At 42.8% G+C, this 262,315-nt stretch overlaps 6 protein-coding genes across 9 annotated transcripts in view; 2 read left to right on the forward strand and 4 right to left on the reverse strand.

Annotated features, from left to right (window-relative positions):
* Window positions 1-32,472, reverse strand: part of fancm (FA complementation group M) — an 80,101-nt gene extending 47,629 nt beyond the window's left edge. For 3 of the 4 annotated variants that reach the window (XM_045723347.2, XM_045723346.2, XM_045723345.2), the window contains exons 1-5: window positions 31,671-32,472; window positions 31,400-31,572; window positions 30,516-30,593; window positions 30,094-30,252; window positions 249-380 (exon numbers count right to left, since the gene is read on the reverse strand). In XM_045723347.2, the coding sequence (XP_045579303.2) occupies window positions 249-380; window positions 30,094-30,252; window positions 30,516-30,593; window positions 31,400-31,572; window positions 31,671-32,409 (1,281 nt within the window). In that variant the 5' untranslated portion in view covers window positions 32,410-32,472. Of the gene's footprint in view, window positions 1-248; window positions 381-26,714; window positions 27,100-30,093; window positions 30,253-30,515; window positions 30,594-31,399; window positions 31,573-31,670 lie in introns of those variants that run through there. The other variant, XM_045723349.2, reaches the window with a different exon arrangement.
* A 144-nt stretch (window positions 32,473-32,616) lies between these two features.
* On the forward strand, window positions 32,617-39,929 carry iqcc (IQ motif containing C). The gene is made up of 5 exons (XM_014210093.3): window positions 32,617-32,763; window positions 33,525-33,665; window positions 38,737-38,959; window positions 39,095-39,219; window positions 39,348-39,929. The coding sequence occupies exons 1-5, from the start codon at window positions 32,728-32,730 to the stop codon at window positions 39,381-39,383; spliced, it is 561 nt and encodes a 186-aa protein (XP_014065568.3). The 5' UTR covers window positions 32,617-32,727; the 3' UTR covers window positions 39,384-39,929.
* A 345-nt stretch (window positions 39,930-40,274) lies between these two features.
* LOC106610651 (doublecortin domain-containing protein 2) lies at window positions 40,275-45,393 on the forward strand. Its single transcript, XM_082956546.1, is given in 7 exon segments — window positions 40,275-40,790; window positions 40,793-40,886; window positions 42,388-42,537; window positions 43,296-43,430; window positions 43,592-43,631; window positions 43,744-43,809; window positions 43,942-45,393. Coding segments are annotated over 7 exon segments (912 nt in total). The 5' UTR covers window positions 40,275-40,549; the 3' UTR covers window positions 44,128-45,393.
* A 1,866-nt stretch (window positions 45,394-47,259) lies between these two features.
* Window positions 47,260-51,031, reverse strand: tmem234 (transmembrane protein 234). The gene is made up of 5 exons (XM_014210094.3): window positions 50,951-51,031; window positions 49,372-49,523; window positions 49,128-49,194; window positions 48,856-48,948; window positions 47,260-48,692 (listed from the first exon to the last, which is right to left on the reverse strand). Exons 1-5 carry the CDS (start codon window positions 50,961-50,963, stop codon window positions 48,580-48,582), a joined length of 438 nt encoding a protein of 145 aa, XP_014065569.1. The 5' UTR covers window positions 50,964-51,031; the 3' UTR covers window positions 47,260-48,579.
* A 5,066-nt stretch (window positions 51,032-56,097) lies between these two features.
* On the reverse strand, window positions 56,098-74,220 carry LOC123744584 (uncharacterized). Its single transcript, XM_045723352.2, has 4 exons — window positions 74,036-74,220; window positions 60,989-61,095; window positions 60,383-60,467; window positions 56,098-56,981 (listed from the first exon to the last, which is right to left on the reverse strand). The coding sequence occupies exons 1-4, from the start codon at window positions 74,047-74,049 to the stop codon at window positions 56,714-56,716; spliced, it is 474 nt and encodes a 157-aa protein (XP_045579308.1). The 5' UTR covers window positions 74,050-74,220; the 3' UTR covers window positions 56,098-56,713.
* A 10,402-nt stretch (window positions 74,221-84,622) lies between these two features.
* Window positions 84,623-176,132, reverse strand: rcan3 (regulator of calcineurin 3). The gene is given in 5 exon segments (XM_082955611.1): window positions 84,623-87,896; window positions 91,481-91,652; window positions 98,442-98,615; window positions 175,936-175,991; window positions 175,994-176,132. Coding segments are annotated over 5 exon segments (708 nt in total). The 3' UTR covers window positions 84,623-87,729.
* Window positions 176,133-262,315: the final 86,183 nt, after the last annotated feature.

Raw genomic sequence — 262,315 nt, forward strand, 5'->3', positions numbered from 1 at the left:
TTGACATTGGATTTCCATCGCAAAACAGCAACGTGTTGGTTGATCATAGAAGAAAATGAATAGGGGATACTGAGGACATTCCTGCTCCAAAAAAGATGAGCATTGGTTGGCTACGTGTTACAAAATGTTCATAAAGTTATTAAAAGTATAGCCTTTCTCTGTGTGTGTGTGTGTGTGTGTGTGTGTGTCGTGTGGTAGTGGTGTGTGGTGGCACTGTGTGCCTGCATGCGTCCGTGTGTATACCGCACCGTGACGTGGGGCGGAGGGTTCTTGCGGAACTGTTCCCGGGACAGGATGAGCTGGTACTTGGTGAGGGAGTGCAAGTTGCGGTGAGACATCGCCCTGTTCTGGATCAGACGGCCCATGAACCGTTCCAGTACCTGGAACAACAATGGGTGACACAGACAGGATAAGTTGAGCGCCTATTTCATTTACATTTTTTACATTTTAGTCATTTAGCAGACGCTCTTATCCAGAGTGACTTACAGTAGTGAATACATACATTTCATGCATTTTATTTTATTTCGATTTTTTTTGTACTGGCCCCCCGTGGGAATCGAACCCACAACCCTGGCGTTGCACACACCATGCTGGCGTTGCAAACACCATGCTCTACCAACTGAGCCACAGGGAAGCAGGGAACAAACGCAATACAAAACCGAAGAAGGCTCTGCAATTATCTGTTCCCCATTTCAGAGTGAGGCAGATTTATTTTATTTTTGTGGCCACAATTGTCATATCCATTCATCTTCCCAGCAGGAGATTGAAGTCTCCAACAGGAAGCCCTGGAACCAGTGTGCAATTATTCAGAATAAGATAAGTCAATTATAGGTTGGTATAGAAGAAAAATAAGAAAATAGTGCTTTGTATGGAGTCCTCGATTCACATAAGTCGGTACTCACATTATTTACAGAACCGATAATTCCAGTGACCTTTTACATCACAAAAGCATATTAGATCGATACCAATCTAAGATATTTTTGCCACACACACAAGACAAACGCATTAGGGAGGATTTCCCCCCAATCAAGGTGAGGATTTCAACCGATTGGACATAGTAGTCATAGACTGTTTTCTCTGCTACCGCACGGCAAGCGGTACAGGAGCGCCAAGTCTAGGTCCAAGAGGCTTCTAAACAGCTTCTACCCCCAAGCCATAAGACTCCTGAACATCTAATCAAATGGCTACCCAGAGTATTTGCATTACCCCCCTGCCTCTTCTACACTGCTGCTACTCTCTGCTATTATCTATGCATAGTCACTTTAATAACTTTACATACATGTACATATTACCTCAATTACCTCGACTAACCGGTGTCCCCGCACATTGACTCTGTACTGGTACCCCCTGTATATAGCCTCGCTATTGTTATTTTACTGCTGCTCTTTAATTATTTGTTACTTTTATTTCTGACATTGTTTTTGTATTTTCTTAAAACTGCATTGTTGGTTAAGGGCTTGTAAGTAAGCAATTCACTAAGGTAAATTAAAACTGTAAATTCAGCGCCTGTGACAAATTTGATTTGAGTTGTCCAATCCAGCAGGCATGAAGATGACTCTAAATTAAGTTGTTCAGTCTTTCAACGGCTGGCCTCAAAACTCGCTCTTCCCAAATCCGAAAAGCAAAAAGCCATTTTGGGGGATTGGTTTGATTTAGGTCTATTCTCTCTAACACAATCAATCTAACGCTTAGAAATAACAAATCTAAACATTCCCAGGTGCCACAATTGAACAATGACACCTGGGTCGTGTTCATTAGGGAAAGGGGGGTACCTAGTCAGTTGTACAACTGAAATGCGTCTTCCGCATTTAACCCAACCCCTCTGAATCAGGGCACCGCGACGGAATAATGAAAAATGTATTCAGTTTGGTGCCTAATGAACACTGCAGATCATAGGCCTTTATTAACAGCACATTCAAAATCACAATTGAATGAGATATTAATGTAAGTAATGGGGCACAAATGTAAATGAATGAGGTCTTATTTCTGAGGGTATCTAATGGAGCGATATGTCTGTAATCTAGCACTGGGCACTGTGGAGACGTGCGCCAGCTGGGACCGAAGCCTTTGAATGCTTCAAATAGGCTTTTCCACAAATCATTACATAAAGGGATTAGGGGATCAAATTCAAATCAACCTCGTGACAAACTGGCCCATCTACCTTTTCAACAGGGCCAGATATCAACTCAAATCAAAGTTTATTGGTCGTGTAAACAGATTTGCAGATGTTATCGCAGGTGCAGCAAAATGCTTTCTAACAGTGCAGTAATAATACCTAGAAAACCATACGCACCTACTCAAAAAGTAAAAATAACGAAATATATCAATATATAACGGTGTGTATACAGTACATGACTAGAAATGTGTGTATAGCAGTAGTTATGTAGGATGAGCTATGACTAGAATACCATATATACATATAAAGTGGGTAAAACAGTATGTAGATATTATTAAAGTGACCAGTGTTCAATGACTATGTATATAGGGCAAAGCAGTCTGAGGTGCTGGGTAGAGTACCAGGTGTAGCCGGCTAGTAACAGCGACGAAGGTTCAGAGCAGGGTACTGAGCGGAGGCCGGCTTGCGGTGACTGTCTAACAGTCTGATGGCCTGAAGCTGTTTATCAGTCTTTCTGTCCCAGCTTTGGTGCACCTGTACTGTCTCCTTCTTCCAGATGGTAGCGGGGTGAACAGGCTGCGGCTCGGGTGGCTGAGGTCCTTTATTCTTGGCTTTTCTGTGATACCGGGTGCTGTAGATGTCCTGTAGGGCAGACAGCGTGCCGTCCATGATACACTATATAGACAAAAGTATGTGGACACCTTAAAATGTGTGTATTCGGCTATTTCAGGCACACCAGTTGCTGACAGGTGTATAAAATCGAGCACACAGCCATACAATCTCCATAGACAAACATTTGCAGTAGAATGGCCTTACTGAAGAGCTCAGTGACTTTCAATGTGGCACCGTCATAGGATGGCACCCTTCCAACAACTCAGTTCATCAACTATCTGCCCTGCTAGAGCTGCCCCGGTCAACTGTAAGTGTTGTTATTGTGAAGTGGAAATGTCTAGGAGCAACAAAGGCTCAGCTGCGAAGTGGTAGGCCACACAAGCTCTCAGAATGGGACCACCGAGTGCTGAAGCGCGTAAAAACACTCACTACGAGTTCCAAATTGCCTCTGGAAGCAATGTCAGCACAACAACTGTTTGTCGGGAGCTTCATGAAATGGGTTTCCATGGCCGAGCAGACGCACACAAGCCTAAGATCACCATGCGCAATGCCTGAATCACACTTCACCATCTGTGATGAATCACGCAGTCCGACGGACTAATCTAGGTTTGAAGGATGCCAGGAGAACGCTACCTCCCCCAATGCATTGTGCCAACTATAACGTTTGGTGGAGGAGGAATAATGGTCTGGGGCTGTTTTCATGGTTTGGGCTAGGCCCCTTAAAGCTACAGCATACAATGACATTCTAGTCGATTCTGTGCTTCCAACTTTGTGGCAACAGTTTGGGGAAGGATCTTTCCTGTTCCAGCATGACAATGCCTCCGTGCACAAAGCGAGAGCCAAAGAGAAATGGTTTGTCGAGATCGGTGTGGAAGAACTTGACTGGCCTGCACAGAGCACTGACCTCAACCCCATTGAACACCTTTGGGATGAATTGGAACGCCGACTGCGAGCCAGGCCTAATCGGCCAACATCAGTGCCCTACCTCACTAATGCTCGTGGCTGAACGGAAGCAAGTCCCCACAGCAATGTTCCAACATTTAGTGGAAAGGCTTCCCAGAAGAGTGGAGGCTGTTATAGCAGCAAAGGGGGGAAAGGGGGCTATCCAGTCAATTGTACAACTGAAATGTGTCTTCCGCATTTAACCCAACCCCTCTGAATCAGAGAGGTGCGGGGGGCTGCCATAATCGACATCCACGTCTTCGGCGCCCGGGGGAACAGTTCTGCTCAGGCGCAGAACAACAGATTTTTACCTCGTCAGCTCGGGGATTCGATCCAGAAACCTTTCGGTTACTGGCCCAACGCTCTTACCACTAGGCTACCTTCCGCCCATGATTTCAGAATGAGATGTTCGACGAGCAGGTGTCCAAGTACTTTTGGTCATGTGGTGTACATTGGGCTGACAGCACCACCCCCTGGTTGTGGATGATGCAACTGCCATACTTCCACCTCCTGAGGTTGAGGTGGTGCTGCTGCGCTTTCTTCACCACACTGTCTGTGTGAAGGGACCATTTCAGGTCGTCAGTGATGTGCACACGAGGAACTTGAAGCTTGTGACCCTCGACACGAAGTCCTCGTCAATGTGGATGAGGGTGTGCTCTGTCATTATTCACAATTAATTCAGGAGTATCTGTAACCATGGTAGCGCCCACATTAATGTAGAAGTGTTTCGAAACATATTCTGTTCTTATTTACAATAAAAGTGACTCCAAAATGACGATACATTATTTACCTAGGAGCTAGGAACATAAGCATTTCACACCAGTCATAACATCTGCAAAATGTGTACGCGACCAGTAGAATTGCATTTAATTTGAATGCTGCCATCTATCCACCGTTTTTGGTTTGGATAAGTTCTAACAGTGGGAACAACATCCTCTGCGCACTTCCTGATGAACCCAGTCACGAGTCAGTGTATACGTCCTTACTATTCTCAACGATAAACCGTCCTTACTACGGGGGTTTCCTGTTCAAGTTTCTGCCTATAGGTGGGAAGGAGCAGAATGGAGGCGTGATCGGATTTGCAGAAAGGGAGGGTGGGAGAGGGCCTTGCAGCCGCTCGGAAAGGGAGATTAGCAATGATCCAGAGTATGTGATGCACGTGCAGCACAGGAGATGTGTTGATAGAATTTTGGTAGCATTTTCTTCAGATTTCCTTTATTAAAGTCCCCAGCTAAAATAAATGCGGCCTCAGGATAAGCGGCTTCCAGTTTGCACAATCCAGCGTAGTTTCTTGGGAGACGTTGTGGCATCTGCTTGCGAGAAAATATACACGGGAGAATAAAGGACTTGACGTTACTGTACGTTACCACAATCTCACCATGAAACAACATTTTGGGTTGGGTGAATTACTGGAAACTGACTACTAGTCCTAACCCCCCATGGCTCTCATCGCAGACTCACACGCTAGCTGGAAGCACGCTACACTACTCTATTGATGGCGCCGACAGACATGGCAGCTCTGCTACTAGCTCCAAAGCAACTTTGCAGTATGTCTTGTTATTTCTTACATTATTAGCACAGAACGTTTGTGTTATTACATACAGCCGGAAAAAACTTTTGGATATCAGAGCGGCGGTAACTCACAAGCATTCTGACCAGAAATACGACTTCCCAAATTGGATCCTTTGTTTGTATCCCCCTAGGCAATTGGACTTATTCCAGTGGCTGTTCCAAGACGCCGCCAGTGGAAAAGAGGTATTTGGAGAGGACTTGAAGTCCGACTCAGGAGACGTGCACACCATCCACTACTTCAGAGTATATTACTCACTAATGTTCAGTCCATGGACAATAAAGTAGACGAGCTCAGGGACTGTAACATACTCTGTTTCACAGAAACTCTCCGGATATACTGTCCCCAGCCATACAGCCAGCTGGGTTCTCAGTACATCGCGCAGACAGGAATAAACAACTGTCCAGGAAGAAGAAAAACAGAGATGTATGTTTCATGATTAACTAGTCATGGTGCGATTGTGATAATGTACAGGAACTCAAGTCCTTTACCTCACCATCAAATGCAGACTGTATTACCTCCCAAGAGAATTCTCTTCGGTTATAGTCACAGCCGTGTATATTCCCCCTCAAGCCGATACCACAACAGCCCTCAAGGAACTACGCTGGACTTTGTGGATTTGGAAACCACATATCCCTGGGGCCGCATTTATTGTAGCTGGGAACTTTTAACGCAAATTTGAGGAAAACACTACCAAAGTTCTATCAACACATCGACTGTAGTACTCTCACTGCTAAAACTCTCAACCACTGTTACTCTCCCTTCCAGGATGGCTACAAAGCCCTCCCCCGCTCCCCCTTCGGCAAATCAGATCACGACTCAATTTGGCTCCTCCCTTCCTATAGGCAAAAACTCAAACAGGAAGTTCCCGTGTTAAGGTCAATTCAGTGCTGGTCTGACCAATCAGAATCCATGTTTCAAGATTGTTTTGATCACGCGGACTGGGATATGTTCTGGGTTGCCTCTGAGATAACATTGACATATACAGTGACACGGTGACGGAGTTCATCAGGAAGTGTGTTGGGGATGTTGTTCACACCTACCCAAACCAAAAACCGTGGATGGATGGCAGCATTTGCGCAAAACTGAAAGCGCAAACCACTGCATTTAACCACAGCAAGGTCTCTGGGAACATGGTTGAATACAAACAGTGCAGTAATGCCCTCCATAAGGCAATCAAACGGGCAAAATGTCAGTACAGAGACAAAGTGAAGTCGCAATTCAACGGCTCAGATACGAGATGTAGGTGGCAGGGACTCCAGACAATCACAGATTACAAAGGGGAGAGCAGCCACGTCACAGACACCGAAGCCTTGCTCCCAAATAAACTAAAACACCTTCTTCGCCCGCTTTGAGGATAACATAATGCCACCCACGCGGCCCGCTCCCGGGGACTGTGGTCTTTCATTCTCCGTGGCCGACGTGAGTAAGACATTTAAGTGCGTTAACACTCGCAGGGCTGCCGTCCCACACGGCATCACTAGCCGTATCCTCAAAGCATGCGCAGACCAGCTGGCTAGAGTGTTTACGGACATATTCAATCTCTCCCTATCCCAGTCTGCCTTCCCCACTTGCCTCAAGATGTTCACCATTGTTCCTATACCCAAGAAAGCAAAAGGTAACTGAACTAAATGAATATTGCCCTGTAGTTTTTAGAGAGGCTAGTTAAGGATCATATCACCTTCACCTTGACACCCTAGACACACTTCAATTTGCATACCACCCCAATAGATCCAGAGATTATGTATTCGGAAAGTTTTCAGACCCCTTGACTTTTCCCACTTTTTGTTACTTTAACAGCCTTAATAAATAAAACATTTCCCTCAACAATCTACACACGATACCCCATAATTAGTTCCTCTCTGGAGATGGGAGAACCTTCCAGAAGGGCAACCATCTCTACAGCACTCCACCAATCAGGCCTTTAAGGTAGAGTGGCCAGACGGAATCTACTCCTCAGTAAAAGGCACATGACAGACCACTTAGATTTTGCCCGAAAGGCACCTAAAGGACTCTGACCATGAGAAACATGATTCTCTGGTCTGATGAAACCAAGGTTGAACTCTTTGACCTGAATGCCAAGAGTCACATCTGGAGGAAACCTGGCACCATCCCTATGGTGAAGCATGGTGGTGGCAGCATCATGCTGTGGGGCAGTTTTTCAGCAGAAGGGACTGGGAGACCAGTCAGGATCAAGGCAAAGATGAACAGAGCAAAGTACAGAGTGATCCTTGATGAAAACCTGCTCCAGAGTGCTCAGGACCTCAGACCGTGGTTAAGGTTCACCTTACAATAGGACAACGACCCTAAGCACACAGCCAAGACAATGCAGGATTGGCTTCGAGACAAGTCTCTGAATGTCCTTGAGTGGCCCAGCCAGAGCCCGGACTTAAACCCGATCGAACATCTCAGGAGAGACCTGAAAATAGCTGTGCAGCAATGCTCCCCATCCAACCTGACAGAGCTTGAGAGGATCTGCAGAGAAGAAAATGGGAGAAACTCCCCAAATACAAGTGGGCCAAGCTTGTAGCGTCATACCCAAGAAGACGAGGCTGTAATTGATGCCAAAGCTGCTTCAACAAAGTAATAAGGAAAGGGTCTGAATACTTACGTACATTGAATTTTTTTACTATGAGCAAAAAAATTCTAAAAACCTGTTTTTGGTTCGTCATTATGGGATATTGCGTGTAGATTGAGGGGGAAAATTATTTAATCTATTTTAGAATAAGGCTGTAATATAACAAAATGTGGAAAAAGTCAAGTGGTCCGAATATTTTCCAAAAGCACTGTACTGTATTCTAGTCAATGCCACCCTGACATTGCTCGTCCTAATATTTATATATTTCTTAATTCCATTATTTTACTTTGAGATGTGTGTATTGTTGTGAATTGTTAGATACTACTGCACTGTTGAAGCTAGGAACACAAGCATTTCACTACACCCACAATAACATCTGCTACATGTGTATGTGACCAATAAAATTTGATGTCTGACTTCAATCTGTGATAGTCTAGCCTTTTGTCTATCTTACCCATGCCATCTGCCTAACTGGTAACATGCTAACATAAACATGCTTGAAAAAGAAAAAAGGAGAGCCGCACACTCTAGGAGCTCAGATGCAATAATTTAACCTAATAACCAACGTTTCGACAGACAAGCGGTCTTCATCAGGGTATACTGACAAATACTGCAGGTCACTAGTGTATATAGTTTTCAAAACATAAACATGCTAACAAGGGTGAAAAGCTAACTTGGGAAAGGTGAACAAAATCACGTGTTAAGAAGGTCCTTTATTGACCAAAATTGAGAGATTAAGCCTATTCTTGTTAAAATACTCAAATGCTAAATTGAGGTGAAATGCTCTTCACAGTAAAATATATTATTATCCAGGTAAAGATATTTCATGAGGTCCAGACAAATCTGTTGACATTTTTTTAAGCACTGTGCAGAGCAACGGGCTGGGATTTCCTATTTTATTTTTCAACCTTCTTTGGATCAGCAACATGTACAGTACCAGTCAAAAGGAGGTGTGCTTTGCTGGTGACACCGTCATCAAGGCAAAGGGTGGTAACTTTGAAGAATCTCAAATATAAACAAATCAAAATATATTTTAACACTTTTTTGGTTACTACATGATTCCATGTATGTTATTTCATAGTTTTGATGTTGTCACTATTCTACAATGTAAAAAAAATGTAAAAATAGAGAAAAACCCTGTAATGAGTAGGTGTCCAAACTTTTGACTGGTACTGTATGCCTTCATATGCTATGAAAAAAAACTCTACTGTAGTACCCATCCCCAAATCAACAAACCCATCTGTACTAAATAACTATAGGCTGGAAACATTAATGTCCCTGGTTATTAAGTGTTTTGAGAAGTTTGTCAAAAACACATCCTGCAACCTACCCAGCAGCATTTTACTTCCCTTCAGTTTGCTTATGCATCTGGTAAGGGGGTTGATGATGCAATCCTTATGCTACTGAACTTTATCTACTAACACCTACAGGGAGCTAAATGCCATGCTAAGGTCTTATTTGTTGATTATTCCTCAGCATTTAATATAATCCAGACCTCCACCTTGGCTCGCAGACTGATAGACAATTTCTCATTGGATGGAGGACTAGTGCTGTGGATCCTTGATTTCCTGAGCAAAAGGAAAAAGCAGGTCAAGATGGGACAATGGATGTCGGACAAGCGCACGACTATTGCCTCTCCTAAAGGCTGTGTGCTTTCTCGGCAGTTGTACATCTTGTACGCTAATGACTGTAAAAGCTTCTTTGCAGACAACACAGTGTTAGTCAGTCTACTCCAGGATGAGGAGGAGCGCGGGCCAATTTTGGAGGACTTCGTGAAGTGATGCGATGACTCTCACTTAGTGGTCAACACAAAAAAGACCAAAGAGATGCACATTCACTTCAGCAAAAATCTAACAGCCCCCCACTGATTGTTGTCAAGGGACAAGACAGAGGTAGTGGAAGAGTATAAATACTTGACCACAAGCTATAATGTGGAAAGTGTACAGAGCAGATTTATAAGAAAGGACAGAAACTCTTAAATGTTGATCGTGTTTTACAAGTAATTTATTGAAAGTGTCTTAACATGCATCATCTGCTGGTATGGAAATTCTAATGTCTCTTAGGGAAATATGTTAAGAAATTGTTAGCTCTGCAGGTTATTTATGATAAAAGAGCCCTCATTCAAGCCCACAAGTTAATGACAGATCTCAGACATCCTCTTTACCAAGAGTTTGAGCTACTCCCCTCAGTGTGGCACTACGTGGGCACCAGGGCACAAAAGGAATAGACCTAAACAATCCTTTGTCACAGTGCCAGTAAGGCTTTTAAAGCCACAAGTAAGACCAGCGGGCTGGCTTACAGTTGACATTGTAGCTGACAGAATGTACTGATGTGTATAGTGTATATAATGTACAGATGAATCATTGACCGTTCATGAACTGTACTTTTTACCTGTATTTATTGTCTGTATATGTCCTTGTCTATGTTTGATATGTTTTTACTAAAGTCGCAACCAACATTTGCCCACAGGCATAATAAAGTCACTATCGTATCGCTTCGAAGCAAGCAACACTGATGCATACATGAGAGCACCAGCTGTTGCAGACGACTGTGTGATCACGCTCTCCGTAGCTGATTTGAGCAAGACCTTTAAGCAGTTCAACATTCACAAGGCCGCGGGGCCAGGCGGATTACCAGGGCGTGTGCTCAGAGATTGCGTGGAAAAACTGGCACGTGTCTTCCCTGAAATTTTCAACCTCTCCCTGACCGAGTCTGTAATACCTACATGTTCAAGCAGACCACCATTGTCCCTGTGCCCAAGAAAGCGAAGGTTACCTGCCTAAATGACTATCATCCAGGAGCACTCACGTCGGTAGCCATGAAGTGCTTTGAAAGGCTGGTCATGACTCAAAACACCGTCATCCCGGAAACCCTAGACCCACTCCAATTCGCATACCGCCCCAACAGATCTACAGATGACGCAGTCAAACTCCACAATGTCCTTTCCTACCTGGACAAAAGGAACACCTATCTGAGAATGCTGTTCATTGACTACAGCTCAGCTGTCAACACCATAGTGTCCACAAAGCTCATCACTAAGCAAAGGACCCTGGGACTAAAGAGTAGGCAACAACACCACGCTGATCCTCAACACTGGGGGCCGTCAGGTGTGCGTGCTCAGTCCCCTCCTGTACTCCCTGTTCACGCACGACTGCGTGGCCAAGCACGACTACAACACCATCATCATTAAGTTTGCTGACGATAACAGTGGTAGGCCTGATCACTTACAACGATGAGACAGCCTATAGGGAAGAGGTAAGAGACCAGGCAGTGTGGTGCCCCGACAATAACCTCTCCCTCAACGTGAGCAAGACAAAGGAGCTGATCGTGGGCTGCATGAAAAGAAGGGCCGAACACACCCCCATTCACATCGGCAGGGCTGTAGTGGAGCAGGTCGAGAGTTTGAAGTTCCTTGGTGTCCACATCACCAACAAACTATCGTGGTCCAAACACACCAAGACAGTCGTGAAGAGGGCACGACAACACCTTTTCCCCTTCAGGAGAATTGGCATGGGATTTGGCATGGGACCCCAGACCCTCAAAAGGATCCTCAAAATGAAATGGCTACCCAGACTATTTGTATTGACACCCCCCTCCCCTTTGTTTTTACACTGCTGCTACTCGCTGTTTATTATCTATGCAGTCACTTTACCCCTACCTACGTACAAATTACATCGACTAACCTGTACCCCCCCAACATTGACTCGGTACCCCCTGGGCCCCCGAGTGGCACAGCGGTCTAAGTCACTGCATCTCAGTGCAAGAGGGATCATTACAGACCCTGGCTCGATTCCAGGCTGTATCACAACCGGCCGTGATTGGGAGTCCCATAGGGTGGCGCACAACTGGCCCAGCGTCGTCTGGGTTTGGTCGGGGTAGGTCGTCATTGTAAATTGACATGCGTAGTTAAATAAAATAAAAAAAAGGTTACATTTAAAAATGTTAAATTGTAAAAAAATAAATAAAAAAAAGCCTTGTTATTGTAATTTGATTACTTAATAATTTAGCACATATTTTATTCACAGGCTGTAAAGTAACAAAGTGTGGAAAAAGTGAAGGGGTCTGAACACTTTCCAAATCCACAGTATAGGCAATAATCAAGGAGAAGCTGTGGAGTTCTGTGGAAAAATCCACAACACGGGGATGTATTCTGCAAAGACATGTTATACAGTTGAAGTCGGAAGTTTACATAAACTGAGTTTAAATGTATTAAGCTAAGGTGTTTCACAATTCCTGACATTTAATTCAAGTATAAATGTCCTGTCTTAGGTAAGTTAGGATCATCACTTTATTTTAAGAATGTGAAATGTCAGAATACAGTAGAGAGAATGATTCATTTACATTTTTATTTCTTTCATCACATTCCCAGTGGGTGAGAAGTTTACATACACTCAATTAGTATTTGGTAGCGTTGCCTTTAAATTGTTTAACTTGGGTCAAACGTTTTGGGTAGCCTTCCACAAGCATCCCACAATAAGTTGGGTGAATTTTGGCCCATTCCTCCTGATAGAGCTGGTGTAACTGAGTCAGGTTTGTAGGCCACCTTGCTCGCACACGGTTTTTCAGTTCTGCCCACACATTTTCTATAGGATTGAGATCAGGGCTTTGTGATGGCCACTCCAATATCTTGACTTTGTTGTCCTTAAGCCATTTTGCCACAACTTAGGAAGTATGCTTGGGGTCATTGTCCATTTGGAAGACCCATTTGCGACCAAGCTTTAACTTCCTGACTGATGTCTTGAGATGTTGCTTCAATATATCCACGTACTTTTCAATCCTCATGATGCCATCTATTTTGTGATGTGCACCAGTCCCTCGTGCAGCAAAGCACCCCCACAACATGATGCTGCCACCCCCGTGCTTCATGGTTGAGATGGTGTTCTTCAGCTTGCAAACGTCCCCCTTTTTCCTCCAAACATAACAATGGTCATTATGGCCAAACAGTTATATTTTTGTTTCATCAGACCAGAGGACATTTCTCCAAAAAGTACGATCTTTGTTCCCATGTGCAGTTGCAAACCATAGTCTGGCTTTTTTATGGCGGTTTTGGAGCAGTGGCTTCTTCCTTGCTGAGCGGCCTTTCAGGTTATGTCGATATAGGACTCGTTTTACTGTGGATATAGATACTTTTGTACCCATTTTCTCCAGCATCTTCACAAGGTCCTTTGCTGCTGTTCTGGGATTGATTTGCACTTTTCGCACCAAAGTACGTTCATCTCTAGGAGACAGAATGCGTCCCCTTCCTGAGCAGTATGACGGCTGAGTGGTCCCATGGTGTTTATACATGCGTACTATTGTTTGTACAGATTAACATGGTACCTTCAGGTGTTTGGAAATTGCTCCCAAGGATGAACCAGACTTGTGGGGGTCTACAATTTTTTATTCTCTGAGGTCTTGGCTGATTTATTTTGATTTTCCCATAATGTCAAGCAAAGAGGCACTGAGTTTGAAGGTAGGACTTGAAATACATCCACAGGTACACCTCCAATTGACTCAAATGTCAATTAGCCTATTAGAAGCTTCTGAAGCTGTGACATTTTCTGGAATTTTCCAAGCTGTTTAAAGGCACAGTCAACTTAGCGTATGTAAACTTCTGACCCACTGGAATTGTGATACAGTGAATTATAAGTGAAATAATCAGTCTGTAAACAATTGTTGGAAAAATTACTTGTGTCATGCACAATGTAGATGTCCTAACCGACTTGCCAAAACTATAGTTTGTTAACAAGAAATTTGTGGAGTGGTTGAAAAACGAGTTTTAATGACTCCAACCTAAGTGTATGTAAACTTCCGACTTCAACTGTACCTTCCTCCTGCAGATAACCATTATCTTCTGGTGTAGCCCTAAGCACTCAATATTTCAATAGGATCCCTGATATAATGTAAACGTTATAAATTACCCTCTCTCCCTCAGTGACATGACTAAGTATATATCATATTCTCAGAACCCAACAAGGCAAAGCGTGGCTATTTGAAGAATCAAATCTAAAATATATTTTGATTTGTTCAACACTGTTTTGGTTACTACATGAATCCATATGTGTTACTTCCGACTTGAACTGTAAAAGCGGTTTTGTACACTCAGTCAATGTGCAGGCTATACATGCAAGCAATTCAACGGCTCAGACACGAGAGGTATGTGGCAGGGTCTACAGTCAATCACGGACCACAAAAAGAAAACCAACCCCGTCGCGGACCCCGATGTCTTGCTCCCAGACAAACTAAACAACTTCTTTGCTCGCTTTGAGGATAATACAGTGCCACCGACACGGCCCACTACCAAAACCTGCAGGCTCTCCTTCACCGCAGCCAACGTGAGTAAAACATTTCAGCGTGATAACCCTCGCAAGGCTGCCGGCCCAGACGGCATCCCTAGCCGCGTCCTCAGAGCATGCGCAGACCAGCTGACTGGTGTGTTTACAGACATATTCAATCAATTCCTATCTGTGTCTGCTGTTCCCACATGCTTCAAGAGGGCCACCATTGTTCCTATTCCCAAGAAAGCTAAGGTAACTGAGCTAATAGACTATAGCACTCACTTCTGTCATCATGAAGTGCTTTGAGAGACTAGTCAAGGATCATATCAATTCCACCCTACCTGACACCCTAGAGGGTAGCAAAATAAATTCATTAGGCCCTAATCTATGGATTTTGCATGACTGGGAATACAGATATTCATCCGTTGGTCACAGATACAGTAGGGGGAAAAAGTATTTGATCCCCTGCTGATTTTGTACGTTTGCCCACTGACAAAGAAATGATCAGTCTATAATTTTAAAATGGTAGGTTTATTTGAACAGTGAGAGACAGAATAACAACAAAAAATCCAGAAAAACGCATGTCAAAAATGTTATATATTGATTTGCATTTTAAATGAGGGAAATAAGTATTTGACCCCCTCTCAATCAGAAAGATCTCTGGCTCCCAGGTGTCTTTTATACAGGTAACGAGTTGAGATTAGGAGCACACTCTTAAAGGGAGTGCTCCTAACCGCAGCTTGTTACCTGTAAAAAAGACACCTGTCCACAGAAGCAATCAATCAATCAGATTCCAAACTCTCCACCATGGCCAAGACTAAAGAGCTCTCCAAGGATGTCAGGGACAAGATTGTAGACCTACACAAGGCTGGAATGGGCTACAAAACCGTCGCCAAGCAGCTTGGTGATAAGGTGACAACATTTGGTGCGATTATTCGCAGATGGAAGAAACACAAAAAGAACTGTCATACATTCACAAAAACTGTACTATTGTCACTAGGCTAGTTAAGGAACACTGACATGTATTAAACATGTATAATGTACTTGAGCTACATGAAATCCTAGGCTGTGAATAATGCTAATGCCATGTGTGAAAATGAGGGGCTAGCCTAGTAAGATGAGTGCTTGTAGCAGTAACATGACGGGTATCACTTAAAGCCCTTGATCCGTTTGCCCCTCATGGCCAGTAGAGGCGCTTTTAAAATGATTTAACAAACCCTAATCCAACAGATTACCACTCTGCAAGCCATTTTGGCAGGCATCTGCATGCGGGGTCACTGTTCATATCTGGTGACAAGTCAGTGGAAAAACGAAATGGAAAAAAAAAATAAAAAGAGTTACATTTCAATAAAACTGTATTCATCCCCGAGGGACAATAATTGCTGTCCATACAAGGAGAGGGAAATGGGGCTGATCAGGGGTCAGTGAATGTTCAGGTCAACCCAAGTTGAGGCCAAAAATATTATTTTTTTATTATTGTTGGACATAAACAAAACACCTGGAAATCAGCTCCAAGTGATTTTTAGTTAAGACATCTGTTCAAGTATTCCCATGCATATTAGAAATCATATACAAATGTAAGCAAGGTTTGAAATTGTTTTTGTCAAAGATATGTTTGGTCTTCTTGAGGTCAATTTGCCATCATGTTCATGCCACCTGACCATCCTCTCAAGGAAAATAATCGGCCCGTGGCTGAATCTAGTTGATGATCCCTGCCATATAGCCTACAAAACCCCAGGTTGAAAGACACTGTTCTGGAGAATGTGAATTTCTTGTCCTGAATTTAACGCCCCTGTAAGGTTAACATGAGGCAACAACACTGAGTGACCCAATTTCCCCTGTCTGCATGTAGAGTAAAACAAAGGATAGGCCTCCTATTGCACACACACAAGCCAGGCGGCTGGCTGTACTGCGACCAGATTTGTACCCAGAACTGCTTATATTTCTGAAAGGAAACTGAGAAAAGTTGTGCCTGACCTACTAGGTCGTCTGGAATGCAGACTTGGTTTGCAGCAGGCAGCCAGCAGCACAATTACAGAGGGCTGAAAGGGTACACCCAGACTGGGCTGTCTATGCTGCTGTCACCAGAGTAAAGTCAAAACCTCTGAGCCTAAATAGTACTACTGCTGTTCAATCTACATTCTAGGTATCCTGAAACAAGAAAGGGCTTTCCCCCAAACTGTTGCCACAAAGTTGGAAGCACAGAATCATCTAGAATGTCATTGTATGCTGTAGGGTTAAGATTTCCCTTCACTGGAACTAAGGCGCCTAGCCCGAACCATCAAAAACAGCCCCAGACCATTATTCCTCTGCCACCAAACTTTACACCTGGCCTATGCATTGGGGCAGGTAGCGTACTCCTGGCATCTGCCAAACCCAGATTTGTCCGTCGTACTGCCAGATGGTGAAGCGTGATACAACGCGTTTCCACTGCTCCAGAGTCCAATGGCGGCAAGCTTTACACCACTCCAGCCGACACTTGGTATTGCGCATGGTGATCTTAGGCTTGTGGTGCGGCTGCTCGGCCATGGAAACCCATTTTATGAAGCTCCCGACTAACAGTTCTTGTGCTGACGTTGCTTCCAGAGGCAGTTAGGAACTCGGTAGTGAGTGTTGCAACCCACCACTTCAGCACTTGGTGGTCTCATTCTGTGAGCATGTGTGGCCTACCACTTCGCGGCTGAGCCATTGTTGCTCCTAGACATTTCCACTTCACAATAAACAGCACTTACAGTTGACCGGGGAAGCTCTATCAGAGCAGAAATTTGATGATTTGGCTTGATGGAAAGGTGGCATCCTATGACGGTGCCACGGTGAATGTTACTGAAGTTCTTCAGTAAGGCCATTCTGGCAATGTTTGTCTATGGAGATTGCATGGCATTGTGCTCAATTTTACTGTCAGCTGTGGCTAAAATAGTCAAATCCACTAATTTGAAGGGGTGTCCACATAATTTTGTATATATCATGAATCGCCCATAAGTTAGACATTTATTTACAAATTAAAAAAAAAAAAAAAATCAAGATATGATTATTAGGCCATATCGCCACGCCCTAAACACAACCCAGGTTGAAGTAGGCTAGTGTCAAAGCCACAGGTTAGAAATAAATGCCCTTTTGTTTGGATGTGTAGGCTGCTGAGTTACTTTAAGTAAATACCTGCAGTCAACTTATGCAATACGTTAGATAAGCCTAAAGATTGCATTCTTCATTTCACCGGTCACATAACTTCCTAATGAAAAGTTTCTGTAGTCCCCAGTCAGTGGCATTTGTTTTCAAGCACACAACGACGAGAGAACGGCGCCTTGCGTGTCACTCACTGTTGTGCAGCATGCACCAGGTGACGTAGTTAATATCGAATTCACAACTAAATGTTTGCCAGCTAGATATCTTAAACTAAGTTACCTGCCTAAAATGTTCTAAATGCCCTGCAGTTGTGCATTTGGTTTGCTAATTTAGTAGCTAGTTAGCTATCTTGCTAAGTGGTTAGCTTCTTCCCAAATCAAGCTTTTTTTGGTAACAGTAGAGAAACCCCTCCTGAATCAAGAGCCTTGATGTCTAATTGTTTTGTGCATGCAGCAAACTGAGTAGCATTTTCGTTGTTACTTGTATATTTTATGAGCTGGGATGTCTGTCCTGCAAATACTTTAGGTCAGAACTGTAAAAAGTTTCCAATGCGCTCGTTAGCATTCTCTATAGGATTTTACATGTACTTGTTAGCATTGCTAACCTTCGGATTCCAGAGGCTGTCGGGTATGAAATTAGTGCCCCTTGTGTTCAGTGCCGGTATTACAAAACATCCCGGGATGGCACAAGGTCGGTATGAAAATCTGGATACTGCCCAAGCCTACTGTAGACTGAACACTATAGGCCAGGGGTTCCCAAACTTTTTTGACCCACAACCCCAATTTGATATCTGAAAATTCTCACGACTCCAACCATGTGAAAACTAATGTAATTACCAACCAATGTTTACTTTTTGATTTGGGGTAATGGCCATCAATTGAAAAACTAACAGTATTTCTGATTGTCTTCTCAACTCACCATCACATACTTTTAAATGCGGGGCTATAACAGTCAATTGCAAATTAGTCTGATGTTACATCTAACATGGATCGATATTTGGTTTTAATGCAGACGAGCACACTGAATCCAGCTTCACACAGATATGAGCTGGCGAAGGGTACCATGAGTTTTATGGTGCTTTCAAGACAACTGGGAACTCTGAAAAACACGAGGTCAAATCATGACGTCACTGATCTTCAGGTCGGAAAGTCTGAGCTCTAAAATGAGGCCGAGTTGGATGACTGTTCAAAAGATTTTTCCCCAGAGCTAGTTTTTTTCTCCCGAGTTCCCAGTTGTCTTGAACGCTCAGAAGTCAGAGATTTCCGAGTTCCCATTAGTTCTGACCGCTGCATTAAAGCTCAGAGGGAGGCGGCAGGTATTCCCTTTGAATCAAACAAAAACTCCTCAGAGACCCGTGAATGCGTTGTCAGCAGCATTCGGCCACTCGACAGCTCGATCAGTTGTTCAATTTCACTTACCGGCATGTCAACTGAGCCAGGATCATAGTCAATCGGATTGGGAAGTAGGTACCAAAATGCTCTTTCAAGCTTGAGGCGAGCAGTCATTACTCATGTGGGAAACTTACTGATGCTGTTTTCTGTTATAAACATGCACAGCCATGGGGAGGCATGGTTCGCGTTGAAAGACTCTCCAATCAGAATTCTTTCCTCTGATCTGAATCCACTGACTCAGTCAATCTGTAGAATGTTTTTGTATTTCCCCTGCATGCTTGTGTTCAGTTGACCAAATATGTATGTTACATAGGCAAGGAGACACATTTTATTACAAAGAACATCAAGTCTGAAAAGAAAAAAGAAAAAAAGTTTAAATCCAATGTAAATGACAACAGTTCCTTTCTTAATGACAAATCTAACACTCCCCCTCGATAACCACCAAGCCTCGGTGTGAAAGAACATTGTCATGCTCTGATCCCATATCTCCACATAGTTTTACGAACAGAAGTGCATGCAGCGGATGTGGTTTGATGTAGTTTATAATCGAAGATAGTCGCCAGTTGCTCTCGGTGTATCATACAATGCGTCCATATGGCAGAGGGAGACACCTTCATAACTAGAGTGCAGAGGCCTGCACGCCGTTCCGCCATAGATGACGCCCCATCTGTGCAAAAGCCCACCATTCGATCCCATAGGATCTGTTTTCGTCAATATAGCCACGTAGCACACTGAACATCCCCTGTGCCTTTTTATGCTCGGGAATCGTGAGACAGAACAATGTTCTCATGAATAGCATCCCCTGACAGGTATAGCAAACAAAAGAAAGTCAATCCATGGGCATCTTGGCCGTCACAGCCAACGTCCATTTGGAGTGCATAAGCTGGGGAGTTTGAGTCCGAGTTCTCTTGATTGCTAGCAATAGCATAAATTCTTTAACAGTGTCATGACAAAGGTATTTGAGTTTCTGTGCCTCTGCACATTGTTTTTCACCATATCAATTGCAGCCGGTAATATCAAAGTCTCCACAATAGTGTGTGGTTTCATAGCATAACGGGGCCTAGCCATTCACCTTGGGAATGATTCAAGTGCAACAGTCAGGTGATCTAATTTTATCTTTCAAATTTGAATAATTTATTAGATTAAAGGTTAACCACATAAGATTGTCTCTCAAAATCATGTATATTTTTTCCCCTTCAGGATTTTGGAAATTCTCCTGCGACCCCCTTTTTATATCAGGCGACCCCTAGTTTGGGAACAGCGACTATAGTCTATAGACTGCAATAGGAAACCAATACTTCTTGTACTACTACTAGCTACATTCATGCCATAGGGGTCTATATTTCAGCACCTTGGCCTCTGCCTCAACTAGTTTGACTTCTATTAAGCAGGTTGGCAGGCAACACAACGTTTTTCTGAATCTATGGAGCCCAAGTCAGGATCAGAAATGTAAGAAAATGGGGTGTTTTGTTAGTAGCACTACAGCATTGTCATCAAACATACAGCTTAACTCCACATTAGTTTTTTTACTACAAAACAAACGCGCCATATTCACATATGTTGGGGTGGTGTTATAGATGATGAATATGAAGTAGAAAATTGAGTGGTGTAAAGCTCGCCACCATTGGACTCTGGAGCAGTGGAAATGCGTTCTCTGGAGTGTTGAATCACGCGTCACCATCTGGCAGTCCAACGGACGAATCTGGGTTTGGAGGATGCCAGGAGAACGCTACCTGTCCCAATGCATAGTGCCAACTGTAAAGTTTGGTGGAGGAGAAATAATGGTCTGGGGTTGTTTTTCATGGTTCGGGCTAGGCCCCTTACTTCCAGTGAAGGGAAATGTTAACGCTACAGCATACAATGACATTCTAGACAATTCTGTGCTTCCAATTTTGTGGCAACAGTTTGGGGAAGGTCCTTTCCTGTTTTAGCATGACAATGCCCCCTTGCGCAAAGCGAGGTCCATACAGAAATGATTTGTCGATCTAAAGCATAAAACAATCCCCATAACAATACGTCAGTTTAAGATATATATATATATATATATATTTTTTTTTTTTTCATTGGATGAGTCTCAATCCACCATGTCCGACTGTCACACTTCCGCATCTGTGGTGGAGGCAGTTTGCATGTTTTAAAAAAAATACACTGGTACAAAACATTAATGAACACCTTCCTAAGATTGAGTAACCCTCAGAATAGCCTAAACTTGTCGAGGCATGTTGACTCCAATGCTTCCCACAGTTGTCAAGTTGGCAGATGTCCTTTGGTGGACCATTCTTGATACACACGGGAAACTGTTGAGCGCGAAAAACCCAGCAGCTTTGCAGTTCTTGACACTCAAACCAGTGCGCCTGGCACCTACTACCATACCCCGTTAAAAGGCACTTCCATCTTTTGTCTTGCCCATTCACCCTCTGAATGGCACACATACACAAGCCATGTCTCAATTGTCTCAAGGCTTAAAAATCTTTCTTTAACCTGTCTAATTGAAGTGGATTTAACAAGTGACATTCACCTGGTCAGTCTCATGGAAAGAGCATGTTAATGTTTTGTCCACTCCATTTTTTACCTTATATTATGATGCGTGTCCAGAATTTGGAAGTTAAAACTTTTCAAACAGCTTTTTTTCTGAAATCTAGAGACATAGTCATTATGTGCAATTCTATTGAGATTTTTTTTTTTATATACAGTGGGAAAGTATTCGGACCCCTTGACTTTGTCCACATTTTGTTACATTACAGCCTTATTCTAAAATGGATTAAATATAAACATTTCCTCTATCTACACACAGTACCCAATAATTACCAAGCGAAAACAGTTTGCATTTTCTTTAATATTCAGACCCTTTGCTATGAGACTCGAAATTGAGATCAAGTGCATTCTGTTTCCATTTGTATTTATTATGGATCCCCATTAGCTACTCTTCCTGGGGTCCAGCAAAATTAAGGCAGTTTATACAATTTTAAAACATTACAATACATTCACAACACGCCCTCAGGCACCTACTCCACCACTACCACACATCTACAGTGCTAAATCCGCGTGGGTGTGTGTGTGCGCATGTGTCTGTGCCAATGTTTGTGTTGCTTCCCAGTCCATTGATCAGAGATGTTTCTATACGTTGGAGTCCACCTGTGGTAAATTCAATTGATTGGACATGATTTGGAAAGGCACACACCTGTCTATATAAGGTCCCACAGTTGACAGTGCATGTCAGAGTAAAATCCAAGCCATGAGGTCAAAAGGAATTGTCCGTAGAGCTCCGAGACAGGATTGTGTCGAGGCACAGATCTGGGGAAGGGTACAAAAACATTTCTGCAGCATTGAAGGTCCCCAAGAACACAGTGGCCTCCATTATTAAATGGAAGAAGTTTGGAAAAACCAAATCTCTTCCTAAAGCTGACCACCTGGCCAAACTGAGCAATCAGGGGATCAGTCAGTACTTGGTTGATGCACCTTTGGCAGCGATTACAGCCTGGAGTCTTCTTGGCACACCTGTATTTGGGGAGTTTCTCCCATTCTTCTCCGCAGATCCTCTCAAGCGTTGTCAGATTGGATGGGGAGCGTCGCTGCACAGCTATTTTCATGTCTCAACAGATGTTCGATCGGGTTCAAGTCCGTCTCTGGCTGGGCCACTCGAGAGGTTGTGGATGGGTTATTAGCAATTGCGGACGGGTGAACAAACCGCTGAGCCGCGCATCATTAATAGTGACCCAGCCAAATGCATGAGCCTGAGCCTTTGTGTCTGTCTATACAGTGTGGGGACGTGCTTTATGAGAAACGCCACTATGAGAAGGCCCACTGGGCGTGCATCACGGTTCATGAGGACACCTACAAGCAGAGCATCTGTTACGGTTTCATGAAGCTCATGAGATGCATCTGCCAGCAGAACTCCTCAGGTGAGTCCAAAGCAGCCTTTACAGTAGTCATTGAGTGTTTATTCTTCGAACGTCATCCTTGTTTAGCCACATCTACTGCAGACTCTTGGTTGTTCATGTCCTGTCCTTATCTGGGTATGACCATCCCTATCCTGACGGTGATCCGCACGGACGAGAACCACTCCGTCTTGTCCAGTGACGTCACTGTGGCCTACTACCTGCCCACAGAATACCAAGCCCTGCCACCCGAAGCCTTCTGACACTGAAATAAGCATTGAGGAATGGCCTGCCACTATTGTATACACAAGGTAGGAGTTTGCGATTCATTTGTGCTGCCTGATACATTTTATGACAATACAATATGGAAGTAGATACGTTAACATCAAATTGTAATCATTACTGGAGCCACTTTGTCAGCTTGAGGCATGAACAAGTTCAGTTTCTAGCAAACTGTTTAGGACCTGCAGTTAGCCAAGAAGTTAGCTTACTGGGAATCTTGGAACCAAATCTCATGTACGTAACTAGCTAGCTACTCTATTGGACACAAACATTTGTTAAGTCAGTCACAAGAGACTAACTAGCTAAAGTTATTTACATTATTTCAGTCAAATCAGCCACCACTCCAACACTTTTTGCTAGACATATGGTTGCATCATGCTTCCAAATATGACGACGCTCCAATTGTGTTTCCATTTAGCCTATTGTGACATTCACTTTCATGGCATATTGTATTGGACAATCTCATTGGAATTTATACAGCAGAATGAGTAGGGAGGTTAAAATACCTTAAACGCACAGCTCCATTACTTGAATCAAATCTCATTAGATTCCTATGTGCCCCTTTATCGCTCCAGGGCCTTCACTGGTGCTAAGAACGAGGTCACCATCATCAACGAGATTCGCACCATGGCAGAAGTGCTCGACTCCCCCGCCATATGCGTGAATGGCTCATTCATTGTCGCCGGCTACAAACACCCCGCGGCGGTAAACCGACAGAACGAGATTTGGTTCCTGGAGCAGCCTTGAGGGCCAGCCTAATCTTGACCTCTCCTCCTGAACTTGACCCACCCAACACCCCGTCCTTATCTGACCCTACCGATTCACCCCTGATGGAAACCCCTTTCCATTTTAGAGAGAGAAGAGACTTTGGGACTTTGCTGAAAAAGGTCCTTATTACCAGTTCTGTGAAAGGCTGCATCATCTGGGTCCATTAATCATCTAGAGTCTATACCTGGAAGGGGGGCAGGGGGGGGGGGGGGGGGGGGGCTCTACTAAGCTAACATATGGAATTGTTTTAAGATGGTCATACAAAGGATACAAAGCATTTAGATAATATTTTTGGGTCCTAAAATCGAATAAGTTATTTGCTGAAACATTGAATTTGCCTTACTGCTATTAGCCCATAAACACATTGAATTACAGATTCATACAAGGAAAAACATAGTAAAACAGCTACTGGAAATTTGTTTTGAAGTGTGTCTTATATCTGAGAGATGAGATCAGGAAACGGGTTATATTTTGACACATTTAACCCCTTTTTTTAGGCAATAAACTACTTCCATACACACGTGTACAAAACATTAAGAACACCTTCCTAAAATTGAGTTGCACCCCGCATTTTGCCCTCAAAATGCCTCAATTCGTCGGGACATGGACTCTACAAGGTGTCGAAAGCGTTCCACAGGGATACTGGCCCATGTTGACTCCAATGCTTCCCACAGTTGTGCCAAGTTGGCAGATGTCCTTTGGGACAACAGGAAACTGTTGAGCTTGGAAAAACCCAGCAGGTTGTAGTTCCTGACACAAACCGGTGCACCTGGCACCTACTACTATACCCCTTTCAAAGGCACTTAAATCTTTTGTCTTTCCCATTCAACCTCAATGGCACACATACACAATCCCAGTGGTGAAAAAAGTACCCAGTTGTCATACAAGTAAAAGTAAAGATACCTTAATAGAAAAAGGACTCAAGTAAATGTGAGTCACTCAGTAAAATCTTAATTGAGTAAGTCTAAAAGTATTTGGTTTTAAATATGAAAAGTAGAATGTAATTGCTAAAATATGCTTAAGTATCAAATGTATAATTTCAAATTCCTTATATTAAGCAAACCAGACGGCACCATTTGTATTTATTGATGTATAGCCAGTGGCAGGCTCCAACAATTTATAAATAAAGCATGTGTTTAGTGAGTCCACCATATCAGAGGCAGTAGGGATGACCAGCGATGTTCTCTTTAAGTGTGGGAATTAGACCATTTTCCTGTTCTGCTAAGCATTCAAAATGTAACGAGTACTTTTGGGTGTCAGGGAAAATGTATGGAGTAAAAAGTACATAATTTTCTTAAGGAATGTAGTGACGTAAAAGTCGTCAAAAATATGAATAGTAAAGTACAGATACCCCCAAAAAACTACTTAAGTAGTACTTTCAAGTATTTTTACTTAAGTACTTTACACCACTGCACAATCCATGTCTCAAGGCTTAAATCCGTCTAACCCGTCTCCTTCCCTTCATCTACACTAATAGAAGTGGATTTAACAAGTGACTTCAATAAGGGATCATAGCTTTCACCTAGATTCACTTGGTCAGTCTGTCATGGAAAGAGCAGGTGTCCTTAAATGTTTTGTACACTCAGTGTATACTATATTTATGTTGTTTGAGTCTCACCTTAGAGGGGTCATAGTTTGTAGGCCAAACACTAGACCGTGAGAAGACCGATTTTTCGGGATGTCTCGTGATCTGATAAAAACAGCTGTAGCTCTGCCACTTTTCACTGCAGCTGCGCAAGGCCGATTTTGGCGGATGCGGTGGATTGAGACGCAGCCCAAGCAAAAATATATTTCTAGCTTAATTTTTATGGGGATTTTTTTAATGCTAATTAGATTTGTGGGGCCACAGCAACTGACTCAAGGGATAACACCTTTTTGATAGACCAACTAGTGATTTTACTCTGCACCTCTGTTCTCCTCACATAGTCTTGACCTCCTCCGAAAGGTGAGGAGCCAAGTGACGTTTACTTGATATTTTGTGGAAAGTGGGTGGATATCTAATTCTTGCACCAGTCACTGTAAACCTCACAGAACTTGAATCTTTACCAAGCAATAGGTGTCATCGTTCACGATGACACCTATTCCAGTCAGCATTAGGTGGGGGGAAAAAACCTAATTGCAATCTTCACCATGATAACTACCAACTTTAGACAATGCGATAGGAGGGTGGATTTATTAGCAGTGAAGAAGTGTATGTAAAGCAGGCCATTTTATTTCTGTCAAGGAAACACTGAAGATGCAACATAATGACATATAGACAAACACAGAACTGTATAAACATGTATTGAAACGGCCAACAGTCAATGTATAAACACTAGGGTTGTGCAGTATCCAGATTTTCATATTGTCATACAGTCCTTCTCTCAGCCCGGGATTTATGGTATTACCGCTTAGTACACATGGGGGGGGCGCTAAAACAATGCCCATTGTGCGTCTATTACCAGAAGGCTAACAAAATTAGCACAAACTAATAGCGAATTTCAATAGAGGCTGCTAGCTAAATATGCTAACGAGCTCAAAGTTAAACAAGTATAGGTAGTAGCTACCGAATGTCTTTTTGTCAGTTTGGACATTTACGAGCGAATGTGAACGAGAGACATTGTGCAAATGAACAAAGTTTTGAAGCATGCTTGTTATAAGGGAGAACAGTACTGGCTCTGGAGTGGTACGAGTACAGCGGTGTCTGTGTGGAGTCGCTAGGGCAACGGGTCTGCCTGCTTCGCTCAGATAAATAGGGGGCAAGAAGGTAAAAAAATAAACGCAAGAAAATCAAGATACCCATCCAAAGCGCTTTGACTTCTCAAACACGGCAGAAAGCTAGCACTATATGATGCCCTGCCCAGTCACTTACTTAGCTAACTAACAAGATAAACTAAATGCACAGCTGGACTCACAAGCACTAGCTTTCTCCCATTGTGCTACTTACAAACAAAAATGATTAGCTCAACTGTTCTGGGGAACTACGGTAAGCTTCATAATGTGACGGGTGAAATGAAGAACACAATCTGCTTTATCTCCTAACATATTGCACAAGTTGACTGCATGTATTAACTTAAAAGATAAATATACAATAAATAGTTTTGACAGTATTGAAAAACCATTGTGGCTTTTTCCAAATACCCCACTATACCACCAAAGCACTGCGAGAAAGAGAAAACATACAAAAAAAAGCATTACTACAAACCAAAATCACTGACCTTTGCTGTATGACAATCAAGCATGCTATTTGCTGCATACTACATTTCTCTATGATCGGGGGCAACGCATTCCTCATTCTTAAAGCCGGGGTTTCTACTGCCATTAATCCTTGGGCGGGCTGCCTAAATGTTTTTTTTAGGTTGCCTAAGTCCAAACAGTGAAAAATATTATTTGGGGTGGATAACTTTTTGGGTGATGGGGAAAATGATTTCAGTGTAAACTTAAACTACTAAAACTAGATAATGGACCTATATTTTATTTTTAAGAACTAACAATCACCTATAGGAAAAAAATAAAAACTTAATTTAGCAGTATAGATTTAGTTTTCGAGCATAATAACACATGCATAGAACTGTAGGAAATTAGCTTTAAAAGGTAGACTCAGCTAAATGACATTACCACGAGCAGCAGTGCAAATATTGAGATGAGCAAGACGCAAGACTTCGCTCTCACACAGTCATACACAGTATCTGCACATGCGCACGGGTTCGCTTCACTCTTACAACGTGGGCGCCACGGAACCAAAAGAGCGGAAATGTACCCACTATGCTGTTTACTTTCTGCATCTACGTCATATCATTAAGTCTACCTTTTAAAACTGCAAAATTCTCTCAGCTACATGGCAGAATGTAGAATTGCAGGAAACGTGCTTTAAACTGCAACATTTCTCAGCTGCAAGGCAAAATGTGTAGAATTGCCGGAAATCAGCTTAAATGCAAAAAAAATCTGCTAGATGGGGGGAGGCTCTAAAATTCTCTGAAATTCAGCCACACCGACAGCCTGACCGTTCCCCTGCCATGCCCCCGGCCATGCCTACCACCTAAGCCTCTTTTTGATACAGAAAAACCCTGCTTAAAGACAAGCTGTTCAAACTACAGTACAATATTACTTATTTCTGTCTCTTTACATACTGTTCCAATCCAGACATTGCTTTGTGTCAATGTTGGTGCAAGTTACCTGGCACTGCTGATGAGAAACAAGTAACATTGAAAAGAGAGGAAAAGCATTGAGCACTTAAATAGAGCAACCTATCGTATACACACACTGATGTGTTTTGTATTTTTAGAAAAGTTAATTGTTTTTAGTTCACAGCGTTATCTATATCCAATTTAACGAAAATCCATTAACTCAATAAGATTTTAGGAGGTATTTTCTATCTTCACAAATATTTTTTTTAATAAAACCAATGACTAAGTGGATTAATTTAATGTCAAAGTGATCATCTGTATCATCTATTTTGTTGACTCAACAATACATAGATCTATCATACTTGTTTTATAGGAAAATTAGGCCTATACTGCTTAACACCGGACTGTATAGTAAAGTAGCTGTGATGACGCCAGTCACAGAAAGTACTGTACGTCAGGTACCTTGCCAAATCATCACTGAGTGAAGACTTGTTCAGGACATCATCTTTCTCATTGCCCAGTGTGGGTTAATGACCATTATTTCACCACGTACCACATTCAGCAGAATGTAAACTAATAGGATCTCAATCACTTCAAATCGCCAAGTCCAGTCTAAATGTAGTAGTTCTGAGAAATCGTCATCCCCATAATTTTATGATCAGCATAGTGATATAACACGCACCTGTTAACCAAGTTGTTCCAGGGGTGGTTATTAGGCTAAGTGTTTGGCCTTTGCAGCTTTTTACACTAAGCTAGTTGTTTTGCTGGCCGGAATCAGAGATGATGTAGACACTAAGTAGGATATAATGTTAACGTTCCTAATGTGCACAGAATTGGAACATGCTTAAAGATTTGAACTCCATGTATAACAGACTGGTCATTTGGGAACATCCAGTTGGAGTGGATGCAATTTGGTGGATTTTGCCAATTTTTTCCCTGTGATTTGTAAAAGTGTTCTGTACAGTAAACATTTTTGAGGAAGTGCAACGACGAGAGCTGTGGATTTGTTGATTGTTTTGTTAAAGAAAAGAAACCAAACATTTTAAGAAATAAAAATGGTATTAAATCTTCGTTGTGTGATTTCAGCCATGATGGTGGGGATGGATATTTCCCAATAATAACCTAGACTACCAGTATACAAAAAAAAGCTTGATTAGTCATGTTCAGACACACAGAAGCAGATCCACAGCTGTAAAGTTTAGTTTCAAACCTATCTGGCACCAGTGAGCATGGAAATGGCACCATGCTGAAGGCTATTCAAAACCTGAAGGTGAGATGGGGGCATATGAGGTTACTAAGCCCCAGCTCAGTACCTGAGGGAGCAGGAAATCTCCAGAGGGAACGTCTGACATGTCTGCCAAATTACTTAATTCACACCCAAAAACATGTTTCTTTCATGAGATCAAAATATATAACCTACAAAAGAGGGAATGGGAACAAATATTCTTTCCCATGACAAGGGAATAATTGTGGGCTCAATTACTTGTGTGAAACACAATCCCTCACAAGCGGGAACCATGCACAATATATCATGGAGCCTCAAGTAGGCTCAGGCAGTCCCTTTGATATTATGGAATGAGGCGCCCAGGGAGAGGCAAACCTACTACTGTTAGTCAATGTTGAGGGCAACTAGTCTAGACCATGAAGGAGATGCTTGCTGAGGCAAACCTACTTTGAGTTAGTCAATGTTGAGGCCATGGCAGCTTGTCCAGACCATAAACCATGAGAGTAACTTTGTAAATTCAGCACATCAGACAAGAGGTGCACCAACTACAGGCAGCACCACACGAGTCCAGTCTCCTCCTCGCCAGAGGCTGTCTGGAATGCTGGATCATGGGAAGCACCTATCTGAGCGTTCATTTATCTGATTCGCATAGCAGCCAGTCACTTCAGCTCCAGTGGCTTGACAGGTGACAGTGATTGAGGTTGGAGGTACAGTGCTGGAGGAGTAGCTGGTGGATAGGCCCTTTGCTCTACAGCCACAACATTCTACCACTCCAGCCAATTGAGACCAATTAGTCTGAAATGGGCACAACAGTACAGACGGCTCATTTGCACTGACAAACAACCACAGTGCACCCTGGTATGCAGCTTCTCACTATATCGTTAGAAATAATGAATTAAGTTGTACCACACTGAGATGGCAAAAGAGAATGTTTACTTCCATGTAGGGGACAGTTGAAAAAACATCCTGCAATAACAAATATCAGCCAGAAGATGGTGACAGTGCACCAACACAAATATCACATAACCCAGGGTCAAAAGGGAACCAGCCTCAGAGGCCACTCCTTCACCACAAAGTTCAAAAAGCGAACAAAACATAGACATCATTATTGTGTTTTGGAAGGCTCTACAGCTGTCATACAGATAGGAACACTGTTTACCTTTCTAGTTGACATAAGCTACATCACATTTCCAGGAAAACAATCTGTGCCACCAAGTCTGATATGAGAGGATCTTTGGTGCCTACCTGTAGGTAGAGGGCCTGGTGCCCGGCCAGCGACTCCCCCAAGGGAACCACCACCTTCTCCAGGCTGCGCTGGTGGGAGTGGGCCTGGATGTCAGGGCTCTCTTCAGACCGCAGCTCAATGTGGGAGATCAGCAAGTTGGATATGACTTGCTGCACTGACTGCAGAGGAAGACACAGTCAGGCGTGAGTTGATAGATTTCTAGGAAGTAGGCAATTTGGGTGATAATCCTACATAATGTGAATACTATTGAGGTGGAATATCATTTCTGTTCTCTTGTAAATGGTTGAAGTGGTACATCATTACATAATGTCAGTGCATAATGTCACGTTAGTCCATTTAATACCCTTTTGCAAGCATCATAAGGTCAAAATAATAGTGGTAAACATCCTCAGAGTGTTGTGGAAGAGGCTGTGCTGCTCACATTTGTGTCTCCACCTGGCGTGGCGCTGAGTGCCAGGATGCGAAACTGTTGAGTCTGGCTCCCCAACTGTCTCACCACCTGAGGAGAGAAGCAGTGACAACATGCAGAGAATAGCTTTAAGGTGTCACAAAAACAATATCTGAGAAACAACATGGCAGTTTGATTGGGGGTATTTTTCTCACAAGGTCTCTCAAACATGCACCTCTGCTGTTGATAATTATTGCTGCCATCTCACTGCCATCACTAGCACATTAGAGGCTGCTGCCCTGTATACATAGACTTGAAATCACTGGCCACTTTAATAAATGGAACACTAGTCACTTTAATAATGTTTACATATTTTGCATTACCCATCTCGTATGTATATACTGTATCTTAGTCTATGCCACTGACATTGCTCGCCCATATATTTATATACTCTTAATTCTATTCCTTTACTTAGATTTCTGTGTATTGGGTATATGTTGTGCAATTGTTATATATTATTTGTTAGATATTACTGCACTGTCAGAGCTAGAAACACAAGCATTTCGCTACACCCGCAATAACATCTGCTAAACACGTGTATGTGACCAATAACATAGGATTTGATTTGATTTTGAGGACAACAATGAAAATAAGCATCTGGGCTTTATTGTGTTTTCTTGTATGCATGTCATTTTGTCACCGGCTGGACAAGCCTATTACTTTTAATCATCTAAAAAATGATATCAATCAATCAATCAATTCCTCTGGTGGTAACTGGAGCCAGTATCAGTTATAGAACAGTGGTGAAATAGCTTACCTCTGGTCTGTAATGGTCATTCACATAAAATGTAAAGCTCAACACAAACTTTCTCAGTTAAAGCAGAAACATTCTCAGGTATGGTTTAAGTGTTAGATACCTGGCAATAGGCGTGATTCCCCAGTGCCTTGTGAGCCTCGTCAATCACCACACACTTGACGTTCAGCGCGGGGCAGGTGGCTCGAGACAGGTCGTTCACCAATACCTGAGGAGTGAGGAAGAAGATGCGCCTGGACCGCCACAGTTCCTGCCTCTGCTGAGCCTGCGTGCTCCCTGGTGGAAAAAGGAATGGAAATGTCAGACAAGACATGTTTTATAGCCTTGCCGTGGCCCCGTTTAAACACGTTTAAGATACATGCGTGGCAACTTACCTGTCAACTCTGCCATGTGTGTCTGTGGAATACCCATCACTTTGTAGCACGCTTCTATTTGTTGTGCCACCAGCGGTTTTGTTGGTGCCATGAAAACTATCTTTCCAGATGGATACCATCGATAAAAGTTGTACATTACCACAGCAGCAATGAAAGTCTTTCCCAGGCCAGTGGGGAGGCATACCAGCGTATTCTGAAATAAAGCTGCCTCCGATATCTTTAGTTGGTAGTCCCTTATGGGATAGTTGGTGGGGTAGATCCATACCTTTGCAGAGGAGCTGTCAAGGCCAGGGAAGTCTTTGTAATATGTTGATCCACTTGAGCTTATCTGTGTGAGACAAGTGCTCTCAACATTTGTTGTGTGTTCACTATGTTGTCCAAAGTTTCCATCAATTTGCAAAGACTTTTCCGCCTCATAAACAGCAACTACCATTAAATCATCATCATCATCATCATCATCAGCAGCAGCAGCAGCAACCTCCTCGACATCTCTCACCTCGCTGTCTGCTGTGGACCCCTGACCAAATTCACCCCATAGCGTGTTACGTGGCGCCGGGGGCGGCAAAGTTATACCAGTCGCCCTCTTCTGAGTCTTGACTGAGGCTGCGGTGCTGCCCCTGCTGTTTTGGGTTGTTTTTCGTCGTCCGGAAGACTTCTTTACATTATTCGTTTGACTAACCTTTTGCGGAACAGATGCTCCCCACGTCTGGAACAAGGTCATTTGGTTCACACCACTCATTTTCGCGTGTGGCGTTGACAGACGATTATTTTTGGACAGCGGTAACGTTACGAAGCTTGCAAAAATAAGTACTTCCGGGGTCGCTCACATATTTTTCAAAATAAACACAAATAACAACATAAAGCAGACATGATTAATAATAGCGTTGAACATATTAGAAATATAGACGAGTTTCCAACTTATAAGGAGATGTTCATATATATTTTAAATTACACATTTCACGAAGGGACTTTTCATTTTCACCTGACGTGGTTGTGACACCGGAAAAGGAACAAAAGTCGGTTTATTTCCCGCGAACTTTGCCTCGTTACCATAGCAATGGAGGGAAGCGAGTGGATTTTCATACTTTTTCAGGTAAAAGCAAGCAAGCAAGCAAGCAACTAACTAACTAACGTCTCCAAACAAAGACCACTCGTTTGCGTATCCGTGTTGTATTGCTACTATAGCGGCGTGCATTTTGCTTGAAAGCAGCTTCAAAGCTAACTTGAGCTAGTGTTGGCTGGCAGTGGGGACTGAGTGTGGGTGGGAGGCTTAAGTTACTAGCTAACGTTAACGTATACGATGCGTTCTAGCTGCTAGCTAAATACAGTATTGTAGCTTACTACAGTCTCTGTTGCACAGGGTTGTATTCACAAAATGTATGTAGTTAGCTTTTCATGATAGTGTAGATTCCCTGTATGTGAATGTACTCAGCCAAACGGTCTGGACCTTTATGGCACAGTAGGAAAGTGTACTTCAACATGCTCTGCAACATACAGTACAGTAGCCAATTGTTTGTTCATGCCCTAGCTGTACCCTTGCTCTAAAGGTGGGTAGATTATCCCAGAAGTCTCCTTCATTTGATGGAAGTGTTTCATTTGCATTGGGAATAGAGGCTTCTCCGGAGAGGTGGAATAATGTGGTCAATGCCATCCTATATACAACAGCCCCTGCCAATAGGTCTGGAGGGACCTTAATGGCAGAGGTGGTAATGTGCTCTCCCTGTTACTGAAGGGTTGTTGGTTCAAACTTAGCTCTAGTTGTCAATTGCTACACTACTACTAGCTAACAAATTTAACCTCGCCAGGTTTTGTAGCTAACACTAACACAGTGGTCACCTCATCCCTTTCCCACAGGCACACGCTCGTGGATATCTGATGAGAAAGGAGATCAACTGCGCACGTTCAGAGTTTGAGGACATTGTGAGAGATATCGATGGAGAAGTGAACCATTTTGATTGGAAGGGGAACATTATTGCCATTCCTCACTTCAAAGACGTAAGCATTTTAAGGGTTAAAATAAAATGTTATTGGATGTGTACACACATTTTGCAGATGTTATCACGGGTGTAGCGAAATGCTTACAGTGCATTCGGAAAGTATTCAGGCCCCTTTACTTTTCCCACATTTTCTTAGTTTGCTCAGTTTGGCCAAAGAGTCTTGGTAGTTCCAAACTTTTTCCATTTAAGAATGATGGAGGCCACTATGTTCTTGGGGACCTTCAATGCTGCATACATTTTTTGGTACCCTTCCCCAGATCTGTGCCTCGACACAATCCTGTCTCAGCGCTCTACGGACAATTCCTTCGACCTCATGGCTTTTTTTGCTCAGACAAAGACTGTCAACTGTGGGACCTTATATAGACAGGTGTGTGACTTTCCAAATCATGTCCAATCAATTGAATTTACCACAGGTGGACTCCAGTCAACTTGTAGAAACATCTCAAGGATGATCAATGGAAACAGAATGCACCTTTCGGGTCTCATAGCAAAGGGTCAGAATACTTATGTAAATAAGGTATTGCAGTGTTTTATTTGCAAAAATGTCTAAACCTGATTATGCTTTGTTATTGTGTGTAGATTGATGAGATTTTGTCTTTTTATATAATCTATTCCAGAATAAGGCTGTAACATAACAAAATGTGGAAAAAGTCAAGGGGTCTGAATACCTTCCGACTGCACTGTATCTTCAACAGTGCAGTAAAAACGAACAATACACAAACAAAGGCAACTTAGAAATATTAGAATGAGCAATGTCAGTCTGGAATGTAAATATATATGTACACTACCGGTCAAAAGTTTTAGAACGCCTACACATTCAAGGGCTTTTCTTTATTATTACTATTTTCTACATTGTAGAATAATAGGGAATATATCAAAACTTTGACATAACACATATGGAATCATGTAGTAAACAAAAAAAGTGTATTTGAGATTTTTCAAAGTAGCCACCCTTTGCCTTGATGACTGCTTTGCACACTCTTGGTATTAACTCAACCAGCTCATGAGGAATGCTTTTCTAACAGTCTTGAAGGAGTTCCCACATATGCTGAGCACTTGTTGGCTGCTTTTCCTTCACTCTGCGGTCCAAATCATCCCAAACTATCTCAATTGGATTGGGGTCGGGTGATTGTGGAGGCCAGGTCATCTGATGCAGCACTCCATCACTCTTCTTCTTGGTCAAATAGCCCTTACACAGCCGGAGGTGTGTTGGGTCATTCTCCAGTTTTTTTGTACGTTTTTTTTCACCTTTATTTAACCAGGTAGGCTAGTTGAGAACAAGTTCTCATTTGCAACTGCGACCTGGCCAAGATAAAGCATAGCAGTTAGACACATACAACACAGAGTTACACATGGAATGAACAAAACATACAGTCAATAATACAGAAGAAGAAGAAAAAGAAAACAAAGTCTATATACAGTGAGTGCAAATTAGGTAAAATAAGGGAATTAAGGCAATAAATAGGCCATGGTGGCAAAGTAATTACAGTATGGCAATTAAACACTGGAATGGTAGATGTGCAAAAGATGAAATGTGCAAGTAGAGATACTGGGGTGCAAAAGGAGCAGAATAAATAAATAAATACAGTATGGGGATGAGGTAGATGGGCTGTATACAGATGGGCTATGTACAGGTGCAGTGATCTGTGAGCTGCTCTGACAGCTGGTGCTTAAAGCTAGTGAGGGAGATGGGAATCTCCAGCTTCAGAGATTTTTGCAGTTCATTTCAGTCATTGGCAGCAGAGAACTGGAAGGAAAGGTGACCAAAGGAGGAATTGGCTTTGGGGGTGACCAGTGAGATATACCTGCTGGAGCGCGTGCTACGAGTGGGTGCTGCTATGGTGACCAGCGAGCTGAGATAAGGCGGGGCTTTACCTAGCAGAGACTTGTAGATAACCTGTAGCCAGTGGGTTTGGCGACGAGTATGACGTGAGGGCCAGCTAACAAGAGCATATAGGTCGCAGTGGTGGGTAGTGTATGGGGCTTTGGTGACAAAACGGATGGCACTGTGATAGACTGCATCCAGTTTGTTGAGTAGAGTGTTGGAGGCTATTTTATAGATGACATTGCCGAAGTCGAGGATCAGTAGGATGGTCAGTTTTCCGAGGGTATGTTTGGCAGCATGAGTGAAGGATGCTTTGTTGCGAAATAGGAAGCCGATTCTAGATTTAATTTTGGATTGGAGATGCTTAATATGAGTCAGGAAGGAGAGTTTACAGTCTAGCCAGACACCCAGGTATTTGTAGTTATCCACGTAGTCTAAGTCAGAGCCGTCCAGAGTAGTGATGCTGGATGGGCGGGCAGGTGCGGGCAATGATCGGTTGAATAGCATGCATTTAGTTTTATTTGCGTTTAAGAGCAGTTGGAGGCCACGGAAGGAGAGTTGTATGGCATTGAAGCTCGTCTGGAGGTTAGTTAACACAGTGTCCAAAGAAGGGCCAGAAGTATACAGAATGGTGTCGTCTGCGTAGAGGTGGATCACAGAATCACCAGCAGCAAGAGCGACATCATTGATGTATACAGAGAAGAGAGTCGGCCCAAGAATTGAACCCTGTGGCACCCCCATAGAGACTGCCAGAGGTCCGGACAACAGGCCCTTCGATTTGACACACTGAACTCTATCAGAGAAGTAGTTGGTGAACCAGGCGAGACAATCATTTGAGAAACCAAGGATAGTCCCACTTAGCTCAAACCAGATGGGATGGCGTATTGCTGCAGAATGCTGTGGTAGCCATGCTGGTTAAGTGAGCCTTGAATGATTTATTTCAGCTTTTATTTCTTTCATCACATTCCCAGTGGGTCAGAAGTTTACATACACTCAATTAGTATTTGGTAGCATTGCCTTTAAATTGTTTAACTTGGGTCAAACGTTTTGGGTAGCCTTCCACAAGCTTCCCACGATAAGTTGGGTGAATTTTGGCCCATTCCTCCTGACAGAGCTGGTATAACTGAGTCAGGTTTGTAGGCCTCCTTGCCCGCACACGCTTTTTCAGTTCTGCCCACAAATTTTCTATAGGATTGAGGTCAGGGCTTTGTGATGGCCACTCCAATACCTTGACTTTGTTGTCCTTAAGCCATTTTGCCACAACTTTAGAAGTATGCTTGGGGTCATTGTCCATTTGAAAGACCCATTTGCGACCAAGCTTTAACTTCCTGACTGATGTCTTGAGATGTTGCTTCAATATATCCACATAATTTTCCATCCTCATGATGCCATCAATTTTGTGAAGTGTACCAGTCCTTCCTGCAGCAAAGCACCCCCACAACATGATGCTTCATGGTTGAGATGGTGTTCTTCGGCTTGCAAGCCTCCCCCTTTTTCCTCTAAACATAACGATGGTCATTATGGCCAAACAGTTGTATTTTTGTTTCATCAGACCAGAGGACATTTCTCCAAAAAGTACCATCTTTGTCCCCATGTGCAGTTGCAAACTGTAGTCTGGCTTTTTTATGGCGGTTTTGGAGCAGTGGCTTCTTCCTTGCTGAGCGGCCTTTCAGGTTATGTCGATATAGGACTCGTTTTATTGTGGATATAGATACTTTTGTACCGGGTTCCTCCAGCATCTTCACAAAGTCCTTTGCTGCTGTTCTGGAATTGATTTGCACTTTTCACATCAAAGAACATTCATCTCTAGGAGACAGAACGTGTCTCCTTCCTGAGCGGTATGACGGCTGCGTGGTCCCATGGTGTTTATACTTGCGTACTATTGTATGTACAGATGGACGTGGTACCTTCAGGCGTTTAGAAATTGCTCCCAAGGATGAACCAGACTTGTGGAGGTCTACAATTTATTTTCTGAGGCCCTGGCTGATTTCTTTTGATTTTCACATGATGTCAAGCAAGAGGCACTGAGTTTGAAGGTAGGCCTTGAAATACATCCACAGGTACACCTCCAATTGACTCAAATGATGTCAATTAGCCTATCAGAAGCTTCAAAAGCCATGACGTAATTTTCTGGAATTTTCCAAGCTGTTTAAAGGCACAGTCAACTTAGTGTATGTAAACTTCTGACCCACTGGAATTGTGATACAGTGAAATAATCTGTCTGTAAACAATTGTTGGAAAATATTACTTGTGTCATGCACAAAGTAGATGTCCTAACCAACTTGCCAAAACTATAGTTTGTTAAAACAAGAAATTTGTGGAGTGGTTGAAAAACGAGTTTTAATGACTCCAACCTAAGTGTATGTAAACTTCCGACTTCAACTGTACCTTCCTCCTGCAGATAACCATTATCTTCTGGTGTAGCCCTAAGCACTCAATATTTCAATAGGATCCCTGATATAATGTAAACGTTATAAATTACCCTCTCTCCCTCAGTGACATGACTAAGTATATATCATATTCTCAGAACCCAACAAGGCAAAGCGTGGCTATTTGAAGAATCAAATCTAAAATATATTTTGATTTGTTCAACACTGTTTTGGTTACTACATGAATCCATATGTGTTATTTCATAGGTTTGATGTCTTCACTGTTATTCTACAATGTAGAAAATAGTAAAATTAAAGAAAAACCCTTGAATGAGTAGGTGTTCTAAAACTTATATGATGGTGTGTGTGTGTGTGTGTGTGTGTATAGACATTATGGAGTGACAGTATATGAATAGAAAAGCTGTGTACAGCAGTAGTTATATAGGTTGAGCCTTCACTAGAATACAGTGTATATACATGTGAAGTGGGTAAGAAAATATATAAACATTGTTAAAGTGACCAGTGTTCAATGACTATGTACATAGGGCAGCAGTCTCTAAGGTGCAGGGCTGAGTTCCGGATGGTAGCCTGACTAAAGTTCAGGGCCGGGTACTGGGTGGAGGCCGGCTAGTGGTGACTATTTAAGTCTGGTGGCCTGGAAATAGAAGCTGTTTTTCATCCTCTCGACCCCAGCTTTGATGCAGCTTTGATGCACCTGTACTGTCTCCACCTTCTGGTAGCGTGGTGAACAAACCATGGCTAGGGTGGCTGAGGTCCTTGATGAGTTTGCCATTCTCTCGAAGACTCTGAGTTCTGCTTGTCATTTTCTGCACAGTTTGTGTATCTAACAAATGTTATTGTACTCTACCATACAGGATGGCCCATCTGGTATCTTCACCAAAAAACATGCGGAAGAAGCACCAGACGGGGGAAGCCATCCTCTGGAGCAGCCAGGGGAGAGAGAAGGGGCACAGCTTATGTCTGATAGGCTAGAACCAGAGAGAGATGACCCCTACAGCCATGGACAGGCATCCATCTCCAGGGGCTCCTCCAGTCCTTCTTCTTGTCCACCTGGGGGTGAGGGGGAGACTCAGAAAGGTAAGGTGTGCGTGGGTCAAATAAAAGTTTAGTATGTGTGAATCCAAATATGCTTGTTTTTTAGAGACTTTATACTCATTGTTTTTAGGGCATGTAAGTTAATGACTTGCTCTGAACGTGTCTGCCTTTTCCCAGGTTCCCAGCAGTGGTGTAGTCTGGCCCAGGACGAGCCCCATACCCCTGAAGCCTTGCAGCTACACAGGAACACTTTGGCCATGGAGATGCTATGGCTTCAACAAGCTATTGCCAGCCGTAAAAAAGTGAAAGCCGTTTTCTCAAATGTTATGTCATTGTCACATTGTTTTCATTGATTTGTGTTGAAGAATAAGACCAATATTCAATGCAAGGTTAACAATTACATTATCTTTCTCTTCTCTCTCTCTCTCAGTACCTGTCACTGAAAGAGAGACTGAATATTTCCTAATGGCAGAGGACCAAGGAGAGGCTGTTTCTCTAAACTGGACATTGATCTGAAGGACTGAATCTTTCCCCATGTTGATAAATGAAATTATGTTACGATATATAAATAATCATATACCAAATAAATGAATCTAGCTATCCCACACTGGGAGGGGTATAATTAAATGTATACTTTTTAGGGGGGGTATTTATTCAAGATGTGTATGAGTGGCACAGAGTGAATGTTTGGGGAAAACATATTATGAATAACGTTTATGTTTGTAACTATCCAGTGATGACGTGGTCAAATATATTATAGCTATGTTTTTTTAAATAATAATACTTATGTTGTTGCTGTCAGTGCTATATGTGATGTTTCTTCACGTCACTGCTATCGTCTTCATCGTTCCATATAACTATGGTGATCTCCATTGTTTTCAAATAAGTTATGGGAGAGATTCAAGGGAATTCCTGCTGCCTTTAGTTTATCTCAGGTGATCCACACAAGCTCGTATTTCCCATTGAGACCACATACTCAATACAATCATTAAAGTGCAGTTATACAATTCAACATACTGTTCTTGTTTGTGTGGATATCGACTACACAAAAGCTGCTTTCTAGACAGCCCATAAAAGGTCAAGCAAGGGAGAATGTTTGAAATGGATGAATGGGAAAAGGTATTCCAACTCCCTCAAGTCAACTCCCAGAGCCTAACCTATTGTAGAGGGGTTATCCCTGAGCTTTAACTACTGTTTCCGTTGTACATACTACAGAACTAGCATTAGGCTTCACTTGTGAATTTGACCATGTCAGTTCAACAGGTTTTTGTATTTTTTTTTTTTTAAGATGATGCATAGGTTTATGGTTTGTCTTATTTATGCAGCTTACAACACTGTCCCCTTGCTCTCTCTCTGACTATTGCTCCTGCACTCTCCCTCTTCTTGTCATTCGTTGCTGCTGATGGTTTTGCCAACAAAGCCAGTCATTGCTGGCCCTGCTGCCATGGCAACCAGGGAATACTCACAGCCGCCAGAGGTGTGTGTGTGTGTGTGTGTGAGAGAGAGAGAGCAGAGAAAGCGGGAGAGTCCAGAGCTGTGAGAGACCACCACACAGAACACAACAACAGAAGTGGGTCTCACCTTCTAATTCAAACATTTCGACACTCTTCTAGCCTTCTAAGGTTTGAGTGTATGAGAGGTGGTGTGTTAGACCCAGAGCAGACGGGGACAAAGACAGCATCTGGTGAAATGGCTTCTAGTGTGTCAGCAACTCTCCTCCTGCCTCCGGTCAAGAGCGTGATGGTCTACAGGAACGGTGACTCCTACTCTGGCAGGAGGTTCGTGGTCAACCATCGACAGGTGGCCACCATGGAGGCATTCCTCAATGACATGACCCACTGCATCCAGGCTCTGCTAGCCGTGAGGACCCTGTACACCCCCGTCAGGGACACCGGGTCAGGGAGCTGCATGACCTCCAGACCGGGGCCAAGTACGTAGCTGCAGGCTTTGAGAGGTTCAAGAAGCTGGAGTGAGTAGTAGTCTACCAGGCAGAATTATGAATTCTCTAGAAATTGTCTTAATTCTACACCTGTATGTTCAATGGCATTGGTCAATTTATTCATGTCTACCATGACGTGTGTAAATGTCTAGATACAGTAGGTTACATTATTTTGTGAAAATGTTACGTTTCCTATGAGATGTATGCATTGTGTGCCTAATACACATGAAGCTAGTAAACCATTATGCAAATATTTTATACAGACATGGGTCAAGCGTTCTATGTCTCATTGACGTTGGTGATGACGTGTGAACCCTTAACACGTCTCTTGGTTTTTCCATACAGTTATTTGAACACAGGGCTGTAGAAGCAGTCTGTACCCAGAGAAGGAGCACAGGTTAGGTTCAATATGGTTTTCTGTGTGTGGCGGCTCTCTGTCGGGTCCATTACTCATTAATCCATGCCTAACCCATCTCGGACTCGCCACTGGAACGCTCCGAGGGGGATGGTCACACTAACACGCCCACTCAAATCAGGTGGATCTGAACCGGTCCCAAGACGAATAGGGAAATAAGCACCATAATAACATCAATGTTCTGTGCTGTATTCAAGCTGTCACCCAGTGTCTTAGGTAATTGTTGGCCCATTTCAATAGCTCTCTTTATCATCAGATGCATTCATATATCAAAGGAGGATAGATCTTGATGAGGTAATATTATGCAAAGGACTCTCGGACGTGTCACGGATGCTTGTCATACAAGGCCATTTCAAGCGTAGCATCTCAATAGCCATTCGCACAATGGAAAGTGCTTGCTTTTTATTCAGTCCAATTGGTTGGATAGCAAGATATGAATGTATTTCATTTTTAGCTGTGGAGTGTGTACTGCTTTGGAGCAATATCGTACTCCTAAAAATAATATAAATCTCCATTATCTGACTGGGACCAGAAAGGCCACCATAACATGCCCGTCAGCATTCTTTCTTTACACCACTGAGTTAATATGAAACAGTAGAAAGGGAATTGTGTGACACTTGGGTTGGCACAGATGTTGTTTTGCCACTGTGTTATCAGGGCTCTGAACATGCCCGGGCAGGCCTGATACCCAGCCTACAGATGTAGGATCTTAGTTTGAGCCAGTTTGCTGCAGCAGGTAAATAATCCTGCAGTAACAGGAAATGTGAATTAGCATGTGGGTTATAATTCATGGCCATTTTTATTGGGATTGATACATTTTTCATTAGGGCAAATCAAGTCTGAAATTTCAAAGTGGAAATGACAAACTTTTTAAAACCCAAATAAACTACAAGTTTGCATTTCCTGCTGTGCCGCAACAAAAGAGTAATCAAATTAAGATCCTACATCTGTACGCAGCCCCTCACTGGCAGCCCCCCCATGCCTACCGCTTGGTTTAAATACAACAACAATGTTGCATAGTATCAAAGTGGAAACACTGTAGAAACATTATCTGTCTGTGGCTAGGTTTAGTTTGAAGTATTGATTTATTGTTATATTATGTGGTCAGAAACAATGAGTGATACTAACAGGGCTTGCCTCCATAGCCTCTGGACCTAATAGCTTGCCATTCCGGTTCATCATTCCCAGGACCTGGCAGCGAGACCTGGATCAGATCCTCGGTCTAATCACAGAGAAGGCCAATTTACGCACTGGAGCCGTGCGCAGGTCAGACCCAAACGCGCACACACACCACACATACTCATACAGGCACACAAACGCACGCATAGAAACACACTGTGAGACTGATCACATAGGACAACACAGCTGTCACACCCTCACAGCATGTTTGACCTATTACAGGTAATGGCAGTCTAATGACCTAATGGTACACAGATAACAGTCTCTCCAGGGCAGGCTCCAGGCATAAGCGACATAGGAGGTCGCCAGGGGGCCCACAACAGCAAAAACATATATAAAAAATAGGAACGAAGTCAGGGTCTCAACTTACTGTTAAGAGTTAGAATAGTAGAATACACAAGGTGGAATTTCAAAATTTGGTTCCGCTTCAGCAGGTTTTCTCTTGTTATGTCAGTCACTGACCGTCAGTTAATTAGCCATGTCAGCTAACAATTAGCAATGTCAGCTAAGTAAAACATAAAAAATATGTCTCTCTGCCCCATGGCAAAATGAGTAGAAATGCATGAAATGTGTTATAAAAAATTGCTTAACGTCTCTCCGCCCCGATGGCAAAATGTGTAGATTTACATAAATTAAAACTGCAACATTTCTCTACTCCCCATGGCAAAATGGGTAGAATTGCAGGAAATTAAGTTTACAATCTTTCATTTTTCTCTCCGTCGTCAAGAGAGGGGACAGATTCTTTGTTGTTGCCGCCAACCAAATCTCACTTAGGGCCACCAAAAGGCTAAAGGCTCTCTGACCCCATTAGTGACCCCCTGACCGTTGACCCTGCTACCTCTTAGGCTGTGCACTCTAGAGGGTGTGACCGTGTCCAGTGCAGATGAGCTGGAGAGTGGCCAGTACTACGTGGCAGTGGGAGCAGAGAGGTTCAATAAGCTTCCCTACGTGGAGCTGTTGGTTCCTAAAGCCACTGAGAGGTATAGATGGAATTATCATGTGTACAGAAATTTTAGAGAATCTGACAATAGAACAGCTTTTAGACAGACAAGACTAAAGACTAGTGTGTGTATTTTATTCTAAATAAAATAAAATATTGAATTCTATATTATGTGAATTTAAATTTTCCATTATTTTCCAGAATTTACCCTGGAATTAGAAGGCTGTCAAGGAGATATGAGGTAAGCTACTTCGTGCGTATCATCTACTGATTCATATTTTATATTTATTTTGTCTGTAGGACAATTGAGCGTGGTAATAAAGGTACACACTGTCTCCCTTTGTCTTGCTCAGGGCAGGAAGGCAGCCAGGGGCCCTGAGGACAGATACAGTGACTCTGCTCTCTTGGACTCTCCAGAGGTACAGTCAAAACACTGTAGCAAAAATGTAGCGAAAATTTGCTTTTCTTATAAGTCCAGGTAGTCCCGCCCTGTTTGTCTGTTTTCTTCTATTTGGTGTCTAATGAACACGACTCTGATGTTGTGGTTCCAGTCGGACGGACGGAGGGTGAAGTCAACGGGGGACGAAGTAAGGAAGACGGCACTCCCAGCCATCCAAAAGAGACCAAAGAAGGAGGTGAGCGCTATCTTCTACGCCAGACCAGTGAGGAACATGCAAGAAATTGCCAAGAAACTGAAGATCTCATATAACAAGAAAAACAGTGCAAACTGGCTCTAACCAGAATAGAAAGAAGAGTGGGTTGCCCCGGTGCACAATTGAGTAAAAGGACAAGTGCTCAACTGGCAGCTTCATTAAATAGTACCCGCAAAACACCAGTCTCAACTTCAACAGTGAAGAGGCGACTCCGGGATGCTGGCCTTCTAGGCAGAGTTCCTCTGTCCAGTGTCTGTGTTCTTTTGCCCATCTTAATCTTTTATTTTTATTGGCCAGTCTGAGATATGGCTTTTTCTTTGCAACTCTGCCTAGAAGGCCAACATCCCGGAGTCGCCTCTTCGGCATTGAGACTGGGGTTTTGCGGGTACTATTTAATGAAGCTGCCAGTTGACGACTTGTGAGGCGTCTGTTTCTCAAACTAGACACTCTAATGTACTTTTCCTCTTGCTCAGTTGTGCACCGGGGCCTCTCACTCCTATTCTGATTAGAGCCAGTTTGCGCTGTTCTGTGAAGGGAGTAGTACACAGCGTTGTACGAGATCTTCAGTTTCTTGGCAATTTATCGCATGGAAGAGCCTTCATTTCTCAGATCAAGAATAGACTGACGAGTTTCAGAAGAAAGTGCTTTGTTTCTGGCCATTTTGAGCCTGTAATCGAACCCACAAATGCTGATAATCCAGATACTCAACTAGTCTTAAGAAGGCCAGTTGTATTACTTCTTTAATCAGCACTACAGTTTTCAGTTGTGCTAACATAATTGCAAAAGGATTTTCTAATGATCAATTAGCCTTTTAAAATGAAACTTGGATTAGCTAACACCATTGTAACACAGGAGTGATGGTTGCTGATAATGAGCCTTTGTACGCCTATGTAGATATTCCATAAAAAATCTGCCATTTCCAGCTACAATAGTCATTTACAACATTAACAATGTCTACACTGTATTTTTGATGAATTTGATGTTATTTTAATGAACAAAAAACGTGCTTTTCTTTCAAAAACAAGGACAATTCTAAGTGACCCCCAACTTTTGAACGGTAGTGTATGTATTTTCAACATCTTGTGCTCATAGGGATAAAAGTAAGTCTTTGTTAAATGCATGTTTATTCACGCCTGGTTGTATGGTTGTTGTTAGTGTGAAAGGATTGAGACTACAAGAGGTTCTTTGTATTTTTCTCCTCTAGATTTTGACCAAAGCTACGTGTAAGTAAGAAGTTATGTGAAAAAGATCCCCCTCCCTTCCCAAAAGACCCAGACAAGGTGTGTCTGGTCAATGAACATCACTAATGACTTGGCAAATCATTCTCAACATTGTTACCCAACTGTTACCTAATTTATTTATTTATATATATATATATATATATATATATATATATATATATATATATATATATACACACACAGTTGAAGTCGGAAGTTTACATTAAATCTTGTTTTTCAACCACTCCACAAATTTCTTGTTAACAAACTATTGTTTTGGCAGGTCGGTTAGGACGCCTACTTTGTGCATGACACAAGTCATTTTCCCAACAATTGTTACAGACCGATTATTTCACTGTATCACATTTCCAGTGGGTCAGAAGTTTACATACACTAAATTGACTGTGCCTTTAAACAGCTTGGAAAATTCCAGAAAATGATGTCATGGCTTTAGAAGCTTCTAATAGGCTAATTGACATAGTTTGAGTCAATATGAGGTGTACCTGTGGATGTACTTCACAGCCTACCTTCAAACTCAGTGCCTCTGCTTGACATCATGGGAAAATCAAAAGAAATCAGCCAAGACCTCAGAAAAAAAATTGGAGACAAGTCTGGTTCATCCTTGGGAGCAATTTCCAAACGCCTGACGGTACCACGTTCATCTGTACAAACAATAGTACGCAGGAAGGAGACTCGTTCTGTCTCCTAGAGATGAACGTACTTGGGTGTGAAAAGTGCAAATCAATCCCAGAACAACAGCAAAGGACCTTGTGAAGATGCTGGAAGAAACTGTTGCAAAAGTATCTATATCCACAGTAAAACGAGTCCTATATCGACATAACCTGAAAGGCCACTCAGCAAGGAAGAAGCCACTGCTCCAAAACCGGCATAAAAAGCCAGACTACGGTTTGCAACTGCACATGGGGACAAAAATCGTACTTTTTGGAGAAATGTCCCCCGGCTCACTCGGGATACGTCAGAGTCGGTACAGCCACCTGGTTAATTCACGCATCGCGCCGACAGAAACAAACATCTCTCTGGTAAGAAGAAGGGCGGGGGTGTATGCCTTATGATTAACGAGACGTGGTGTGATCATAACAACATACAGGAACTCAAGTCCTTTTGTTGTGCTGATTTAAAGAAGCAATAAAACTGGCCTTCTTTAGACTAGTTGAGTATCTGGAGCATCAGCATTTGTGGGTTAGATTACAGGCTCAAAATGGCAAGAAACAAAGAATTTTCTTCTGAAACTCGTCAGTCTATAACTGTTATTTGAAATGAAGGCTATTCCATGCGAGAAATTGACAAGAAACTGATGATCTCGTGCAACGCTATGTACTACTCTCTTCACAAAACAGCCAAACTGGCTCTAACCAGAATAGAAATAGGAGTGGGAGGCTCCGGTGCACAAGTACATTTAGATTGTCTAGTTTGAGAAACAGACGCCTCACAAGTCCTCAACTAGCAGCTTCAATAAATAGTACCCGCAAAACACCATTCTCAACGTCAACAGCGAAGAGGCGACTCCGGGATGCTGGCCTTCTAGGCAGAGTTGCAAATTAAAAGCCATATCTCAGACTGGCCAATAAAAAGAAAAGATTAAGATGGGCAAAAGAACACACAGCCTAGAAGGCCAGCATCCCGGAATCGCCTCTTCACTGTTGAGACTGGTGTTTTGTGGGTACTATTTAATGAAGCTGCCAGTTGAGGACTTGTGAGGCGTCTGTTTCTCAAACTAGACACACTAATGTACTTGTCCTCTTGCTCAGTTGTGCACCAAGGCCTCCCACTCTATTCTGGTTAGAGCCAGTTTGCGCTGTTCTGTGAAGAGAGTAGTACACAGCGTTGTACGAGATCTTCAGTTTCTTGGCAATTTCTCTCATGGAATAGCCTTAATTTCTCAGAACAAGAATAGACTGACGAGTTTCAGAAGAAAGTGCTTTGTTTCTGGCCATTTTGAGCCTGTAATCGAACCCACAAATGCTGATCCTCCAGATACTCAACTAACCACTTTTATTGCTTCTTTAAACAGAACAACAGTTTTCAGCTGTGCTAACAATGGTAAAAGGGTTTTCTAATGACCCATTAGCTAATCTAAATGTATCATTTTAAAAGGCTAACACAACGTGCCATTGGAACACAGGAGTGATGGTTGCTGATAATTGGCCTCTGTACGCCTATGTATATATTCCATAAAAAAAAATATTTGCCGTTTCCTGCTACAATAGTCATTTACAACATTAACAATGTATTTCTGATCAATTTGATGTTATTTTAATGGACAGAAAATGTGCTTTAAAAAAATTGTGTATAAAAAAAAATTCAAGTGACCCCAAACTTTTGAACGGTAGTGTACATTTAATGTAAAGAATTCCTCTTCATCAAAATAAACGTGGAAATATACAATATGAAATATTTTATCTTACAAAAACAGCAATGTCCTCTGATTGTACCGTATAAGCATTTTGGGTTAAATGCCATTATTTCTGAATAAAAAGTGCAATAAAACAGGAAACAGACTACAGTTTTTCCCCACTCAACATATCACCTTGCATGGAACGCCTTTGTAGTTTCATATCAAAATAAGTTACATTAAGACATTACAATGTAATAACGGTTTCTCTGACCTTGGTATACAGTAGCAGCACTGTGATTAAAACTCTAGTTAGTCTATTTTCAACACTAACACATTGACTGTGGTCTTCTATAGGCCTATAGCCTAGTGTTTCTATCGGCAGTATTCACACAACATGGCAGCAAAGTGGCAAGAATGGCTGGTTCGGCATTAACTAGATAGGCAATAAATCTGGACCCCGGCTGCAATAAACCCTACTTGAACTCTGTCACAGTTGTTATAAGGTGTGGGAGCCACAACATTGTGCTTGAGTTCCCACTATGCTCATTTGCATTCTCTTCTACATATTGTCCAATCACTCTGTTGCCTGGCTGGTATAAGTCAGGATTGTGTCCAGTAGGGAGAAAACGTTTTGAAACAGGGAATGGGGAGGTAGCTTACTACTTGAACTTGTCCAATAAGAAGCGCTCATTTTCATTACCTGTTACAAAATGTTGTGTTCTACAGCGATATGCTTTGATCTTTTTGGATAGCCTAAACACCGCTGTAGTTGAAATATGTTATGTAGCATAAAGTCACTTCTATTGAAGACATAACTAAGCCTATAGAAAGTACCCTAGACAAGAAACAATAACTTGAACTAGTTGGTATGTGATAGAACATTTTAAAATGTGTCCAGTCATCTTTTTTAGAGCGAGACCCATAGAGATATACAGTACTGTGCTGATACAGTATCTATTTCTATGGTGAGACCTTTGTGCCATTCTGCTGCCCCTTGCTCTCAGTCTCACTGATGGAGCTCACTATGCATAGAGTGATGCCCACCATGGTGAGGACCATTCCTCCAACAGCTCCTGCAACAAACAAACACACAGAGACAGCGTGTGGAAAAATTAGACAATTCTCAATGCAATGTGTGCTAAGGCTAACCAAACAGCCCAGAGAGCGATGGCAATGTTGTAGAATGTGTGCCATTATGTTTGGAGAGTGGTGACATCATAACCACACAACACTTACTTTTCCCTCCAAACTCCTCCCCGAGCAGCTTCCCAGTGAGCATGGTGAAGAGGAAGGTGAGGGAGTTGGCCACGGGCACAGCCAGAGACAGATCTGTATGAGGGGAGGAGGGGGGGAAAAAAGGGTGAGGAAGAAAAATCTGCATCTAGGGGCAACTTCAATCATGTGATTTGGAGATAAGAGAAACCTGAGGAGGATGAGATTGTGAGCAGTCGATGTGTAAAATAGTCATACTGTAGTTCAACATGTCTTAGTTGTAAGATGTAGCTAACCTGTGGTGGCAAGAGTGAAGTAGTACACCAAGGACCCACTCTGATTCAGTAGGAATGGTATCAGGTACTGCAAATGTAAAGGGACACGTTGTTATAGGCTACATCTGCTATAAATAACAGGAAAAGCATGGAAAGTGTATTTGCATCAATTAAGAATTACATACATGGTTACTATGAGCTAATGGTACGATAGGCCTAAATGGAAAAAGTTTTAGTCCCTCTCCAAATGCAAGTGTCAATTTACCTTGATGTTTAAAAACAGGAACTTAACCTCTGCCAGGAACTGAAGAAACTTGTTATCCTTTTTCACATGTTCAATCCCCTCTGTGCCTCTCTTCAGAAATGGGTTGGTGCAGCCCCACAGCACAGCTACCAGCAGGAGGCATAGTACCTCCACTAGAAATGAAATGTCTGTCAATCATCTGTCTTGATTAAATTGGATTCAAACTGTTAATTATAAGTTTATGATAAACACAATTTCAGTTGATAATCGTACTCATGTTTGACAAACAACAATGCCTATGTGCACTGCCAACAACCACTCAATTATTATATTTGTCTTGTCATCTAAAACCCTCACAAACTTTTACAGATGCACAATTGAAAGCATCCTGTCAGGCTGTATCACCGCCTGGTACGTCAACTGTACCGTCCGCAACTGCAAGGCTCGCCAGAGGGTGGTGCGTTCTGCCCAACGCATTACCAGGGGCAAACTACCCGCCTTCCAGGACACCTACAGCACCTGATGTCACAGGAAGGCCAAAAAGATCATCAAGGACATTAACCACCCGAGCCACTGCCTGTTCACCCTGCTATCATCCAGAAGGTGATGTCAGTACAGGTGCATCAAAGCTGGGGACCGAAAGACGGCTTCTATCTCAAGGGCATCAGATTGTTAAACAGCCATCACTAGCACATTAGAGGCTGCTGCCTATAGGCCGTCTAGAAATCACTGGCCACTTTAAGGAATGGAACACTAGTAACTTTAATAAGGTGTACATATCTGGCATTACTCATCTCATATGTACATACTATTCTACGGTATCTTAGTCACTTAATGTTTACATATCTGGCATTACTCATCTCATATGTCTATACTATTCTACAGTATCTCATTCACTTAATAATGTTTACATATCTTGCGTTACTCATCTCATATACTGTATTCTATACTTCTATCTTAGTCCATTCCATTCCGCTCTGACATCGCTCTTCCAAATGTATATAGTCTTAATTCATTCCTACTTAGATTTGTGTGTAGAGGGTATATGTTGTGTAATTTGTTAGATATTACTGCACTGTCGAGCTAGATGCACAAGCATTTCGCTACACCCGCAATAACATCTGCTAATCACGTGTATGTGACCAAAAACATGGATTTGATATTATGGCCAGAAAAGTGAGAGTACAAAAAGATAAAGCTCTCTAGCTTATGACATTTGCTCAAGATGTATTTTACACAACAGGTGTTACACATACATATTTCCCCACGGTCTGTTGAACTGTTCAAAACGTGTGAATTTAACGATCATGTAAATATATTCAAACTCTTTTATACATTGAAAGCTAGCTACAAGTTACTAACTTTTGACTTCCCCTTAGCTAGTTAATGCTACCCGGAAGCTGCCCAGCAAAGCCCTCGCTAACGCTAATTCGTTTTCTCTTGTAATCACAGTTATCGGCTTCAACCTTAGTAAATAATCAATCCAGCAAGCTCGGTTTCATTGTGTGACTAATACAATAAATAAGGACTGTTAGAGAGCAACGTGTAAGTATATAGCTACGCTAGTATACCCGATTTACTAGCTAGCTACTGTACTTACCCACGGACACCATTGTTAAACACGAGTACTGAGTCGCATTCAAGTCACCTACGGTAAACAGTTCTACAACGTTGGCTGGACACTCCGTCAACGTAGTAATTATATCTGATAGTTTTATTTCAGAAGCGAAATAAAAGCATAAAATGTAAATACACTGCTCAAAAAAATAAAGGGAACACTAAAATAACACATCCTAGATCTGAATGAATGAAATAATCTTATTAAATACTTTTTTCTTTACATAGTTGAATGTGCTGACAACAAAATCACACAAAAATAATTAATGGAAATCCAATTTATCAACCCATGGAGGTCTGGATTTGGAGTCACACTCAAAATTAAAGTGGAAAACCACACTACAGGCTGATCCAACTTTGATGTAATGTCCTTAAAACAAGTCAAAATGAGGCTCAGTAGTGTGTGTGGCCTCCACGTGCCTGTATCACCTCCCTACAACGCCTGGGCATGCTCCTGATGAGGTGGCGGATGGTCTGCTGAGGGATCTCCTCCCAGACCTGGACTAAAGCATCCGCCAACTCCTGGACAGTCTGTGGTGCAACGTGGCGTTGGTGGATGGAGCGAGACATGATGTCCCAGATGTGCTCAATTGGATTCAGGTCTGGGGAACGGGCGGGCCAGTCCATAGCATCAATGCCTTCCTCTTGCAGGAACTGCTGACCCACTCCAGCCACATGAGGTCTACCATTGTCTTGCATTAGGAGGAACCCAGGGCCAACGCACCAGCATATGGTCTCACAAGGGGTCTGAGGATCTCATCTCGGTACCTAATGGCAGTCAGGCTACCTCTGGCGAGCACATGGAGGGCTGTGCGGCCCCCCAAAGAAATGCCACCCCACACCATGACTGACCCACCGCCAAACCGGTCATGCTGGAGGATGTTGCAGGCAGCAGAACGTTCTCCACGGCGTCTCCAGACTCTGTCACGTCTGTCACATGTGCTCAGTGTGAACCTGCTTTCATCTGTGAAGAGCACAGGGCGCCAGTGGTGAATTTGCCAATCTTGGTGTTCTCTGGCAAATGCCAAACGTCCTGCACGGTGTTGAGCTGTAAGCACAACCCCCACCTGTGGACGTCGGGCCCTCATACCACCCTCATGGAGTCTGTTTCTGACCGTTTGAGCAGACACATGCACATTTGTGGCCTGCTGGAGGTCATTTTGCAGGGCTCTGGCAGTGCTTCTCCTGCTCCTCCTTGCACAAAGGCGGAGGTAGCGGTCCTGCTGCTGGGTTGTTGCCCTCCTACGGCCTCCTCCACGTCTCCTGATGTACTGGCCAGTCTCCTGGTAGCGCCTCCATGCTCTGGACACTACGCTGACAGACACAGCAAACCTTCTTGCCACAGCTCGCATTGATGTGCCATCCTGGATGAGCTGCACTACCTGAGCCACTTGTGTGGGTTGTAGACTCTGTCTCATGCTACCACTAGAGTGAAAGCACCGCCAGCATTCAAAAGTGACCAAAACATCAGCCAGGAAGCATAGGAACTGAGAAGTGGTCTGTGGTCACCACCTACAGAACCACTCCTTTATTGGGGGTGTCTTGCTAATTGCCTATAATTTCCACCTGTTGTCTATTCCATTTGCACAACAGCATGTGACATTTATTGTCAATCAGTGTTACTTCCTAAGTGGACAGTTTGATTTCACAGAAGTGTGATTGACCTGGAGTTACATTGTGTTGTTTAAGTGTTCCCTTTATTTTTTGGAGCAGTGTATATACTTGGTCGAGCATTATGGTCTTAATCAATTTACTGTAAAATCTTAAACTGGAACAGACAGTTTGAACTACTTTGCAGATATAAAACAAACAGACAATCATATCAGTCAAAAATATCAAATTCACAGTTTATGCTAGAACACCAACTTTATAAGAGGTTTTATAAAATAGGTTCTATTTCACTCAAAATTCCATGACATAGAGTAAGACATTAATGACCGATTTAATATGTATTTTTATTTTATTTGATTTAACCTTTATTTAACTAGGAAAGTCAGGCAAATATAACTCATTCACCAATACATTTCTTGGTATTAGGTTGTAAATCACAGCTGGCCTGGTAAGATTTGCTGCCTCTACCCCTTTTTTGCTTCCACTTATTCAGTTCCAGCCGTTACCATGAGCCCATCCTCCCCAATTAAGGTGGCACCAACCTCCTGTGCTCTTCATGGTTGTTTGATCAATAGGACTGTAAAGTTCCCAAATGTAAGAGGACTCCTGTGGTATTTACATATTTGCAGAAATCGATTTAGGTATTTGTATTTTGTGGCTTTTGGCAAATGCTTTCTAATGATCTAAAGTGCCGCTGTTGCTAGTGCCTGCAAACACACAGTCCAGTTCAAAGTGAATGATGGCTTATTTGCATATACTGTAGCTCTGCTTGACTATGATGCACAGGTCTGTGTAGAGTCCGGTGCTGAGGTCCATTCCATTCGCTTGAACGTTTGCTACGTTGCAGAACGGTTTGTACAGATTGACACTTTTCCCAAAATCTTTCTTGTATGTTCTTGAACAGCCTTTGACTTATTTTTGCTTATTTTTGTGTGGCAGGTGTGGGCTGAAGCAATGAGTGACATATTTAAAGGGCAGTGGCCATGCTGACAGTGTTCCCCAACACCTCCTAGTTTGTCAACTGGTCGTTCAGTACAGCACTGTTTCTGTTCAAGTGAACATTACAGAATGTAAAAAGTTACTGGACAAGACTGACACGTTTTTTTATTCGGTTTTATTTACTGTGGTGTCTATCAATTGTCCAACCCACGGCTGTTAAAGAATTTTCACAAATGCTTTACTCCACATCATTCCGAAACATTACATGAAAGTATGAACATGTGAAAATGACCATATCTAAGATCTCACTTTTAAAAAATGTAAATACATGTCATTCTTCCTGAGGGTGAATAGGAACAGATTTTAATCAAATTTAATGTTGCTAAAACGCTGTTAGTTCCACTTTAAATGACACCCAAACGCATTGCAACTTGAAACTGATGGGATCTGTAATGCAGCCTCAAAATTCTGCCAATGGCTACTTTCCACCAGATGAGGGCACTGAAGCTTTCAGTTGCCAGTCACTTGTGCAAAAACTATTCTCAAGCTGTTGACACCCGTTGTGCCATTCATTCAAAGTCAATACAAAACGGTCTGCCAAATACCGAGGTACATTTTTTTTTTAATATTGGATATTTGGTGGATATTTGGTTTTCTCTCGGCAATAGCTCTTAAGCAAAACGTGCCATGACTATAAAAGCGATATATTCTGAATCAGGGGAGCATGTAGAAAAATACATTTTCTTAGTTAACATATATTTATTTAAAAAGAATCTTCAGATTTCAATCTTCAATAGCGCTTAAACAAAGCGTGCCATGACCATGAAAAATTATATTTTCTGAATCAATTGTTTGAGCTATTAAAGATTGAACCCCTTCCCCATAAAAATCTAAATGGTGTGGATTTTTCTCCATCCTCCCCTGATTCAGAATATATAATTTCCATAGACATGGCATGCTTTGTTTAAAAGCTATTGAAGATTGAAATCTGAAAAATAAAAAAATCTACATTTATAAAAATAAAAAGTGTGGATTTTTCTCCATCCACCCATGATTCAGAGTATACCATTTTCATAGTCATTGCATGCTTGGTTAAATAGCTATTGATGAGAGAATAACAAATATCTACTAAATATTCAATATAAAACAAATTTTACCTCTGTCTGCTACAGTGCATTGAAGGTCCCCAAGAACACAGTGGCCTCCATCATTATTAAATGGAAGACGTTTGGAACCACTAAGATTTCATAGAGCTGTGGCCCCCCGGCCAAACTAAGCAATCGGGGGAGAAGGGCCTTGGTCAGGGAAGTGACCAAGAAACCTATGGTCCAGAGTTCCTCTGTGGAGATGGGAGAACCTTCTAGAAGGACAACCATCTCTGCAGCACTCCACCAATCAGGCTTTTATGCTACAGTGGCCAGACGGAAGCCACTCCTCAGTAAAAGGCACAAGACAGCCCGCTTGCCAAAAGGCACCTAAAGGAATCTCAGACCATGAGAAACAAGAGTCTCAGGTCTGATGAAACCAAAATTGACCTCTTTGGCCTGAATGCCAAGAGTCACGTCTAAAGGAAACCTGCCATTATCCCTAAGGTGTAGCATGGTGGTGGCAGCATCATGCCTTGGGGATGTTTTTCAGCGGCAGAGACTGGGAGACTAGTCAGGGCCAAGGGGAAATATGAACGGAGCAAAGTACAGAGAGATCCTTGATGAAAACCTGCTCCAGAGCACTCAGGACCTCAGACCGTGGTTAAGGTTCACCTTACAATAGGACAACGACCCTAAGCACACAGCCAAGACAACGCAGGATTGGCTTCGGGACAAGTCTCTGAATGTCCTTGAGTGGCCCAGCCAGAGCCTGGACTTGAACTCGATTGAACATCTCTGGAGAGACCTGAAAATAGCTGTGCAGCAACGCTCCCCATCCAACCTGACAGAGCTTGAGAGGATCTGCAGAGAAGAATGGGAGAAACTCCCCAAATACAGGTGTGCCAAGCTTGTAACGTCATACCCAAGAAGACTGGAGGCTGTAATCACTGCCAAAGATGCTTCAAACAAAGTACTGAGTAAAGGGTCTGAATACTTATGTAAATGTGATATTTCATTTTTTAAATATATTTTTTACTGGCAAAAAAGTCTAAAAACCTTTATCATTATTGTAATGCGTGCGTACTGGCGGCAGAGAAGTCAGGCGCAGGAGAGCAAAGACTGAGAGCAATTCCGGACAAGAACATGGGGGAAACAGAGGGTTAAATTCACAACATGTAATTGATGGAATGGAAACCAGGTGTGAGGGAAGACAAGACAAAACCAATGGAAAATGAAAGGTGGATCGGCGATGGCTAGAAGGCCGGTGACGTCGAACGCCGCCCGAACTAGGAGAGGGACCGACTTCGGCTGAAGTCGTGACAATTATGGGGTATTGTGTGTAGATTGATGAGGGGGGAAAAACTATGCAATCCATTTTAGAATAAGGCTGTCCCGTAACAAAATGTGTAAAATGGAAAAGGGTCTGAACACTTTCCGAATGCACTGTAAATTAACGAAATGTAATCATATTCAAGCAGACACATGCACACACTTTTAGAAATATCAAGATTTATTTTCAATATTAATTTCAATGAAATAACAACAAGCAAAAATTATCACAGAATAGGGTGAGTGAAAAGTGCAAAATCCTTTGGAATCAAACTAATTGGAACTTATTATTTCATAATTGTATGCGATCTAGATGCTATCTAGATCTCCACAGGGATTCAAACCAGTATCGACTTTTCACAGAAACATTCTCATGATTTTTCCTGAAAACCACAACATTATTCAGATAAAAAATAAAATAATAATCTTACATCAGAATAATGTGAATAAATGTAAAACCCTGTGAACAACTTCCTCACAGAAATGTACACACACAGGAAAACTAGACATGATACCATGTTCATGCCGTTAATCTTGTACACATCTCTCCTCCAACGCTTGTCCTCATGGTTGTTGGTAGCACAGCTGCAAATGCACAGACAGCAGGATCATTTTGTTCATGTTCTGAACACTGTAGTCAAGAAAGCAATTGTTTATGTCCACAGGACTGTCCATGCATATTCATTGCGTTCCTATAGCACCACTTTGTTCATAATAAAGGTTTTCTTTTCAAGCATTATATGCTGACTTTGTCACCTGTCCAATAATTTAGCGGCCTGCTATGTATTCCCTAGTGATGGAGTATCATGTATGGTGACTACTGTCGAATCGCTGATTCTGCTTTGTTGCTCCAAGTTGTTTTGGTCCAGGCTGTTTAGTTCCACTCGGGGCAGCCGGAATCCATTTACGGACATACTACTTGACAGCGCAAAGCTCCCAGACACAGAGTTCCCCAAGGGCATGCTGGTCTGCACTGTAGAAGAGGACATCTTCTGTCGAGGTGGCCCTTTGGAGCCTGTACCCAGCACTCTGGACGCATGTGTTCGCCTGGTGAAGGGTAAAATACATATAAAGATCCATCTTAGGGCCCTGAGGTTTTCCTGATAATGTAACCTGTCAAAGCCCTCACTATAGCAAAATAGGTAATACATTGCATTTTAAAATTCTAGTTAATTTCTAATGACTAATCACAAAAAGTCAATACCATCTGGATTAGCAGAACATATACACTCAATAATACATTTGCTAACACATAATTGAGTTGTTATAGCACAGTTATTCTATGAGATCCATAACATTTTCTGAAGCATCAGGATCACTAGTGTGCAGTTTTGCTTTATATTCAGTGTTTTCAGTTTTTCTCCATGCACCTTGTAACACTATAGGTGTGTGAGTTTACTTTTCAATTGTACAGCCCTCGAAGAACCAATCGCACACATCTGTCGGAGACACTTGCCCGCTGGTCATTTTCGAGCATGTCAAACTTCCTCACACTCTTGTGAGTAGGGGAATGTGGTGAGATATCTCACTGATAATATCAGAGATATCTTGTTTTCATATCTAACAGTGGGATATGGACAACTCCCGTATCGCACATGCTCTCAGAAGAATGGACAGAATCCACCAAAGAATGCGCAGTCACGTCTAGCCGGTAGAACCTCATAAAAGGTTGAGGGGTTGCCAAACAAGCCGCATCGTACATCTCCTGCAAGGAGATTCCTTTTAAACAGAGCCCAAGAAGTAGCCATACCTCTAATGGAGTGAGCCCTCAGGCCTTTTGGAGGCTGTAACCCCCTTCCAATATAATAGCTTCCACAATCCAATGTGATAACCATTGATGAGAGAAGGGCCTTCCCTTGCAGGGAGGCATCCAGGACACAAAGAGTTGGTTGCTCTTGCTCAAAGCTCTTGTTCTATCCAAAATATATGTGCAACGCGCATACTGGACACAAACGGTGGAACCGCTCTTCTTTGGTCAAAGGGAAAGGCGGTGGGTGGAAAACCACAAGCTCCAAGGCAAGAAAATTGTTATTGCCCTGACCTTAGGCATCAAGGCAGGGTTGGGCAACAAGGAAACCTTGGAAAAGCCCCAGACAAACTGTAGGCACTCACTCTCTTTGCAAATGTAAAAACAGTGTTAAAGGACATATATCTCCACACTTTCCAGCAGCTAAAAAGTCTGGACGTAAGCGATGTGCCCCCTTCATGAAACAACATAACTGTATTGGGTGCGTGTTGGTGGGAGGGAAGTCAGGCGCAGGAGAATCGAACTTGGTATAAACGGAGTTGTTTAATCAGTGCTTCACAAAACTCCAAAACCAAAATTACTAAATAATAAAAAGTGGGTACAAAACCCGTCGTGCACCAACACATAATACACAAACAGACGATCAAACAATCTCCGACAAGGACATGAGGGGAAACAGAGGGTTAAATACACAACATGTAATTGATGGGATTGGAACCAGGTGTGAAGGAAGACAAGACAAAACCAATAGAAAAATTAAAAATGGATCGGTGATGGCTAGAAGGTCGGTGACGTCGACTGCCGAACACCGCCCGAACAAGGAGAGGGACCGACTTCGGCTGAAGTCGTGACAATAACAGGGGGTGTTTTCCCACCATGTTATTGTTTAAGCCTATATGACAGGCCGAGATAGCGGCTAGATAGACCTTAACAGTGGATAAAACCTTCCCCCTGTCCATAAGGTCCTGCAAAAAGCATAACACCTCGGATACAGAACATTGGTAAGGAATTATCTGTTTTTGGTCACACCACTTCTAAAAAATGCACCACTTGTTTCCATGCAGTGAGCGTGTAGAAGGGGCCCTGGCACTCTGCATAGTCAATGACTCAAAGAGGCAGGCCTGTCACATCCAGATTGAACCTCATGGGCCAGGCCCAGAGGGCCATGGTGTTTCAGGTGAGGGTGGACAATGTCTCAGTTCACTTGAGTCGGAATATCCCTGTATAACGGGAGTTGCCAGGGCTCGTCGTGCAGCAGGATAATGATCTCTGCTAACCAGAACTTGCCTGGCCATCGAGGGGCTACCAAGATGAGAAACGAGCCTTCTTCCCTCACTCTGACTAGAGTGGGGAGTATGAGGCTTATAGGAGAAGACGTGTTTCACCACTTGGGGATGGTTTCCATTCCCTGTGATGATGATTCCCCCTGGACAATAAGTCCGCTCCTACATTTAGCACTCCTGGGACATGAGTCGCACATAGTGAAAGTAATTGTGCTCTGCTCCACAGAACACTAACCTCGTTTTGGATGAAGTTTTCTACTTCAACGAGTCAGCAGCTCTGGATGTTCTACTTACCCCGGACCAGGCCCTGATCCCCGTGACTCGAAAGAGGAAGCGGCGGCAAAAGAGAGGCAAGCGAGGCGGCGAGATTACGTCGCTGAGCATGTACACCACCAATGCCCTCTGGCAAACGTGCAGTCCCTGGAGAAAAACTGGATGATCTCTGTCCGAGACTATACTATCAACGGGACCTGAAAAACTGTAGTATCCTATGTTTCTCGGGAGTCGTGGCTGAACGAGGACATGGATATACAACTCGCTGGTTTTTATATGCATTGTCATGACCGGACGGCAGACTTGGGTAAGGCGAGAGGGGGAGAGGTGTGTCTGTTTGTTAAAAACAGCTGGTGTGCGATCTCTAATGTTACGGAAGTCTCAAGTTTTTGATTCCCTGAGTTAGAATACCGTATGATAAGCTGCAGACCATATTATTTACCAAGAGAGTTTATGTATATTTTTCGTAGCTGTCTATTTATCACAGCGAACCGATGCTGACACTAAGACTGCACTCAACGAGCTGTATAGGGCCATAAGCAAACAAGAAAATGAAAATTCAGAGGCAGTGTTTCTCATGGCCGTTGATTTTAATGCAGTAAAACTGAAATCCGTTTTAACTCATTTTTACCACCATGTCACCTGTGCAAGTAGAGGCAACAAAATTCTAGATCAACTTTACTCCACATACAGAAACACATAAAAAGCCCTCCCTTTGGCAAATCAGACCATAACTCTATCCTTCTGATTCCTGCTTACAAGCAAAAACTCAAACAGGAAGTACCAGTGACGCAGAAGACAAGAGCAGAAAAACCTGCGCTTGGCGGCGCTACCTTGCAGCACACCTGTGAACAGTTGAACCTCAAAACAGATCAAGTCATGCTGAGCAGCCTAGAGTAGTACTCTTCGTGATGAGGAAGAGAGATGAGAATGACCAGAGGTCAGGCGAATGGCTCTTCAGTATGAGGGGAGGGGCTCATCTTTTTTGCCACTAGACCACTGTGTGATTGGTTCTTTGAGCTTCTAGAGATTCTGGTGAATCCCGCTGTGAGATTTCGAAACAAATAATTGAAAGGGAACCTGCAATGGCTGACTGTGTCACTGAGAATGTAATTGAGGCCTATTTAAATGAAATGCAGCCTGACCTGTTGTATGTCCTCAGGATGACAAGCAGTATGGTTAGAAGGATAATGATCCCAATGACAATGACAGCAATCATAGCCCCTGAACCTGGGAAAATGAGCAAAGAGGTAACAATGTTATTTATTTGTGAGAGTGAATGGTCATTTAGTATACTGTCATCAACATTAATTCGTCAGCCATCTTGCATGCTGCCTCTCACTGTTTATGGCATTGTTGATAGCATTGTTGGGAGGGATTGTAGATGTATCCTTTAGTGAACGGGTCGAGTTTCAGTTGTTACCACTCCCTTACAGTACATCTGATTAGATTGTGTGACGCACTGGGATGTTATTTATAAGCACATGCTTATCTTAACTAGGACTATAATTTCCTATTGATTTAAAATTTCATAGGGGAGGCGTTGTGTTAGATGATTACTACTACTTGGGGTCATTGTGAAACTATTACGAATAGTTTATTCACTTCTGAAATGTAACAAAAACTGCAAATAAAATTGTGTTAACAAACAGTTCTCACACACACCAGCCAGGTCACATACAGTACACATGCATGTACGCACACAACACACGCACGCACAGACACACGCACGTACACACACGCCCACTTACTCTGAGTGAGTATTTGTTCTTTGGACTTGGTGGTGATTGTGGTATTGGAGAATACTGTAGTGAAGTTGGTCACAGGTGAGACAGTTGAAGTCATCTTCAACAATATCCTGTGCAGACAGAGAAAACATGCATCTGATGATTCCGGGACCTGCAGTAAACCTTCACATTGATGATTAGGATTCCCTTTTACTACAGTTGGGTGCATTAAAAAGGTACAAACTTGTCATGCAAAGAGGATACTGTATATCTGCAATAAAATTCCACATTTCATACACTGCTCCAAAAAATAAAGGGAACACTAAAATAACACATCCTAGATCTGAATGAATGAAATAATCTTATTAAATACTTTTTTCTTTACATAGTTGAATGTGCTGACAACAAAATCACACAAAAATAATCAATGGAAATCCAATGTATCAACCCATGGAGGTCTGGATTTAGAGTCACACTCAAAATTAAAGTGGAAAACCACACTACAGGCTGATCCAACTTTGATGTAATGTCCTTAAAACAAGTCAAAATGAGGCTCAGTAGTGTGTGTGGCCTCCATGTGCCTGTATGACATCCCTACAACGCCTGGGCATGCTCCTGATGAGGTGGCGGATGGTCTCCTGAGGGATCTCCTCCCAGACCTAGACTAAAGCATCCGCCAACTCCTGGACAGTCTGTGGTGCAACGTGGCTTTGGTGGATGGAGCGAGACATGATGTCCCAGATGTGCTCAATTGGATTCAGGTATGGGGAACGGGCGGGCCAGTCCATAGCATCAATGCCTTCCTCTTGCAGGAACTGCTGACACACTCCAGCCACATGAGGTCTAGCATTGTCTTGCATTAGGAGGAACCCAGGGCCAACCGCACCAGCATATGGTCTCACAAGGGGTCTGAGGATCTCATCTCGGTACCTAATGGCAGTCAGGCTACCTCTGGCGAGCACATGGAGGGCTGTGCGGCCCCCCAAAGAAATGCAACCCCACACCATGACTGACCCACCGCCAAACCGGTCATGCTGGAGGATGTTGCAGGCAGCAGAACGTTCTCCACGGCGTCTCCAGACTGTCACGTCTGTCACATGTGCTCAGTGTGAACCTGCTTTCATCTGTGAAGAGCACAGAGCGCCAGTGGCGAATTTGCCAATCTTGGTGTTCTCTGGCAAATGCCAAACGTCCTGCACGGTGTTGGGCTGTAAGCACAACCCCCACCTGTGGACATCGGGCCCTCATACCACCCTCATGGAGTCTGTTTCTGACCGTTTGAGCAGACACATGCACATTTGTGGCCTGCTGGAGGTCATTTTGCAGGGCTCTGGCAGTGCTCCTCCTGCTCCTCCTTGCACAAAGGCGGAGGTAGCGGTCCTGCTGCTGGGTTGTTGCCCTCCTACGGCCTCCTCCACGTCTCCTGATGTACTGGCCTGTCTCCTGGTAGCGCCTCCATGCTCTGGACACTACGCTGACAGACACAGCAAACCTTCTTGCCACAGCTCGCATTGATGTGCCATCCTGGATGAGCTGCACTACCTGAGCCACTTGTGTGGGTTGTAGACTCCGTCTCATGCTACCACTAGAGTGAAAGCACCGCCAGCATTCAAAAGTGACCAAAACATCAGCCAGGAAGCATAGTAACTGAGAAGTGGTCTGTGGTTACCACCTGCAGAACCACTCCTTTATTGGGGGTGTTTTGCTAATTGCCTATAATTTCCACCTGTTGTCTATTCCATTTGCACAACAGCATGTGAAATTTATTGTCAATCAGTGTTGCTTCCTAAGTGGACAGTTTGATTTCACAGAAGTGTGATTGACTTGGAGTTACATTGTGTTGTTTAAGTGTTCCCTTTATTTTTTTGAGCAGTATATTAAAAAAAAAAGTTTTATTACATAGGTTGTTAGATGATTGCTAATGAACTTGGCGTCATCCTGCAAGAGAGTGGTTATTGTTAGATGATTGTTAATGAACTTAGCGTTTGGTGTCACCCTGCAGAGAGTCTGTTACATTAACGACGTGCCTGCAGAATAGGCATTTTGAAATCTAAGCATGGAGCCTATTCAGTCATAGGAATTATATGAACATTGACATGAGTCAGAGTCATTAACTTACTACATTTTATGAGTTCAAGAGCCACCTGAGTAACGCCTGCCATATCCTCGCCAACAAAATGGGTGAGGGAAAATAGAGAAAGGAAGAGAGAGTGGACAGAGAAAGACAGAATACAAGTGGGTGGAATGAATTAATGAACACATGCCAAAAGCCACTGGAATGAAGTTGCCCTACCTTGGGCCCCCATTTAGGCTATACCTGAGCATGAACCATATTGTATAATGGAGTGGTGATGCAGTACCATGGAAATATCATCAATTATATTTCTATCGGTGATACTATGTGTTTCTCCTCGTTCCCGTGTCTGTATCGTTCATTTCCCAGAAAACAAGTTTCCAGTCGCATGTTTGACTGACGGGCCCTGATCAAAATAAAATAACCTTGTTTACGAAATATCCTCTGTCTGTTACCTTGGTGCATATTATACAACATACTGTACAACATATTGTGCATCACTCTAAACGTTAAACATCTATTTTTTTTCCCCAAGAATGCCTATCTGAAATGCAGACAATATGATGACATTGTGAACACCTACACTGTGAACACCTACATGAAACAAAATGTGCAGATGTTGACGAGCTGTGATGTCATAGTAGGTATGGATGAAATATTTCCGTGGCCTTCCACATGACAAGACAAAAGCTACAATTAGTCACCATATTTAAATGAATTTACTTGGTTACAATTATCTTATCTACGTATTATGTTGGTGAAGTGATCATCAATCATCAATTGTCAACAGTGTTGCAGCCAAAACACTGTTGAGAATGTAGTTACATAGATATACAGAACAGTACAGATGATACAGTCTCTTTTGGCACAAAACCTTCCCATTATTTCCTTTTGAAATTCCCTTTCTAAATGCTGGTTTAAAAACTGTTGTTGATTGAGGTGCTCGCTACAAACGTTAATAAATGTTTAACAGATTACTTATTTTTTGTGAGGAAATCAAGCACATTTTTATTTTATTTCGAGGGGCATCCGTTAAACATATAATTGAGTTTGTGTGGCTTTAGCTATAGACAGTGTTTCACTGAGTAGACACAGGACATGGATGTCTCTCTTTTCCTCTAGAGAATGAGTGTTTTGTAGTTTATCTTGTCTAGCCCCTTGTCTCGCTTTCACTCTGCCTCATTCATGATTTGACCTTTGACCAGATCTTTGTAGTAGAAAATAAGTATCAGATATATTTATAACAAGGAAGGAGATGGTAAACAGCGGGGAAAATGAATGAAGAAATGCATAATGCTCGAAGCATGGGTATTCTTGGCCAATCAAATTCACATTGTCGTGCTGTGTCATGCGGTTGCATAGCCATTCACCGCGCACTCCCTTCTAGAAAGTCAGTTTATGAGTCGAGAAACTGCGTATTTTCTTCAGAAGTTCATAATGTCATGATTTCAAAGCTACAGTGCATTAGGAAAGTATTCAGACCCCTTGACTTTTTCCACATTTTGTTACAGCCTTATTCTAAAATGGATTAAATTGTTTTTTTCCCCTTATCATTCTAGACATAATACCCCATAATGACAAAGCGAAAACAGGTTTTTAGAATTTTTTGCAAATGTATCGCTAAAAAAAAAACAGAAATGCCTTATTTAGATAAGTATTCAGACCCTTTGCTATGAGACTCGAAATTGTCATCCATTTGTCATCCTTGAGATGTTTCTAAAACTTGATTGGAGTTGTAAATGAAATTGATTGGACATGATTTGGAAAGGCACACACCTGTCTATATAAGGTCCCACAGTTGACAGTGCATGTCAGAGCAGAAACCAAGGTCGAAGGAATTGTCTGTAGAGCTCAGAGTGTCACACCCTGATCTGTTTCACCTGTCTTTGTGATTGTCTCCACGCCCCTCCAGGTGTCGGCCATCTTCCCCGTTATCCCCTGCGTATTTACCCTTGCCTGTCCTGACCCTGTACCTGCCCGCCTGACCACTCTGCCTGCCCCTGACCCTGAGCCTGCCTGCCGTCTTGTACATTTGTCCCACCTCTGGATTACCAACCTCTGCCTGACCTGAGCCTGCCTGCCGTCCTGTACCTTTGCCCCTGTTGCTGATAACCGGATGTTCGTTTCTGACGCTGTCCGCTCCGCGGTCCTGGAGTGGGCCCAGTCCTCCAGGCTTGCCAGCCATCCAGGCGCCCGTCAGACCCTGGCATTTGTGCGACAGCGCTTTTGGTGGCCTACTATGGTCCCTGACGTGTCCGCATTCATTACCACTTGCAAGGGGTGTGCACAGAACAAGACTCCTCAGCAAGCTCCGGCTGGTCTCCTCCAACCTCTGCCTGTCCCCCACCGTCCCTGGTCTCACATATCCTGGACTTTGTCATGGGTCTTCCCCCGTCTGATGGCAACACCGCCATCCTGACCGTGGTGAATCGGTTTTCCAAAGCCGCCCACTTAATTTCTCTCCCCAAACTACCCTCTGCCAAAGAGATGGCCCAGCTCGTGGTGCAGCACGTCTTCCGGATCCATGGCCTGCCTGTGGACATGGTCTCCGACAGGGGTCCCAGCTCTGGAAGGCGTTCTGCACCCTCATTGGGTCGTCGGCCAGCCTGCCCTCCGTGTCCCACCCCCAGTCCAATGGCCAGTCAGAGCGAGCCAACCAGGACCTTGAAACTACCCTGCGCTGCCTGGTCTACGCCAACCCCACCACCTGGAGCCAGCAGCTTGTGTGGGTCGAATACGCCCGCAACACCCTTTCCTGCTCTGCCACGAGCCTATCTCCCTTTGAGTGTTCCCTGGGGTACCAGCCCCCGCTCTTCCCTGAGCAGGAAGAGGAGGTCGGCATACCTTCTGCCCAGATGTTTGTCTGCCGCTGTCGTCGTACCTGGAGGAGAGCCCGGTCGGCCCTCCTCAAGACCACCTCCAGGTATCGACGACAAGCGGATCACCATAGGACCCCGGCTCCCCAGTATTGTCTCTGGGAGAAGGTATGGCTGTCCACCCGGGATCTGCCCCTCTGGGTGGAATCTTGCAAACTGTCCCCCCGGTTTATCGGCCCTTTCCCCATCTCCAAGATCATTAGCCCCTCTGCTGTCTGCCTTCTGTTGCCCCGTACCCTTCGTATTCATCCTACATTCCCGTGTCTCAGAGCCTTTTGTCTTCTATTTCCAGGACCACCGCTCCTCCCCGTGTCGTCGATGGCTATCCTGATGGTTCGACACACATGGGGTTTCCAGTACCTGGTTGACTGGGAGGGTTATGGCCCGGAGGAGAGGTGCTGGGTCCCCGCTAGAGACATCCTGGACCCAGCCCTCATCGCTGACTTCCATCGCCGCCACCCCGGGTCAACCAGGAATGGGCCCTGGGGGGGGGGAGGGGGGGGGGGGGGTACTGTCACACCCTGATCTGTTTCACCTGTCTTTGTGATTGTCTCCACCCCCCTCCAGGTGTTGCCCATCTTCCCCATTATCCCCTGTGTATTTATACCTGTGTTCTCTGTCTGACCCTGAGCCTGCCTGCCGTCCTGTACCTTTGCCCCACCTCTGGATTACCGACCTCTGCTTGACCTGACCCTGAGCCTGCCCGCCGTCCTGTACCTTTGCCCCTGTTGCTGTAATAAACATTGTTACTTCGACACTGTCACGTCCTGACCATAGTAACTTGTTATTTTCTATGGTAGAGTAGGTCAGGGCGTGACAGGGGGTGTTTGTCTGTTTTTCTATTTCTATGTTCAGTTTCTAGTTTTGTATTTCTATGTTGGTTTTTGTTTGGCATGACCTCCAATTAGAGGCAGCAGCTGTCGTTGTCTCTAATTGGAGGTCCTATTTCAGTTGATGTTTGTCCCACCTGTTTTTGTGGGTGATTATCTTTTGAGTAGTGTGTTTTCCTCTCTGCGTCACGGTTTGTTGTTTTTGTATTTTCAAGTATTTAAGTGTATTGCATTCAGTTTCACGTTTAATAAATATGTGGAACCACAACCATGCTGCGCGTTGGTCCGATCATTCAAACAGCTGTGACATCTGGGTCTTACCTTGATACCTGATACCGAGACATGATTGTGTCGAGGCACAGATCTGGGGAAGGGTACCAAAAAATATCTGCAGCATTGAAGGTCCCCAAGAACACAGTGGCCTCCATCATTCTTAAATGGAAGAACCACCAAGACTCTTCCTAGAGCTGGCCAATCGGGGGAGAAGGGCTTTGGTCAGGGAGATGTCCAAGAACCCGATGATTACTCTGACAAAGCTCCAGAGTTCCTCTTTGGAGATGGGAGAACCTTCCAGAAGGACAACCATCTCTACAGCACTCCACCAATCAGGCCTTTATGGTAGAGTGGTCAGATGGAAGCCACTCCTCAGTAAAAAGCACATGACAGTCCGCTTGGAGTTTGCCAAAAGACACCTAATGGACTCGCAGACCATGAGAAACAAGATTTTCTGGTCTGATGAAACCAAGATTGAACTCTTTGGCCTGAATGCCAGGCGTCAAGTCTGGAGGAAACCTGGCACCATCCGTACCGTGAAGCATCATGCTGTGGGGATGTTTTTCAGCTGCAGGGACTGGGAGACTAGTCAGGATTGAGGAAAAGATGAACGGAGCAAAAAGTACAGAAAGGTCCTTGGTGAAAACCTGCTCCAGAGCACTCAGTAGCTCAGACTGGGGCGAAGGTTCACCTTCCAACAGGGCAACAATCCTAAACACACAGCCAAGACAACGCAGGAGTGACTTCGGGACAAGTCTCTGAATGTCCTTAAGTGGTCCAGCCAGAGCCCGGACTTGAACCCAATCGAACATCTCTGGAGAGATTAAGAGGATTCTCTTAAGAGGATCTGCAGAGAAGAATAGGAGCAACTCCCAAAATACAGGTGTAAGACTTGAGGCTGTAATCACTGCCAAAGGTGCTTCAACAAAGTACTGAGTAAAGGGTCTGAATACTTGAGTAAATATGATATCAGTTTTTTATTTGTAATAAATTTGCTCCATTTTCTAAAAACATGTTTTGCTCATCATTATGGGGTATTGTGTGCAGATTGATGTGGGGAAACAACAATTTAATCAATGTTAGAATAAAGCTGTGACGTAACAAAATCTGGAAAAGGTCAAGGGGTCTGAATACTTTCCGAATGCACTGTATATGATATTACGGAGAACAAATGAATAGTCTCACATCTCATGCTGGGTGGTTGAGCTAGCGCCCTATTGACCCCCATTTATCTGAACAGGTGCTTCAAAAGAGAACAAAATTTGCATTGGCTATAAAAAGCTGAAAACCCTGGAACACGGAAGATCAGACTCTGTTCCACTAGTACTGCTCCCGCGCACATTCTCACGCATACACACACGTGCATGCTCATATGCACGGATGCTTGCTTACACACACACACACACACACACACACACACACACACACACACACACACACACACACACACACACACACACACACACACACACACACACACACACACAGAGAGAAACAAAAAGCCAGCACCATTCCTAGCTGATTACATTCAAATGGATTCACCACCACAATTTCATAACAGCAATTATATTTTTTCCACGCTGGGAGCGTAGCTGCCTCTACTGATGCAAAGCCTAGTAGAACTGTTCAGGGGCAGGGGCAGGACCAGGGAGGCCCCACGTCTGCTTTCCATAAATTGAAACTACTGTCCAGAGTGATGAACATGTTGGCAGTGAAGTGTCTAGTCTCTGCTTCACAGCTATCAGCATAACAACCTCATAGCAACTTCCCCCCCGAAATAGTAACAGCCAATCAAGTTTATCAATTCATCAACCAATCGATTGGCCACTTATAATAAGCCATCCATTGGCTGAAAAAGTCAACTTCTACATAAACAGTATTTCTGATATATAGACACTAACCCTGAGGGAAAACTATGTAGCACATAGTTTAAAACACAAGCCAGTTGAGTATTGTCTCCATTGATCAGACCAGGGTCCGTATCCACAAAGTGCCTCAGAGTAGGAGTACTGATCTGTCCATACAATGAATAATATTGTATGGACAGATCCTAGATCAGCACTGAGTCTCCATACAGCATGGTCTCTAGCGAGTGAGATCATGTTGGATTTAACACTGTCACGGGTGTCGTAGGGTGTAGACCAAAACACAGCGGGAAAATGTATACTCATCTTCTTTTTATTTAGTGAAGAAGGAAAACACATACAACGTATACAAAAAACAAACGAACTGGACAGTCTCGTCAGGCACACAGCTAAACAAGAAACAATCTCCCACAAAATCCCATGAAAAACAAACTCCTGATTATAGGACCCTCAATCAGAGGCAACAATAACCAGCTGCCTCCAATTGAAGGTCCAACCCCAATTAACTAAACAAAGAACTACAAAAGACTAGATAGAACATAGAAATATACTAACATAGAACAATGACTAACAAACCCCGGACTAATAAATGAAATACCCCTCTACCTAAACACATACACAAAACACACCCTGAACCACATAAAACAAACACCCCCTGCCACGTCCTGACCAAACTACAATAACAAATAACCCCTATACTGGTCAGGACGTGACAAACACACAGATCTGAAGTATTTAAAAGTCTCCGTAGTGACTGACTTTATATTGTAAAAGAATCACAATTTAAGTGGGATATTATTTGCATTCAATCCAACCCTTATGAATCAACAACCATTCATGTCATCATGCTAGCCCTCATTTCATATTTCTTTACAGTGCAAAGAAGAACAATTATCCTATAATGCCAGATCCTATTCCTTCTCAAGATCTTTTGTTGACGTTCTCAATGCTTGGTAAGACACCCTTGCTCTAACAAAACCTCAATAACGTAATAGAAAAGTGAGTCGAAGGATCAGTGGTACACCTCCTAGGTGAACCATTCTCTGTGTTGCCCATGGGTAAGACTGAATCAAATAATATTGTTGTTATCCCATGCTAACTTAGGGTATATTAACGTCACTTAAGTTAGCATTTGTTGACAGCAGCCAAGTAAACAAATGGATTGCATGTCTCTTGTCCAAAGACTCCTTACAGGGTAAGGAAGCAGATGTGTAATTTTGTAATTTGGGTGAACTGTCCCTTTATCAACCATTTTTGGTGTTGCCCACGGTTATGATGCAACCAAGACAGTATTGCCGTCTCAGCCAGTATCTGAGATTTATTTAAAACCCCTCAGGTTAACAGAGTCCAATGCCCAACACTATCCTAACTACCTCTGTGACAGCCCGTGCCATATCCTACTAAGCAAGGTATAACTATAGGCTACGGATCTGATCCTGGACCTGCCTTAACAACCACAAAACAAACTAAAACCATGACAACAATATTTAAAAGCTGGCTCCAGACCAGTGCTTCCGGGTACTCTCTGCCTGGTGACAACACCCACTGCCAGGTTCACTCAGAGGTCAGCAGTAAGAATTTCACTTCCAGAGCCACTCTAGGATGACATCCCTTTCTGAGCTGGACAATCAGGAAGATAGGTGAAATGTAGTTTACGACCCCCCCACGCATGACTTTCCCATTAAACTCAACTGATGCCAGACAGAGAGATGTGATCTGTACAGCTGGAATTAGATTGGGCCATAGGTGCAAATAAACACATATCTCAGCCAACTGACAAATAGTCTTATTTTCAGAAACAGAAAAAATAGAGCAAGATTTACCTCAACTAATGTTTCCAATTCCAATTTTGCCACACTTCGTCTGTCTCCTAACTGCAGCAAACATCACACAACTCTCTCATGTTGACTCAACATTAGGTCATGGGCGATTACTAATGACATACTCTATTTATCAGCTTTGCTATTTACTGAGGTAACAGCCATTGATAACTAATGGATCACATGCTGTATAGGTGAGTCACGGGCATTCTAGGGATATTCTCTGGACGTTTGGAGATCAATAAGCAACCATATGCCATTGGTATTGAAACGTTGAGAAAATTTGCTCAACTACAGCACAGTAGGCCAGCAGTGACAAAACCTGGTTAAACTAGACTGAACACTGCACTGCATTAACCAGGCTAGCAATGACCTACCTTACACCTGAACTTATTCAACAACCAACCCACTGGGCAAAAACTGGTTGAATCAATGTTGTTTCCACGTAACTTCAACCAAAATCAATGTGATGACGTTGAATCAACTTAGAAAACTGATTGGATTTGCAAAACGTAAGGGCATTTCATTTTTTTTTCACCAAACTTTTAACCTACATTCAATGACACGGTGAAGTTTTTTGTTGATTTCACGTTGAATTCACGTTAGTTGACAAACACAACCAAATGGAAATCAAAACTAGACATTGAACTGACGTCTGTGCCCAGTGGGACTAGTCCACTGAACATAAACCCGACTATAAACTCTGACTTCAACTGTACCTTTTGTTCTATTTGCTGCTCTTCCTCTTTTCCATCTATACTTCTCTCTAACTCCTTCTGACCCTTCCAGCCGCATGTGTGTACTGTATGTTGTTCCACAAACCACAATTCCCCATTGTAAGTATAATATCCTCTCCATTTCCCTCTGCAAACAAATCATGTTTTATTGTTCTTTTCATACAATTGACTTCCAACAGACAAGCGCCGCAGTACAATTTAGTTTCCTCCTTTTTTTTAAATGCCCAGTTTTAACCCACAGTACAGTGAGCAACCTTAATCAAATGAAGGTCTGAGTCAATATTGAACCAGTCAGTATGGCACAGGTGCACCCAGTCGTTCCACTCTTCATATAAGGGCATGAAGCAATAACGTCAGCAATGTTCGGGTTCCTAGTTTTCCACTGCAGGTTTGATTAATTGTCACCTACAGCCAGCCCACTTTTCAGGCCCCGGAGGCTGGATCCTTGAAGAGCCCCATCTAGGCCCCAGGCACTCAACCATTTAAACATTGCCTTTACTGAGAGTTGCAAGATCACTGCTTCTAGAAGTGATGAGAATGTATTGTATCCAAATCCAAAATCAGGGTGATATTTAATCTTGCTATTAAGTTATGTAAAACATTAACAACTTATCTGTAATGGCAAAATGTATTAAATGTATCAACATAGGGATTTCTGGCACTTCCAGTATATCCACTGAGTTTACAAAACATTAAGAACACCTGCTGTTTCCATGACATAGACCTCATTAAAATGCAAATCAATTTATAACATTTTTGACATGCGTTTTTCTGGATATTTTTGTTGTTATTCTGTCTCTCACTGTTCAAATAAACCTACCATTAAAATTATAGACTGATCATTTACATTTAATTTTTTTTAAACATTTTAGTCATTTAGCAGACGCTCTTATCCAGAGCGACTTACAGTAGTGAATGCATACATTTCATACAACTTCATACATATCAGACATTTTTTTTTCTGTGCTGGCCCCCCGTGGGAATCGAACCCACAACCCTGGTATTGCAAACACCATGCTCTACCAACTGAGCTACAGGGAAGGCGTTTCTTTGTCAGTGGGCAAACATACAAAATCAGCAGGGGATCAAATACTTTTTCCCCCCACTGTATATATACATATACATTAATATGGAGTTGGTCCCTAGTTTGTTGCTATAACAGCCTCCACTCTTCCACACCGATCTCAACAAACTATTTCTGTATGGACCTCGCTTTGTGCACAGGGGTATTGTCATATCGAAACAGGAAAGGGCCTTCCCCAAACTGTTGCCACAAAGTTGAAAGCACAGAATCGTCTAGAATGTAATTGTAGGATATAGCGTTAAGATTTCCCTTCACTTCAGCCGACGCTTGGCATTGCGCATGGTGATCTTAGACAAACATTTATTTTGCTGATGTTTCTTCCAGAGGCAGTTTGGAACTCGGTAGTGAGTGTTGCAACCGAGGACAGACGATTGTTATGCGCTACGCACTTCAGCACTCGGCGATTCCATTCTGTGAGCTTGTGTGGCCTACCACTTTGCGGCTGAGCCGCTGTTGCTCCTAGATGTTTCCACATCACAATAACAGCACTTACAGTTGACCGGGGCAGCTCTAGCAGGGCAGAAATTTTAGGAACTGACATGTTGGAAAGGTGGCATCCTATGACGGTGCCATGTTGAAAGTCACTGAACTTTCAGTAAGGCCATTCTACTGCCAATGTTTGTCTATGGAGATTGCATAGCTGTGTGCTAGATTTTAGACACATGTCAGCAATGGGTGTGGCTGAAAAAGTCCACATTATTTTGTATATATTGGTGTATATACTGAAGAACTCAGTGACTTTCAACTCAATATCAGGAAGGTGTTCTTAATGTTTTGTACACTCAGTACAAAATATATATATATATATGAAATTGACTACTGATGTACAGTATGTGACAAAAATATATTTATAGGATTCCACAAAACGAGACTTCCAACGATGAACTGTGCCACCAACAAGACGTTCATCTGGTACGATCTAACACTATTCATTTGATATTAGGCACATATTGAGTTTATAAAACCACTTAAATATAGTGGAACTGTGTGTAGAATAGCATCCTCAAAAAACTCAAGGACTCGATTACCTTTTCTGTAGCAACTGGGAAGAAGCCAAGGACAGTGAATGGCAGGTCACTGATCTACTTTTAGAACAATACTGAGAGGAAGCAGTCTTCATATACAAGAAAATGTACACTATAGCTATGTACTGTAATTACACGGTACATTTTGTCATTTCAATGTGAAACAAATATGCTACATGGGAATAATTGTTGATTGTAAAATGTTTTTACTGCTTTCATAAGAAAGATCGACTGAAAGATTTCATCATTCATTCATCCCGTATGTTTTTGATTTTGATGACATATGTCATGACATGTTTCCAAAATAATAACAAAACATATTCCACCCTCTGTGAATGATATGATATGTCATGTCCAAGAAGTGAAAACTTATTTTCAGAAAAAGTCATCTCATAATGTTACCTTTGTCAGACTCTATCCCAAAGCATTGATCTTTCCCAGTCCCCTTCAACAATCAACGTGGTGATAAGCGCCTCAGTAACGTTACCTTAACGTTCCCATGAATCAGGTATCCGACCCAGACAGGAAGAGTGAGAACGAGACATCAAACTTTTTGTTTCAGCCGTATATGACCATTACAATAGCAGCGCAACTAGTATTCCAAATCCTTACTACCCCTCTCTGGAATGTCAGCTATTCTGGCTTCGGCGTTCCACCTGAGACTCACCTGCTGCATGTCGGTCGCCACGTCGTCTAGGACTTACCCCACCCCCCCCCAACCCCACCCCCTCCCCTTGCCAGTTCTAGCCCACTCCCAGATTAGCTTGTCTGTGAGTCAGTATAGTAACCAACTCACATAAAGACACCGCAGAGACCCAGCGGACTGGTAGAGATAAAGTATATGGGGAAGAAAGTGAGAGACCTTTGTCACTACTTTCCCTCTTTCAGATTGCTCACCTAACTGTCTCGGATTTTCTGTTCCAGACGTTTCTTCCTGGAGCCTCAGAAGAAGCACCTGGCCCCCACTCCCTCAGGCACAGGGGACATAGTCCACTCAGAAACCGTCGAAGCTGGGGGAGGGGATTGGAGTAGAGAGGAGGGGGCTACTTTGCCAAACGAAGTAGAAGAAAAAAATCTATTTGAAAGTGAAAAGCGTTCAAAAAGTCAGACGACCTGTAGAAACTACAGTGTTGGAAGAAGAAAAAACACAACAGAATGTTGGTTGGTTGGATGGTTTCTGTTGCTTCTCTGTGGAGTGTGTGTAGAGGATGGACGCCACGCTGCTTGGTAACTGTAATTCTGAGCAGCTGGTTTTTCAGGTCCGACTGCCTGGCCCTAGGCGTGCCTTGGCCACTGCTGCATGCATTGATTAAAACGACGCTCCTCCAGTCTCAGGGTGCCTGTCTAGCTATACCACTGCTCCAGCCTGCCTGCCTCAAATCCCTGGAGTTCTCAATTGCATCCAGAGGGTGCGGCTTTGTGTGTGTATCATTGTGTCTGTGTGTGTAGGTGCCCCAACCTCGAAAGACAAAAACCATTACAGTCCATGTAAGGATGGCAGCTATGCTGTAACTCTGTAAATGCAGTGTGTCTTTGTCACTCTCTGTGTGTGTGTGTGTGTGTGTGTGTGTGTGTGTGTGTGTGTGTGTGTGTGTGTGTGTGTGTGTGTGTGTGTGTGTGTGTGTGTGTGTGTGTGTGTGTGTGTGTGTGTCTGTATGTTCATTGTATGAAGTCTCTCTGAAACGTTCCATTGCCCGTAACTTCAAGGAATTAATGGATGTTTTGGATTGGTCACTAACTAAATGACTAAAACAATCCAAATAATGTAATGTAAAGTGCCTTCAGAAAGTATTCATACCTGACTTATTCCACATTTTGCAGTAATACAGCCTGAATAGAAAATGTATTACAATATTTTTTTTTTCACCCATCTACAGTACACACATTACCCCATAATGACAAAGTGAAAACATGTTTTTATTGAAACTGAAATACAGAAATATCTAATTCACATAAGTATTAACACCCTTGAGTCAATACTTGGGAGCGATTACAGCTGTGAGTCTTTCTGGGTAAGTCTCTATGAACTTTGCACACCACAATATTTGCACATTATAATTTGTTTTATTCTTTGAGCTCTGTCAAGTTGGTTGCTCATTGCTAGACAGCCATTTTCAAGTCTTCCCATAGATTTTCTTTAAGACCAAACTGTAAGCAACTCCAGTGAATAGTTGGCCTTGTGTTTTAAGTTATTGTCCTGCTGAAAGTTGAAGTTGTGTCCCAGTGTCTGTTGGAAAGCAGACTGAACCAGGTTTTCCTCTATCCCTAGTCCTTGCCAAAGACAAGCATACACATAACATGATGCAGCCACTACCATTCTTGAAAATATGAAGAGTGGTACTCAGTGATGTGTTGTGTTGGATTTGCCCCAAACATAACGTTTTGTATTCAGGACATAAAGTTCATATCTTTGCCACATATTTTGCAGTTTTACTTTAGTGCCTTATTGCAAAACAGGATGCATCATTTGGAATATTTGTTTTATGTACAGGCTTCCTTCTTTTCACTTTGTCATTTATGTTAGTATTGTGGAGTAACTAAAACATTGTTGATCCATCCTATTTTCTCTTATCACAGCCATTAAACTCTTTAACTGTTTTAATCCATGAGCGGTTTCCTTCCTTTTCAGCAACTCAGTTAGGAAGGACGTCCGTATCTTTGTTACTTGGTGTATTGATACACTATCCAAAGTATAACTAATAACTTCACCATGCTCAAAGCGATATTCAATGTCTGCTTTTTATTGTATCTTCACCCATCTACCAATAGGTGCCCTTCTTTGCGAGGCATGTGTATGTGTGGGGTACAGAGATGGGGTAGTCTTAAAAAAAATTATGGTAAACATTATTATTGCACACAGAGTCCATGCAACTTATTATGTGACTTGTTAAGCAACTTTTTACTCCTGAACTTACTGTATTTAGGCTTGCCATAACAACGTGGCTGAATACTTACTGACTCAAGACATTTCAGCTATTCTTCTTTAATTTATTTGTAAAATAATACACTTTAACGTTATGGGGTAATGTATGTAGGCCAGTGACACAACATCTCAATTGAATCCATTTTAAATTCAGGCTGTAACAAAGCAAAATGTGGAAAAAGTCAAGGGGTGTGTATACTTTCTGAAGGCACTGTATGTAATGGCATGCCTTTTCCCTTTCAGAAAGCCACAGCCCTCACCCCATGGGGGATATTCATTACTAAGACAAACATCCTCAATGAAAGGCTTGCCCAAGAAGTGTCTCGCTGAATGGAAAAATGCTTTCTCTCTCTGTGAAGAATTGTCTTTTCTCTCCTCCTTTCTCACCAGATCCAATGACAGGCAGCAGTGTCTTTCCAAGCCGTGCCAACTATTCAATAGACACGCTAGCTGTTAGCCTCATGTTACCTGCAGACCTGGGTTCAAATACTATTCTAAATATTTCAAAAACTTTTTAGCGTTTTCTCTAACCTTCCTCTAACCTTTCCTCGAAATGGGCGGGGTTTTCAGTTTGGGAACTATTCTATTGATCCGTTAAACCAGGCAAACTCAATCAAGCCCAGATGAAGTATTTGAAATCATTTCAAATAGTATTTGAACCCAAGTCTGTTTACCTGTGGAGGCTAGGTTAAGGCCCTACCCTTACGGAAAAAACACATGAATGTGATCACGTGTGATCTTATGTGAAGTTAATATGATAACGTGACAACATGTAAGACAACATGTGATAACCTGAAACTACACATGTGAAAACGTGATCACATGTGAAGTGTTCCAAAAACACGCTTTCACATGATTTCACACGTGAAATTACATGCGAAATCATGTGATTTTTCTTTAAGGGTAGCTAATTACTTTCCCTCTTTTATGAGAAAGTGTAACTAAGCTTCATTAAAGTGGACAGGTACTGTTCTGCTGCCTGCTCCCAAAAGGATAAACTCTGTTCGCCTGCCTGCTTGCGCAATCCCCAAATTCACAGGTGGAAAAATGTTTTTATCATCAGGAATCATTACTTAAGCCAGTTCTAAAGATTTGGATCGGATTTCATACAGACACAGGAGAAGAATGAATGCATCTTTCAAAATGGTATCCCTTTTGTTTTGATCTCACTCCAATACAAACAGTCGGTAAGGGATGCAGTGACTGTTGTTTGTTGATTTATTACTGATTAATAACTGATTAATTGCTTTTCAAGGTTGAATTGAGCTAACGATTAATCATTGATAGTGAACACCATGCTGCTCTGCAGAGATTGGTTATGTCATATTCCTGACTATTTATCTGTATCCATTTTTGGTTTGTTGCCATTGAGATATCACACCACTATATGGCATTTTCAAGCCGATTTAAGACAAAACTGTAACTACGCCGGTCAGGAACATTCAATGTCGTCTTGGTAAGCAACTCCAGTGTATATTTGCCTTGTGTTTTAGGTTATTGTCCTGAAATTGGCTCCCAGTGTCTGTTGGAAAGCAGACAGAACCAGGTTTTCCTCTAGGATTTTGCATGTGCTTAGCTCTGTTCCATTCATTTTTATCCTAAAGAACTCCATATCCATTATGATGCTGCCACCACCATGCTTGAAAATATGAAGAGTGGTAGTCAGTGACGGTTTGTGTTGGATTTGCCCCATACATTACGCTTTGTATTCAGGACAGAAAGTTATTTTCGTTGCCACTTTGCTTTAGTGCCTTATTGCATACAGGATGCATGTTTTGGAATATTTGTATTCTGTTCCTTCTGGTCAGTCTGTCATTTATGTTAGTATTGTGGAGTAACTAGAATGTTGTTTGTCCATCCTCAGTTTTCTCCTATGACAGCCATTAAACTCTGTAACTGTTTTAAAGTCACCATTGGCCTTCCTCTCCGGCAACTGAGTTAGGAAGCACGCCTGTATTTGTGACTGGGAAAAAGTTGAAGAGGATGAGGGATGAAAATATATATTTTTAAATGGGATGACCATCATTCATGTTGCTTGTCACCCTCTAGCTAACACACAGAGGCCGACAACACTGTTGCATAACAGTCAATCAATGTAAGAGAAGAGATGTCCCAGAAACATACAGCTTCTAAGGTCTTTGGATATGTCACACAAATCAAGTCACACATTGGTGTTTTTCACTATCTAATCATAGGGTTGTTCAATGACAGACATGCATTTGTTTAAAATCTATCACTTAATGGTTTATTTCAGAGACAAATAATCATGTTTTTTTGCAAAATTCTATATATCCACCTCACTCTTAGATAAATAAGTAGCACAGCTAGGTTTTACACAGTCAAATGTTACAAATAACTACATTTTTATAAAGAACTGTACAAATTATACATTTGTGACAATATTATTTTTAGTAGTATGAGATCTGTTATGTAAAACATTTACATTTGGGGGCCTCCCTACAGATCCGGGTTCGATCCATGAGGAGACGCACAGTTGGTCCAGCATCGTCCGGGTTAGGGGAGCGTTTGGCTGGCCAGGATGTCCTTGTCCCATCGCGCTCTAGCGACTCCTGTGGCAGGCTGGGCGCATGCCTGAGGGCACACAGTGTGTTGTGAAATCTGTGAATGTATTGTAATGTTTTAAAATTGTATAAACTGCCTTAATGTTACTGGACCCCAGGAAGAGTAATGGGGATCCATAATAAATACAAATACAAATGCACGCTGACACGGTCGCCAGTTGTACGGTGTTTCATCCGAAACATTGTTGCAGCTGCCTTCCGGGTTAAGCGAGCAGTGTGTCAAGAAGCAGTGTGGCTCGGCAGGGTCGTGTTTCGGAGGATGCATAGCTTTCGACCTTCGCCTCTCCAGAGTCCGTACGGGAGTTGTAGCGATGGGACAGACTGTAACTACCAATTGGATACCACAAAATTGGGGAGAAAAGTAAAAAAAATATTGTATTTTATTGTTGTTGATATTTTAGTCATTTAGCAGATGTTCTTATCTAAAGTGACTTACATTAAGTGCATTCATCTTAAGATAGCTAGGTGAGACAACCACATATCACAGTTAAATAAATATACAGGATACAAACATTTCGCTCCACCTAAACAATTAATATAATATAGCGTTATTACATTACAGGGTTTTGCAAACAAACAAAAAACATTTTCATACACCAAATCTAAGAATATAACATCTGAGAACAGAAAGCAACCATTTCCGATGAAAAAACACAAATGTGAAAAATTGGTGGATATAGTGTTTTGGAAATAAACTCTTCAAATATACCTACTATCACAGTATTATGTTGACCAATATACCAATTCATCTGTTTTCCAAACCTCAACTTCTAGCACAAGTTACTGTTGTTCAGATGTTGTTACTCTTTTTATGTACAGTTTCTTCAGAAAGTTCACTTTTTCCAAATTTTGTTGTGTTTCAAAGTGGTATTAAAATGGATTTAATTGTAATTTTTGGTCAACGATCTAGACAAAATACTCTGTATTGTAAAAGTGGGTGCAAAGTTCTAACTTTTTTTGTATTAATCAAAAATAAAACACTAATATACATTGAGTATACCAAACATTAGGAACACCTAATAACTATACCTACATGTACATATTACCTCAATTACCTCGACACCGGTGACCCCGCACATTGACATTGGTTCTGTACCGGTACCCCCTGTACTGTATATAGCCCCGCTATTATTATTTACTGCTGCTCGCTAATTACTTTTTTTGGTATTTTCTTAAAACTGCGTGGTTGGTTAAGGGCTTGTAAGTAAGCATTTCACTGTAAGGTCTACACCTGTTGTATTCGGCGCATGTGACAAATACCATTTTATTTGACCTGTTGAGTTGCACCCCCTGTGCTTCCCACAGTTTGGTCAAGTTGGCTGTTGGACCATTCTTGAACACACAGGAAACTGTTGAGCGTGAATAACCCAGCAGCAGTTCTTGACACAAACCAGTGCGCCTGGCACCCACTACCCGTTCAAAGGCACTTACATATTTTGTCTTGCCTGGTCACCCTCTGAATGGCACACATACACAATCCATGTCTCAATTGTCTCAAGACTTAAAACTCCTCCTTTAACCTTTCTCCCCCCCCTTCATCTACACTGAATGAAGTGGATTTAAAAAGTGACATCAATAAGAGATTCATCTGGTCAGTCTGTCAGGGAAAGAGCAGGTGTTCTTAATGTTTAGTATACTCAGTGTCTCTTGATTAGATAAGTATTCAACCCCCTGAGTCAATACATGTTAGAAACACCTTTGGCAGCGATTACAGCTGTGAATCTTTTTGGGTAAGTCTGTAAGAACTATATAAAACTCCCTAGAAAGGCAGGAACCTAGGAAGGAACGATATATATACACTATATATACAAAACTATGTGGACCCCCCTTCAAATTAGTGGATTTGGCTATTTCATCCACACCCGTTGCTGACAGGTGTGTCAAATCAAGCACAAAGCCATGCAATCTACTTAGATAAACATTGGCAGTAGAATGGCCTTACTGAAGAGCTCAGTGACTTTCAACGTGGCACCATCATAGGATACCACCTTTCCAACAAGTCACTTTTTAAAATGTCTGCCCTGCTAGAGCTGCCCCAGTCAAATGTTATTCTGAAGTGGAAATGTCTAGGAGCAGCCGCAAAGTGGTAGGCCACACAAGCTCACAGAACGAGACCGCTGAGTGCTGAAGTGTGTACATATCGTCTGTCCTCGGTTGCAACACTCACTACCGAGTTCCAAACTGCCTCCAGAAGCAACATCAGCACAACAACTGTTCGTCGGGAGCTTCATGAAATGGGTTATCATGGCAGAGCAGCCGCACACTAGCCTAAGATCACCATGCGCAATGCCAAGCGTTCCGCTGGAGAGATGTAAAGTTCGCCACCATTGGTCTCTGGAGCAGTGAAAACGCGTTCTCTGGAATGATGAATCACGTTTGATCATCTGGCAGTCCGATGGACGAATCTGGGTTTGGCGGATGCCAGGATAATGCATAGTGCCAACTGTAAAATTTGGGGCTGTTTTTCATAGTTCGGGCTAGGCCCCTTACTTCCAGTGAAGGGAAATGTTAACGCTACAGCATACAATGACATTCTAGACGATTCTGTGCTTCCAACTTTGTGGCAACAGTTTGGGGAAGGCCCTTTCTTGTTTGAGCATGACAACACCCCCGTGCACAAACCGAGGTCCATACAGATATGTTTTGTCGAGATCAGTGTGGAAGAACTTGACTGGCCTGCACAGAGTCCTGACCTCAACCCCATCGTACACCTTAGGGATGAATTGGAACGCCGACTGCAAGCCAGGCCTAATCGCCCAACATCAGTGCCCGACCTCACTAATGCTCTTGTGGCTGAATGGAAGCAAGTCACGCAGCAATGTTCCAACATCTACTGGAAAGCTATCCCAGAAGAGTGTTATAGCAGCAACGGGGGGATCAACTCCATATTAATGCCCATGATTTTGGAATTAGATTTTTGATGAGCAGGTGTCCACATACTTTTGATCATGTAGTGTATTTACCTAAATTACCTCGTACCTCTGCACACTGACTGGGTGCTGATACTCCTTGTATATAGCCAAGTTGTGATTACGCATTGTGTATCTATTAATTCTTTTAAATATTAGTGTTTTACTTTTCTATTGTTTTACTATTTTTGTTCTCTCTGCATTGTGAGTACATGCCCTTGTAATCTGTCTGGCCCCATGGCCTTGTGAATGTTGACCTTTTTAAAGGTCTTGCTCGCATTGGCTACGGAGAGCATGATCACACAGTCGTCCGAAACAGCTGGTGCTCTCATGCATGCTTCAGTGTTGCACTGAAGGCATTTAGCTCGTCTGGGAGGCATTTAGCTCGTCTGGTAGGCTTGTTTCACTGGGCAGCTCGCGGCTGTGTTCCCCTTTGTAGTCTGTAATAGTTTGTAAGCCCTTCCACATCTGACAAGCATCACAGCCGGTGTAGTAGGATTCAATCTTAGTCCTGCATTTACGCTTTGCCTGTTTGATGGTTCATCTGAGGGCAAAGCAGGATTTCTTATAAGTGTCCGGATTAGTGTCCAGCTCCTTGAAAGCAGCAGCTCTAGCATTTCGCTCGGTGCAGTGTTGCCCGTATTCCATGGCTTCTGGTTTGGAATTTGTGGTTTGTTAAAGGAAAGATTCACCCATTTTGAATGTTATATTGTTTTTGTGCATCTCTGAGCAATGTTCTATCGATTCCCCGGCTCATTTCATGTTTTCATGTGTGTATCCAACCCTGTTCAAGCATACCGGCTATATTTCTGCCTGCTTGAATGGCAATAGGTCCGATATATATAAAAACATGAAATGACCCAAGGAATCAATAGAATATAGCTCAGAGATGCACAAAAACAATATAATATTCAAAATGGGTTTATCTTTCCTTTAAGCAAATGTTTGTAAAATGTATTTAGGCTTGCCATAACAAAGGGGTTGAATACTTATTGACTCTATTTCTGATTTGACCTTTTCATTTTTAAATAATTAGCTTAAAAAAATTCAACAACAAAAAAATCCACTTTTACATTATGGGGTATTGTGTGTAGATCAGTGACACAAAATCTAAATGTAGTAAATGTAGTAAATTCAGGCTGTAACAATAACATTTGGAAAAAGTAAAGGGGTGTGAATAGTTTATGAAGGCACTGTATGGAGTATTACCCTAAAACAAGAATATAATTACACTGAAATTAAGGGGTATCTGGGCAATATAATGTATGATGAGCCACTATAACGTGTTACCATACTATTACCACGTTAATGCCACTTTATCTTGAGCTGTGATGTAAAATGCAACCGTAAAGCTTTTAGCAGCCTTTTATGCTTTTGATTAAACATAGGTTGATAGATTTATGTGAAATATGGGTTAAAGCAGTGTTCACTATTAAGAACAGTAGTCAGACCAATCCTACCTATTACATGTAACAATTAGGACAGATTTGTTTACATACATATTTCTAACTGTGAATGAGCATCTGTGAAAACTCCTTCTGTGAAAAATGTGTTGGGAAATGTATCTGACGATGAATTGAATCTAAAAAGGTTCTTGTTTCATGCATGACAGTGTTGATACAACAAGGTTTAAAAAGACGTGAGTCATCCGGATAGTTCTACCAGACACTGCACTGCAGTGTTAAAGACTTTTTGATGTTCAGCTTAGAGTAATCAATCCATTGAGAATTCAGTCACTTTAGAAAAGACATTCAGGTAACGGGCTAACTAACTATTAAGTACGAAAGCGTTTGAAAAGGTTGACCATGACAATATTGACCTTCAAACAAGAGAACAGTTAGCACTGTTGACTGTCTGTGCAACAGCTACTGGTTCAAAACATGAAATGAGATCCATCTTTCACACTATACTTGTAGCAGTATATTTGCAGTAGTACTATAGTTTAGTAGTATACTGTACAGCGGTGTAAAGTACTTAAGTAAAAATACTTTAAAGTACTACTTAACTTAAGTCGTTTCCTGGGGTATCTGTACTTTACCATTTATATTTTTGACAACTTTTACTTTTACTTCACTACAGTCCTAATGTACTTTTTACTCCATACATTTTCCCTGACACCCTAAAATACTTGTTACACTTTGAATGCTTAGTAGGACAGGAAAATGGTCCAATTCACAGTTATCAAGAGAACATCCTTGGTAATCTCTACTGCCTCTGATCTGGCGGACTCACTAAACACAAATGCTTTGTTTGTAAATTATGTCTGAGTGTTGGAGTGTGCCCCTGGCTATCGGTAAATAAAAAAAAGTAAGAAAATTATGCTGTCTGGATTGCTTAATATAAGGAATTTGAAATGATTTATGCTTTTACTTTTGATACTTAAGTATATTCTAGCAATTACATTTACTTTTAAAACTTAAGTATATTTTAAAACAAATACTTTTAGACTTTTTCTGAACTAGCATTTTACTGGGTGACTTTCACTTTTACTTGAAACATTTTCTTTTAAGATATCTTTACTTTTACTCAAGTATGACAATGGGGTACCTTTCCCACCACTGGTAGTATATAGTACAAGTATACTATATGTCAAATATTTGAAGATACATTTAAAGCAAAATACATCATACCGAAACTTAAAAAACACACAAACTCCAAACTTCTTTAAGAATAGTTCTTTATATATTTCTCTATGTGAAACAAATGACAATCATACTACACAAATAAGCAAGTACTGTTGTAACAGTCAGAGAAAACCACTCTGGAAATTAGTACATAACATGAAATACAGATACCAGTATATAACTGTAAATTATTGCTTGATTGCTACTTTGTTTTTTGGATAACTACAGTACAATACACAATATTCAGATTTCAACAGAACAGTATACAACAATAACGGACGGTATTGACCTTTTTGTATTGTAGACTTTCCAAAAAAAACATTCAAACAGAGTCAATTTTCAACACGACGCAATGAGAATTGATTTGATCGAGCATTTCAGGACTTAGTTTTTTTTAATCTTTACAACAACATAAAAGTAGAAGCCACAATTTTTTTATGCACACTGGAACTGGTCTCGGCAAAAAAAACACTTGGCATATATACATAAATATACGTTTTCTCTTTTCAACTGTGACCAAAAATGCACTCAGTTTCAAAGACAGTAAAAAACATCAGATAAGCATCATCAACATAATCATCATCATTGTCATCAATCATCAATATTTTCACCAGTCAGCATAACTAAAAACTGCTTATGCCATTATGCTGCGTTTCAACACTTGCTGCCGGCTTCGTTTTTAGAAGTCGCCTCTGAAAGGACAACGCTTGCACATGGAAGTATGTTCCAGAGACAAGCACTGAAACAAAAACACACATTTGTTCTGTGGTCGCAACCATCTATCCTGTCAAAAGACAAGTTTCCCTGTTCTTCCTTCCACACCTATTCAGTAGTACGCTTATATCCAAAGGACTCCGAGCCTTCAAAACCCCATTAGCGAGAGGTGGAATTCAGATCATTTGAGTGTTGGACTCACACTGCTCTGTTGGTGAGAAGGCTTCCCAGGTGTTCATCTTGAAAAACAGAAGATTTTTTTTTTAAAGAACAGAAAAAAATGATGTCGATGAGGAGCGTTCTCTCTAGCAAGACTGCATCTTACAAGGATAAAAAGAAAACGCAGAAAAAGTGCTAGCATGCAAAGAGACCATCATTTCTTTACAAAATATGAGCAAAAAGTCATTTTTAATGCATTCTAACACGGATAAGGTTTACGTTCACCACTGAGGCCAAATGTACTGTATTGAACACTTGAACACTCCACCTCAATGATTGGACTTTAATTTAGTAAAAAAACAACTAGATTCAAAACACCTTTTCAGGATGGGAATAAAATCAAGGACTCAACATGGAATAGTCTGTATTCAACAGTCTCACTATATGGAATATGTTTCTGTGACAAAACTAAAACATAAGGACTTTTTATGGCATGAAATCATTGTAATGACAGACACTTGGCATCACATATTTTTTTATTCAAGGTGCATAGTGGGGAGAAAAATCGAACATTCTGGAAATAGTTACTCCTAAAATAATTGGCTAAACGGCTAAAAGCACACTTTATTTATTTAGGAGTTGGTAATAACTTTTTTGTTGTTGAGCAAAGTAACAACTGTGAATGCAGCAGTATTCCAAATTGGAGTGATTCAAATCAATACTTTCTCTTAAGTTTCTTGAGTTTCCAACGATTTGTGTTGTGACTGCAAGGTGAGACGAAGGATTTGGTTGATATCTCCAGAGGCAAGGAGGCTAATTAACAATTTTCACTTTCTCAGCAACGCTTAATGTCAATCATTAAAACCTAATGGACTATTTCAACCTACTGACTATTCAGCTATTTACAGCGAGAACTAAGAAGCGGCCTTAAACTCTTAAGAGCTGACAGAGGAAATTCAGGACATTCCTTCAGTGTAGCTCCAGAGATCTCGAGATTTTCTGTGCAAAACAAGCAATATAGGTCTCAGAAGAAGAAAAACAGACATATATATATATATATATATAAACTGGGTTGATATCATAACAAGAACCAAAAACCATTACTGGAAAGATGGGAATCATAAAAATGCCCCCTGAAAAAACATCAACACTCTTGAAGATTAATGCTAGCTTTTACTCCTATCCTAAAGCCCAACTATTAGGCTTTAAGAGAGAGACCTACTCTTAGGCCTTTACTCACACTGTAAAGGTTTCTTTCACTCTCAGTCTTATATCTTGCTCAGCCAGCCTCTCCCCTCTGACTTGACACTATAAAATTATAGATATGCGTGTCGTCAAAAGCGTCATTCCGTTTCCCTGTCGTCTGGACCAGTATAAAACGCCTCAGCTGCCGACTATAGTAAGTAAGCATGCAAAAAAACGATTGTTTGTGGTATCAAATACATGTTAAGAGGAAGAATACACATCTAGTTCAGCAAAAACCAACATACACATCTCTGATAAAAAAAGGACAGAAGCAGAACAAAAAAAGAAAATGCAAACACCACCACAACTTTGTTGTTACCACATGGCGACTTTTTGTTATGTAGTGTGACCTCGATAGGTTCCTTTGCTTCATACAGTAGTTTAGTATTTGAGTCTCTGTAGTAAGTATTTTTCTCATAAGAACTCATATATACATGCAGACAAGAGGAATACCAGACAATCATTCCTGATTCTGTGATAGCAGAAACAACCAATCAGCTGATATGATAAAAGAGCAGAAGAAGAACCGATGCAACAACCAAAATCTCTCTTCGGAGGTATTGCATGTCCCCGAAGTCCATTGCACACAACTAACCAATGACGTAAGAAGGAAAGAAGAAGGAGAGGTCAGACAAGCGGAACTACTACAGTACTAGCACATATGAGAGCTGAGTGTATGATTCTATGACAGTGTGCCTGCTTTAGGGGGACAAGGTGTTAAATTACCGCCCCTGGCTGAGTAAAGGTCAAGGGTTCCATTATCCCTCCCTCCCTTTCCTTTGAGTGTGATGAGTGTGTGTGTGAATCTCATCCATCCTCCATCATCCATACAGGCCAGGCCGCCTCATTCCATCCAATAGCCACGCTCCGTCCACAAACACCACCAAATGTTTGTTGTTTGTTTGTTTTTGGTTGAATTGAAATGAGGGGCGTTGTCTCATTGTGCTCTGCGAGTGCAGAGACAGAGAAGACAGGTCTAGGTGCGTGTTTTGGGGTCGTAGGAGTGGGGTCCGAAGTAGAGGGTCCTAGTTGAGGACTTGCGGTGGTCCGTCGGGGCGCCGGGTTTGGACAATCTGCTGTTTCTGCTTGGGACGCGCTTCGGCGTTGTTGTCGTCTTCGGCGTCGCTGTCGCACACATGCACTACAACGCTGGGGGTCGACTCCGTGCCCGCGTGCAGCTCATAATTCTCCCCTAGAGAGGGAGTGGGGAGGGAAGGATGGAGGGGGGGAGGAGAGAGACAGGGAGGGAGAGAAAGGGAGAGAGAGCGTGAGGGAGAGAGAAAAAAAGAAAGACTAATACACTATATTTGCATTTACAGTGCTACACATGCATCAACAGGCCTACATCAGCATTCCAGTTTAAATATATTGATTAGATGAGCCCCTGAATGTCGGATCTCCCACTGAAGCAGATTGAAGCGAGTCAACCGACTCCAGGAACAGATGCAAGCCTACCATACACTCTTAGAAAAAAGGGTTCTATATAGAATCTAAAAGGGTTCTTCAGCTGTCCCCATAAGAGAACTCTTTGAAGAACCCCTTTTGGTTCCAGGCAGAACTATTCAGGGGTCCATGTAGAACCCTTCCTGACAGACGGAACTCCCCTGCAATGACCGGTGGTACCCAATGGCCAATGTTATCAGCTGTTGCAACACTGGCTGGCTGCAGCCTAATGAAATGTACTGCAGTATAGGATAGGATCAAACTGCCTGTTGCTATCATGTGCCAAACAACTCGAGAATTGGCTACTAGAGAATATATAACACGTTATAAATGTTATATAGCATGGAACAAATGTTACTAACGTTATATGATTCTTAAAATATACGGCCAGTATAATATATCAAATAGAGGTGGAATAACACAGATATCAAGATTTTATATACTTCGGTATTTGTGTCATAAGAAGGAATTCTCCTCAACCACGCCCACAAATTTGGAAAACAAACATTCTTTCCCATTGACCCCCATTGTAAAAGAGCCAACTTTGTCGTCGATCTTTTGCTATACAGAAATGACAAAACTTCCCGAAAAGCTGCTGGGTTGTTAAATGTGAATGTAAACAGGTAAAAAAATCCTGACCATTGGTTCGCAATGCGTCCACGTAAGGAAATAGAGCCTGCGAGAATAGCCTTCTGGCTTCAGGCTATTCGGTGTGGAAGAGTGGGAAAGTGGGGACACAGTGTCCAAGTAAGCTACACATAGCTATGTGTGTGGAAAACATTTAATCATAGCTTGTTTAGTATAGTCTGTTTGTAACTACACTTACTACTTGTAGCTTTATAGTCTTTATGTTTGTGTTGTTGGTCTTGGCTAGATTAGAATATATTCATTTTTAGCTGAGTTTATTACTCACATGCACATGGTTGCAGATGTAATTGTAGGGTACTTTCACATCTTGATCTGTTTCACCTGTCTTTGTGCTTGTCTCCACCCCCCTCCAGGTGTCGCCCATCTTTCTCATTATCCCCAGTGCATTTATACCTGTGTTCTCTGTTTGTCTGTTGCCAGTTCGTCGGTTCTGAACATTCTGCCTGTCCTGACCCTGCATGCTGTTCTGTACCCTATTGACTCTGACCTGGATTACGGACCTCTGCCTGCCTTTGACCTGTCTTTTGCCTGCCCCCTGTTTGGGTCAGTAAATATCTGTGACTCTAGCTGTCTGCATCTGGGTCTTATCCTCAGTTCTGATAGTACGAACTGGCCATGACTGACCCAGCAGTCTCAGACCAACTCCACAATGCTGTCTCCCTGTAAGGAGCCACCATTGGAAGACACAAGGAGTTACTGCAATGTCTTATGTAGGGACTCCATTCCCTAGCAGAATGCCATGACCAGGGGGCGTGCCCATCCTCTTCAACAGCTTAAAGCTCTGCTTGGTAGATAGCTAGCACTCACGTGGCTTAATGTTAGCACCGTCATGAAAAGAGGCATGATGGAAGCCCTCACGTGGCTTAATGTTAGCACCGCCATGAAAAGGGGCATGAAGAAAGCCCTACAATATTACATTTTTCTAAGTAGTGAAAATGCTTGGGAGCATGCAATGTTGAAAAGTAATCTTGACATTTTGTACATTTCTTAAATGTAGTTTTGTCACTGACTAAAACAAGCATAAAACAAGAGAATTGCTTTTGAAAAAGGTTGTTTTTGCTGTGAGCCAATTGGGTAACCAAGGTTGTTGTTTTCCCCATAGGTGGGCAGGGCCTCAATGTTCAATTTAATACCGACTAGGCAACACCAATGCTCACATCACAACTGGCCACAAATACGCATGCAGATTGTATCACGGTTTCCATGAAGACCAGAGGGCAGAGGGAAACGTGATAAGAGGTTTCCCACACCACTGTCTGACAGGAAAAACAAGGCCCCATTTTGTCTAGGGAAGGTCACTACCATAGGCGGCCAGCAGAGAGTGCTAGGGCGCCACACTGCAGCAAAGCACTAATCTGAATCCGAGGCAGGCTAAAGAAGCCCAAACAAGCGTTAGCTCTATTTCCTGATGCCTCCTCCTGTTACCATAGTAACAGTGAGTGCAGCAGTGGTCTGGGCTTCAACATGGTAAATCATGTAATGTAGGAATCATGATTGTTCTTGTAATGCATTAGAGAGGGTTGTGGTGGTGCATTTGAAATTAAGCCATGTCAGAGGCAAGGCTAAATGGCATAGGCTAGATCTCATTTAACAGCCCTTAATGTTCCCTGGTAGACTATAAGAGAAGCACTCAAAATGGTACTGCATGTCCTGATGTCTGGATGAAAAGACACTTCACACACAAACTTATTGACACACCCTGTAGAGTGAAGAACACACACCTATAATATAACTAGGGACCAGACCTTTTCCTGACAACTGGCCAGGATTTTTTCTTGGATCATGTCACGTGGGCCTATTAAAAACATATTATGGTGTAACTGACTACCAACATACAGCGTCTTCCGTTAAGTTTGTATATCTTAGAAGGGTCTCCTTTTTACAGATGACAAGGGTCTTTAGCATCATAAACAATGAATCTGTCCTTCCTCCTGAAGTGTGCAATTGTTGGTTCCCTTCCCTTCATGGACTTAGAAGGAAATAACTGGTGTAAGAATAACAGTGGAAACTCCCTCTAGCCCAATGTTTTAACATTTGTGGGGAGTTGTGTATGAGCAGGAGAAAGGACATATTATTGGGACGCACACAGTGAAGAATCCTGGGAGCTTGGTTACCTAGTAAATGTGACCCTCCTGACCCCAGTAGAAAGAACACAGGTGTCATTACGCCAACACAGGTGTCATTACTCCCTGTTTGATATGGCTGGCATCTCTCAAAGGTCACCGTCTGTCTGTAAACGCCAGTCCTTTACTCAGACAGACAGACAGAGAAGTATGGATGCCATAAGAGAGAGGCATTAGAGAACACGATATATAGTCTGAGGATTAATCTATTTTTCTGATGGACATTCATACTTAGACAACCATCCAGCATGCTGCACAAAGCAATTGTATGCTTGAATGCTAATTGGTGCCCTTTTTGTGACCTTACTGTTATCCTATTATTCTCACGATACCACAGCAGATAAAGCTGATGAGCTCAGTTCAGTTAACAATTTTAATAAATGTTTATAAAAGGGTAGAGTGTGTGTGTGTGCTTGCAAAATGGTGTGTATTTGTGTGTACGGACGTAAGTATGTGTGCGTGCATTTGTGTGCGTGTGTGTATGTGTCTATGTATGTATTTATACGTGTGTGTTCGTGTGTGTGTGTGCGCAAGAGTGTGTGTAAAGTGTGTGTGTACTGACCTGGGCCTAGCTTGGCCACAGCACACAGCAGGTCGTAGTTGATGACGGGCGTTGCGTCTTCGCTCTGGCTCCAGCCCACGGCCGGCGAGGCGGGGGGCGAGATGAGGAACTGTTTGACGGGTGCGGGAGGGGCCAGGTACGACTTGTCTATGTCCTCCCCAGAGTTCTGAACCTATAGAGGGGGAGAGAGGAGGAGAGGAGACAGGGGGGGAATGTCAGAACAGATTATGTTCATTTGGACACACGATGGAAAATGTTGAAAACATTGCAATGCTGGAAACATTAAAGTAGAAAACAGTAATGCTACGTTGTGCATTAATGAATACACCCGGCTGCTGTTGTATAGGAAGCACACTGTTCTCTTCCTGTTGGAACACTATGTACTGGATCATATCTATATAATACACGCACTCAATGTAGTGATGGACATGAGTAATCAAGTACTCGAACGGACGTCAAAGCTCGATTTTTAACCAGAGATCACTTTTTTTTTTCAAATACTGTATAATTATTTGGTGGAATGTGCTTGAAGACGATGTTAATTTGCTTTGACACTAGTGTTCCATTTGTACATGTGCATTTGCTGGGCACAACAAAAAAGAAACCAAGCCAAGCATCAGACAGTTTTTCTCCCTACATTTCCTTTCCCCTCCATGTCTCATTCACTCAATTGCGTTCCGACCGCTCCCTCTACACACGTGCGCTGAGTGCGCACACAAGCTCCTGTTAGGCATACAGAAATAAATGCATCTAACTGATGGGATACTTCACAAGCTACATTCCTTGCCAAATGACGACAGTTTCATCACAAATTCAAAATGGACTGGTTGATTGAAGTAGGAAAATATGTGTTCTAACAATGAGCTGCAGTTTTGGAATAATTGCTTCCCGTCTATTTTCCGCTTAGGCTACTTTGCCAACTGCTAGTGCAATTTCCAATTGGTTAGCCTAGGCTATAACCCATAGACAGGTTCCACACTGAAAATAAGCAAAAACTTTAGTTTGATAAAGACATAGTGTATTTTTATCAGAATCATTAAGCGTAGGCCTACATAGGTAATTCATCATCACGCAGTGTTCAATGTGGAATTGTTCATCCTTTTTGAAAATTCCAAAGAACAGGCAGAATAAACTAAATCGAACGTCTGTAGACACATTTTGGTTTGTAACCCTGAAAGAATTGTCTTTCAACTCACCAAACTGAGCCCTGTTTCAAATGATCACCCTGTGAGAATGACTGTTACAGACGCGCGAGATGCATATCACTTCGCACTGGCAACTTGGGGAAAAAAAGTATGTTCTATTTTATTCTGTTATATTACATCATGTTTTTTTTTTTTAACTATAAAATAGGTTTGTCTTGACTGTGATAAGGCCTTGGAAAATAAGAGCTTCTTGTCTGCTCAATTAACAAAACAAGGTTATGCCATTGCACAGCCATAGGCTTCTACAATCAAGCGCCACTGCTGAAGTTACTGCCTTTTTGAAGATTGTGTTATACAATATAACCAGTTGATATTACGGTTTTAATAAATTCATCTTAAATGGCACTTGCTTTTTTTATTGGCTGAATATATATGTGGCAATTTAGCAATTAGGATTTGTTATCTGCAATGTTTATGATATGTGAGGCATTGTTGCACAAAAAAAAAGTGAGTAAAAATGTCAAATGCCCATCCCTAACACCTTGGTTAGTCCCCTTAGCGGCCCACCCACGTAGAAAACACACTCAGAACAAACACATGCTGAGCACAACCAAGGAGCAGTCATTAGCAGAACCCACTCACACACACACACAATACACACAAGGACGCACGCCCGACCGCACACACGCAAGCACAAAACACACACTCAGGCACAAAACACAGAACACACTCACGCACACATACACAATGCCTGTAGAGAGACGTACAAAGACACACACACTTGCAATGACACAAAAGGGAAAAAAAACATTTGAACTAATGACAACGCTTCAGATAAACCTCAGACTGAGGGACCTGGACCCATTGTGAGTGGAGGACGAGGTCCGGGTCTAGCTCAGAGGCCACTACATTCTCAATGGGGAGAGTACAGTATAGAAATAGAGAAAGAATAGAAATAGAGAAAGAAAGGCTGCACAGAAATATGCTGCTCCCAAGTGCTTTGATTCAACCTGCACCGCAAGACTATGTGTCTTGTATCTTGCATATGAAACATCTCTCTTGTGGAACCAGTTAAAATAAAGTACTTGGGAAAGTACGTAATGGGAGCAGCTGCCAATGGCATGTGCCGGCTCTATCTTCGTAGTACATTGCACTCCACATATAGTGATCACATTTGTTCTGGACGATTTGATCACTATAAGCAGTTGATTACAACAATTACAGAAAGCGCATTCACTATAGCAGAGTGAACGGTTTTTGTTGTCGGGGCCATGGACGGTGTGTGAACATTTGGGATGATGAAATCACTTCCTCACACAGTGTTGGAGAGTACAGTAAAGTAAGGTATGTACCTGAGGATACAGTGTACTGACGTGTGGCAGGTAGCCTAGCGGTTAAGAGCATTGGGCCAGTAACCAAAAGGTCGCTGGTTAGAATCCCAGAGCCGACTAGGTGAAAAATCTCAACCCTAATTAGTCCTATAAGTCTTTCTGGATGAGAGAGTCTGCTTAATTACTAAAGTGTAAAATGTAAGTGCAGGCCTCCGGTGTCCGGTCTGGAGCGTGAAGTCACCAAATGCTCCTCAATTTTATCAGCTGTCCTGGTGGTTGGTCTCAGACTATTGAGCAGGCGAATAAGCCAGATGTGGAGGTCCTGGGCTGGCGTGGTTACACGTGGTCTGCGGTTGTGAGGCCGGTTGGATGTACTGCCAACTTCTCTAAAACTACATTGGAGGCGGCTTATTGTAGAGAAATTAACATTGAATTCTCTGACAACAGCTCTGGTGGACATTCTTGCAGTCAGCATGCCAATTGCATGCTCCCTCAAATCTTGAGACATCTGTGGCAGTGTTGTGTGACAAAACTGCACATTTTAGAGTGGTCTTTTATTGTCACCAGCACAAGGTGCACCTGTGTAATGATCATGCTGTTTAATCAGCTTCTTGATATGCCACACCTGGTGGATGGATTATCTTGGCAAAGGAGAAATGCTCACTAACAGGAATGTAAACAAATTTGTCCACAAAATATGAGAGAAATAAGCTTTGTGTGCGTATGGAAACATTTCTGGGATCTTTTATTTCAGCTCATGAAACATGGGACCAACACTTTACATTTTGCGTTTATATTTTTGTTCAGTATAATTAGTATAACACAAAAATCCCCATAAAAATCTGTCAGTTTAAGCAAGAGATATCAGTTTTTTTGCATTGGATGAGTCACACTTCCGCATCTGCGGTGAAAGGTGACGGAGCTAGTGCGGTGTTTGACAGACCATGAGATATCCCGAATATAGGTCTTATCACAACATCGTCTATAGCATCCGGAACTGTTTGGCCTACAAACTATTATGACTACTCTATCGAAAGGGAAGACTCTCGCGAACATGATAGTGTGCTCCGTTTTGCTCTATGACCCCTACAATCGAACAGTTTGGGCTACACACCAACATGATCCCTCTGTGGAAAGGTGAGACTCTCTCGAATACGTACCTGTCAGTTGTTTTCCTAAAAACAGTTGTCTGAAGGTCCCCCGCTACCAGTTGAAAAGATTAATGAAAGTACACTACATGACAAAAGTACATGGACACCTGCTCGTCGAACATCTTATTCCAAAATCATGGGAATTAATATGGAGTTGGTCCCCCCTTTGCTGCTATAACAGCTTCCACTCATCTGGGAAGGCTTTCCACTAGATGTTGGAACATTGCTGCGGGGACTTGCTTCCATTCAGCCACAAGAGCATTAGTGAGGTCAGGCGATTAGGCCTGGCTCGCAGTCGGCGTTTCAATTCATCCCAAAGGTATTCGATAGGGTTGAGGTCAGGGCTCTGTGCAGGCCAGTCAAGTTCTTCCACACCGATCTCAACAAACCATTTCTATATGGACCTTGCTTTGTGCACGGGGACATTGTCATGCTGAAACAGGAAAGTGCCTTCCCCAAACTGCTGCCACAAAGTTGAAAGCACAGAATCATCTACAATGTCATTGTATGCTGTAGCGTTAAGATTTCCTTTCACTGAAACTAAGGGGCCTAGCCCGAACCATGAAAAACAGCCGCAGACCATTATTCCTCCTCCACCAAACTTTACAGTTGGCACTATGCATTCAGGCAGGTAGCGTTTTCCTGGCATCTGCCAAACCCAGATTCGTCTGTCGGACTGCCAGATAGTGAAGCATGATTCATCACTCCAGACAACGCGTTTCCACTGCTCCAGAGTCCAATGGTGGCGAGCATTACACCACTCCAGCCGACGCTTGGCATTGCGCATGGTGATCTTAGGCTTGTGTGCGGCCGCTCGGCCATGGAAACCCATTTCATTAAGTTACCAACAAACAGTTCTTGTGCTTACGTTGCTTCCAGAGTCACTGAGCTCTTCAGTGAGGCCATTCTACTGACCACGTTTGTCTATGGAAATTGCATGGCTGTGTGCTCAATTTTATACAACTGTCAGCAACGGCTGTGGCTGAAATAGCCGAATCCACTAATTTGAAGGGGTGTCCACATACTTTTGTATATATATTGTATATATGGAGACTGTTTAGTGCCAGAAATATAGGGATAAATAAAGTTGAAGTCAGAAGTTTACATACAACTTAGCCAAATACATTTAAACTCAGTTTTTCACAATTCCTGACATTTAATCCTAGTAAAAATTCCCTGTCTTAGGTCAGTTAGGATCACCACTTTATTTTAAGAATGTGAAATGTCAGAATAATAGTAGAGAGAATGATTTATTTCAGCTTTCATTTCTTTCATCACATTCCCAGTGGGTCAGAAGTTTACATACACTCAATTAGTATTTGGTAGCATTGCCTTTAAATTGTTTAACTTGGGTCAAATGTTTCGGGTAGCCTTCCACAAGCTCCCCACAATAAGTTGGGTGAATTTTGGCCCATTCCTCCTGACAGAGCTGGTGTAACTGAATCAGGTTTGTAGGATCCTTGCTCGCACACACTTTTTCAGTTCTGCCCACAAATTGTCTAATTGAGGTCAGGGCTTTGTGATGGCCACTCCAATACCTTGACTTTGTTGTCCTTAAGCCATTTTGCCATAACTTTGGAAGTATGCTTGGGGTCATTGTCCATTTGGTAGACCCATTTGCGACCAAGCTTTAACTTCCTGATATATCCACATCATTTTCCATCCTCATGATGCCATCTATTTTGTGAAGTGCACCAGTCCTCCTGCAGCAAAGCACCCTCACAACATGATGCTGCCACCCCCGTGCTTCACGGTTGGGATGGTGTTCTTCGGCTTGCAAGCCTCCCCCCTTTTCCTCCAAACATAACGATGGTCATTATGGCCAAACAGTTCTATTTTTGTTTCATCAGACCAGATGACATTTCTCCAAAAAGTACGATATTTGTCCACATGTGCAGTTGCAAACCGTAGTCTGGCTTTTTTATGGCGGTTTTGGAGCAGTGGCTTCCTCCTTGCTGAGCGGCCTTTCAGGTTATGTCGATATAGGACTCGTTTTACTGAAATTTGTGGAGTGGTTGAAAAATGAGTTTAAATACTCCAACCTAAGTGTATGTAAACTTCTGACTTCAACCGTACATGTAAAAAACATTTTTTTCCCTGATCTTTCTTATATCTCTCAGATCGAGGACAGACACTTCAGAACAAACTTCCTTTAGATTCTGTTGTTCCATGTAGTGAATATGTTAGTCAATGTGTTTGTATTGGATAATAGCAGTCAGCCAATAATATAAAAAAGTATAATTTTTTTTATACTTAAAGGAGTTTTAAAATTCAAAATCAAATAGCAAAATGATCCTTGGTATGACCTTCTTAAAACAATTCCTTATAGCATAGTAGAACCCCCCCTCCCTCCCTCCCCTACCTCGGCTTAGATAGGGCTTAGACTCATATGGGTTAAATAGTGATCCTTTCTGACCACTATTTTGTTGTCCCACAGTACCACGTGCTGACATAGACCAATCAAGGGCCAGCAGGCTACGAGGAAGCTCACCCCCCATGCCATAGGTTGACTCTTAGGCCACATAGGTTGACTCTCTTACGGCCACTTTCACCATGATGCTTAGCGATTTTGGGGTGCCATTCCATTCAACAATATGGCGTGCTTCAAATTCAAATATTTCCGGCTTCACATGCCATCTGGAGTTTCCCATAGGAATACGTGGATGACATCACTATCTACTGGTTTTAATGTCTATGGTCTAGCCTAATTTATACCTGCCGCTAACAAGTGTCCTTTTGTCCTGATCTTATCCTCATTCTGATATTGTGCCCACATTTTCTGAAATATGTTTCATATCCGTCCACTGTGTCTGGACTGTGACCAGATTTCCTGGTCCCTCCCTGTATGCAAATTATTTTACAGCAATTATTTCAAAAATAATATTTATTTCTTTATTTTAAGATGCATATTGATGCATAAGTCAATGGTGCCACCTGTCAATGATTTTATAAAGGTGGGATAATGATGATTTAAATGGTGTTACTGTCCAGATCCATCTACACATGTAAGATATCCAGACACAATGTGTGCCTGACTACCACCGGAAGTGGTCAGGAAGATCTGATCACAAACAGTTCACAATGCGTCTTTTAATCGTCTACACCCGTCTGAAAATGTGGGCACAATCAGGATGTGGAAAAGATCAGGACAAAGGATGCATGTTAGAACCAGGTATAAACGGGGCTTCTGTAATACCTGGGGTAGTGTTTATTAGGTACCAAATTGAAAAAGAAACACTGAAAAATGGAGGGACTATCCAATCTAGACTTTAAAAACACTCATTTTAGTTTTCCATTGCAAAAAAAAAAATGTAACCAGGAAGAGTTCACTCACCTGGGCAAAGTAAAGCTCAAGCTGCTTCCCGTTGAATTCGGTCTCGTGGAGCTCGACACGAGCGAGGGCGGCCGCCTCCGGAGTGCTGAAGCTGATGCGGACTCGCCTGAAGCTCTTGAACATCTGGAAGGACGTCTGCTCGTCATAGATCCTGAATAAGGCCTCAAACCGCTCCTGGGAGAGAAAGAAAGAAAAAGTGGCCATTTTAGACAGGAGTTGATCCTGCACCTGTCCTGAAATGTCTCCATTAAGCATTTCAGGCATTGTTAGTAAGGTAGCATAGCCCTACACTGCAGCATAGCTCTAGAGGTGTGTTCCCCCTTACAGGGATTTGAGCATCTGGAAAGGTGTTATATAAATGCAATCATTCAACATAATTATTATAAACTTCTCTACATCCATAGATGCTGCTCCATCGCTGACCCTTTGCCTTGTGTGTGTGTGTGATACACGTGAATGTGTGCATTTTGGGGAGGGTTAAGATTAGGCTGAAAACAAAAAGGGACAATATAGTATCTATTCTATTAATTCATCAAAGGGAGCAGACAAACAGTGGGAGAGAGGGGAGTAGTGGAAAGGGTGGTTGAATCAATCATTCAGCCATTTGAAACAGAATATGATCTTGTCATTTGAGCAATAGGGGACATAGGGGTGTCCTGTGTCATAGTTCCTCTCTTGTGGTCCATCCTCTGTGTTGTGGTAGCACTCTAGGGGCATCTGCTACGCGTATTGGATTTTCTGGACTGGCGGATATGTTGAATTGTGAAATTTGAGGTTTCCAACTTTCCAGGTCACCCTCCCCTGTTGTTCACTAAGCAGACTAGAAAAGGCAGACTTTTTGCAAAAATGTGTGTATATCAGATGTATTATACAGTGCATTTGGAAAGTATTCAGACCCCTTGACTTTTTCCACATTAATTACGTTAGTCTTATTCTAAAATGAATTAAATTGTTGTTTCTTTCTCATCAACTTACACACAATACCTCAAAGCAAAAACAGGTTTCTATTTTTGTGTGCAAATGTATTAAAAATAAAAAGTATTCAGACCCTTTACTCAGTACTTTGTTGAAGCACCTTTGGCAGCGATTACAGTATTGAGTCTTGGGTATGACGCTACAAGCTTGGCACACCTGTATTTGGGGAGTTTCTCCCATTCTTCTCTGCAGATCCTCTCAAGCTCTGTCAGGTTGGATTGGGAGCAGTGCTGCACAGCTATTTTCAGGTCTCTCCAGAGATGTTTGATCGGGTTCAAGTTCGGGTTCTGGCTGGACCACTCAAGGACATTCAGAGAAGCCACTCCTGCGTTGTCTTGGCTGTGTACTTATGGTCATTGGTGAACCTTCGCCACAGTCTGAGGTCCTGAGGTTTTCATCAAGGATCTCTCTCTCCCAGTCCCTGCCACTGAAAACATCCCCAGAGCATGATGCTGCCACCACCATGCTTCACCTTAGGGATGGTGAGTCTTTCAGGTGCCTTTTGGCAAACTCCAAGCAGGCTGTCAAGTGCCTTTTACTGAGAAGTGGCTTCCGTCTGGCCACTCTACCATAAAGGCCTGATTGGCGGAGTGCTGCAGAGATGGATGTTCTTCTGGAAGGTTCTCCCATCTCCACAGAGGAACTCTGGAGCTCTGTCATAGTGACCATCGGGTTCTTGGTCACCTCCTTGACCAAGGACCTTCTCCCCCGATTTCTCAGTTTGGCCGGGGGCCAGCTCTAGGAAGAGTCTTAGTGGTTCCAAATTTCTTCCATTTAAGAATCATGGAAGCCACTGTGTTCTTGGTGACCTTCAATGCTGCAGACATTTTTTGGTACCCTTCTGCAGATCTGTGCCTCGACACAATCCTGTCTCGGAGCTCTATGGGGCAATTCCTTCGACCTCAAGGCTTGGTTTTTGCTCTGACATGCATTGTCAACTGTGAGACCTTATATAGACAGGTGTGTGCCTTTCCAAATCATGTCCAATCAATTGAATTTACCACATGTGGACTCCAATCAAGTTGTAGAAACATCTCAAGGATAATCAATGGAAGCAGGATTCACCTGAGCTCAATTTTGAGTCTCATTGCAAAGGGTCTGAATACTTACGTAAATAAGGGATTTGTTTTTTAGTTTTAATACATTTGCAAAAATGTCAAAAACCTGTTTTCGCTTCGTCATTATGTGTGTAGATTGATGAGGGAACAAAATATTTCATCCATTCTAGAATAAGGCTGTAACGTAACAAAATTTGGAAGAAGTCAAGGGGTCTGAATACTTTCTGAATGCACTGTAGCTTCGAAATCGTGACATTACGAACTTTTTAAGAAAATAAGCAGTTTCTTGCCCCTATATACATTAATATACAGTACCAGTCAAAAGATTGTACACATCTACTCATTCAAGTATTTTTCTTTATTTTTACTATTTTCTACATTGTAGAATAATAGTGAAGACATCAAAACTATGAAATAACACATATCAAATCATGTAGTAACCAAAAAAAGTGTTAAACAAATCAAACTATTTTTTTTTGCCTTAGATGACAGCTTTGCACACTATTGGCATTCTCTCAACCAGCTTCACCTGGAATGCTTTTCCAACAGTCTTGAAGGAGTTCCCACATATGCTTAGCACTTGTTGGCTGCTTTTCTTTTACTCAATTTGGTTGAGGTCGGGTGATTGCGGAGGCCAGGTCATCTCATCACTCTCCTTCTTTGTCAAATAACGCTTACACAGCCTGGAGGTGTGCTTTGGGTCATTGTCCGGTTGAAAAACATATGATTGTCCTACTAAGCTCAAACCAAGATGGGATTAGCTTATCGCTGCAGAATGCTGTGGTAGCCATCCTGGTTAAGTGTTTCTTGAATTCTAAATAAATCACTGACAGTGTCACCAGCCAAGCACCCACACCATCACACCTCCTTCTCCATGCTGCACGGTGGGAACCACACATGCAGAGATCCTCCATTCACCTACTCTGTGTCTCACAAAGACACGGCAGTTGGAACCAAAAATCTCAAATTTGGACTCATCAGACCAAAGAACAGATTTCCACGGGTCTAATGTCCATTGCTCGTGTTTCTTGGCCCAAAGGTCTCTTCTTAATGGTGTCCTTTAGTAGTGGTTTCTTTGCAGCAATTCGACCATGAAGACCTGATTCACACAGTCTCCTCTGATCACGTTGAGATGTGTCTGTTACTTGAACACTGTGAAGCATTTATTTGGGCTTCTATCGGAGGTGCAGTTAACTCTAATGAACTTATCCTCTGCAGCAGAGGTAACTATGGGTCTTCCTTTCCTGTGGCGGTCCTCATGAGAGCCAGTTTCATCATAGCGCTTGATTGGTCTTGCTATGGTTTTGCGACTGCACAAGTTCTTGACTGACCTTCATGTCTTAAAGTAATGATGGACTGTTGTTTCTCTTTGCTTATTTGAGCTGTTCTTGCCATAATATGGACTTGGTCATTTACCAAATAGGGCTATCTTCTGTATACCAACCCTACCTTGTCACAACACAACTGATTGGCTCAAATGCATTAAGCAGGAAAGAAATTCCACAAATTAACTTTTAACAAGGCACACCTGTTAATTGAAATGGATTCCAGATGACTACCTCATGAAGCTGGTTGAGAGAATGCCAAGAGCGTGCAAAGCTGTCATCAAGGCAAAGGGTGGCTACTTTGAAAAATTCCAAATATATTTTGATTTGTTTGTAACACTTTTTTGGTTACTACAAGTTTTGATGTCTTCACTATTATTCTACAATGTAGAAAATAGTAAAAATTCAGACAAATCCTGGAATGAGTAGGTGTGTCCAAACTTTTGACTGGTACTGTATGTATATACAAAAGTATGTGGACACCCCTTCAAATTAGTGGATTCGGCTATTTCAGCCACACCTGTTGCTTACAGGTGTATAAAATCGAGCACACAGCCATGCAATCTCCATAGACAAACATTAGTAGTAGAATGGCCTTTCTGAAGAACTTCAGTAACATTCAACGTGGCACCGTCACAGGATGCCACCATTCCAACAACTCAGTTTGTCAAATTTCTGCCCTGCTAGAGCTGCTCCGGTCAACTACAAGTGCTGTTATTGTGAAGTGAAAACATCTAGGAGCAACAAGGGCTCAGCCGTGAAGTGGTAGGCCATACAAGCTCACAAAACGGGACCACCAGTACTAAAGCGCATAAAAATCATCTGTCCTTGGTTGCAACACTCACTAATGAGTTCCAAACAGCCTCTGGAAGCTACTACAGTACAAGAAGTGTTCGTCGGGAGTTCCATGAAATGGGTTTCTATGGCTGAGCAGCCGCACCCAAGCCTAAGATCACCATGCGCAATGCCAAGCGCCAGCTGGAGGGGTGTAAAGTTCACCGCCATTGGACTCTGTAGCAGAGGAAACGTGTTCTCTGGAGTGATGAATCACGCTTCACCATCTGGTAGTCCGACGGACGAATCTGGGTTTGGCAGGCGTCAGGAGAACGCTACCTGCCCGAATGCATAGTGTCAGCTGTAACGTTTGGTGGAGGAGGAATAATGGTCTGGGGCTGTTGTGATGGGAAATCTTAATGCCACAGCATACAATGACATTCTAGATGATTCTGTGCTTCCAACTTTGTGGGAACAGTTTGGGGAAGGCCCTTTCCTGTTTCAGCATGACAATGCCCCCATGCACAAAGCGAGGTCCATAGAGAAATGGTTTGTCGAGATCTGTGTGGAAGAACTTGATTGGCCTGCACAGAGCCCATACCTCAACCCCAATGAACACCCTTGGGATGAATTGGAACGCCGACTGCGAGCCAGGCCTAATCGCCCAACATCAATGCCCGACCTCACTAATGCTCTCGTGGCTGAATGGAAGCAGGATTGTTCCAAAATCTAGTGGAAAGCCTTCCCAGAAGGGTGGAGACTGGTATAGAAGCAAAGGGGGGACCAACTCCATATAAATGCCCATGACTTTGGAATTAGATGATAGATGAGCAGGTATCCACATACTTTTGGTCATGTAGTGTGCATATATGCCCAAAAGTATGTGGACACCTGCTCGGCTGAAATAGCCCGAATCCACTAATTTGAAGGGGTGTACTTTTGTATTTATAGTGTGTATATATATACACTGAGTGTAGAAAACATTAGGAACACCTGCTCTTTCCATGACATAAACTGACCAGGTGAATCCAGGTGAAAGCTATGATCCCTTATTGATGTTACCTGTTAAATCCACTTCAAATAGTGTAGATGAAGGGGAGGAGACAGGTTAAAGAAGGATTTTTAAGCCTTGAGAATTAAGACATGGATTGTGTATCTGTGCCATTCAGTGAGTGAATGGGCAAGACAAAAGATTTGAAGTGCCTTTGAACGGGTAGTGGGTGCCATGTGCACCGTTTGAGCGTGTCAAGAACTGCAACGCTGATGGTTTTTCCACACTCAACAGTTTCCCGTATGTATCAAGAATGGTCCACTACCCAAAGGACATCCAGTCAACTTGACACAACTGTGGGAAGCATTGGAGTCAACACGGGCCAGCATCCTCGTGGAACGCTTTCGACACCTTGTTATTCATGCACAAAATAATTGAGGCTGTTCTGACGGCAAAGGGGGGTGCAACTTAATATTAGATAGGTGCTCCTAATATTTTGTACACTGTGTATTTAAGGTATACACAGTGTTGGGGAGTGACGGATTACATGTCATCCGTGTACATGTAATCCGTTACATGTAAAGGATTACAAAAAACAGTAACTGTAATCCGTTACGTTACCAGCTAAAATAATTTAATCAGATCACAGATACTTTTGAAAAATGTGATGATTACCTCGAAGATTACTTTCAAATTCAGAAAGGATGCTTGCGGAAAAAAATCTTTAACACTTCTCTGTTTTCTCAATGACATTCAAATCAGCATTGAAAAAAGTTTAGGTTTGTTCCACCTGAGGGAGTCTGACCACAAGTCAGAGACCACTATGATGACACATCAAACACATTTGGTGTATCGCGGGAAAAGAGCAGGAATAGGCTTTTTTTGTAGGCTACAGTCCAGGCTATGTCTTCCAATGGTGCAACTGCTGTCGGCATCCAAAGATTATCCAACTTGAATAAACGCTTGGAGGTAAGGATGACAGCAGTGGTGTAGTCTATACGGCGATACGGATATCACTTTTTATTGATATTTACATAGCGCATTGATGTGAATCAAACTGCTGCTCTCTAATTTAGCTATTTGCGCCTTACGGATTGTGGTTGTTGTGGATGGCTGTTCACAACTCTAAATGTGTATTTGAACCCAATAATGGTTGAATTCAAGAAGTTTAAGCTGCCTATCAATGATTGTTTTGAAACCAGTGGACAGCCAGTGAAAAATGCACTCTTGCAACAGCTGCATAGTGCGGATCCCAGCCTACGGAATAAAAGTGGGGCTTTTACTGCTCAATCTAATTCATGCTGATAAAAAAAAAATTCTAAAGGCCTAATGGACACATGCTCAAACTCGCACACTTTTGATAGACTTAAAGGGGCAATCTGTAGTTGGACTTATAAATGATATATATTAATGTAATGATATAATTTAATTGCGTTATTATATGTAGTAGAAAGCAATGGGTTAGAAGAAGCCTACATAACCAACCCATAAAGTAACATTTTACATCCATATATGGCCATCTATGTAAACTATTGATTTATGTTGCAATAGATGTCGTTCAATTGGTAACATACATTTTTGTCTTCTTCTAATGCCTCTTAAGGGGAAAGTAATCTAAAAGTAACTGAATGTAATCTGATTGTGTTACTGAGTTTGGGTAATCCAAAAGTTACGTTACTGATTACAATTTTGGACAGGTAACTAGTAACTGTAACGGATTACATTTAGAAAGTAACCTACCAAACCCTGTGCTTACAGTATTATGATCAGAGCCATACATATGGCCCCTTGGTCAGATGTGTGTCTGTCATATTTAGCAAAACAAAAAGCTTGTTGAGAGAGTTCCACTTTCATTCAGTCAACATTCAGAATGGTGGTATTAGTTTAGGCCTAATACACACACACACACACACACACACACACACACACACACACACACACACACACACACACATATATATATCAGGGGTAACCATGGTGTTCCTCTGCCCATCCACTGCTGTGTTTGGTAAGGAAATTAGATTTCCCATCTGAATCCTTCTGGCCCTCCAGATGCTATCTTCTCTGTCTCTCACCTCTCCCTATCTCCCAACCTCTCTCTTTTCTCCATCCAACGCCCTCTTTTTCTCAATGTTCTCCCTCTCTCCCCCTATCCCTCTGTCTCTCTCTCTCACTGCTTGGACAGAGTGACATTTTAGCTGTGAATTCAATCGATGGACTCTGTCGGGAGCCAGTAACTGGGAAGAGACCAGGGAAGGTGGAGGCTGGCTAGTCGATACAGGGGGCTTTCTCACAGCACGCTCCACAAATAGAGCAATCAAGGAGACGATTCTTTCTCTCTCATCAAACCTGTTTTTGAAAGAGGGAAGAAAGGTAGCCATGAAACTATAGGCATCATTTAAAAGGAACTGGTGCCTACTTCCTTTTGGTCGGCTTGGCTGTGCCATTTTGGGTTAGAGAAACTGTTATTGAATTCAGCTAAACAGAAAGGCTCTCAATCACATACATATCATAGTTTTCCTGAAAGGACACAATTGATTGAATGAAGCATTTACTATCACACTAAATAATAATTACTCCTTCAAATGGAAATGCTAAAATACCAATAATATTGGTACTGGTACGCGTATGTGTCAGACTTTACTATTGGTACAAGAGCATAAGACGTAATTCACCTCTTGTTCCAAAGGTATCGTCAAACACATACACGTTTGTACCGCGTTGATATGGGGATATGGAAGTGTCAAGGTATGAGACACTGACAGTAACAGGTTGATAAAGAGCGTAAACTGTGGAAAAGTGAATAAGCTGCTTGTAAAAGATGAGCACTCCTCAATCCCCATGTGAATATCCTTATCTGCCTTCCAGCCAGAGCTAGATTCACTATCGGGGCACATCGGATTGGTGTTTAACTTACCATACAAGGGCCTTTCCATTCATAAGCCAAGAAAATTGTTAAATTTTTGTTTCTGGGTCTTGACTCCGCCCTTCAGTCTGTAGCCGTGCCAACCCTGACATAAGGGACTACTTTTCCACTCAGAGCCTCTGTACTGAACGAGTAGTGTTGAACCCCCTGCAGTTAATTCTAGACTACCATCATCAACACCCATGACTACCACGTGGAAAACACACACACAAAACATCATGGATATATCAAAGTCCTCCTGATGTTGAGCTGCCTGGAATTGGGATGCATGTGGTTAGCCTCGTCGCGAACCAGGATTCCCTAAAACGGGAAGCCTGTGGAAGTTCCATGGCAGAAATCAGCTAAAGAGGGGTCGGAAGCCAGTGTAAATTAGTGACAACTCAGTGCTACTTAAGTAGTTTTTTGGGGTATCTGTACTTTACTATTTATATTTTTGACAACTTTCACTTTTACTCCACTACATTCATAAAGAAAAGAATGTACTCTTTACATTTTCCCTGAAACCCAAAAGTACTCGTTACATGTTTAATACTTAGCAGGACAGGAAAATTGTCTAATTCACGCACTTATCAAGAGAGCATCCCTGGTCATCCCTACTACCTCTGATCTGGCAGACTCATTAAACACCAATGCTTCGTTTGTAAATTATGTTTCAGTTGTTGGAGTGTGCCCATGGCTATCCGTAAATTTAAAAAACAAGAAATCGGTCTGGTTTGTTTAATATAAGACATTTTTTATGATTTATACTTCTACTTTTGATACTTAAGTACATTTAAAACCAAATACTTTTGGACTTTTACTCAAGTAGTATTTTACTAGGTGACTTTCACTTTTACTTGAGTCATTTTCTTTTAAGGTATCTTTACTTTTACTCAAGTATGAAAATTGGGTACTTTTTCCACCACTGCACCTCACAATATGTCAAACAAATCAAATGTCTTGCTTGGGCGGAGCTCCAAAGGTGCTCACCAGAAGAGCGCCGTAGGAGCACCAGTGTGTGAGGACAGAAAATGTCAACATAACAAGCCCTGGTGACAAAACATTTTAGAATGTTTGCAGCACACTGGTTTTCACAGCATTTCTCTGTCATTTCGAGATTAGCTAAAGCTGCAGGAAAAGGGGGAGAAATGGTCTTCAATGCTGGCCATATCAATATTTTTTAATTTTGATGTTTCTAAAGTGATATTTGCCTGTAAAGGCTAGCATGAGGGACAAGAAGTAGCTAGCTACAATGAGGTTCGTTTTGAGAAGTCAGCTAACCTTGTAAGCTACCTAGGTTTAACTAGCTAGTTACTAGCTACACTACAAGACCAAAAGTATGTGGATACCTGCTCGTCAAACATCTCATTCCAAAATCATGGGTATTAATATGGAGTTGGTCTCTGCTATAACAGCCTTCAATCTTCTGGGAAGGCTTTCCACTAGATGTTGGAACATTGCTGTGGAGACTTGCTTCCACTCAGCCACAAGCGCATTCGTGAGGTCGGGCACTGATGTTGGGCGATTAGGCCTAGCTGACATTCCGCGTTCCAATTAATCCCAAAGGTGTTCAATGGGGTTGAGGTCAGGGCTCTGTGCAGGCCACTCGCACACAGACACCAAGCCCCTCCCCCTGCCACTCACAACGATGAAAGATAACTTCTTCCTCTCTGACAACAAGCAGTTTAAACTCGCTATTTGCATTTGAGATTTGGTCCAACAGACGAGAACTTAACCTTTCTAACGACACCCTTTTTATGTCTCAACTCCCAAAATGTAGAATAGAGCCGACCCTACTAAAAGAAGAGTATCAATGAACATGATTGTGGAAAATAAATGTTCACTTTGTCTCGTACCACGTACCGCTAGCAGCATTTTAGCCACAGACTGTCATGTTCTGTCTGTGTTTTATACATGTGCAATGAGCATACAAATTGTTTATTTATATCAGGAATAGGCAACATGTTCTCATTCTAAGAAATAAGTGTCTTCTTAAGCAGGTAAGCCACTTGATTTCAAAATCTTAAAGTGAACAGGCTATGCTATTCAAACAGTTGGAGATGGGTGTATTCATAAAGTTTAACTCATCTACCTTGTTAGCAAGCAAATAGATCCAAGTTGGCTAGACTTTAAATATAAAGATTAGCTGGCTACTCACTAGCACGTGGGCTTGTGCTTGAGATTGTTTTCTGAGACCTGTGCTCCTTTTCTATAATTGTCACGCCTGCTCCCACTTCCCCTCTCTGGCGCTCGAGGACGCAAGGCTGCCCTTCATTACGCACACCTGTCACCATCATTATGCGCATCTGGGCTCATTGGACTGACCTGGACTCCTTCACGTTTTCATTGCCTTCCCTATATCTGTCTGTTTCCTCTGTTTCATCCCCATGTCAGCATTATTGTCGTTTTTGTTTTCCCCTGTCCAGGCGCTGTCCCTATTCTGTTCCTGTCCGTGTTTCATTAAATGCATGGTTCTGGTTAAATTTGTAACAAAAATGGCATTTTCATAGACAGACTTGAAAGCCAGATTATTATTAGTCGGTCTTATGGGTGTGGAAGGTTTACAATTAACCTAGGTATCATTTTATATGTAGTGTATTGACCTTTAATTGTGCGATAAAGCTTATTTAGAGAAAACTTTCAAAGAAAATAGAGATATATATCGTGAATTGCCCATAAGTTTAAAAAAATGTAGATATGATTTTTAGGCCATATTTGTCACGGTTGTTGTCGGATGAAGGAGCGGACCAAAGCACAGCGTGTGTATCGTTCCACATTTTCTTTATTTAACTGTGAAACTATGCAAGACATACAAATAAACTAATGAACAAAACAACAAACCGTGACGAAGAGGTGCAACATACACTTACTCAAAATACAATCTCCCACAACCCCAGGTCGGGAAAAACAACTACATAAGTATGATCTCCAATTAGAGACAACGATGACCAGCTGCCTCTAATTGGAGATCATCCCAAAAAACAACAACATAGAAATACAGAAACTAGAACATAACAACACAGAAAATCTAAACTAGACACAACCCCGTCACGCCCTGACCTACTCTACCATAGAAAATAAAAGCTTCTATGGTCAGGACGCGACAATATCGCCCAGCCCCACCTAAAAGGTTAACTGTGTTAGCCCAGTCACTAGCTTATCCAGGGTCAGTGGTACATAGAGCAACCATGTACAGTCTATGGGAACAACTGCAATAATTTCGCAAGCAACATTTCTAAAATGAATGAAATAAAATGAACGTCAAATATTTATTAACCTGGAATGCTCATCTTGAAGGCATTCCCTTTCCTGTAGCCTAATTGTTGCCTTATTTTAATACTGTACCTAATTACAAGGGTTGGATTTGCACTACACAATTTATATGTCAGCACTTAAAAGGCATGTACAAAATCTGGTATATGGTTTGTCTGCTGGTATTATTTTAAATTGCGAACATATAGTGTGAGTTTAGCTATTCTCTGCTTCAGATGACAGATGCCCATAAGGCCAGTAATGCCATCATACTGTAGGCCTATGACTGTATTGGCAATGCATGCTATATGATAAGCTGCAAAATGGATTCACATAGCGGATATACAAGAGTGCCAATCAAATAAAAGAGATTGAAAATCTTACAACTAGACAAAAAGGGCATGTTCATTTGAGAATACAACAAAGAAACACAGACACATTAGAGAAAGAACCCCTTCCCCTCTTTATTAAAGGATTGAGATATGTGATTAATCAACATTGACATTAGTTCATTTTGAATAATAGTTTAACAATTAGAACAAGTTTAAACACTTAACTTCAAAGAATCAACACTTCATCACTTCAAAGTGTACAAATAAGCTAACTCGTATGTAAAGATTAGACATCTTAGTCTAAATGACAACATATAATTGAGTAGTAACAAGTAGGCTATTATTACTAAAGCATAAATTCTGGTTAACAAAAAAACTCCATATGAACGGTGGTTAACAAAAAAACTCCATATGAACGGTGGTTAACAAAAAAAACTCCATATGAATGGTGGTTAACAAAAAAAACTCCATATGAACGGTGGTTAACAAAAAAACTCCATATGAACGGTGGTTAACAAAAAAAACTCCATATGAATGGTGGTTAACAAAAAAACTCCATATGAACGGTGGCCAACCTTGCTCCACTGATCCCTGATCAACTGGGTGAGCAGACTTCTATTCCATCCCAGGTATAGCACACTTTATTATCAACTCATTAGATTTGATAAGTTGAATCAGGTGTGTTATTGCTGGGCTGAAACAGAACACTGCACACCCAGCAGTCCTCCAGAAGGGTTGGCTTGCTCTAATTGTAATAGGTTCATACATTGTTTGTGATGTATTTAACTGTATCTTTGTATACAACATTTGCTAACATGGGTAGGCCTACACGTATAACCCATGGCATATAGGACATACCCTTAGTATCTTGGGACATTCATTGGGACCTATTTTTTTCATCTGCAAACAGGCTTTCACAGCTTAACATATCTGAGGACTGAAAACATCACAAAGAAACATACTTCATTATACTCAAATTAGACAGCACTGAATATTATGTTGCTCTGTACTCAAAGTTTTCCCCTCTAGGGACTGGAACTGGACAATCTTTTCATAATGTCCTCCCACAAAATGACCTGCACTATCCAGTACCCTACACTCTCTCTTTACTGACAGCTGGAGCTGCAATTTCAGCCTCTTCCATGGCCGTCATCTACAAATGCATTTGAACATGGTGATTTTAATTTACAATGATTACATCAAGACGGCTAGATAGCTAGCTGATGATATTTAATTAATTTAGCTGAACAGTGTGTTTTAAGTTAGCAGCTCAGTTGAGTCAGCCTACAAAGTGGCCTACTGTAGCCTGCTAGCTAGGTAATAATACATTGTTTGTTTTACATAAAACAAATGTATTTACTTACTTGAATAGGTTCTCCTACTACCTCTGTTTTTTGGGTCCTTACAAAAACAAAATAATTGGCAATCTTCACAATATTTCTGGTGGTAGCAAAGCCAGCAGCAATGTGGACGAATGGCGACAAATAAAAAAAGTGTTTGTCACCAGAGTGGTTTAGAAAGTGTTGTGATGTTTGACTTTACCAGCTTAATCCACTTTCAAATTTCAATAAATATAAATCGCAGACTGTCAGCCATACTTGATAACTATCACTTGAAACTTGAAACGAGTAGAGTATCTTTAAAATGACATATAATACTTGAATTTTAATTTTGAGATTATTTGGATATGATACTTTATCAGTGTTTACAGTCATACCAACAAGATGTATATGATACTTTATCAGTGTTTACAGTCACACCAACATGATGTATATGATACTTTATCAGTGTTTACAGTCACACCAACATGATGTATATGATACTTTATCAGTGTTTACAGTCATACCAACATGATGTATATGATACTTTATCAGTGTTTACAGTCACACCAACATGATGTATATGATACTTTATCAGTGTTTACAGTCATACCAACATGATGTATATGATACTTTATCAGTGTTTACAGTCATACCAACATGATGTATATGATACTTTATCAGTGTTTACAGTCACACCAACATGATGTATATGATACTTTATCAGTGTTTACAGTCATACCAACATGATGTATATGATACTTTATCAGTGTTTACAGTCATACCAACATGATGTATATGATACTTTATCAGTGTTTACAGTCATACCAACATGATGTATATGATACTTTATCAGTGTTTACAGTCATACCAACATGATGTAACATCTAACATCAAGGCGGTGACCCGATCCTGTAGGTTCATGCTCCACAACATTCGCAGAGTACGACCCTGCCTCACACAGGAAGCGGCGCAGGTCCTAATCCAGGCACTTGTCATCTCCCGTCTGGATTACTGCAACTCGCTGTTGGCTGGGCTCCCTGCCTGTGCCATTAAACCCCTACAACTCATCCAGAACGCCGCAGCCCGTCTGGTGTTCAACCTTCCCAAGTTCTCTCACGTCACCCCGCTCCTCCGCTCTCTCCACTGGCTTCCAGTTGAAGCTCGCATCCGCTACAAGACCATGGTGATTGCCTACGGAGCTGTGAAGGGAACGGCACCTCCATACCTTCAGGCTCTGATCAGGCCCTACACCCAAACAAGGGCACTGCGTTCATCCACCACTGGCCTGCTGGCCCCCCTACCTCTGAGGAAGCACAGTTCCCGCTCAGCCCAGTCAAAACGGTTCGCTGCTCTGGCACCCCAATGGTGGAACAAGCTCCCTCACGACGCCAGGACAGCGGAGTCAATCACCACCTTCCGGAGACACCTGAAACCCCACCTCTTTAAGGAATAACTAGGATGGGATAAAGTAATCCTTCTAACCCCCCCCCCCCCCCTTAAAATATTTACATGCACTATTGTAAAGTGGTTGTTCCACTGGATATCATAAGGTGAATGCACCATTTTGTAAGTCGCTCTGGATAAGAGCGTCTGCTAAATGACTTAAATGTAAATGTAAATGAAACTAGCATAGGCAACCACTACCCTGATGGAAAACAGTGACACACATTACACACATCACCCCATCTACAACCCAACAACTGTGTTCAATTCCTCAGTTCACAGTTCCATCTTACCTCATTGCAAGACTGGTGATCACATAATATTGTTATGGCTGTGCCTGTGAGTCAATCTCTCCCAGTGGTAGTCAAATATAAATAGATGAAACTCACGCTAAATATTGCATAATGCAGCGCCACTCAAAATCTGTCATGGTAGAGTGGGCCAGGAATTGCGTGTTTGCGTGGGCAGCACTTTGACAGACAACCTCTCCCAGCCAATGACAACGCTAATTTCAATTCTACATCCTGGACCACACAGACTTTGATACATCCTTCCAGTATCAGCCCTAGCCCTCAGCAGCCAAACACAGTAGTTCCATAGCAACAAAACATATCGCCTACAAAATATATGTGATGTTGGCAAGAGGATAGTCATTTGGCAGGCGACTCGACAAAACTGCCACTCAATGTGGGACTTGAATCCTCTAAACCTGATTCCTTGGCACTGTTTGAGACGAAACTCAAAGTTAACCCGGTTCTCTGAGAATATGATTGAGATGTCTCACTATGGTATCGCTGGATAGGCGGATCACTATGGAAGAACCAATCACACAACATCTGTCGGAGACGGACAGGTTGAGTGGCGAATGAGGTGAGCCCCTCCCTCTTTATAAGGGGCCACTCAATACACCCTCTGGTCATTCTCAAGCATGTCTCTCTTCCTTGAGCTCCTGCGAGCATCTCACTCATATTCTCAGAGAATTGGGGTTAAGCATGTCTCAGAGGCTCCGATACTGAGGACAGTATGCGCCAAAGAAGGTGCAGTCACCTCCAGTTGAAAAAAACTCAAATGTATGCGGGGTGGCCCAACATGCCACATCACAAATCTCCTGTACAGAGATTCCTTTGAACAGTGCCCAAGAGGTAGCCATACCTCGAGTGAAATGAGCCCTCAGGCCCTCCAGTGGCCTTGCTATTATAAGCCAGTATAATAGCCTCCACTATCCAACGGGATAAGTGTTGACGGGAGAGAGTGCCCAGGATATGGAGTTGATCGCTCTTTCGCAATGTACTCGTTCTATCCAAGTAAATGCGCAAAGTGAGTACTGAACACAAACGGTGGAGACACTATTCCTCCAGTAGAAGAGAGGGGTGGCGCATGGAAGGCCAAAAGCTCTAAGGTGAGGAAATAATAAGTATTGCTGGCAGTAAGCAAAAAGGCTGGGTTGGGTAACAAAGTCACCTTGGAAAACCTGGGGCAAACTGTCGGCACGAATGGTGGACTGACAGCTCACTGACAGGACTGTGCAGCTCACTCACTCGCTTTGCAGACGTAAGGGCAATCAGTAAAGCGGTTTTGAAGGAGAGATTTTTCATTTCCACACTTTCCATCGGCTCGAAAGGCTGCTGTGAAATGGCCTCAAGCACAATAGATACAGTGGCTTGCGAAAGTTTTCACCCCCTTGGCATTTTTCCTATTTTGTTGTCTTACAACCTGGAATTAAAATGGATTTTTGGAGGGGTTGTATCATTTGATTTACACAACGTGCCTACCACTTTGAAAATGCAAAATATTTTTTCTTGTTAAACAAACAAGAAATAAGACAAAAAAACTGAAAACTTGAGCGTACATAACTATTCACCCCCCAAAGTCAATATTTTGTAGAGCCACCTTTTGCAGCAATTACTGCTGCAAGTCTCTTGGGGTATGTCTCTATAAGCTTGGCACATCTAGCCACTGGGAATTTTGTCCATTCTTCAAGGCAAAACTGCTCCAACTTCTTCAAGTTGGATGGGTACCGCTGGTGTACTGCAATCTTTAAGATTCATAGATTCTCAATTGGATTGAGGTATGGGCTTTGACTAGGCCATTCCAAGACAATTAAATGTTTCCCCAGTCTCAAATCTCTGGATGACCAAATACAGGTTTCCCTCAAGAATCTCCCTGTATCTAGTGCCATCCATCATTCCTTCAATTCTGACCAGTTTCCCAGTCCCTGCCGATGAAAAACATCCCCACAGCATGATGCTGCCACCCCCATGCTTCACAGTGGGGATGGTGTTCTCGGGGTGATTAGAGGTTTTGGGTTTGCGCCAGACATAGCGTTTTCCTTGATGGCCAAAATGCTACATTTTAGTCTCATCTGACCAGAGTACCTTCTTCCATATGTTTGGGGAGTCTCCCACATGCCTTTTCCTCCCAATCTCTTCTGTGGAGCTTTGCAGCTCCTTCAGGGTTATCTTTGGTCTCTTTGTTGCATCTCTGATTAATGCCCTCCTTGCCTGGTCCGTGAGTTTGGTGGGCGGCCCTCTCTTGGCAGGTTTGTTGTGATGCCATATTCTTTCCATTTTTTAATAACAGATTTAATGGTGCTCCGTGGGATGTTCAAAGATATTTTTTTATAACCCAACCCTGATCTGTACTTCTCCACAACTTTGTCCCTGACCTGTTTGGAGAGCTCCTTGGTCATCATGGTGCTGCTTGCTTGGTGGTGCCCCTTGCTTAGTGGTGTTGCAGACTCTGGGGCCTTTCAGAACAGGTGTATATATACTGAGATCATGTGACACTTAGATTGCACACAGGTGGACTTTATTTAACTAATTATGTGACTTCTGAAGGTAGTTGGTTGCACCAGATCTTATTTAGGGGCTTCATAACAAAGGGAGTGAATACATAAGCACGCACCACTTTTCTGTTTTAAATGTTTTAATATTTTTTGAAACATGTAATTTTTGTCCCTTTGCTTCACCAATTTGGACTATTTTGTGTATGTCCATTACATGAAATCCAAATAAAAATCAATTTAAATTACAGGTTGTAATGCAACAAAATAGGAAAAACGGCAAGGGGGATGAATACTTTTGCAAGGCACTGTAGGTCCCAAGATGGGGCTAAAGGCTTGGAGGCTCCTTCATAAAGCGAGACAACAGGGGGGGATGCCTCCCTACTGTGTTGTTGTTGAAGCGTATATGAAAGGCAGAGATAGCGGCTAAATAGACCTTTACAGTGGAGAAAGCCTTTGCTCTGTCCAGAAGGTCTTGCAAAAAGCATAGGATCTCAAATGTAAAGCTTTGGTAAGGAATGATCACACCACTTCGCAAAAACGCACCACTTGTTACCATACAGTGAGCATATAGAAGGGACTCTGGCACTCTGGATAGTCTCAATGACTCTGAGTGGCAAGCCTGTAACATTCAGACTCATCCTCTCACGGGCCAGGCCCAATGTGAAGCAATTGCCTTGACAAATAGAGCGAGACAGCAAATTGAGCGTAAGCTACGGAAAGTGAACTTTCTCAGATAGCTGTTGTGGACCCAGAAAGGGCACTCAGAATGGGGCGCTGCAGTTCGCTATAAAGCCACCCATTTTCTAGATTCAGTAGCAAGTGGCGACTCAGCTTGCATACTAGAGCAGGAAATCTTCTCTCTATTAAGCAAATGGACAATCAGAGTTATACCAGCAGCAGAGAGACAACTCGGCTTCTACTCCTGGTACTTCCTGGTTCCCCTGTAAACAGTTCCCCTCTCCACTTGTTTTTACCCCTTTTGAGTTATTCAGAAGTAAGTTTTAATTTCTATAGTTGACTTCTGAAAAACTCAAAAGGGGGTAAAAACAAATATGTGAGCAGAGTCGTCACTTGCTACTGAATCCAGAATTCTGTTGAAAATGGGTGGCTTCATAGCAAACTGCAGTCTAAACCCCTTTGTAACTGTGGACAAGACCCAGGGCTGGACTGTGCATGCACACTGTAATACTACTACTAGCCACCTACTCGCCAATGTCATAGGGTTCATCAAGCTTAATATCTTAGTGATGTATTACAACACACTTATGGAATCAAATGCGCTGTGTTAAATCTGAGTAGCCTGGTCCCAGATATGTTTGTGCTCTTGCCAACTCCATTGCTGTAGGCTGTCATTGTCAAGACAAAATAGTTTGGCATGAAAATGAGTGACAAGGAATTGGCATGATCAGACTGGTACTCAAACATACATTTTACATTTGCATTTTAGTCATTTAGCAAACACTCTTCTTCAGATCGCCTTATTACAATCAAAGGCAATCTTATCCAGAGCAACTTAAAATATAATAATATATGCCATTTGTAGACTTACAGTCATGTGAGCATCCATTTTACATACGTGTGGTGCCGGGAATTGAACCGAAGGGCCATGCTCTACCAACTGAGCTAAAGAGGACTTGCATATTAGACCAGGCTCATGCTGTGATTATTTGACAAGTGTCATTTTGACTGTCAGTATAGCAAGCCCCAGAGCAGCGGTGGTGCCTGTACTGATAACTTAATTTCTCGTCTGGGCTCTGATGTAACCGGAGGATTTGTTCTCTCATAAATAAGGGGTCATGTTCTCATGTGGGCACGGGCAAAATAATGTGACAGGTAACGTGCCTCAAACCCAATAGGAGCTGACGGACGACCATGGGGCCTGTCAAGGAAGACCGACCGGGCCTTTTTAATCCAAGGTGTAAAACACACACACACACACACACACACACACACACACACACACACACACAAAACCACTCACTTGCTCGAGCATGCACGCACGCGCACACGCACACACCCCACTGAACCTGCTATCCACAGTAAGAGAGAAGCATGAAGACATGGTGGACAAAGGATGAGTGTGAGGAAAACAGAACAAGCTGTTCTTGTTTTTGACTCTCTCAAAGGTGACTTTTTATCAGAGATGGCCGCTGTGGGCCCTGTTCCTCTAACTTCATGGAGGTAAGTTTGTGCAGAAAATTGGGGTACCTTTTTTGTCACTAGATGAAGTAACGGGACAGAACAAGTAAGGCTGAATGACTGTTCAGATCATATGAATGTACTGTACATAAGTAATCCTGCACAACGCTTGGCTTGAGCGAGCCGGAACAGCTTTTAGGAGTAGGAGCCTGTTTCTGTAGGGCAGGGGTCTCAAACCTGTTCCATGGAGGGCCTAGTGTCTGCTGATTTCTGACAGCAGGTGAGCCGAGTTCCTTACTAATTAGTGACCTTATTTCATCAATCAATTACAAGGAATGAACGAAAACCCTCAGACACTCGGCCCTCCGTCGAATGAGTTTGACACGTGCTGTAGAGTGAGGCCAGCTTGATGTACAAGTACAGGACGCTAGTCTATCGCAGGGCCTTAGCCCCCAATCTAGCTCTTTACTGCTGAGTGCCAAGCAGAAACTCACCAGGTCCCATTTTTACAAGTCATTGGTATGACTCGGATGAGGATCAAACTCCCAACCTTCCAATCTCAAGGTGGACACTCAGACCACAAGGACAATGAGTAATGAGTTGGTCTCCTACTCTATAATGGAGGGGGAATACCTCCAGAAAAAGCCAAGTCAGAGACAGACAAAAGGCTCTGTTACAATAGCCAATAACCATAATAGAATATAACACTTAGTATGAAGCAATCCATTTGGCATCCATTCTAAGTAGTAGCCTATGGTAGTATGGACATTGAACATTGAAACGTGGCCAAAGTCTAGCTCCTCAAGAGCTCCAAGAGAAAATATGGCCATTACCGCATTACCCGTGCTCCTCCACTACCTCTCCATGTCACCTTTATGAAACACTCCAGGTTACTTCGGCTGGCCAATGAGCTGGCCCAAATTAGCCAAGAGAGAGAGAGAGAGAGAGAGAGACAGAGACAGACAGGGACGAGTGACACAATCCCATCCTTTAGCAGATTGCCCTGTGGGTAATGAGACGGTCATTTTCCTGATGGTAATGGAAAAGCTGTCATGGCTGTAACAACGGGACACCGCCTTGACTCACATTCATCAGCACCAAGATGACACAGATAGGAAGACAGGAAATTAGTTAGAAATGGAATTTAAATTAGCTGTCTCTACAGTGTCCGTGTGGATGAGAGAGGAACACACATACACTCACTATGTGGCTGTATGCTGTGTTATGTAAAAGTATGATTGAGTTTGTTAGCATGTGGCTCAGTGACGATTAGCCGGGCCCATACTGCTCTGCTAGCCGAGTAAACACACACACACACACACACACACACACACACACACACACACACACACACACACACACACACACACACACACATTTGTTTTACTATCCTTGTGTGGACCAAACAATTGATTCTCATTCAAAATCTTATTTTCTCTAACCCTAACCCATAACCTAATCCTAACCCCTAACTCTAACCATATTTGTAACCCTAACCCCTAAACCTAAAATAGCCTTTTTCCTTGTTGGGACTGGCGAAATGTCCCCACCTGTCTTTGTTTAATATCCTTGTGAGGACTTCTGGTCCCCACAAGGATAGTAAAACCAAACACACACACACACACACACACACACACACACACACACACACACACACACACACACACACACACACACATGCAGCAGTCAAACCAGAATAATACAGAAACAGCAGGGCTGCACTGGATTCTGTAAACATAGAAGTATATAGCAAAGTTCAAGCCGTAATTTTCCCTACTGCTTGAATATATATATATATAAACATTTAAAAATAGGTAGTGATCTGTATTAAAGTTTCAGACATTTAATATTTGCAAGGTCAACATAATGTTGACTAAATGTTTTCTGGTGACAGAAGCCTTGAACATGCTTTTTAAGTGGAAATAAACTGATGGTTGTCATCTCACCATAACATTGCCTTGATCCTCCATGTCTGCTAAATGCATGAGCGACACTCATCCAAATAAAAGCCTCTCGACTAATGGGCCTACTGTCATTTTATAGATCACACGATGTGAGACATCGTAAAACACTTCCGCAGCGGCACACTCCATCGGCTGACATGTTGCGTTACATAATCGAGTTAAATCAGAAGGCGGGGGAGCGTTCAATAGCAAGAGAGTGGAGAGAGCACTGTCGTCTACCAGTTTGTAACTTGTTTATAGCCTGGGTCGTTTTCATTAAGCACCAAATGGAAGACAGAGGACTGAAACAGAGAGGGCCTACCTGAACATGTCCAATAAGAAACACTGTTTTTTAGTTTTCAGTTGCAAAACATTTTGCTAGAGTGTGCCCTAATATGACCCTGGACGGCTAGCCAAAAACCGATATCTGCCAAGTCAGCTAGTAATCAGAGCGTTGAGGCAGGGCTTTACTTAAGGACAAACTGAAGAGACTCTCATCCACTGCGGGAGATTTGGGTGAAAACCAACAATCTAGGCCATGCCGCCCGGAGGGATTCAGTAAGGACTTTAAACTAAAAATAGAGTGTGCTGAAATAATTAAGCTAATCTCTCTTAAGTGTGCCAACAATCTTTTTTAATTACAGTCCCCCTGTTGGCTGAGCTGGAGCCAATCAAAGCAGGTCAGGGGATGATGGGAGCAGTTGAGTGATCCACCTGTTATCTTTGTGTGTGCGGACACACACACACTCTCACGCACGCATACAAACTACACTTCCTCAAGTCAGAGGAGATATCTCTAATCTCACCTACCAGACAATAAGGTGGCAGTTGGTAGGAAAGGGTAGCTTTGAAAGAGTCTAGATTAGAATTTCACGGTTGTAAAATAATGCGTGTCATAGTGAATGATGGGAGTGTTTGTTTGGTGTTAGCAAAATGTTATCCCCTGGTACTGGCTTGTAGAGCAGGGAGGAGGGTGTTAGTGCCCAGACTAACGCTTGTTTACTGTCTGAGTCTTCCAGTGGGAAGATTGACACACTGGGTGAGGCCTGAGGTTGGCGCCTCTGGGAACCACTAACCACAGACTAGTCTGGACAACTCCACCAGACGCTATAATGAGCATTTACCTCAGAGTGGATAGCTTTTCCCTCATGTGCTAATGCTTCAGACTATAACAAACCAAAACCAAAAACAAACATCAGCCTAGTGGCACTTACTTTTGCTCACTTGGCCTTACCCAGTGAGCAAAATTAAGTTAAAAATACTTTTTTTGACGTCTTTTCCAAACGTTTAAATCACATTTATTTTTTGGTTCTGATTGAAAGTTGAAAATACATCTCTTCCCGACTTTTAAAGAACGTATTTTATGGATGTTGAAAATGCAGTACGTATTTTTTGGGTCATTGTTTCTTTGGCCAAATTTCAACCATACATACAATCATTTATTTCTACATGTCTGTCACGTCCTGAACAGTAAAAGGGGTTATTTGTCATTGTAGTTTGGTCAGGGCGTGGCAGGAGGTGTTTGTTTTGTGTGTTTTGGTGGGGAGACCGGTCCCAGCTCCACGCAGGAGGCCTCCAGCGACGCTCCTCAGCCCGGAGCCTCCAGCGACGCTCCTCAGCCCGGAGCCTCCAGCGACGCTCCTCAGCCGGGGGCCTCCAGCGACGCCTCTCAGCTGGGGGCCTCCAGCGACGCCTCTCAGCCGGGGGCCTCCAGCGACGCCTCTCAGCCGGGGGCCTCCAGCGACGCCTCTCAGCCGGGGGCCTCCAGCGACGCTCCTCAGCCCGGAGCCTCCAGCGACGCTCCTCAGCCGGGGGCCTCCAGCGACGCCTCTCAGCCGGGGGCCTCCAGCGACGCCTCTCAGCCGGGGGCCTCCAGCGACGCCTCTCAGCCGGGGGCCTCCAGCGACGCCGCGCAGCCCAGAGTCTTCTGAACGGGAGCTACGCCCAGAGCCAGAGCCACCTCTGTAGTGGGAGGATTGGGAAGGGGGGGGGGGGGGGTGTAGCACAGGGACCGTCGTTGACAGTGGCCACCCTCCCTTCAAGTTTGGGGTTGTTTTTGTGGGGTTTTTGTTTTTGAGGTGCATTTGGGGTCTGCACCTTTGGGGGGGGGGGGGTACTGTCACGTCCTGACCAGTAAAAGGGGTTATTTGTCATTGTAATTTGGTCAGGGCGTGGCAGGGGGTGTTTGTTTTGGGGTTTTTGGTTTAGGTTATGTTTTCTATTTCTATGTTTAAATCTATTTTTCTATTTCTATGTTGGATTTTTGGTAGGACCTCCAATTAGAGGAAGCTGGTTGTCGTTGTCTCTAATTGGAGGCCATATTTAGTTGAGGTTTGTTTCACTTGTGTTTTGTGGGTGGTTATTTCCTGTATAGTCTGTGCACCTTATGGGACTGTTTCGTCGTTTTGTTTCTTTTGTTTAAGTGTTAATTCTAATAAATTAAGAAGATGAGCACTTTACCCGCTGCGCATTGGTCCAATCCTTACGACGCCCATGACAATGTCAATGCAGAAAACATTATATTCCTCCCATCAATGTTCCCTCTAATGTTTTGGGGCACAGAGCAAATGTTTGGTCTTGGGAGCAGAAACTTGGAACGTTGTGAGAATTTTGTGTGTACAGTTAACACTGAGGCTTTACCCTTACAGTTTTAGACAGTAGCCAATAGGCTATTGTGGCTATTTGAGCATAATAGGCCTACCAACAAAACCAATGGAGCAAATCCCATAACATTTTCACATGGAAATAGCTTTGATTTCTATGATGTAGCCTATATGTGGTGTTCACTGCCTACATTGCATGCAGTGGTGATTTTAGCATGTAAATCAGTTAGCCACTGATTCCTTCCAAACCACTCATTGTTAAATTTGCGATTTCCAACTTGTTGTGTAATGTTTATGGCCGATGAGCACCGATACATTTTATCTTTCATTACTCTTAATTATTTCTCATATGACAAAGATTAAAAAGGATTTGCCAGTAGATTGTTGACTTGATTCATGATGATGACTGCTAGCTAAGATCAGTCCAATCAAAGCTACTGTAGATATAACGTGATTTGACATTTTATCTGTGGCCAATGACCTTGAGCCTTCTTGGATGGACACTTCTATGGCAGCACCCAAGGGGTTAGAATTTAACGTAGTGTCCCCATTAGTGACAGAACACTGAGCCAATCACGGCACAATGCTCCGTATTTTCCTGCTGGCTCGCCCCACCACAGAAAGCACTGAGCTAGGCTGAAACACCTGCATTTTGGAGCTGCTTTACTCAAGAAAACAAAAAAGAGACCATGTTTGTATGAGGCTTTATTAACTCACTGATATATATATAATTTTTACATTGTTTGCAAACTGATATGCGACACGTATTAATGCCAAAATAACATGCAAAACAGGCAAGCCTCCCCCCCTCAAAAAATGTGGGGCCATGAATGACTGGTCGCCACTGATTGCATGAGACTTTTAAAACGCTCTTACATTATGTAGGGCTTGACATTAATTCATGATTTTTTACTTGGTCTGTAACACCATGTGCCAAATAGGTGACTGTACATTGCATTGTGTTGCATGATGCAAGAAACCACTTTACAAAAGACAATTAATTATTATTACCATACAGAGAATTAGACAATGTAGGCTACCCCTCTAACTATTAGCTTATTTGCATATTGTCTCAAAATACAACACTGCTCCTTTTACCTCTTGCACTTGTAGGAAACAGTAACTCCCCATTGCTGACCAATACTTATCTATAACTGGGCTAATAACTCACTAAGGAGCAAATAATATCAACAAATGTGCACACGCACAATTTGATCTGATCTGAAAAGTGCATTCAATCGTGGGTGACTGAAAGACAGCTCATGGGCCACCCCTGCCAATAGAATTCTACTCCGTTGCTCTGGCTCTGTCTACAGCAAAATCACATCCTCAATATTGCAAAGTTAGATTTGTCTTGGTTTGTTGCATTGAAAAGGGGCTGATATCATGTTGATTCGATCACAGAAAAAAACGTTGATCTATGTAGTGTAAACTAATGAGGCGAACTTAGTAAAGATTGAACTCTTGCGTCTCTGCGCAACATGGCATTTATTCTGTGCGGCAGTCCAGGAGGTGGGCTCACCCGCGCAGCTTAGAGGAAAAGTTGCCTCCCATCTGTCACATGCACTTATGTAACTTTTTTTTTAAGCTTTAAAACTAGCATTGATCATTTTCAAAGTTTTCAGACCAACATTTGTTTATAAAAACAACTCTTCAACTACAATAACATTCTCAGTAACAGTTACAGAAAGGCTTTTGTTGCTCTGACTGTGATATGTGATTGTTTATCCACTGACTGTAAGTCACTCTGAAAAATAACATCTGCTAAAAGCACAAAATGTAAAATGAAATGTAAAAAAAACAACACTTGCAAAGCAAGCTGGGTATTATTTGAATGAGCTCCGCCCCCAAACAAGACAACATTTGGTCAGTCCAGACCGGAAGTATTTGTTTCACAAGTTTGGACAACACATTACAGTACAGCACAGTAGAGTTTAGTTCAGTAGAGTACATTAGAGAACAGTACAGTAAAGTAGGGTACAGTACAATATATGCTGTACTTTACTCTAATGTACTGTAATGAACTATACATTACTGTACTCTACGTGACTATAATGTATTGAACTGTACTGTACTCTGCAGTGCTGTAATGTGCTGTCCAAACCTGTAATACATAGACATCTATGATTGGCTCAGATTTGGTCTGGACTGTTGCAAAATAAATGGTCACACACGTTATTCCATAATTTCACCCACACCGCTCACACACGTGAAAGAGCATCTGTGTAGCTAAGCGCTAAAATAGAACATGGATCAGGAATATACAAACCCACGTGGATGCTTGAAAGATTAATTAATAACTAAAAACAAACTAGATTTTCCTTTTTATCTGTGGATTAATCGTTGGCATAGAGAAACCCACGATTTTGTATGACTCCAAGTCAAAATTCTACAAAGAACCAGCTAAAAAGAGGACCATATGCATGTCAGGTAAAATAACAAACCAATGTTCATCTCCCAGGCCAAACTAGCTAGCAACAGATAGCTAGCTACTTAAATGTCCATGAATGTTTCATGTGTGTTTCGACCTGCTCCCAAATTAATATTGTTGGTTCACAGTTGTTTTTTGTATTTTGACCTGAGTCTCATGATCGCGTCTGGTGCGTGTGGCTAGTGTAGTCAGCATGTTAGTCTAGCCTTCAGCGCTACAAAACAACAATATGACAGTAAGGCTACCTAGAGCCTCATATGCTAATGCTTCAGACCTAGCTGCCCTATGCTCTTAGCCTAGCCTTCAGCGCTGCAAAGCGGGCAACTAAAAAGCAGCCAAAACGGTCATGTAATTTCTGTGGCATCAATACGGGAGTGGGAACAGTATCCAGTGTTGCCAACCATTTTTCAGTGAGATCCGCTATTGGCCCCTTGATTTGTCGCTAGAAATCGCTAGATTACGCTTTGCTGTTGCCGCGACAACGTCACTGCACCAATTTGCCTTGCTGCTGCAGTCCCCGAATAGCGTTTTCGCCCCCCTCTCCCGCCGCACACCCCCTCCCCTTGTGCTTCTCTGCCTGTGTGTGCCGTTGCTGTGACTTCTGTTGCACAATCAGTTTCTCCCACTCTAGTTTGAGGCAGAATTTAGTGGGAAAATTCACTAAATGCTATCAAAACCATAGAAACCCTCTGTGTCAAAACTCCCCAAAGGCAGCCTGAAAAGTAGCTACATTTGTCACTAGAATCTTTCACCAATAAAAGTCATTGGAGGGGTATGAAAACTCCCTAAATATAGCAACAAAATTGTTAAATTGGAAACACTGATGATATTGATGGGCGAGACGTAAGTAACGGCCTCTGAGGACTCGCTCCGTACTTCATAGATTGAAATCAGTTTATAGCTGTGGGGAGAAATGAATCCTATTACCAATCTGTCATTTAGGTATTTCACTGTGGAAGACAATTTCTTTCATAATCATCAATATCCAACCCAAACTTCCAATGGTAACCCTGACAACATCCTCCAGAAGATGCTGTGATGGTGGGTTACTCTCACCTTATGCCTCAGCAGCAAAGCGTGTCGCTTTGTGTGTCACCTTGGTTGTGAACTAGGCCTAGTAATGGCCTGGTCTGAAGATTTGTGCCGTCTCTTTTTAATGCTGTAATTCAGTACTATGGAGCGCTGTAGAGGTTATTTAACTGACAGATTGACAGACGACTATATCCAGTATCCATATCCTCGGCTACAACATTAACGCCTACTGTAAGCCATCGTTCACGTGATATTATTTTAAGTATTGCACCAAACATGATGGTAGGACTCCAACTACACAAATTGAATGACTCCGTTGAGTTTACAATGGCCCTTGCTAGTGCTTCCGTCCCTCTCCTCGCCCCTACCTGGGCTCGAACCAGGGACCCTCTGCACACATCGACAACAGCCACCCTCAAAGCATCGTTACCCATCGCGCCACAAAAGCCACGGCCCTTGCAGAGCAAGGGGAACAACTACTTCAAAGTCTCAGAGCGAGTGACGTCACTGATTGAAACGCTATTAGTGCGCACCCCGCTAACCAACTAGCCATTTCACATCGGTTACACTAGCGGAGAGACTCAAAATATGAACAATTTCATAAATATGAATAGAATTTGCTCCTTGATTTTTTTTTTTTTTTTTTTAAATGGGGCTGGTTCTATTGGCATACTGTGTGATGTAAAGGCACTGATGCCTTATCCAAATGAAAGCTCTGAAACGTTAATTTCAGTTTATGCTTTTACATGGCAACAAAGTGGTAGCTAAAACAGACCTAAAACATCAAGTTACTAGACTTCATGTCATCCTGCCATTGATCCCAAATAATCTCTACTTCAGTGGATAAAAAGCTTTTTCTTTAGCCTTCACCTTATCATCTCACAACCCTGTTGTCTTGGCTCTTGTATCCCGACACAACGCCAATGATAGACTTTTATTCTTTGTGTTTTTTTCTTCTACGTCACTCCAGCGGACATTGTCCTAACCTTTTACGTGACACCTGAGACCCAGAGTCTCTCTAAGGTTTCGGGGGAATATGAGACGACCGTGGCCCAGATCGACATATCCACAGACTGAGAGCGGTGAACACCTGAGCCCCCTACTCTGGACTAGGCTATCAGAGTTATACACAGGTGCACCAGGGGCCTAGGCCTTGTCCACCTGCCAGGGCCAGATCTGGTTTCCCACCTGGACAGAACATAATATGGCCACCCGCTTCATCCGCCACTCTTCCCCCTCTCCTATACCGGTTTGACTGACACACGCGGTTTGTTATATCTCTACTATAGCCATACAAACCTCTACAGAGCTGTTTCAGAATAGTTATATCATCGAGCAAATGCTTGCACTCTGTGAGGGCTCGCTGAGTGCAACCTTGCTAATAGGTTGCTGATTGTTTGAAATATGGATAGAATTTTATCAATGCAGGTTTTTGAAGATGATACGATGACCTTACTAAAGCAAGCCAAACAGCAATCCAAATGTTCCATGTTTTCAGTCAAATATAATTTCATACATGACGTTTTGACACATCCACATTGAATATGCCATTGGTACGTGCTTGATAAATAGGCAAGAGACCAAAACACAGACCTCAGCAAAAACATAGACCATACAGGAGTTCAAGTGAGCTGGCTAGGCATCAAACAAAGATGTGGCTCCTCAAAGCTCTCCCCTGAGTTTCCAGGGCGATAGTCAGAGGTACAAGTGACACAGACAGCTGCCATTGTTATGATGATAGGCTTGGGAACAGACAGGCAAACCACAAATGCTGATAGAAAGAAAGTAGGGTTGTACAGGCCTGGGATTTAGTCTGGATGGATGGAGGTTTGCTGACAGAGGGAATACACAACAATGACCTTTTTCCATCCTGTCACTACTGTGAAAGAGAGAGAGCATGTGCACGTGATCCTATATAATGTATGTGGAGTGTGTTTGTGCATCATTTACATTTGTTTTTACATTTTAGTCATTTAGCAGACACTCTTATCCAGAGCAACATTTTTATAGTAGTCCCTCATGGGAATCAAACCCACAACCCTGGCGTTGCAAGTGCCATGCTCTACCACCTGAGCCACACTATAAGGGGAAGTTATTTGTGACCCTCCACCTGGATTCAGTCCTATGTAGCAACATTTTTAATGGTGTTTTTTACATTGGATAAAAGTAAAGACTATAAAATAGTCTATCATGCACTGCAGTTGAGGAACAATGGGAAAATAATTCTGCTTTGAAAGTTGATAAACTTGTAACCCCACTTTTGAGAAAATGGGCCTTGAATGGACCGGTACACCTACTGCAGAGCTCTTCATAGTCTCCACCCATTCAGCATCGTTCACACCCTCTTAAACATCTCTTTAAGGATTCACATGTGAGGCCATATGCTAAACAGAGTAAGTAGTGTAGTTAACAAGACTAAAAGTGGTAAAAATAGTAGCCTACAAATAAGGTAAAACTCCAGGTAAAAATACACTTTATCTAGTCCTTAGCCTATATCCTAATCTGCCTTTGGTGCAGGCCATGTTCTTCACATTACCGTTTCTGGTAAATGTAATGTTTACACCTTCTGTATCCTGTGAATGTGAATTTGATATCAAATTCACATTCACAGGATACAGAAGGTGTAAACAGTACATTGAAATGGTTACTTTTAAAGTATTAATATCAAAAACAGTAAATGTCCAGATAAAAATATTTGATAAACATTTGATCATTATTAGATGATGCTTACCCAGATATACTTATTTAAATTGATGGGACATGTGAAGGAAATGCTATAACCACCCCCCCAGCCACATCTAGCTAAGTGGATGGGTCACTATTGTTTAGACATGTACACATGTTCATGAAATAAAATAGATGGCCATAATCACCCCCAAACACACCTGGCTAACTTGATGGTCATGTAATAATCTGGTAAAGTGGAGTCTTTTGTTTAGACATGTAGCTAGCTAGCTAAACAATGAACAGGAATAATCTCAACTCATACTACTACCGATACAAACAGTGTCATAGCTGTAGTATGAATCGGCAGGTAGATAAAGCTAACCAACTAGGTTCAATGTTTGCTAACTAACATTAGGCTATAACTAGCAATGCAAACTGTTTCTGATTCGAATAATATTACTACACAGATCATACATGTAATGTTAGCTAGCGAGCCAGCAAGCTAACGTTTGCTAGCTAACAGTACGCTTTAACTTGAAATGAAAACGACTTCCTGACAAAATTTGAAACGTATAATATCGGAAAATGTAGCTAGACTCTTACACGTGTAAGTTCTCGATGGCTAATGTTATATCTCTCAAAAAAGCTGCGGTAGAAAGGACTATCAACACATACTGAGCAGCTCAGGTTATAGACAGAAGCATGCTACATAGCAGACCAATCCACACTCATCTCCTGGCATGTCCAGCCCATCCATTATGTCAGTAAATCATGGCTAGCGGAAAGGTTCCTGTCTTTTTCCGTGGCTAAACCAGCTCGTAATGTAACAATTTTATTTGTATTTACAGATGGAATACAAGTTAGTTATTAAGGCACATGAAAGTGCACATGTTCCAGAATGCATTACTGCCAAAAAAAGCATTTTGATTAAAAAAAAGATGTTCAAATGCTTCTCCTGTATTTGTATTTATTAGGGATCCCCATTAGCTGCTGCCATATACAACATGTATAATACCACCATACAACAATATTACAATGTATGCGTGTGTCTGTACATTTGTGTGTGTCTCTTCACAGTCCCCGCTGTTCCATAAGGTATATTTTTACCTGTTTTTAAAAAATCTGATTCTACTGCTCGCATCAGTTACCTGATGTGGAAAAGAGTTCCATATAGAGTTCCATGTAGTCATGGCTCTATGTAGTACTGTGCGCCTCCCATAGTCTGTTCTGGATTTTGGGATTGTGAAGAGACCTCTAGTGGCATGTCTTGTGGGGTATGCATGGGTGTCCGAGCTGTGTGCTAGTAGTTTAAACAGACAGCTTGGTACATTCAGCTTGTCAACACTTCTTACAAAAACATGTAGTGATGACGTCAATCTCTCTTCCACGTTTAGCCATGAGAGATTGACAAGCATATCATTAGTGTTAGATCTCCGTGTACTTCTAAGGGCCAGCCGTGCTGCCCTGTTCTGAGCCAACTGCAATTTTCCTAAGTCCCTCTTTGTGGCACCTGACCACACTACTGAACTGTAGTCTAGTTGCGACAAAACTAGGGCCTGTAGGACCTGCCTTGTTGATAGTGTTGTTAAGAAGGCAGAGCAGAGCTTTATTATGGACATACTTCTCCCTTCTTTTCCAAGTGGCCCATCAGAGGACAATGGAATTAGGCGCGTGCCCGATTCGACCCAGTGATATATTTTCCTTCGGCTGTTTATCTAATTGCAGATTCCCGGTCGGAATATTATCGCTTTTTTACGAGAAAAATTGCATAAAATTTGATTTTAAACAGCGGTTGACATGCTTCGAAGTACGGTAATGAAATATTTAGAAATCTTTTGTCACGAAATGCGCCGTGCGCACGACCGTTATTTACCATTGGGATAGTGTCTGGGACGCACGAACAAAACGTCGCTGTTGGAACATAACTATGGATTATTTTGGACCAAACCTACATTTGTTATTGAAGTAGAAGTCCTGGGAGTGCATTCTGACGAAGAACAGGAAAGGTAAGACCATTTTTCTTATAGTAAATCTGATATTGGTGAGTGCTAAACCTGCTGGGTGTCTAAATAGCTAGCCCTGTGATGCCGGGCTATGTACTTAGAATATTGCAAAATGTGCTTTCACCGAAAACCTATTTTAAAATCGGACATATCGAGTGCATAGAGGAGTAATGTATCTATAATTCTTAAAATAATTGTTATGATTTTTGTGAACGTTTATCGTGAGTAATTTAGTAAATTGTTAGTAAATTCGCCGGAAGTTTGCGGGGGTATGCTAGTTCTGAACGTCACATGCTAATGTAAAAAGCTGTTTTTTGATATAAATATGAACTTGATTGAACAAAACATGCATGTATTGTATAACATAATGTCCTAGGTGTGTCATCTGATGAAGATCATCAAAGGTTAGTGCTGCATTTAGCTGTCTTCTGGGTTTTTGTGACATTATATGCTAGCTTGAAAAATGGGTGTCTGATTATTTCTTGCTTGGTACTCTGCTGACATAATCTAATGTTTTGCTTTCGTTGTAAAGCCTTTTTGAAATCGGACAGTGTGGTTAGATTAACGAGAGTCTTGTCTTTAAATAGCTGTAAAATAGTCATATGTTTGAGAAATTGAAGTAATAGGATTTTTAAGGTATTTGAAAATCGCGCCACAGGCTTCAACTGGCTGTTACGTAGGTGGGACGAATTCGTCCCGCCTAGCCCATAGAGGTTAAGTGTTGCAGTCATTTCAGTTGCTGTCGTAACTGACGTGTATAGTGTTCAGTCATCCGCATACACACTGGCTTTACTCAAAGTCGTTAGTAAGGGGCCTAAACAGCTACCCTGGGGAATACCTGATTCTACCTGGATTATGTTGGAGAGGCTTCCATTAAAGAACACCCTCTGTGTTCTGTTAGACAAGTAAATCTTTATCCACAATATAGCTGGGGGTGTAAAGCCATAACACAAGTTTTCCAGCAGCAGACTATGATTGATAATGTCAAAAGCTGCACTTAAGTCTAACAAAGCATTTGTTTAAGTGCTGTGCTTGTTGACTGTCCTTCTCAATGAGAGTGCTGAAAGTCTGTTGTAATTTTGTTTACTATAAAATAACATTGTATCTGGTCAAACACAATTTCTTCCAGAAGTTTACTAAGAGTTGGTAACAGGCTGATTGGTTGGCTATTTGAACTAGTAAAGGGGGCTTTAAAATTCTTGGGTAGTGGAATGACTTTTGCTTACCTCCAGGCCAGAGGGCACATACTTTCTAATAGACTTAAATTGAAAAAATGGCAAATAGGAGTGGCAATATCGTCCGCTATTATCCTCAGTAATTTTCCACCCATATTGTCATACCCCGGTGGCTTGTCATTGTTGATAGACAATCATTTTTTCACCTCTTCCACACTCATTTTACGGAATTCAAAAGTACAATGCTTGTCTTTCAGAATTTGGTCAGAAAGACTGTACAGTCGTGGCCAAAAGTTTTGAGAATTACACAAATATTAATTTCCACAAAGTTTGCTGCTTCAGTGTCTTTAGATATTTTTGACATATGTTACTATGGAATACTGAAGTATAATTACAAGCTTTTCATAAGTGTCAAAGGCTTTTATTGACAATTACATGAAGTTGATGCAAAGAGTCAATATTTGCAGTGTTGCCCCTTCTTTTTCAAGACCTCTGCAAACCGCCCTGGCATGCTGTCAATTAACTTCTGGGCCACATCCTGACTGATGGCAGCCCATTCTTGCATAATCAATGCTTGGAGTTTGTCAGAATTTGTGGGTTTTTGTTTGTCCACCCGCATCTTGAGGATTGACCACAAGTTCTCAATGGGATTAAGGTCTGGGGAGTTTCCTGGCCATGGACCCAAAATATCAATGTTTTGTTCCCCGAGCCACTTAGTTATCACTTTTGCCTTATGGCAAGGTGCTCCATCATGCTGGAAAAGGCATTGTTCGTCACCAAACTGTTCCTGGATGGTTGGGAGAAGTTGCACTCGGAGGATGTGTTGGTAGCATTCTTTATTCATGGATCTGTTCTTAGGTAAAATTGTGAGTGAGCCCACTCCCTTGGCTGAGAAGCAACCCCACACATGAATGGTCTCAGGATGCTTTACTGTTGGCATGACACAGGACTGATGGTAGCGCTCACCTTGTCTTCTCCGGACAAGCTTTTTTCCGGATGCCCCAAACAATCGGAAAGGAGATTCATCAGAGAAAATGACTTTACCCCAGTCCTCAGCAGTCCAATCCCTGTACCTTTTGCAGAATATCAGTCTGTCACTGATGTTTCTCCTGGATAGAAGTGGCTTCTTTGCTGCCCTTCTTGACACCAGGCCATCCTCCAAAGGTCTTCACCTCACTGTGCGTGCAGATGCACTCACACCTGCCTGCTGCCATTCCTGAGCAAGCTCTGTACTGGTGGTGCCCCGATCCCGCAGCTGAATCAACTTTAGGAGACGGTCCTGTCGCTTGCTGGACTTTCTTGGGCGCCCTGAAGCCTTCTTCACAACAATTGAACCGCTCTCCTTGAAGTTCTTGATGATCCGATAAATGGCTTGATTTAGTTGAAATCTTACTGGCAGCAATATCCTTGCCTGTGAAGCCCTTTTTGTGCAAAGCAATGATGATGGCACGTGTTTCCTTGCAGGTAACCACAGCTGACAGAGGAAGAACAATTATTCCAAGCACCACCCTCCTTTTGAAGCTTCCAGTCTGTTATTCGAACTCAATCAGCATGACAGAGTGATCTCCAGCCTTGTCCTCATCAACACTCACACCTGTGTTAACGAGAGAATCACTGACATGATGTCAGCTGGTCCTTTTGTGGCAGGGCTGAAATGCAGTGGAAATGTTTTTGGGGGATTCAGGTCATTTGCATGGCAAAGAGGGACTTTGCAATTAATTGCAATTCATCCGATCACTCTTCATAACATTCTAGAGTATACGCAAATTGCCATCATACAAACTGAGGCAGCAGACTTTGTGAAAATTAATATTTGTGTCATTTTTAAAACTTTTGGCCACAACTGTAGTGTCAGCGTTTGTTGCTCGCATGTCATGCCTAAGTTTTCTTATCTTGCCAATGAAAAAGTCATTAAAGTAGTTGGCAATATCAGTGGGTTTAGCAATTGATTTGTGATGAATGAGCCATCTGATTCAAAGAATGATGGAGCCGAGTTTGCCTTTTTTCCCAAAATGTCATTTAAGGTGCTCCAAAGCTTTCTACTATCATTCTTTATATAATTTATTTTTGTTTCATAGTATAGTTAATTTTTATTTAGTTTAGTCACATGATTTCTTAATTTGCAGTACGTTTGCCAATCGATTGGGCTGCCAGAGTTATGTCATACATTTTACCTCGTCCCTATCAAACATACCATTTTCAATTCCTCATCAATCCAAAGAGATTTAACAGCTTTTACAGTCATTTTTAATGGGAGCATGCTTATTAGTAACTGGAATAAGCAATTTCATAAATGTGTCAAGTGCATCATCTGGTTGCTCCTCATTATACACCACAGACCAGCAAATATTAATTATTGAGGGAAACCTGTATTTGGTCTTCCAGAGATTTGACACTGGGACGGAGGTTCACCTTCCAGCAGGACAATGACCCTAAGCATACTGCTAAAGCAACACTCGAGTGGTTTAAGGGGAAACATTTAAATATCTTGGAATGGCCTAGTCAAAGCCCAGACCTCAATCCAATTGAGAATCTTTGGTATGACTTAAAGATTGCTGTACACCACCGGAACCCATCCAACTTGAAGGAGCTGGAGCAGTTTTGCCTTGAAGAATGGGCAAATATCCCAGTGGCTAGTTGTGCCAAGCTTATAGACATACCCCAAGAGACTTGCAGCTGTAATTGCTGCAAAAGGTGGCTCTACAAAGTATGGACTTGGGGGGGGGGGGGGGGGGGGTGAATAGCTATGTACGCTCAAGTTTTCAGTTTTTTTGTCTTATTTCTTGTTTGTTTCACAATAAAAAATATTTTGCGTCTTCAAAGTGGTAGGCATGTTGTGTAAATCAAATGATACAACCCCCCCAAAAAACATTTTAATTCCAGGTTGTAAGGCAACAAAATAGGAAAAATGCCAAAGGGGGTGAAAACTTTCGCAAGCCATTTCAATTCATGCTCCACAGTGCCTCACAAGTGCTAAACCAATTGATCTATTTTGTTATCAAAGCTCGACTTTTGAAATATAATATGGTCTGATTAACAATATTGGCAGGCCAATCATATAGCCAATATGCTGTGACAATGTATTAGGCCTACTGCCCATTCCTCATTCCTACAAAACTCTTTGTGTGAGGTTAATGTAAAAAGTAAAAATCTGAGCAGTAGATCTCAGCTTGCTTTTTGACTGCGGAAATTATCTTGACTCAGAAAAGGTTGGTGACCACTGCTTTGGATGAATAAAGGGAGAGAGAAAGAACACACAGACAACAGATGAGGTCTCCTTGAATGATATTTGAAAACAACGAACCAAACCGCAAGCTGCCTGGGAGAGATGATCTCAATCAGTGTTCCCCAACCACGTGCATGCCCCGCTAATCTTTCCCCCAAACCCCTGTCCTCTCGTGACCAGACTGCCAGAAACACGGATTAGTCCTGTTCTTTGTGCCATCCTATTCCAACATGAGCCTGCGCGCGCTCCCTTGCATTGCATGATTTCACGAGCATCCGCAGGCAAAAGGTGGTAGTAGGGTTTTGGGAGTCAGTGAGGTGAAGAGTTAGGATATGTAGAGCTCAGGTTTGAATGTAAAAAAAAAAGGTGCTTTGTTTTTGGAGTCGGAGATGTGTGTGCACGAGCACACATGCATAATGTTTGTGTTTATTGAGGCCATGGCAGAGCTACTGTTTACTTTTCCATAGCATAAGACCTCTGTTCAGACTGCATAACTGTATTTAGGAAAGACTTAGTCTCCTAATACCTTGTTGTTCTTGCACGGCACGAGCTGTTCTCTGCAATGGACAATACAATTGCCAGCCTTGATCCACAATGCACCATTTGAACAACATATGTGCGGCATTTCAATGAATTATTAGCACTTTCTTATTCCAAGGCTACAACGTTTGGGCATATAAGTACCGACATCGTCTGCCCTGTGACCGTTGGATTCGATGGATGCGCCCACTAAAGTAGCACTCTAGCTATCTGGCGCCCCTGCAATGCTGAAAAGGGGAGGGTTGAGGGGGGTCCGACTCCGACACTGCGTCTAAAAGAAATCTGAATTTCGTTCAGCGCTCCTCCTCAAGTTCAATTCGATACCCCCCCCCCCTTCCCCCGCTTTGCATTTAATCATGTAACTTGCGTACCAAAACTGACCTGTGGTGAGATGTAGTCTGAAGCGCATACAGTAAAAAAAAAAGTATAGGCTACTGCATGAGGCTTTTTTGTCCGCCCTCCCGTCCCCACTTCTGCAACCCCACAAACGTCAATCAATGATGAAATCGAGGACATCCATGCGCATTCAGGACGTGCATCTTGACGAACTGCGGTTTCATTGATAAATATCCATGGTGAACGGGTGACTCCATAAAACGTCATCAAGACAGGCACTTTGGGCCATGCAGAAAATCCGGTCGTGCGTAATTCGGAGCACAAAACTACAAATATAATCAAAATATTGAACGTGGGGTTTTATGAAACTGTTGGCCTACCTGCATTTTGTCGGACGTAAACACGTCGGTATCTACCTCGCAGGCGATGATGGTCACCATCTCCAGTTTCATATTTATCGATGGCATTCCCTTTCGTAGCTAATAAATAAATAAAATATTTCGTTGGGTTCTTGTCTGCTTCAGAGAAAGTGCAGTCACAGCCTCGCAGGTGATTGTACACTCCAATGGGTTTGCTTTGGATGATGCGGTGTCCTCGCAGTTTGGGTGCGCTATAGGAAGTGATGCTGCAGCTGTAAACTCTCACACTCCGACACTGCTCCAATACAGAACGACCGTCAGAAACGCTCGCGAGCGCACCAACCAGCGCGCGCTCAGGCACAGCACTGACGTCATGCCTCATTTGTTCGTTTAGCGACGCTGTAGGGAGGAGGCACTGCAGCTTGTAGCCTACGGTGCTTTTCTAACTGCCTCCCTTTATTTATTTCTCCTTCTCGTTTAGCCCATGAACATAACTGCGAAAAGAACTCTGAAATTATGTATCCTAGGCCTACTTCTCCCAACAATAATAATCAGGACTGCCTATAGCACAGTCCACAAAAATAGCCTGGAATTGAATCTGATAATGTCTTGGTTCTGTAGAATAGGCCTAGGCTACTTTCTCTCTGACATGGAACGCACCATGCTCAATCAAATGAAATAAGTCAGTTTGTGTTTACTCAAATTCAAAGTGATATGCATGCTCATGTTATATACCCATCCTTTCCCACAACATGTGTAGTGACCCTATTGAATATCTGTTTATGGGGTTGGCTGTCTATATGCTACAGTAGTATTTTGTCATTATAATGTTCCCACAAATGCATTTGATCGTAAAGTGCCTGGTGCAAACAGAACAATCCAGACAAATCCAGTATAGCCTGCTAATATGTTGTGGACCTTGCAGAAGCTGCCTGTAGTACAATAACTTACCACAATTTTCATATCTCCCTTACTCATTATGATGATATCATGTGACATGTGCATTCTCTCTCTTAACTTCATCTGATTGGCCCAAACTTCCGACAGACTTCAGTATTGCATTACCTCACACTCCTCAACTCCAGCACAAGCTCTCCGTTTCATCATTCACTAGCTAAGACAATAAAGGTTGTCATAAGCCATGATGAGTAGGCAATAGGCTGGAGGGAGTGAGCTGTCTGTCTGTCTGTGTGTCATGTAATTTACCACAGGGCACATTGTCCATGCGAGCCAGATATTATGCACTGTTAACTGGGGTGGCTCAATCTGGTTCTGACCAGCCTGAGGCTGTGACCCCAGTGGTAGAGTGTGAATTGACTAAGAAGCACTATGTTGCTAGAGTAGAATGGAATAGAATATAATCGAATGGGATGGTGTTACACCTTTTGATCCATTATCATAGTACTACTTTCTATTAGTAATATCATGCAATTATTATAAATTTGTCACGACTTCCGCCGAAGTCGGTCCCTCTCCGGCGTTCGGCGGTCGACGTCACCAGCCTTCTAGCCACCGCTGATCCACTTTTCATTTTACATTTGTTTTGTCTATGTCTTACACACCTGGTTTCACTCACCCAATTACCTGTTTATTATTTAACCCTCTGTTCCCCATGTTTGGTTGTGAGTGATTGTTTGTTCTATTGTGGTCCGTATTTGTGGGCTTGGAAAATCTCTTATATTTTGATGACTTTGAGTAAAGTTACTTTTATTTACTCATCTCTGCTGTCCTGCGCCTGACTCCTCTGCACCAGCTACACATAGATCCTTACAAAAATATGAGTAGATTGAGGATGTGCTCGCCTTTAGAGTTTTCGTCCTAATTTCAAATGATCTCAGTCAGCATTTTCTAAACTCATCTTAAAATCTATTTGGAATAAAACCATCATCTACCCTCATTAATCCAGTGTTCTCAGAGGGGTTTATCCTCCTTGCAAATATATCTGTGAAATGAATATTTTTACTCTATGAATTGCAATTAAATATATTTTGAGAGTGTCCTGGATATTCAACCGTCATTCCCCTCACCAGATCCTTGATTAATAGGGGACCTAAAATTGTCACACTAATAGATGATCCACTCATAAAAGGTTACTTCAGACCACAGAAGTACACAAAGAACTGTCCCTAAAGTTGACTGTACCAGGGTCGGCGTTATGGGCGGGCCTCAGGTGGCCCTGCCCGTCCAAATAAAATATTGAAATATTGATTATTTATTTGGCTGACATGCTGACCACGCGTCGCGTTTGCGAGCGTTGCAAAATAAATGTACACATACATGTTATTCAATCATTGCACCTACACTGCTCGCGAGTGCCAATGAGCGTCTGCGTTGCCATGCGCTAAAATAGAAGTCAGTTCTATTTTTGACGCTGAACACGGTGCCTCTCCCATCCCCTCATTGGTTTATAGAAGCAGATACCTACGTGCCATCTCCTCATTAGTTATAACCACGTGGGTGATTGAAAGATGAACTGAATTTGTTCGGTCGGTCGTGGTAATACACCTTATTATGAAAGTTAGATGCCAATCGCCATATAAAGTCCAAAGAAGAAAAAGCCTGGAAGAAGGGAGATGACTAGAAACGATTCAGTTGACCGTTCTATATGTGGATTAATTGTCGGAGTAGAGGACCTTGTGCATTTCAGGTAAAATAACAACTCAACGTATATATCCCAGGATAAATTAGCTAGCAACAGCAAGCTAGCTAAATAGGACAAATTAGCTAGCAACTGCAAGCTAGCTAGCTAAATTGCCATAAATGCTTAATGCTTTTCGACCTGTACCCAAATTAACATAATTGGTTCAGAGTTTGTTTTGATATTTCAACCTGCGTGTCGTGATCGTGTTTGGTGTGGGGGGACTAAATCAATTTGCGCACGATGGTGGACACACGCGCGAGTCCGGTTTGGGCATGGTGTGAGATGTGCACCGACAGAAAGACACATCAATCTCAGTTAAAGCATCCGAGTGAACAAAACGAACCAAGAGTATGGCATGTCATATTATTTCTGGCTAGACAGAATCACATACATGGGGCTACATATATAGGGGCGCTGTTTCACTCACTCAGATGCTTTCTCTGGTGACAGTTTCAGCAGAGAAGAGGCAAAGCGAAAGGTCTCACTCTTGCCAAAATCTGTCCAGAATAAGCTCAATGCGTTTCTATGGGCATAATATGCAGACCTAAGCTTGTCGCCTGCCTTCGCACCTTTGGGACACAAACTCCCATTGTTAGGTCGGAGACATGAGCATCTCGTCATTATATACAGACCTCTGGTTACAGCCTCTTGTGAATTGGAAAGGAAAGTTGGCGGGTGCACAGTGCACTGTTAGGAGGCTGGATTACCCTAAAGTAAATTGATGTTTCAGCAAAATTATATAATTACTCCTGTCTAAGTAAAATAATTCAAAATATTTCACCAAAATGCTTATTTAATTTTTTTTGGCTGTGGATTGTTTCAAATCATAATTATGTAGGCCTATGCCTATTTAGGAATGGTTTTATTTTTTACTATTTTCTACATTGTAGAATAATAGTGACGACATCAAAACTATGAAATAAAACATATGGAATCATGTAGTAACCAAAAAGTGTTAAAAAAATCGAAATATATTTTAGATTCTTCAAAGTAGCCACCCTTTGCCTTGATGACAGCTTTGCACACTCTTGGCATTCTCTCAACCAGCTTCATGTGGTAGTCACCTGGAATGCATTTCAATTAACAGATGTGCCTTGTTAAAAGTTAATTTGTTGAATTTATTTCCTTCTTATTGCTTCTGATGAGCACTTGTTGGCTGCTTTTCCTTCACTCTGCGGTCCAACTCATCCCAAACCATCTCAATTGGTTTAAGGTCTGGTGATTGTGGAGGCCAGGTCATCTGATGCAGCACTCCATCACTCTCCTTCTTGGTCAAATAGCCCTTACACAGCCTGGAGGTATGTTGGGTCATTGTCCTGTTGAAAAACAGATGATAGTCCCACTAAGCGCAAACCATTGCTGCAGAATGCTGTGGTAGCCATGCTGGTTAAGTGTGCCATGAATTCTAAATAAATCACAGACAGCAAAGCACCCCCACGCTATCACACCTCCTCCGCCATGCTTCATGTAGGGAACCAGACATGCGGAGATCATCCAAAGACACAGCGGTTGAAACCAAAAATCTCAAATTTGGACTCATCAGACCAAAGGACAGATTTCTACTGATCAAATGTCCATTGCTCGTGTTTCTTGGCCCAAGCAAGTCTCTTTGTCTTATTGGTGTCCTTTAGTAATGCTTTCTTTGCAGCAATTCGACTATGAATGCCTGATTCATGCAGCGTTTGAACAGTTGATGTTGAGATGTGTCTGTTACTTGAGCTCTGTGAGGCATTTATTTGGGCTGGTATCTGAGGTGTAGTTAAATCTAATGAACTTATCCTCTGCAGCAAAGGTAACTCTGGCTCTTCCTTTCCTGTGGCAGTCCTCATGAGAGCCAGTTTCAACAAAGCGCTGGATGGTTTTTGCGACTGCACTTGAAGAAACTTTCAAAGTTCTTGAAATTTTCCAGATTGACTGACCTTCAAATTTTATTGGTCACATACACGTGTTTAGCGGATGTTATTGCGGGTGTAGCGAAATGCTTGTATTTCTAGCTCCAACAGTGCAGTAATATCTAACAAGTAATATCTAACAATTTCACAACAATACACACCAATCTAAGTAAAGGAATATACAACTATATGGACGAGCAATGTCAGAGCGGCATAGACTAAGATATAGTAGAATAGAATACAGTACAGTGAGGGAAAAAAGTATTTGATCCCCTGCTGATTTTGTACGTTTGCCCACTGACAAAGAAATGATCAGTCTATAATTTTAATGGTAGGTTTATTTGAACAGTGAGAGACAGAATAACATTAAAAAAATCCAGAAAAACGCATGTCAAAAATGTTATAAATTGATTTGCATTTTAATGAGGGAAATAAGTATTTGACCCCCTCTCAATCAGAAAGATTTCTGGCTCCCAGGTGTCTTTTATACAGGTAACAAACTGAGATTAGGAGCACACTCTTAAAGGGAGTGCTCCTAATCTCAGTTTGTTACCTTTATAAAAGACACCTGTCCACAGAAGCAATCAAGCAATCAGATTCCAAACTCTCCACCATGGACAAGACCAAAGAGGATGTCAGGGACAAGGATGTCAGGGACAAGAGTGTAGACCTACACAAGGCTGGAATGGGCTACAAGACCATCGCCAAGCAGCTTGGTGAGAAGGTGACAACAGTTGGTGCGATTATTCGCAAATGGAAGAAACACAAAAGAACTGTCAATCTCCCTCGGCCTGGGGCTCCATGCAAGATCTCACCTCGTGGAGTTGCAATGATCATGAGAACGGTGAGGAATCAGCCCAGAACTACACGGGAGGATCTTGTCAATGATCTCAAGGCAGCTGGGACCATAGTCACCAAGAAGACAGTTGCTAACACTACGCCGTGAAGGACCGCAAGGTCCCCCTGCTCAAGAAAGCACATATACATGCCCGTCTGAAGTTTACCAATGAACATCTGAATGATTCAGAGGACAACTGTGTGAAAGTGTTGTGGTCAGATGAGACCAAAATGGAGCTCTTTGGCATCAACTCAACTCGCCGTGTTTGGAGGAGGAGGAATGCTGCCTATGACCCCAAGACCACTATCCCCACCGTCAAACATGGAGGTGGAAACATTATGTTTTGGGGGTGTTTTTCTGCTAAGGGGACAGGACAACTTCACCGCATCAAAGGGATGATGGACGGGGCCATGTACCATTAAATGTTGGGTGAGAACCTCCTTCCCACAGCCAGGGCATTAAAAATGGGTCATGGATGGGTATTCCAGCATGACAATGACCCAAAACACACGGCTAAGGCAACAAAGGAGTGGCTCAAGAAGAAGCACATTAAGGTCCTGGAGTGGTCTAGCCAGTCTCCAGACCTTAATCCCATAGAAAATCTGTGGAGGGAGCTGAAGGTTTGAGTTGCCAAACGTCAGCCTCGAAACCTTAATGACTTGGAGAAGATCTGCAAAGAGGAGTGGGACAAAATCCCTCCTGAGATGTGTGCAAACCTGGTGGCCAACTACAAGAAACGTCTGACCTCTGTGATTGCCAACAAGGGTTTTGCCACCAAGTACTAAGTCATGTTTTGCAGAGGGGTCAAATACTTATCTCCCTCATTAAAATGCAAATCAATTTATAACAATTTTGACATGCGTTTTTCTGGATTTGTTTTTTGTTATTCTGTCTCTCACTGTTCAAATAAACTTACCATTAAAATTATAGACTGATAATTTCTTTGTCAGTGGGCAAACTTACAAAATCAGCAGGGGATCAAATACTTTTTTCCCTCACTGTATATACAAATGAGATAAGTCATGCAAAATATGTAAACATTATTAAAGTGACTAGTGTTCCATTTATTAAAGTGGCCAGTGATTTCAAGTCTATGTATATAGGCAGCAGTCTCTAATGTGCTAGGGATTGCTATTTAACAGTCTGATGGCCTTGAGATAGAATCTGTTTTTCAGTCTCTCGGTGCCAGCTTTGATGCACCTGTACTGACCTTGCCTTCTGGATGGTAGTGGGGTGAACAGGCAGTGGCTCGGGTGGTTGTTGTCCTTGATGATTTTCTTGCCCTTCCTGGGACATCGGGTGCTGTAGGTGTCCTGGAGGGCAGGAAGTTTGCCCCCGGTGAAGCGTTGGGCAGACCGCACCACCCTCTGGACAGACCTGCGGTTGCGGGCAGTGTAGTTGCCGCACCAGGCGGTGATACAGCCCGACAGGATGCTCTCAGTTGTGTATCTGTAAAAGTTTGTGAGGGTTTTAGGTGCCAAGCCACATTTCTCCAGCCTCCTGAGGTTGAAGAGGTGCTGTTGTGCCTTCTTCACCACACTGTCTGTGTGGGTGGACCATTTCAGTTTGTCAGTGATGTGTACGCTGAGAAACTTGAGGCTTTCCACCTTCTCCACTGCGGTCCTTCCGATGTGGATGGAGGGGTGCTCCCTCTGCTGTTTCCTGAAGTTCACGATCATCTCCTTTGTTTTGTTGACGTTGAGTGAGAGGTTATTTTCTTGGCACCACACTCCCAGAGCCCTCACCTCCTCCCTGTAGGCTGCCTCGTCATTGTTGGTAATCAAGTCTACTACTGTTGTGTCGTCTGCAACCTTGATGATTGAGTTAGATGCGTGCGTGGCCACACAGTCATGTGGCCACGTAGAGGGAACAGGAAGGGGCTGAACAGGGAGTACAGGAAGGGGCTGAGCAAGCAACCTTGTGGGCCCCAGTGTTGAGGATCAGCGAAGTGAAGGGAAGTGGAGGTGTTGTTTCCTACCTTAACCACCTGGGGGCAGCCCGTCAAGAAGTCCAGGACCCAGTTGCACAGGATGGGGTTCAGACCCAGGGCCTCAAGCTTAATGATGAGCTTGCAGGGGACTATGGTGTTGAATGCTGCGCTATAGTCAATGAACAGCATTCATACATAGGTGTCCCTCTTGTCCAGATGGGATAGGGCAGTGTGCAGTGCGATGGCGATTGCATTGTCTGTGGATCTATTGGGGCGGTAAGCAAATGTTAAAAACATACAGGAACATACAACATACAATGAAAGCGGCCTCAGGATATGTGGTTTCCAGTTTGCATAAAATCCAGTGAAGTTCTTTGAGGGCCGTCCTGGTATCGGTTTGAGGGGGAATATACACAGCTGTGACTATAACCGAAGAGAATTTTCTTTGGAGGTAACATGGTCAGCCTTTGATTCTGATGTATTCTAGGTCGGGTGAACAAAAGAACTTCAGTTCCTGTATGTTATCACAATCACACCATGAGTAGTTAATCATGAAACATACACCCGGAGAGATATTTATTCCTGTCTGTGCGATGAACTGAGAACCCAACTAGCTGTACGGACCCAGACAGTAAATCCAGAGAGAGTCATGTTTCCGTGAAACAGAGGACTTCCTTCCTATGGAAGGAAGTCCTCGCCCTCAGCTCATCAACTTTATTATCCAGAGACTGAACATTAGCGAGTAATATACTCGGAAGCGGTGGGTGGTGTGCACGCCTCCTGAGTCGGACTAGAAGTCCACTCCGAGTACCTCTTCTCCGCCGGCGATGTTTTAGGTCAGCCTCTGGAATCAGTTCAATTGCCCTGGGGGGTACGAACAAAGGATCTGATTCGGGAAAGTCGTATTCCTGGTCGTAATACTGGTAATGCTGGTTACCGCCACTCTGATATCCAAAAGTTCTTCCCGGCTGTTGTAATATAGCACAGAAAAAACAAAATACTGCAAATTTGCCGAGGGACTAGAAGCACGGCTTAAAGTAATGATGGACTGTTATTTCTCTTTGCTTATTTGAGTTGTTCTTGCCATAATATGGACTTTGTCTTTTACCAAATACTGTAGGGCTATATTCTGAAAACCACCCCTACCTTGTCACAACACAACTGATTGGCTGAAACGCATTAAGAAGGAAAGAAATTCCACAAATGAACTTTTAACAAGGCACACCTGTTAATTGAAGTGCATTCCAGGTGACTACCTCATGAAGCTGGTTGAGAGAATGCAATGAGTGTGCAAAGCTGTCAAGGCAAAGGGTGGCTACTTTGAAGAATCTAAAATATATTTTGATTTAACACTTTTTTGGTTACTACATAGTTTTAATGTCTTCACACAATGTAGAAAAGATTAAAAATAAAGAAAAACTCTTGAATGAGTAAGTCTTTCTAAACTTTTGACTGGTACTGTACCGCAATAGACTGTAAAGGAAATTATACGACAAACTATCACCCTCATGCACTTAAGGAAATCAGGAATATCATGGATATATTGTAAGTAGTGGATATATGGAGGCTTAAATATCCTGACCTAGTGAGATATACATGGCGGGGGTTCAATTAAGCTAGTCGTCTTCACTACCTTATGTCATTCTCGCTGGCACCAAAAGTTTTAAAAAGTGTTGATGGGGACAGAATGTGGTCAGACTATCAAATAATTGATTTTCTACGAGGGCGAGAATATTGGAAATTTAACCAAAGCCTATTGGATTATAACTTGTTTTTAACTAGGACAGCAGAATTTACAACTTACTTTTTCTGACATAACATAGGTACATCAGATCCCCTTATTTTATGGGACACTTTTAAATGTGTCTTTAGAGGCCATGCAATTCAATACTCATCTCTAAAGCAAAAGCAATTTAGGTCAAAAGAGTCCATATTAACAAAAGAAATAGAAGTTTCACACCCTGATCCGTTTCACCTGTCTGTGTGATTGTCTCCAACCCCCTCTAGGTGTCACCCATCTTCCCCATTATCCCCTGTGTATTTATACCTGTGTTCTCTGTTTGTCTGTTGCCAGTTCGTCTTCTTTGTCAAGCCTACCGGCGTTTTTGTGTCAGCTCCTGCTTTTCCCCAGTCTCTCTTTTCTCGTCCTCCTGGCTTTTGACCCTTGCCTGTCCTGACCCTGTACCCACCCGCCTGACCACTCTGCCGACCCCTGACCCAGAGCCTACCTGCCGTCCTGTACCTTTGCCCCACCTCTGGATTACCGACCTCTCCCTGACCTGACCCTGAGCCTGCCTTCCATCCTGTACCTTTGCCCCTGTTGCTGTAATAAACATTATTACTTTGACACGGTCTGCATCTGGGTCTTACCTTGATCCCTGAGAAGAAGGACTAACAGTACAGTTAGATAGCAATAAAAACTGTACCAGAGAGGCACAGAATAAGTTAGAGGAAAAACAAAAATAAATGGACAAACTTATTCAAGAAAGATTAAGTGTAATATATTGTAAAAATAAAGTGAACTGGATGGAATGAAGGGAAAAATGCACCAAATAATTTTTTCACTTTCAACATGGAAATGCTACCACAAAGAATTTACTGAAACTTGTTTCAAATGATGGAGTCACCCATGATTCACCAAACTATATTTTGAAAGAGGAAGCAAAGTACTTTAAGCATATGTTTTTGTTTCAGTCTTCTCTATCTCCACTAACCGAAGTTAATTGTATGTATGTTTTTCTATGAATAATGTCAAATTAACAGCTGTACAGAAACACTTACGTGAAGGCCAAATTACAGAGGAAGAACTTGATGCAATTAAAGCATTTACGTCCGGGAAAACTCCTAGGCTGGATGGCATACCAGTTGAGGTATACCAAACCTTTTTTTGATGTACTCAGAGGACCGTTATTAGCATGTTTTAATCACTATTATAGAAATGGTAGATTAGCAGATACTCAACAAGAAGGTCTAATTTCATTATTACTGAAAGGACCCAAGTGGTAAATATAAAGATCCAGTCCAATTAAAAAATTGGAGGCCCCTTACGCTTCAAAACAATTATAGCAAAATGCATAGAGCATAGAATGAAAAAGTTATTGTCTGATATTATTAATTCTAATCAAAAGTTTTTTTTACATAGACGATACATTGGAGATAATATAAGACAAGTACTGGAAACATTAGAACACTATCAAAAATGTCCTGGTATTCATAGCTGACTTTGAAAAGGCTTTTGATAAAGTACGCCTGGAATTTACACATAAATGCCCGGAATATTTCAGTTTTGGAGAATCTCTTATATAATGGGTTAAAGTTATGTATAGTAACCCTATGTGTAAAATAGTAAATAATAGCTACTTCTCAGAAACAATTCAACAGTCAAGTTTCCACAATCGGCATGTCTATTTACTATGGCCATCAAAATGTTAGCTATTAAAATCAGATCCAACAATAATATCAAGGGGCTGGAAATCCAGGGCTTAAAAACAAAGGTGTACGCTGATGATTTATGTTTTCTTTAAATCCACAACTTGGAACACTGCACAGCCTCATTGAGGATCTAGATACTTTTTGTAACCTCTCTGGATTACAACCAAATTATGATAAGTGTATTGGATCACAAAAAAATACAACTTTTACATTACCGTGTAGTTTACAAACAAAATGGTCTGATGGTGATGTGGACATACTCAGTTTTCATATCCTGTAGGAAAGAAATGATTTAACTACAATACATTAAATTAGAAATTGAGCAAGAATTGTTAAGATCTTGCTACCACCGAAAGGAAAATACCTGTCTATTTGTGGAAAAATCACCCTGATTAACTCTTTAGTCATAACCCAGTTTACCTACAGTGCATTTGGAAAGTATTCAGACCCCTTGACTTTTTCCACATTTTGTTACTTTACAGCCTTATTCTAAAATGTATTAAATATTATTGTTCCTCATCAATCTACACACAATAGCCATAATGAAAAAGCAAAAACAGTTATTTTTTTATTTTGGCAAATGCATTAAAAATAAAAAAAAACAGAAATACCTTATTCACATAAGTGTTCAGACCCGTTGCAGACTCGAAATTGAGCTCAGGTGCATCCCGTTTCCAATGATCATCCTTGAGATGTTTCTACAACTTGATTGGAGTCCACAGTTGACAGTGCATGTCAGAGCAACAAAGGTGCTTCAACAAAGTACTGGGGAAGGGTACCAAGACCTTTCTGCAGCATTGAAGGTCCCCAAGAACACAGTGGCCTCCATCATTCTTAAATGGAAGAAGTTTGGAAAAACCAAGACTTCCTAGAGCTGGCTGCCTGGCCAAACTGAGTAATCAGGGGAGAAGATGACCAAGAACTCGATGGTTACTCTGACAGAAGTCAGATGGTTACTCTGACAGGCACATGACAGCCCGCTTGGAGTTTGCCAAAAGGCACCTAAAGGACTCAGACTATGAGAAACAAGATTCTCTGGTCTGATGAAACCAAGATTGAACTCTTTGGGCTGAATGCAAAGCGTCACGTCTGGAGGAAACCTGGCACCATCCCTACAGGATGTCCTTGAGTGGCCCAGCCAGAGCTCGGACTTAAAACCGATCGAACATCTCTGGAGAGACCTGAAATAGCTGTGCATCGACGCTCCCCATGAAACTTGACAGAGCTTGAGAGGATCTGCAGAGAAGAATGGGAGAAACTCCAAGTACAGGTGTGCCAAACTTTTAGCGTCATACCCAAGAAGACTCAAGGCTGTGATCGCTGCCAAAGGTGCTTCAACATAGTACTGAGTAAAGGGTCTGAATACTTATGTAAATGTACTTTCAGTTTTTTATATACATTTGCAAAAATCTCTAAAAACCTGTTTTTGCGCCGTCATTATGGGGTATTGTGTGTAGATTGATGAGGGGAAAAAACAATTGAAACCATTTTTATTAACAAAAAGTCAAGGGGTCTAAATACTTTTCGAATAATACAACAAAAATGATGGTTACTCAAATAAACTAATTTAGTTATTTTTTTATAATGGGAAATACATTTTTTTAGAAAGGTATAATCTTTGTAAATGATATCCTAAATAGGACTGGTGGAGTTATGCCACACATGCAGCTAACAAAAATGTATAGAAATGTCTGCTCTACTCAAAAGTACAACCAACTAATTGCAACATTACCATAAAAATGGAAGAGGCATAGGGGAAATAGTAAGGAACTTCTCTGTCGGCCCTGCGTTATAGACCAACATTGGTTGAAGAAAATTGTGATAAATAAAAAAGTATACCAGTTTAATTTAAGTACCAAAACATTTACAGCTGTGCCATATAGATTGCAAAATAGTTGGGAATAGATTTTCGATTTACTGATTCCATGGCACTTGGTATATGAACTGATTCGCAAAACGACGACGGATTCAAAACTTAAGAGTTTTTAAATTTAAATGATTATACAAAATTCTTGCTATCAATAGAACGCTATATATATGGGGATACAACCATCCCAGCTCTGCAGATTTTGCTGGCTCTGTTTTGGTACTGTCCATATGTAGCTTGTTTTATGTCGCAGGTTCAGGAATAGTTGAAGAATTGCAACATTTACCTGGAGCTAACTCTGCAAATAGCACTGTGATTCTAAAAGTCATAGTTAATCGATCAACAATAAAATAATACTTTTAGAAAAAAATGTATTTACAATCTGTAGAAACTATGAGAATAGAAAGATTCTGAACTTTTGTGAAACATCTCAGCACAATTGAAAAATATATGGCAACTATAATAAAAAAAATGGATGATGTTAAGAAATAGATGAAATGTCACGTCCTGACCATAGAAAGCTTTTATGGAGAGAGGTGGTGGCATTGAAAGCGCTGCAGAGCGGGCGTGCTGAGGAACGTGACACCAGTCCGGTGTCATATGCACCAGTTTCATGCATCTGGCCTTCAGTGCGCCTCCCCAGTCTGGTACATCCTGTGTCTCCTCCACGCACTCGCTTGAGGGAGCGTGTGACCTGTCAGGCACCATGTTTTGGGGTGATACGCACGGTGTCTCCAGTGTGCCTCCACAGCCCAGTACGCCCTGTGCCTGCTCCTCGTACTCGCCCTGAAGTGCGTGTCACCAGTCTGGCGCCACCTGTGGCAGCCCCACGCATTAGGCCTCCAGTGCGCCTGCCCAGTCCGGGGTGTCCTGTTCCTGCTCCCCGCACTCGCCCTGAGGTGCGTGTTACCAGTCTGGCGCCACCTGTGCCAGTCCCACGCATCAGGCCTCCAGTGCGCCTGCCCAGTCCGGTGTGTCCTGGTCCTGCTCCACGCACTCGCCCTGAGGTGCGTGTTACCAGTCTGAAGCCACCTGTGCCAGCCCCACGCATCAGGCCTCCAGTGCGCATTTCCAGTCCAGAGCTTCCAGAGACAGTTCCCAGTCCAGAGCTTCCGGCGACAGTTCCCAGTCCAGAGCTTCCGGCGACAGTTCCCAGTCCAGAGCTTCCGGCGACAGTTCCCAGTCCAGAGCTTCCGGCGACAGTTCCCAGTCCGGAGCCTCCTGAGACGGCCCACAGTCCGGAGCCTCCTGAGACGGCCCACAGTCCGGAGCCTCCTGAGACGGCCCACAGTCCGGAGCCTCCTGAGACGGCCCCCAGTCCGGAGTCTCCAGCGACGGTCCGCAGTCCGGAGTCTCCAGCGGCGGTCCCCAGTCCGGAGTCTCCAGCGACGGTCCCAAGTCCGGAGTCTCCAGCGACGGTCCCCAGTCCGGAGACTCCAGCGACGGTCCGCTGTCCGGAGTCTCCAGCGGCGGTCCCGCGGTCCGGAGTCTCCAGCGGCGGTCCCGCGGTCCGGAGTCTCCAGCGGCGGTTCCGCGGTCCGGAGTCTCCAGCGGCGGTCTGCAGTCCGGAGTCTCCAGCGGCGGTCTGCAGTCCCGAGCCTCCGGCGATGATCCGCGGTCCGGTGACACGAAAGCGGAGGGATCATCTAGCGGAGCGGGGGCTATGCCCCAAACCGGAGCCGCCTCCTATGCTGGCGGATAAGCAGGATGTGAGGGTTCTTTGTCCCGCACCAGAACCGCCTCCGATGCAGGAGGATCCGCGTGATGTAAAGGTTCTTCGTCCTGCACCAGAGCCGCCACCAACATTAGACACCCACCCTAACCCTCCCTGTTTTTTTGTTGTTGTTTGGGGTTGTGCGTTCGGAGTCCGCTCCTTTGGGGGGGGGGGTACTGTCACGTCCTGACCATAGAAAGCTTTTATTTTTCTATGGTAGAGTAGTTTAGGGTGTGACAGAGGGTTTTGTCTAGTTTATTTATGTCTATGTTGGTTCTCGTTTCTTTTTTCTATGTTGGGGGTTTTGTCTAGTTTATGTATTTCTATGTGGGGTTCTAGTTGTTGTATTTCTATGTTTTTTTGGGGGGGGATGATCTCCAATTAGAGGCAGCTGGTCATCATTGTCTCTAATTGGGGATCATATTTAAGTGGTTGTTTTTCCCACCTGGGTTTGTGGGAGATTATTTTGAGTAAGTGTATGTTGCACCTCTTCGTCACGGTTTGTTGTTTTGTTTATTAGTTTATTTGTATGTCTTGCATAGTTTCACAGTTATAATAATAATGTGGAACGATACACACGCTGCGCCTTGGTCCCATTCTTCAGACAGCCGTGAGGTGAGAGGTTTGAGTGGAGCTGAAGGGTGGGACTAAAAAAACAAGATAACTAATGTAAAATACAGTTGAAGTCAGAAGTTTACATACACTTAGGCTGGAGTCATTAAAAATTGTTTTTCAACCACTCCACAAATTTCTTGTGAACAAACTATAGTTTTGGCAAGTCGGGTAGGACATCTACTTTGTGCATGACACAAGTAATTTTTCCAACAATTGTTTACAGACAGATTATTTCACTTATAATTCACTGTATCACAATTCCAGTGGGTCAGAAGTTAACATACACTAAATTGACCGTGCTTTTAACTTCTTTGGGATAGGTGGGACGTGCTGTACTGAGCCTTAGGGTCTGGCTGCAGACTTTGCATCCTGGTCTAGAGAAAGAAGAGGGATATTTTAAGTGAGAGACCAGAGCTTCTCATGAAGTAGGCTATGGCCAACATCCGGTGAAATTGCAGAGCGCGAAATTCAAATTAAATTACTATAAATATTAAACTTTCATGAAATCACAAGTGCAATACATCAAAATAAAGCTTAACTTGTTGTTAATCCAGCCGCCGTATCAGATTTACAAAAGGCTTTACAGGGGAAGGCAAACCATGGAATTATCTGAGGACAGCGTCCAGCACACAAATGCATAACAAATCATTTTCAACCAGGGAGTTGCGACACGAAAGTCAGAAATAACGATATAATATATGCCTTACCTTTGAAGATCTTCTTCTGTTGGCACTCCAAAAGGTCCCAGTTACATTACAAATGGTCCTTTTGTTCAATATATTCCTTCTTTATTTCCATAAAAACTCAGTTTAGCTTTCGCGCTTCAGTCAATAATCCACTCGGTTTCCCTCCTTCAAAATGCATACAAAATGAATCCCAAACGTTACCAATAAACTTATCCAAACAAGTCAATCAACATTTATAATCAATACTTAGGTACCCTAATACGCAAATAAACGATACAATTTAAGACGGAGAATCGTTATTGTCTTTACCGGAGAAAAATACCAAAGAATGAGCTCTCAGTCATGAGCTTGGAAACACTACAGCCAAAATGGGAGCCACCTAGAAAAACTACAATTTCTGGCTCATTTTTCCAAAAACCAGCCTGAAACTCTTTCTAAAGACTGTTGACATCTAGCGGAAGCCCTAGGAACTGCAATCGGTCACGATTTCACCCTATTATAAAAGTGCCAGGCATTGAAATCAGTGGTAGGATGACATTTTCTTTGGGGGGGATGGATTGTCCTGGGGGTTTTGCCTGCCATTTCAGTTCCGTTATAGTCACAGACATTCTTTTAATAGCTTTAGAAACTTTAGAGTGTTTTCTATCCAAATATACCAATTATATGCATATCCTAGCTTCTGGGCCTGAGTAGCAGGCAGTTTACCTTGGGCACGCTTTTCATCCAGACGTCAAAATATCGCCCCCTATCCCAAAGAAGTTTTAAACAGCTTGGAAAATTCCAGAAAATTATTACATGGATTTTGAAGCTTCTGATAGGCTGGCTAATTGACATCATTGGAGTCAATTGGAGGTGTACCTGTGGATGTATTTCAAGGCCTACCTTCAAACTCAGTGCCTCTTTGCTTGACATCATTAGAAAATCAAAAGAAATCAGCCGAGATCTCAGAAAAAACATTGCAGACCTCCACAAGTCTGGTTCATCCTTGGGAGCAATTTCTAAACGCCTGAAGGTACCACGTTCATCGATACAAACAATAGTACACAAGTATAAACACAATGGGACCACGCAGCCGTCATACCGCTCAGGAAGGAGACATGTTCTGTCTCCTAGACATGAACGTACTTTGGTGCGAAAAGTGCAAATCAATCCCAGAACAACAGCAAAGGACTTTGTGTAGATGCTGGAAGAAACAAGTACAAAAGTATCTATATCCACCGTAAAACAAGTCCTATATTGACAACCTGAAAGGCCGCTCAGCAAGGAAGAAGCCACTGCTCTAAAACTGCCATAAAAAAGCCAGACTACGGTTTGCAACTGCACATGGGGACAAAGATCATACTTTTTGGAGAAATGTCCTCTGGTCTGATGAAACAAAAATAGAACTGTTTGGCCATAATGACCATCGTTATGTTTGGAGGAAAAAGGGGGAAGCTTGCAAGCCGAAGAACACCATCCCAACCGTGAAGCACGGGGGTGGCAGCATCATGTTGTGGGGGTGCTTTGCTGCAGGAGGGACTGGTGCACTTCACAAAATAGATGGCATCATGAGGAGGGGAAATTATGTGGATATATTGAAGCAACATCTTAAGACATCAGTCAGGAAGTTAAAGCTTGGTCGCAAATCGGTCTTCCAAATGGACATTGACCCCAAGCATACTTCCAAAGATATGGCTTAAGGACAACAAAGTCAAGGTATTGGAGTGGCCATCACAAAGCCCTGACCTCAATCCCATAGAAAATTTGTGGGCAGAACTGAAAAAGCGTGTGCAAGCAAGGAGGCCTACAAACCTGACTCAGTTACACCAGCTCTGTCAGGAAGAATGGGCCAAAATTCACCCAACTTATTGTGGGAAGCTTGTGAAAGGCTACCCAAAATGTTTGACCCAAGTTAAACAATTTAAAGGCAATGTTACCAAATACTAATTGAGTGTATGTAATCTTCTCACCCACTGGGAATGTGATGAAAGAAATTAAAGCTGAAATAAATCATTCTCTCTACTATTATTCTGACATTTCACATTCTTAAAATAAAATGTTGATCCTAACTGACCTAAGACAGGGAATTCTTACTAGTATTACATTTCAGGAATAGTGAAAAAGTTAGTTTAAATGTATTTGGCTAAGGTGTGTGTAAACTTCCGACTTCAACTGTATACTGTGTCCGTAAAATGTATATAGGTTCTGAACTTTTGTGAAACAGCAAAGTAAAAAATATATGGCAAATAGAAATCTATTTAGATGGTCTTCAGAGATAAATGGGAGGGGTTGAGGGTAGCTGACAGATGGGATTAAAAACATAAAAAAGATAACGTAAAATGTATATAGTATGTATTAGCTGGAAGTAGAAGCTTAAGTGTTGTTGTCCATTAGTTTACTCCAATTAGGGGAGGGGTGGTAGGGTTAGGGGAAAATAATAAAATAAAATATATATATTATTTAAATAAATAAAGTTTGGACACTACGTTGTAGAATAATAGTTAAGACATCAAAACTATGAAATAACACATATGGAATCATGTAGTAACCTAAAAAGTGTTATACAAATCCAAATATATTTTATATTCTTCAAAGTAGCCACCCTTTGCCTTGATGAAACCTTTGCAAACTCTTGACATGATCTCAACCAGCTTCATGTAGTCACCTAGAATGCATTTCAATTAACAGGTGTGCCTTGTTAAAAGTTCATTTGTGGAATTTCTTTCCTTAATGCGTTTGAGCCAATCAGTTGTGTTGTGACAAGGTAGGGGTGGTATACAGAAGATAGCTCTATTTGGTCAAAGACCAAGTCCATATTATGGCAAGAACAGCTCGAATAAGCAAAGAGAAATGACAGTCCATCATTACTTTAAGACGTTACAATTTTAAGAACCCACTCAAAAAACGATTTAAAAAACCATAGATACTATAACTAACTCGTTAGTAAACCCGCTAAAATCATGCAATACAGTGTACGGTCAGCAGCAAACAGTTTAGCAGTTACACCGGCGGGCGACGGTGGCAATAAGTCAATAAAACCAAAATCGTTCCTTGACTTGGAAGACTTCTAGTGTTGGATAGCCATAACCAGCTAGCTAACATTGCATCCCTCTCTGTTTGAGCCGGGTGTTTGTGTAGGATAAACTAGCTAGCTGCATTCGCTAGTTAAGTAGGCCAAGTCAAAGTGAACAAAATATCTCTCTCATTTTTTAATACATTTATTTGTTAAACTGTTCCAAGTATTGTCTTTCTCTTTGAGTCAACTACTGACCATATTTTATGCACTGCAGTGCTAGCTAGCTGTAGCTTATGCTTTCAGTACTAGATTCATTCTCTGATTCTTTGATTGGATGGACAACATGTCAGTTCATGCTGCAAGAGCTCAGATAAGTTGGAGGACGTCCTCCGGAAGACATTTACAATGTCTACACTGAATCGAACCCACAAATGCTGATGCTCCAGATACTCAACTTGTCTAAAGAAGGCCAGTTTTATTGCTTCTTTAATCAGAACATGTTTTCAGCTGTGCTAACATAATTGCAAAAGGGTTTTCTAATGCCTACATTGTATTTCTGATCAATTTTAAGTTATTTTAATGGACAAAAAATATGCTTTTCTTGAAAAACAAGGACATTTCTAACTGACCCCAAACTTTTGAACAGTAGTGTAGATTCTTATTATTTTCTATCGGTATCATGATGAAGATAAGCCTACTCAACGTAAGACCCTATGCCTGCTCCCTAACAAAACAGAGTGAGGGTAGGAAAGAGATGAAATGTGGATCAAAAAAGCTTGGGCTCTGTTTCAAACTATCACCTTTTTTTTATTACTGTATGACTGCGGTTCCATGGAAAGTGTTCTGTGAAAAAAATATTATTTGTATTTTATTCTGTTATTTTTCATTATATTCTTGTCTGTTTAATAAACAAAATAGTTTAACTATTGATTTCATATCCATGGTGCAGACATTTAGCATATAGGCTGCACAGACCAGAAACATCATTCAACTCAAAATATGCCATTCTATTCTTTTGAAAATATATTTTATTAGTCTTATAATATTTCCTATGACTTGCCTACAACAAATGAATAATGGATTTCTTTGTTATGGTGTATATAAAATTGATTTATTCAAATAGATGTCCACCCACAACGGCCCATATCTACTCCCACTCCTAAACTTGCAGGCGTGTGCACAGGAGATATAATAGGCTTATCCTGGCAATAACGTGGTAAATGAGACTGTATGAACTGATCTCTTAAAAACATTGCCTGATTTTCTTTACCGGCAACGTATCGTAAAGTCTGTCTGTACAGGGTACACACACACACACACACACACACACACACACACACACACACACACACACACACACACACACACACACACACACACACACACACAACCCCCAGAGCTGTTTCTTTGGTTGGCATGTCCTGCAATTCTACGCATTTTGCCATGGGATGGCGAGAACATTTCACAGTTTCAAAGCAAATTTCCTGCAGTTCTACACATTTTGCCATGTTCATATGATATCTGAGTGAGAGTGACTTGGGGCCCCCCTGGAGGTCAGGAACACGGTCAGTAATTCGGCTATGATTACTACAAGGTTTAGACAGCTGGTTAGGATAACTAACCGAGCAACATACACTGCTCAAAAAAATAAAGGGAACACTTAAACAACACAATGTAACTCCAAGTCAATCACACTTCTGTGAAATCAAACTGTCCACTTAGGAAGCAACACTGATTGACAATAAATTTCACATGCTGTTGTGCAAATGGAATAGACAACAGGTGGAAATTATAGGCAATTAGCAAGACACCCCCAATAAAGGAGTGGTGACCACAGACCACTTCTCAGTTCCTATGGTTCCTGGCTGATGTTTTGGTCACTTTTGAATGCTGGTGGTGCTTTCACTCTAGTGGTAGCATGAGACGGAGTCTACAACCCACACAAGTGGTTCAGGTAGTGCAGCTCATCCAGGATGGCACATCAATGCGAGCTGTGGCAAGAAGGTTTGCTGTATCTGTCAGCGTAGTGTCCAGAGCATGGAGGTGCTACCAGGAGACAGACCAGTACATCAGGAGACGTGGAGGAGGCCGTAGGATGGCAACAACCCAGCAGCAGGACCGCTACCTCCGCCTTTGTGCAAGGAGGAGCAGGAGGAACACTGCCAGAGCCCTGCAAAATGACCTCCAGCAGGCCACAAATGTGCATGTGTCTGCTCAAACGGTCAGAAACGGACTCCATGAGGGTGGTATGAGGGCCCGACGTCCACTGGTGGGGGTTGTGCTTACAGCCCAACACCGTGCAGGGCGTTTGGCATTTGCCAGAGAACTCCAAGATTGGCACATTCGCCACTGGCGCCCTGTGCTCTTCACAGATGAAAGCAGGTTCACACTGAGCACATGTGACAGACGTGACAGAGTCTGGAGACGCCGTGGAGAACGTTCTGCTGCCTGCAACATCCTCCAGCATGACCGGTTTGGCGGTGGGTCAGTCATGGTGTGGGGTGGCATTTCTTTGGGGGGCCGCACAGCCCTCCATGTGCTCGCCAGAGGTAGCCTGACTGCCATTAGGTACCGAGATGAGATCCTCAGAACCCTTGTGAGACCATATGCTAGTGCGGTTGGCCCTGGGTTCCTCCTAATGCAAGACAATGCTAGACCTCATGTGGCTGGAGTGTGTCAGCAGTTCCTGCAAGAGGAAGGCATTGATGCTATGGACTGGCCCGCCCGTTACCCAGACCTGAATCCAATTGAGCACATCTGGGACATCATGTCTCACTCCATCCACCAACGCCACGTTGCACCACAGACTGTCCAGGAGTTGGCGGATGCTTTAGTCCTGGTCTGGGAGGAGATCCCTCAGCACACCATCCCCCACCTCATCAGGAGCATGCCCAGGCGTTGTAGGGAGGTCATACAGGCACGTGGAGGCCACACACACTACTGAGCCTCATTTTGACTTGTTTTAAGGACATTACATCAAAGTTGGATCAGCTTGTAGTGTGGTTAAACACTTTAATTTTGAGTGTGACTCCAAATCCAGACCTCCATGGGTTGATAAATTGGATTTCCATTGATTATTTTTGTGTGATTTTGTTGTCAGCACATTCAACTATGTAAAGAAAAAAGTATTTAATAATATTATTTAATTCATTCAGGATGTGTTATTTTAGTGTTCCCTTAATTTTTTTGAGCAGTGTATAAATTGTTAGCGGACATGGGCTAATTGAATGACAGTCAGAGACTGACATAACATGAGGAAAACTGCTGATGTGCTACCAAATTTCAAAATTGAACGTTGTGTATTCTACTATCCTAACTAACAGTAAGTTGAGACCCCGACTGACTTCCTTTTTTGGTTGGGGGCTCCCGTATGTCGCTTATGCCTAAAAACAGCACTGTCCCCCCCCCCCCCCCCCCACACACACACACATATACACACACCATCACTGTGACCTCGCAGCGATAGAGGCTGCCAGTGCCACACTTCCTCACTCGGCCCTGCTCAGCCACCCCCTGGCGCCACTGCAGCTGCCATAATTTAGGTCGAGCTAATAATAAAACAAAGCAGCCAAGTACAGGCACAGGGAGCCAGGGGGAGACAGCAATAGAGAAAGGGAGCATGTGGGGAGGGAGGGTAAAGGAATAAGAAAGAAAGAAAGGAGTGAATGGAGAGAGCAGAGAGAGAAAGAACATAGAGCGTTAAAGAGAGGAGAGTGAACGAGAAAGAGAGAAACAGAGAAAGGAGGGGGGAGAGTGAGAGAGAGAGTCATGGGGAAAAGGGAAAAAGCAAGAACGAGAAAGAGATAGCGAGAACAAGAGAAGCAAGGTGCAGAGGACAAACCTGGATGAGTGCACAGCCAAGGAAGACCAGTACTGACCAAATGATAGGAAGAGTATTCCTTGAAAATGCATTATAACGCGTAATGTACACTATTAGAAAGTGCTATCTAAGAACCTTAAAGTGCTATTCGGCTGTCCCCAATAGTAGAACCCTTTTAAGTACCCTTTTTGGTTGCAGGTAAAACCCTTTTGGTTCCAGGTAGAACCCTTTTGGGTTCCATGTAGAACCCTTTCACATTTTGTTACGTTACAGCCTTATTCTACAATGGATTAAATCGTTTCCCCCCCTCATCAATCTACACAGAATACCCCATAATGACAAAGCAAAACAGGTTTTTAGAATTTTTTGCAAATGTATATAAAAACCCCCCAGAAAATATCACATTTACATAAGTATTCAGAACCCTTTACTCAGTGCTTTGTTGAAGCACCTTTGGCAGTGATTACAGCCTCAAGTCTTCTTGGGTATGACGCTACAAGCTTGGCACAACTGTACTTGGAGTTTCTCCCATTCTTCTCTGCAGATCCTCTCAAGCTCTGTCAGGTTGGATGGGGAGCGTCGATGCACAGCTATTTCAGGTCTCTCCAGAGATGTTCGATCGGTTTCAAGTCCGGGCTCTGGCTGGGCCACTCAAGGACATCCTGTAGGGATGGTGCCAGGTTTCCTGCAGACGTGACGCTTTGCATTCAGGCCAAAGAGTTCAATCTTGGTTTCATCAGACCAGAGAATCTTGTTTCTCATAGTCTGAGTCCTTTAATAAGGTGCCTTTTGGCAAACTCCAAGCGGGCTGTCAAGTTGTCACGGTCGTCGTAATGGATGGACCAAGGCGCAGCGGGTATGTGAATGCTCATTTTTATTAAACACGAAACAAAACAAGAAAACGATGAACGGACGACAAACAGTCTTGTAGGCTCACAGCAATACAAAGAACAATCTCCCACAATCCCCAAAACAAACAAACTCCTAATTATAGGATCTTCAATCAGAGGCAACGATAACGAGCTGCCTCCAATTGAAGGCCCTAATCCCAAATACTAAACATAGAAATAAACACCCTAGAAACAGACATAGAACTGTACAACATAGAACTAAACCAAAAACCCCGGAAACATAAATAAAACGCCCCTCAACATAAACACACACTCAAAACCATATAAAACAAATACCCCCTGCCACGTCCTGACCAAACTATAATAACAAATAACCCCTTTACTGGTCAGGACGTGACACAAGTGCCTTTTACTGAGGAGTGGCTTCCTTCTGGCCGCTCTATCATAAAGGCCTGATTGGTGGAGTGCTGAAGAGATGGTTGTCCTTCTGGAAGGTTCTCCCATCTCCACAGAGGAACTCTGGAGTTCTGTCAGAGTGACCATCTGGTTCTTGGTTATCTTCTCCCCTGATTGCTCAGTTTGGCCGGGTGGCCAGCTTTAGGAAGAGTCTTGGTTTTTTCCAAACTTCTACCATTTAAGAATGATGGAGGCCACCGTGTTCTTGGGGACCTTCAATGCTGGAGAAAGGTCTTGGTACCCTTCCCCAGTACTTTGTTGAAGCACCTTTGTTGAATCAACAATTCCTTCGACATCAAACTGTAGCTTAATTATTGCTCTGACATGCACTGTCAACTGTGGGACCTTATATAGACAGCTGGGTGCCTTTCCAAATCATGTCCAATCAATTGAATTTACCACAGGTGGACTCCAATCAAGTTGTAGAAACATCTCAAGGATGATCATTGGAAACGGGGTGCACCTGAGCTCAATTTCGAGTCTCATAGCAAAGGGTCTGAATAGTTATGTAAATAAGGTATTTCTGTTTATTTGAATAAATCTGCAGAAATGTCTAAAAATCTGTTATTACTTTGTCATTATGGGGTATTGTGTGTAGATTGATAAAGATTTTTTATTTATTTAATCCATTTTAGAATAAGGCTGTAACGTCTGTAAGGGGTCTGTATACTTTCCAAATGCACTGTATGTCAGCCTGAATAGCCAGCAGCTGGAAAGACAAGAGGATAAACAAATGTTAAAGACAGCCCAGTGTTCCAAGACTAAGTGTGTCATTTTCACGAGGCAAGCAGACAGAGAAGTAGCATTGTTATTTACGAAACCCACAGGCACATAAATGCAATGGATGGAACTTTGCTTAAGGATAGAATGTGTTCCCATTCCTTTTAAGTCTCTCTCCTGTTTTTACGATGCCATTACGAGATCTACAGTTGAAGTCGGAAGTTTACATACACCTTAGCCAAATAAATTTCAACTCAGTTTTTCACAAATCCTGACATTTAATCCAAGTAAAAAATCCCTGTCTTAGATCAGTTAGGATCACCACTTTATTTTAAGAATGTGAAATGTCAGAATAATAGTAGAGATAATGATTTTCTTCAGCTTTTATTTCTTTCATCATATTCCCAGTGGGTCAGAAGTTTACATACACTCAATTAATATTTGATAGCATTGCCTTTAAATTGTTTAACTTGGGTCAAATGTTTCGGGTAGCCTTCCACAAGCTTCCCACAATAAGTTGTGTGAATTTTGGCCCATTCCTCCTGACAGAGCTGGTGTAACTGAGTCAGGATTGTATGCCTCCTTGCTCGCACACACTTTTTCAGTTCTGCCACCAAATCTCCTATGGGATTGAGGTCAGGGCTTTGTGATGGCCACTCCAATACCTTGACTTTGTTGTCCTTAAGCCATTTTGCCAGAACTTTGGAAGTATGCTTAGGGTCATTGTCCATTTGGTAGACCCATTTGCGACCAAGCTTTAACTTCCTGACTGATGTCTTGAGATGTTGCTTCAATATATCCACATCATTTCCCCTCCTCATGATGCCATCTATTTTGTGAAGTGCACCAGTCCCTCCTGCAGAAAAGCACCCCCACAACATGATGCTGCCACACCTGTGCTTCATGGTTGGGATTGTGTTCTTCGGCTTGCAAGCCTCCCCCTTTTTCCTCCAAACATAACAATGGTCATTATGGCCAAACAGTTCTATTTTTGTTTCATCAGACCAGAGGACATTTCTCCAAAAAGTACGCTCTTTGTCCCCATGTGCAGTTGCAAACCGTAGTCTGGCTTTTTTATGGTGGGGTTGGAGCAGTGGCTTCTTCCTTGCTGAGCGGCCTTTCAGGTTATGTCGATACAGGACTCGTTTTACTGTGGATATAGATACTTTTGTACCCGTTTCCTCCAGCATCTTCACAAGGTCCTTTGTTGTTGTTCTGGGATTGATTTGCACAAGTACATTCATCTCTAGGAGACAGAACGCGTCTCCTTCCTGAGCGGTATGACGGCTGCGTGGTCGCATGGTGTTTATACTTGCGTACTATTGTTTGTACAGATGAACGTGGTACCTTCAGGTGTTTGGAAATTACTCCCAAGGATGAACCAGACTTGTGGAGGTCTACAATTTTTTCTCTGAGGTCTTGGTTGATTTCTTTTGATTTTCCAATGATGTCAAGCAAAGAGACACAGAGTTTGAAGGTAGGCCTTGACATACATCCACAGGTACACCTCCAATTGACTCAAATTATGTCAATTATGTCAATTAGCCTATCAGAAGCTTCTGAAGCCATGACATAATTTTCCTGGAATTTTCCAAGCTGTTTAAAGGCACAGTCAAATTATGTGAACTTCTGATCCACTGGAATTGTGATAAAGTGAATTATAAGTGAAATAATCTGTCTGTAAACAATTGTCGGAAAATGTACTTGTGTTATGCACAAAGTAGATGTCCTAACCGACTTGCCAAAACTATAGTTTGTTAACAAGAAATCTGTGGAGGAGTTTAAAAACGAGTTTTAATGACTCCAACCTTAGTTTATGTAAACTTCCGACTTCATCTGTAGCTAACATGCCAGGGAAATAAAAATAGACTGTACCTTTAGAGAGAGAGAGGCAGAGAGATTGAAATGACAGGAGAGGAATAAATAGAGCTTGAGAGAGAAGGGATAAAAGAGAGATGGAGAGTAATTAAGGACACGAGAGGTGGATAAAGACAGGGATAAGTGGAGAGAAAGAGACATAGGGGGAGATAGAAAAAGAGAAGAACAGAGAGTGTAATACATAGAATTTTAATCCTCCAGCAAGACTCCCTGCCAGGCAAATTGCAGCGGCAAAAGGCATAAGCAAAGAACAAGACGATGTCCTTTCCAAAGGACACAATAACAGTGTACTTTAAATGTCATCCCCTCCTTCAAAAACAACAACCTGCATAAAACGTTGGTTATCGAACTTCAACAAGGTAGCATTTATTGAAATTTCCCATGTGAAACTGCAATTCACAATTGAGGTGAAGACGTTATTTTAAACTGCAATTTTGATGTGTTTTTTTGTATGGGCAGTCATTATGTCTTGTGACAGACGTGCTCAAGATTTCCTTGTGGATGCTGAGATCAGCCATTACAAGACCATAAACTTGACTATGAGTAAGGCTTACCTCACCAAAGACTTCCAGAAGTCTTCCAGAGGAATGGACGATGGACACACTCTGCAACAGTGCATCATGGGTGACCTTCAGCTCTCTGTGCGCCCTCCCGCACGTTTCCCCTACGGGACAGAAACCCAAAAATAGACGGACAACATAACACACGCAGCACAGCAGCTCCATCCAATATTATCTTTATCCTTCAGACTGGCTTTAATCTCTCGGTTTTAGATACAAACAAACACAGACCACAACACTGACCTCTGCTCTATATGGCTCTGCTGCTCCCCAACTGTACAAACAGTCAATGCTGTGCTTTCACTATAGCGTACTATAGCACGAATTGCAGGGTTTCGATCAAATCGGGAAGTGATGAAATAAAAATAAGGTATGAACTTTTGTAATTGTTTATCCTCTTCGGTCTATTGTGAAGTCATTGAAAATAAAAGCAATGTTTTCAATTATTAAATTGGAATTTCAGTTTACTCCCTGAATTGACTGTTTTCAAATCAAATTGACCCTAACCACTCTGACTAATTGTAATGAGGAGTTGAGGGTTACATGGCACAGTGCACAATGACAATACAATGCCATCAGGGCGATGATGTTACTGCTGAACGAAATATAAATGCAACATGGAACAATTTCAAAGATTTTACTGAGTTACAGTTCATATAAGGAAATCAGTCATTTGAAATAAATTAATTAGCCCATAATCTATGGATTTCACATGACTGGGAAAACAGATCTGTTGGTCACAGGTACCTTTAAAAAAAAGGTAGTGGCGTGGATCAGAAAACAGTCAATATCTGGTGTGACCACCATTTGCCTCATGCAGCTCGACACATCTCCTTCGCATAGAGTTTATCAGGCTGTTGATTGTGGCCTGTGGAATGTTGTTCCACTCCTCTTCAATGGCTGTGCGAAGTTGCTGGATATTGGTGGGAACTGGAACACGCTGTCGTATACGTCGATCCAGAGCATCCCAAACTATATGTTGATCCAAAGCATCCCAAACATGCTCAATGTGTGACATGTCTGGTGAGTATGCAGGCCAGGAACTGTGTACAAATCCTTGCGACATGGGGCCGTGCATAATCATGCTGTAACGGTTGTCGTCGGGAATAGAGGACCAAAATGCAGTAGGGAAGTGTATACTCATCTTCTTTATTAAGGACAAAGAAGGAAAAACCAAAATAAACACGTAAACAAAACCACAAACGAACTAGACAGTCTTGTAAGGCACACACAGCAAACCAAGAACCAGGCAAAACAAGAAACAATCTCCCACAAAATACAAACCCAAACACACCCTAATATTGGACTCTCAATCAAAGGCAAAGAGACAACACCTGCCTTCAATTGAGAGTCCCAACCCCAATTAACTAAACATAGAAACAGATTTACTAGACAAAACATAGAAATACATGAATATGACACAGTGCCCAAAAAAACCCCGGAATACATAAATCAAATGCCCTTCTACAAAAACCACCACCCCGAACCACATAAAACAAATACCCTCTGCCACGTCCAGACCAAACTACAGTAACAATTAACCCTTATACTGGTCAGGACGTGACACATGCTCAAACATGAGGTGACGGCGGAGCGGATGAATGGCACGACAATGGCCCTCAGGATCACATCACGATATCTCTGTGCATTCATATTGCCATCGATAAAATGCTATTGTGTTCATTGTCTTTAGCTTATCCCTGCCCATACCATAACCGCACCGCCACCACGTGGCACTCCGTTCCCAACATTGACAGCAGAAAATTGTTCACGCACACGACGCCATACTCACTGTCTGCCATCTGCCCAGTACAGTTGAAACCAGGGTTCATCAGTGAAAAGCACACTTCTCCAGCAAGCCAGTGGCCATCGAAGGTGAGCATTTGCCCACTGAAGTCAGTTACGACGTCGAACTGCAGTCAGGTCAAGACCCTGGTGAGGATGACGAGGACGCAGATGAGCTTCCCTGAGACGGTTTCTGACAGTTTGTGCAGAAATGATTCGGTTGTGCAAACCCACATTTTTATCAGAAGTCCGGGTGGCTGGTCTGAGATGATCCCGCAGGTGAAGAAGACGGATGTGGAGGTCCTGGGCTGGCGTGGTTACACGTGGTCTGCGGTTGTGAGGCCGGTTGGACGTACTGCCAAATTCTAAAAAATTATGTTGGAGGTGGCTTATGGTAGAGAAAGGAACATTCAATTATCTGACAAGAACTCTGGTGGACATTCCTGCAGTCAGCATGCCAATTGCACGCTCCCTCAAAACTTGAGAAATCTCTGGCATGTTGTGTTGTGTGACAAAATTGCACATTTTAGAGTGGCCTTTTACTGCACCTGTGTAATGATCATGTTGTTTAATCAGCTTCTTGATATGCCACACCTGTCAGGTGGATGGATTATCTTGACAAAGAAGAAATGCTCATTAACAGGGATGTAAACAAATTTGTGGACAAAATTTGAGCTAAATAATCTTTTTGTGCAGATGGAAAAAGTATTCAGTATAGTTAAACTTAATATACCTACTATGTATTGGATTTTCCTGGTGTTCAAAGCACTACATTGTATGGAGATACTAATAACTAACTTTTTTTTGCACTACCAATGCTCCGCTACTGTTTTATTGCAGTATGTCTGCACCACAAAGAGCATTCATTGTCTTATGGTTTTGGGATGGGGGTTCTACTTTAATCATGATAGGCAGTGAAAGTAGCCTACTAGTATTGTTCCTGTCAGCCGCACTGAGAGCATCTGAAAACCTTGCGGTAGGCTGATTAGGCTGCTGGCATGGACTGTATAAGAAATGGGAAGTCTTAATAGCCTTACTGACCTTTACCTCCTCCCCTCCACCTCCACCCTTCCCATTCTTGTCTCTATTACTAACCAAAAACTCCCTCACACACCCCTCACCAGCATAGCCACATCATGTGTGACCTTCTAAGACTGACATTTATATCGGTGTAATAACAAGTGCAGCTAATCTAGGGCAATTAATATAAAATACAAACTAAATAAATTAGTTGTGTAAGAGCTTTGTTTTACAGCTCAATGCTTACTAATCTATTCTATTCTCTATTTTATATTCTATGTACCATTTGGTACTGGTAGTTACCAATTGGGTTGAATTCTTTGCTCTAGACATTATTCCCACATAGTTTCTATGTAAATATCAGGTAAGTACCAGCTGAAATTGGGCTGTAAAATAAAGAATTACCATGAGGCTATCACTCTATAACGACGGGGAGGAAAGACTGGGCCGCCATAACTTCTAGGTAGAATTACGAAGCGTTATAAAAAAAAATCTAGAGGAGCACGTAATGCCGCGGAGCTGAGCAGACATTGACAAACCAAGCTCTTCAAAGTTATTCTATTATTACCTAAATAACAACGTTGAAATAATATTCTAACATCGGCTGATAAATTGTCAAGTACTTACCTTCCCAAAGAGCCATGGACCTCCGACCGAGAGGCAAGAAGGACGACCAAAACGTAGTTGATTCCCAAGATAACGATAACGCCACAGCTAGCAAGATTAGCATTAGCCCTCATAACTCAGACGACAGTTCCAGACTGTTGCTCTCGGCAGGCTCGCTGGCTACTCTCCTCCGGGAAATTCAGGATGGTAACAAAGGTCTTTCTATGAAAATTGACAAGAAATCGGCTGAACGACTGAGGCCGAGTTGCGCATTAGCACAGTTGAAGATACCGCCGCTCGACATGACCAGGTTCTGATACAACTGCAGAAGGACAATGCCTACCTGAAAAACAAAGGAGACCAGATGGAGAACCAGAGCAGACGTAGTAATATCCGTGTGGTGGGATTGAAAGAGGACAGCGAGGGCCGTGACCCGGTTCTTCACTCAATGGATCCCGGATGTCCTAGGCATAATCAACTTCACCAAGCCGCTGGAAATCGAACGCGCCCACAGAACATCAGCACCGAAACCCCGGCCAGATGAGCCCCCACGGGCCGTCCTGGTCAGGTTCTTCCGTTTCCAAGACAGAGAGAAGATACTGCAACTCGCAAGAGCCAAAGGGGACATCACCATCGATGGCAAGAGGGTCAGCCTTTTCCCGGATATGAGTGCCGATCTCGCCAGACGTCGCAAGCAGTTCAAACCTGCCGCCAAAGCACTGAAGGAGAAGAACATCACCGGCTACCTCATCCACCCTGCGCGGATGAAAGTTCAATACAAAGGCCGAAGCCATATCTTCAACACACCGGGAGAAGTGTTCACTTTTCTCAAAGAATTGAACCGCGTCTGAAAACGGTCTCTCTGGGGGATAAGATCCAGTTTGTTTGTTTTCTCTTATCTGGACTGAACTGCTGATATCTTCTTGGAATTTGGATCCGTTTTCCTCGCTATCCGGTCGCTATTATTGATTTGTACATTTTCAACTAACGGAGTGAGTTCTATTACATTTACAGGAGAGTATATTTTGGTTTAGTCAATATCCACTGGGCGAGGCAAATAAGTGGGCTTAGGCCCACTGCTTTCCCACCATTTATGTTTCTCCTCTCCCGAAAAGAGACTCAAGCAGCCCTTACCGTGGGCAGTAAATATTCAGCCATAAATGTCTATTCACAACGTTTGTTTTCAATTTAGAGAGCTCGCAGGTTTTAGTTTACGCCAAGGTTTAGCTAGTAAGAGCAAGATGGAAAGCGAGCAGCAACGTATCTCTACAAGTGCATTCATGTTTGATTGTTGGGATTGTTGTTTTAGTCTGACAATCGGGGTGTTTGGGATTTTTTTCCCTTCTTTTTTCCATGTTTATTGTGGTTTCCTTCCTGAAGAGACACACAGGTCACTTCTGCCTTCAAACCAAAGTTGAAACATTTCCTGACTATTTACATATGAGAGATTTCCATTCGGTTACATATTTGAAACCCAACCTATGCTTAATCCACTAAAATATGTCACATTCAACGTAAAAGGTCTTAACAGCCTGATTAAAAGGAAAAGAGTCTATACATACCTTAAGAAATTAAAGGCTGACATTGTGTTTCTACGCACACACGCATAGATCACTTTTTACTATCGACCCAACTGTTTCATAGAGTGCTAGATATGGAGTATCTCGCCAGATTGCTTAGTGACCATTCTCCTCTGGCATTATCAATCTCCATTCCTACCAAGGTAAATGGAGCATATAGATGGAGACTAAATTCTACACTCCTAAAGCAACCTGAATTTTGTGCATTTATCAAAGTGCAGATCAATATTTTTACTTTGACAAACAAACCCTCCGCTCCTGACAGTTTCATTCTTTGGGAAACATTGAAAGCCTATCTGAGGGGACAGATCATTTCCTATACTAAAGGGTTGAAGAGAAAACACGGTGCGGAACTGAATGTCCTTGAATCTGAAATCTACGGGCTAGAGAAAACCTACCAAAGAGGCCCGACTAAAGATCTATACAGGCTTTTGGTAAATAAAAAACTGAAATATAATATTCTGAACACATATCAAGCTGAGAGGGCCATTACGAAATCAAAACAGCGTTATTACGAGCTTGGAGAGAAAGCTCACAAAGTATTGGCATGGCAACTGAAAGCAGAGGAAGGTAAGTGATGATCTATCAGAGATTGACTCCTTTCTCTCCTCTCTCAACCTCCCATGCCTGTCAGAGGAAGACAGAGAGCGCCTGAGTGAACACTTCTCAGCTCCTGAGTTGTTGGAAGCCATTAAATACTTACCTTCTAATAAATCTCCTGGGGAGGATGGCTTCCCTCTAGAGTTCTATAGAGAATTTAGGGAGCTGTTGGTACCCTACCTTATGGAGGTACTTAACCAGATCCTACTACAGTGTTATAGTTCTTTCTCTGGATATAAGGTTCATTTTGATAAAAGCGAAATCTTACCGTTGTCTGTCTTTGACCATCATACCATCAAGCACAAGTTTCCTTTTAGATGGTCGCCTCTGGGCTTCACATATTTGGGCATAATGGTGGATGGTAACCTGAACAACCTCTATAAACTCAATCTGGCCAGCTTGTTGCAAAAGGTGGAGGGTGACCTGTGTAAGTGGATGGACTTGCCCCTCACTCTACTGGGTAGAATCAGTGTGATTAAAATGAATGTCCTGCCCAGATTTCTATATTTGTTTCAATCTCTCCCTATCCCTGTGCCCACAGCATTCTTTTCCTTTCTCGACAAGCTGACCAGACGGTTTATCTGGCATGGCAAAACCCAGAGGGTTAGCCTGGACAAACTGACCCTGGATTACGGTCAAGGGGGCTTAAACCTCCCCAATTTTAAAATGTACTACTGGGCTGCACAGTCTAGGTTTCTGGCTCAGACGTTTGACAATGGTCCCTCTCCCTCATGGTTGAACATTGAAAAGCTTGAGGTAAATGATGACACAGGGGCAGAATTGTTTTACAAATGGGACAGAAAATCTATAAAAACCATCACAGACAACCCTTTATTCATACATTCTGTCCTGGCATGGTGCAAACTGCATGAGCTGTTCAGACAAGAGGGATTTCTTTCCCCTAAAACCTCTTTATGGAACAACAGACTGATCCCTATGTTTTTCCAGAATAGTAACTTTAGACCATGGACTGATAAGGGGATCACTCTTCTGGAACACTGTTATGAGGAGGGAGTTCTTATGTCTTTTGATCAGCTGAAACGGAAATACCACTTGTCTAACAGGGACTTCTTTAGCTACCTACAGCTACGAAACTTTATTAGGGTGACTCTCAAATGACAATGGAACCTACCTATGATGTCACCTATTGAACAACTCTGCCACGCAGACCAACCACTGTTCAAGACCATTTCCCGTGTTTACGATGCTCTTATGTTAGGACTAACGCTGCCTGAGCTAGATAAACCCCGACTTAGATGGGAAAGAGATCTGGGTATTGATCTTGATGAGGGTCTATGGAGTGACCTATGCAGGGATGGTGTTACATCCACATTGAACTCCAGATACAGACTGATCCAGTTTAATTTCCTCCATCAGCTCTATATCACCCCATCTAGACTACACAAGTTCAACCCTGATATCTCCTCCCTATGTTTTAGATGTGGCTCAGATGAAGGAACATTCCTCCATTCCACTTGGCAGTGTTCAAAACTACACGGTTTCTGGCAGGGGGTATGCGATACCATATCCTCAATTCACGGGGTTGCATTCCCTTTAGACCCGGAGGTCTGTCTACTGGGTAACTTTACTAACACCAATCTTAGGCAAGGCCATACTATAAAGCTAACAGAAATATTGCTAGCGATTGCTAAGAAATGTATTGCCTTGAAATGGAAATCGAATTCCTCCCTGCCATTTGCAATGTGGCTATCGGAAGTTAATAGTTGTATCCCACTGGAGAAAATCACTTACTGCTTGAGGAATAAGTTAAAGACATTTTATAGAATTTGGCAACCTTTCATTGACTATATGGATAATCTCCCCCCACATCACATTGATTGAATCTCTAGATAATCCTTATATAATGTTTCACACGTAATGTATAATATGTAGCTTACGGCAGGTGACCATATGATCCAATGTCTCATTATTAGTATTTTTTATTTTACTCTTTATTATGACTTTTATGTATGGTTGTATATATACTGCTCAAAAAAATAAAGGGAACACTTAAACAACAGAATGTAACTCCAAGTCAATCACACTTCACACTTCTGTGAAATCAAACTGTCCACTTAGGAATAAATACTGATTAACAATAAATTTCACATGCTGTTGTGCAAATGGAATAGACAACAGGTGGAAATTATAGGCAATTAGCAAGACACCCCCAATAAAGGAGTGGTTCTGCAGGTGGTGACCATAGACCACTTCTCAGTTCCTATGCTTCCTGGCTGATGTTTTGGTAATTTTTGAATGCTGGCGGTGCTTTCACTCTAGTGGTAGCATGAGACGGAGTCTACAACCCACACAAGTGGCTCAGGTAGTGCAGCTCATCCAGGATGGCACATCAATGTGAGCTGTGGCAAGAAGGTTTGCTTTGTCTGTCAGCGTAGTGTCCAGAGCATGGAGGCGCTACCAGGAGACAGGCCAGTACATCAGGAGACGTGGAGGAGGCCGTAGGAGGGCAACAACCCAGCAGCAGGACCGCTACCTCCGCCTTTGTGCAAGGAGGAGCAGGAGGGGCACTGCCAGAGCCCTGCAAAGTGACCTCCAGCAGGCCACAAATGTGCATGTGTCTGCTCAAATGATCAGAAACAGACTCCATGAGGGTGGTATGAGGGCCCGACGTCCACAGGTGGGGGTTGTGCTTACAGCCCAACACCGTGCAGGACGTTTGGCATTTGCCAGAGAACACCAAGATTGGCAAATTCGCCACTGGCGCCCTGTGCTCTTCACAGATGAAAGCAGGTTCACACTGAGCACATGTGACAGACGTGACAGAGTCTGGAGACGCCGTGGAGAACGTTCTGCTGCCTGCAACATCCTCCAGCATGACCGGTTTGGCGGTGGGTCAGTCGTAGTGTGGGGTGGCATTTCTTTGGGGGGCCGCACAGCCCTCCATGTGCTCGCCAGAGGTAGCCTGACTGCCATTAGGTACCGAGATGAGATCCTCAGACCCCTTGTGAGATCATATGCTGGTGCGGTTGGCCCTGGGTTCCTCCTAATGCAAGACAATGCTAGACCTCATGTGGCTGGAGTGTGTCAGCAGTTCCTGCAAGAGGAAGGCATTGATGCTATGGACTGGCCCGCCCGTTCCCCAGACTTGAATCCAATTGAGCACATCTGGGACATCATGTCTCGCTCCATCCACCAACGCCACGTTGCACCACAGACTGTCCAGGTCTGGGAGGAGATCCCTCAGGAGACCATCCGCCACCTCATCAGGAGCATGCCCAGGCGTTGTAGGGAGGTCATACAGGCACGTGGAGGCCACACACACTACTAAGCCTCATTTTGACTTGTTTTAAGGACATTACATCAAAGTTGGATCAGCCTGTAGTGTGGTTTTCCACATTAATTTTGAGTGTGACTCCAAATCCAGACCTCCATGGGTTGATCAATTGGATTTCCATTGATTATTTTTGTGTGATTTTGTTGTCAGCACATTCAACTATGTGAAGAAAAAAGTATTTAATAAGATTATTTCATTAATTCAGATCTAGGATGTGTTATTTTAGTGTTCCCTTTATTTTTTTGAGCAGGTACTATTACGTTTAAAAAAAAGTTTGTTACGCTCGTCTGTTACCGTCACTTTGTCCTATTGTTGTCTAATATCTTTTCACTTTTGTTTTGAGGGTGCTTAATTGGAAAATGCAACAAAAAAAAAAGCAAAAAAATAAATACAAAAATTCTAAGTCCTTTCCATTTCTGCTGAGAGTAGGTCACGGAAATGTAATTCAGATAAAGAAAGTGTGTCACTAGGTTTTTCCCTTTGCTAATGCAGCTGGGGGGAAAAGCTCTTTGGAGTCCCAGCAGTTAAGAGCATTTGATAAAGCTATGGAACGTCTTGCTCCGACTACAGAGCCCTACAGTACCTGATTACAGTGGCAGACTAGCCCACACATGCCACGTGTGTGTGTGTGTGTGTGTGTGTGTGTGTGTGTGTGTGTGTGTGTGTGTGTGTGTGTGTCTGTGTCTGTGTCTGTGTCTGTGTGTGTGTGTGTGTGTGTGTGTGTGTGTGTGTGTGTGTGTGTGTGTGTGTGTGTGGAGAAGAAAGGGGGGTGTGTGACTGACTAGAATGTTGTCTTGCTGGTAAGTAGGAGACAGGCTGGAATTGGAATGTGAGTTCTTACAGATGAGAAAGAATCAATGCAATAGAGATTTGGGAATGGAAGCAACAAAGATATTACAGTTGAAGTCGGAAGTTTACATATACCTTAGCCAAATACATTAAACTCAGTTTTTCACAATTCCTGCTATTTAATCCTAGTAAAAATTCCCTGTCTTAGGTCAGTTAGGATCACCACTTTATTTTAAGAATGTGAAATGTCAGAATAACAACTTTTCTTTCTTTCATCACATTTCCAGTGGTTCAGAAGTTTACATAGTCTCAATTAGTATTTCGTAGCGTTGCCTTTAAATTGTTTAACTTGGGTCAAACGTTTCGGGTAGCCTTCCACAAGCTTCCCACAATAAGTTGGGTGAATTTTGGCCCATTCCTCCTGACAGTGCTGGTGTAACTGAGTCAGGTTTGTAGGCCTGCTTGCTCGCACACACCTTTTCAGTTCTGCCCACAAATTTTCTATGGGATTGAGGTCAAGGCTTTGTGATGGCCACTCCAATACCTTGACTTTGTTGTCCTTAAGCCATTTTGCCAGAACTTTGAAAGTATGCTTGGGGTCATTGTCCATTTGTAAGACCCATTTGCGACCAAGCTTTAACTTCCTGACTGATGTCTTGAGATGTTCCTTCAATATATCCACATCATTTCCCCTCCTCATGATGCCATCTATTTTGTGAAGTGCACCAGTCCCTCCTAAAGCAAAGCACCCCCACAGCATGATGCTGCCACCCCCACGCTTCACGGTTGGGATGGTGTTCTTCGGCTTGCAAGCCTCCACCTTTTTCCTCCAAACATAACGGTGGTCATTATGGCCAAGCAGATCTATTTTTATTTCATCAGACCAGAGGGCATTTCTCCAAAAGGTACGATCTTTGTCCCCATGTGCAGTTGCAAACGGTTGTCTGGCTTTTTATGGTGTTTTTGGAGCAGTGGCTTCTTCCTTGCTAAGCGGCCTTTCAGGTTATGTCGATATAGGACTCGTTTTACTGTGGATATAGATACTTTTGCACCTGTTTTCTCCAGCATCTTCACAAGGTCCTTTGCTGTTGTTCTGGGATTGATTTGCACTTTTCGCACTAAGGTTCGTTCATCTCTAGGAGACAGAACGCGTCTCCTTCCTGAGCGGTATGACGGCTGCATGGTCCCATGGGGTTTATACTTGCATACTATTGTTTGTATAGATGGACGTGGTACCTTCAGGCATTTGGAAATTGCTCCCAAGGATGAACCAGACTTGTGGAGGTCTACAATTTTTTTCTGAGGTATTGGCTGATTTCTTTTGATTTTCCAATGATGTCAAGCAAAGAGGCACTGAGTTTGAAGGTAGGCCTTGAAATACATTGTCAGCGTATACGCTACTGGTGTTGAATTCAGGTGCAGGAGAGCAGAGAGTTGTGATCAGGCGCACACTTAATTCGGCAGAAGCAAACAACAGACGGATGCAACAGTGTCCAACAAACCTCCAGCCAAAGGCAAAAGTGCAAAGCACGACAAAATCACAAATAAGCAAAAATGTTTAACAATTAAACATACTCCGGGTTGACACATAATCCTGGGAAAAACCAGCTAGGCGCGTCAATACAAAACACGTAACAAAACAATCCCACACAAAGACATGGGGGGAACAGAGGAATATATATATATATATTCAGTTGATTAGGGAATGTAAACCAGATGTGCCGGGAACAAGACAAAACAAATGGAACAATGAAAAATGGAGCGGCGATGGCTAGAAGGCCGGTGACGTCGACCGCTGAACGCCGCCCGAACAAGGAGGGGAGCCGACTTCGGCGGAAGTCATGACAGTACCCCCCCCCCCCTTGATGCGTACTGTATGTTAATTCCACGTATGTGTTATTATGTTTGTTAATGGATACAATGACCAAAAATGACCACCTACTCTCTTACTTACAACATTCACGTGGGGGCATCGAGAGTTTTTTTCCTTAACCTTTGAAAGGTTACCTTCTCATTTCGTTCCCAGTTTTCGAATCTTCAAATAAGTGTTGAAATTGTTATTTTTAGTCAGGCCTATTCAAATGCAGTGTACGGTGACAATGTATTGATATCCGTTAATTGAAGTGTGAGGGGGTGGCATTTCTACTTAAAAGGAATCAAAGGATGGGGAGGGAAGGGGGGCAGAATCAACTACAAGGAGCAAAGGGTGTACAAACAACCAAATTCACAAAATGAGAGAGATTCATTTATTTGTGTGCCATTTTTTTGTTGCCTGCTTGTGTGTTGGTTATCATTTGTCCAAGGAGACAGAGAGAGGGAAAGAGAGAATGAAAAGGAGAGAAAAAAAGAGTGCAGGGGGAATTGAAAGGAGCGAGTGAGGTAATGAGAGCGGGAACTGGGTGAGTGAAATATAGAGGTAAAGAATCAAGAGAGAGAGGGAGTGAGAAAGAGAGGGGGATGTGAGGCATGCCAGATGGAGGGATGGATGCTGGGACAGCCTAATTGGATTAGAGGGGCAGAAAATTAAAAAGTATTTTATTTTAGACAGCCTGGGCTGTGTGTCATCCCTAGAAGATAAAGATGTGGCAGGCCTTGATCCACCAACTGTGTCACAGAGGGGCACAGGGCCCATAGGTTCAGCTTAGGTGGTGTGTGTGTGTGTGTGTGTGTGTGTGTGTGTGTGTGTGTGTGTGTGTGTGTGTGTGTGTGTGTGTGTGTGTGTGCTTGAATGCGTGTGTGCTTGATTTTGCATGTGTGTGAGCCTGTGTGTGTGTGTTCATGAAAGAACTTCATCAGTGCATGCATGCACATGCTAAGGCCAAGCTAACCACATGTGCATGCATACAATGATATAATGTGACTGAATATGGCAAGTGGCTCATCTAGGGGTAGGGTGTGAGTCATTATATCAGACCCCAGCATGGGATGTTTCCTGGCATATGTGTCACCAATAAACCTTGTAGCAGCAGGTGTGCTTCCTGGGCCATTGGCAGCCACTGTGGGAGAGATGACTGAATTTGGCCAGGCTGGGGATAGGCTGTGTGGGGTGCAATTTCTCGATAGGTAATGACATCATGCTATTTGTGGAGAACTGAATCTGTGGTTGGGAGACGAACAGAACTCATGTAAGGTAACACACACATGGATAGTCAGATACATAACACACGCATGCATGCATGCACACACGCTAAATCAAAACAACATTTCGGGTGAATTGCTTCCTAACGGCCTTAATTTAGTTTAGCCTACAAGTCAACCAGAAGGTGTGGCACATCTGAAACAGGAAGTGACATCCCCACTAGTCTCACCCGGTGGCGGTCCTCCTCGAACAAGGCCTCGTGGACCCTGAAGACGAACAGGGCTTGGGCAGGTCACTGAGGTCCATCATCTCCTCCACTTCGTCTTCATCCTCCCCACATACCATGTCCCCTTCCTCCGTCTCTTCAGGGTCTATGCTGTAGGCCTCCGAGCCGTTGCTCCAGGCTTTGGCCCCCTCCTGCAGCATGGTCAGCCAGGCTCAGGGACAGGGAACAGAGGGTTAGAGGTGAGCTGCTAGGGGGAGAGGAGGGCCCCCTACTGTGGCACTAGCAGGGAGAAGACTGGAGAGAAAGAAAGAGAGAGATACAGAAATAAAGTATTGATTTTTTACTTTTTTTTAAGTAATCAAATAATCGATCTATATGACATATTGATGTTGTAATTTCCCTGCTCCTTGCATGGTCTTAGTGTTCTAACCTATCTATTATTATGTCAGTCAGGCAGTAGGCCTACCAGACAACAAGTGATGAGGATATTGATCAAACCAAATGCTGCAGATATTCCTTTTTTCCTTATACATGTTTCCCATTATAAGAACTCAACATTAGCATTTAAACTACGTTCTTAGGGGAAAAAAGTGCTATCTAGAACCTTAAAGGGTTATTCGGCTGTCCCCATAGGACAACCCTTTGAAGAACTCTTTTGGTTTCAGGTAGATGTTCTACCTGGAGTCAAAAAGGGTGGGCTCTACCTGGAACCAAAAAGGGTACTCCGATGGGGACAACCGAGGAACCCTTTTTCTCTAAGAGTGTAGCCCTACATGAATAAGTCAATAGAGGGTCATTTCAAACGCTGTGGTCGCATAGGATGATCCCTGGTGGCTGATAAGATATATTTGAAACACTACGCAGCCTGAATACATGATTAGTCCTTATGTATTTACAATTCTTACAATTTAATGTGTGATAAAATACAATTGACATACTGGTACGTTTCTTTCCAAAGCGCAGAATATAGCCTAGTCAAAACTGTACAGCATGTCAACAACCCAAGGCTGTAACAATGTAATCTCTCTCTAAAAGCTACAATGTACACCGGTTTTTGTTACAGAGTTGCCAAAATTAGTTTAATGCGAGCTGAGCTGAAACGAAAGGAGGTAAACTCCATCCATGAGGGGATTATATTAATCTGGCCCGGCGCCCAGGTAGGCGTAGTTTGCGAGGGGTGAAAAATGTATTCGTTTTGGAACCGGGCCATTCTGAGGCATATACTTCGAAACAGGTTTGAGGAGTTAAATTTAGTACATTCTGAGTTCAACTTGGGATAACTGATAGTCCTACCAGGAAAGTGGTTCACCTTTTATCCTTGCCCAAACATCAGACTGTTACCATGGTTACTCCATGGATATCAGTCTGAAAAAAGTTGCTGTAAAAAAAAGCTGCAATAGTCTCAGCAAGCCAGAATGTTGAATAAAATGATATTTGAGGTTACTTTACCGGTTGTCCATGCTGTTGTTCCTTTGGTGGTAGGAGGTGGACAGCCGCGGGAATTAGGGATGCTGAGGGTGCTGCAGCACCCCCTGAAAAATCAGAATGGGCCTTTACTAGTCCTGTTTCAGCTGTGTGGGCACAACAACAAAAAATTTACCCTAAAAAGTGTTGCTTACCTGACTTTTTGCGCCGCTGGTGGGTTCTTTCACTTGTCTCTTGACTCATTGCACATGATGCACAATATTGTAGCGACCCTGGTTTATAAGCGTGGATATTGACTCTGCTACTCAAGCATGCTTTTGTGGCACAGTCGATGGTGCACTGGGCTTCGGGATAGGTTGAGGGTTCAAGCAGCGCTTGCTGCCTGTTACATTACAATATGTAAACAATAGCCGAATGTGGTCGACCGAAGCACATTTCCTTGCAATCAGCTGGAAGTATTTGCCATTCACTCTGTGGTTCAGTTAGACTCGGCCATATTGAGTACCACAGTATGAGTCATAATACCCATAAAACCTAGCGGTAAAACACGGAAGTGGTTCCAATCATTTTTTCACCATTCATTTTTCGTCTGGGATTTTTGAACAACTTCATATAAGGTCTGTGTTTGGTGTAGGCTTACCCTGGCGTGATGTTTTGATAACGGTGCAAATCTCTCTCGGAGAAGGTAACTTTTATCAATATATTCGGCTGTAATTACTCCCCAAAAATTAAATGCTAGTTAGCTGCTAATGTGGCTATCATACAGAACTACACATCCAGTCGCAAGCTTTGATGTCCTCCTTCAAGGCACATTTCTCCATGCATTAACCTAGCAAGTAGATATTATAGCCTTGTTAGTTTGATATTGTGTATTTCACGTGTGTATTCTGGTTTAGCGTTTAAAAAGAATACCTAACTAGCTACCTTAGCATTTTTTAAACTACTAGAATTACCCTCTGGCCTTTGTAGCAAACCAGCTAACCTGTCGATCTGAGGCCAGCTGACAGGATGGTTCTGTGCTACAGTGCATTCAGAAAATATTCAGACCCCTTTGACTTTTCCACATTTTGTTATGTTGCAGCATTATTCTAAAATTGATTAAATCGTTTTTTCCCCCTCATCAATCTATACATAATACCCCATAATGACATAGCAAAAAACAGGTTTTTAGAAATAAAATAAAAATCTATTTTTCTTATGAAATATCACAAGTATTCAGACCCTTTACTCAGGACTGTTGAACCACCTTTGGCATCAATTACAGCCTTTAGTCTTCTTGGGTATGACACTACAAGCTTGGCACACTTGTATTTGGGGAGTTTCTCCTATTCTTCTCTGCAGATCCTCTCAAGCTCTGTCAGCTTCGATGGGGAGCATCGCTGCACAGCTGTTTTCAGGTCTGTCCAGAGACGTTAGTACGGGTTCAAGTCCGGGCTCTGGCTGGGCCACTCAAGGACATTCAGAGACTTGTCCCCAAGCCACTCCTGCGTTGTCTTGGCTGTGTGCTTGAGGTTGTTGTCCTGTAGGAAGGTGAACATTCATCCCAGTCTTAGGTCCTGAGCACTCTGGAGCAGGTTTTCATCAAGGATCTCTCTCTATTTTGCTCCGTTCATCTTTCCCTCGATCCTGACTAGTCTCCCAGTCCCTGCCGCTGAAAAACATCCCCACAGCATGATGCTGCCACCATCATGCTTCACCCTAATTGTATTTATTATGGATCCCCATTAGCTGCTACCAAAGCAGCCGCTACTCTTCCTGGGGTCCAGCAAAATGAAGGCAGTTTATACAATTTTAAAAACATTACAATACATTCACAGATTTCACAACACACTGTGTGCCCTCAGTCCCCTACTCCACCACTACCAGACATCTACAGTACTAAATCCATGTGTATGTATAGTGCGTATGTTATCTTGTGTGTGTGTGTGTGTGTGTGTGTGTGTGTGTGTGTGTGTGTGTGTGTGTGTGTGTGTGTGTGTGTGTGTGTGTGTGTGTATGCATGGGTCTGTGCCAATCTTTGTGTTGCTTCACAGTCCCCGCTATTCCGTAAGGTGTTTTTTTATCTGTTTTTTTAAAATCTAATTTTACTCCTTGCGTCAGTTACTTGATGTGCTCTGCCATGTAGTCATGGCTCTATGTAGTACTGTGTGCCTCCCATAGTCTGTTCTGGACTTGGGGACTGTGAAGAGACCTCTTGTGGCATGTCTTGTGGGGTATGCATGGGTGTCCGAGCTGTGTGCCAGTAGTTTAGACAGGCAGCTCGGTGCATTCAACATGTCAATAACTCTCATAAATAAAAGTAGTGATGAAGTCAATCTCTCCTCCACTTTCAGCCAGGAGAGATTGACATGCAAATCATTAATATTAGCTCTCTGTGTACATCCAAGGGCCAGCCGTGCTGCCCTGTTCTGAGCCAATTGCAATTTTCCTAAGTCCTTTTTTGTGGCACCTGACCACACGACTGAATCAAGGTGCGACCACCACATATCAAGGTGCGACAAAACTAGGGCCTGTAGGACCTACCTTGTTGATAGTGTTGTTAAGAAGGCAGAGCATCGCTTTACTATGGACAGACTTCTCCCCATCTTAGCTACTGTTGTATCAATATGTTTTCACCATGACATCTCAACTTGCTCAATTTCCACATTATTCATTATGAGATGTAGTTTAGTTTCAAGGTTTAGTGAATGATTTGTCCCAAATACAATGCTTTTAGTTTTGGAAATATTTAGGACTAACTTATTCCTTTCTACCCATTCTGAAGCTAAATGCAGCTCTTTGTTGAGTGTTGCAGTCATTTCAGTTGCTGTTGTAGCTGACATGTATGGTGTTGAGTCATCCGCATTACTCAAAGCCAGTGGCATGTCATTAGTAAAGATTGAAAAAAGCAAGGGACCTAAACAGCTACCCTGGGGAATTCCTGCTTGTACCTGGATTATGTTTGAGAGGCTTCCACGTTATAGCAGGAGGTGTAAAGCCATAACACATACGTTTTTTCCAGCAGCAGACTATGATCGATAATGTCAAAAGCTGCACTGAAGTCTAACAAGACAGCCTCCACAATCATTTTATCATAAATTTCTCTCAGCCAATCATCAGTAATTTCTGCAAGTGCTGTGCTTGTTGAGTGTCTTTGCTGAAAATCTGTTGTCAATTTGGTTACTGTGAAATAGCATTGTATCTGGCCAAACACCATTTTTTACAGAAGTTTACTAAGGGTTGGTAACAGGCTGATTGGTCGGCTATTTGAGCCAGTAAAGGGGGCTTTACTATTCTTGGGTAGCGGAATGACTTTAGCTTACCTTCAGGCCTGAGGGCACACACTTTCTAGTAGGCTTAAACTGAAGATGTGGCAAATAGGAGTGGCAATATCGTTCACTATTATACTCAGTAATTTTCCATCCAGATTGTCAGACCCCGGTGGCTTGTCATTGTTGATAGACAACAATAATTTCTCACCTCTACCACACTGACTTCACGGAATTCAAAAGTACAATTCTTGTCTTTCATAATTTGGTCCGATATACTTGGATGTGTGGTGTCAGCGTTTGTCGCTGGCATGTCATCCCTAAGTTTGTTTATCTTGTCAATGAAAAAAACATTAAAGTAGTTGGCAATATCAGTGGGCTTTGTGATAAATGAGCCATCTGATTAAATTATTGATGGAGCTGAGTTGGCTTTTTTCCAAAAAAATGTATTTAAGGTGCTCCGAAGGGTTTGGATATCATTCTTTATTTCATCTTTGTTTCATAGTTTAGTTTATTTTTATTTAGCTTAGTCACATGATTTCTTAATTTGCAGTACGTTTACCAATCAGTTGGGCTGTCACGTCCTGACCCTGGTATGAGGTCATTTTTCCCTAGTAGATTGATCAGGGCGTGACAGGGGGGTGTTTTGTCTATGTGTTTTGGGTTTTCTCTTTTCTATGTGGGTTGTCTAGAGTGTCATTCTATGTTGTCATTTTCTATGTTGTGGCCAGGTATGGTTTCCAATCAGAGGCAGCTGTCTATCGTTGTCTCTGATTGGAAGCCATACTTAGGCAGCCTGTTTTTCATGGGGTTTTGTGGGTGGTTGTTCTCCGTTTAGTCTAGTGTACCTGACGGGACTGTTGTTGGTCATTTTGGTTGTTTTGTTGTTAAAGTGATTTCATTAAATACAAAGAATGAGCACTATCCACGCTGCGCCTTGGTCTCCATTCAATGACCCCTGTGACAGGCTGCCAGACTTATTTGCCATACCTTTTGCCTCATCCCTCTCAACCATACAATTTTTCAATTCCTCATCAACCCAAGGGGATTTAACAGTTTTTACAGTCATTTTCTGAAAAACCTCTTAAGGATCTTTAATTCAATTTTCGCCTAAAATGACATACCCAAATCTAACTGCCTGTAGCTCAGGCTTTGAAGCAAGGATATGTATATTCTTGATACCATTTGAAAGGAAACACTTGAAGTTTGTGGAAATGTGAAATGAATGTAGGAGATTATAACATATTCGATCTGGTAAAAGAAAATACAAAGAAAAAACTAACCGTTTTTTTGTATTTGTTTTGTACCATCATCTTTGAAATGCAAGAGAAAGGCCATAATGTATTATTCCAGCCCAGGTGCAATTTAGATTTTGGCCACTAGATGACAGCAGTGTATGTGCAAAGTGATAGACTGATCCATTGAATTTCTGTTCAAAATATTGTCTCAAGACTGCAGGAATTTAAGCTTTCTGCCAATATCAGACATGGCTATGTCCTGGGACATGTAAGTCGCTCTGGATAAGAGCGTCTGCTAAATGACTAAAATGTAAAATGTATGTCCTGGGAAATGTTCTTGTTACTTACAACCTCATGCTAATCGCATCAGTCTACGTTAGCTCAACCGTCCCGTGGCGGACCCACCGATCCTGAATATGTTTTTAATGGGTGCGTGCTTATTAGTAACTAGAATAAGCAATTTCATAAATGTGTCAAGTGCAGAGTCTGATTGCTCCTCATTACACACCACAGATTCTTTACATCATATGAATCACTACAAAAACTATTGTATGACCTCTTATGAGGCCCAGCCTTTGGAACTTTGGTTTTCTTAGATATGGCTATTATATTGTAATCACTACATCCTATGGATTTGGATACTGCTTTAAAGCAAATTTCTGCAGCATTAGTAAAGGTGTGATCAATACATGTAGATGATTTCTTCCGGATGCCGGAGTGAGTGGTCGTGCTGCACCTCGCTCCGAGGGTAATATTACATTTCATTACATTGGAACGATTTGATTAGTGTATTGTTAGCTAGCTACATAGTTGTATCTGCTGTCTTTGTATCAAGGATAAAGGTGTAGCTCTGAGGAACTAACAAGGTTAGCTAGCCAGCTGTATTCGTTCGTTCGCGCCGTTTTCCGAAACGGCGTCAACACCATAACATCACAGCCACTGCTAGCAAGCCAACTTTACCAGTTAGCAGTACTGTAGAAACTATATACATTACAACTTAACGATTTGACTAGTGTAATGTTAGCTAGCTACATAGTTGTCTTTGTATCAAGATAAAGGCGTAGTACAGAGTAACTATCGAGGTTAGCTAGCCAGCTTCATTTTCTAACAGTCTACAACGCGCCCACTGCTAGCTAGCTAACCCTACCAGCTAGCTGTATCATTTTTAGTCAATAAGATATTTGCAACGTAAGCTTAACTCTCTGAACATTCTAGATGTGTAGTCCACTTGTGTAACTAGCAGGACTGACTTTGTGTTAGCTAGCCTCTTGGGGATCGGTGCCCGGTAATGGGATTCATTGTCAAGAGACCATGGCGGGAAATTCAAAACTGCAAGAATCTAATAATTTCAATTTCTCAAACAATCAACTATTTCTCACCATTTGAAAGATAAACATCTCCTAAATCCAACAACATTGTCCGATTTCAAAGAGGCTTTACGGCGAAAGCATAAAGTTAGGTTATGTTAGGAGAGTACATTGAAAATAGCTGTGTGTAATGTTTTGTCAATTCAAAGACAGGCGTCACCAAAAGCTAAAACCAGCTAAAATTATGCACTAACCTTTGACAATCTTCCTCAGATGACACTCCTAGGACATTATGTTATACAATACATGCATTTTTTGTTCCACCAAGTTCATATTTATATCCAAAAACAGCATTTTACAGTAGCGGTGAAATGCAGATTTTTTTTCTTCTCTGAAATGCTTCCGGTGAACAACGTTACAATTTACAAAATTACTATTCGAAAACATTGGTAAATTATAATATTGTCATTCAAATAATTAAAGTTTAACATTTCGTAAATGCTACTGCATTGCCAGATTTCAAAATAACTTTACTGGGAAATCACAATTTGCAATAAACCGGGTGCTGTGCTAAGAACAATAGGCTAGGCTATACAGGTTAGCACCATCTTGTAACCATGTAATATCAAAATTACTATTGTCAATAATCCCTTACCTTTGATTATCTTCATCCATTTGCACTTCCAGGAATCCCATGTCCACAACAAATGTGGTTTGTTTCAACAAAGTTCATAATTGATGTTCATAACTTGTCCAAACTCCAAGTTGTTTAGCATCAATCTTTAGAGCCATTTTTAACGTGAAACATCAGTAATGTTTCAACCCGACCTCTCCTGTGTCTTGAAAAACGTTTCTGAAAAATGTCTCGCATCACATGATTGCGCAGGTGCAGCCAATAATGAAGTGACGACATCCCAGGGAGGTCAACTTCTCTTCCTTGTCATCCGGTCTCTGTTCATCATAGACGCTTCAAACAACTTTATAAAGATCGTTGACATCTAGTGGAAGCCGTAGGAAGTGCGAAATGAATCCTTTCTCACTGTGTTATCTATTAACAATAACTCAAAAAAATAGTACAGCCACAAAATTATTATTTTTTCTCAGGTTTTTGCCTGCCATATGAGTTTTGTTATACTTACAGACACCATTCAAACAGTTTTAGAAAATTCAGAGTGTTTTCTATCCAAATCTGTTAATAATATGCATATCCTAGCTTCTGAGTTGGTGTAGGAGGCAGTTAAAAATGGGCACATATTTTTTTCAAAATTCTCAATACTGCCCCCTAGCCCCAACAGGCTAGCCAACGTTTAATTACTTCTGCGTTATGAACTAGACACAGACACGAATGATCCATTGGTAGCTTGTTGTTACCAAGTATTGGTGCTAACCGTGTGTTATAGGATGCTAGCATGCTAGTTAGCTAGTTAGCTACGGTGTCATAGGACACGGTGCACTAGGTGGGTTTTCACGGAAGAATACTGTACCAAGTTAGCTAGCGGAATAAACTAAGTTTGAGCCTATTCCTGGAAACATTGAACCACTGTAGTTTACATCAATTTTAATTTCTAGTGGTAGCTAGAAAAGTTATATTTGAGTGTTTTAGTGTTTCAGTGAATTGTTAGTGAGGGAGGCCCTGCTCTCTCGCTTCCCCAGGTTTTTGGCCTTTCTAGGGAGTTTTTCCTAGGGAGTTTTTCCTAGCCACCGTGCTTCTTTCACATGCTTTGCTTGCTGTTTGGGGTTTTAGGCTGGGTTTCTGTACAGCACTTTGAGAATATCAGCTGATGTACGAAGGGCTATATAAAAATAAATTTGATTTGATTTGTTTAGTTAATTTTTCATGCCAATCTCCTTTGCATTAGCGTAGCCTCTCCTGTAGCCTATCAAGTATGTGTCGGTCTATCCCGGTTCTCTCCTCTCTGCACAGGCCATACAAACGCTTCACATCAAGTGGCCGCTGCCACTCTAACCTGGTGGTCCCAGCGCGCACGACCCACGTGGAGTTCCAGGTCTCCGGCAGCCTCTGGAACTGCCGGTCTGCGGCCAACAAGGCAGAGTTCATATCAGCCTATGCTACCCTCCAGTCCCTCGACTTCTTGGCGCTGACGGAAACATGGATTACCACAGAAAACACTGCTACTCCTAATGCTCTCTCCTCGTCTGACCACGTGTTCTCGCACACCCCGAGAGCATCTGGCCAGCGGGGTGGTGGCACTGGAATCCTCATCTCTCCCAAGTGGACATTCTCTCTTTCTCCCCTGACCCATCTGTCTATCGCCTCCTTTGAATTTCATGCTGTCACAATCACTAGCCCATTCAAGCTTAACATCCTTACCATTTATCACCCTCCAGGTTCCCTTGGAGAGTTCATCAATGAGCTTGACGCCTTGATAAGTTCCTTTCCTGAGGATGGCTCACCCCTCACAGTTCTGGGTGACTTTAACCTCCCTACATCTACCTTTGACTCATTTCTCTCTGCCTCCTTCTTTCCACTACTCTCCTCTTTTGACCTCACCCTCTCACCGTCCCCCCCTACTCACAAGGCAGGCAATACGCTTGACCTCATCTTCACTAGATGCTGTTCTTCTACTAATCTCACTGCAACTCTCCTCCAAGTCTCCGATCACTACCTTGTATCCTTTTCCCTCTCGCTCTCCTCCAACACTACTCACTCTGCCCCTACTCAGATGGTATTGCGCCGTCGCAACCTTCGCTCTCTCTCTCCTGCTACTCTCTCCTCTTCCATCCTATCATCTCTTCCCTCTGCTCAATCCTTCTCCAACCAATCTCCTGATTCTGCCTCCTCAACCCTCCTCTCCTCCCTTTCTGCATCCTTTGACTCTCTATGTCCCCTATCCTCCCGACCGGCTCGGTCCTCCCCTCCTGCTCCGTGGCTTGACGACTCATTGCGAGCTCACAGAACAGGGCTCCGGGCAGCCGAGCGGAAATGGAGGAAAACTAGCCTCCCTGCGGACCTGGCATCTTTTCACTCCCTCCTCTCTACATTTTCCTGCTCTGTTTCTGCTGCTAAAGCCACTTTCTACCACTCTAACTTCCAAGCATCTGCCTCTAACCCTAGGAAGCTATTTGCCACCTTCTCCTCCCTCCTGAATCCTCCTCCCCCCCCTCCTCCCTCTCTGCTGATGACTTCGTCAACCATTTTGAAAAGAAGGTCGACGACATCCGATCCTCGTTTGTTAAGTCAAACGACACCGCTGGTCCTGCTCACACAGCCCTACCCTATGCTTTGACCTCTTTCTCCCCTCTCTCTCCAGATGAAATCTTGCGTCTTGTGACGGCCGGCCGCCCAACAACCTGCCTGCTTGACCCTATCCCCTCCTCTCTTCTCCAGACCATTTCCGGAGACCTTCTCCCTTACCTCACCTCGCTCATCAACTCATCCTTGACCGCTGGCTACGTCACTTCCGTCTTCAAGAGAGCGAGAGTTGCACCCCTTCTCAAAAAACCTACACTCGATCCCTCCGATGTCAACAACTACAGACCAGTATCCCTTCTTTCTTTTCTCTCCAAAACTCTTGAACGTGCCGTCCTTGGCCAGCTCTCCTGCTATCTCTCTCAGAATGACCTTCTCGATCCAAATCAGTCAGGTTTCAAGGCTGGTCATTCAACTGAGACTGCTCTTCTCTGTGTCACGGAGGCTCTCCGCACTGCTAAAGCTAACTCTCTCTCCTCTGCTCTCATCCTTCTAGACCTATCTGCTGCCTTTGATACTGTGAACCATCAGATCCTCCTCTCCACCCTCTCCGAGTTGGGTATCTCCGGCGCGGCTCACTCTTGGATTGCGTCCTACCTGACAGGTCGCTCCTCCCAGGTGGCGTGGCGAGAATCCGTCTCCGCTCCACGTGCTCTCACCACTGGTGTCCCCCAGGGCTCAGTTCTAGGCCCTCTCCTATTCTCGCTATACACCAAGTCACTTGGCTCTGTCATATCCTCACATGGTCTCTCCTATCATTGCTATGCAGACGACACACAATTAATCTTCTCCTTTCCCCCTTCTGATAACCAGGTGGCGAATCGCATCTCTGCATGTCTGGCAGACATATCAGTGTGGATGACTGATCACCACCTCAAGCTGAACCTCGGCAAGACGGAGCTGCTCTTCCTCCTGGGGAAGGACTGCCCTTTCCATGATCTCGCCATTACGGTGGACAACTCCATTGTGTCCTCCTCCCAGAGTGCTAAGAGCCTCGGCGTGACCCTGGACAACACCCTGTCATTCTCCGCTAACATCAAGGCTGTGACCCGATCCTGTAGGTTCATGCTATACAACATTCACAGAGTACGACCCTGCCTTACACAGGAAGCGGCGCAGGTCCTAATCCAGGCACTTGTCATCTCCCGTCTGGATTACTGCAACTCCCTGTTGGCGGGGCTCCCTGCCTGTGCCATTAAACCCCTACAACTCATCCAGGACGCCGCAGCACGTCTGTTGTTCAACCTTCCGAAGTTCTCTCACGTCACCCCGCTCCTCCGCACACTCCACTGGCTTCCAGTTGAAGCTCGCATCTGCTACAAGACCATGGTGCTTGCCTACGGAGCTGTGAGGGGAACGGCACCTCCGTACCTTCAGGCTCTGATCAGGCCCTACACCCAAACAAGGGCACTGCGTTCGTCCACCTCTGGCCTGCTGGCCCCCCTACCTCTGCGGAAGCACAGTTCCCACTCAGCCCAGTCAAAACTGTTCGCTGCTCTGGCACCCCAATGGTGGAACAAGCTCCCTCACGACGCCAGGACAGCGGAGTCAATCACCAGCTTCCGTAGACACCTGAAACCCCACCTCTTTAAGGAATACCTGGGATAGGATATAGTAATCCTTCTAACCCCCCCCCCCCCCCCAAAAAAAAGATATAGATGTACTATTGTAAAGTGGTTGTTCCACTGGATATCTTAAGGTGAATGCACCAATTTGTAAGTCGCTCTGGATAAGAGCGTCTGCTAAATTACGTAAATGTAAATGTAAATGTAAATGTAAATGTAATTTCATTCCTGTGCTGTTTGTAAATACCCTGATAGGTTGACTGACAACCTGAACCAGGTTGCAGGCACTGGTTACAGTTTGAAGTTTTTTCTTTAGTGGGTCATTGATAAGTCATTGTTTCAACACAGCCTTGAAATGCATCCAGGAGCCAAGATGACTTGGATGGACTCCGTCATTCCTGTAGAGTATCTTCTGTTTCCATGAGAGCCAGTCAATATTTAAATCACCCAGAAAATATACTTCTTTGTTGATATCACATAGATTATCAAGCATTTCACACATATTATCCAGATACTGACTGTTAGCATTTGGTGGTCTATAGCAGTTTCCCACAAGAATGGGCTTTAGGTGAGGCAGATGAACCTGTAGCCATATTACTTCAACAGTATTTAACATTAGATCTTCTCTAAGCTTTACAGGAATGTGGTTCTGAATATAGACCGCAACACCACCTCCGTTGGCATTTCTGTCTTTTCGGTAGATGTTATAACCATGTATTGCTACCACTGTATCATCAAAGGTATTATCTAAGTGAGTTTCAGAGATAGTCAGAATATTAATGTCATCTGTTACAAGCAAGTTATTAATTTCATGTAACTTGTTTCTCAGGCTGCATATGTTAATATGGGCAATTTTTTTTGCACTTTTCTGCGTTGTTTGATTGTTTTTAATGCTTTACTGGGAAGCTTATCAGAAGTAGACTTGATAGTGCAGGGTGAGCTGCACAAAGTGGTCTTACCTACTAGGGCACAGTGCTAACAGTAACTCTCTGTGCTAACAGTGTAACTCTGGTTCATAGGCTCATGATTACTGTATCAAATAGCAGTAGGATTAACAAAGGTATTCAGGGCAATTCGGGGGACATAAATTAAGTTACTTACATTGTGTCTGCCAACGCCCTTAGGATAATGCACATTTAATGCAGCATTATGATGACTCATTGTCACAATGGTGGGGATTAGCTGAGCTGGTCTTGGGTCATTGATAAGTCATTGTTTCAACACAGCCTTGAAATGTATCCAGGAGCCAAGATGACTTGGATGGACTCCGTCATTCCTGTAGAGTATCTTCTGTTTCCAGAAGGTGTCAAAGTTATCTATAAAAGTAATAAAAAACACTTTATATGGGAGTTGGGCCAAGTCGTTACTAGTCACCACAGCCACAAGGTCATAAACCCTGCCTCTTTTTACAATATATCTTCTTTAAATGTGATTTTAAACACAACCCTAAACACACTACTAACCTTATGCCTAACGATAACCTTAAATGATGACTAAAAACCTAATGTTAGTTTACATATTTTTTTTTTTACAATAATGGCTAATTTTGACTTTGTATCAGTGGTAACTAGTGGAAACGGTTGTGCCCTCTCATTGGCTAGAATGGTCCCACCCGATCATGCCTCCTCCCGACTGCCTTCCATTTTTGAAGTAATTTATTTTCATTGTTAGAGTATCTGGTCAATATAATGGATAATCTGTGTATTTGGGAACCCTCTCATAGATTTGATGTTTTATATGGTCATACATTAATCTTTTAAATTAACATCAGTAGTATAATATTTATTAGCTTTACCCAGTGGACAATACAACAGCAATGTGGCAATGAGGTTAAGGGTTATATCATTACAAGAAGCAAACACAATGAGATTCTGTGAGCTCATGGTTCTGCCAGTGCCACTGGATTTTCTTTTCAGAAAAAAGACTGGCAGAATGACAAACAATAAGCTTTGACCAGTAAAGTCTGTAGTCTATTCTAATTCACCTCTCTAATTACACATAGAATTGTTTTCATATTGGGTTTGCTTGCACAGCGATACATAGAAATTGTAATAATATCGATGTAACCCAAAACATTCAATATCCCAGTAGTCCACAGAATAAATGCAGCCCTACTTAAAAATATTCCTATTAAAAGAGCAGAAAAGTGTGTCAAATCCATCCTCAACACCAAGACCACTCGAATAAAGCCTTTCAACTGTTATCATATTATGCTTTCAACACAATAAATATGGCGTTATTCTACGTACATCTTCCCCCAGTTCCTTCCGTTTTAAATAAAATCAACACATTGAATCATTGTGCATTTTAGACCATATCTCCAACTACTACCTGACGATTCAAGGATGTTAACAAAACACATTAAAACAAAAATAAGTTAACAAAAACATAACAGTTTATAACCTTTTTGGTAATTATTATTTGTTGTTGTTGTTGTTATTATTGAGTATCTAAAACATACAATAGACTTGCAGTGAAGCCGCTCAACAACTACATCACATTAGTCATCTAACAGACTCCCATCCAGAGCAACACACAGAAGCAACCAGGGTCAACACCCTGCTCAAGGGCACGTCGACAGATCTCCCACAAGGTCAAAAACAAGGACCCGAACCAGCGATCCATCAGCCACTGGCCCAAGCTCCCAACCGCCAGGCTACCAGTCCTCCAAGATCCCCCCCCACAGTTTCCCAAGAGCTGCCCCTCAACCATCCGAGACCCCCCCAGAGAAAACAAAAAAACAAAACATTCCCCACCCCCCATAACCAAGAAAATGAACAAAAGAAAAAAAAGAAATAGACAAAGGAAAACAGAAAACAACAATACAAAAAACTAAAGACAACAAAAATCATAACAGCAAGGTCAACTGAATATGTTTGAGTGCATGTATGGCACTGTTTACATGTGTGTGTGTGTCCGTGTATGTGCACGTGTGCATTTGAATGAGAGTGTGTATATACATGTGTACAAACACCTGCACGGCATCAGCCTCAGACAACAGGCAAACACTGCCCCTCAGTGTCATTTAAACTTACTTTTTGTTTGTTTTATTTTGATTTTTTATATTTGATCCCCCGCCCAGAAACTCCACTCCCATTTGTCTCCAATTCTACATCCCAACCCTCAGCTTCCCTCAGCACATCCCACCTATCTCTGCTGGCCACCCTCTTCGGATTTCTACGCACCATACTCCACCGTTCAAAGGTTTGGAGTCACTTAGAAATGTCCTTGTTTTTGAAAGAAAAGCAATTTTTTTTGTCCATTAAAATAACATCAAATTGATCAGATATTCAGTGTAGACATTGTTAATGTTGTAAATGACTATTGTAGCTGGAAACGGCAGATTTTTTCATGGAATATCTACATAGGCGTACAGAGGCCCATTATCAGTAACCATCAATCCTGTATTCCAATGGCACGTTGTGTTCGCTAATCCAAGTTTATCATTTTAAAAGGCTAATTGATCATTAGAAAACCCTTTTATAATTATGTTTGCACAGCTGAAAACTTTTGTCCTGATTAAAGAAGCAATAAATGTAACGGGTGTCGTAAGGATCAGACCAAAACGCAGCGGGAACGTGTATACTCATCTTCTTTTTAATGTGAAGAAGGAAAAACAAACAAATCACGTATACAAAACAAACGAACGACACTAACAGTCCTATCAGGTGCTCAGACACTAAACAGGAGACAACAACCCACAAATCCCATTACAAAAACATCGCTATTAAATAAGACCTTCAATTAGAAACAACGAGAGGCAGCTGCTTCCAATTGAAAGGCAACCCCATTAACTAACATAGACATAGAAAGACTAGAACTAACATAGAAATAAACTAAAAAGAACATAGCCCAAAAACCACGGAACACTCTAAACAAACATCCCTCTTACATAATACATAGCCCAACAAACCCCGAACCACATAAAACAAACACCCCCTGCCACGTCCTGACCAAACTACAATAACAAATAACCCCTTTACTGGTCAGAACGTGACAGTACCCCCCCCCCCCCCCCCCCAAAGGTGCAGACCCCGGATGCACCTTAAACAAAAATAAATAAAAAAATAACCCCAAAACAAAAATAATCCCAAACTAAAGGAAGGGGAGGGTGGCCACCGTCACCGACGGTTCTTGTGCTACACCCCCCTCCCCAACCCACCTACTATGGAGGTGGCTCAGGCTCCGGCCTTACTCCCCAACCTAACCTGTCCACCCCCGCTAAATACTTATTAAATGTTACCCCTCCCGAAGTCTCTGGGCTATGGCGCATCGCTGAAGACCTCGGGCTGATGTGCGTTGCTGGAGACCTCCGGCTGATGCGCGTCGCTGGAGACCTCGGGCTGAAGGGCGACTCTGGCTGCGCCGATTCCGGACTGTAGGGCGACTCTGGCTGCGCCGATTCCGGACTGTAGGGCGACTCTCGCTGCGCCGATTCCGGACTGTAGGGCGACTCTCGCTGCGCCGATTCCGGACTGTAGGGCGACTCTCGTTGTGCCGGTTCCGGACTGTGGGCTGTCTCTCTCGGCTCCGGACTGTGGGCCGTCTCTCTCGGCTCCGGACTGTGGGCCGTCTCTCTCGGCTCCGGACTGTGGGCCGTCTCTCGGCTCCGGACTGTGGGCCGTCTCTGCTGGCTCCGGACTGTGGGCCATCTCTCTACGGGGCACTGTCGCCGGAAGCTCTGGACGGGGCACTGTCGCCGGACACTCTGGACGAGGCACTGTTGCCGGAAGCTCCAGCCCCGTCCAGAATTTCCTCCCATGTCCACGACTCCCTGTAGTCCACCTGCTGCTCATTCCTCCGCTGCTTGGTCCTTTGGTGGTGGGTAGATCTGTAACGGGTGTCGTAAAGATCAGACCAAAATGCAGCGGGAACGTGTATACTCATCTTCTTTTTAATGTGAAGAAGGAAAAACAAACAAATCACGTATACAAAACAAATGAACGACACTAACAGTCCTATCAGGTGCTCAGACACTAAACAGGAGACAACTACCCACAAATCCCATTACAAAAACACCCCTCTTAAATAAGACCTTCAATTAGAAGCAACCCCATTAACTAACATAGACATAGAAAGACTAGAACTAACATAGAAATAAACTAACAAGAACATAGCCCAAAAACCACGGAACACTCTAAACAAACACCCCTCTTACATAATACATAGTCCAACAAACCCCGAACCACATAAAACAAACACCCCCTGCCACGTCCTGACCAAACTACAATAACAAATAACCCATTTACTGGTCAGAACGTGACAATAAAACTGGCCTTCTTTAGACTAGTTGAGTATCTGGAGTATCAGTATTTGTGGGTTCGATTACAGGCTCAAAATGGCCAGAAACAAAGAACTTTCTTCTGAAACTCGTCAGTCTATTCTTGTTCTGAGAAATGAAGGCTATTCCATGCGAGAAATTGCCAAGAAACAGAAGATCTCGTACAATGCTGTCTACTACTCCCTTCACAGAACAGCGCAAATTGTCTCTAACCGAAATAGAAAGAGAAGTGGGAGGAGTGCACAACTGAGCAAGAGGACAAGTACATTAGTGTCTAGTTTGAGAAATAGACGCCTCACAAGTCCTCAACTGGCAGCTTCATTAAATAGTACTTGCAAAACACCAGTCTCAATGTCAACAGTGAAGAGGCGACTCCGGGATGCTGGCCTTCCCATACCATAGCAAATGGTCTATTGATTCTGTATCCTCACAAAAAAATCTCCAGAGCTTCGATGATTGTATGCCCCAAATATTCAACATTTTGTCGGTGGAAAGAATTCTATATCATTGTTTTAGCTGAAAAGCACAAAGTCTTGAATCTTGGGTTGTTTTATATACTGCTCAAAAAAATAAAGGGAACACTTAAACAACACAATGTAACTCCAAGTCAATCACACTTCTGTGAAATCATACTGTCCACTTAGGAAGCAACACTGATTGACAATAAATTTCACATGCTGTTGTGCAAATGGAATAGACAACAGGTGGAAATTATAGGCAATTAGCAAGACACCCCCAATAAAGGAGTGGTTCTGCAGGTGGTGACCACAGACCACTTCTCAGTTCCTATGCTTCCTGGCTGATGTTTTGGTCACTTTTGAATGCTGGCGGTGCTTTCACTCTAGTGGTAGCATGAGACGGAGTCTACAACCGACACAAGTGGCTCAGGAAGTGCAGCTCATCCAGGATGGCACATCAATGCAAGCTGTGGCAAGAAGGTATGCTGTGTCTGTCAGCGTAGTGTCCAGAGCATGGAGGCGCTACCTGGAGAAAGGCCAGTACATCAGGAGATGTGGAGGAGGCCGTAGGAGGGCAACAAACCAGCAGCAGGACCGCTACCTCCGCCTTTGTGCAAGGAGGAGCAGGAGAAGCACTGCCAGAGCCCTGCAAAATGACCTCCAGCAGGCCACAAATGTGCATGTGTCTGCTCAAACGGTCAGAAACAGACTCCTTGGGGGTGGTATGAGGGCCCGACGTCCACAGGTGGGGGTTGTGCTTACAGCCCAACACCGTGCAGGACGTTTGGCATTTGCCAGAGAACACCAAGATTGGCAAATTCGCCACTGGCGCCCTGTACTCTTCACAGACGAAAGCTGGTTCACACTGAGCACATGTGACAGACGTGACAGTCTGGAGACGCCGTGGAGAACGTTCTGCTGCCTGCAACATCCTCCAGCATGACCGGTTTGGCGGTGGGTCAGTCATGGTGTGGGGTGGCATTTCTTTGGGGGGGTCGCACAGCCCTCCATGTGCTCACCAGAGGTAGCCTGACTGCCATTAGGTACCGAGATGAGATCCTCAGACTCCTTGTGAGACCATATGCTGGGAGGAGATCCCTCAGGAGACCATCCGCCACCTCATCAGGAGCATGCCCAGGCGTTGTAGGGAGGTCATACAGGCACGTGGAGGCCACACACACTACTGAGCCTCATTTTGACTTGTTTTAAGGACATTACATCAAAGTTGGTTTTCCACTTTAATTTTGAGTGTGACTCCAAATCCAGACCTCCATGGGTTGATAAATTGGATTTCCATTGATGATTTTTGTGTGATTTTGTTGTCAGCACATTCAACTATGTAAAGAAAATGTATTTAATAACATTATTTCATTCATTCAGATCTAGGATGTGTTATTTTAGTGTTCCCTTTATTTTTTTGAGCAGTGTATATCAACTCATTCACCCTGCACCATGGAATCGGTACATCAAAAATCTCAAAAACTATTTTGCAATCTGTATGGCACAGTTGTCAACATTCTGGTCCTCAAATGAAACTGGTATACTTTGCTATTTCTATTCCTCCACCAGTTTTGATCCTTTATATTGGGCAGACAGACCAGTTCCCTACCTCCTCCTGCTGCCACCTACCTCCTCCATTTTTTGGGTAATGCTGTAATCAATTGGTTGCACTCTTGGATTGAGCAGACCTTTCCGTACAATTCTGATAACTCCATGAAGGACATAACTCTACCATTCCAATTTACAATATAATTTAAGAACAAAATACCCTTTTCAAACATCTTTCCCATAAATACAGGTATTTTATCAATGAGCACATTTGAGTTCAGCCATAATATTTGTTGTAATGTTTGTTCTATCTTTTCAGGGGGATGAAATTGAAATTGAAGCCAGCTCTGCAATGCTTGTTTGAAAAAGAGGGATACTTTGAAAAAAGTATCATTTTCAATTAATCAAAAATGAGACATGGCAATCTGCACAATGGCAAAAAGGCATTTTTTAAACAATGGATGAGCTTTTCTTAGTTATCTACTTGAGAACCATTTAGGGTTCAAATAAAACTTTTGAATGAGTGAAGCTTTTAGAGAGTTTTAGTGCTTTTATATTTAATTATCTCAACCCACCCAATTCATATTCATTATATAGATAAGCACGTTTTATTTTGTCTAGTTTAGCGTCCCAGATAAAGCAAAATATTCTTTGCTCATATGATTTGAAAAACAAATCACCAGGAGTAGGCAGCGCCATAAGTAAGTGAGTAAACTGAGATATGACTAAGGAGTTAATCAGGGCAATTTTTCCATAAATATACAGGTATTTACCTCTCCATGGTTGCAGGATCTTGTTTATTTTTACAAGTTTTCTATTGAAATTCATTGTGGAGAGCATATTTATCTATTTTGTGATATGAATACCGAGTATGTCTACTTCACCATCAGCCCATTTTATAGGTAAACTGCAGGGTAATGTAAAAGTTGTATTTTTTAAGGATCCAATACATAATATTGTACACTTATCATAATTAGGTTTTAGTCCAGAGAGTACAGAAAAGTTATCTAGATCTTCAATGAGACATTGCAAGGATCTAGCTTGCGGACTTAATATAAAACTTCGGCATACATGGACACCTTTGTTTTTAAGCCTTGGATTTCTAATCCTCTAATGTTGTTATTGGATCTGATTTTAATAGCTAGCATTTTGATGTCCATAACGAATAGATATGGTGACAGCGGACACCCCTGTTTGACTCCTCTTGACAATTCAAAACTCTCTGAGAAGTAGCCGTTATTTACTATTTTACACCTGGGGTTGCTATACATTATTTTTGCCCATTTTTTAAGATAATTACCAAAATTGATAAAAATCCAGGCATTTATGAATAAAATACAGTCTTACTTTATCAAATGCCTTTTCAAAATCCGCTATTAATACCATTCCTGGCTTCTTATATATTTTATGATGTTCTATTATTTCTAGTAGTTGTCGTATATTATCTCCAATGTATCGTCCATGTAAAAAACCTGTGATCAGGATGAACAATACCTATGCATTTTGCTATTATTTTTGCATCACGACATTGAAGTGTAAGGGGCCTCCAGTTTTTTAGATAGACTGGGTCTTTATATTTGCCACCTGGGTCTTGTTTTAATAATAGAGAAATCAGACCTTTCTGTTAAACAAATCTAACAATGGAGCTTTTAGTATATCAAAAAATTCTACCGGTATGCCATCAAGCCCTGGGGTTTTTCCAGACTGAAAGGATTTAATAGCCTCAAAAAGTTATTCCTCTGTAATTTGGACTTTGCACTGATCTTTCTGTACATTTGTTAATTTTCCATTTTTTATATTATTTGGAAAGAATTCCTTACCATAATCTTCATTCAGCAGGAAAGGATGAGACGGAATAGAGAACATCTGCCTAAAATAATTATCTTCCTCTTTTAAAATATCATTCGGAGAATCATAGATGACTCCATCTTCAGTAACGAGTGTCTGCAAATACTTTTTGTTAGCGTTCCTGTATTAGAGATTCAGGAAGAATTTTGTGCATTTTTCTCCATATTCCATCCAGTTTGCTTTATTTTGGTATTAGATTACATTACATCATTCTTGAATAAGTTCCTCAAGTTCTTTTTGTTTTTCCTTATTTTGTATCTCTGTAGTATCGTTTTTATTGCTATCTACCTGTACTATTAGTTCATGGATTTCCCTTGTTAGTCTTGTCTCTTTAGCCAGAAACTGCTTTTTTATTATTGATGAATATTGAATTGAATGACCCTGAAGGTACATATAAAGGTATCCCAAACAATAAGGGGATTTGCTAAACCTATATTATACTGGACAAATTCAGTTATAAATTATTTTGTCTTAGTTAAAAATAAGTTGTCCTCCAGTAAACTTTGGTTACATTTCCAATATCCCTGTCCACGTGGAAAATCTCTAAGAGTTAAGTGAATGCCAATTAGATGATGATCCGATCGCATTCTTTCTCCTATTAAAACTTTTTTAACCTTTGATGCAAGAGAGAAAGAGACAAGAAAGTAGTCAAGACGACTAGCTTGATTAAGTCTCCTCCATGTAAGTATAGCCACTAAGTCGGGGTTTTTTAGTCTCCAAATATCCACTATTTCTAATGTGTCCATAATATTTGTGATTTACTTAAGGGCACGGTGATGATAGTTTGTTGAGTGATTACCTTTATGGTCCATTGAGGTACTTAACACTGTGTTATAGTCTCCTACCATAATGATTAAATCATCTGTTGCCTGTAAGTTCAATAAATTGTTGTTTTTGAAGAAGTGTGGATCATCCTGATTTGGACCATATAGATTAATGAGCCAAATCTCTTTTTCGTCCACTTTCATATTCAAAAGGATCCACCTTCCTTGCGAATCATTCCTGACTATTTGCACATTCAGATCAAAATTTGTGTTAATTAATATCATCACACCCTTTGAGTTCCTTTGTCCATGATAGAAAATTATTTCACCACCCCATTCCTTTTTCCACGCAACTTCATCTAAGGATGTAGGGTGAGTTTCCTGTAAACAGTATATGTTATATTCATTTTCTTTTAGCCATGTAAAGAGTGATCTTCATTTTTTATAATCTGATAAACCATTACAATTATAACTGGCTATACTTATTCCACCTCTTACCATAACTAGATACTATTCTCAGTCTAAATTGACCATAATTAGTGCTTGTAAAGTTACTGCCATCAGCGGTATTATGGAGGTCAAAACTAGAGCTTTCAAATATCTGATATTTAGAATTCAAGAAATAGGTTCTAGCAATATTTGTTTTATTCCCTTGCCTGTTTGCCTGTGAGCCAATGCCACAGATATTAGACCATTGAGAAAAGCTATTATATGTGTAGCAAATCTGAGTAGGTTGATGTGTATGATGTGTATGATATTGGATGTGATATAGTGAGAGTGTCTGTATAAGAGTAAGACTATAATGTGTGATGTCCAAATAAATAATAACCTGCCAATTTGCATGGTTGAGTGTCTATGTGTGTAACATGTAGTGTGTATAGCCTTAATATTCATGATGATAATTGTAATCCATATCATATCACCATCATAGTTGCATCATAATTACCTTCAACATAATTGAAAAACACATCCTAGCAATTGACGTTTCACATGATCATGAAAGAGACATTGTATTACTCTAGAGACGGCTTCACTACAGTACAAATAAATGTATTCTGTACAATATGTTATTTATCCCCAATGCCCCTATTCTGATATCTTTCCCTTGCTTGTTGTAAACATATATGAACTTGTAGACAAATACATAAAAAAAGATAGACAAACAATAAACACATTCAATTATAAAACAGTTCACGACAATACAGAGAGGGGGAGAGAAGAGGAGAGAAAGAGAGAGTGAGAGAAGAGAGCGAGATCAGGTGTGTGTGTGTATATATATACGTCCGTATGTGTAAGCAAGCATGTAATTCAGTACGTGTGTGTTCATATCCACTTCATAATGTTCAGATATTTTTACAGTTCCCATACCTTCTATTTTTTTGTAACCTGAAGTCCCTGTAGAATTTAGTACAGCCACGGTGTTATGGAGCTATCTCGGAATAGCTGTCCATCTATAAAAAGTTTGTCCACAATGATAAAGGCACGCTTACCATTCTCCCTTTGTTGTCTTTGTACCGGATACAGTCTCTTACAACGTTTGTTTATTTCTCTTGGAAATTGGTCATTGAGACCGAATTTGGTCCCTTTAAGCTCCCTCCCCTTGCTTTTGATCAGCTCCTTTTGTTGGTAGTGTTCAAATTTTGCGATGATCGGTCGGGGACCCTTGGTCTTGTTGCTCCGAGCTCCAAGTCTGTGTACTCGGTGGAAAGCCACCTTGTTTATAGTCTCTATAGGAAGTTTCAAGGCGTATTGCATGAATTCTCTGATTGCACGCTCTGGATTATTGGATGCGTCCTCAGGAATCCCAGAGAAAAATGTATTTTCACGCATGCTACGACTTTGCATGTCTAGTAGCGACTCCTTCATCTCCCTGTTTTCCCTGAGTAGACAATCCATGTTGAAATCGTGGATTTTTACCTAGGCTGTGAGTGTCTTGTTTTCTCTTTGGAGCATGAGAATTTCACTCTGGCTGAACTCCAAACTCCCCCACAGTCCTGCTACCTCCTCACATAACTTTTCCAGTGTTGCATGGATTCCAGCCAGAGCACTAGCCTCTACCTCAATGGTAAGTAAATCGTCTGTGTCTGTAGATTAATCTGTTTTTCTTTTTTTGTCAGGCTAAAGTTATTTTGTGAGGTGGTTGGATCTTTCCATGATGGAGTATGTTGTTCCTCCATAGCGTAAATCTGTTGGTACTCGTCGATTTCCCTCAGGATATCCTTAGTATCCAGATTGTGTCACGAATCCCACCGAAGGTGGCTCTCCTGCCTGTTCGGGCGGCGCTCGGCGGTCGTCGTCGCCGGCCTACTAGCCACCGCTGATCCCTTTTTCCTTTTCTGTTTGTTTGGTCGTATTGGTTGCACCTGTTCCCTGTTTTGTTTCTTGATTTGTGTTTATTTAAGCCTGTTTAGCCTGGCCAGGTTTGTGTGGGATTATTTCGCTGTTTGTTATTTGGATGTGCTGGCTGACGTCTTATTTTTCACTCCGGACCGTTTTGCCCTGTGTTTTGGGTTGGTCATTATTATTACGCGCCCTTCTGTTTTGGCGAGACCGTTTTGTGCCGGAGAAAATAAAGACGATATACTTACCCTCTCTGTGCCTGACTCCAACCACCACTCCTAGAATCCCTGACAGATTGGCTTTTTACTGCAACCAGTTGTTTTTACGAAAAGATAACAATGAGTCTTTCCCATGACGACGACAGGTGTCTATAGTACAGCCAGCTAGCACTCGCGGAATCCACGCAAAAAAAAGAACTCAAACTTGCAGTCCCAGCCGTAAAGGCTAACTGCGTCGTGGAATCCATAGCAACAAAACTTTAGTTCAGATTAAAATCCATTTAATGAAAATGTTTTAATATAAACAACAAACCGAGTGTAGACAGTACAATGTTCTGTTGCTCCTTACAGTACCTTATACCAGATTGAAGTTGCATGCCCAAATTGTTTGTGCAGCTTGCAAATAAAGATGACAATTTCACTTAAGAAAGTAATTGCTAATGGAAATGAATGCCAAGAATTGAACAATACATTGTTTTCTTGCCTATGGTGTTTATTTTGCAGGATACGGTAAACGAATCAAGCTTCCTCAAAGGGTAACAGAAACACACCACTCTTAAAAGGGAATCATAATTAAGTGATAATGCCTGAGAAGCCGGTGTTTGGAGGATACATTGGCGCGGATGTTGTTAGGCCCGAGACGAAGTCGAGCCAGAATAACAGCAAAGTACATTTGTTTAAGCTGTTTTCTAGTGACATTTATTTGGATACATAAAAATGAGCGAATGAGGCGGGATTTCACCTGGCATAGAAAATGTGCTCACTCCTCAGGACACTGTTCTTCAGAGGAGCTAGTCAACAACATAGATAACACAATCACTACAAACTGAAGCTGGAAAGACTGCAAACTAGTTGCACTTTGTTTCGTTTTACCTTTTTTCAATTGACATTTCTTTGTATATATCCATAAAAATGATGCCAGCTGAGAAACTCTGCCTGCCTGTCTGTCTCGTCCAGACACGTTCATTACTATGGGACAGCTGGAGATCGAATTTGTATATTGAAACAATGTTGCAAATGTCAGAGAGACAGACAGCAATGTATATACAAATCTCCGCTGTTGAAAACAAAAAGTTAGTCTAAAAGAAATGTGAGATAATGTTTAGATGCTTTTTATTTATTTATTTAATGTTTTTAATCCGCCTTTATTTAACCAGGTAGGCAAGTTGAGAACAAGTTCTCATTTACAACTGCAACCTGGCCAAGATAAAGCAAAGCAGTTCGACACATATAACAACACAGAGTTACACATGGAGTAAAACAAACATACAGTCAATAATACAGTAGAAAAATAAGTCTATATACAATGTGAGCAAATGAGGTGAGATAAGGGAGGTAAAGGCAATAAATAGGCCATGGTGGTGAAGTAAATACAATATAGCAATGAAAACACTGGAATGGTAGATTTGACAGTAGATGAGTGTGCAAAGTAGAAATACTGGGGTGCAAAGGAGCAAAATAAAAAAATAAATACAGTAGGGGAAGAGGTAGTTGTTTGGGCTATTTATAGATGGGCTATGTACAGGTGCAGTAATCTGTGAGCTGCTCTGACAGCTGGTGCTTAAAGCTAGTGAGGGAGATAAGTGTTTCCAGTTTCAGAGATTTTTGTAGTTCATTCCAGTCATTGGCAGCAGAGAACTGGAAGGAGAGGCGGCCAAAGGGGGAATTGGCTTTGGGGGTGACAAGTGAGATATACCTGCTGGAACGTGTGCTACGGGTGGGTGCAGCTATGGTGACCAGCGAGCAGAGATAAGGCGGGACTTTACTTAACAGGGTCTTGTAGATGACCTGGAGCCAGTGGGTTTGGCGACGAGTATGAAGCGAGGGCCAGCCAACGAGAGCGTACAGGTCGCAGTGGTGGGTAGTATATGGGGCTTTGATGACAAAACGGATGGCACTGTGATAGACTGCATCCAATTTGTTGAGTAGGGTGTTGGAGGCTATTTTGTAAATGACATTGCCAAAGTTGAGGATCGGTAAGATGGTCAGTTTTACGAGGGTATGTTTGGCAGCATGAGTGAAGGATGCTTTGCTGCGAAATAGGAAGCTAATTCTAGATTTAACTTTGGATTGGAGATGTTTGTCTGAAAGGAGAGTTTACAGTCTAACCAGACACCTAGGTATTTGTAGTTGTCCACATATTCTAAGTCAGTTCCGTCCAGAGTAGTGATGCCGGACGGGCGGGCAGGTGCAGGCAGCGATCAGTTGAAGAGCATGCATTTAGTTTTACTAGTATTTAAGAGCAGTTGTAGGCCACGGAAGGAGAGTTGTATGGCATTGAAGCTCGTCTGGAGGGTTGCTAACAGTGTCCAAAGATGGGCCAGAAGTATACAGAATCGTGTCGTCTGCGTAGAGGTGGATCAGAGACTCACCAGCAGCAAGAGCGACATCATTGATATATATAGAGAAGAGAGTCGGCCCAAGAATTGAACCCTGTGGCACCCCCATAGAGACTGCCAGAGGCCCGAACAACAGGCCCTCAGATTTGACACACTGAACTCTGTCAGAGAAGTAGTTGGTGAACCAGTCGAGGTAATCATTTGAGAAACCAAGGCTGTTTAGTCTGCCGATGAGGATGTGGTGATTGACAGAGTCGAAAGCCTTTTTATAGTGGAGATCACATTTATAAAGTGCCTGCCTGGACTGATGAGACAGTGGATTGCGCAGTCAGATGGAACAGAGTAAGTAGGCATTTTAACGTAATAGATTTAGCCGGTGGTAACTTGTGGAATAGACACCGACTGGAATGTTGTTTTAACCTATCAGCATTCAGGGCTTGAACCCCCCAGTTTATAATTAGTATCATAAACTGGGTGGTTCGTGCACTGAATGCTGATTGGCTGACAGTAATGGTATATCAGACCGTATACCACGGGTATGACAAAACATGTATTTTTACTGCTCTAATTACATTGGTAACCAGTTTATAATAGCAATAAGGCACCTCTGAGGTTTGTGGTATATGGCCAATATACCATGGCTTCAGGCTGTATCCAGTCACCCCGCATTGCGTCATGCATAAGAACAGCCCTTAGCCACGGTATATTGGCCATATACCACACCTTCTCGTGCATTATTGCTGAAATAGAAAACACCTGTGTCGTAATAGTCTCTAAAACGGTCTCTGCCGCCCTCTGGTGACAGGTGAAACATGACAGGTCTCTGCCGCCCTCTGGTGACAGGTGGAACCATGACAGTCTAAACCAGGCACATGCACAGATAGGGCTCTATGGCTGGCTGCATTTACATAGGCAGCCCAATTAAGATTTTTTTTTTTCTCCATTAATTGGTATTTTGACCAATTACATCAGATGTTTTCACAGGGCTGATCAGATTCGTCAAAACACCATGCAATTTGTGAAAAAAAAGATTATTATTGGGCTTCTTGTCTAAACGCAGCCTACCTGTGCAGAGCATATGCCCCTTTGTCCTTCCAGACTCCAAAGTGCTGTATTACTGCTGTTTGTCTCTCTTGAGCCACCGTAACTACAACATCACTTTAACACTTCATCAAAATAGTAAGAATTAATCGAAGATAAATCATATACAGTATATCATTTTACGTTTTTTTTCCGAGGAGGTCTTAGTTATGCAATTTTACATCTAACCAAGATGTTTGGTGCAGTATTTCTCAAGTGAAAAACATGCGCATGAAAACTAGATATCTTTTGATTTTCCCATGACTTCAAGCAAGAGGCACTAAGTTTGAAGGTAGGCCTTGAAATACATCCAGAGGTACACCTCCAATTGACTCAAATTATGTCAATTAGCCTATCAGAAGCTTCTAAAGCCATGACATCATTTTCTGGAATTTTCCAAGCTGTTTAAAGACACAGTCAACTTACTGTATGTAAACTTCTGGAATTGTTATACAGTGAATTTTAAGTGAAATAATCTGTCTGTAAACAATTGTTGGAAAAATTACTTGTGTCATGCACAAAGTAGATGTCCTAACCGACTTGCCAAAACTATAGTTTGTTAACAAGAAATTTGTGGAGTGGTTGAAAAGTTTTAATGACTCCAACCTAAGTTTATGTAAACTTCCGACTTCAACTGTATGTACTTAAATCTTCAATGCTTATGTTACTTAATGATGACATCTCCTTGAATCTCTCAATCAGTCAGAGAAGATTACTGCTGGTAGGCAGCACTACTGCAAATTGTTTTTGCCTCTAAGATGGCAACCACCTCACTCTCTCCCATTTAACAAGTGGATACAGTTACAATTGGAAGTTATCACATTATAATTATTGACAGCGAGAATGAATGTGTGGGATGGGGACTGATGGGCAACCTCGGTTTCTGGGTGAGATGAGAAACGGTGGGAGGCATGCTTTCATCAGGTCGGGGATGTGGATAGGGAGTGAGGGAGGGAATGGTTTGTGGTTATCTTTGTAGGCGTTTCTTTGACTTAAAACTGTAACCCCCCCCCCCCCCGCCCCCCCCCCCCCATTGAAAAAAGCCAATAAAGTGAAAAGCTGCTCACAAAAAAAGGAGGAAAAAAAGAACTGAACATTGTCATCCTCAACCACACACAATATCTTCAGTATTTGTTTTATCCAGTAGAGGGAGTGAAGCTACATGGTTTATTGTCCTGGTCTTTATTTTGTAGACTATTTGATCATTGAAAGTATCCTCCTTAACTTGAGTAGCTGAAAACCATTATAAATGCATAATGAACAGACAAATAAAAAAATGGATGTGTTTAAGTGATAATAACACCTCTGAAGCAAACAACTATTTATACTAATAATCAAAACTACCCTGTGTGTTGGGTTTAGCACAACAAGAACATAGGAAGGCTATTCGCTCACATGGGGATGATGTCATACGTTGTCAATTTGCAGTTTGAAGTGTACTATCACTTTGCATAGAGAGCAGAGTTTTTACACAGAAATTGCCCATAGACTCTCCCAGTCATTGGGGACATGTAAGCCAGTATTGACAATGATTGACAAAGCCCATGACAATGATGCTATGAGACACAGTGAATAACAAGCACAAAACACTAAAATTGGCATATTCACATGGATGAAATATTTTTTTTGTTTCCACAGCAGGATACATAGCCTGCCAGATATGTATCCCAGTTTAATTGGGATACTGACATGGATGAAAAAATGTCAGTAGGCTAGAAATCAATACATCTGAAGAAATATAAATGAAAATGAAAGATACCATCTCTTCTAGAAAGAGCCCAGATGTTACATCATCCAGACAACCCTTAGGCAGGTAGCTGCATATTTTGATGGACTGGATTCATCATATGTCGCGTCCTATTGTCAATATGGGTAATGCTTCTTAGGTAATCACATATTTATTGTGACATTTTGAGGACAATACACAGGGCCATTGCAGTGACGTATTTCCTTGCACTGGCAACATTTGACAATTTGGAAACGATTTGTGAAAAGATTGCCTTGGCTTTCAGGACTTTATATGCCCCCTTTCCACAGCAAATCCTAAAGCCCATGTGAATGGATGGTTGGGTGGGTAGCTAGGTGGGTAGTTAGAGAGAGGTGCATATTTATGCATGCATATTTATGACTCGATGCATGCATAGTTAAATGTATAGTTATGACTCGATTTTATCAATATGTACCAGAGAGTGTTTCTATAAATACATTTTCACATGACACATGTCAATTTTTCACTTGTTCTAATGTATTTTATTTTACTTTCATTTATTCAGGGGAACCCATTGACACCAGGGTCTCATTTTCAATGGTTCCCTGAGGACAACAATACAACAAATTGGGTTGGGGGGGGGGGGTCACTAAAACTGAAGGAGGATTTACCTAGATCGGTACATACTAGTGGAACCTTAAGAGTTAACCATCCCTGTGAAAGTGTTTGCTGTCTGATATTTAGACATTTTAACAGTGAAGTGAGGTAGGTCGAAAGCGTGTGTAGTAGAGCTTTGTAATCAAAAAGGGAGTAATGAAGGGATCTACGGGACTTTAATGAGGACCAGCCAACCTTTTGATTTGTCTCATTGTCACGACCGCCACCGAAGGTGGCGCCCCCTCCTGCTCGGGTGGCGCTCGGCGGTCGTCGTCACCGGCCTACTAGCTGCCACTGATTCCTTTTTTGTTTTCCCCCTTTCTGTTATTGTTTGCACCTGTCCTTAGTTGGGTTGATTAGTGGGGCTATATGTGCTAGCTGGCCCGCCTGCTCTTTGTGCGGGATTGTTTCTCTGTTGTTTGCTTGTGTACACGCTGATTGCTCAGTTTGGCAAAATGTGGAAAAAATCAAGGGGTCTGAATACTTTCCGAATACAATGTATATACATAGTAAAGAGGACAGGTCCCAAAATTGACCCCTGCAGAACACCTTTAGTAACATCGCAATAACTTGATTTGACACCATCAAAAAGCACACATTGCGTCCTGTCTGACATATATTCCCCAAACCACTTGCAAGATGCCTGGTCGAGCCCCATTTGAATGAGTACGGGATGGTTGACAGTATTAAAGGCCTTGGATAGGTCTATAAATATGACAGCACAGTGATTCCTATGATCTAAGCAATTGAATATATAATTTAAGACAAGCGTAGCTGCTGAAACGGTGCTATGTCCAGGTCTAAAACCAGACTGGTACACATTAAGAATATAATTTGAAGTTAAAATAGTTCTTAGATGAGTGTTTGCCAGTGATTCTAATATTTTTGCAAGGCAAGATAGTTTAGAAATTGGGTGGTCTTCATCTAGGTGAGAAGGATCTCCACTTTGTAAAGGGGGAGGACATGCGCTTAGGGATAGCACCAGAAGCAATTGTTAAATAAAACATGTGGGTCAAAGGTTTTACAATAGGGGGACAGAAAGCTGCAGTAGAAAGGGATCAAGCGAATCAGTTCCTGTGGATGTTTTTTAATACGTCATTGACATAAAATGTTTCAAATTTTAAAAAAAGAGTAAGTGCCTGGAAGTGCATCATTCTCTTCTATCTGTCTAGCAGTGAATAAAGGACCCCCTCTCGGAAAAGGGTTATTAAAAGCATCACAAATGTAATTTTTGTCTGTTATGGGACCAGAGGCTGTCATAACCTGCTGGGGCAATGACGGGGTGTCATTTTTTTTTCGTAGATTTGACCACTTTCCAGAATTTAGCTGGATTTCCACCACTCTCAGATACACAATTCAAGAAGTAAGTTGACTTTGCTTTTCTATCCAGAGGAAGACATCTATCTAATAATGGCTCCGGAGGGTATGACTAATTGTGCTATTCTGTGTGTATTTTTGTGCTGTTTGTAACTTTTGTTGTACATAATGTTTCTGCCACCGTCTCTGTTCTCCGGTTGGCCGTCGTTGTAAATAAGAATTTGTTCTTAACTGACTTGCCTAGTTAAATAATGGTTAAATAAAAATGATAATAATAATCATGACCGAAAATAGCTTTTTTTAACGAATCGGAGACAAAAGATTTACGGCTTCTCCTGGACCAGGCCCAAATCCCTGTCATTCACATGAAGAGGAGATGCCGATACAGGGGGCGCAGATCCTGGTGCTTGGTGAGAATTTGTCGGCGAGTGGATAATCCGCCTTTACCATCCGTCCTACTGGCAAATTTGCAATCACTGGAAAATAAACTGGATGAGCTCCGTTCGGGACTATCCTACCAACGGGACCTTAAAAACTGTAATATCTTATGATTCACCGACATGGATAATATACAGTTGGCTGGATTTTCTGTGCATTGGCAAGAACATCAACCTCTGGTAAGACAAGGGGTGGCCTCGGATGCATGCTTAGTACCCTCCTATACTCCCTGTTCACCCACGATGGCCACGCATGACTCCAACACCATCATTAAGTTTGCCGGTGACACAACAATGGTAGGCCTGATCACCGACAACAATGAGACAGCATTTAGGGAGGAGGTCAAAGACCTGGCAGTGTGGTGCCAGGACAACAACATCTCCCTCAACATGAGCAAGACAAAAGAGCTGATCGTGGACTACAGGAAAAGGAGGGCCGAGCACATCGCCTTTCACATTGATGGGACTGTAGAGGAGCAGGTCAAGAGCATTCTGACTGGTTGCATCACCGCTTGGAATGGCAACTGCTCTGCATCCAATTGCAAGACGCTACAGAGGGTAATGCGTACGGCCCAGTACATCACTGGGGCCAAGCTTCCTGCCATCCAGGACCTCTATACCAGGCGGTGTCAGAGGAAAGCCCTAAAAGGTGTTGAAGACTCCAGCCACCCTAGTCATAGACTGTTCTCTCTGCTACCGCACGGCAAGCGGTACCAGAGCACCAAGTCTAGGTCCAAAAGGATCATTAACCTGTCTGGGCTAGGGGGCAGTATTTTCATGGCCAGATGAAAAACGTACCCAATTTGAACAGGTTACTACTCTGGCCCAGAAACTAGAATATGCATATTATTAGTAGATTTGGATAGAAAACACTCTGAAGTTTCTAAAACTGTTTGAATGGTGTCTGTGAGTATAACAGAACTCATATGGCAGGCAAAAACATGAGAAAAAGTCATCCAGGAAGTGGAGGATCTGAGAATTGTAGTTCTTCTTTCTAGTCCCTTTCGAAACTACAGTATCCGTGGGGTTACGTTGCACTTCCTAAGGCTTCCATTGGCTGTCTAAAGCCTTCCGAAAGTGGTTTTAGCCTTCTGTTACTGGGCAGATAATAGGAGCTCAGTTTCTGAGTGGACTGCCTGGCAACAAAGGGATTGGATATGCGCGGCCACGCAAGTGCGCCGTTCCTTCTTTTTCTTCTTGAATGAATATGCTATTGTCCGGTTGGAATATTATCGCAATTTTACGTAAAAAATACCATAAAGATTGATTTTAAACAGCGTTTGACATGCTTCTAAGTACGGTAATGGAACATTTTGACTTTTCGTCTCTGGTTCCGCGCTCGTGCGTTATGCCTTTGGATAAGTGATCTGTATGCACGAACAAAACGGAGTTATTGGTACATAAATATGGATTATTTCGAACAAAAACAACATTTCTTGTGGAAGTAGCAGTCCTGGGAGTGCATTCTGACAAAGATCAGCAAAGGTAAGAGAATATTTCTAATACTAATTCTGAGTTTAGGTTGCCACGAACTTGGCGGGTGTCTGTATAGCTCGCCGTGATGGCTGAGCTATGTACTCAGAATATTGAAAAATGTGCTTTCTCCGTAAAGCTATTTTAAAATCTGACACAGCGGTTGCATCCAGGAGTAGTCTATCTATAATTCTTTAAATAATTGTTATATATTTTGTCAACGTTTATGATGAGTATTTTTGTAAATTGATGTGCACATTCACCGGAGGTTTTGGTGGGAATACATTTTCTGAACATCACGCACCAATGTAAAATGCTGTTTTTGGATATAAATATGAACTTTATCGAACAAAACATACATGTATTGTGTAACATAATGTCCTAGGAGTGTCATCTGATGAAGATCGTCAAAGGTTAGTGCTTTATTTAGCTGTGTTTTGGGTTTTATTGACTCATGTCCTTGCTTGGAAAATGGCTGTGTGATTATTTTGGTCTATGTACTCTCCTAACATAATCTAATGTTTTGCTTTCACTGTAAAGCCTTTTTGAAATCGGACAATGTGGTTACATCAAGGAGAAGTGTATCTTGAAAATTGTGTAAAATAGTTGTATGTTTGAGAAAGTTGAATTATGACATTTTGTTGTTTTTGAATTTGCCGCCCTAGCGTCCCACGTAGCCCACAGAAGTTAATAGCTTCTACCACCAAGCCATAAGACTGCTAAACAGTTGGCTACCCAGACTATTTGCATTGACTGTCACGCCCTGACCTGAGAGAGACGGTTTATTTCTCTATTTTGTTAGGTCAGGGTGTGGGGTGGGCATTCTATGTTTTGTATTTCTTTGTGTTGGGCTGAGTATGGTTCCTAATCAGAGGCAGCTGTCTATCGTTGTCTCTGATTAGGAATCATACTTAGGCAGCCTTTTCCCACCTGTGTTTTGTGGGTAGTTATTTTCTGTTTTGTATTTCGTTACCTGACGGAACTGTTTGGCTTTTCGGTTTGTTTCTTTGTTCTAGTGTTTTCATTGTTTAATAAATATAATGAACACTAACCACACTGCGCTTTGGTCCCCTCTCCACGACAGCCGTAACAGAACTACCCACCACCAAAGGACCAAGCAGCATGGTCAGGACGACTGGACCAGGGAGGAAATCCTGGATGGGGCAGAACCCTGGACAAGGCCTGGGGAGTATCGCCGTCCGCAAGAGGAGATAGAGGCAGCGAAAGCAGAACGGCGATACTATGAGGAACAAGCACGGCAACAACGGAAGCCCGAGAGGCAGCGGCCCAAAAAAATGGGGGGGGGGGGGGGGGCACACGGGGAGATTGGCGAAGTCGGGGTTGAGACCCGAGCCAACTCCCCGTGCTTACCATGGGGAGCGAGTGACCGAGCAAGCACCGTGTTATGCGGTGATGCGCACTGTGTCACCAGTGCGCACTCACAGCCCGGTGCACTCGGTGCAAGCTCCTCATCGTTGCCGTGCTAGAGTTGGCTGTCAGCCAGGAAGAAGTTTGCAGGCTCAGCGTTCCTGGTCTCCAGTGCGTCTCTTCGGCCCAGGTTATCCTGCGCCAGCTCTACGCACGGTACCCCCCGTTCACCAGCACAAACCAGTTCGTCCTGTGCCAGCGCTCCGCCCTTGCCGGGCTAAATTAAACATCCATCCAGGATGGGTTGTGCCAGACCTAAGCTCCAGACCTCCAGTGCGCCTCCACGGCCCAGTATACCCTGTGCCTGCTCTGCACACCCAGTCTCCTGTGCGTCTCCCCAGTCCGGTGAGACCGGTTCCAGCTCCACGTACGAAGCCTCCAGTGATGATCCATGGCCCGGAGCCTGTAGTGATGATCCATGGCACGAAGCCTTCAGTGATAATCCATGGTCCGGAGCCTCCAGTGATGATCCATGGCCCGGAGCCTGTAGGGATGATCCATGGCACAGAGCCTCCAGTGATGATCCATGGCCCGGAGCCTATAGGGATGATCCATGGCACGAAGCCTCCAGTGATAATCCATGGCCCGGAGCCTGTAGGGATAATCCATGGCAAGAAGCCTCCAGTGATAATCAAATCAAATCAAATTTATTTTTATATAGCCCTTCGTACATCAGCTGATATCTCAAAGTGCTGTACAGAAACCCAGCCTAAAACCCCAAACAGCAAGCAAAGCATGTGAAAGAAGCACGGTGGCTAGGAAAAACTCCCTAGGAAAAACTCCCTAGAAAGGCCAAAAACCTAGGAAGAAACCTAGAGAGGAACCAGGCTATGAGGGGTGGCCAGTCCTCTTCTGGCTGTGCAGGGTGGATATTATAACAGAACATGGTCAAGATGTTAAAATGTTCATAAATGACCAGCATGGTCAAATAATAATAATCATAGTAGTTGTCGAGGGTGCAACAAGCACGTCCGGTGAACAGGTCAGGGTTCCATAGCCGCAGGCAGAACAGTTGAAACTGGAGCAGCAGCACGGCCAGTTGGACTGGGGACAGCAAGGAGTCATCATACCAGGTAGTCCTGAGGCATGGTCCTAGGGCTCAGGTCATACGAGAGAAAGACAGAAAGAGAGAAAGAGAGAATTAGAGAGAGCATATTTAAATTCACACAGGACACCGGATAAGACAAGAGAAATACTCCAGATGTAACAGACTGACCCTAGCCCCCCGACACATAAACTACTGCAGCATAAATACTGGAGGCTGAGACAGGAGGGATCAGAAGACACTGTGGCCCCATCCGATGATACCCCCGGACAGGGCCAAACAGGCAGGATATAACCCCACCCACTTTGCCAAAGCACAGCCCCCACACCACTAGAGGGATGTCTCCAACCACCAACTTACCGTCCTAAGACAAGGCCGAGTATAGCCCACAACGATCTCCGCCATGGCACAACCCAAGGGGGGGCGCCAACCCAGACAGGAAGACCACGTCAGTGACTCAACCCACTCAAGTGACGCACCCCTCCCATGGACGGCATGGAAGAACACCAGTAAGCCAGTGACTCAGCCCCTGTAAAAGGGTTAGAGGCAGAGAATCCCAGTGGAAAGAGGGGAACCGGCAAGGCAGAGACAGCAAGGGCGGTTCGTTGCTCCAGCCTTTCCGTTCACCTTCACACTCCTGGGCCAGACTATACTTAATCATAGGACCTACTAAAGAGATAAGTCTTCAGTAAAGACTTAAAGGTTGAGACTGAGTCTGCGTCTCTCACATTGGTAGGCAGACCATTCCATAAAAATGGAGCTCTATAGGAGAAAGCCCTACCTCCAGCCGTTTGCTTAGAAATTCTAGGGACAATTAGGAGGCCTGCGTCTTGTGACCGTAGCGTACGTGTAGGTATGTACGGCAGGACCAAATCGGAAAGATAGGTAGGAGCAAGCCCATGTAATGCTTTGTAGGTTAGCAGTAAAACCTTGAAATCAGCCCTTGCCTTAACAGGAAGCCAGTGTAGGGAGGCTAGCACTGGAGTAATATGATCAAATTTTTTGGTTCTAGTCAGGATTCTAGCAGCCGTATTTAGCGCTAACTGAAGTTTATTTAGTGCTTTATCCGGGTAGCCGGAAAGTAGAGCATTGCAGTAGTCCAGCCTAGAAGTAACAAAAGCATGGATTAATTTTTCTGCGTCATTTTTGGACAGAAAATTTCTGATTTTTGCAATGTTACGTAGATGGAAAAAAGCTGTCCTTGAAACAGTCTTAATATGTTCTTCAAAAGAGAGATCAGGGTCCAGAGTAACGCCGAGGTCCTTCACAGTTTTATTTGAGACGACTGTACAACCATCCAGATTAATTGTCAGATTCAACAGAAGATCTCTTTGTTTCTTGGGACCTAGAACAAGCATCTCTGTTTTGTCCGAGTTTAAAAGTAGAAAGTTTGCAGCCATCCACTTCTTTATGTCTGAAACACAGGTAAAATATATAGTGAAAACAATAGTGGTCCTAAAACGGAACCTTGAGGAACACCGAAATTTACAATTGATTTGTCAGAGGACAAACCATTCACAGAGACAAACTGATATCTTTCCGACAGATAAGATCTAAACCAGGCCAGAACTTGTCCAGGTAGACCAATTTGGGTTTCCAATCTCTCCAAAAGATTGTGGTGATCGATGGTATCAAAAGCGGCACTAAGATCTAGGAGCACGAGGACAGATGCAGAGCCTCGGTCTGACGTCATTAAAAGGTCATTTACCACCTTCACAAGTGCAGTCTCAGTGCTATGATGGGGTCTAAATCCAGACTGAAGCATTTCGTATACATTGTTTGTCTTCAGGAAGGCAGTGAGTTGCTGTGCAACAGCTTTTTCTAAAATTTTTGAGAGGAATGGAAGATTCGATATAGGCCGAAAGTTTTTTTATAATTTCTGGATCAAGATTCGGCTTTTTCAAGAGAGGCTTTATTACTGCCACTTTTAGTGAGCTTGGTACACATCCGGTGGATAGAGAGCCGTTTATTATGTTCAACATAGGAGGGCCAAGCACAGGAAGCAGCTCTTTCAGTAGTTTAGTTGGATTAGGGTCCAGTATGCAGCTTGAGGGTTTGGAGGCCATGATTATTTTCATCATTGTGTCAAGAGATATAGTACTAAAACACTTTAGTATCTCCCTTGATCCTAGGTCCTGGCAGAGTTGTGTAGACTCAGGACAATGGAGCTTTGGAGGAATACCCAGATTTAAAGAGGAGTCTGTAATTTACTTTCTAATGATCATGATCTTTTCCTCAAAGAAGTTCATACATTTATTACTGCAGAAGTGAAAGCCATCCTCCATTTGCGAAGGCTGCTTTTTAGTTAGCTTTGCGACAGTATCAAAAAGAAATTTCGGATTGTTCTTATTTTCCTCAATTAAGTTGGAAAATAGGATGATCGAGCAGCAGTGAGGGCTCTTCGATACTGCACGGTACTGTCTTTCCAAGCTAGTCGGAAGACTTCCAGTTTGGTGTGGCGCCATTTCCGTTCCAATTTTCTGGAAGCTTGCTTCAGAGCTCGTGTATTTTCTGTATACCAGGGAGCTAGTTTCTTATGACAGATGTTTTTAATTTTTAGGGGTGCAACTGCATCTAGGGTATTGCGCAAGGTTAAATTGAGTTCCTCGGTTAGGTGGTTAACTGATTTTTGTCCTCTGACGTCCTTGGGTAGGCAGAGGGAGTCTGGAAGGGCATCAAGGAATCTTTGGCTTGTCTGAGAATTTATAGCACGACTTTTAATGCTCCTTGGTTGGGGTCTGAGCAGATTATTTGTTGCAATTGCAAACGTAATAAAATGGTGGTCCGATAGTCCAGGATTATGAGGAAAAACATTAAGATCCACAACATTTATTCCATGGGACAAAACTAGGTCCAGAGTATGACTGTGGCAGTGAGTAGGTCCAAATTGAAATTTGCTATCGTAAATGTTAGCAACACCTCCGCCTTTGCCGGATGCACGGGGGGTATGTTCACTAGTGTAACCAGGGGGTGAGGCCTCATTTAACACAGTAAATTCATCAGGCTTAAGCCATGTTTCAGTCAGGCCAATCACATCAAGATTATTATCAGTGATTAGTTCATTGACTATAACTGCCTTGGAAGTGAGGGATCTAACATTAAGTAACCCAATTTTGAGATGTGAGGTATCACAATCTCTTTCAATAATGGCAGGAATGGAGGAGGTCTTTATACTAGTGAGATTGCTAAAGCGAACACCGCCATTTTTAATTTTGCCCAACCTAGATCGAGGCACAGACACGGTCTCAATGGGGAAAGCTGAGCTGACTACGCTGACTGTGCTAGTGGCAGACTCCACTAAGCTGGCAGGCTGGCTAACAGCCTGCTGCCTGGCCTGCACCCTATTTCATTGTGGAGCTAGAGAAGTTAGAGCCCTGTCTATGTTCGTAGATAAGATGAGAGCACCCCTCCAGCTAGGATGGAGTCCGTCACTCCTCAACAGGCCAGGCTTGGTCCTGTTTGTGGGTGAGTCCCAGAAAGAGGGCCAATTATCTACAAATTCTATCTTTTGGGAGGGGCAGAAAACAGTTTTCAACCAGCGATTGAGTTGTGAGACTCTGCTGTAGAGCTCATCACTCCCCCTAACTGGGAGGGGGCCAGAGACAATTAATCGATGCCGACACATCTTTCTAGCTGATTTACACGCTGAAGCTATGTTGTGCTTGGTGACCTCTGACTGTTTCATCCTAACATCGTTGGTGCCGACGTGGATAACAATATCTCTATACTCTCTACACTCGCCAGTTTTAGCTTTAGCCTGCACCGTCTTTAGATTAGCCTTAACGTCGGTAGCCCTGCCCCCTGGTAAGCAGTGTATGATCGCTGGATGATTAGTTTTAAGTCTAATACTGCGGGTAATGGAGTCGCTAATGACTAGGGTTTTCAATTTGTCAGAGCTAATGGTGGGAGCCGTCGGCATCTCAGACCCCACAACGGGAGGAGTAGAGACCAGAGAAGTCTCGGCCTCCGACTCCGACTCGCTTAATGGGGAGAACCGGTTGAAAGTTTCTGTCAGCTGAATAAGCGACACCGGTTGAGCATTCCTACAGCGTTTCCCTCCAGAAGCCATGAGAAAGATGTCCGGCTGCGGGGACCGTGCGAGGGGGTTTATACTAACGTTACTATCTGTACTTACTGGTGGCACAGACGCTGTTTCATCCTTTCCTACACTGAAATTACCCTTGCCTAACGATCGCGTCTGAAGCTGGGCTTGCAGCACAGCTATCCTTGCCGTAAGGCGATCGTTCTCCTGTATATTATAAGTACAACGACTGCAATTAGAAGGCATCATGTTAATGTTACTTAGCTTCGGCTGTTTGAAGTCCTGACGAACCATGTCCAGATAAAACCTCCGGGGTGAAAAAAGTTGAATGAAAAAAGTTGAGTGAGGGGAAAAGTTAAAATATACGGTAATGAAAAAGTAAAAAACCGTCAGGTAGCAAAGTAAGATCGGCAACAAAACGCACAGCAGCGTAAACAAGTCTGCAAGTTGTGACCGGAAACAGGAAACAGGAAATCTAGTGACGATCAAGCTGTTTATTTTTTAGTTGTGTTAGTTTCAACAGCATGTACAACCTGATAATCCATGGCACGGAACCTGTAGTGATGATCCATGGCACGGAGCCTGCAGCGACGGTCCCCAGTCCGGAACCTACAGTGACGCTCCCCAGTCCGGAGCCTGCAGCGACGCTCCCCAGCCCGGAACCTCCTGAGACGCTCCCAGCACGGAACCTCCTGAGACGCTCCCCAGCCCGGAACCTCCTGAGACGCACCCCAGCCCGGAACCTCCTGAGACGCTCCCCAGCCCGGATTCTCCTGAGATGGCCTGCAGCTCAGAGTCTTCAGCGGCGGCCTGCAGCCCAGAGTCTCAGCGGCGGTCGGCAGTTCAGAGCCTCCGGCGATGTTCCTTCGGCGACACAGAAGCGGGGGGGATCAGCGGGCAGTGTGGGGGCTACGCCTCGAACCAGAGCCGCTGCCAAGTATAGATGCCCACCCGGACCCTCCCCTATAGGTTCAGGTTTGCGGCCGGGAGTCCGCACCTTTGGGGGGGGGTGCTGTCACGCCCTGACCTGAGAGAGGCGGTTTATTTTGTTAGGTCAGGGTGTGGGGTGGGCATTCTATGTTTTGTATATGTCTTTGTGTTGGGCCGAGTATGGTTCCTAATCAGAGGCAGATGTCTATCGTTGTCTCTGATTAGGAATCATACTTAGGCAGCCTTTTCCCACCTGTGTTTTGTGGGTAGTTATTTTCTGTTTTGTATTTCGTTACCTGACAGAACTGTTTGGCTTTTCGGTTTGTTTCTTTGTTCTAGTGTTTTCATTGTTTAATAAATATAATGAACACTTACCACGCTGCGCTTTGGTCCCCTCTCTTCGACAGCCGTAACATTGACCCTCTTTTTTATGCTAATGCTACTCGCTGTTTATTATCAATGCATACAGCTTATCAATAAATACCCCTACCCACATTTACATATTACCTCAATTACATCGACTAACCTGTACCCCCTCGCATTGACTGCCTACCGGTCCCCCCTGTATATAGCCTCGTTATTTTATTGTGTTCATTTTTTTCTTACTTTCGTATTTTTTGTTTGTTTGTTTTTTTAGAAATATGTTCTTTAAACCTTTTTTGCATTGTTGGTTCATTTCTATTCTGGGCTAGAATAATACAATATGGCCTTTCTCTTACATTTCAAAGATGATGGTACAAGAAAATACAAAAAAATGTTTTTCTTTTTAATTTGTATTATCTTTTACCAGATCTAATAACCTACATTCCTTTCACAGCTCCACAAACTTCAAGTTCCTTTCAAATGGTACCAAGAATATGCATATCCTTGCTTCAGGGCCTGAGCTACAGGCAGTTAGATTTGGGTATGTCATTTTAGGTGAAAATTGAAAAAAAGGGGCCAATCCTTAAGAGGTTTCAAGGGCTTGTAAGTAAGCATGTCACGGTAAGGTCTACAGCTGTTGTTTTCCGCGCATGTGATAAATAGAATTCGATTTGATTTCTCAAATGTCTGAAGGACTGCCAATCAGAGGTAGAATCAGTCAATCTAGCCTTAGCCTCAACTGCGATTATTTTCATGAAATCTTTCAGACAATTCATGCGTGAAGCATTGGTTAGATCTGTCCTTTACCCTTAATCTCTTATATGGGTCACATTTAACTGCAATAGAGTTAAACAGAGCGGTAAAACATTTAGGGGCCTGATCCGAATCAGAGCTAGAGGACACACCCTCCCAATCATACAACCCCAAGTAATACAGAAAATGTTGCTCATTGAAAGTTTTAAAATGTCTCTTTGTTGATCAGTTGATCTGATACTGGCATCAACCAATTCGGGTTAAGATCCCCCAATATTAGTAATTCAGATTTTGCAAGTCAGACAATTTGCAGAGAGCAATTGGGATGGCCGAGGGAGGGCAATCCCATTAAAGTTAGTTGAGCATTATTACCTGTCACGCCCTGATCTGTTTCACCTGTCCTTGTGCTTGTCTACACCCCCCTCCAGGTGTCGCTATCTTCCCCATTATCCCCTGGGTACTTATACCTGTGTTCTCTGTTTGTCTGTTGCCAGTTCGTCTTGTTTGTCAAGTCAAACAGCGGTTTGTTTCTCAGCTCCTGCTTTTCCCCAGTCTCTCTCTTTCTCGCCCTCCTGGATTTGACCCTTGCCTGTCCTGTCTCTGAGCCCGCCTGCCTGACCACTCTGCCTGCCCCTGACACTGAGGCTGCCTGCTGTCCTGTACCTTTGCACAACCTCTGGATTAACGACCTCTGCCTGACCCGACCCTGAGCCTGTCTGCCGCCCTGTACCTTTCCCCAACTACTCTGGTTATCGACCCCTGCCTGCCTTGATCTGTCGTTTGCCTGCACTGTTGCTGTAATAAACATTGTTACTCCGACAGTCTGCATCAGGGTCATACCTTCAAACCTGATAGGACAAACTGGTCATGACTGTCCCAGGAGACCCGGGCCAGCTATGCAATGCCATCTCCTCCCAAGTAGCCACCATCGGGAGCCACGAGGAACTCCTTCATGGCCTTATGGAGGGGCTCCAAACGTTGGATGAACGCCATGACCGGGCATTGGACAGTTTGCTGGAGCAATTCCGCATGTTGTCTGGGAGGCTGCATCCTACATTGGTAACTCCACAGCCCTTCAGTAACCCAGCTGCTAGCAGCGTCGTCTCATCGATTACTCCACCTTCTCGGGAGCCCCCCCCCCCCCCCCGTCAGGCGTTTCTAGCTCAGTGTGTCCTCATTTTCGAGCTTCAGCCCTCCTCCTTCCCCTCAGGCTATCTTGAATCGATCCATCTCATCACGCTGATGTCCGGGAGGGCTCTCACCTGGGCTACTGCTGTATGGGAACACCCTGTTCTCCAGGAGAGAAGCTGCCCGGAAGCTAATCCAGCTTCAGCAGGACACCTGCAGTGTGGCCAACTATGGATTTCCTCACGTTGGCAGCGGAGAATGCTTGGAACCAGGAAGAACTGTTGTTCCTGCACGGCGTCTCGGAGGAGGTCAAGGACAAGCTTGCTGCTCAGGAGTTACCCACAGAACTCGATTCCCACATCGCATTGACCATCTGAATCGATGGGCGACTACGGGAACGACGGAGGGAGAGGAAATTTGACTTTGACTTCGCACCTCGCCTCCGAATCAAATCCAATTTTATTAGTCACATGCGCCAAATACAACAGGTGTAGACCTTACAGTGAAATGCTTACTTATGAGCCCCTAACCAACAGTGCAGATTAAAAAAAATATGGATAAGAATAAGAGATAAAAGTAAGAAGTAATTAAAGAGCAGCAGTAAAAAATAACAATATATACAGGGGGGTGCCAGTACAGTCAATGTGCGGGGGCACCGGTTAGTTGAGGTAGTATGTACATGTAGGTAGAGTTAACTAAAGTGACTATGCATAGATGACAACAGAGAGGGGCAGTGGTGTGGAGAGGGGAGGGGGGGTCAATGCAAATAGTCTGGGTAGCCATTTGACTAGATGTTCAGGAGTCTTATGGCTTGTGGGTAGAAGCTGTTTAGAAGCCTCTTGGACCTAGACTTGGCACTCTGGTACCGCTTGCCATGCGGTAGCAGAGAGAACAGTCTATGACTAGGGTGGCTGGAGTCTGACAATTCTTAGGGCCTTCCTCTAATACCGCCTGGTATAGAGGTCTTGGATGGCAGGAAGCTTGGCCCCATGATGTACTGGGCCGTTCGCACTACCCTCTGTAGTGCCTTGCGGTCGGAGGCCAAGCAGTTGCCATACCAGGCAGTGATGCAGCTGTAGAACCTTTTGAGGATCTGAGGACCCATGCCAAATCTTTTCAGTCTCCTGAGGGGGAATAGGTTTTCTCGTGCCCTTTTCACGACTGTCATGGTGAGCTTGGACCATGTTAGTTTGTTGGGCATGTGGACACCAAGGAACTTGAAGTTCTCAACCTGCTCCACTGCAGCCACTGCATGGGGGCATGCTCGGTCCTCTTCTTCCTGTAGTCAACAATCATCTCCTTTGTCTTGATCACGTTGAGGGAGAGGTTGTTGTCCTGGCACCACACGGCCAGGTCTCTGGTCTCCCCCTTATAGGCTGTCTCGTTGTTGTCGGTCATCAGGCCTACCACTGTTGTGTCATCTGCAAATTTAATGATGGTGTTGGAGTCGTGCCTGGCCAGGCTGAGCATGCACCCCTGAGGGGCCCCTGTGTTGAGGATCAGCGTGGCAGATGTGTTGTTACCTACCCTTACCACCTCGGGGCGCCCCGTCAGGAAGTCCAGGTCCAGCTGCAAAGGGTGTTTAGTCACAGGGTCCTTAGCTTATTGATGAGCTTTGGAGGGCACTATGGTGTTGAACGCTGAGCTGTAGTCAATGAATAGCATTCTCACATAGGTGTTCATTTTGTCCAGGTGGGAAAGGGCAGTGTGGAGTGCAATAGACTGCATCATCTGTGGATCTGTTGGGGCAGTATGCAAATTGGAGTGGGTCTAGGGTTTCTGGGATGATGGTGTTTATGTGAGCCATGACCAGCCTTTCAAAGCACTTCATGGCTACAGACGTGAGTGCTACTGGTAGGTAGTCATTTAGCCAGGTTACCTTAGTGTTCTTGAGCACAGGTGGTCTGCTTAAAACATGTTGGTATTACAGACAGGGAGAGGTTGAAAATGTCAGTAAAGACACTTGCCAGTTGACCAGCGCATGCTCGCAATACACGTCCTGGTAATCTGTCTGGCCCTGCAGCCTTGTAAATGTTGACCTGTCTAAAGGTCTTACTCACATCGGCTGTGGAGAGCGTGATCACAGTCTTCCAATACAGCTGGTGCTCTCATGCATGTTTCAGTGTTATTTGCCTCGAAGCAAGCATAGAAGTAGTTTAGCTCATCCGGTAGGCTCGTGTCACTGGGCAGCTCTCAGATGTGCTTCCCTTTGTAGTCTGTAATGGTTTGCAGGCTCTGCCACACCCAATGAGCATCAAAGCTGGTGTAGTACGACTCGATCTTAGTCCTGTATTGAGGCTTTGCCTGTTTGAGGGGCATAGCGGGATTTCTTATAAGCTTCTGGGTTAGAGTCCCGCTCCTAGAAAGCAGCAGCTCTAGCCTTTAGCTCAGTGCGAATGCTGCCTGTAATCCATAGCTTCTGGTTGGGGTATGTACGTACGGTCACTGTGGGAATGACGTCATCGATGCACTTATTGATGAAGCCAATGACAGATGTGGTGTACTCTTCAATGCCATTGGAGGAATCCCGGGACATATTCCTGTCTGTGCTAGCAAAACAGTCTTGTAGCTTAGCATCTGCTTCATCTGACCCCTTTTTTATTGTTCTAGTCACTGGTGCTTCCTGCTTTAATTTTGCTTGTAAGCAGGAATCAGGAGGATGGAATTATGGTCAGATTTGCCAAATGGAGGGTGAGGGAGAGCTTTGTATGCATCTCTGTGTGTCGAGTATAGGTGGTCCAGAGTTATTTTCCCTCTGGTTGCACATTTAACCTCTTGGGGCTAGGTGGGACGCTAGCGTGCCACCTGTGGTGCACTCCATCAACAGCAGGTGCATTTCAAGAGCGGCAAATTTGAATCCAAATAAATGTCAAAATTCAAATTTTTCAAAAATACAACTATGTTACACCATTTGAAAGATAAACATCTCCTTAATCTAACCACGTTTTACGATTTCAAAAAGGTTTTACGGCGAAAGCATAAATTTAGAGTATGTTAGGACAGTACATTTACAAGAGTTGTGTGTAATGTTTTGTCAAGTCAAAGACAGGGTCACCAAAACCATAAAACCAGCTAAAATGATACACTAACCTTTTACAATCTCCATCAGATGACACTCCTAGGACATTATGTTAGACAATGCATGCATTTTTAGTTCTATCAAGTTCATATTTATATACAAAAACAGCGTTTTACTATGGCATTGATGTTGAGGAAATCGTTTCCCTCCAATAACCGGCAGTCAAGTCAGCGTCAGAAATTAAATAATTAAAATTAGAAAACATTGTTAAAATATTATATTGTCATTTAAAGAATTATAGATTTACATCTTTTGAACGCAATCAACTTGCCAGATTTAAAAATAACCTTACTGGGAAATCACACTTTGCAATAATCTGAGCACTGTGCCCAGAAAAATACGCGTTGCGATACAGACTAGACGTCATGTTGGGGAGATCTAAAATCGAAAATACTATGTAAATAATCCATTACCTTTGATTCTCTTCATCAGATGTCACTTCCAGGTATCACAGGTCCATAACGAATGTAGTTTTGTTCAAAAAAGCTCATCATTTATGTCCAAAAATCTCCGTCTCGTTAGCACATGATGTAAGCCAGCCGGACTTCTCGTCATGAACGAGGGGAAAAAATATATTTCCGTTCGTTCAAACATGTCAAACGTTGTATAGCATAAATCATTAGGGCCTTTTTTAACCAGAACATGAATAATATTCAAGGTGGACGAATGCATAGCCTTTTATAACGTATTGGAACGAGGGTACCCAACATGAAGTAGCGCGCCAGGTGTCTAATGGGACATCACCGTTCCATGGCTCTTGTTCGGTCAGATCTCCCTCCAGAAGACTCAAAACACTTTGTAAAGGCTGGTGACATCTAGTGGAAGCAATAGGAAGTGCCAAAATATTCCTAAACCCCTGTGTCTTTCAATGGGATAGCTTTAAAGTCAATACAACACATCAGGTATCCACTTCCTGTCAGAAAATGTCTCAGGGTTTTGCCTGCCAAATGAGTTCTGTTATACTCACAGACACCATTCAAACAGTTTTGGAAACTTTAGAGTGTTTTCTATCCATATATAATAAGTATATGCATATTCTAGTTACTGGGTAGGATTAGTAACCAGATTAAATCGGGTACATTTTTTTTATCCAGACGTGCAAATGCTGCCCCCTAGACCCAACAGGTTAACATGCTGATAGAAATTAGGTAAAACTGATTTAAGTTTCCCTGCATTAAAGTCCCCGGGTACTAGGAGCGCCGCCTCTGGGTGAGCACTTTCTTGTTTTCTTATGGCGGAAATCAGCTAGTTCAAAGCTATGTTAGTGCCAGCCTCTGACTGTGGTGGTATGTAAACAGCTACAAAGAATACAGTTCAAAACTCTCTCGGTAGGTAGTGTGGTCTACAGCTTATCATGAGAAACTATTCCTCAGGTGAGCAATTGCTCGAGACTTCCTTAGATATCGTGCACCAGCGGTTGTTTACAAAATTACATAGACCTCCACCCCTTGTCTTACCAGACGCCGCTGTTCTATCCTGCAGGTTCATTGTATAACCAGCCAGCTGTATGTTGATGTTGTCGTCGTTCAGCCACGTCTCCGTGAAGCATTAGATCTTACAGACAAGACCCGTGCATCGACTACCAGGGATTCAATGACAACGGTGAAGAACCGCTACCCCCTACCACTCTTCTCCTCGGCCTTCGAGCCGCTCCAGGGGGCCACCGTGTTTTCCAAGCTGGAACGCCTACCACTTGGTGCGGACACGGGAGGGGGATGAGTGGAAGACCGCCTTCAACACAGCCAGCAGCCACAATGACTTTTTGGTCATGCCATTCGGCCTCACCAACCCCCATGCTGTGTTCCAGGCTCTGGTGAAATGATGTTCTCCGTGACATGTTGAATCGGTTCGACATTGTCTACATTGATGACATCCTCGTCTTCTCCCGCTCCTCCCAAGAACATGTGCTCCACATCTGACAGGTTCTTCAAAGCCTCCTGGAGAACCAGTTGTTTGTTAAGTCAGAGAAGTGCGAGTACCATTGCTCCACCATCCCCTTTCTGGGGTACAGCATCTCCACTGGGAGTGTCCAGATGGATCCCGGAAAGGTGAGAGTGGTGGTAGATTGGCCTCAGACTATATCCAGGATGCAGCTGCAACGTTTCCTGGGATTCACCAACTTCTATTGCCGCTTCATCCGGGGTTACAGCACCCTGGCTTCCCCCCTGTCAGCACTCACCTCTCCCAAGTTTCTGTTCACGTGGTCCCCTGCTGCTAACTGGGCCTTCTGGGACCTGAAACACCGCTTCACCACTGCTCCCATCCTGGTTCATCCTGACCTTTCCCGTCAATTTGTGGTGGAGGCCGATGTAGGAGTGGGGATGGTCCTGTCCCAGCGTTCTTCCCTGGACCTGAAGCTACATCCCTGTGCCTTCTTCTCCCATCGCCTCAACGCCATGGAGAAAAACTACAATGTTGGAAATTGTGAGCTTCTCGCAGTGAAGATGGCGTTGGATGAATGGAGGCACTGGCTGGAAGGGGCGGAACACCCGTTCATTATTTGGACCAACAACAAAAATCTGGAGTAGCTCCACACTGCCAAATGTCTCAACTCCAGGCAAGCTAAATGGGCCCTGCTCTTCACATGATTCAACTTCTCCCTCTCATATCAGCCGGGATCCAAGAATGTCAAGCCGGACGCACTGTCTTGCCGTTATAGCCCCACGGCTATTACCCCGGAGCCCAAGACCATCCTTTCCACCTTGTGCCTGGCAACGGCACTCAGCTGGGGTATAGGGAAACAGGTTCAGGAGGCACAGCTTCCCCAGCCGAAACTCCTCCAGACTGGCCTGCCACCCGGGCTCCCGCCGGACCCTGGCTTTTGTGCGACAACGCTTTTGGTGGCCCACCAATGTCCCTGATGTCTCTGCATTCGGCTGGTCTCCTCCAACCTCTGCCTGTCCCTCATCATCCCTGGACCCACATCTCCCTGGACTTTGTCACGGGTCTTCCCCCATCTGACGGCAACACTGCCATCCTGACTGTGGTGGATCAGTTTTCCAAAGCCGCCCACTTCATTCCTCTCCCCAAACTACCCTCTGCCAAGGAGACGGCCCAGTTCATGGTGCAGCATGTCTTCCGGATCCATGGACTATCGGTCGACAGGGTCTCTGACTGGGGCCCTCAGTTCTCGTCTCGGTTTTGGAAGGCGTTCTGCACCCTCATTGGGTCGTTGACCAGCCTGTCCTCCGGATTCCACCCCCAGTCCAACGGCCAGTCGGAGCGAGCCAACTAGGATCTGGAGACTACCCTGCGCTGCCTGGTCTCCGCCAACCCGACCCCCTTGAGCCAGCAGCTGGTGTGGGTCGAATACGCCCGCATCACCCTTCCCTGCTCTGCCACGGGCCTATCTCCTTTTGAGTGTTCCCTGGGGTATCAGCCCCCGCTCTTCCCTGAGCAGGAAGAGGAGGTCAGCATACATTCTGCCCAGATGTTTGTCGTACCTGGAGGAGAGCCCGGTCGGCCCTCCTCAAGACCACCTCCAGGTATCAACGACAGACGGATCGCCATTGGACCCCGGCTCCCCGGCATCGTCTCGGGCAGAAGGTATGGCTATCCACCCGGGATTTGCCCCTTTGGGTGGAATCTCGCAAACTCTCCCCCCGGTTTATCGGCCCGTTCCCCATCTCTAGGGTCCTTAGTTCCACTGCTGTTCGTCTTTTGTTACCCCGTACCCTCCGTATTCACCCTATGTTCCATGTGTCTAGGATTAAGCCCGTGTCTCACAGCCCTTTGTCTTCTGTTTCCAGGCCCACCCCTCCTCCCCGTGTCATCGATGGCCATCCTGCATACATGGTGAGACGACTCCTAAGTGTTCAACCGCGGGGCAGGGGTTTCCAGGCCCTGGTTGACTGGGAGGATTATGGCCCGGAGGAGTGGTGCTGCGTCCCCGCTAGAGACATCCTGGACTCAGCCCTCATCGCCGACTTTCACTGCCGGCATCCCGGTCAACCAGGTATGCGCCCATGTAGGACGCCAGGTGGCGTCCCTAGAAGGGGGTGGGGGGGGGTGGGGGTACTGTCATGCCCTGATCTGTTTTACCTGTCCTTGTGCTTGTCTCCACCCCCCTCCAGGTGTCGCCCATCTTCCTCATTATCCCCTGGGTACTTATACATGTGTTCTCTGTTTGTCTGTTGCCAGTTCATCTTGTTTGTCAAGTCAAACAGCGTTTTGTGTCTCAGCTCCTGCTTTTTCCCAGTCTCTCTTTTTCTTGCCCTCTTTGATTTGACCTTTGCCTGTCCTGTCTCTGATCCCTCCCACCTGATCACTCTACCTGCCCCTGACCCTGAGCTTGCCTGTCATCTTGTACCTTTCCCCCACTACTCTGGTTATTGTCCCCTGCCTGCCTTGACCTGTCTATCGCGTGCCCTGTTGCTGTAATAAACATTGTCACTCCAACACAGTCTGCATCTGGGTCTTACCTTCAAACCTGATAATTACCAAGGCTTACATTTAGGACAAGACATTCATATTGCTTGAGGACAGAGGTGGTAATACATACAGCAAATCACACAGTAGTTGTTCTTTATTAATATGGTGACACTCCCACCCCTGCCAACATTAGAACCATTCAGACACATCAGAGTATGGAACATACTTTTTTAACTAAGTCTCAGTAATTATCAAAATGCCTGCATTAGTTTGAGAAGCCAGAATTACAATAAGATCCATTTATGAAATCAAACTTCTGATATTTACATGAATCAGTCCAAGGCCACAATTTCAGGGATTTCAGATCGGACGTAGTCTCTAACACAAATATGCTATGATCAGTAGGTAACCCTCTATATATCAGTGGTTCCCAGACTTTTTATAGCCCTGTACCCCTTCAAACATTCAACCTCCAGCTGTGTTCCCCCTGTAGTACCAGAGTCAGTGCAGTCTCAAATGTTGTTTTATACCATCATTGTAAGCCTGCCACACACACACTATACGATACATGTATTAAACATAAGAATGAGTGAGTTTTTGTCACAACCCGGCTCGCAGGAAGTGACAAAGAGGTCTAATAGGACCAGGGCACAAATAATAATATATTAATCAATAATTTTGCTCTTAATTTAACCATCTTAGATATAAAACACCCTTACTCACCACAGGTTAATTAGAAAGGTGTGCTTGAAAGGATGCAGATCACTCCGCAATGTTGGGTTGTATTGGAGTGAGTCTCAGTCTTAAATCATTTTCCACACACAGTCTGTGCCTGCATTTAGCTTCCATGCTAGTGAGGGCCGAGAATCCTCTCTCACATAGGTGCGTGGTTGCAAACGGCATCAGTGTCTTAACAGTGCGATTTGCCAAGGCAGGATACTCTGAGCGCAGCCCAATCCAGAAATCTGGCAGTGGCTTCTGATTAAATAAAATTTTCACAGAACCGCTTGTTGCAATTTCGATGAGGCTCCTTGTTCAGATATCGGTAAGTGTACTGGAGGCAGGGCATGAAAGGGATAACGAATCCAGTTGTTTGTGTCATCTGTTTCGGGAAAGTACCTGCGTAATTGCGCACCCAACTCACTTAGGTGCTTCGCTATATCACATTTGACGTTGTCCGTAAGCTTGAGTGAATTTGCACACAAACAAATCATAGAATGATGGAAAGACCTGTGTGTTGTCCTTGTTAATGCAGACAGAGAAGAGCTCCAACTTCTTAATCATAGCCTCAATTTTGTCCCGCACATTGAATATAGTTGTGGAGAGTTCCTATAATCCTCGATTCAGATCATTCAGGGGAGAAAAAACATCCCCCAGATAGGTCAGTCGTGTGAGAAACTCGTCATCATGCAAGCGGTCAGACAAGCGAAAATGATGGTCGGTAAAGAAAACTTTAAGCTCGTCTCTCAATTTAAAAAAAATGTGTCAATACTTTGCCCCTAACCAGCGCACTTCTGTATGTTGTAAAAGCGTTACATGGTCGCTGCCCATATCATTGCATAGTGCAGAAAATACATGTGAGTTCAGGGGCCTTGCTTTAACAAAGTTAACCATTTTCACTGTAATGTCCAAAACATCTTTCAAGCTGTCAGGCATTCCCTTGGCAGCAAGAGCCTCTCGGTGGATGCTGCAGTGTACCCAAGTGGCGTCGGGAGCAACTGATTGGACCCACTCCACTATGTCTCCCTGTCATGGCTTTTGCGCCATCAGTACAGATACCAACATGAGCAGCAGCTACGTTTGGCTGCATACAGACCGTTAGGGGAATTCCCGCGAGAGAGTTAATGTGATTGGATGTTAATTATTTGACGAGGCTACCTGTATTTGATATTGTGTTGTTATTTCGCTGAACACTAGATGGTTTAATAGAATTTTTGGCAGTGAAACAAGGCTACACAGGTGATCAAATATAAATGGACTGTTTGAAAATGTGAAGAAGAATAAAAAATAAATATATATATATATATATAAAACAAAATGGGAATCACGTTTTTATTTGGCATAACCCCAGTTTGGGAATACCTGCTCTATATGAAATAGCCATGGGAGGTTGGTGGCAGCATCATTTGGGAGGAGGGGCTCAACGTAATAGCTGGAGCGGAATAAGTGAAGTGGTATCAAATACATCCAACACATGGTTTCCATGTGTTTGATGCCATTCCATTCGCTCCGTTCCAGCCTTTATTATGAGCTTTCCTCCCCTCAGCAGCCTCCTGTGATGCAAATATCTCCCTCCAAAACTTCAAAGCTGTTCCCCCTGAGCAAATCACACCTGTCAAACTATATCGCCACTTAACATGAGTTATATGAATGCCCCAAATGGAACATGTCATTATGGGTCACAGATATGTATCCCGGTGAGAGATAATAGACGGCATAAGGCATTCTCCAGAAGTTGTTTACAGGTGCACAGCACAGGCATTGATCTCCATAGAGCCAGGAGGAGCTTTGAGCCTTTGTCTCCGTACTGAGACCTGGTGTGTGTGTGTGTTTGTGTCTGTGTCTGTGTGTGTGTGTGTGTGCATATATGAGTTTGTGGGTGGGTGGGTTGGGGTCCTGGGGCTATGCGCCAAAGGGGAGAGGGTGCATCCTACCCGGGGCCTTAGAGGGTCATTCACACTGCATAGTGGACAGACCAGTTCAGTTCACCACCTGTGTCCGCCCACCTATAATAACCGTTGGAATTTCTACAGCACATGCCTATGGCAGCCTCCAGGGGCTTAGGCTAAGGATGGATCAATCCACCAATCCCCAAAATGCTCCAATATCCTGTCATTGTATTAGCTTCGAATGCTAACAACTTCCTCCTGGTTGAGGTTAGAGGCAAGCTGCAGGTGGTTTTATGACTGGGGGTTTGATTGGGAGGGCTGGAGAAGGGTTGTGTCATTTCTTTAGCCCTAGTTGAAGCTGTGACTCACAGGGTCATGGTTGTGGGTGAGGTGTTGGTGTTGGTCTTATGCGCTTGACAGATGCAGTGTCAACGTAAAGTGTTGGGATCAGTGGAGATGTGTGGGAGTTCTCTCATTTACAAGAGGGAGAAACCAGATTTCAGAGCATCTATTATTTCACATAATCTTTGGGGGGTGACATATTGTGTTTTATTCGGTATGTTTGGGAAATAAAGCATGTGATTGTCATGACCTGTGACGTACATTGTGTGTGTGTGTGTGTGTGTGTGTGTGTGTGTGTGTGTGTGTGTGTGTGTGTGTGTGTGTGTGTGTGTGTGTGTGTGTGTGTGTGTGTGTGTGTGTGTGTGTGTGTGTGTGTGTGTGTGTGTGTGTGTGTGTGTGTGTGTGTGTGTGCATGAATGTGTGCATGTCTCTGGTGTACGTGTGTTCTCCATATTATTTATATTTTCTCATGTATAACTAACTATATGTAAGTCACTCATCCACGGTTGTCAGTTCCTTATCATGCGTGGGCGATGCCCACCATCTCCAGAGGAATGCATGAACGTTGGTGTTAATGACAAGTGTCTCTAAAGTGTATCCGACAAACCAGTTTCAAAAAGCAAACAAGCCTGCGGGCGGCCAGTACATACATCCCTTAATCATGGCTCAAGAATGCATGTACGTTAGGAGAACAAGAGGAAAGCATTATTACTGTGTACATGTCACTTTCTCAGGAAGGCTGGTTAGTTTCTTTTTGAGCAATGAGGTGATACTCCTTTTTGCGGAGAATGTTGTGTCATTATGAGGTTAGGTAATGGCAGAGCCAGGCGTTTTCTTAAATCCTCTCTACCTGTCCAGGCTTGCTCTCCCTGCACGTTTAGGAAAATGGAGGCTTTGATTTATAAAAGGTGACAGTGACAATGTTAGAAGGAAGTTCAGAAACATTTGATGAATGATTTGGGTGGGATTTTATGCATACCTATGACTTGAGTGTGACTTTATTGATTGAATCATTATTTAGGTTTTTGGGCATGCACCTATCGGGAACATTGGTTTCGGTGGTATGTGCCACTGACTCTTTAAAATGTGTTATTATTATTATTATTATTAGACCGCTCAAGTTATTAAATTGGGATTTTTGAGTCTCATAACTTATACTGGTTGAGGAGTCAAAAGTCCCATTGAGTGGACGTTACATGAGCATTTAGGGCAGTTGCCGCTCACTATCAAACTAGCGTATTTTCCTTGATGTCTTGAATGTAGAATTCATTATTACATTCCTTCTACTCCTCAATAGCTACTATGCCAGTCCAGTACAATATATTATAAAGTGAAAACGTGTGACCTCAACATCCCCATATCACTGGCCCTACAATAGAGTACACTACCTATCAAACGCCAGGCCAGCCACATAATAAAACCCAATTGTCTTGACCGTATTGAGTTACCAAACAAACCCACACAAAACACATATTTCTAAAGGCAGCACAATTCCAGCACCCTGCCACATAGAACATGATATGGATCATCAGTCCCCTAAACTGTAACCATTACGACTTTGACAAAACCACTCAAATTCCTGCGGTTGCACTTAGTTAACCTGTCAGGTACATAAATAAATCCCCACAATGTATTGTTCTGGCATAGCGATAGTGAGCTCATGCAGCCATACCTGCTCATTAGAAACAGAGGGGTCAACGGGCTGGAGATTCCTAATGTCATAAGTACTATCATTAGGATGAGTACAAATTTGAGATTTTGGAGTTTAATTAAGGGATGTGTCTTGCTTCTTCTGTGTGCGTTTGAGTGCGTTCTCATGCGTTCACATGTGTTTGTGCGTGTGAGTCTGTCCAGATGTCTGTCACAGTAGCAACGGCACGGTGTTGCCATAACTGCAACACTGTAACACTATGACAGTGTTTTGAGAGCCCTGATCCGAAACGATGCACGGATCAAGGATAGAGTTCTCTCTGGGTTCAAGCCATGAGGAGAGAAGAGAAACTCGTTGTCTTACCTTTTGACCTTAGCTTAGGTGTTAAACACCTGTATGTGGTTCTGGAAGCATCCTCTAAGACATGTTTGGAGTGTAGGTGTTCATACATTGTGGATTGTGTTTAGCCTATCCATGCATACATCCTAATCTTAAAACTCCTATTTTGCCATTTCTTCATAACACTTTCATAATGGGGCAGAAGATCATTTGTATCAGGGTTTGTGTGTGTAGAGTGTTACTTAGTGCTTGATTTAGTATGGCTGTTTGAATGTATATACCAAAGTGAGCGAGTGACTGTATATTTAAGTGTAGGTGTTAGGGAGCGGCATTCGGTGGTGTGTGTGTGTGTGTGTGTGTGTCTGCACGTGCGGATGCCGCCTGCATGCTTGTTGCCCTGCTGCCCGTATGGCTGCATTAACTTTGTCAGGGTCGGCCAATGTCACTTTATCCTGTCAATCTGTGCTTGTTTCGGGGACTGAAGACACTGCTTCGGGACAGAAAACCTCAGCTGAAACCTGAGAAGAGGAGAGCGGAGTGAACAAAGGACTGTAAAAAAAAAAAGTGTGTTTTGTTTGCTTATTCCTTCATATTTTCAGCACCTTACAATCCCTGCCTTTTGTTAGTTTTAGATTCAGGTTTAACTTGTTGCAGAGCAGAGGAGAAGTGAACACCCCTCTTCCTTCCTCTCGTCCAAGTCTCCCCCACCCTGTCCTCCTCCTCCCGTTTCCTCCAAACTTTCATTCAGCCTCCATCTTGATTTGTGGTGTTTTACATAATGACAGGACACGTCTTGAAGGCAGTAGTCCCTCGCTCCCCTCCCTTTTTTCTTATTTTTCTCTCTCCATCCCTCTCCCTCCCTGACAGGTGCATTCATTCAGGAGGTATTTGAGTCACACAATAGCAGGTGCATGTCTGATGTCACCCTATGCCAGCTGGTGCTGGCTGCTCCTCTCAGGTTACCTACATGCTCCTCACATTATTTACCACACATAAAAACAATCTGTTAATTAAGTTGTCAAATTCTTACATGTCAGAGTTTTACATTACATAAAATGTGTACCTCTGGTATGAATAGAGATCCCAAAAATCCTGAGTTGAACATCTGATTCCCTTTTAGTTCAAGCTGGGCTGAGGTGCATGCTTTCATTCCATAGAGAAATACAGTGGGTGTCACGATCGTCGTTGTAATCATACTCAGACCAAGGTGCAGCATACGTAGAGTTCCACATCTTTATTGAATGAAACTCACAAAAACAATAAAGAGCAATGAACACGTGAAGCTATGGCGTGCTCACAGGCCACTACACATAAAGAAGATCCCACAAAAACCAGTGGGGAAATGGCTGCCTAAATATGATCCCCAATCAGAGACAACGATAAACAGCTGCCTCTGATTGGGAACCATACCAGGCCAACATAGAACTAGTCAACCTAGATAGGAACACCCCCCCTAGTCACACCCCGACCTAACCAAAATAGAGAATAAAAAAATGCTCTCTATGGTCAGGGCATAACAGTGGGGCCCGAATTATTGGATCCCTTGATAAAGATGAGCAAAAAATACTTATATTGGATCCTCCCCCAATTAATTTTTTACTAATATTTTATACTAATACAATTGCTTAGAGAAATAGATGTTGTTTTAACAAATAATTTTCAAAACCTAAAAAAGATGGGGGTTAATATTATTGGATCCCCTGTTTTCAATAATTCAACACCCCCTTTACGAGGATAACGACACAGAGTATATTTCTAAAATGTTTTATAAGATTGAAGAACACATTGGGAGGGAATTTAGACCATTCTTCCATACAGAATATTTCCAGATCCTTGATATCCTTTGTCTGCACTTATGGACTGCCCTCTTCAATTCAAACCACAGGTTTTCAATGGGGTTCAAGTCCGCAGACTGCGATGGCTGTTGCAAAATGTTGATTTTTGTGGTCAATTAACCATTTATTTATGGATTTGATGTGTGCTTGGGGTTACTGTCTTGCTGGAAGATCCATTTGCGGCCAAGTTTCAGCCTCCTGGCAGAGTCAATCAGGTTTTGTTCTAAAATGTCCTGGTACTTGGTAAAGTTCATGATGCCGTTGATGTTAACAAGGGCCCCAGGACCAAAGGAAGCAAAATAGCCCCATAACATCAAAGATCCACCACCATATTTTACATTAGGGATGAGGTATTTCCTACATATGCGTTGTTCTTTCGAAGGCTTTGAATGGTCTAAGATCCCTCCCAATGTATTCTCTAATTTCTAGTGTCATCCTCGCAAGGAGAGGGTGCTGGAGTATTGTATACAGGGGATCCAATAATATGACCCCTATCTTTTACTTGTTAAAAAAATCTCTTTCTCTGAGAAATTATATTAGTATAAAATAACATATTTTTAAACATTTTGGGGGCATAGCTCAGTATTTGTATAATTTATTTTCTAGTCTCTTTTGCTCATCTTTATCAAGGGATCCAATAATTCCGGACCTCACTGTATGTACAGTGAGCCAAAATAAAGGAAACACTTGAGTAAATGAGGGATACAAAGTATATTGAAAGCAGGTGATTCCACAAAGGTTTGGTTCCTGAGCAATTCCTAAGCTATTAACATCCAATGTATGAAAATGCTGGGCAGGCCCAGTTGCCCATAACTTTGGCTACCATGGCTATGCCCCCATAGGATATCAATGCTCCCATCCACAGGGCACGAGTGGTCACAAAATGGTTTTATGAGCGTGAAAACGATGTAAACCACATGCCATGGCTGTCTGTCACCAGATCTCAATGTCTATGATTCAGAGAGGTTGGGTTAAATGAGGAAGACACATTTCGGTTGAATGCATTCAGTTGTGCAACTGACTAGGTATCCCTTTTCCCCAAATGAACACTTATAATGGGAGATTCTGGAGCGGCACCTGAGACACCGTTTTTCACAACCATCAACAAAACACCAAATTATGGAATTTCTCACGGAAGAATGGTGTCACATCCCTCCAATAGAGTTCCAGACACTTGCAGAATCTATGTCAAGGCGCATTGAAGCTGTTCTGGCTCGGGTGGCCCAACGCCCTATTAAGACGCTTTATATTGGTGTTTCCTTTATTTTGGCAATTACCTGTATATGGCTGTGGTATGAACCAACCAAACATAATCTCCATAATGCTGCTGTGTGAACTTTATGAACTACCATTATAAATGCGGGCAGCGAGTCTGCATGGTCATGATTCTGAGATGTGGCTAGGAACATCGCTCATTCAGAAATCTGCTGGGGAAGTCCTGCTTTATATTGCACTTACAAATGTTTATGATGCTATTATTGTACTGTCCTGTTTATATGTGTAACCTCTGCCTGCAGGCTATACGTGTCTGGTAAGACTATTATTTGTGCCTAGTGGGTCTACTGTGTTTTTTTTTTTTTTTGAACCAATCCAAAAAAGAAGTTCCCTGATGGGAAAAGTAACATTAATTGAATCTAATCTAATAAACTTTTCTTTAAAAGGTTTGACTCAAAAGAGAGCTTCCTGTGTCAGCCATGCATTCAGCAGTTGACAAGTGCAGCTCATGGAAACTACTGGTTCATGTTAGTGACGACTGTTTCCATCTGCAGGAGGTCAAAGGTCAAATGTAAGCAGTGGTGGAAAAAGTACCCAATTTGTCATACTTGAGTAAAAGTAAAGATACCTTAATAGAAAATGACTCAAATAAAAGTGAAAGTACTACTTGAGTAAAAGTCTAAAAGTATTTGGTTTTAAAAATACTTAAGTATCAAAAGTAAATGTAATTGCTAAAATATACTTAAGTATCAAAAATAAAAGTATAAATCATTGCAAATTGCTTATATTAAGCAAACCATGTCACAATTGTATTTTTATTTTTATATTACGGATAGCCATGGGCATACTCCAACTGCCATGGGCATACTCAGACATCATTTACTAACGAAGCATTTGTGTTTAGTGAGTTCGCCAGATTATAGCAGTAGAGATGACCAGGGATGTTCTCTTGATAAATGTGTGAATTGAATCCTTTTCCTGTCCTGCTAAGCATTCCAAATTCTTTTTTGGGTGTCAGGGAAAATGTAAGAAGTAAAAAGTGCTATATTTTCTTTAGGAAGGTAGTAAAGTAAATGTTGTCAAATATATACAGTTCCAGTCAAAAGTTTGGACACTCCTACTCATTCAAGGGGTTTTCTTTATTTTCAACATTGTAGAATAATAGTGAAGACATCAAAACTATGAAATAACACATATGGAATTATGTAGTAACAAAAAAAGTGTTAACCTCTTATGGACAGACGTTCCGCTAGCGGAACGCCTCACCAATATCCAATGGTAGCGCCTGGCGCGAAATACAAAAAACCTTAAAAATGCTATAATTTCAATTTCTCAAACATATTACTATTTTACACCATTTGAAAGATAAGACTCTCCTTAATCTAACCACATTGTCCGATTTCAAAAAGGCTTTACAGCAAAAGCAAAACATTAGATTATGTCAGGAGAGTACCCAGCCAGAAATAATCCCACACCCATTTTTCAAGCTAGCATATATGTCACAAAAACCAAAACCACAGCTAAATGCAGCACTAACCTTTGATGATCTTCATCAGATGACACTCCTAGGACATTATGTTATACAATACATGCATGTTTTGTTCAATCAAGTTCATATTTATATCAAAAACCAGCTTTTTACATTAGCATGTTTTGTTCAGAACTAGCAAACTTCCGGTGAATTTACTAAATTATTCACGATAAACGTTGACAATTACAAGTGCTCATAACAATTATTTTAAGAATTATAGATACAGAACACCTTTATGCAATCGCGGTGTCTGATTTTAAAATAGATTTTCGGTGAAAGCACATTTTGCAATATTCTGAGTACATAGCCCGGCCATCACGGCTAGCTATTTTGACACCCGCCAAGTTTGGCCCTCACCAAACTCAGATTTACTATAAGAAAAATTGGATTACCTTTGCTGTTCTTCGTCAGAATGCACTCCCAGGACTTTTACTTCAACAACAAATGTTGTTTTGGTTCAAAATAATCCATAGTTATATTGAAATAGCTCCGTTTTGTCAGTGCGTTCAGGTAACTATCCGAAGGGTGACGCGCCGGCGCGTTTCGTGACAAAACATTTCAAAATATTCCATTACCGTACTTCGAAGCATGTCAAACGCTGTTTAAAATACATTTTTATGAGATTTTTCTCGTAAAATAGCAATAATATTCCAACCGGGAGACGTTGTTTTCATTCAAACAGTGAAAGAAGAAAATGGAGTCGTCTCGTGCACGAGCGCACCAGTGTCATTGTCCTCAGAAGGACCACTCACCAAAACCCCTGCTGTTTTTCGCCCAGAGACTGCAGAGCTATCATTCCACTTTCTGGCGCCTTCCTAAAGCCAATGGAAGCCTTAGAAAATGTCACGTTACAGCAGAGATGCTGTATTTTTGATAGAGAGGCTACAGAAGGACAAGAAATGGTCAGACAGGGCACTTCCTGTATAGAATCTTCTCAGGTTTTGGCCTGCCATATGAGTTCTGTTATACTCACAAACACCATTCAAACAGTTTTAGAAACTTTAGAGTGTTTTCTATCCAAATCGTCTAATTATATGCATATTCTCGTTTCTGGGCAGGAGTAGTAACCAGATTAAATCGGGTACGTTTTTTATCCGGCCGTGAAAATACTGCCCCTTATCCCAAACAGGTTTTAAACAAATGAAAATATATTTCATATTTGAGATTCTTCAAAGTAGCCACCCTTTGCCTTGATAACAGCTTTGCACACACTTGGCATTATCTCAACCAGCTTCATGAGATAGTCATCTGGAATGCATTTCAATGAACAGGTGTGCCTTGTTAGAAGTTAATTTGTGGATTTTTTTCCTTCTCAATGCATTTGAGCCATTCAGTTGTGTTCCCAGGGGCGGAAATCCCGGGGGGGACAGGGGGGACACGACCCCCCCATCCTTGGAAAAATATGATTTATCCCCCCCAATATATCACTGAAACATAACTATGTAATTTAAATAATATTAATAATACGCAATGAAAGCAATTGTGCTGATTATAGACACTTAATAGCGCGTTTTTAAGTTTCAAAAGATTGCGATCCCCCCACCCTTTGCCTCACAATGTTTTGATCCACTGCCAGTTCCTTAGTTGGCAAGGTAACAGAGGGGTCGTATCTAAAGCCCTACCTCCAGCCGTTTGCTTAGAAATTCTAGGGACAATTAGGAGGCCCGCGTCTTCTGACCGTAGCGTACGTGTAGGTATGTACGGCAGGACCAAATCGGAAAGATAGGTAGGAGCAAGCCCATGTAATGCTTTGTAGGTTAGCAGTAAAACCTTGAAATCAGCCCTTGCCTTAACAGGAAGCCAGTGTAGGGAGGCTAGCACTGGAGTAATATGATCACATTTTTTGGTTCTAGTCAGGATTCTAGCAGCCGTATTTAGCACTAACTGAAGTTTGTTTAGTGCTTTATCCGGGTAGCCGGAAAGTAGAGCATTGCAGTAGTCCAGCCTAGAAGTAACAAAAGCATGTATTAATTTTTCTGCGTCATTTTTGGACAGAAAGTTTCTGATTTTTGCAATGTTACGTAGATGGAAAAAAGCTGTCCTTGAAACAGTCTTGATATGTTCTTCAAAAGAGAGATCAGGGTCCAGAGTAACGCCGAGGTCCTTCACAGTTTTATTTGAGACGACTGTACAACCATCCAGATTAATTGTCAGATTCAACAGAAGATCTCTTTGTTTCTTGGGACCTAGAACAAGCATCTATGTTTTGTCCGCGTTTAAAGTAGAAAGTTTGCAGCCATCCACTTCTTTATGTCTGAAACACAGGCTTCTAGCGAGGGCAGTTTTGGGGCTTCACTATGTTTCATTGAAATGTACAGCTGTGTGTCGTCCGCATAGCAGTGAAATTTAACATTATGTTTTCGAATGACATCCCCAAGAGGTAAAATGTATAGTGAAAACAATAGTGGTCCTAAAACGGAACCTTGAGGAACACCGAAATTTACAATTGATTTGTCAGAGGACAAACCATTCACAGAGACAAACTGATATCTTTCTGACAGATAAGATCTAAACCAGGCCAGAACTTGTCCATGTAGACCAATTTGGGTTTCCAATCTCTCCAAAAGAATGTGGTGGTCGATGGTATCAAAAGCAGCACTAAGATCTAGGAGCACGAGGACAGATGCAGAGCCTCGGTCTGACGTCATTAAAAGGTAATTTACCACCTTCACAAGTGCAGTCTCAGTGCTATGATGGGGTCTAAAACCAGACTGAAGCGTTTCGTATACATTGTTTGTCTTCAGGAAGGCAGTGAGTTGCTGCGCAACAGCTTTTTCTAAAATTTTTGAGAGGAATGGAAGATTCGATATAGGCCGATAGTTTTTTATAATTTCTGGGTCAAGATTCGGCTTTTTCAAGAGAGGCTTTATTACTGCCACTTTTAGTGAGCTTGGTACACATCCGGTGGATAGAGAGCTGTTTATTATGTTCAACATAGGAGGGCCAAGCACAGGAAGCAGCTCTTTCAGTAGTTTAGATGGAATAGGGTCCAGTATGCAGCTTGAGGTTTTAGAGGCCATGATTATTTTCATCATTGTGTCAAGAGATATAGTACTAAAACGCTTTAGTATCTCCCTTGATCCTAGGTCCTGGCAGAGTTGTGCAGACTCAGGACAATGGAGCTTTGGAGGAATACGCAGATTTAAAGAGGAGTCCGTAATTTGCTTTCTAATGATCATGATCTTTTCCTCAAAGAAGTTCATAAATGTATTACTGCTGAAGTGAAAGCCATCCTCCATTTGCGAATGCTGCTTTTTAGTTAGCTTTGCGACAGTATCAAAAATAAATTTCGGATTGTTCTTATTTTCCTCAATTAAGTTGGAAAAATAGGATGATCGAGCAGCAGTGAGGGCTCTTCGATACTGCACGGTACTGTCTTTCCAAGCTAGTCGGAAGACTTCCAGTTTGGTGTGGCGCCATTTCCGTTCCAATTTTCTGGAAGCTTGCTTCAGAGCTCGTGTATTTTCTGTATACCAGGGAGCTAGTTTCTTATGACAGATGTTTTTAGTTTTTAGGGGTGCAACTGCATCTAGGGTATTGCGCAAGGTTAAATTGAGTTCCTCGGTTAGGTGGTTAACTGATTTTTGTCCTCTGACGTCCTTGGGTAGGCAGAGGGAGTCTGGAAGGGCATCAAGGAATCTTTGGGTTGTCTGAGAATTTATAGCACGACTTTTAATGCTCCTTGGTTGGGGTCTGAGCAGATTATTTGTTGCAATTGCAAATGCAATAAAATGGTGGTCCGATAATCCAGGATTATGAGGAAAAACATTAAGATCCACAACATTTATTCCATGGGACAAAACTAGGTCCAGAGTATGACTGTGGCAGTGAGTAGGTCCAGAGACATGTTGGACAAAACCCACTGAGTCGATGATGGCTCCGAAAGCCTTTTGGAGTGGGTCTGTGGACTTTTCCATGTGAATGGAGGTTAAAGTCACCAAAAATTTGAATATTATCTGCTATGACTACAAGATCCGATAGGAATTCAGGGAACTCAGTGAGGAACACTGCATATGGCCCAGGAGGCCTGTAAACAGTAGCTATAAAAAGTGAGTGAGTAGGCTGCATAGATTTCATGACTAGAAGCTCAAAAGACGAAAACGTCATTGTTTTTTTTTTTTGTAAATTGAAATTTGCTATCGTAAATGTTAGCAACACCTCCGCCTTTGCCGGATGGACGGGGGGTATGGTCACTAGTGTAACCAGGGGGTGAGGCCTCATTTAACACAGTAAATTCATCAGGCTTAAGCCATGTTTCAGTCAGGCCAATCACATCAAGATTATTATCAGTGATTAGTTCATTGACTATAACTGCCTTGGAAGTGAGGGATCTAACATTAAGTAACCCAATTTTGAGATGTGAGGTATCACAAACTATTTCAATAATGGCAGGAATGGAGGAGGTCTTTATACTAGTGAGATTGCTAAAGCGAACACCGCCATTTTTAATTTTGCCCAACCTAGATCGAGGCACAGACACGGTCTCAATGGGGAAAGCTGAGCTGACTACGCTGACTGTGCTAGTGGCAGACTCCACTAAGCTGGCAGGCTGGCTAACAGCCTGCTGCCTGGCCTGCACCCTATTTCATTGTGGAGCTAGAGGAGTTAGAGCCCTGTCTATGTTCGTAGATAAGATGAGAGCACCCCTCCAGCTAGGATGGAGTCCGTCACTCCTCAACAGGCCAGGCTTGGTCCTGTTTGTGGGTGAGTCCCAGAAAGAGGGCCAATTATCTACAAATTCTATCTTTTGGGAGGGGCAGAAAACAGTTTTCAACCAGCGATTGAGTTGTGAGACTCTGCTGTAGAGCTCATCACTCCCCCTAACTGGGAGGGGGCCAGAGACAATTAATCGATGCCGACACATCTTTCTAGCTGATTTACACGCTGAAGCTATGTTGCGCTTGGTGACCTCTGACTGTTTCATCCTAACATCGTTGGTGCCGACGTGGATAACAATATCTCTATACTCTCTACACTCGCCAGTTTTAGCTTTAGCCAGCACCGTCTTTAGATTAGCCTTAACGTCGGTAGGAGCAGAGACCAGAGAAGTCTCGGCCTCCGACTCCGACTCGCTTAATGGGGAGAACCGGTTGAAAGTTTCTGTCGGCTGAATAAGCGACACCGGTTGAGCATTCCTACAGCATTTCCCTCCAGAAGCCATGAGAAAGTTGTCCGGCTGCGGGGACCGTGCGAGGGGGTTTATACTAACGTTACTATCTGTACTTACTGGTGGCACAGACGCTGTTTCATCCTTTCCTACACTGAAATTACCCTTGCCTAACGATTGCGTCTGAAGCTGGGCTTGCAGCACAGCTATCCTTGCCGTAAGGCGATCGTTCTCCTGTATATTATAAGTACAACGACTGCAATTAGAAGGCATCATGTTAATGTTACTTAGCTTCGGCTGTTTGAAGTCCTGACGAACCATGTCCAGATAAAACCTCCGGGGTGAAAAAGTTGAATGAAAAAAGTTGAGTGAGGGAAAAACTAAAAATATACGGTAATGAAAAAGTAAAAACCGTGAGGTAGTCAGGTAGCAAAGTAAGATCGGCAACAAAACGCACAGCAGCACGTAAACAAGTCTGCAAGTTGTGACCGGAAACAGCAAAGATGGAATCTTTGCTATCGTCAATTTATTCCAAGATCACCATGCAGATGATGTAAATTAGTGCTTCAAAGTCCCTGCGATAAGGTTAGCGATAAACTGAAGTCCAAACTGAACAGAACTCCACTCTCTTCTACCATTGTCTTAAATATATTTAATGGTCTCGTTGCAAAAGCTAAATTGTCGCAAGGGAACTTTTATTTATTTATTTTATTTCACCTTTATTTAACCCGGGTAGCAAAGATTATAGCAAACACCACTGAAACGGAATTGGTGCTCGCTAGCTTTGCAAATTCAGCTATTGTTGGAAGCCAGCCAATATGAAACAAACTATTAAAATTACAAAAGGTTGCAGCATATGTTGTGTAAATGGTGAACTCATACAGCTGTCAACTCTTGTCATTTTAATCCGTTTCACATTTGCTAGCTACCTTTTAGATCGAAGCCCAAATAGAATGATAAAAGATAAGATGATAGAAGCCCATCTCCTACTGTAAATAACCTACACACTGTGTGTGTGTGTAGCCAGCCAGCCAGCCAGGTAGAAAAATGGCAGAAAAATAAAAGACGGACATCAGAGTATTTTTCAGTACACCAAAATGCAAAGTAAGAACCCTAGTAGCCTAATATCTCAAAGACTAGTTGATAAAATGTTCATAAGAAAGAAATGAAATTCTAATGGAAATGTTTCACAATGATGTCATTAGGCAGAGCAGGCAACAGATGGCACACAGACAGCAGAGTTGGGGACAGATGTGCAGGGACAGACTGGCAGAGACAGGGAGTCTCAGGTAAGTTTGTTGAGTCTTTGTTTGGCAACATTATGAAAGGTTCTCCATTTTTTTGACTTGTAAAATAGGAACATAATTGGAAAATGCCATTGATACCCCCACTCTCAACTTAAACTGGTGACTGAACTAAGATTTGTTAAAGGCAATGGTATTGCTGTTGTGATTAGTTGTGTAGTTTTGGGTACTGGTAGTTAGGAGTACGGCAAACACCTTATTTCTTTGGTTCCTCAATATACATTTACCATATTACAATGTAGGCTATGTGTTACAGCACTACTTTTGGTGTCCCCCTCAGGAATTGCTCTTGAGAAAATGTAATGTAATTGTCCCCTCCAAAGTTGATATCAGATTTTCGCCCCTGTGTGTTCCGACAAGGTATGGGGGTATACAGAAGATAACCCTATTTGGGCCAAGTCCATATTATGGCAAGAACAGCTCAAATAAGCAAAGAGACACAACAGTCCATCATTACTTTAAGAAATTAAGGTCAGTCAATGCGGAACATTTCAAGAAAGTTTCTTCAAGTGCAATCGCAAAAACCATCAAGCGCTATTATGAAACTGTCTCTCATGAGGACTGCCCCTACCTTGAAAGGAAGACCTAGAGTTACCTCTGCTGCAGAGAATAAGTTCATTAGAGTTAACTGCACCTCAGATTGCTGCCCAAATAAATGCTTCACAGAGTTCAAGTAACAGAGAAATCTCAACATCAACTGTTCAGAGGAGACTGCATGAATCAGGCCTTCATGGTTGAATTGCTACAAAGAAACCACTACTAAAAGACACCAATAAGAAGAAGAGACTTGCTTTGAACAAGAAACAAGAACAATGGACATTAGACCGGTGGAAAACTGTCCTTTGGTCTGATGAGTCCAAATTTGAGATTTTTGGTTCCAACCGCTGTGTCTTTGTGAGACGCAGAGTAGGTGAACGGATGATCTCCGCATGTGTGGTTCCCACCGTGAAGATACAGCACTCACTTTATTCTCTTGGAATGACATGGTGTCATGAAGACATGTGTGATGGTGTGGGGGTGCTTTGCTGGTGACACTTTCTGTGATTTATTTAGAATTCAAGGCACACTTAATCAGCATGGCTACCACAGCATTCTGCAGCGATACACCATCCCATATGGTCTGTGCTTAATGGGTCTACCATTTGACTATCAATAGCCCTTACACACCTCCAGGCTGTGTAAGGGCTATTTGACCAAGAAGGAGCGTGATGGAGTGCTGCATCAGATGACCTGGCCTCCACAATCACCTGACCTCAACCCAATTGAGATGGTTTGGGATGAGTTGGACCGCAGAATAAAGGAAAATCCACCAACAAGTGCTCAGCATATGAGGGAACTCCTTCAAGACTGTTGGAAAAGCATTCCTCATGAAGTTGGTTGAGAGAATGCCAAGAGTGTGCAAAGCTGTCATCAAGGCAAAGGGTGGCTACTTTGAAGAATCTAACATCGAAAAAATATATTTTGACTTGTTTACGCCCCTTTTTTTTCAATATTCGCCTAAAATGACATACCCAAATCTAACTGCCTGTAGCTCAGGCCCTGAAGCAAGGATATGCATATTCTTGGTGCCATTTGAAAGGAAACACTTTGAAGTTTGTGGAAATGTGAAAGGAATGTAGGAGAATAACACAATAGATCTGGTAAAAGATAATACAAAGAAAAAAAACAACCGTTCTGTTGTATTTTTTTGTTCCATCATCTTTGATATGCAAGAGAAAGGCCATAATGTATTTTTCCAGCCCAGGTGCAATTTAGATTTTGGCCACTATATGGCAGCAGTGTATGTGCAAAGGTTTAGACTGATCCAATGAACCATTGCATTTCTGTTCAAAATGTTGTATCAAGCCTGCCCAAATGTGCCTAATTTGTTTAAAATGTTCAAAATTGTGCACTCTCCTCAAACAATAGCATGGCATTATTTCACTGTAATAGCTACTGCAAATTGGACAGTGCAGTTAGATTAACAAGAATTTAAGCTTTCTGCCAATATCAGATATGTCTATGTCCTGGGAAATGTTCTTGTTACTTACAACCTCATGGTAATCACATTAGCCTACGTTAGCTCAACCGTCCCGTGGAAGGGACACTGATTCCGAAGAAGTTTATCACTTTTTTGGTTACTACATGATTCCATATGTGTTATTTCATAGTGTTGATGTCTTCACTATTATTCTATAATGTAGAAAATAGTAAATAATGAAATCAGCTTTTGTGAATGAACAATGGAGACGTCACGCCCCACTGTGGCCCAGGAGTATGATTAACGTGCACACACACATACACACACAGATTTATTTAACAAGATTGAGAAGAAAGGGAGTGTGTTTCTCGTTCGACTACAGGACAAGACGAGACACGTAGACTGAAACTGGGTGCGAGCATCTCGAAAGAAGCCCTCGCGATAGAGCGAAAGAGAGAGAGGATAAAGTGTCTGTTTGAGGAGGAGGAGGGGATCGCCTGTGTCCCACGGCCAGGTAAGGGCCCGGTTTCGAGCAGTGATACTGTACTATTCCAGATGGTGAGGTGGTCTGACTGAACATGTTCCCTGCAGGTGATTTGGGATGAGGCAACAACGAGGCCATGGAAAGCCTGGAAAGCACTCTGGCCTCACTATCCCACGGGAATATCGCAAGTCATCCATAAAGAAAGTGGAGGGGTGGAGGGAGGGAAGGGGGGAAGAAGAAGAGAAGGAGGAGGGAGATGGTTATCGTAAGAGGGAGAGAAGGAAGAGCAGAGTACTGCACGCTATGTCTGAATCAGTGGCTCTTGCTTTTGGTCCATTTGACAGTGTGATGATAAGGAGTTTCACACAGCACGCACACCCACGTGCCTGATTTACAGCCATTTCCCAGAAAGACGATTACACTGTCTATTCCATAACACATCTGGTCATTTGTAAAGTTTTTGTTTATCTCCTTTTCCGTGCACAAACATGTAAATACACATGTACACACACGCGCAAATACACACACACAATTACACAAGGCATGTTTAAAAAAAAAACTCAAAACAGGAAATAAATGCACCGACGATTCATTTTCATATCCCTTAAAGCTTCAAACATGCCAACTGTCAAAAAGATCATATCACCAAATTCCTGCATTTAGTTGGAATTTTATATTTTTTCTCAGGGAGAGTGTGTTGAAACACCAGCTGTCCCTCTCACATTTCTCTTAGAGAACAATATCTTTTAAGTATCTGCTGCTGCAAAACCAGGCAGAAAATTGGTAGTAATTGTTGTAGCTAGTAGGAGTTGTCTGTGCTATCACAGCATTTTGCCCTCAGGGTTGCTAGATTGGGCCTGTGGCTGCAGGGCTGCTGACTTGGATCATGTCAACTACTGCAGCCTGGAGCCAAGTTCCTTTAGGGCTGTAATAGGGAGGGCTCTATGGCTCTGCACTGGACTGAAACCAGCCAGAGAGATTAATCAAGCTTCGCTCTCTGGGTGTGACCGACTCAAACTTTCCCGAAGCTGTTAAAAAGTGTGTGTTTTCTGAAATATTCAGAGATTAGGGGTGTTAAGTCTAAATCCCATTGATTAGGTTTGCAGGCATGTTTGGTAAAGGTCTAATGAATTCACTGGAGAATGTTTACTTTGAATGAGCATGTTGTAATTAATAAAACCAAAAGCTTACCTTGACTTGGAAGAGTTCCAGTGATGTGTTGAATAGTCATAGCCAGCTAGCTAACATAGCATCCCTCTGTTTGAGCCGGGTGTTTCAGTAGGCTAAACTAGCCAGCTGCATTTGCTATCTACTGTAAGTGAAAATGAAAGTGATAATAAAAAATGACACTCTTTTTCTCTCTTGCTTCTCCTTCATTTTTGAGGAAATACATTTTTTTTAAACAATTCAAATATTGTAATTCTCTCTCTTTGAGTCAACTACTCACTCTATTTTATGCACTGCAGTGCTAGCTAGCTGTAGCTTATGTTTCCAGTACTAGATTCATTGTCTGATCCTTGATTGGGTGGACAAAATGTCAGTTCATGCTGCAAAAGCTCTGATAGGTTGGAGGACTTCCTCCGGAAGTTGTCATAATTACTGTGTAAGTCTATGGAAGGGGGCGAGAACCAAGAGCCTCCTATGTTTTGTAGTGGCTACACTACAGAGTGCTGTTGACGCTACTGTAGACCTTCATTGCAAAACAGCATGTTTTAATCAATTATTTGGTGACGTGAATATATTTAGTATAGTTTTATATTTTTCAATGTTTTACCATTTTTATTTTTATGAAATTCAGTGAGGAGGATGGTCCTCCCCTTCTTCCTCTGAGGAGCCTCCACTGTTGGACATGGAGGACTGTTAGAGCACCAGGAAATCAGCTCAAAGTGATTTTAATTCAGGGAGGCATATGTGATCGTATCCCAATGTAATCCAGGTTTGAAATTATTCTGTTTTTGTCAAATATTATATCTGTTTGGGGTTCTTGCTTTGTGGCCAATTATCAATTTCTTTGTGGATTTTGATGTGTGCTTGTGGTTGTCTTGCTGGAAGATCCACTTGCAGCCAAGTTTCAGCCTCCACTATTGAGTTGACTGAGAATACATTCTCATTTACAGCAACAACCTGGGGAAAATTACAAAACATAGTAAAAGTATATAGTAAGCCTACAAAATACACTAGAAGACCAAGTCCATATTATGGCAAGAACAGCTCAAATAAGAAAAGAGAAACGCTTCACAGAGTTCAAGTTACAGACACATCTCAACATCAACTGTTCAGAGGAGACTGTATGAATCAGACCTTCATGGTCGAATTGCTGCAAAGAAACCACTACTAAAGGACACCATTCGTGAAGAGGGCATGACAAAACCGTATCCCCCTCAGGAGACTGAAAAGATTTGGCATGGGTCCTCAGATCCTCAAAAGGTTCTACAGCTGCACCATCGAGAGCATACTGACCGGTTGCATCACTGCCTGGTATGGCAACTGCTTGGCATCTGACCGTAAGGGTAGTGCGAACGGCCCAGTACATCACGGGGGCCAAGCTTCCTGCCATCCAGGACCTATATACTAGGCGGTGTCAGAGGAAAGCCCATAAAATTGTCAGAGACTCCAGTCACCCAAGTTACAGACTGTTTTCTCTGCTACCGCACGGAAAGCGGCACCGGAACGCTAAGTCTAGGACCAAAAGGCTCCTCAACAACTTCTACCCCCAAGCCATAAGACTGCTGAACAATTCATAAAATCATCACCGGACAATTTACATTGACCACCCCCCACCTCCCCCTTTTGTACACTGCTGCTACTCGCTGTTTGTTACCTCTGCATAGTCACTTCGCCCCCACCCACATGTACAGATTACCTCAACTGGCCTGTACCCCCGCACACTGAGTCAGTACCGGTGCCCCTGTATATAGCCTCATTATTGTTACTCTTATTGTGTTACTTTTCATTTTTGTGTACTTGGTAAATATTTTCTTCTTCTTGAACTGCACTGTTGGTTAAGGGCTTGTAAGTAAGCATTTCACGGTAAAGTCTACACTTGTATTCGGCGCATGTGACAAATAAAGTGTGATTTGATTTGATTTGAATAAGAATAAGAGACTTGCTTAGGCCAAGAAACACGAGCAATGGACATTAGACCGGTGGAAATTTGTCCTTTGGTCTGGAGTCTAAATTGGAGATTTTTGGTTCCAACCGCACGGTGTGGGTGAACGGATGATCTCCGCATGTGTATTTCCCACCATAAAGCATGGAGGAGGAGGTGTTATGAACAAGGCAGTTAACCCACTGTTCCTAGGCCGTAATTGAAAATAAGAATTTGTTCTTAACTGACTTGCCTAGTTAAATAAAGGTAAAATAATAAAATAAAATAAAAATATGATGTGGGGGTGCTTTGCTGGTGACACTGTCTGTGATTAATTTAGAATTCAAGGCACACTCAACCAGCATGGCAACCACAGCATTCTGCAGCGATACGCCATCCCATCTGGTTTGGGTTTAGTGGGACTATCATTTGTTTTTCAACAGGACAATGACCCAACACACCTTCAGGCGGTGTAAGGGCTATTTAACCAAGAAGGAGAATGATGTAGTGCTGCATCAGATGACCTGGCCTCCACAATCCCTCAACCAATTAGAGATGGTTTGGGATGAGTCGGACCGCAGAGTGAAGGAAAAGCAGTCAACAAGTGCTCAGCATATTTGGGAACTCCATCAAGACTGTTGGAAAAGCATTCCAGGTGAAGCTGGTTGAGAGAATGCCAAGAGTGTGCAAATCTGTCATCAAGGCGAAGGGTGGCTATTTGAAGAATCTCAAATATAAAATATATTTTGATTTGTTTAACACTTTTTTGGTTACTACGTGATTCCATATGTGTTATTTCATAGTTTTGATGTCTTCACTATTATTCTACAATGTAGAAAATAGTAAAAATAAAGAAAAACCCTTGAATGAGTAGGTGTTCTAAAACTTTTGACCGGTAGTGTATATAAGCAGGCCAAACACACAAACATTATATAAAAAAAAACATAATATCAAGCATAGAATCAAAAGAAACGAACAAATTAATTTGTATAACAAAAACATTTATTACGGGTGTGTGTGGCCAAAGTGCTCTATTGTCACGTTATCCAACAAATGTAAATGCCTGGAGTTTGCTAAACGGCATTGGCAATTGGATTGGAACCAGTGCTGTAGTCAGATGACATTAAAATAGTGCTCTGGCCATGCATACCAGTGGTGGATTTGGCATCGAAAGGAGAATGCATAAGCAGAAAAGAACCCCTTACCTAGTGTAAAAAATGGTGGTCCATCTTTGATCTTATGAGGTTATTTTGCTTCCACTGTTCCTAGAGCCCTTGTTAAGGTCAACGGCATCATTAACTTTATCCAGTACCAGGACATTGTAGCCAAAAATCTGGTTGCCTCTGCTAGGAGGCTGAAACTTCCAGCAAGACATCTTCCACATCAAAATCCACAAAGAAATGGTTAATTTGCCACAAAATCCACATTTTGCAATGGCCATCTCAGTCTCCGGACATGAAACCCATTGAAAACCTGTGGTTGGAATTGAAGAGGGCAGTCCATAAGTGCAGACGAAGGATATCAAGGATCTGGAAGGATTCTGTATGGACGACTGTTCTACGATCCCTCGCAATGTATTCTCCAACTCATAAAACATTTTAGAAAAAGGCTCAGTGGCGTAATTCTCACTACCGAGTTCCAAATTGCCTCTGGAAGCAACGTCACAAGAATTGTTCGTCGGAAGCATCATGAAATGGGTTTCCATGCCCGAGCAGCCACACATAAGCCTAAAATCAACATGCGCATTGATAAGCGTTGGTTGGAGTGGTGTAAAGCTCGCCACCATTAGAATCTGGAGCAGTGGAAATGCGTTCTCTGGAGAGATGAATCACAATTCACCATCTGGCAGTCCGACGGATGAATCTGGGTTTGGCGGATACCAGGAGAACGCTACCTGCCCAGCTGTAAAGTTTGGTGGAGGAGGAATAATGGTCTGGGGCTTATTTTCATGGTTCGGTCTAGGCCCCTTACTTCTAGTGAAGGGAAATCTTAACGCTACAGCATACTATGACATTCTTGACGATTCTGTGCTTCCAACTTTGGGGAAGGCCCTTTCCTCTTTCAGGATGACAATGTCCCCATGCACAAGGCGAGGTCCAGACAGAAATTTTTTTTTCGAGATCGGTGTGGAAGAACTTGACTGGCCTGCACAGAGCCCTGACCTCAAACCCATCGAACACCTTTGGGATGAATTGGAACGCCAACTGCGAGCCAGGCCTAATCACCCAACATCAGTGCCCAACCTCACTAATGCTCTTGTGGCTGAATGGAAGCAAGTCCCCGCAGAATTGTTCCAACATCTAGTGGAAAGCCTTCCCAGAAGAGTGGAGGCTGTTATAGCAGCAAAGGGGGGACCAACTCCATATTAATGCCGATGATTTTGGAATGAGATGTTCAACGAGCAGGTGTCCACATACTTTTGGTCATGTACTGTATTTCTAGCACTGTCACGGAATGGTTGGTTAGTGAGGCCTGCGGGGCATGGCTAAGCCTATCCTGTGTTAATGCTAAGGTGAGTCATAGGCCCTTTTCTCCATTGATTTTCATTGAATCTAATAGAAATGCATGTGGCAGTATTGGGCAACACCAACAACTGTATTAAAACTCCATACATGCCCCATGGCTACTCAACAGTCAGAATGTGTTGCAATGGTTGGGGATTTGAAGTGGTAAGTGGCAGCCCCCCCCCCCCCCCCACCCATCCTTCATCCTTCCCCCGACTCTCTGGAGCCTATGTGGGGTTGCTGGGAGCCTGGGAGGGAGAGCAGGGGTTGGCGAGGGGGGCTAGTAGGGTCTGTCGTGTCTTCTCTCTCAGGGCTCTGTGCCTGGCTAAAGCAAATACATTGACAAGACAGCTCTCTACCTGAGAGTGCATGCACACAATCACACACACCTGTAGGGCCAAAAGCACCTGCCAGGCGTCACGATAGCAGACCTCCTGTCTTCTCCATACACACACATACCCGTGGGTGGCCCCAAGGTCCACCGGGGTGCAGCGGGGTCCAGCATTCAGGGCTGTGGCGTTGTTTGGATTACCACTGTCTTGTAAGCGAGGGTCGAATAGATACAGGGACTGATAACCACAGATTTGCTGATAACCAAGAAAAGGGCAGAGAAGAAAGGAGAGAGGGAAAGAAGGAGTTTGGGTATTCAGGTCAATTCATTTAGCATAGGGTAACAGGTGCACACATTGTTCTCACCAGAGGGAATGACATGCTCCAGGGTTCTATCGTCATACACCACCATCTGCACAAATACCTCCTTGACAAGCTACCCATTAAAATAGATTGAGAGGTAGGGTTGGATTCAATCCGTATCGCAGAAGTGTTATTGAAGATCTGCGTTATAGCTCGATTGAAATTTAAAGGCAACGTTCGCGTGTTCGTGGAGAGCGCATTCACGCTAAACGGTGGATATGTTGGCTCAAACGGAAATTACCTTTACATTTTAACACAGATCTTCCGTGATACGCATTGAATCCAGCCCTTAGATAGCTTAAGATGCCACATGTGAATGTAGCTCTTTTAACCTTTGCAAAGGTTTTTCTTTCAGTTATTTGTATATATTGTGTTTCATATTTGCATATACAATACCTCATTTGTTAGAAAAAAAATATGACTTCTGTTCTAAAAGAAGTTCTAGGCCTCTGTACGGCTTTCCACAAAATATCATAAAATGTTCAAAATACTCAAAACTAAACAGAAGTAAAAAATGTAATTCATCTGAAAATAGTACAGGATTAGAGGTTAGCTCTAAATTTCAGACAAGGCTTAGTGGGAGAGTGGGGGCTTGTTGTCTTTAGCAATGGAAGGACTGAATTGAGGAAGAGAAAGGAAGAGTTACTGAGAGAGGGAAAGATAGAGCGAGAGGGAAAGGCGATGAGAGAGCCCCTTCTCAGTGGAAGTGGGGCGTAGAGACACCCCCTGACATGTCTGTTTGCTTGTACTCATGCATAACTGCACTCACACACACACACACACACACACACATACACACACACACACACACACACACACACACACACACACACACATACGCATGTGTGCGCACACATACGCCAGACAGACACACAGACGGGCAAGTAAAGCAGGCAGGCAGACAGACAGATAGACAGATGGCGCCGAACAGTCCGTAGTGCAGTTTCAAGGCGTGAAAGGGGAGCACACCTTTTCTATTCACACCCTGTAGTGGAGCTAAGCTGCAAACTTTATTTATTTCTTTATTTTTATTTAGTTAACCTTTATTTAACCAGGTAGGCAAGTTGAGAACAAGTTCTCATTTACAATTGCGACCTGGCCAAGATAAAGCAAAACAGTTCGACAACATACAACAACACATGGAGTTACACATGGAGTAAAACAAACATAGTCAATAATACAGTAGAAAAATACGTCTATATACAATGTGAGCAAATGAGGTGAGATAAGGGAGGTAAAGGCAAAAAAGTCCATGGTGGCAAAGTAAATACAATATAGCAAGTAAAACACTGGAATGGTAGATTTGTAGTAGAAGAAAGTGCAAAGTAGAAATAGAAATAATGGGGTGCAAAGGAGAAAAATAAATAAAATAAATAAATACAGTAGGGGAAGAGGTAGTTGTTTGGGCTAAATTATAGATGGGCTATGTACAGGTGCAGTGATCTGTGAGCTGCTCTGACAGCTGGTGCTTAAAGCTAGTGAGGGAGATAAGTGTTTCCAGTTTCAGAGATTTTTGTAGTTCGTTCCAGTCATTGGCAGCAGAGAACTGGAAGGAGAGACGGCCAAAGGAGGAATTGGCTTTGGGGGTGACCAGAGAGATATACCTGCTGGAGCGTGTGCTACAGGTGGGTGCTGCTATGGTGACCAGTGAGCGGAGATAAGGGGGGACTTTACCTAGCAGGGTCTTGTAGATGACCTGGAGCCAGTGGGTTTGGCGACGATTATGAAGCGAAGGCCAGCCAACGAGAGCGTACAGGTCGCAGTGGTGGGTAGTATATGGGCCTTTGGTGACAAAACGGATGGCACTGTGATAGACTGCATCCAGTTTGTTGAGTAGGGTATTGGAGGCTATTTTGTAAATGACATCGCCGAAGTCGAGGATCGGTAGGATGGTCAGTTTTACGAGGGTATGTTTAGCAGCATGAGTGAAGGATGCTTTGTTGCGAAATAGGAAGCCAATTCTAGATTTTACTTTGGATTGGAGATGTTTGATGTGAGTCTGGAAGGAGAGTTTACAGTCTAACCAGACACCTAGGTATTTGTAGTTGTCCACATATTCTAAGTCAGAACCGTCCAGAGTAGTGATGCTGGACAGGCGGGCAGGTGCAGGCAGCGATCGGTTGAAGAGCATGCATTTAGTTTTACTTGTATTTAGGAGCAGTTGGAAGCCACGGAAGGAGAGTTGTATGGCATTGAAGCTCGTCTGGAGGGTTGTTAACACAGTGTCCAAAGAAGGGCCAGAAGTATACAGAATGGTGTTGTCTGCGTAGAGGTGGATCAGAGAATCACCAGCAGCGAGAGCAACATCATTGATGTATACAGAGAAAAGAGTCGGCCCGAGAATTGAACCCTGTGGCACCCCCATAGAGACTGCCAGAGGTCCGGACAACAGGCCCTCGGATTTGACACACTGAACTCTATCAGAGAAGTAGTTGGTGAACCAGGCGATGCAATCATTTGAGAAACCAAGGCTATTGAGTCTGCCGATGAGGATGTGGTGATTGACAGAGTCGAAAGCTTTGGCCAGGTCAATGAATACGGCAGCACAGTATTGTTTCTTATCAATGGCGGTTAATATATCGTTTAGGACCTTGAGCGTGGCTGAGGTGCACCCATGACCAGCTCTGAAACCAGATTGCATAGCGGAGAAGGTGCGGTGGGATTTGAAATGGTCGGTAATCTGTTTGTTGACTTGGCTTTCGAAGACCTTAGAAAGGCAGGGTAGGATGGATATGGGTCTGTAGCAATTTGGGTCAAGAGTGTCCCCTCCTTTGAAGAGGGGGATGACAGCAGCTGCTTTCCAATCTATGGGAATCTCAGACGACACGAAAGAGAGGTTGAACAGGCTAGTAATAAGGGTTGCAATAATCTCTGCAGATAATTTAAGTAAGAAAGGGTCCAGATTGTCTAGCCCGGCTGATTTGTAGGGGTCCAGATTTTGCAGCTCTTTCAGAACATCAGCTAAATGGATTTGGGAGAAGGAGAAATGGGGAAGACTTGGGCGAGTAGCTGTGGGGGGTGCAGTGCTGTTGACTGCAGTAGGGGTAGCCAGGCGGAAAGCATGGCCAGCCGTAGAAAAATGCTTATTGAAATTCTCAATTATAGTGGGTTTATGGGTGGTGACAGAGTTTCCTATCCTCAGTGCAGTGGGCAGTTGGGAGGAGGTGTTCTTATTCTCCATGGACTTTACAATGTCCCAGAACTTTTTTGAATTTGTGTTGCAGGAATCAAATTTCTGCTTGAAAAAGCTAGCCTTGGCTTTTCTAACTGCCTGTGTATATTGGTTTCTAACTTCCCTGAAAAGTTGCATATCACGGGGGCTGTTCGATGCTAATGCAGAACGCCACAGGATGTTTTTGTGTTGGTTAAGGGCAGTCACGTCTGGGGAGAACCAAGGGCTATATCTGTTCCTGGTTCTACATTTTTTGAATGGGGCATGCTTATTTAAGATGGTGAGGATGGCATTTAAAAAAAATAACCAGGCATCCTCTACTGACGGGGTGAGGTCAATATCCTTCCAGGATACCACGGTCAGATCGATTAGAAAGGCTTGCTCGCTGAAATGTTTCAGGGAGCATTTGACAGTGATGAGTGGAGGTCGTTTGACCGCTGACCCATTACGGATGCAGGCAATGAGGCAGTGATCGCTGAGATCTTGGTTGAAAACAGCAGAGGTGTATTTAGAGGGCAAGTTGGTTAGGATGATATCTATGAGGGTGCCAGTGTTTACGGCTTTGGGGTGGTACCTAGTGGGTTCATTAATAATTTGTGTGAGATTGAGGGCCTCAAGCTTGGATTGTAGGATGGCTGGGGTGTTAAGCATGTCCCAGTTTAGGTCACCTAGTAGCACGAGCTCTGAAGACAGATGGGGGGCAATCAGTTCACATATGGTGTCCAGAGCACAGCTGGGGGCTGAGGGTGGTCTATAGCAGGCGGCAACGGTAAGAGACTTGTTTTTAGAGAGATGGATTTTTAAAAGTAGAAGTTCAAATTGTTTGGGAACAGACCTGGATAGTAGGACAGAACTTTGCAGGCTATCTCTACAATAGATTGCAACACCACCCCATTTGGCCGTTCTATCTTGTCAGAAAACGTTGTAGTTAGGGATGAAGATTTCAGAGTTTTTGGTGGACTTCCTAAGCCAGGATTCAGACACGGCTAGGACATCCGGGTTGGCAGAGTGTGCTAAAGCAGTGAATAAAACAAACTTAGGGAGGAGGCTTCTATTGTTAACATGCATGAAACCAAGGCTATTACGGTTACAGAAGTCATCAAAAGAGAGCACCTGGGGAGTAGGAGTGGAGCTAGGCACTGCAGGGCCTGGATTCACCTCAACATCACCAGATGAACAGAGAAGGATGAGGATAAGGGTACGGCTAAAAGCTATAAGAATTGGTCGTCTGTGACGTCCGGAATAGAGAGAAAAAGAAGCAGGTTTCTGGGGGCGATAAAATAGCTTCAAGGTATAATGTACAGACAAAGGTATGGTAGGATGTGAATACAGTGGAGGTAAACCTAGGCATTTAGTGATGATGAGAGAGATATTGTCTCTAGAAACATCGTTGAAACCAGAAGATGTCATAGCATGTGTGGGTGGAGGAACTGAGAGGTTGGATAAGGTATAATGAGCAGGGCTAGAGGCTCTACAGTGAAATAAGCCAATAAACACTAACCAGAACAGCAATGGACAAGGCATATTGACATTAAGGAGAGGCATGCTTAGCCGAGTGATCAAAGGGTCCAGTGAGAATTAGATAGCTAGCCGAGCCATAGGTAGCAAGCTGGTAGAAGATGGAGGGAAGTCTGTTTTTAGCCACCTCGTGTGTTTCCGTCTGTAGATGGGTGGGGTTCCGTGTGGTAGGGAGGACAAGTCCAATTGGCAAAATAGTTATAGTTCTAGTGGCCCAAAAAAAGTTGTCCGATAGACCTATTCACATAGCAGCCGATAAGATAGCTAACGAATTAGCGGGCTGCAGATGGGCGTTCAGGTTACGTCGCGACGGAGTGGCCAGTTGGATATCTCCCTCGGGCAGATAACGTCGGTGGTCCAGTCGTGAAGGCCCGATGGGGCTCCGCATCGGCAGTAAAAACGGGTCTGGATAGGTGGTTGTAGCCCAGGAGTGGCTGAAGGAACTCTTCAGCTGGCTAGCTCCGGAATAATTTATGTAAGCTCCAGGACCGACGTTTGCCAATAGTCACTCAGGTAGCAGCTAGCTCGCTGCAAGATCCAGGTGTAAATGTCCAGAGCCTGCGGTAGAAATCCGGGGATATGGAGAGAGAATAGGTCCGGTATGCTCTGGTCTGAGTCGCGCTGTACAAAAACTGGCGATAGCTTTTTGAGCTAATGGATAGCTGAGGACCGCTAACCGTGGCTAGCTGAACTCCAACGTTAGCCAGTGAAATGGCTAACCTCTGGCTAGCTTTTGTTGTGGATTTCAAATTTGAGGTAAATAATATATATTTTTTTTTATTGGTGAGGCGGGTTGCAGGAGAGTGTTTTGAGGTTGAGTTTTTAGAAGAAAAAAAAATATGTAAAAAGATATGCAAAGAAAGTATGTAAATATATATATACACGGGACATGACAGGAGGAGAACAAAGAACGTCTGAACTGCCACGCCATCTTGGAGTTGCACCCATCAAGACACAGATCAACTTGATCTGTGTCTTGATGGGCCCTCCACACTCTCAGAGAATAACACCACCACTCATTTGTTTTACCAGGTTGGGATGATGGACAGTCACTCTGGAGCACTTTCAAATGTTCATACTGCTTTAACTCAGAGCACTCAAGTCTCCTAAAATTCTTCTCAAATCTAATCTTCATCTAACAGAGTGTAACAGGTTGAATTGTTGAACAAATATCTGTAGGTCTGCCAGAGGCCTGTTCAACACCTCAACCTGTAACAAGAGAAAGGGAACACTCTCTCTCTCTATTCAATTCAAGAGCTTTATTGGCATGGGAAACATATGTTAACATTGCCAAAGCAAGTTAAATAAATAATAAACAAAAGTGAAATAAACAATAAAAATTAACAGTAAACATTACACTCACAGAAGTTCCAAAAGAGTAAAGACATTTCAAATGTCATATTATGTCTATATACAGTGTTGTAGCGATGTGCAAATAGTTAAAGTACAAAAGGGAAAATAAATAAACATAAATATTGGTTGTATTTACAATAGTTCTTTACTGGTTGCCCTTCTGCAACAGGTCACAAATCTTTCTGCTGTGATGGCACACTTGTATTTCACCCAGTAGATATGGAAGTTTGTCAAAATTGGGTTTGTTTTCAAATTCTTTGTGGATCTGTGTAATCTGAGGGAAATATGTGTCTCTAATATGGTCATACATTTGGCAGGAGGTTAGGAAGTCAAGCTCAGTTTCCCCCTCATTTTGTGGGCAGTGTGCACATAGCCTGTCTTCTCTTGAGAGCCAGGTCTGCCTACGGCGGCCTTTCTCAATAGCAAAGCTATGCTCAAAGTTTTCCTTAAGTTTGGGTCAGTCACAGTGGTCAGGTATTCTGCCACTGTGTACTCTCTGTTTAAGGCCAAATAGCATTCTAGTTTCCTCCGTTTCTTTCCAAGGTGTAATTATCTTTTTGTTTCTCATGATTTGGTTGGGTCTAATTGTGTTGCTGTCCTGGGGCTCTGTGGGGTCTGTTTGTGTTTCTGAACAGAGCCCCAGGACTAGCTTGCTTAGGGGACTCTTCTCCAGGTTCATCTCTCTGTAGGTGATGGCTTGGTTATGGAAGGTTTGGGAATTGCTTCCTTTTAGGTGACTGTGTAGAATTTAACGGCTCTTTTCTGGATTTTGATAATTAGCGGGTATCGACCTAGTTCTGCTCTGCATGCATTATTTGGTGTTTTACATTGTACACTGAGGATATTTTTTCAGAATTCTGCATGCAGAGTATCAATTTGGTGTTTGTCCCATTTTGTGAATTCTTGGTTGGTGAGAGGACCCCATACCTCACAAACCCTAAAGGCAATGGGTTCTATAACAGATTCAAGAAGTTTTTGCCAGATCCTAATTGGTATGTCGAAGTTTATGTTCCTTTTGATTGCATAGAAGGCCCTTCTTGCCTTGTCTCTCAGCTCGTTCACAGCTTTGTGGAAGTTACCTGTGGCGCTGATGTTTAGGCCGAGTTATGTATAGTTTTTTTGTGTGCTCTAGAGCAACGGTGTCTAGATGGAAATTGTGTTTGTGGTCCTGGCCATTATTTTTGTCTTACTGAGATTTACTGTCAGGGCCCAGGTCTGGCTGAATCTGTGCAGAAGATCTAAGCGCTGCTGTAGGCCCTCCTTGGTTGGTGACAGAAGAACCAGATCATCAGCAAACAGTAGACATTTGACAACAGATTCTAGTAGGGTGAGGCCGGGTGCTGTGGACTGTTCTAGTGCCCTCGCCAATTTGTTGATATATATGGTGAAGAGGATGGGGCTTAACCAAATCCCTGTCTCACCCCACGGCCCTGTGGAAAGAAATGTGTGTGTTTTTTGCCAATTTTAACCGCACACTTGTTGTTTGTGTACATGGATTTTATAATGTTGTATGTTTTCCCCTACACCACTTTCCATCAATTTGTATGGCAGACCCTCATGCCAAATTGAGTCAAAGGCTTTTTTCTAATCAACAAAGCATGAGAAGACTTTAGCTTTGTTTTGTTTGGTTTGTTTGTCAACTAGGGTGTGCAGGGTGAATACGTGGTCTGTCGTATGGTAATTTGGTAAAAAAAACTATTTGACATTTGCTCAGTACATTGTTTTTACTGAGGAAATGTACGAGTCTGCTGTTGATGATAATGCAGAAGATTTTCCCAGGGTTGCTGTTGATACATATCCCACGGTAGTTATTGGGGTCAAATTTGTCTCCACTTGTCACGTCTACTCCTGCTCCTCCCCTCCGGCGTTCGACGTTGCCGGAGTACTAACCACCGGTCCTGGGATTCATCATTACGCACACCTGGCATCCATCATTACGCGCACCTGCAGATCATTAGGATACTCACCTGGACTCTATTACCTCCCTGATTACCTTCCCTTTATCTATCACTCCCTTGGGTTCCTTCCTCAGTCGGTATTGTTCCTGTGTTCATGCTATATCGCCACTGTTACGCTGTCTCGTTTTCATGTTTGTTGTTTTATTAAACGTTTCACCTGCACCTGCTTCTCGACTCACAGCGTCAGTGTTAATTTCTTAATTTGTAAATTTTTGTTGCCCTTTTTCTCCCCAATTTCATGATATCCAATTGGTAGTTACAGTCTTGTCTCATCGCTGCAACTCCCGTACGGACTCGGGAGATGCGAAGGCCGAGAGCTGTGCGTCCTCCTAAACACAACCCAACCAAGCCGCACTGCTCCTTGACATAATGCCCGCTTAACCCGGAAGCCAGCCACACCAATGTGTCGGAGGAAACACCGTACACCTGGCGACCGTGTCACCGTGCATGCGCCTGGCCCGCCACAGGAGTCGCTAGTGCGCGATGGGACAAGTACATCCCTGCTGGCCAAATCTTCCCCTAATCCGTACGACGCTGGGCCAATTGTGCACCACCCCATGGGTCTCCCGGTCGTGGCCAGCTGCAACAGAGCCTGGACTCCAACCAGGATCTCACAGCTAGCACTACGATGCAGTGCCTTAGACCACTGCACCACTCGGGAGGCCCCACAGCATCAGTGTTATACCACTTTTGTTGATTGGGGTGATCAGTCCTTGCTTCCAAGTATTGGGGAAGATGCCAGAGCTAAGGATGATGGTAAAGAGCTTAAGTATAGCCAATTGGAATTTGTTGTCTGTATATTTAATCATTCCATTGAGGATACCATCAACACCACAGGCCTTTTTGGGTTGGAGGGTTTGTATTTTGTCCTGTAGTTTATTCAATGTAATTGGAGAATCCAGTGGATTCTGGTAGTCTTTAATAGTTGATTCTAAGATTTGTATTTGATCATGTTTTTGCTGTTTGTTCTTTGTTATAGGGCCAAAAAGATTGGAGAAGTGGTTTACCCATACATCTCCATTTTGGATAGATAACTCTTTGTGTTGTTTGTTTTCCAATTTTCACAGATGTGGTTAGAGTCTATGGATTCTTCAAATACATTGAGCTGATTTCTGATGTGCTGTTCCTTCTTTTTCTGTAGCGTATTTCTGTATTGTTTTAGTGATTCACAATAGTGAAGGCGTAGACTTCTCTATGTTTCTATGTTTTTGGTTGGATTGGTTTCTCAATTTCTTTCTTAGGTTTTTACATTCTTCATCAAACCATTTGTCATTGTTAATTCTTCTAGGTTTTCTGTTGGACATTTTTAGATTTGATAGGGAAGCTGAGAGGTCAAATATACTGTTTAGATTTTCTACTGCCAAGTTTACACCTTCTCTATTACAGTGGAATGTTTTGTCCAGGGAGTTGTCTAAAAGGAATTGAATTTGTTGTTGACTAATTGTTTTTTGGTAGGTTTCCACGCTACATTCCTTCCATCTATAGCATTTCTTAATATTTTTCAGTTCCATTGGCTTTGATGCCTCATGATTGAGTAATGCTCTGTTCAAGTAGACTGTGATTTTGCTGTGATCTGATAGGGGTGTCAGTGGGCTGACTGTGAACGCTCTGAGAGACTCTGGGTTGAGGTCAGTGATAAAGTAGTCTACAGTACTACTACCGAGAGCTGTCATCATTAAAGTATGGAGATTCTAGTGGGAGGATATAGGTAGCACACAGGAGGACATTTTTCCCTGTGAAGATCATATCCTTTTGAATGTCCAGCCAAATGGAAAAGGTTCCTGTTTTGATTAATTTAATAGAGTGAGTTAGGTCGGCTCGTATACCAAATTAGCATACCCCCTGAGTTCCTTCCCTGTTTCACACCTGGTAGTTTGGTGGATAGGACTACCAGCTCTCTGTAACCTAGAGGGCAACCAGTGGGTCTGTCTCCTCTATACCATGTTTCTTGTAGGATGACAATGTCTGTATTTCCGATTTATTTATTTGGTGAAGTCCAGGTTCCTGCTCTTTCTCTCCCTAACCTTATATCTTACTGATGGTTGAGCTGTCCTCTGATGCTCCTACTGCTTCACCACACAGCACCCAAGTCTCTCTCCTCCAATTCTTCCCAAACCCCATACTCATCTAACAAAGAATGGGAGAGGGAACATGTTCCTCTCTAATCTCTTTACTCTCCACCATGATGTCCTCAATGCTTCCACACTCATCTCATGCTCATCTAAAGAAAAAAAAAATCCATCTCACTTTCTCAACTGAATGTTTGCTTCTCTATGCTCAAGGTCTTGGGGGCTCATGTCTTCTATGTTCAAGTTTGTATTTATTTATTTGCCCCTCAGGGATGAATAACGTTTATTGCAGTGATTCTCAGCCAGGGGCTTTAGGAATTCATAGGAAACTCAGTGGGCTTTCAAGAGGTACTCATCCTAGAAGGGGAGAAGCAGGAGAGCTGCTTGAGTGAAAAAAAGTGTATAAACAATAAGGTGCTCATTGGAGGAGTTCTTGATAGAATCATACTGGGAAAAAATACCAAGGCACTGTTAATATTTCATGCAAAAGTTAAAAAACCCTTAATAACTAAGCATTTCCACAAGGATATTAAAATTACAGAGTACTCTAATGTATTTGAGATATAGGCAGGGGAGAGAACATTAGAATGGGGGCTACTGAAAATAACTAATATGTTAATATCACGTCCATAATCAGAGAGAAGGACTAAGAGAGAGAGGGACAGAGCGAGAGAGTCCCACACCTGAATGGAGAGGCCGTTCACGCCCAGGGAGAGGTGATGAAAGGTGAACGAATAGCTGTCAGGGGCTGTATTGTGCAAAATGACCTCTTTCAACCCCTCAGTACTATCTCCCTTTGTCTCTCCCATTCTCTATCGTCCCATTCCCTCTCTTTTTCACTTACGTTCTACCTCGCCCACTTGACTCTCTCCTTCCTCTCTCTTTCTCTCTCTGAGGTTGTTGCAGGTGCCAACACTCCTATATGGCCTTGTTTCTATTTCCTGGAAAAGCTTCTTATTCTCTCCTCTCTCTAGATGCTCTTACCTGTACTGCTTCCACACTAAACGGGCAGGTTTAATTTACATTTATTTGCTTCTCAAATAAATCTAC

The sequence above is a fragment of the Salmo salar genome, chromosome 09, assembly GCF_965601325.2.
Source record: "Salmo salar chromosome 09, fSalSal1, whole genome shotgun sequence".
Lineage (NCBI taxonomy): Eukaryota > Metazoa > Chordata > Actinopteri > Salmoniformes > Salmonidae > Salmo > Salmo salar.

What these genes read in the sequence shown, in the direction of transcription:
- iqcc (XM_014210093.3), top strand. Translation starts at nt 32,728, where the DNA reads ATGGAGGGAAGCGAGTGGATTTTCATACTTTTTCAG. An exon ending in GGATTTTCATACTTTTTCAG is followed by an intron (nt 32,764 to 33,524) that starts GTAAAAGCAAGC and finishes CCTTTCCCACAG; the next exon opens with GCACACGCTCGTGGATATCT. An exon ending in CTATTGCCAGCCGTAAAAAA is followed by an intron (nt 39,220 to 39,347) that starts GTGAAAGCCGTT and finishes TCTCTCTCTCAG; the next exon opens with TACCTGTCACTGAAAGAGAG.
- LOC123744584 (XM_045723352.2), bottom strand. An exon ending in AGAACAAATACTCACTCAGA is followed by an intron (nt 60,468 to 60,988) that starts GTAAGTGGGCGT and finishes TCATTTTCCCAG; the next exon opens with GTTCAGGGGCTATGATTGCT. An exon ending in ATCCTGAGGACATACAACAG is followed by an intron (nt 56,982 to 60,382) that starts GTCAGGCTGCAT and finishes ACCCTTCACCAG; the next exon opens with GCGAACACATGCGTCCAGAG.
- tmem234 (XM_014210094.3), bottom strand. An exon ending in TCCTGTTTTTAAACATCAAG is followed by an intron (nt 49,195 to 49,371) that starts GTAAATTGACAC and finishes TTACATTTGCAG; the next exon opens with TACCTGATACCATTCCTACT. An exon ending in GGAGGAGTTTGGAGGGAAAA is followed by an intron (nt 48,693 to 48,855) that starts GTAAGTGTTGTG and finishes TGTTTGTTGCAG; the next exon opens with GAGCTGTTGGAGGAATGGTC.